The following is a 215214-nucleotide window of genomic DNA, read 5'->3' as shown; positions in this document are numbered from 1 at the left end:
ATGTGGCTGCTTGTTTGGATGTTGGCATTGTGGAGCCTGCAAAGGCAAGGATAGATGCGTATTGACTCACTCGGGGCCGTGGATCGATTGTGTCGACGGCAAGTAAGATGTGTGGTGACATTGAATGTGCTTATCTTCGGCGCCGACATGTCTGCATTGTGTCAGATTCAGATTAAGTAGGGTTTTATTGGTGGGGAGGATGTCGGTCATGATATCGTGTTTTGTTATGTCAAATGTAATCCTGTTTTGTCTTCCTTGGTGTTTTGTTTTCGTGCTTTACTTCCTGTGACTCCTCGTGTTCTCCACCCTCATTAGTTCCACCTGTATCTTGTCAACTCCTCTGCGTGTGTGTGTGTGTGTGTGTCTGTGTGTATACAGCCCTGTCTTTCCTTTTGTCTATGGTCAGGTCGTCTGTGGTGTTACATTGATGATTCCTTGCGTTTCCGAGTGTGTTAACTCCTTGTGCTGCCCCGTGTTCCTGAGTATTGTGTATTTTTTTTCTTAATTACCCTGAATGAAGTACTTCAGGACGTTGTGACACAAGCTCTGTCATTTTTGACAAAAACGTTTCAATGCGAGGTCCAGTTTGCCTTTTCGTAGTCCACAGTACGGTGGCCCTGAAGGTCAAAACACAGCGACATTACAGAAAACACAACACTTACATTACTTGTTACTGAAAAAAGTGGTCAGATTAGAGTAACGTTACTGAAGAGGACACACATATAAAGTCATTCTTGACGTGCTTTGAACCCATCATGATATTGTTTGACAGCACAGACTGAGGAGACACGGCAATTACTCCTTAAAAAATGAAGGGCCATAATATCAGAGCTGCCTGGACGTGGACAAATGTTTGGCTACAGAACTACGACATGACAACAACTTCTTTCCTCAATGTGTATTTCTTGACTGGCAGTGAAACAACCAATCACATAAGCTTATATTTTCGCACAGGTTCTGTCCAATCAGAGACAAGAAGTGTTGTCCCTACTCTGTCCGTAATCTGAAATGTTGTGTTTTGTGAAATATTGTTGTGTTTTGACCTTCAGGGCCACCGTACAACACTTTGTTGTGCTGCTCAACATGTCACTTTCAAACGATAAGTGGTCTGAAGTTGGACTTTTATTTTAAATCTTGGTTATTTGTCCCTTCAGGTTCGTTAGATAACATTCTGTGTTTGAATGTTCCTCCAACTTAAGCCCATTTATTTAACACTCAACATGTTTTTCGGTTTCTTTTTGATTCCAAAACAGAGGAATTTTATTGCCAATATTGCTTTTCAAACTGTAGTTAAAGTGAGAAACTAGTTGTGTGGATGCACATTTGCTGTGCTGTTAAAAAACAAAAACTAAAACATTGCTCATGTAGGGAAAGCTGTTAAGCATTTTGGGAAACGTGGGAAACAGGGGAACTCGATAGAAAAGTGGGTTTTTGGACAGGGGGTGGAGCAGTTCCCGGGAGAAGAGAAACGATTCACCACAGCAGAGTTTGTACCGAGAGAAAATGTGATGGAGTAAATCAGGTTAGCTCTATAAAATGGCTTTTCTAACATATCATTGAGCTGCACGGGAACAGGAGTTGAGAGAATTAATCTGGTGTGTACAATTGAGAGAGCGAAGAAAAGGAAATTCTTGACAGAATAAAGCAGGTCTGGCAGAAGTTAGAGATCTCGCATGGAACTGGAAACTGAGGCAGAGACGACTGCAGCTTCTGGAGAACCTACGGCGGACATTTAATGAGGACACCATTCCACAGCCATCAAACGGCATAAATGCCAGCGGTTGTCATGGTACGTCTGAGTAATACAACTCCTGAGATACCAGCTGGCAGCGGTTTCCCGAGTTTGGTGCAGGATCGAATGATTCATTGAGCACAACCAATGTTTAATTCAGCTGCAAATTTAAATCCTAGTGCTTTTAATGTCTGTGATGGAGAAGAGAGACTTCTTGATTTACTGAATCGGGAGTTGTCTGTGTTAAACCAGACATGTTGTGAGAATTCAGGTGAAGAGCCCACAGTCCCTAACCAGCCCCTGATACGTACCAGCACCGACCATCCTCCAACCACAACACAGGGAACTGGTGCACGTTTGTTCCTTAACAGACCTTCCTCAGTTATCTAACAGGTTAGATCAGTTTGTGGAAGGTACAAGACTTGCAGACGCTGTAAACAGGTGTTTCACCCGTGATGTAATATCAGGTTAGCGCAGTTTACTCTGTTAACTACAAACCGAGGTACATTTGAGTTCCTTTGCAAGGAAGTTGCTTGAAAAATGAAACGTCTCTGATTTAAAAACCATCCCAAATAAAACTCCTAGATATAGTGACGGTTCTGATGATCAGAAGTTGCCTTTCATGCAGTCGGTTATAGACCTGGATGACAGACTTGATGAACTAAACTATCTGACTATTTGAGGGTCTTAGACAGGCCTGATGATGCTGTATCTCAGCTTTTGGGATGACAAGGAAACGATGGATAAAAATTTAGATCCAGTAAAATTTAAGTTCTGGTCTGAAGGCCTGGACAAACGATTTGATGGCACAAACAACCGTTCAGGGCCTTGGACGAGGCTGATTCTGGTCCTGATATTACACCTCCCTACGGTTCACACTGTGGGGGCTTCAGAGTGTCCAGACTCGGTATAAAGTTTTCATTTTTCATAATTACATTAACAAGTTTTCATTGTAAAATTCATAATTTTAATATACACAAGTAGATGTCTAAAAGTATGGATGTTGATATCAGGGTATTAAGCTCCCAAATCTCTTGATTAGGTTTCAGTCTGAGCCTCCTATTTTATCCTGAATTAGCGATTATGAACAGTTAGTGCGTTAAGCAATTTCTCATTTTCTGTTTTCATAAAAGCTTTATTTTTATGCTTTACATTACAAAAAGGGGTTACTACTGTTTAACATTTTAATCAACACTTTTTAGCTTTAGATTTTAATTTAGTTTTCAGCTGTGAGTGGTTTAGTTTTATGAAATTCACACAATGAAAACTTTGAACTTTGAAAACTCAAATTAGAGTTTCTGAGACTTTTGTCCCTTTTTTAAAATCACACAACTGCAGAAGCTAAATACCCAGGAAGCAAAAACATGAAAACAATGTTGAAAGTTTTCATTATGATCAACACTGAAACAATGTGGAACAAAAAAAGACATTATTCATGTAGTTATTTATTAATAAAACTTAACAGTTATTATACAAATATTATACAAAGATGAATCTCTAGTGCCACTGGTCCCAATGTTCACCTTTATCAAGTGACCGAAGCAGTAAAATGAGACAGTGTCAGTAGTTTGAGCTCGGGGTGGATGGATGAATTTTTATAATAATTAAAACAATGAAGGTCCTTTCATCTTAACTGAGAGGTTTTGCTGAACATGGCCAGGTACCAATTCCACCCAAACATAATGAAGTATTTATGTTTATTTGTCACAAGCTTCTGTGCATGATAAGCTATAGATGTCTAGTTAATTATTTTGTTAACTCATAAATAAAACTATTGTTTGAGTTGAAAGTCTCGTTGTTAGAGATGCATTCACTGTCAAGACTTGTGGGAAAAATAGTTTTTCATCCAATGTGGAGCAAATTTATGTATTTTTATCCCATAAAAGCTAAAAGTAAACAAGTGTTTTGCATATAAAATGTCTTTGTGGGCTTTTTTACATACAGTTAATCAACATCTGATTAACTGTATGTAGAAATAAAAACACCAGTAGCCTGTCAGAGACCTGTGGAAAACCCCAAAAAAGGAGAACAGCGTCCCTTCCTAATTTATGAGCCCCCCCTCCCTCTCATCCCCCTCATCCCCTCGCTTTCAACATCCAATCCACAATGTACTCACCTTGAAATAGCAAAGAGGGCCAGTTACATCATATACTGCATATATTCACTGGAGCATGTAATCAGACAGTCGGGCTCGCACCCCCATGGTCAATTAGCTTAACAGAAAAAAACAAGCTGCCATCTTCTAATGAGATGTCTGCACTTCTAAATCTAGAAGGGGCTACTCGGTAATTTTCCATTAATCAGCTCTCCTGAAAGCAACATGCTACGCTCTTCAAAGCCTCCCACTGTGACCTCATCATCTCGTCTTGTGCGAAAGAAAGGAGCCGCATTTTGAAATACTGTAATTTCGGCAAACAAAGACACAAAGGTCTCTGAGGGTGAGACAAAAGAAAAGGAGGGCGCCCGTAGACGCGGCAAATGAAACGGGGAAACGGCGCACGAGGGAAATGTTAACATTTGGAGTGAGATTAAAGGTGGTGGATGGGGGTGTTTGAGCTGAAGAATACGCTAAAGAAGCGCAGAGTGCCGCGGAAAACACAGGTTGAATCCAAAATAGGCTCGTCGCGGATTGGTCCCGAGGTAATGGACAGTGAGTGTCTCTGTATCAGTTCTCCCTTGGCCTTGTTGCCCACTGATAATGACAAATAGATGCTATTCTCAGCTATGTATCTGTGTGTATGTGTGTGTGTGCAGATCCACTCAATTTTGCAGCTGATCAGGCAGAAATTGAATTTTTTTCACCCCCTCTGGACTGAAGGAAAAAAGCAGCGGGAGAAAATGGGGAGTGGGTCGGAAATGGAGATGGACGAAAAATGGGAGTCGGATGAAGAGGAGAGAGCGAAAGGACCGTGGAGAAAATCTAGTTATTTAGTCAATTTCCACTCTCCTGTCTTTGGCTGATCTATAACAGGACGTCGAGCGATAACGGCGACAGTGGCTCGGAGCATGTGTTTGTTTGTGCGTGTGGCGTGACAGCTAATTATCCAAAGAGGAGAAATCCTGTTTAGTTTCCATTTCATTGTGCAGAGGAAAGCATCTGAGAAATGGTGAAACCGTCCTGCAATACAATATAAAAAAAGATATTTTCCTCATTTTTTTTTTTTTGTTGTTTTGGTGTTTTTTTTTTCTTTTTCCTGTCCTTTTCCGTTCCTTATTACATCTGCTGTCCAGACTGAGGTCACAGTGCTTCAAGCAAAGCCTCTCCGAAAGAATCTTTAACAATTTATGAAAATAAATAAATAAATAAAGCGTTTGTAAATGGTACAGTGCCCCTTTTAAAAGTATTTGTACTCCTCGGAATTTTCCACATATCTGCTTAACCTTTTAAGACCTAAACATCCGTCCACCGATTAAAAAAGAAAAAAGCTTACAGTATTTGAATTACCGTAACTTCAAAATGTGGCTGAACACTGGGAAGTTGCACTTTCTCGAAAAAAAAAGATGGTAATGATGGCGCACTAGTGCTGCTGTTGGCTACAGGTTGGGGAGCGACCATTGACCATTTATACTATGAACAAACCCATCATGACATCACCCATTGGATTCTGAACCTCGAAAATGAAGCCCAAAGTGGGCGGAGCCCGCGGTCGCCATGTTGGATGAGCTTTACTTTTTACTGCCCACACTCAGATACTCAACTCTCTGCTACCTGTTAGCTCAGGCTAACGACCTGTCACTGTTGTACAGTTGTCATGAATAGTGAAATCAGCTATTGAGACCAGGCTGTAAACATGTTCAACAATGTCTCTTCAGCCTCAAGTGGCCACTCGATGAACTGCAGTTTTTTGAACTTCCACATGGGCTTCATCGCTCAGACCTGGAGGTTGCCACCTGTGAGTCACGCAAGACCGGGGAGACCCAGGAAGAGAGAGCTGTTGGGAGGAATTAGGTAAAAAAAAAAAAAGTTAGTTGTCCCCTTGAGATGTCATGAAGGTCTTCCAGACAAAAGCACAACTTCCCAGTGTTCAGACACACTTTGAATTTTCGCACAAACCGTCGTGAGTGAGAAAGCTGGCGATCCGTTCAGTTTTAAAGGGTTAAAAATGACTTAAAACACAAGATTTCCTGACCGTAAACAAAGAGAACCCAGTCAAACAAATAGAACAGAGATAGTTCACTTTTGTGTTTCTTTCTTGAAGAAAATGAATCATTTGCACATATATAAGCAAACCCATATTTCCAGTATCTGCTGTGAGCTCTGTAACTAAATGTTTCTGGTGACTGCTGATCAGTTTGGAGGAATTTTAGTCCCTTTCTTCAGTTCTGAGATGTTCGTCAGTTTCCACTCATGAACTGATGCTTCAGGTCTTTCCACAACATTTCTGTTGGATTGAGGTCAGGACTTTGACTTGGCCGTTCATAAACATTAAGTTTGTGTGTCGATGGACCACTCAATCGTCTTAAATCTCTCGTATTTTGCTCATAATCTTTCTGACTTTTTGTGGAACTCCTTAGAGACGGTTTTCTAACCTTTTCCAGCCTGATGAGCAACAGCAACTCTAATTTGGCCCTGGAATTAAATTGGATATGTAATATTAGGTCGTCTTCCTGAATAAACAAACACAGAAGCATAATATTTCAGTTTCTTTGTCAAGGAAAGACATGTAAGCTATTAAATATGTCATCCTGGATAAAAACGTATAGTCGTAGCAGAGCAGCCGCAGACTCTTCTTCCAGTAAATTGACTCGAATGAGCCCAATTTCAAAGAACCGAGTAATAGAATGAAATGTGGCTCAGACTGTGCATCAGTTGCTTATTGTTTCACCGGTAGAAACTTTTCAAGTTAGTCAAATGCATCAAAAGATCTTTGGCAAATAAATTCATTTGGGAGACGGTACACCTCTCCAATGCAAATACAGATTCATGAACAAGTTATTATTAAACTCGTGATCGTAGCTTGTGTTTTGTGCTATGAACGCGGAGTTTACCGGCACCCGCCTCACAAATTGAATTAATATGTATGAGGCAATAACTGCACAGTAGAGTGCGGCACATTTTGTCTGAACCTTTAACCGCAAGTGATTTAGATCTCTTTAAATATGTTGAAACATTTCCAGGCCTTGTAAGAGATTTGAGTAAATGCTTTCCAGATTGACTCCGGTTACAGAGCAGAGCGCCGTGTGAACGTCCTGCGAACGTCTGCCTCCGTCTCCTTTCCGCTACGTTCGCAGTTCTCTCTGATTAGGACGTGATGAGCCTTTCTGAGTGCGACAAATGAGACACTTCACGGATGCGGCGATCACGTCTACGCTCAGACACGCACAAGTGCATCGTAATTAAGGCGAGGCGCGATGGGCGCCCCGCGTGAACGAGCCGAGGAGGTGCTGCAGGTAGCTGTGTGTAAAAAGCCACAACATTATGACCACGACTGACAGGAGAAGTAAAAAAACATCTTGTGAAATGTTTGTGGCTGCGCCCTCATAGCAGGATGCAGCCACAAAAGCGCTTTAGGAACAACTCGCACAAAGTGTCGACCTGGCCTCCAAATTCACTCGATCCCAAACTGGTCAAGTGTCTGTGAGATAATCCTCCCTCAAAGGCCCCCCCCCCACTAACAGCATCCTGTTTCCAGACTCCACGGGACCCCCTCAGAAGGCCCATGTCCTTTCTCTGTTGAGCTGGCACAAGGGAGACGACGCAACATTAGGAAGCCGGTCATAATGTTACGCCTGATCGGTGTGAGTGCATATGCAGGGGCTGTGACAGTCACGGGCGATCCGGCGAATCCCGCTTCGGCTGCTTGATCCCGCGCGCATCCAGCCCCTCACAATGGAACCACTTTCAATTTCCAGCTCAAATCACAGCTTGGGGCGGCTTTGATGATGTGACAGCATACTCGATTCACAAAGTTGTGCGCTGGAAACCACTGCCAACACGCAGCCTGTGATCATCCTGTGACCAGTCTGGTGCTGAGGAGACAACTGGAACAACGGCTCTCCACACTGGATGTTTTAATAATCTGGAATGAGATGAATAATGAAAAAAAAAAAAATAAAAACCAGGGCAGGAGAGCGGGCGGGGTGGGCGGCATATCTGCAGCCGGTTCTTAGTTACCGTTTGGGTGTCAAGGGTCGGGGGTGTGATGTGAATCTGGATGATCTCTGCACACGTTCAGGTGCACGTGTCCCCGTTCTTCGCTGAGAACAGGAAGCGGGACTCGGAAAACACCCACACATGGTGGAGCGTCTTTCAGGCTCGCTGGAGAATCAGACTCTCAAGGTTTTTAACTTCACTGACGGTGACACAAAGACACGAAGCCTCTGCAGCAGCAGCAGCAGCAGCAGCAAAGCGCTTATACCTGCACAAAGTCTTTTGAAGACGGACGAGCGCTGCACCTTCACGGTACCAGAGTTTGAGGAAATGCTCCCATCTAGTGTTCAGCGTGTGGCTCTGTGTCTTGTACCGTGACAGGATAACATGCAGTTATAAAGACTAATAAAGGAACAGTTTCATTGTTTATTGACATCCAACAGATGCACGCTTTTATTTCCACACTGCTTGTCACTTCATTTCCCATGCAGCATCCTTTTTTATCTCGTTATTTATAAACCGTTTGCTGTTTTCGGTGCAGGCTTCTGTAGCTTGCGGTTGATGTGCACACGAAGCCTTAGAAATCTCCGGGGATGCCTTTTTTCCTTGTGCCAGAAATAGACCGGCAGCTTCAGGGCTTCAGGCACAAGTACAGTGACATCTGGTGGCTCGTGACGACTGACAGCCACCCGTTGGAGAATGGCGTCTTCAGCACCTCTCATGCTTTAGTTCATAAGTGTGGGATTTAAATAAGATCACATGAGCTTATTGAACTGGTGCATTAAATATAGACCGAAGCTTTTGGGAAAAAACAAAAAACAGAGACAACATAAATTTACATCTTTTCAACAAATTAAAATATATGTTAAAGATAAAATGCATGACAGGAAATTAGCATCAATTAATAGTATCCAAGAAATAAAGAGCAGCTTGTGCAAACGTGTACAACTTGAAAAAACCCAAAAGCTGCACACTGAAAAAAAAACACAATAAAAAAGAAAACTGAACAAGGTGAATGGAGTCAGAACTAGAAGGTCTTTATTGTCACCCAGTATAATGTTAACGAGTTGTTATGTAGTTTATCCACATGTTCTGTAAACCCTCAAATGTTTCCTTTTCCAGCCTAAGAATGAACGTTAGTTTCTCCATTTCCAAAATATCTTCACTTTGATCCAGTCTGTGAAACCATCTGATCGCTTTCTTACTAGTGAGAAGGAGAATGTTGGACATAGATTTATTCACAAACCCTTTCACAGTGTCACAGTGTCTGGTCTTAACACCAGATATAAGGCCTCAATCACCGTCCCCATGATTTTTTCCACTCACCGTAGTTTCTTCACAATAGTTGAAATGACTGTGTCCCAGAACACATGGAAATAAGATGTGCATCCTCTTTGAGACGCCTTTTGGGCTGTGGCTGTAAAAAACAAAACAAAAAAATTATATTTTTCCACCCAAATTCTGCAAGAAGGAGATGATGCTTTTTTCAATTGTTGTGAAATTATTTTCTCCCGTATTTAATAAGAAACGGGGGCGGTGTTTTGCAGGTGTGGTGTAGATGCAGATTGTTTCTTTTTAATTCTGTGAAGGATAAAACTGCTTCATAAAACTAATGTTTTCAGGGTTGTATCTAAATGTGTCACATTTTGCTGTAGTTAGAGGAACGGACATTAATATTTCCATAAGAAAATAATACTTTTCATATGTGAATAGATTTTTAAACATGACGCTGAATGAGGAAAGCATAACTTCAGTTTACAGCCAGAGGCATAAATACATTTCCTGGACTCCTGCTCACTTATTTGAGACGTAATTGTGCGACATGATCGCGGCCGGATCGATCTTCTGTGAAACACTAAATATCTGGCCCCATTCATTGTACATGGCAGCTTAATTAACTACCAGGTTAATTGAGTGACTGTGCGTCGGCTGCATTCATCGATAAATAATTTAAGGCAGTCCGTTGGTATCTGCTCGTTTTCTTAATTTGTACTCGACGTCTTCAGGTTCTTGACGGACTCTTTGAGTTTCTGTTTTCAGTGAATAATAATAATCACTGAAAAATGAATAAATAAATCAGTGGCGGCCTCAGGCAGACGTCCAAACCTTTTTCTACTGAGGTGCCACATGCAGGTTATTAAAAGAGGTAGCTGGACTTATTTACACCTGAATACTGTGGAATAGATTTTAACTCATTACTTGTAACAATACTTGGCAATTGTGGTATTTTTTCGTGAGTGATTGTAAAGCTTTAAGACATTCAGTTAGTCGTCGTACATTCTGCTCAATCATCGCAGCCACAGATTCATTTCATGTCAAACAGAAACTTTCTTTTCTAAGAAGAAAGATGCATTTTTTCCACTGTGTCTGAGGTTTCTTTCCAACTGTGGCAAAAGCCCTGTTTTGAGGAGAAGCTGCAGCGTTCAACTCGTTAGTACCATCTACTGTTAGAGCTAAATAGTGCAACGGAGTTACGTTCCATGTGAGAACCATATTCCATCAGATGTTAGAGGGCACAGCCACTCTACTGTAGCACAGGTTTGATGAATATTTGAACCTGTGTATTATTTGAATTGCTTAATGTTGAATGCAATGCATGTGATTGGAGAGATTCTCCTTTTCAGTATGTACAAAATAGTGTAAAGACGTTATTCTTTACAAAGATTACAAGCTAAAATTTAAATACTAATACAAAAAAATATTGAAAACATGCAACAATTTTAAAATATATATTGTTTTTTATAGCAGCAGTAAAAGTGTAAACAGAGTATTGCACAAGCTATTTTTGTAAAAAAAAAAAAAAAATAGAAAGAAAAAAAGAATTTTATGAATATGAAATGTGCAAAAACTACATAGAAGATTTATCAGTGAAAGTAACTGCTAGACCTAATTTCTCCACTGTTTTAGTACAAGAAGTGGACAGAACACAACACTGAGACCAGGACTAAACAGCAATGAGCCCAAATTACACTCATTTTCTTAAGAAATTTCATTTTTTTTTTTTTTTTTTAAAGGAGAGTTTATTAAATACCAACATTCTCCTAATTCACTTGTTCTTCTTTGCACTAAAGTGAATGAAAAAAGTCTTTGTGTTGTTCATTACAGTTTATTATTATTACAGACCACGTCAGATTAAATTTGGATGAATGAATGTGGCCCCCAAACTAAAATGAGTTTGTCACCTCTGGGTTATGGCTTCATTTTGATTTGCTTGTAGATAAATATTGTCCCACCACTGGAAATATTCACTACTCTACTTTAAATCAGAGCAAAACGACATCTCAGGCAGTTACTGAGCAGATAGCCCATAATGTCGAATGCTTTTCGTTGTGTGTGTTTTTTTGTTTGTTTTTTTTGCTCAATAATTATCTCTTCACAGCCGAGTCCGTTCCTCCCATTGCACCATTTCGTTCTGTTTGAGCAACATTTGTTCAACACTGCAGCTCCCAGCTGTTACAGTCTGAACCACAATCCCATTTTATTATAAAGGTAAAACAGAAAGATAATCTATTTTCATTCTCAGCCTTTAGCAGACATATGGTAGAGGTGCCTTGGCATTTGAGTTTTATAATAATAGTCATATTTATTTGTTTAGCGCTTTTAGACTTAGAGAGACTTTATTTGTCATTTAGATTTCAATCAAAATGAAATTTCGATGCAGTGGCTCAGACCAAGAACAGTATGTGCAGGCATATGGATAGAAATTTAAAGGCTTTGTATAAAAGGTAAATAAAACTAAAAACCACAGAAAAATGCAATTTTAAAAAAATCGCAATTAAAACCAGGAAAGTCTTAAAACAAGTTTTATGATGGGTTCTACCCACAGAGTTAATCATTTAAACCTTTGGATACACTGTGACCTCGGTGACTGAGAAACTTCACATGAAACTTAAAAACCAGGAAAGGCGATACTGGGAATTTTGGTATCAAGCAGATACAGGGTCAGTATCCGATATATCTCGTTTGGTACTTGAAATGTCATAATTATAATAATTATAATAATAATTTCATAATTTTGCCTTTAGTTAGTTGATTATGGTTCTGATAAAACACAGGAGAAATATTTTAGGCAAATAAACCTGTTTTTTATTAACTAATAACTACTAATAAAACAACTAATAACAGTATAAAACTTAAATAATTCACATTTTACCTTTCTACTTAATCTGGATCAGAGACTGAGAATAGTTCATTCATTTCCCACCAAAGAAGTGGGTCTGCATCCTGTGGAATTATCTTCTCTTCCGAGTTCAGCATCCGTTCAGTTCCAGCTATGTGATGCTGCTGTGATACTAGGATCTGAGTATCAAACTCTGTCCATGTCCCACCTTTTCACTCCAGGTGAAGATGGAGAAGTTCCTGACGAGCACAGACTTGGAGAGAAGCTGCATAAACTCTGTGACGAGTAAATTACTGGACGTGTAGAAGAGAAATGTAACAAAAGTATCAGTCTCACCACACTAGTATCGATCCGATACAGATCCTAGCCGTGTATTTGGATCGATATACAAACTGCTACCGTATTTAAAATGTAGTCATGTTTGACACCACTGATTTTCCTTCCGATCCGATACTGAGTAAAATTCAGGCTGGTATCGTCGATATCAATCTGATACCGATACTTTGTGTGTGTCTGGTAAAACCTAAAAAAGAGTATTTCACATCATAGCTTCATAAAGAATACAAGACATCAGAGTAATTTATTTATTTATTATAAACTCTGAAGTATATTGAGGTAGTGGCCTAATTTACTATGTAGCCAAGCTAATACAACAACAGTACAACACAACATTAAAAAAAGAAATAAGTACAATAGTAAGACCATTAATTAAAATAAACTATTGTTTAACTATTAAGAACTACTATAAAATGAAACCTTTCATCTTAATTCTGACCCTGTCCTCTCCTCTTCTGTCCTCCTCATCATAAATGCCTTGTATTCTGTGTTGTGGTTTAACCTGAGTTTGTGTTTCTCAAGGTTTGTTGTGTTGCCACAACTCAGGAGTTTACTCACTTTCCACTGTGTTTCCTACGTTACCTAGAATGACTGAAACCTAGACAGTAGGACTCTGACTGATTGTTGTTCAACCTTTACACCAGCAGCGTTCGATAGATTCACACTCCATTACCCTGACTCACAATAGCAGCTCTGCACAGATTTATTGCACATCTTGGTCCGACTTCTCTGCTGAGGTGCTGCAGCTGTTCAGAGGAGAGGATGGTAGGGGGGCGGTGGGGGTGGTGAGGGGGTCTCCTCATCCGGTGCAAATGCCCCCGCACTCCCTTTTTTGCAGGGTAGAGTTCGTTCTTTTGTGAGTTTAATGTGGGAAAATGTTGCTACACACCTGCAGTTCTCTCTTATGGTGCCAGGTGGCGACCTAACACAAGGCAACAGGAACGAGCGTTGGCTTTCTGTGCCAAGACACAGAGACGCGGTCGTGGGCTAAGAAACCGTTGACGGCGCGGTGGACGACCGCCCCTGCTTTCAACTCATCTTTAATCCGATCAGCTGCCACCTTCTGACTCAAACTAGCATGACACATGGACAAAGCCGTGCACGCTGAGGCTTCACGAAGCCTCCGCTCCGACCTCTGTGAAAACACGCCTCGATCCCCAAGACGCCCCCCCCCCCCCCCACACACACACACACACACACAAACACACTCACACACACACACCTCCTCCGAGCTGTGTGTCTATTTTCTCCACGGACGTGTCCTCACTTCAGCGGCTCCACTGCACCTTTTGCTCTCACTCTGCCAATTTTAGCGCACAGATAAACAAACAAACAAACCAACCAACACACACACACACCGCGTACTACTAGCACATGAAATACACACAGGCATAAACACACACAGCTTGTCTACTCCCCTGCCGCTGCTAACAGATGACAGGAGGCCTCGGGATGAGGAAGGATATAGCCAGAGTGCCGTGGAAGTGGAGGGCAAATGTGCGTGTTTGTTTAGGCAGCATCCAGATGTGCTGTGCAACAGAAAGAATGAGTCCTGTGCATTATTAACCGGAGCGTAACAAGGAAACACGCGAAAAACATCGAGGGAAGTTTATTTAACGTTTTACCTCAAATGCAGCATCCTCGAAGACCACATTTGCGTCGTGTAGTGGTCATTATGTGCAACAGTCTTTTGTTCCCGTGTCTACAAAAACACACAGTCGCTGACAGGCCGCTGTCTTGGCCTAGTTTCCCATGAATACGCTAACTGGAGGGCGAATGCGTTTCTCCCCAGAGTGAGTAACAGAGCTTTTAATGGACAGAGGAGGACGGCTTCAGTAGTAAAAAAAGGCAACATCTGGCCCTGAAGAAAACAGCGCACAGGAAGTCTGAACGCTCTAACGCACTAATGTTCATGATGGAGGGATATTCTGTAGGTCTAGTGCGCGGGCGGAATGATGCATTCACGTTTCACCACCAAGAAGAGAAAGAAATTTATACGTTTGGCTTCATTTTTTGACAGAAATGTGAATAAATGTCTGGTCCAGACTGGTTCAAAACTGGTCACTTGACTTTTCCTCTCGCTCCTCCTGGAGGTCTGTCTTGGCTTCCAATTATGGCATTAATCCAAATTCAAGAAGGCATATAATTACCAAGTTTCAGTTTCCCTAGAGGATATTGAGTATATCACCACCTGATCGCATAGACAGTTTGATCCTAGAAATGGGACTATGGTTGAGGTGTCCCTTGTGCCTCAACAGATGTTGTATCAGAGGAAGGGCATGGGCTTCTGAGGGGGTCCTGTGGCTGGCACGTGTGGGGGGGGGGGGGGCTTTGAGGGGAGGGGCCTCTGTGGATCATCCCACAGATACTTGATCAGTTTGGGATCTAGTGAATTAGGAGTCCAGGCCAACACCTTGTGATGTTCTTCGTATGTTTTTCAGTTGTTCCTAAGGTGTTTTTTCATGTCATTGCTATGGGGTGGGGGGGCCTGGTCTGGTCTAGGTGGGTGCTACATGTCTTAGTAACATCCACATGAATGAATGAATGCCAGGAACAAAAGTTTCCCAGCAGAACAATGAACTGTCACAAGATGTTATTTACTTCTCCTGTGGTTCGGTGGTTTTAATGTTGTGGCTGATTGGTGTACACCCCCTTTTTGACGTAGGCATGCCTTCAAAACTAGATACCGATAAAGTGTCCCTCAACAAGACAAGGCCACAGGACAGAAGATGAGGGACCTGTCATGGAGAATTCTACCAATGTGGTAAGAATTTTGGACAAACAGTTAATGAAGTTACGTAGAGGATTAACCAGGAACTCCTGTTTCCAGAAGTTCCTGGTTCTACATAATCTTGTTCTGTACTTAAAGGTCTGGTGGTGGTTTTTACTTTTGTAAATGTGTAAACAAAGTAAATCATTACAAATAATCATTTGTTTGAGAAGCCTACGCCGTCTTATTTATTTGACACTGATTCCGAGATTTTCAGCTGTAGAAAAAAAAAAGAATAATGACGAACAAATGGATAAAAATCCAACAGTTTCGGGGCTGAAGATGTGGTTTAAAATGTAGAGTCTGCACCCAGATCCAGACATCAGGCACTTGACATCTCGCTTTTGTTACGTGACTTAAAGGATTAGTTGGGTTTAAGCTGCAGCCACTAAAGGCTAATGTAAATTAGCAGGACTGGAAGAGGATCGGAGTATTTCTGATTTCACGTCTGACTCCTTCCGCTCACAAACACCTCCTCGCTGGCTTCCTGCGGGCAACACGTTGCTCAACCTGAGGTCTCCGGTCCTCGGACGCAGGGAAACGTTTCGTTTTCTTACGCACGACGATATTGTGTCGCTTTTATTTCTGATTCAAGGTGAACAGAGACGGAGACGCGCTCCGATGCAAATTTCCGCCGCTGCTCCCGCGCACGCGAACGCGCTCCATCGCTGTCATCAGTACAACATCAGCATCTTCCGGGGGGCGCGCAGAGGAACGGGAGGAGGAGGACGGAGAAAGAGAGAGAGGGAGAGAGAGGGAGAGGAGACGTTCTGGATAAAGGCTACGACAAAAACCATGATGATAATGGAGTCGAGTCGGTGGAGGATGTCGGATTTACGAGAAAGGACTGTTGAAATTTGACAGAGGGCTCGCGTCGAAAAGTGGTCTCCATTTTTATTTTTTTATTATTTATTTTTTTATTTATTATTTTTTTTTTAGGGGGGAAGGGGGTTTCATTTCGTTGCGTTTGATTTCCACATGCTGCGTGGACGTTAAAGGCAAGCGGAGGAAGGGGAGCACCCCACGGATGCCTCGGAAGGTAAAAAGCGGGGTCCACCTCTGGCGCTACGGGCAACAAGACGCATCTCATCTCACGGATGGTGAGAAAGGACATCCCGGAGAGAGCTCTGGGCTGATGGATGAGGATGAAAAAACAGCTTTAACCCCCTCCACCCGACGACTGTGAAATAAAGAAGAAGAAGGAAAAAAAAAATCCTATTTGGATGGATTTTTGTTAAACATTTACGGTGTAGCCCTAAGGAAACGAGCCTCAGACAGCAATGTTGAATCACTGGTGTTGGTAAATTATTCATCAGAGGTATATGTAGGCTATGATTTTCTATTGCTTCAATGTAGCATTTCCCCCCCCCCCTGTTCATTTTGACCATGTTTAGTCCTGTGATCTCTTCTACATATTTGCAGGTTTGATTTTTGTCGTGTGGTTATGTAGGCCCGTTTATTAGCCTTTAACAGCCACATGAGACACAGGAAAGCTTTTATATAGCGAACAAAAAAAGAAGAAAGAAAGAAAGAGATCTGGGTAGTGAGGTGTGTCGAGCTGTGTGGGTATTTTTCTTTTTTTTTTTAAACATTTTCTTTCCTTGCGAGATTCTAAAGAATATCAGGTATATACATATATACATATATACAAGGGGAGAAAAAAATAATAATTAAAAAAAAAAAAAAAATCAAAAGACCAAACATGTTGCCTTCCCAAGAAGCCTCCAAGATCTACCATGACAATTATATGCGCAACTCCCGGGCCATCGGGGTGCTGTGGGCCATCTTCACCATCTGCTTCGCCATCGTCAACGTGGTGGTGTTCATCCAGCCCTACTGGATCGGCGACAGCGTCACCACGCCGCAGGCCGGCTACTTCGGCCTCTTCCACTACTGCGTGGGCACCGGGCCGTCGCCCAACCGGGAGCTCACCTGCGTGGGCAGCTTCTCCGACTTCAGCTCCATCCCGTCCGGAGCCTTCAAGGCGGCCTCGGTGTTCGTGCTGCTGTCCATGGTGCTGATCCTCAGCTGCATCGCCTGCATGGCGCTCTTCTTCTTCTGCAACACCTCCACCGTTTACAAGACCTGCGCCTGGATGCAGCTGCTGTGCGGTAGGACATTTCTCCATTTACGCGTAGCTGAAAATGTCCCGGAGAGCCGCGATAAGGAAACCAAACAATCACAATTCAATTGACGGGTTTAGCTTTATTGGCGCTAATTGGGCGCAGTTAGTCGGGATGTTGGTGTAGCCCGCTTTAATGTGACATTTTTTTTATTTTTTTATTTTTTATTGAGTTGTTCCAACCAATTAGTAAAGCATTTCCACCTAAAACTGCTGTATTAAATAGAGAACAGGTGGTATTTTGAGGTGATGCAAACAAACGAGCAACACGAGGGATGTAAAGGCGGTAAATGGATGCAAGCAGCTGCAGAAATAAGAGGTTTCTGAGGTCGGTATCACTGGTTCATGCTTCAGAAGAATCATGTGACTTCAAGTCTGCACGGGCAGAAATAGGTGAAAGGTGTGTGTGTGAGTGTGTGTGTGTGTGTGCAGCATCCGTTGCATTATCTTTCCGTGCATAGAAATCGATACGCTGTAGTCTTTGGGGAGGGGGGGTATATAGGGCCTGTCTTGTTACAGATAATTAGCAGGGTTGTACAGATTTTTCCGTCCCTGCAAACCGGGGTTGAGACAGTAGAATACATTCTAGAGCTCTGAGCCCCCCCCCTCCCACCCCCTCACTTCCACTCCGTGACCATTGATATTCTGAGGATACGCCGCTGCATCTCTAAAGGCGACAGCTTCATGCAATGCAAATGCCATCCATTCACCCATTCACTGGTACAGGACGCGGTGCGTAAACGGCGGACGCCTGCCGCCCAGGGAGCTTCCATCGGGCCCCCACCGCTATTTCGAGGTCGATTGGATTACTGTTTTCAGGAAGGTGATGTGTTTCGTCTTCCGCTCTCGTGGGCAGATTACTGTTCACTGAAATGACTGGGGACACATTGTAGCCTGCTGAACACACGCAGGACACGGACTGCTAAGTCGTGCTGCCTTTATGGGATGTGTTGCTTTCTTCTTTTTTCTTTTTCGAGGGTGCGTGGGGGGGAGGAAAGGGGGTTTGTGGCATTAGATTTGGGCAGAGGCAGGATCCTTGGAGTTGAGGCTGCACTGGGAATGTGGGATTTTATGATCACTGGTGTGTCATTACAGGGGATGTGGGGGAGGGTTTATGACCACTTCATGTATAGATCAATTTTTAGAATTAATTACTTGGGTTGAGAACAAAATATGTGCAAGATTATATATAACACCATTTGTCCAACCACCAGTGCTGAACGATTTGAAAATGTGAACACATACAGATCACGAATCAATTCAAATCAAACCACTGCAGATTATGACCTTTGCTGCCGTGTGCGGCTGGTGCCTCCCTCAGCTCCCTGCTCATTTTCAGAGCTGGCTCTGTGTCCAAATTGCCGCGTAGGTAAAAGGCCGAGCGCCAGGAAGAGTGATTGTGTCGAGAGCGTGTTAGGAGGTGCGGAAAAATCACGACCCCTTGCACATCTCCGGGCGAGCCTCCCGCGTGCATCCGACTCCTTCCTGAGCTGATCAATGTGATAAATAGGCCAAGCAGGATAGCGTGGGAGTCGGTTCTCTGTGCAGAAGAAACAGTCAGCATGCTGAATGAGAGAGTGGAAGGGAGGGGAGGGAAGGGAAGGAAGGAGGAAGGCAGGGAGAAGGAGATCAGCATTTTTCACCCCCCTGCTCCTCCTCCTCCTCCTCCTCCTCCTCCTGTATTGTTCTTTTCCTCATCAGCCCACTCTGGCCTCTGTTCTGCCGAGTGCGTTGAAAGGGTTTGCTGCTCTGCAATCAGCATGAATCCGACAGAACAGCAGAGGTACGGAGTTTGCACTTCATCAAAATCTTCATGACTTAACAGGAACTGAACCCAGGTCTTCCCACACGCCATTAATCAAGCGAGAACAACGTTCTGATGAACAAAGTATCCCCGTCCTCACCTGAAGCCTAAAGCACACGATGCTGTGTAAAAGGGAAAAGCCCTGCGTTTAACTCCTTAAGCCCCGTTTCCACCTGAGAAACAACCTCCCTCCCGATTCAGCCACTACTGTAAGGTTCAGTTAAAAACCACAGAAACAAAGAAAATGTGTTTCGCTATTAGACCCAAATGGGATGTCACAGATTTTGAGGGGTAGAAGGTGAAGCCGTGCTTAGTAGTGGGAACCCCCCTTTTAACCCTTTGCAAAATTTGTGCTAGATTTGACATTTTTATATATTTTTTATAAATTTTCCCCCACAAATTTAAATTTCTTTAAACACACATTATCATGAACCCAACATATTTCAGTAAAGGGATAAATGGAGGCAGAAGACGTTATCTTTCAGTCATCACTGATACAGGACGTGGCTCTACAGTGCACTGTTTCACACAGAGCACCACACTACACCTGTCAATCTAAGCCTCCTGTACACGGTAGGCCCCGCCCCTATCGCTGCTGAGCCAATCAGAAGATATTAGGAATATTATCAGAAGAAAAGTTATATATATGTGTAAGAATTTTTGAACCTTTGTATTATTTTGATAGCTTAATATTGAATGCAAAATGATGATAATAATGTATATTCATAAATAATACGAGACACATTAGACAACATTAGGACACTTCTTCATGCTACTTAATAACGCTCAGTGTTCACACAGAGGTGGACCTTGTAGACCACATTTGACTCTGATTTGACCTGAGAATGTTTCCTGATGAATGAAAACCCACATGCTTCTAACCCTCACCAAGGGACGCAATTTAAAATGTGTGTGGAAGTTACCAAAAACGGTTCCTCGCCCCATAAGGGGTTAAATCTTGTTCTTGATCACAGCAGCAGGAAGACGGAGACAGAGAGCAAGAAAGAGTTGTAAATGAGGGAGGATAAAGATAGTCTTACTAACTGAAGTTATGCTGAGCTTCATGTGGCCACACAAAACCTCTCTGTGGGCCCATCACCAGGTCAGACAGAGATTTGAAAGACAGAAAATTACATTTTTACTTCTAATCTGATGTTATTGAGTCCGTTCCAGGAATATCTTGACTTTCGATCAGTACCACACATGTGTCATGCACTATCCTGGAAGCAGCTCCATTGGGAACCGATTATGGGCCATTGAAATCATTCGGGAGGGGCTTTAGAGTGACGTCATCATCTGAGGAGTTGAATCCAACTAAGTGGCTCTGAGCCTCCTTCTCCTGCAAGAACATGTTTCAGTTTCCATTACTGGCTTTTGATGACATAAATACAAATGTGCCAATAAATAAATGTCTATGTGTTTCTCTAGAAATGTCTAGATAATCAGTGTATCAGTATCTAAACCAGGGATGGGCAACTTAAATGACAGAGGGGGCGGCAAACTTTCTAACCAGATATATAACCAAAAAGTTATTTTAAATAAGATGTATGTCTTTTTTTATTGAACCAACATACATCACATTATCTCAATATATTTCATGCTCAAATGCACGTATAAAGATGCCAATCTTCCACAACAAAGGTGCAGAGGGCTTCATAAATAAAAATTACCATCCAAGCTGCACAGCAAACCAAACCAAAAAGCATAAATAAAAGAGTAAATAAAGAGAAATTTATAGATAAAATAAAGTGCAAAGAACGCATTTTGTTAATTTTTACAATTCAAATATCAATATTTTTTCCTGCAGAGCTGTTCTACCTCCTCACCCCTAGAAAGTTCGTCAGTGCGTTTACATGCACAGCTTAATGCTCAAAATTCAACTTTCTAAATGTGATCCTTGTCCCAGTTCACATGCAACAGAGAAAATCGAATACCTGACAGGAACATGTCCTCCTCCTCCACACTAGGTGACGATAGTGGGCTTGTCAGCAGGTTAATACGGCCCCCTTTAAGGTTGACCTATTACATCATATAATAAACAAGAGTTGTTCATGTAGCAGACCGGCATTTCAAACGACATCAGGTTGGATAATAGTTCAGCTTTTTTAATCTCATACACAGTGTGCGCTACTTCTGGTGTAGATAAGATGGCGCTATCCCTCAGGTGGTTCTTCTATCAACTCTGGCCACCTTCTTCTTCTGCAGCCAGCTTTCTCGGATGTTTTTTTTCTGGGGTCATACGACAGCACAACAGTTGTGGCATATGCGTGCATGCATCGTCCAGTTAAAGTCGGATTATGCGTATACATCCTGGAGAAACGTGTTTACGTGCAATTAAGTTGTCCAGTTAAAGTCGGATTAAGGCAATAATTTGTTTTTTTTCATGTAAACGTACTGAGTAGGACTGTTTCTCTTTTAATGAGGCAATTGTGACTTTTATTGATTTTTTGGCCACCAGCATTATGGGCAGTTATTACCATGCTATGCTCTATCGCCACCTACTGGCCCGGGGTTCTTTCCCACTGATGAAAAAGAGCTGGTGGATGTGCTATGAAGCTGCGCCTGTCATTTACCAGTGAACTGCGTTGTTACAACTTAAAAATGTTTTTAGAATTTTCAAAAGTCAAATCAGGGGCCATTCCGGGTGCGGGCGGCCAGTCCCTGCTCTAAATAACTTGACGTCCCCTGTGTTGCCTGTAATTTGCGAGAGAACGCGTCAGAGTTTGTGAAACTTCAGAAGGTGTTACTGTCCTTCCCGTGGACGTGTATGATGTGTGGCAGAGGTAAGTTGGCTAATAGGCTTGGCAGAGAGCCTAATGCTGTTCAGCACCTCGGAGATGATCGTTTAATCATCCACTCTGCCCTGCTGGGTGCAGCAGCAGGCCTCCTGGCACAGGACAGCGACAGAGCGCACCACCGCAAACACAGCAAAGGGGCCGATTTGAACCGTCAGCGGCCTCCGTTTAGGCCAAATGCACCAAAAGTGTCAATTAGGGAGACGTTTGGGCCCCTCGTGGATAAAAGCAACAATACGTTAAAAGAGAAATGTTCACCCAGTTTAAATTTAGTCTCACCTCTTACTCATGTCGACTGAAACTGTAGAAAAGTTGCAGTGTCCAACTCAGGGCAGCGGCGTCTGTGGTGTTGAGTTAAACTAATGGGACTGATTGGTTTGGTTAAGGTTAAATAAAAGATGAGAGGAAAAATGGGAACGTAGGCCAAAACACTGGGATGCAGAAGACTTGGCGGCGCAGACACACACACTGTGTGTTGGCACCTAAACTCTAAAAATAGGCCAAAGTGTGCGTCTGTACATACTGACCTGACCAAATGTGAATAAGGTTAATGCACTGGAAAAAAAGGACTTCAAGATGGCACACATAACTCTTGGCAATATGAGGACATGTACTGACAAGCCAAAAGAAAAGAAGGTCAGTATTGACCTGGAAAAAAGGAAAATGTTAACCACTGATTGTACAAGAAGGAAATAAAACCTGCCAACAAAAAGAGTTCCTGGTTTCTCCAGAGTTATCACGATCAGAGACCTTCTATTGGTGCGGCATAAAACACATTAAAACAATCTTTAACTTCAACGTGACTCGTTTGTTTACAATTCCAATATGTAAAACCATCTTCAAAATCTGTAGAAGCACAATTTGGAAATGTCTTTTTGTAGAATAACAGTAAAAACGTGAAAATGAACTACATTAATTTAACTTTTAAATGTCTGTCGTAGATGAAACTCACTGACTAGTGTAACTGATATTATAAATCACACCACCTACCCCAACAGTTTACTGTATGAGTAAACTAAAGTTGTATTCCTTTCCAGTAGATTTAAGACCATAATGAGGCCAGCAGGTGGAGTGCAAACCGAAAACGTCTGAAAGTAGGTTAAAGCCATTAACGAATCAACAGCTGCCTGATAATTGGTGGCTTTCTTCCCGTCTTCCCCTGGTTACAACACGCCCCGATGGGTAAATGAATAATGGGGTCATTTTACTCATCTAGACTAAGCGGCGTCTAAGAGGAGGGCGAGATTTCCCAAAAGTACCTCAGGTCTGCTTGCACCTTTGCTGGGATTCAGCAGTGGGAAAATGCTCCGGGGAAACTTTAGCTTTAATTCACCAGCCTTGAACAAAGAGGAATTTAGTGCTAAAAGGAAAGGTGAGGTTTCTCTACCTCCTGGAAGAAAACCATTAAAAAAAATGTCCGTCCCTCCAGCTGAAAAGCGGCACCGAGAAAAACTAGTTCAGCAGCTCGATGACTCGTCTTCTCCTCTACTCGCTCGTCTCCTCCATCAGCTCATACGCCTCCAGCCTCCTGCACGTCTGACCCTGTCTGCTGCAATATTAAACAGAACTAAGCAGGACATGGGCCGTGGCGCAGGGGAAGAGCTGTCCTGGGACGGACGACCTGTCAGCGACTGCCCGGCCTAAGAGTGTGTGGAGAAAAGCAAGACAGAAAGCAGATGGAAGAACGATGGGAGTTGGAGGACAGTCAGAAAGACGGGACGTGTCTCTGTGTGAATTATGGAGGACTTTAGTTTGTTAACACCTCGTCATGGTGATACTGGTTTGCTTCTGGAAGAGAGGAGTAAAACCCCACTCTGCATCTATGTGAGAGTCACTGGCTGTATATACGCCAAGCGGCAACGTACAGGCCTGAGTGTTGAAGCCCATACCAAGATGCAAAAAGCTGCAGTTCATTGAGTGGCCACTTGAGGCTCCAAAAGGGAGCAAATCCCCATAGACCCCCATGTTAAAAAGCCCAACTTTACAGCATTATTAAACCTGTTTACTGTCTGGTACAAAAAACTGTTTTAGTCTCAATAGTTTATTTTATTATTCATGACAACTCTACGCGGGTGAATTAATTTCTAACTTATTCGTTAATTTTTTATTAAGGTGTAAAATTCCGCAATTAGGGGCGTTCCCAGGGGCATTTCTAGATGACTTTAGCTCCGCCCCAACACGACCCTCTGTCTCCATATTTGGAGCATCCAAGTGTGGGCGGAGTAAAACTCATCCGACATGGCGACTGCAGGCTCCGCCCACTCCAGGCTTCCTTTTCAAGGTTCAGAGTCCAGTGGGTGACGTCACTTCTTCCCTAAAGCTTTTTCCCTAAAAACTATTCCACAACTCTATAATACCATCCAGTATGCTTCGATGGTGAAAGACTTGTCGCCACATTTGATGTGCACAAAGTCTGCACAGTCAGCTGTTGTTGGCCTGTGCTGGGGGTCAACTGCAAAGTATGTGAGGACGCGTGCATAATGAAATTCACATTTTAGGGGCCATCACAAAGGCAGAAACCATGAATTTGTACCCAGCAGGGGTTGCACGACTTCAGATTTTTCAGATGTGATGAAAGTCAAGTCAGCATTGACTATTCTCTGATGATGTCACTAATAAAAACCCAGTAGAAAGTAATGAAATCTATATTCTTGACCTGAATACATATGCTGAGAATGGACAGCTCATGTGCTACAAGCAGATGTGTATAGTCTGTATAAAAACAGGCGGCAACTCAGCACCATCAGTAGCATTTAATAGTCCACAGAGTGTTGGTAAATGGGATAGTGCAGCAGGTATTTGTGTCTCTATGTCCTGCAGCTAAAGGTCTAATAACTTTATCAAATAGCTGATGTTCAGCCTTCTTCTCCGTCTGGACGGGTTTGGACGTTAGCATTTTTAGATGTATTGCAGTAGCACTTTTGTTGTATTCCAGGACTGACATGTCACAGTAGTATGGGCTCCATCTTTAGCGAAGTAATTCCATCTCTGTTCTAGGAGGCATCCATGTTGTTGTGAAGTCGACTAGTCTGTATAACCCCTGGTGCCTAGTAGTCTGTAGCTGTACCTACATGCAGAAAACACTTTCTGCAGCACATTAGCGGCGGACGTGAATCGTGAAGTGTTGTATGTATCCACTGTGAACTGAATCCTGGAGGATGCTGTAGGGGTTGAGGTGTTAACACTGCCAACTCGTACATGTGTGATTGCTCCTGACAGACAATGATTTGCACGGATCTTTTAAAGGAAAGTGTTTTTTTATTCTTGTATGTAGGACCAGCTTGTGCGCGCTGATGATATGCGTATTTGTGTGCGTGTGCGAGGCTGTGCACACGTGAGACAGCGGGGAAAACTGTGTACATGATGCCGCGAGAGCTGAATTATTAAAGAGAACGTTTTCTCCCTCTCTATCTGCTCGCTGGAGCCAGCGTGGCTTGTGCTGTTCGCGTAAACGCGTAAATGCCTCACGCATGTGTTTGTCTAAGTGCGTGTGCGAGCTTTCCACCGTGGCTTTGTATGTATGGGGGATAAACGCGCCCACATGGATCGGTTCCAGCAGGAGTTAAATAGATGCTGCAGTGGTGGAGTTATATATAGAAATACAGAAGGAGAGAGGGAGAGAAGAGTTTCCCTGGGGGATATCCCTGCCTCTTGCTTGCTCTCTATCTCTTTCATTCTCTTCCTCGCCCTCTCTGAGATTTGCGGGCGGCTTTTCCCAACCAAACGTACATGTTTTAATTATCAGGCGCTTAATAAATAATCTCAAAGTCACCAGGGTGTTTCTAAAAATAGCCTGGCAGCTGAATAATGGATTCATTTGACCCTTCTCAGCGTTGTCACTCAGTTTGTGTGTGTGAGAAAGCTGCTAATGTTTGTTAATAGGATGTATATGTATGAGGGGAAAATGGAAATGTCTCATTATTCATCCTCCATGCTTCTCAATGAAGCATCACATATTTAATGGATAACATCTACAGTAGACCTTCTTCTTCGCCATGTTAGACTTTTTTTTAATTATTATTTCCTTTGTTTCAAAAAGACTGAGCACGCACGATTTCCCAAAAGCACATTAGATCTTTGTTTTGTTACTTTATTTATTCTGTTACTTTATTGTTTATTTATTTATTTTCATCATCTACAGTTATTTTTGTTGTTCTGTTTAGTTTTTTTTTATGTTCGAAATAAAGAAATAACTAACTAACTAGGATTTAGAATAAAGGAAATTGTACATGATCTTCAATGAAAGGACAGGTGGAGGTTGAAAGGCAGATTGCTAGTTTGGGTATCAAACCTTTCGGTGTGTTCTCTGACATGCTAAAGTGTTGGTTTAAGACTGTATAAAAAATGCACAGCATGACAGCTCCTCAAAAGTGAAGCCAAACCATTTAGAGTAGGTCATAAGTTTCACCCACTCCGTGCTAGTGGATGGGGCTTGGGCCAAACTAAGACGTTCAAATGTTTTTTTCAAGGATGGTATATGTCATTTTACGTAGTTGATATAATGCTGGTCCAAGTGTCCATTTTCCTGAGAAATGCTGCTCTTTCCTCCACATCCTAACTAACAGCTCCACCTTGAACAGTACTGCTGCCGCATCATTGCAACAAGACCCTAGGCAGCAATGTCAGGTGGGAAATCAAAGTGAAGCACGTTGCTAAGCATAACAAGGCTAACAACATTTTGTTCTTTGTTTGTCATTAGTCTCTCAGCCATTAGTCTGTAGTCTGTAATAACCTTTAACTTTCAGGTTGCTTACATAGCCGTTAGTTCAGTTCACAATAACCGAGGCCTTGCACAACACACAACTCATCTAATGAACAGAACTCTGCACAAGTCTCATACATGACCATTCAGGAAATAACTGTAGGTATCTTTATGTGCACTCTGTTTCTCTTTAGTGCTTTTCTCATTTAGTATGTGTAGATGTCCAGTCATTGCACAGGAGGTAATCTTGACAGATCATTCAGCTGTTTTGTTGTTTCATCTTTGGAGGCAGAGGCTGATCTCATCTATTGATGACCCACCCACATTTCCTCCAGACTCACTCACGTTTATGTTATTTTTATGTTGCTCTACCTCCAACCGTTATGTCATTATGTCAGATTCTGTTTCTATAGTGTCTAATAATGAACAAGAACAAAACTTATCCAAAAAATTGACATTTGAACATGCATCAAAACAAACTATTGAGACATATATTTTAGTTTGCTCCATATCCCGCCCACTAACATGGAGGAGGTGGAGCCTATGACCTGTACTGCAGCCAGCCACCAGGGGGAGCTCTACTAGCTTTAGCTTCACTTTCCAGGAGCAGTTCTGCCACCCATCTTTATCCTCTCTGTGTTGCACATGGGTCGGCCAATCTGGTCCCGTTGAGGAATGTAAACTTTGTCAAGTAACACTTTCAGCTCTGGACGGAAAAGGAGTTTAGAAATTTAGCATTTAATTCTGCCCATATATGGAAAGTTTCCAAATCTGAGCATTGTCAGACCACAAAGATCAGAAGCTCAACAGTGAAATCCACCGTGGTAAAATTTAATAAACTGTACATTGTCGTGTTAGGTACAATAGTCTTTTTCTAATTATCAGGTAGTGTTGTTAGAGACCAATCATTGAGCCCCAAATATAAAAGAAAAAAAAAAAACATTATGTGGTTATGTGCAAGCTTTTTTACGTAAAATATGAGAGGAAATAAAAATCAAAAATATGCACATTTTTAACTTAAATGCCAAATGCAAGAAACAGAAGCCAGACGTATGAAAATAATATATACGTGACAAATAATAATAATAATAAAAAAAAATGAATAAAAAAGCACAGAGAGAACTTGAAAAGCCAGGATGAAGAGGGGAAAAATCATTGTTAAGAGGGCCAGTGAACCCTGGCAGCAGCAGCAGCATCTTGAAAAGTGCCCCCTCAGCACACACACAGCAAGCTTGATCTCAACCCCAATAAAAACTCTGTATATCAACGAGGAGGCCGTCATTAGATAGATGGAGGACAGCGGGCCAAGGTCTAGACACAGTGGCAGAGGGAAGGGCAGATCTCAGACAGCTTTATTACATTATGGACAGGACATGGTGATCTCTTAAAGCAGTCACGTTCACACCTTTCCACTTGGCTGCTCTGCCCTGGATTTTGGTCTGCAAGAGCTCCACTTCCAGAAGGATGCCAAGTTTCACTCCTGAAAGCTCACTTACAGTAATGTTCATTTGAAGAATATAAGCACTGCGAGCATTTTATTCTGACACCGATATCAATGTGGCCTCCACAACCGTTACAAACCATTCATGTATTAATTATGAGACAACACTAGGGTTAAGGTCCACTTACATTTGGGTGTATAGACCCCTTTAAGGTTTGTAAACAATGTGATGTATTTTGAGGGGCGGAGCTTAGCTGGAGGCAGCAGATCTCAAACACTATAGATTGTGTACTGTATGTTGGTTAGCATATTTCAAGAGACTGCTTAGAATGAGCGAGTGAGAATGGACGAGGGAAACGTCTGGACAAAGTCTGGTCTGTCTTTATCAAGTGAAGTTATCCCAACAAAGATATAACAAGAAGTAAGTGGAACCACTGTGGAGGGTAACGTAGTAAAGGCAACTTCTGCTTGGACACCCCTGAAACATTCAGTTAAAGTTGGGTTAGCTAGTGGTTAGCATTAGCATTATCATGTAGCAAGAATCCCCCAAATAATGATTAACTTAACATTATTTTAGTCACGTTTTATTCCAACCAGGCTTAAACTAACAATCTTATCTGATATGAAGTGTGCCCGTTATTGTCTCACTCCAATCATTTCTTTTAATCGCGTTCAACCAAAGTTGTCTATGACTGGCATTCGCTGGTATGTGATAAAACTTCAAGTTTGTCACATAATCAGTGACTAGTCTCCTCTTGCTGTCAACGTTCTCTATCTGAAATGTAAACAACATCGACGATGCTCCATCTTGGTTAACTCAAAGAGCTTCCTGCCGCTGACCTCTTTTCATTCCGGCCTTTTTGCAAAATAAAACAACAACAACACAAAACTCCGCCTATTTAGGACACACCCAGAGGAAACTGAATGCTCTTCATGAACATGTTGGAACTCATTCATGGTCTTGGTCTCCTTCAAGAGCCACGACTTTGAAGTTTCTATCACAAAAGTCAGAATCACTCTAAGTGGTTTTGTTTTTGAGTAATCAGAGTTGGCGCACAGTTAAAAAATAAGTTGTTGGGTTGTTTTTAAGAAATGTGTTTAAACCTATAATGACTTTTATCAATGAATCCAGAAGAAAATAACATATTGGATGCAGCTTTTACTTAAACATATGTACAGAGGTTTGATTGGTTCAAAAAGCTACTGCTGTCACATATATGACTCAGAGGAATGTTAAAGAGTTAAACATTTTAGAAACTCACAGGTTATTGCCCATTTCATGCGTCCTTAATTTTTTTTTCTTTTAAATTAAGTCGTGTATCTGCCCACTTTCCATCGCCCAAGATATTTCTTTTCCCTTTCACCATTACAACTCGTTGAATCATTTATGCCTCCACAATCAACTAATCTGACACAGTTACCGTCCCATCAGACAAAAATACCTTGTAGGCTGCTGGATAGCGTCACCGCCATCTATAGAGCTGCCACAGTCAAGCTGCTCAGGGGGAATAGCGTGGAGCTTGGAGTTGCTCCCATCAAAAACACTTAACACATCCGCTTATATATTGTAATGATGGTATTTTTAGAGCTCTTACATAATCGTTTTTTTGTCTGTTTGTCTAGAATGAAAAGAAGAATCTGTGTAGACAAGCAGACAGTCTGTCAAAATCCTTATGTAACGAGTCTATAAACATCTCGAGGGCGCTATAAATAAACCGATTCACGGTCATTTTAACTAGTCGGATGACAAACCCGTCAAGGCCCAGCGCCGTCATCAGCTTGACCCGCTTTGATGCCTCTGACACCTGACAGGCTCTGAATGAAGAGCCGAGAAGAAACGACAGGAAGTGGTGAACTGAGACGAGGTAAAACAAAAACAAAAGAAGTGGAAATAATAGAGTGTAGGAGCTGTAACTGTCCCGCTCTCCTCCATACGACTCGTTCCCGTTCCCATCCTCCTCCACCGCTCCATCCCTCCGCCTTTGAAGTCCCCTCCTCCTCCTTCACCTTCAAGTTAAGAATGTGGTGTCTTGAGAGAGTGGAGGGGAGGAAGGAAGAGAGGAAAAACCCCAGCAACTTCAAAGGGCTTTTCTTGGGTTGTGGGAAGGTGGAGGGTTATTTTTAGCCTGTCGGTGCCCACTTAAAGGCTCGAGCTGAAGATGTAGGAGAAAGGCAGATGGAAGAGAGTGCACATATAGACATGTACAGGCCTTCTGTCATACTGACTATCGACCAACTGATACTTTCATCATTATGATCAATTTCTGAATTGCTTAAAAACAAATGCTAAGCTGCATGATTGGTGGCTTTGAATCTTTAAACTGGCCAAGATCTTCTGATGGGTCTTCAGTGAGTAGCGTTTACTTACCAACCTCCTACAACGCGTCACTAGCTTCATTTCTTTACATTTTTCAGAAAATAAAAGCCATATTTCTGAAATTTCGATAAAGTGCAATTGCTCTTTGAACATGTTTCCATTGAAAAGTGTTTTGTGAATGAGCTGTGAGTGATACAAGTCTTGTCTCGTGATATCCCACAATTCTCTTAAATTCTCGTCAAGACTTCAATTCGAGCAAGATGGACTTGAACTGGTCACATGACCATGACCAATGTTTCCATTGCACTTTCGCCATAAACTTTTATATCGTCACATCTGAAAATCACCTCATGAGATCGTAAAAGGGTTTTTAGCTTTAGATATTTAAGAGATTTTTAGAAATGTAGGCGTTTCCTTTACCAATTTTTGTTGAAATATTTAGGTTTTGCACATTTCTAGGAGGAATGGAAACAACTGACTTGTTGATCCATCATTCAGGGCATTTACATGCATGGCTTAATCAAGCTATTCTCGAAATTCGACTTTGTGGATGAGGTCCTTGTCCCAGCTTACATGCATCGGAGAAAATTGAATAACTGACGGGAACATGTCCTCCTCCTCCACACTAGGTGGCGATATGTGTCTTTTCAGTAGGTTGATACAGTCCCCTTTACAGTTGACCTATTACGTCATATATTAAACAACTACAGTTGTTTATGAGTCAGAACAGCATTTCAAACAACAACCAAATGGATAATAGTTCAGCTTTTTTAATCTCATACATAATGTGCGCGCTACTTATGGTGCAGATAAGATGGCGCTATCCCTCAGGTGGTTCTTCTATTTACCTTCTTCTTCTGCGGCCAGCTTTGTTGGATGTTTTTGTTCCAGGGTCATACACCAGCGCAGTGGTTGTGGAGCATGTGCACGTGTTGTCTAGTTAAAGTCTAATGAAGGTGTATACATGCTGGAGAAAATTGATTTCCAATTTATAAATGATTTCAATTATCTGGGTGTCAGATAAGGAGAAATGGGAGTAACATGTTTACCTTAGCCTTAACCCAAACTCCTGGTGGCACAGTTCCAGTAGAGCTGTGACTGACATGTACTGTTGATGTAGTGTTGTTTTCATGCAGACTTTGCCTTAGTGGATTTATCCCGCTTTAGGATTTTTGTCTCAGTGATAAATGAAGTTAGCAGCATTGAATGACGATCTCCTACTACCGCCTTGCCAGACACCCACATTGCGCAATTTCCAAATTTTTTTCCAGAGTAGAGTTCTTCACCAAACCAGACCAGATGTTTGGTCATGTGATTTTGGTTCTTCTAATTCTTCCTCTGGACTTTTTGGCAGCTTTGACAACCACTGGTAAAACATTTACGTTCCAGCTACAAACTTAGTTTGTATACACCTCCAAATGGGAGATGAATTGTAAACATTTTTCCGTCTCTTTACAGTATATTATAAACTGCCAACACCATCATGAAGTATTTACAGTAGGTTTTCAATGGACAAGTTGTTTGACCAGTCTATGAGTTACTTTACAGTTATTCTTAACTTTAATTCTCAGCAATGTCTTCGGTTACTTCACTTTTGTAATTAACCTTCTGAGTGGCATTGTAACCACATGGTTGTTTTGTTTTTAGTAGTACACAATAAAATCCTTAATTTCTCATTTTGTACCTTTTTCTATGCATTGCTAGTTTAATTTAATTTGTGAGATCCACAAATTTGTCCATGCGTGAACACATTATATATACAAATATCTAAGCTGTAGCTTTTATACTTTTTGAGCTACAGCGCTTTTGAACAGATGACCATAGCTCGAAAACATACATCACACAGCTTCAGTATTTATATTGTATCAATCTGTGCAATCGTGTGAACATTTTAATAATGATATATCAAAATACTCAGTTTGCCATGCACGCGATTAATATAGATTAAACATAAATGATATTTAATCGCGATTAATCGTATTTCTTAACGTGCAAGTCAGAGGGTTAACAAACAAAATGATGTCTTGAGCTGTGAAAATGAAGCTAGAGCAAAATTGATAAGCAAATAAGATTTAATAACTTTTTCACCAGAGGAAAATGGCGGGTTAATGTGTTGCCACGAGGATGAAGCACCGTGCCCATCAGGACCACTGTTCAAGTCATGTTTTCAAAAGCACACACTCAATAACTTGGCAAGAGTTTCGCGTCAGATGGGAAAACATTCATCAAAAATCCATAAAACATGTTACCTGACGCTCATTACTCAGTTAATGATTTTATCACCTCTCATCCGTGTTAATATATTGCATAGAGGTCATAAAAGAAGCTAATAACGTACTGATTTCCCATGACGGTTACATCCTTTGCTCTTCTATTCTCTCATTACTTACAGTATTATCGTCATTATATTCTTTCTCATTACATTCTCTCATTACGCCTGCAATTACTTTGTCAGAGGAGCGGCCGCATTTTGAAACAGTGCACATCTTAGATTAAAATAGGGCTCCTCGTGTTTGCATGTTAACACGGAGAGGTGGTGACTAATCTCATATCCTCCCACCCTCTGCTGCTACAAGTTCACCACCCACCATTTTCTTATGATGAATGGCCGGTATGTGAGAAACGGGGTCTTTAGAGGGACTCGCTAATGTGACAAGGTTCAACCATTTAACTAATAGGCTACGGTACCAGCACAACATTCTCTTGCACAGGGACGCAATTTAAAACGTGTGAGGAAGTTACCAAATATGGTTCCTAAAAAAAGAGATAAAAGTGTGGTGTAATCTTCTAAACGTCTGTTTGGAAAGCAAACGATGGAAAGATTAAGTAGTAACCCCCTACCTACTATATGTGTTCTATATTAAGCTCGGCCTAGTGCTATTTATAAATATACATCATTATTAGCATTTTACATTCAATATCAGGCTATTCAAGTATTCATTTTTTTTATTTCAAACATGTGCAACTGTTGGGTGGCCATGCAACGTCATAAACATACCTATGTATTTCATGTACTGTTAGCTTCTCTAGGATTTCACCCTGGGGACTGAATACACTCTCGGCCATTTGCGGGGAACATGATAAAGTCAGCGTGTAATATGCTTCATCGTGACTGGCTCAGCAGCAATAGAGGCGGGGCCTACTGCGTAGAGGAGGCTTAGATTGACAGGTCTCGGCTGGTGTGGTGCTCGATGTGAAACGGTGGCTGTATTGCTGAATTAGAGAAGTGCTGACTGAAAGATAACGTCTTCTGCCTCCATTTATCCCTTTACTAAAATATATTGGATTCATGTTAATGTGTTTTTTAAAAAATGTAAATTTGCAGGGAAAAATTGTGGGTTAAAATAAAAAAATATATAAAAAATGTCTAATCTCCCAAAGATTTTGCGACCTCCCTGCAGCACACCCTGTTGAATACCTATGATTTACAGTGATCTGCGTCTTCCTGTATTTCTCATTCCACACACCAGCCAGTGTGTTTGAATGCCGCCCAACGTCCTATAACACACACACACACACACACACAGCCCTTAAAATATTCACAATCGCACACCGATTGAGCTCCAGACGTTAAACCTCTTGAACATTTATTGGACTGAAGCGTAATAATCACAGACTCGGCCAAATCTGTCTGACTTCTCATGTGTATCACAAGCGATGTTGCCCGTGGAAAAGACGCGTCTGGGCCGCGACGAAGATCCAATGTGGCGTCTGCCATGTATGTTCCTCATCTCCCAGTGGATCCCACTGCTTTACTTACAGCCCCTCAGGCCACGGGCTGACTGCTATTTAAACAGGGCTGGTGAGTAAGGAATATGGCACAATCAGCTCCCCAGCGATGCTCACTTTGATGAATGAGCAGAGGTGTAAAGTATAGATTACCATTTCTGTTGCAGTGTCGAAAGTTGCATGTATGCATTTCCCTGGAGGGCTTCGTACTGCGTTTGTGTGCTGCACACACTCTTTCCTTGATTTTTTTTTTTTTTTTTTTTTTGTGCATGCAGGTGTGAGTGGGTGTGATACGAGTGTCTCGAGGTGAATAATGTACACAAGTCTCCATCGTTTCACTGTCTCAATCTTTACCCCCTTCACTCTCTTGTCTTTGGACTGTCCTCACATGAGCAGCGTTTCTATTGATCCACAAACCAATGTGTGGTTGTTATTACTTAATCCAAAGCGTGACAGATTGCTTTAAACGTCTAAAAGAATCCTTAAAGAAATTCTTTTAATACTGGTGAAATGTCTTCTTTGTATGACTGGATCCAGATCCACTGGCTGGATGCTAGTTAACCCGACCATAATATTTTAGTGGCAGAAAGTTGGTCTGGGATCATGCGTATCACTATCAAATTTCATGCATAAGTATTTTCGCTCTGTATCATCATAGACTGTATAAAAAGTGTCAGCTCCTTAAAGGTGAAGCCAAAGTATGTGGAGCTCCCCCTGGTGGATGCCTGCAGTATAGGTTATAAGCTCCACCCACTCCATGTTAGTGGGTGGGGCTTGGGCAGTTGGGCATTACGGGAGTCCTAAGCGGCCTTGCATTTATGCATATTATTTTTTTCCATTTTCCTGCGATAACAAGATAAATAACTTGTTATGTTCAGATCTCCGGAAACTTAATTGTTATCTAGCAAATATTAAAGCACAAAGCAAACGGCTCACCTTACAGTAGACCTATTACATTAGACTATTATTTCACTACATTATAGTGTTGAGAGCATCCATCAGTCAGCATGACGGCACGTTCTCAGATTTGTTTTCAAAGAGATAACGAGATAAATAACAGAGGAAATTAACTCGTTATCGAGGGAAAACGGAAAACAAAATAATATGTGAGCGCTTAGGGCTTCCGTAGTTTTTTAGGTAGTTATTATGACTTGATATATATGTTGAAGTGTCTGAGAAGTTTTGTGAAGTTATAGGAACAGGACGTAGCGTCATGATGATCGACAGTTGCCCCTGACAACCGCTATACTAGCTATACAAGTTTGACCAATGAGTGAAAGCGGAGATGTTCGTTTTCCTACAGTCTAGTTTAATGAAATCTAAATGGTGTGTTACCAGACTCTCATTCTGATAAGAGTTGGGTCTAAGTAAAGGAACAGAAGGTTACCTGTATTTCCTTTCCAACTGCGATCGCTCAACGTTGTTTTCTGCTGTTTCAACTCGTTTATTACCTCCACCCCGCTAACTCCATCACCTCCTCCATGTCCTCCCCCAGGAGTGTGCCTGGTGCTGGGTTGCATGATCTTCCCCGACGGGTGGGACGCCGAGGTGATCCGGGACATGTGCGGAGAGCACGCGGGGAAATACTCCCTGGGCGATTGCTCCGTGCGTTGGGCGTACATGTTGGCCATCATGGGCATCCTGGACGCCCTCATCCTCTCCTTCCTGGCCTTCGTCCTGGGAAATCGGCAGACGGACTTTTATCTCGACGATCTTCAGACAGACAACAAAGGTGAGTGGAGGAGTCCTAGTAATGGAGTAGTTGGGTTGGGTCCTGTCAGTATGTATTAATTAACTTGTAAAATTAAAGAAGAAATAGCTTAAAATGTAATTTGATGATGTGCAGAAATATTCCAGATAAATCTGTTCTTACTTACATATCATCATTTACATTTCACCCCCTCGTTTTTTTTTTTTTTTTTTTTTTTAATTTGACAAGTAGTACTAGTACATAGTAGTACTGTATTTGCTTAACTCCTTAGCATAAAGTATCTCTGTACAAAGTGAAATTCTTCACATTTTTCTTCACAGTTAAGGGCACATGATGAAAAAGTAAAATAAACGAAAAATTAAATAAATTTAAAATAAATGACCAAAAGCAAACAAATACACAATGTGTTTGTTTTTTATTTATTTTACCTTTTATTTTTTTTACTTTATATGTTTACATAGAAAAAAAGAACACAAAAACAGAAATATTTTAATGTATATTTTTGTGTTCTACTTTTACTGTTTTTTTTTTCATTTGTTATACAACCATATATATATATATATAAATAGTATAAAAATAATATAAAATAATAACAAATGTAATATAATTATTTATTTATGAATTAAAAGAAATAAAATTTAAATTACCAACAAACAAAAGAAATATTTGAATGTATATTTCTTTGTATGTTACTGTATTTTTTGTGTTTGTTATACATATATGAATAATAATAAAAACATACTAATTATTAATTTATTAATTACAAGAAATACAATTAAATAAATTACCAAAACCAAGAAATATTTTAATGTATATATTTTTTTGTGTTTTACTTTAGTTATTCATTTTTTACATTGTTACACATAAATTCTAAATATAATAATATCATTTAGTCACAAGGAAGGCAACAGATTTTTAACTCTTTTTTTTTGTTGTTGTTGTTGTTTTTTAGTACAGCTCTGTAGGCCTATGTAAAACCAGAAGGCAGAGAAAATTAGTATCTTGTAAAATAGTAACACTGAAGTTGTGTTAGCCAAGCACATAGTCCTCCACCCCTTTTTTTAGACCTTAGCTTTGGAGTTATTAACGTAAGCAGGATCTGCCCCTCTGAAAAATGAAACACGTCTCAACGTGACCTCAGCCTCTCCGCACAAATTGCTTTGAGTGCTGAATTCAGGAGTGGGAGAGCGTCCTCCAGAGTGTTTCTGACAGTTTGCATGTTGTTGCATCAGGACAGTTGAATCGCATTGTTTCAGCTGCATGAAAAGGGAGGAAGAGGAGGAAAGGGAACGGCGGGAGAAGGTGGCGTAGGGGCAAGAGCAGAAGACGTTCTAAAAAATCTCCTTATGTAAGGATCGTGCGTTTGATCCGACTCCACAAACACAACGGCAGAAGGAAAAGAGCAACGGTGAGGGAGGCAGAGAGGAAAAGATCTATCGTGTAGTAGACGGAGAGATAAACCTACAGATAGAGAAGGATAGAGTAAAGCGAGGAGGAGGAGGAGGAGGAGGAGTGAGAGGAGGAAGAGGCCGGGAGATAAAGAGGGAGAATAGTGACATAAGATGTCTCGGTTCTCCGACAGTCTATCTCCATGATGGTTTCCATGGTAACTGGAGATATTCCAGAGCGTGGGCGTGTCTTTCTGTTCTTATCTGATTAACCTCACCAACGGAGTCAGTGATTTTTTTTTACTCATTTAACGCTTCTAATGCTTCATCAGCAGTGTGGACTTTCATTTTGTGTTTTCAAGTCCTTTTCTGACCCACGGACAGAACATGGTTTTACACGTAATCAGCAAAAAAATAAAAAATAAATACAAAATAACTGAACTGAAAGGAGAGAGGCTGCATCAGAACAGATATACTTGGGTTTATTTATATCAGCATGAATGCGTTAACCTCAGTTAATCCTCTGGAGTCCACAGTATAGTTGGACATTTTTGATTACTTTCTTTTTTCTTTTTTTTTTTTGGTTTTACCTTTATATCACATGATCTTGTTCGGTTTCTTTTCAGCACAATCTCACCTGTGTCATTTCACAGTTATTTTTTCCTTTGGTCCTTTTTCAGTTTTCTATATAAGACACATCCAAGCTCATTTTCACACGGGTGCATCACAAAGCTTTAAAAAAAACACTTTACAAAAGGAAAGAGTGAAGTTGGAACGTCTTCATTTAATGAGACACATCATCCCTGTTGGTTTTTCCCCGTTGGGGTAGAAAGTGTAGTAGCTGTTCAGCAGCAGTGACGACGTAAATGCTGAACTCATACTTACATGAGCACGTTGATGTATTTCCGTACTAGTTTGCACTTTATTTCCCCGGCCTCACCGTGAATATTGCCAACACTTCTGTTCTCTTCTGTCCTTGCAGATTTTGCTGTGTCAAGGGTAAGTGAATTTTTGCTTCACGCATTGTATTTGCATTAAATTTGGAGAATGCATTAACACGTGAGTGACCTTCTGAATTAACGAGCAGAGGAAGTGGAGCGATCCCCTTGCTTATTATTATTAATATTATTAATATTATTAACAGTCTCCAGAATACTGATGTGTCAGACTTACACATATTTACCCAGTGGATTACCTCGCCGTGCACTTAGCTGCTTCAACATTAACTGGTTGTATTTTATATCTTCTTTACGCACATTTAGATGAGGTACATATTTGGTCTAGGAAGAACGTTGCAATTTCACAATTCAATCATACTCATTCAATACAAATGAGAGTGTGCAAAAAAAAAAGTATTTAGTTTTTCTCAAATACTTGAATTTCAAACCAAATCTTGACCTTAATCAAAAATACTCCATCGTTACAGTTTTATATTCTCATAATTTGATCCATTTTAGGACAAACTCTTCAGTAAAATCTCCTCCATTATTCAGCAAACTTCAAAAACCACCAAACTGAGTGTGAAACGTCATGATCTGCTCACAACGCACAGACCTCCTCAAAGAGTCTGGATTCATAACAGAAAGTTTGAGATAAAAAATATATATATATTTTTTTTACTTCGTAACATTTAAAGCTACTATAGGGGTCACAGAATAAAGATAACCATCCTCCTCTTCTTAAGTAAAGAAATTTAAAGTCGCGCGGGAAAATTAAAAATGTATACAAATATATATAAAAAATGTTTAATCAACCAATGATTTTGTGGCCCCACTCTGCAGACCCCCTGCTGAGGACCAATGATTTACATGATAAAAAACTATTTACTCTAATGCCATAAATTAGATTTTTTAATTTTTTTTATTTTATCTTATTTTTTACGTAGAAGTTTGGAAATTCGAGTCTGGAAAAAGTACAGAATTTTGACATTTCAAATGAGTAGGAACTCTGGTAGCAGCTCTTCATTGGACCTTATTAGTCTGTTAATCTATGTTCTATGTAATTTTATGGCTGTTTTAAATGTGGGTTTATTCTACTTATTTATTTATTTATTTATTTATGTCTTAACTGCATTAAATCTACTTGCTTTTATTATTTTTGGCAACATTCTGTCTTTTTATCATTTTATTGTGAAACACTGTGGTTTATTACCTGTGAAAGGTGCTATAAAAATATAGTTTACTTTTTTAAAACACCACGGCCCAAATTTGCAAAAAGATCTAAAATCTAAAACTCATGGTGTTTTACTCTTTCTTTATTGTTGGTTCCTGAGGCTGTTAATCTGTGGTCGGTGCAGTGAAGGAATTCTTCTTGTTCCCTTTAGATTGAGGTGCGGGACAGAAGAGAGCCGCGGTACGGAGTGCAGCGTCTTCACTGAGGGCAGCACTGGACAACACCTTTTCTTCTCTTTCTTTATCCCCCCTCTTCTTCTTCTTCTTCTTCTTCTTCTTCTTCTTCTTCTCTCCAATGATCAGGATATCGCCCAATCTCAATGCAGACACCAAGTGTACAGGATACTGTAAGATTACAAAAAAATACAACAAAACACACTGGGATAAACTATATTTTGAAAAAAAAAAAAATTATACAAGGTTGTACAGTGCATTTAACACTCGACTTTCTCAATGAATACCTTTATGATGAACAAAAAAAAAACAGAATTACTGTATTTAAAGTCTCGATTTGTGTGAGAAATTCAGTCCTTGAGATGAAGAACCATAATGTCCATGTTCATGATTTCACGGTGGTTCCTTTCCAACTTTGCTATTTACCGACTTTTTAAGTTTGTGTGTGTGTGTGTGTGTGTGTGTGTGTGTGTGTGTGTGTGTGTGTGTGTGTGTGTGTGTGTGCATCCACGGCTTCAGAGAAAAGATCACATAAGAGTCGAGACCCGCAATACAGGCAGCAAGTCCATCCTTAAACATTTAAAAAAAACAACAAAAAAACAACTGGGACTCGTATGGCTCTTCATCTAAGGAATTTCAAAAGGAGTACCCCCCCCCCCCTTGCCCCTGCACCCCCCACCCCTCCCCATTGCAGCTTTACAGAACCTAACATCTCTGGGAGATTCTCTACTGTACATACGGAACAATGTAAATAACATTACTGCTGACGAAAACAGCCGACGACAAAACCTCATCTGACTCTTTAATGCATTCGAGTGTAGTATTTCTACCCTTTGGTATCAGTGTTTTCCCCGCGCTGGAAGAGCATCGGAATCCGTGTGTAAACTCATCATCGCGTTTCTACGACTCCTCGCCATCGCCACCGGTTTGTGGTGGGATCACGCAGGCGACAAGTGAAAAAGGTGGATACATCTCCCCCTCCACCCTCCCCCACGGAGCAGCATGAATCAAATTATTTGACACTTCCCATGCGTCACCATGGCCTCAGAAGAAGTCATTTTTCAGCCTTCAGTCTACTGTAAAGTTTGAATTGCTGAGCTTAATTGCAGTTCCTTTATTATTTTTATTTATTTTTTATTATTATTTTGGTCCAAATTCCCCTCCCTTCGTGCTATCTTGCAACCCCCTCCTCCAGTGTGCAGTTTACTCCAGTTTATGGTTCCAGCATACAGTGATCAGTTTACTCTACAGATGTCTTAAGACTGTGTGAATACGGCTGTCGGCCCCCAAGTGCTGCATCGTCTTAAGGTGATGTCACTCATATGCCTCTACGAAGGAGTGGAGCTGCGTGCAGAAGTGGGCACCCAAACGTTAAAAAAAAAAAATACATATATATATACAGTATATAACTAAATTGCTTCAATATGTCTCTGTTACGAGGGTATTAGTCGGCAGCAGAATATGTTCACGTTTGGTGTCCTGACGTTTCAAACTTTTCAGCCAATTTTGTCATTTTAGGCAGGATTTTATACTGAGATACTGAGCTCCAGATTACAGTCCCCTCCAAGGCAGCCCCTATAAAAAAAAATAGCCTACAAGTAGCCGTTTTAAACATATTTCACATATTATATGAAAGCATGTTGTATTCATAAAAATTAAAAAAATGGCAACCATTTTTTTTTAAGTCTATAACTTTGAGGAAAGTAATGCAGTCCATATAAAACTGTTAATTTGGCATACGAATAACAGCTATATTAACATAATGCCTATTTTTAGCACATTAGTTTTAAAAGTGTAGATTTTCAATGTGGCATTTTCTAAAATAACGACATTCGAGCTCATATGTATCATGTGGCCGCTGTTCTTTCCAGTGCACAGTGAGGACTGATAACTCAGATGGTAAATCCTGATTATGAGTCATTTGCTTTTCTTTTGTGCTCCTGCAAAATTGGGCCTCATGCAAGAACATTGTTCAACCCTTTAAGACCTAAACATCCGCCTGCGTATAAAAAAAAACAAAAAAAAAAAATTTGTGGTATTTGAATTACTGTAACTCACCGATAGACAAAACTCAGAGTGTGGCTGAACACTGGGAAGTTACACTTTCTGGAAAAAAAAAAAAAAGCTGTCATTATGGTAATGATGACGCACCACTGCTGTGGAATTTGTTGGTAAAACGTTAGTTATACCCTTGAAATGTCACGAAGGTCTTCCAGACAACATCAGAACTCTGCAGTGTTCAGCCACACTTTGAATTTTGTCAATAGCGCAAACTTTAAAGGGGTAAGATGTTTAATTTTTGTGAAAATTCCACATCGTTTCAACAGGTTGTTAGCATTTAAGCTAGCTGCTCAGCTGTTTTTCACAAAACAGTGACAGGAAATTCACACATCAGCATTTTTGCTGCTGAAAGATCAGAACAAGAAACACAAAAAATAAACGTGACCAGTGTTGCCAGATGGGAAGTGACAGATTATTATACCAGAAGCCTAAAATGATCGTATTTTGAGGAAAATTATCGTACATACCCGATTTGAAGTTGCTCAGGACCATTTACTGCTACAGTAAAACATCACCACAGACCGTATAGTGGAGCTTATAATGCAGTTTTACCTTTAAATAAACTAACAGCGTGTTTGCTATTAGCCTTGTATTGGAGAGGTCAAATTGTCGTACATTAAAGGATTTTTGGAATTATTGATCGTACAGAGGGAGATATTATCGTAAAAATACGATACTTATCGTACAAATACGATACTTATCGTACGTCTGGCAACGCTTAACGTGACAAGAGACTCAAGTGTAACATTTAATATCATTTCCACTGAATATGAATTGTAGCTTGTTGCTCCATTGATGGTGATGTGAACATTCACAAGGGACATTAGCTGCAGAAGAAACAAAGGAGGAGTAGTTTGTAATGAAACATGCTAGCAAACATCTTAGTGACGGCAGATTGATGCGATTGGTTGGTGATGCTACACAAGATGCTCCCTTAGACGTAGATTTGAACTCAAAGCTTGTAGACACACTAAAACCAGTGCATGTGGAGTTCTTCCACACATTCACTGGAGAACATGATGGCGAGCTCCAGACAGCACAAAGAAGAGCTGCTTTGTTTGTTGAGTTTAGCCAGACATCATGAAAAGGTTGAAGGAAAAACAGTGTGTGCACACTCTAGCACGAAGCATGGGTGCAGTTTTCTGGATCATCCATACTACAGCATCTCATCATGTGCTGTGTGTCATTAGGGATGTGCCGACCAGTATCTAGAGATCGGTCCATCCCGGTATCTGGCTTCAACCAAGCCTGATCTTTTGTAGTTATTTATTCTAGATCTGCCATAAACCAAAACCATGTCCCTGTTTTCTGGAGCCAAGGTATGAGCTTCCCTCTCCTTGCTACAGTAACTTCAGCTTATTGGACTTAATACAGTTACACAATGCACACATGGAGAATACACTAAAGATAAAAAAGAAAAAAGAAAAAGAAAAGTGGTTTTCAATCTCCAGGGAAGGAAATTTCATTTCTTTGGGATCAGATCGTTACTACGTTGAGCTTGTCTCAAAAATACCTCGATCATGACGTCCCTACTCTGTCACTGATTGTAAGAAATATTCTTGCATGAGATCATTTGAGCCCAATTACACTGAGCCCAGCGCTTCACCTGGAAACCACAGAAGAAAAGCAGAAGGCACAACCTTCCTGTCCTCAGACGTAGCGCTCGACACCCATTCTGACACATTTCTAAAGCGCTACAACCTGGAGGTGACTGGCTCGCCAACTCATAGTGTCCCGGTACTGATCGCACAGATGTGCGGTTCCATAAATATAAAATCATCTGTAAGGGTGTTCTTTCGTCTGGCTGTCTTGAGTTGCGTTATTCGCTATGGTACCGGTGAGCTAGCTTGTGGCTTCGCTAAGCTGTAGCTACTTGATCTGCATGTTTTTGTCACGACATCGGTGACAGGTCGGGTTCTAGTGTGACGCGGTGTTGTGCTCCAGCCCACCACGGGGACTCTGAGCAGCACTTCAAGCTGACACACTGTAAGTGAACCTCCTGAAGTCTGAGTCAAGTCACGGAGGGAATGAAATTAGCTGTGCGGCAAAGTTAATTGTCTTTTGTTATGTGAGAGATTGGCCTGCTTCGAATTGTTTAATGGAAAGGTACCGGCATACTGTAAATCCTGTGAAGTAGTTCAACCCCTTTCACTCAGCAACTCACCCACAAGGAGGTGATCAACATTTTCAGCTACAAACGGGGATGTCCCGATTGGGATCAGGGCAGATCTGGGCATTTTTTTAAATGATCGGATCGATGACGAGCTTCAGCAGAGACTGATTTTTAAAGTTTTCTTTTTTGTAGTTCTTTATTTGAGGTCTGCTGTGTGGAAAATGCCGTATAAAATAAACTCAATTTGTGACTTATGCAATGTGGATATTTTGCAAGGTGGTAGTAGGAGATGGTCATTCAATACTACCACCCAAAAAGAGAAGAATTAAATATGCAGAGTCCACTCAAAGGCAAAGGCTGCAGTGAAACAACAAACACTGAACATTTAAAAGAAACATTTTCCTGGAGACAGCATCAAGGAAATGAAGGATATTCCACAGATAGCTAGGGAGTTTAGGACCAGGTACCAGCTCCCCTCTCCTCACCATGTTAACTCTGACAGAAATACGTACTGGACTGAATCCAGTCGACTCTAAGAGAAGACAAGTAAAGACTAGAAAAGGCTTTGAGAATCTACAGGGGAGGAACTGTTGTTTATTTACGATCGGATTCGATATTAAATTTCGGATCTGAGCCACAAAAATCTCGATCGGGACATCCCTAGTGGACAAGTCGAAATCTTAAATGGTCAGAAAACGCCATTACACCTGCATTACGTTTTTCAGTTAGTGTGAGTAATGGGTTGATCTAAGACAGTGATTCTCACCCGGGGGTCCGTCGACCCCTAGTGGTCCATGGTGGGATAGCAAGGGGTCTGTGAAAATAAAAAAAAACTTATAGAAATAGGATTATTTTACTCATATGTGGCTGACACGTTTATCTACCTTAACTGCAGAAGGTAACAGGATTTTTTCTCTAATTACATCTGGGAGATCTGGCTCTTAGGTTGCATCATTCGAAGTAACTGCATGACACAGTTAATACAAACTTAACACGATCTGCATCTGTTTCTAATTACGAGGCCCCTACTGTTTCACGTCTTTCTTAATAATGCTCTTATTGTGAAATATCTGCAGGGAGATTTTCTGGGAAACTCGTTGACTTGCATGTTCAAGTTGAAATTAAGCTAAGCTAATTGTTGATCTACCCTGAGGATGGGTGGTCAGGGGATAACATGCAGGAGGTCCAGGACCCCAAAAAAAGGTTGAGAACCACTGATCTAAGAGACCTGACGTCTGTTTGAGGAGGTCGGCTCAGTCGGTTGCATCCCTACGCTATAACACATAGAATGAGCAGATAGCTAGATGTGCAGTGTGACTTTAGAACGGTCGCTAGCTAACTCTCAGGAAGCTGTGTACCCAGTACTGTATTAAAGGCTCGCTGTGGAACTGGTCGACAAGCAAAGTGGAAACACGCGAGCGGCGCTTTTAGCCGATGCTCTGCAGCTTACAGTAGAATAGCACTACTCTGGTTTTTCCAAGCTGGGCCTTTAAGACAATATATATATTAAAAAAAAAACAGCCCTTATGCTGAATCTCATGATGCTGTCCCTGCAGGCTCTGCACCGTCCCTCAGCCTAAACTCTGCTGGGCCCTCGTTCAAGAAGAGTTTCCTTTTACATGAATCTTGACTTGTGCAAGCATTTGAAAAAACAAAACAAAACAAAAAAAAACAGACCTCATCCATTTAGTATGGCAAGGCTTTTGTTTTTGCATTTGATATGTACAGTCCATGAACATTTAAAAAGATCCGTCCCCTTTTTCTTTTTCTTTTTTTTTTGTATCTAAAGTCTCTCTCACACACAATATATTGGGATTTACGTATCTCCTATAGCGTGCATCTCTCTCTCTCAATACTTTCACAGGCCCAGGATGTATTTTATAACAAATTTACATAAAGAAAATTGAGAAGAAAAAAAAAAAAAAAAAAAAAAAAAAACAAGCCCTGAGGCCTAAATGTCGCGTCAGCCTTCCAAGCATCATTACCTGTGTGATCATTGGTCCGGTCTCCTCTGCGGGTACTCTGTTCCTGAGGACTTGACAATGAACTGAAAAAAAAACAAAAACAGAAAAAAAAAACACCTTAACAAGGAACTGACAATACCTTAACCCTGATGAGCACATCTTTGTACCACTCCAGGTGCCTCTAAGAACTCTTGATTTAATTCAGATGTGGTGCAGAACCAGCAAAACAAGTAGTGACACTGTAGTTTTTTTTCTACTAAAGACTACAAACTGGGACTGAGCTCCTGAAGCTGGGTGGGTCTCACTGCAGATTTGAGGTCAATTCAGTTTCAAAGCCGAAGGACTGGAAGTACTAACAATTACGGCTCGATTTTTTTCCCATTTATTTAAACTTGCTTCGAGGAAAACTTTTGATATTTACAGTTGAACGAGTGAAAAAAAAAATAATAATAATATTTAAAAAAAAAAGCTGAATTCACCTCAGTCTTGAATTGCGGGATGAAAAAAAAAGAAATTTAAAAGCTAATAAAAGAGTCAATGAAAAGTCATTTTCTGGTCGCAAACGAGACGTTTGTGGACTTTGTAAATGTCAATGATTTCATCATCTTTTTATCATGCAATATCATGTATAAAGGCATCATTAAGGTGGGGGTGGGACGGGTTGGGGGCCAATGATGATGATGAATAATGTCCAGTGACTTATGTTTATTATAATAGTTGACTTTCTGTTAACTCCTGAAATGCAGATGTTGCCAAATTACCATCACCTATCATGTGTTGTCATGGAAAAAAGAAAAAAAAAGAAAAACAATCAGTTTTGGTTTTGTATAACAAAAGAATGATATACTGATATTTGTCAAGTATTTCTGATGAGATCTTTGTTTTACGTGTTAACTACAGACTCTTTACCTTTCCGTTCCGCTTTTCTTTCTGTGTATTTTTTGGTATGATCTTATGACGATTGTTGTTTCGGTCACGTCAGACTCGACATCTCCCGATTCAGTTGTGACTCTCGCCGGAGGACGACCACGCTCGTTGAAAAATCTCAACACCCGACCCGACATGTACAAAGAGTCTGACGTCGCGTTTCTTGATCTCGGACACGTGAACAGACTCTTGACGGAGGCTCGTTGCTTTTCATTGGATTACGATGACATGCTGATTTTGATTTTGAAAAATTATAACGTCTAATTAATTCCTATTTGTGAATAGTATTTCAAACTCACCATGATGACAATTTCTGTTATTGAAACACATTTTGAGAAGGTCGAATAAAGATATTTTACATTCAAACGCACCGACTGAATCAATGAAGTGAAGAAATTGTTGTGGGTCCGCGTGTCATTCGTCCATTTGAAGTTCAGTTCAAACCCGAAAAATCAATAAAATGAAAACGCAGTTCGTTATTCCATTATTTGCTGAAATATAAAAGATTCAATATTGATATTTTGTTTATGGTCATTCCGTGACCCGGAAGTACATTGGCTGACTGAAGAAACATGGCGGCCATATCATTTGCGATGCGTGCGGAAGTGACCATATATGGTAACTTGCCCGGTAAAGGGTAACTGGACTGAAATAGAGTCTTATAACTACTTTTATCGACAAGACATACTTACTGACATACATCCATGTGAACTGACAGCTAAAATCTAGACAGAAACTTAAAAGTACACGTTTGGCAACATAACATCCAAGACACAGAAAACAGATTAAATATAAATATCAAAATAGAATAAGAAAGATGTAGAATCTAAATCTTTTCTAATTTTTAAATTGATATTATTATTTTTTATTATTAATATTATTTTAAATTTCACATAGTCCCTGGAGTGCCTTCAAGTACCCCCAGGGGTATGCGAACCCCCATCTGAGAACCACTGGTATATTTCACCAAAACATTAAATTGAATATTAGAAACAGAGATCAAACTGTTTTTCCATTTTATTGATTATCTGGTCCGAATTGAAATTCCAATGAACGAATGGTTCACGGACCGGGTCGTGTGGCTGAAAACCGACTATTTATGTAATTAACAGCCGAGGCAGAGCGCTGCTGTAGCGCTGAGGGTGAGTCACGCATCTAAAAATATCACACGGGGGCCACTGCACACAGATGAGCACTAAGAGGGTGGCATAGCCTGAGACGGCCTGAGACCGGAGAATCCACTAAGTACCTGTAATTCATCAGTGGGTTCCTCGTCTGTGTGGTCCGCTTCTAGCTGCAACCACACCGGTCAACCAGCAGTATTATTTATTGAATTCTGTGTTTTATCCATTTTGTGAAACCACACCGCTGGCTCTGCTACAGCACAAAGTTCTACTTTTAGAAACCTCAAATGTTTCTTTGCCATTTAGGAGCGGAACCAGCATTTTCAGGAAGGTGATTCTTAACCCTGGGACCCGAACCAAACCACTAAACTGCAGCCGGCTCTGAAAGGCAATGTGCACATTCATGGAGGATGTGAACAGAAACAATTGCTGGACCCATCGCGGTACATTACATGAACCCAACGACACTGGAGACCCCCAACTCCAGTCATGTTTAGCCTGCCTACCAGAAAAATCCACATGCATGACCCCCTCTTGTGGTAATCTGTGGACATGTTCAGGCTGTATTAGGTCCACTTTATTAGGTACGCCTTGCTAGTAAAAGGTTGGACCCCCTTCAGAACTGTCTTAAAACAAGGTGTTGAAAACATTCCTCAGAGATTTTGGTCCATGTTGTCATGATAGCATCAGTTGCTGCAGATTTGTCGGCTGCACATCTATAATGAGAATCTCTTGTTCCACCACATCCCAAAGGTTCCTCTATGGATTGAGATCTGGTGACTGTGGAGGCCGTTGGAGTACAGTGAACTCATCGTCATGTTCCAGAAACCAGTTTGAGATGATATGAGCTTTGTGACATGGTGCATTATCCTGCTGGAAGTAGCCGTCAGAAGATGGTCCACTGTGGTCATGAAGGGATGGACATGGTCAGCAACAATACTCAGGTAGACTGTGGCATTTAAACCATGACTCTGACACCATAACACCATTACACCACCACCACCAGCCTGAGCCATTGATACAAGGCAGGATGAATCCATGCTTTCATGTTGTTTACTCCAGATTCTGACCCTGACATCTGAATGTAGCAGCTGAAATCGAGACTCGTCAGACCAGGCAATGTTTTTCCTTCTTCTATTGTCCAGTGTTGGTGAGCCTGTGTGAACTGTAGTCTCAGTTTCCTGTTCTTAGTTGACAGGAGTGGCCCCCGGTGTGGTCTTCTGCTGCTGTAGTCCATCTTCTTCAAGTTTGGACGTGTTGTGTGTTCAGAGATGGTATTCTACATTCCTTGGTTGGAACCAGTGGTTATTTGAGTCACTGTTGCCTTTCTATCATCTCCAACCAGTCTGCCCATTCTCCTCTGACCTCACATCAACAACTGCCGCTCACTGGATATTTTATCTAGAGATGGTTGTGCGTGAAAATCCCAGTAGATCAGCAGGTTCTGAATTACTCAGCAACAACCAACAACCACACCACATTCAGAGTCTCTTAAATCCCCTTTCTTACTGATTCTGATGCTCGGTTTATACTCCAGCAAGTTATCTTGATCACCTCTACATGACTAAATACACTGAACTGCAGTCATATGATTGGCTATTGAACAGGTGTACCTAATAAAGTGGCAAGTAAGTGTATATTGATAAGGAACATCACCTCCCACTGTTCAAAACTAAGGCAGCAGAAATTGCCATTGAGTTGGTGATATCTGTGAGTGGAATCTTGTCGTAGTGACATAGATGCTCACTGTGGGTATACCCATGTTTAGCTAAAAAATTATGATCAACAATCTTGTTACAGTTCCCCTTCAAAGAGTGGCACAAAAGTTTGCACATTAATTAAATTGCTCCTGTGGGAGTCAGGAAATATGTAACACAGTTTCAATCTGACAGGGGAGTTGTTGAGATATTGTTGTGATGGACCAGTGAACCGACTGATCAAATGTTTCAAACAAACTGGATAAGAAAGTCTGTATGAAACATTTCTTTAAACTGTGCATCTATTTAAATGTTTGGAACAGTAACCTATTAGAAACCAAAGTGCTCCAGTGTCTTGAATATTAAATGATTCGAGTCCTGTTGTTTCCGAAAATGAATCATCCAAAGCGTTAACATAAGCAAAATAATCACGGGCCAGTTTTTTCCCTAGGAAGCAGTTTCACATTTACATTTAAATTGCAATTAAGCGTAAGTTAAGTTAGATTGATGACTTAGCTTTAAATAAAAATCCCATCGAGATTCAACCAGGACATTAAACAACTGTTCAATATCAGATTACCCACTGAATGATTCATTAAAATAACGGCATGAGGCCACAGAGAAACTTAATCAGCCTTTTTTTTTCTTTACTTTATCTCAAAGGAGCTTCAAATGCAGATCTCCAGTAGCAGGTTTACTGTACATACTGTCGGCTGCAGAAGGGGAAATGACGCTAATAGCGCTGTGATCAGCGGTTTCTGGTGTCTGTGTGGTCCTTTTCTGCAGAAATTCCTGCTGCTGAGAGTCGCCTGTGGACCTACCGCACAGGCGAGGCAAAACCTCTTCACTCGCTAACATCCAACCTACCACAGTCAGTCTAACTCATGCAGACTGTTGACCCCGATCTACCTCGGTGTGTGACAGCAGTGCTCGAGCCATTTATTTAGAAGTCTCTCTTCTAAAATCAGCAAACAAAATTAAGAGGTTTTGAAACCAGTGTGCAAATTACTTCATGGTGATCGGGGAATCTGAGGAGCAATAACTTCTCTTGAATGTATAAAATACTGCTTCACCTTCAAAGATCATTGAGAGATCACTGGAATGAGGAATATAAGTCCATATGTGGCTGCAGCTTAAGAGAAAGGAGATTTTTCAACAGACGTGTGCTCAAGCCAAAAACAAGACTCCAAGTTCAGTTCAGTGAGGTATGTACAGACTGATTTTGATGAGGGAACTAAACCATCTGGCTTTTCAGGCCAGGATTCAGCTGTTCATCTCTACCTGAAGAACAATGGATATTAGACACAGCAGCTGGTATAATATTCTCCCGCGCCTTAATGACGTTGGTGTTTATTTTCATTCATGGCACAAGATTGGCTTGGGACACATATGGAGAGGCATTTTATTACCAGGCATGACCACAGGTACTTAGCCACTCGTGATCAAAATTGGATGCTAACGGGATTCCCCAGAGTCGGATAAGTGAGGAAAAAAGTGTTAATTTTGGTTCAGGCATTGTCCTAATCCGGCAGCGTAGCTTTTAGCTTTAGCTTAGCATAGGTGCCGTAATGTAGTGTTGACAATTAGCCAATCGTTCGCAAAAGTGATAAATAAACTCAAAAACCTTCCTAATTGCTTCTTGTAACCTGTACGTTGAGTACAAATGTCAGTGCAATTAATGTGTCAGTGACGTGGAGATGATCAGGAGATCTGGGGTCTACTACAGAAGTGGAAGTGGGAATTAACAGTCTGAGATCGGCAGGACAGAGGCAGAAAAAAAAACACACAAAACACACACACTGATATTTAGCAGGTGTTATGATTAATGCATGGTGTTGTTGTCATGGTAAACATCTTAGTTTAACATATTTAAAACTGAAGCAGCTGAGAATGTCTTTAATTTTAGTCTGGGCTACAGATCAAACGTTATTCCTTCCTCATGGTAAACCACGTTTCTAGGGGGGAAATGCAAATGTGATGCACTTCCAAACTGAAGTATCCTGAGAAAGGTCTGCAGGAATCCAAATCAAGCTCCGGTCAAGGCTGCAGATTATTATCTAGTATTAGAAAAAGATTTTCTAGCACGTCCAAAATCTATAAAGAGATCTGTGTATTTTTTTAAAATAAAATATCCTCTGCACGGCCGGTGAAACGGATCCCAGCACCCTGTCGCCAGGCAAGAACTCTGGTATAGGATGACCTGCAAAGCCACAAATTAAACTGGATACCAGAATGGTCCTGGTTAAAAAACATTTGTGGCAAATAACCTTCAATTAAGGTTTAGAAAAGGTGTAATTTAACTGCGTGTCTGTGCAAAGAGGGAAACTTTGGTGTTCTGCCCGAAAGCCAAACTGAAAACCTTCCAGCCGTGACAACCTGCACCACACTGGACACAACCCACAAGATCTTCAAATTTTGCACCCAATTCCTAGAATCTCCCTTTCACTGAATATGAAGTGAAGACAAGGGTGCAGAAGTCCACACGCCGAGCCACTGTGCAAATCTCGGAGCGTTCCCGTGTGACTAAAGGGTCGTCACGGAGGCTGCTGGTGGTTTGCATCGGCGCTGCCCCTCGGCCACCTCAACTTCCTTCCAGCGCCTTGATGTCCGGTTTGTTTTCTCTTTTTGTCAGAGCCCAGTGTCGACTGGTTACCGGCCCGAGGCGGTCAGGAAGGAAGGAACTGACCGCACACTGTCCTGTGGTAGGTCACGTATCCAGTAAAATCCATCTGTGTGTGAAAAACAGCAGCATAATTTACAACATTTTCTCTCCACATCAACCTCCGTGTATCTGTATCTGCATTTCTGACACAGTCTTCAACAGCTGGAAGTTTCTTGGCCTTGTCCTCACACATTTGAGGCATTTATCCAAACCATGTGCTAGATTTACAAACTATATGCAGCTTGAAAAATGTGTGAGATACTTTCTTGGCAATGTTGCGGTCTTTACTTCATGCTATATGAACGGCAGCGTAGGTGTACGGTTAAAAGCACAAAATGTCCTGTGCAGACCATGACAGCTGCGTCATTTCCTCACCAGACACACTTGGCCGTCTTACTTGGGAAGCTACGCTACAAATAATAAAATTGATTTCGACAATGCAGTTTTGTGATCATCGTGCCTTTTTTCCTAAAAAGAGCGCCGTCATCAGCACAAAAAAAAAAGGTTCTTTTCCTACTGTGTCAGCAGTCGTAAAAATAGGTTTAGCTTCAGTAGTCAGCATCTGTGTGTGTGTGTGTGTGTGTGTACTGGGAGGAAGAGAATAAGTGATAAAAACGGGGCTAGATGGTAAACAGGAGGACAAAAGGCTCCAGCTGTTTAGAGGCAATCGAGCGTCACGTCAGAGCGCCGGCCCGTCCTTTCACCCACACAGCCTTAACCCAGAGATGGCCAAGGGTAACATTTAGGGACGCATGGGTACACAGCCAAACTCCAAACACGACTCGCTCCGAAACAAAAGTTGGACGATGGCAACTAAACATGTGGAGGTGCCCGGTGGTACATGTGAGACTATAAATATTAGCCAGCGTCTACTGGGGCCATCACAAGCACCTTACTGGATTCTACTGGGCAGTCACATACGATTTAAACTGGTGAATCAAAGCGTCTGAACTAGGGATACTTAGAGTTGTAAAAGTTTGTTTTTTTCATAATGTCACTTTCCTCAAATAACCTTCAGGGATGCTTTCTATGCATCGTTTTCTGCTTGTCCCTCGTTCTTCTGTTGAGCGCGGGACGCTCAGAAGCCTCAATATACCACAAGAAAGGTAAGAACTGCTTCTGTTCTGCAGAATAATTGTCCAAAAATGATGCATTTGTATTTCCAGGGATGCAACTTTCCACACTGATCATCACTTTTGCATTGTGACGAATGATACTTAGACCAACCCTAACCTAACTGGCTGACGGTGGACCTTCTGTCCTCTACACCCTGACCTTGCATTGAGCCTCGAGAGGCTCCTCTCAGCAGATCAGTGCGTTCCTATTGATCTCCTTGTCAAGGTGACAGAGAAATCCCATGAGGATGGCAACCTCCAGCCTGCACAAGTCGAGGGAGGGCTAGATTGTGGACGCTAGATTTAGCCTGACCCCTTGCAGCAGTGCTTTAGGTGTCCTAGCAAGAGGAAAGACATTTATAGCCTTTGCAAAAAGTTTCCTGTGTGGTACTTTTTCACCTGCCGAGGTCACGCCAGAAGGTTCGACCGGAGATTCGGACAGATGTGTCACCAAGCTGCTCGTTTCTTCCGCAGGCATCTGTTCATACAAAGACAGGTTCTACAAACCGGGAGACTCGTTCCGAAGAGGCTGCGACAAATGCTTCTGTCACGAGTTTGGGTTTTACTGCTTCGCGTGAGTAGCTCACACGTTCTGCATGTCAGTGTGGCCGTCTTTGATTTCATCTAATGAAACCTCTCCCCCTCCCCCACTACAGTCCAATGAAGCCCACCTTGTGGCCTAAGAAGTGTCGCCGGGTCAGATCCGAGTGCGGTTACAGAGTCGTTTATAAAGAAAACCCGCTGGTGGAGTGCCGAGCCTACAGCTGGATAGGATGATGTTATCAGCATAATGTATGATATAAATGCTGTGTATAATTTTACCTGGACGACATAATCCTATGATATTACTGTAATAGATTATGCTAAGGACAATTCAAATTATGTTTTTGATGCATGTGAATGAAAGCAAGGCATCATTTTTAGCTAAAGGTCAAGATGCACTTGTTTGAGACGCTTTACGATCAGTATGAATGTATTCAGAGAGAGATTAAAGAGAGATATGCCACAGTTAGTTCAGTGATGTTTGAGAACGTGCACACACATGTTTCATGTAAAGAAACAATTGTTGCATGATATAAGAATGTTAATGAATAGTGTTTGTATTAAAGGAGCTATAGACATCCACAGTGTGACCTCTGATTGATTACATCACCAGGACATCTGATATAACAAAGTAAATATAAATACAATAAAGGAAGCTGAGCCATGATAAAAGTATCATCTAATAAACAAATGTGGTCATGACATGGAATACAGTAGGAATTTAATAAATTTGATTTGGCATTCTTTCTTTTCATTCATTCATTCAAAAATAAAGTTTCTTTTTTTATATATATAAAAATAGTAAGCAGCAATGGGGTATTTTAAGTTTGCTCAAAGTCTGAAACAAAAGAGTTAATTTTCTTTCTACTAAAGTGAGAACAAGTACCATTTTTTTTTTTTTTTTTTTAAAAAAAAGCAGATGTATCCTCTTTCAATGAAACAGAAAGTAGTGGACATCTGGAATTTACAGAGCTCTCACAGATATGGATCATTACGATCCTGGGGCATGTTCAGGGTTCAGCACAACATCTTTGGTGAATAAACCTGGTGATTCTCCAGATTCAGAAGACAAACGCTCAGAGATAAATTCGGATGACATACTTAAATAATCAAATAACATCTGTGTTAAAGGCCAAACCTGAAATACCAAAAAGAACACGAACTGATCAGGCTGATCATAGTGGTGGGTCCCTGCTGGTGTCTCCAGGCGTGTCCTTCTCTGTTGTGGCGGACATTTGGGACAATCAAGCCCAAAGACACTTTAATTGAAATGGCGGTGGGGTACCAGGCCTCCGAAGAACATACTTAGACAAATGAAACACCTCCACTCTTTATCGTTAGCTCTGTTAATTGTGTTCAGCGGAAAGTTGCTCAGTTGAGATTAGTAATGTTTGATGCCAGCTGGTATAAGCGATAACGATCTGATACTAATACCGATACATTGTGTAAAAGTAGTGTATTAAGCCGAGCTAATGGAACAACAGAAAAACCAAACAGAGACACAATCATACAAAATATGTGAAAATGCTGTTTCAAACACTAATAAAAAAGTAAAATAATAAGTTCTTTAACTATTAAGAACTACTACTATAAAATGAAAACTTGGATCTTTATTCTGACACTGGATACAAAACACTGGATTAACATTGAAATTAAACTTTATTTTTCATCTTTATTCTTCAAAGCTGTTCATCACTGTACAAAAAGTTGGAAGAAAAGTGTCTTTAATGTACATTCGCTATATGAGATTAACAAATGAATACATTCTGTTTTGTTACTAGTAACACTCAGTTTGACAAAACAATAGCTGCACTTCAAGTGTTGCATCAAATGGACAATTCCACGCTGAGCCGCTCCTTATAGGACTAGGAAGTTTGGCGATCAAACTTATAAAAACTGCTTAAAGTGCTTCAAAGGGCAAACCTGGAGATCATCATGAGGAAAATAACACATTTCACAAGACAGAAATTTACAGAAATTCTATGAGGTCTGGCTGCTAAACGGACTACAGGTGGCAGTGAAGCCTGCAGAGCTAGCAAGAGGTCAACCAAGGATGGCAAAGGCTCTGTGCAGCAGTGTCCCTCCTCTCTGGGTGATAATCCAACATGCGAAGCAGGAAGTCTGAGAATGCAGACGCCTCCTCCAACAGGAAGTGATATTTCTCTACAAGAACATCATAGAGGCTCCAGAGCTTCAGTCGACCAACGCGATGCAGGTCACCTGGATGGGAAACACAGTTCTTCAGTGCACACGTATGCACAAGTAAAATTATTAAGTCAAATAACGCCTAAACAGACTCACCTCTGCGGTCGAAGTACTCTGCAGAGTATTTACCTGACAAGGCTACAGCTGGCGGGATTTTACCGAGCAGCTCCATGATCTGAGCGATGTGGTCTGAGGCGGATGGAAACATGAGACGCACACGTATTCACATTAGCAGCAACAATTACCGCGCAGTCAGTGTGTAATCTCATTTAATCCCGTTCCACTGCTCGTTATGCCCCAGTAAGCGACTGCACAACACATACCTTCCTCCAGGGAAAGGGAGTCGCTGGCTTTGGGTTCGAACAGCGGGTCTCCAGTGACCAACTCAAAGGCCTGAGAGAATTCAGAGGAACATTGGAGGGTGAGATGTGAAGCCAAGTGAGAGGACCTATCGTACACCTTCCTACTATCTGTCTACAACTCATCAAATGATGGATCTCATCTAATTTGGGATTATTTTCAGCATAAATACTTGAGATTTTAATGATTCACTGACATTACATTTTACACCTAGCATCACATTTTTGACTCCATCAGTTAAAATGTCTACACATATGTTCACAACCTCCAAATGCTGGGTTCTAATTAACACGCTAACTCTTACAAGAATATAGTCTTAAGATTATTTATCTATGGAGTTCCCCAAGGTTCAGTGTTGGGTCCCTTAATGTTCATAACTCTGAACTCAACTTCAACCTAAATTCTACTGGAAATTTGAAAATTCAAAAGTTAAATTTTGGTTTTAAATATTTCTTTTCAGTCTTTTTCTCACCATACATGCGACGCTCCACATATCAGCTGGCGGGCCATACTCAGATCCCAGCAGGACCTCTAGTGAGCGGTACTGACGGGTCTGGATTTCCTCAGAGAAATGTTTGTACTGGTCCAACACACAGAGACAGACATACATTTTCAATTTTGTCTTTGTCTTTTTTTTTGTTGCCAGGCTGCAATAAGAAACAAATACATATTCCTACATACAGTTCAACATGGAGTTTATCATGAAATGGCTAAATATTTTAGAGACGCAGTAACACCTGTGTTTTTCTCTAATAGTTTAGTAATAATTGACCATTAGTTGTCTAATTGATCTCTTAATCCATTTAGTGGCCACTTGGGGGCAGCAGGAACCAGTTTGGATGATGTCGTTAACATACTCATTATCATTGACTTGTAAAGGTGGATCCTTTTTGTCCGACATGGCTAACGTGATACATCAGGCTTAAGGTTTATCTTAACAGCTTGTAAAATATTGAGAAAGTACTAACCACCCAACAGGAGCTGCCCAAGTCACCGATCTTCACTGCAATTTCCTTTAAACTGTGCGGATTTAGCTGCTCCCTCTCTGAAAGAAACAGCAATTAATAATCATTATTTTAAAAATATGATTTATTCATTGTGTTTCATAAAATATTCATTTTTGAGTTTTGCTCATTTCACCAGTTTGGACTGGATATACTTCCTTGATTGTGTGTACAAATATATATGTAGCTTTCTTGTTTAAATCTTTCTTTTTGTTAGCTTAGCTGTGAGTACAACAAACATACTGACCTCTAACCAAACGTTTCTGAAAGTATTTGTTGTGGCCATTTGCTGTATTTGTTGTAGCAATTGTTAAAAAAACGAACAAACAAACAAAAAACCTGCCTGTGGACTTGGCTTCCTTCCCAATCAGTACAGAGGAGGAAGTGCTGCCCCCCGCTGGTGCTTTGTGGGACTGCTCCTTCAGACACAGCAGGATGTTCTCTGGCTTGACGTCTGTGTGAATGATTTTACACTGAGTGTGAAGGTAGTCCAGACCCTGCAGAACCTGCACAACAACGAGTAGCTGTCAGCGAAGTTTCCTGATTTTATTTGATCTACAAATCAAACGGATAAGACTCAAAATTAGATGTAACCACATATGCATCATCAAGCATCTTTGGCTCCAAAACGCTGTTTTTACAAGTCAAGACAAACTTCCACCACAGCAGTTTATTAAATAATAGTCGACTTGTGCAAGTACTTGCATGATTGCACATAATGATAAATAAAAAGACGTTCTTCTCTTATCTATACGCCAACTACAAACAAAGACCCAGAAGCTGTTCAGCTAGCTTAGCTAAGCAAAAAAAGATCTTCCCACCTAAAACTATAAAGCACTCTAGCATTTTATATAGTTGTCTGTTCACTGTAGCTGTATATTATGGTATAGTTGACTGGATCACATTTCTATCTTTGATGAGATGACATGATAAGCTGTTTCCTCCTGATCCCAATCTTTATGCTAATCTAAACTAAGCTAACTGTGGGTTCACCCCAGCTGCATGTCATGGTATAATTGACACCTTTCCAGATACCATGCCTTAGGCCTACAACGAAAATGTTATTTTAAAAAAAGTAATGGGCCACTTTTTTGGAAAATTTGGCTAAACTGGAAACACGATGTCTCTCCTATGCATTAGCAACATGACATGTGTGCAGCGCTCATCACATTTCCATGATCTTAAGCTCCTGCATTGTGAATGTGCTGTCCACTGATCCTGTGGTTTACCTGAGTAAGTATTTGCTTGACCTGAGGCTTCAGGAGTCCTGGATTCCCAAAACACAGCTGCCAGCTTCTCAGGTCAGGACCCAGCAGCTCCAGCACCAGACACATGTCTAAACACCCGGCATCAAGTCCGACTCCACAAACCAGACCACTTCAGTGTGTTTCAACAAGCACATTCACACTTACTTACTTTTAAATGTGATATTAAATGTTAACTTATGTAACTTTTTCTATACACACCCACATGCACATGATAACTCCTCAGCCCTGGGTGTCAAGTTTTCAATGCATGTCCAAGAAGGATACGGATCCCGTTGACCCCGGCCAGTTTGAACTCATCCAGCAGCTTAACGATCCTTTGACTGGAGCTGTGACGGGCCAGAGGACCCCCGGCCTGAGGAAAGGGAGGAGAGAAGGGGAAGAAGTGCATAAAAAAATCAAAAGAACTGACACTCTACAACAAGTGAGAGTGGATAAACTGAAGCAGAGGCTCACTAACACATCTCAGGATGGCCAGCTCATCCTGTCCAGCCTGGGCGAAGCCAGCTCCGCTCTTCAGAACCTTCACAGCGACCTGCCGACCCAACCTGCAACACAGAGCCGAGATCAGATCTGCTGGGATACTGCAGACACAGAATACTGCAGCTTCTATTTAATACGCAAAATCTGTTTAAAAACAGAGAAAGGCTGAATATCAATTTATTTATGTCTGCAAAAACTTTTTTTATATTTATTTATTTATACATTGTGCAAATGAGTATACACATTTTAATATGAAGAACATTATTTCAGTATTTTTATAGTTTTTTCTTTATAGTGAAAATTCAAATAATGGTATTTGTTTGAATTGTTTTCACGACCTTCTAGCACGGAGGCGGCAAAGAAAAAATATAAATACTAAAAAAATAAATAAATAAAATTTTTTGGTCATTGAATATTCCGTCAGAAAAGGATATTAAAAAATAAAAAGTGGTTATTTGATTTTCATTTTAACATTCAAAAATTTGAAATTCAAGGCATTTTTTTTCTTTTTCTTTATCTTTAAAAACCGCTCGCTTTAAATTTTCTGTCTCTAAAAACAAAAAATAAAATCGTCAGAAGGTAGAAAACAAAAAAGCGCCCGTTTTTTCATATTATGCTACCGGAAGTTGTCGATTGCAAAGTAAGAGTACATATGGGGACGGTGCTGTGTAACATGGACCAGTAAGTTGTTTTTCGAAACAATAAAAGAGTCTCAGGGAAGACGACATGGCTGCAGACAAACTAAGCCACATATATCAGGTAAAAACTAAAAATAACTACATATAATCAGGGAATAGTTAGCTACTAGCTAACATTACTGTGACATGCGTGCAGAGATTTCTGCAGATGACAAACCTTGTTTTGCCGTCACGTCAAAACAAATCACGTCAGAGTAAGGTTTTAAAGACATTTTAGTCTGGGCTAGCTGGGGAATACAAGATACAAGTCATATATTTGTGCGCTCTGGCCAGACACACAGTACTGTCCTCGTATGTGCTCTTACTTTGAAAAGGGCAACGTCCGGTTGCAAAATATGAAAAAAAAAAAAAAGCGGGCGCTTTTTTTTGTTTCTATCTTCTAACGATTTTTTTGTGTTGTTTTTTTGTTTTTAGATGCAGAGAGTGAAAATTGACCAGTTTTAGAAGTTTTATTTATCCATTCTCGACCCTGATAAAGAAAAAATTGCTCGAATTTCAATTTCAATTTTAGAATTTTGAAATTATAATCAAAAAAACGCTCCTTTTTTTGTTTTTAAAATCCTTTTCTAAACAGAAAATCCAATGACGCCCCCACAGACTTCATTATGGTACAGTTCCTTAAACGGACCCACCTGAGGTCCACGCAGAGCCACACAGTGGAGAAATAGCCCCAGCCGAGCTTAGAGATGACCTGGTATCGTCTGTTGAAGGTGTCTCCTATCTGGACCGGGTGGTACCCACCTGAGGAGACGAAGCAAAAAAGAATATTTGTATCAGCAGTTAAATCTACTTTTTATTTAATACTCTTTTAATTGAATTTAAGCTTCAGGTACCAGGTGTCTCTTTACGTTACCTGGGAAACTAAACCTTTACATCATACACTCTACAGTTTTTTCCTGACTGAAATGTGACAATGAAGCTGTTTCTGGCGTTACATCATCTTCTAAGCTCGTAACTGAAAAATGACAAAGCCTGACAGTGTCATCGGTTCAGCCAGCGTGACGCACAGATCCTGGACATTGTCAGAGGTCTTCAAATTGAATCTGTTTCCAGTGAAGCTGAATATGATCGGAGCCGCTCTAAGAGCAGAGTTATGAGTTATATCTCAGTGTCAGACGTCCGTGGTTCCACAGTTGGACCAGAGGATACAAGAGGAGCACAACTAGGAACATATACATATGAATCTGCTTTAGTTTGCTGCTTAAGAACTTTAAATGAATGAAATCAAGAATGGGAATTAAACAAATGTTACAACTCACTATATTCACATTAATTCTCAAACATTTGTTTTTATCTCCAGAAAAGAAAAAGACAAAAAGCAGTTTTATATATTTGAGGACATCTAAGAATTATCTTGATTATCTCTTTGGTTACTGATTCAGTTTTGAGCTAAAGAAACATTCTTTTCATTTTTAATTGAAGTATTTTGGGTTCACAGTGCAAATTCAAATCACAACTTAAAGTTTTTAGTCATCTTTATTATTAGGGATTTCATTTCTCAGTACAGAATTTATTAACTTCAAGCTGTACTAATACTATACAACTGAAAACTGAATGTGAATTTAAATGATAAAACAGGTTGACACAGACAATCTGAAGGAAGTTCGTCCTTTCGTGCTATAAATTAAAACCAGAACAAAGCTTTTCACAAACTTTTCTCCATGTAAAACATCTGACACAATATGGCCGACTCGTCCTCAGGCTCGATGAAGAAGAAGCGGGTGGAGTGGGCGGGGCCACGTGGCCCCACGTTCCTTGTTACTATAAAAGTATATAGTGTTTAAATAGGACACTGAGCAGAATGTATTGAAGTAGACGTGTGCTCTCATCTTAAAATGGAAAGTGTGTTCAGACGACACAAACAATTAGAGGTTGAATAACTTTATCGAGCTATTACTGTTTGTTTGCTCCGTGCATGGGACAGATTCTGCAAACAGGAGCTGTTCTAGCTGGAGCCCACTGATGGTGAAAGAATCGTTTAATACGTCCTCTGCAGGCCGGTCTGAAGGGGGACGAGGCGGAGGGATGCTGCCAGATGTGCTCATGTGTGCATCTGCAGAGGATGGCGTGAGCTCAGAGACTCTGTCCTACCGTAACAGTATTCTCTGGGGTCTTCAGAGTCCTGGCCGTCCTTGGGACCCAGCCGCTCGTGGCATCCGAGGGCTTCAAAACCATTGGACGTGCCGCCATCACTCCCCCTACAAACACACAGAAAAAAAAAGATGGATTGTGCGGCCTCCTGCATCCCTCAGCTCAGCCTCTTCATCTAGTTATTGCATGTGTGTGTGTGTGTGTGTGTGTGTTGCTGAGAGGAGAGTTTAGAGCTGAGCTACTTTTAGAGTTTCCCATCGCCTCAGCCTGCCATGGAAACTTGTCCCGCTGCCTGGCTAAGAGTGGACGGGGCAGCATCGGAAGTTGCACTATTTCTGACTCCGGCTGTAAATCATTTCGCTCGCACGTCCGTGCAACCTGAGACCTCCGCTGCATCCCAGCTGCTTTGGGTATCTACTGTAGAGGCGGCCGCAAGAGATTGGGTCACGTCATGTCTGAGAGCGACGACCAGCACAGGTCCGTCTGTTTTTGTTGGAGTTTGATGCAGCGCAGGGCCAGATATAGATTATATACTTAAAAATTTATTTAAAACATGGTTAAAACCACTGATATTTGAAGCGTTAAGTTGCGCCTGTGATGACTAAAATGCTTCATTTGCATTAAAATGATCGTGTTCAAGCATTTTCCTGAACTCATGCAACAATGCCAGGGTCTGTGTGTTTATACATATGTCTTTCTTAAAAACCAACATGAGTTCTATGTATTTTTACTCCATGATCAGACTCTGCTTTGATATGAACCATTTTTCTCAGTTTAACTTTAGGTGAATATTGATGTTACCAGAACATTGATGAATAAATGTCAGCAAAAGAAAAGAAGAAGCGTTTAGTTTTAGGGTCGAGAAGATTTAAAGAGTCACAACTTCAGTGAAAAAGTAAAAAACAAAAAACATATTTGACCTTGCTTCCAAACTGTACTATGTGCACATATATTTAACATAATGCAAAACACAATGCATCAGTGGAAAACTCTGCAAACTCAGCTAGAAAGGATATTTTTTGGTGCACCTTGCAAATCATTTTTTGCTTTTAAGTTAAATTACCCATTTGTTTTAGGCGTAAACGAATAAATGTTGTGTACTCACGAGTGACGCTGCGGAGCTGCTGTATGAGCGGAGCAGGGACTCTTCTGCATAGCTCGGGTCAGCGGATGCAGCCACCACCTTGAACTACCTGCAGCCGGCGGAGATCAAATCTTCCACAGCAGCAGACGTGAAGTGCAATTGCAGCACATTTAATGTTGCAGTGAAGCCGAGCAGCGAGGAGGTGGAGGTGGCGGCTGGGAGGAGGGGAGGGAAGGGTGAGGGGGGGCTGGACAATCTCTCAGGAGGCTTGGAGGCGAGTCAGCAGAGTCTAAAGATGGAAATCACCAGCAGCCTCCTAACTCAGAGCCTGCCAGGTCTCTACTTCTTCTTCTTCTTCTTCTTTTCCTTGTGTGATTTCAACCTTCTGCTCACATTAAACTCTTTCTGTTCTGTCTCCGTTCATCAGTTTCTTTTCCGCTGTGGGAAAGCCCCATCAGAGCAGGGTGGTGGTGGGAGAGGGGGGCACGTAAAAGATGAGATGAGAGTGTCGTTTGAAGCTGCACAGATCCAGGGAGGAGAGGGCGCGACAGCTGGCAATTTATTTTTTTCTCCCGAGCCTCGGGCGGAGTTTGACCTTTGGGCCGCGGGGATCACAGATTACTAAAACCGGCCCGAGAATGGGATCCCCGTCCTCCGCCGCGATATTCAGTATCACAATAAAGTCACGAGAACAAAGGTCAGATGAAAATCAGATCGGATGTGGGCCGTTACACGCCGTTAAACTTTAACCGCTCCGGCCTCCATCACTTCTCTCTGCGGCTGCTCCTCAGATCAGACACCGCGCAGGGCTTCATGAGAAAAGACAGAGCGGGAGTGTCGAGGGCCGAGGAATGAGAAGTGAGTGATACGAGATAACAAACAGCGAGGGCGCTCTTGACCTCACGTGAATAACTGTTTACGGTCACATGACGTGTTACAGTATCACACCTCTGGAAATACTCCTTCACTGGCCTGTGTTGTTGCGTGGCCACGGTTAGTGTGTTCATTTAAAGGTGATTGAACCCTGAACTTAATTTGGAGGTGTGCCTAAAAGTGTTTTAAAGTTTATTCGGTTCCTGGAGTTGCAGACTCATCCCATACTCCGGGGTACTGTACTAATTTTGACATCCAATTAAATGCTTTCTTGATGTAACCCCCTTAAATTGACCTGTAGCTACGGCGACAGTGCAGACTATAACGGAAATGGAAGATGAGAGCAGACCACAAGAGGCCAAAGCAAGCACAGCTCCCCCTGGGGGCTGGCTAAAGTATAGGTCTATACCAGGACAGGATGTGACGTAACGGCAACCTCCAGTTGCCACGCCAACCACTTTGTAGAGTTTGTGAGAGCTGTAAAAACTATTTTTAAACATTCAGTTCAGTGGATAATCCAACATTTCCGTGTATCTGGTGGAGGTAGAGCAGAGTGTAGTGTTAATTGAACAAAAACGCAGGTGAGTCTGGAGGAAGTGGGGGCGGGGCATCAATATTCTGGCTCCACGTGGCTCCACACAAGGTGGCAACCTCCAGGTCTGAGCGATGAAGCCCATGTGGAAGGGCAAAAACTTGCAGTTCATGGAGTGGCAACTTGAGGCACCAAAAAGGAGCAAATCCCCATAGACCCCCATGTTAAAAAGCCCAACTTTACAGCATCATTAAACGTGTTTACAGCCTGGTATTTCACTATTCATGACAACTGTACAGGAGTGAATTTTTTTCTAACTCATTCGTTTATTTTTTTTATTAAGGTTTAAATTTCTGCATAATTAAGGGCAATCCCACTTTGAGTGACAGGTATTAGCCTGAGCTAACAGGTGGGCAGGTCCCAACGTCCAGGCTGCTTTAGTGTCACCTCAACACAATCCCCACGCCCATATTTGGAGTATCCATGTGTGGGCGGAGTAAAGCTCACCCAACATGGTGACTACAGGCTCCGCCCACTTCAGGCTTCATTTTTGAGGCTCAGAATCCAATGGGTGACATCACGATGGGTTTATCCATAGTATAAACGGCCAATGCTCCACTCTTGGACCGTGCCAGGAAGTGGAGACACGCCATCCATATTTATATACAGTCTATGGCCCAGACCAACGCCTGAGAAAATCTCTCTCTTATATAACAAATATTCATTTATTTTTTACATGTAAAGTGTGTTCCAAGCCTTATTGGGCCACATTAAAGCCCCGTTTATATTTTTTAGCTTTGTGACATTTGTGATAAAGTGTTTTTGCTTTGTGTTTTTCACAAAATGACATGACCGGCTGACATGTGAAGCAATCAGAGCAAGACGCCGCCGTGAGTGTGCAGGTGTCCGTTGTGTGTGTCTCTCAGTCCGTCCTCCCATGTCCTGCTATTTCCGTCTAATGTTGCTCCAATTTTAAGCTGAAAAGCCCGTGCTGGCGGTTTCTATTTTCCATTTTCACAGAGCTGAAAGGAGACACTTCCCACAGGAGCATGAGGCATGTGAGTGTGTGCGAGTGGAGAGACATCAAAACAGCACCTGCATGGATCTGGATCACTGGGTTAGTAGGGGATAAAGGAGGTTATGTGTTTCTACACCAATTTCCTGTAACGTTGGCGGGTGTCCTCTCACTGACCCGGTGAAGATGACTCCAGATGCATGCGTACACCGTTCCTTTTCATTAAACACAACTAACCAGGCCTTTCTGATCCTCACCAAACACTGAAACGTGACCTGCATTCATCTGGTGTGACGCCAAGGCTAATTTAAGACCCCCACACTGATCCTGCTCCTCTTTATATGGGGCCAGAACACTGACTTTAATCTTTGGCACTCAAAGAATTATTTTTTTTCAATTTCTCTTTTTTTTTTTCAAAAATAAATAATTATTGTTATGTAACCAAACTACACAATTATGTATATTATTTATGAACAATTATAGAGGGTATGCACATGATGTCACAGCAAGTCTCCATGGTTACGGCCACTGAGTAGCAAAAAGTGACGGATGAACATGGAGATTAGCAGCATTAGTTTGAATCACAGGCTTTAATAGCATCTAAATTACTTCTCGTTACTTCTCAGTGAAGCTCTTAGTGTTAACATCTTTTTTTAGCTACATTTATCATATACTGTTGATTCTATTTGTCCTTAATTTGATCTGATAATTCACATTTTTCCCAGTCTCTCTGTATTTACTGATACATTTCACCATGTTTTGCCACTCAGGGGGCGTGGCCCCAGGCAGCAGTGACGCTAGCAGCAGCAGCAGTGACATTAGCTAGCTTAGCTTAGCTAATGTTTGTGCTTCTTCCAGCAGACCGTGTCGGTCCTTATAAAGCATACGATGAAATTCATATATTTATAACCTGGAGACGCGTTCACGTGCCACTCCCCCTCCACGTCTGCCAGTAAGTTGAAACTGAAAAACAAATATCGAAAGTGAAAAAGACAAAAAGACATTGTAAAAAGACAGACAACTTTCATTATATTGCCAAATATTCTTTTCATTTCTTTTTTCAATGCCAAACATTAAAGTCAGTGTTCTGGCCCCATACCTTCGGGCTTCAGCGCAAACTCACAAAAGTCACCTGATAAAGATTTAACGACAGAATGTTTGACTAATCCCTGGTTTCACTGGGCTCATGCTGATGATGCAGGCGTTCATACCCCGGCATTATCAGCTGTGTATGCGTGCGACAGGTGATCATGCTGCCAGATTTACAGGCCACTGTAAAGAGAGAGGATGTCTAAATGTGGAGCCTCCAGCCTGGCTCACTGATAAGAGAATGCACAGGCCGACTCTAAGCCAGCGCAGGGATGGGTTTCAACATTTTAAAACAACAAGGATGATTATATTAATAGGCCCTCTTTACGTTGATTAATATCAACGTGGAGGGGGGGGGCTGGTCTGGTCTGGTCTGGTCTAGGTGGGGGCTACATGTCTAAGTAACATCCACATGAATGAATGCCAGGTCCAAAAGTTTCCAGGTAGAACATTAAATTGTCAGAAGTTGGTTTAAGTTATTCTTATTAATTAAGTAATTATTAACAGATCATCAATTCCCATGTAAAGATGAGCTGCTCCCTGAGCCCCGCATCCTTTTAAATACATCAAAATGAGCTCATTTCCAACAAAAGTATTAACTCTGGACTTTAATAATAAATAAAGCAAAATGCCTGGAGTCACGTGTCAACATCTGGACCACTTTATTGCATCACATTAAGCTGTTGTTAGGTTCCTCCTATCAGTTAGTTAGAAAACACTAAAGTCAGGATTACGTAGGAACAGCATGTATCTACAGTACAAACATGAGAACCGTGCGCCAGTAAAGCCACACGCAGCGCTAGTGCACGTGGCAGTCAACGACGACAATGTTACTTTTGTGATAATGTACACGGTATTCGGTTGCAACGTTTCAACCTTGTCCCTGTTTCTTCTTAAAATGGATGAGATTTGTAAAGGACATTTAAAAAAAAAAAAAAAGAGAGAAGAAGAAGAATGCATAATTTTCAAGACAGCTGAATTTGATTTTGAATCAAGTGAGTTCTGGGGCATTTTATCAGTCTGAAAGGGAATAACCAACAACAAGTGCAATAAAATAAATAATGAACAATAAATTAAATTGGAACACAACTAATAAAAAAAAAAAAAGACTTTCACATGTGGCATCGAAACGGAGAAACAGGCAGAGCTGTTTAACAATCACACGGTCTGATTTAAGCCTTGAAAGACGAGGGACAGCTTGTAAAAGATAAAGGGCTTCGCTCTGCCACAAAAAAAACTAAAAAACACTACAAAAAAATGAAAGAAAAATGAAAATTATCTGCTCCAACAAGCGTCCAGTGGAGGCAGCGGCTCATCCAGGTTTAGTAAATTATGGAGCAAGATTTATTTAATTCACTTAGAAAAACTGGAAACCAAATGCAGATGTATAGGAGTGTAGACGAGGGCCCACATCGAGCCTGACTTATAAAAAAAATATATATAAAAATAAATCTAACAAAAAACAGGAAGCGCCAAGCAACTGAAATAAATTTATAAAATGAACACACATGAGAATCCTTGTGTAATTATGTCGCGTTTTGTTTGCCGCCTGCGAAGCTCGAGAAAAAAGAATCACATAAAAAAAAAAGGTGGAAGTTAATGGACAAGTGGCCTTTTTTCACTCATGAAGATTTTTTTAAATTCTTTTGTGCGTTATTTTCATATTTACACATTTGTCTAAAGAGGTCAGGCTCGGTCTTAACGCGGCTTCTTCTGTCTACATCTTATTAAACTTTTTTCTTTTCATTCTCTCGATGAGGACGGATCAGTAACTACACGGGAAATACGTCTAAAGAAAAGCTTAAAAAGTCTTTAAAAAAATCGTGACATTCACAACAGCAGTAAGCGATCACCATTGAAAGAAAAGCAGACGGAAGCTTCTACAAAGCACTTGTCTTCAGTTCCGATGACGAGAAATCAGCAGCTATGAGTTACAGTAAAAGGGCAACGGCTGATAAAGCAAAAAAAAAAGTAAAAAAATCACGTCTGTTAACATCCAGTACCGGCTAATTAAACTCAAATACAGAGTAAGACTTGAACGAAGGATTTAAGGAAGCTAAGAGCAGAGTGGAAACATCCTTCAAGATATAATAAGCGGCGTCAGAATGAGTTTATCCTCGTAACTAAGACTCAACATGTCAGCGTTAAAGGATCGAGTCTCCATCGTTTCGTCCTCCAGCATTCTAAGATTTGTCGTTCTTCTGCATAAGCCTTGTCCCTTCAGACTCGAGGCGGGGAATGCTCCACGAGAAAACAAACAAAAAAAATAAACACAATGATCTCCGTTCGTATCCCTTTATGAGAATCAAACAACACGGGGAATCCTCGAAAGATATGTCAATCTTCAGGAGGCATCAACCAGTGGTACCGTGTCCTTTTTCTCCCACTGCGATGCCGTCTGGGAATCACTGGAGCTCCTCGATACAGCACAGGAAAACGTAGCAAGAGTCAGCGACGATCTCCTTGAGACGATCACTAAAATTCACTGAGGATGCGCCGCGATATTCCTCCGTCGTGTTTTATCTTTTCGTGATGAGACGTCAAGAAAAAAGTTTTTCTTTTCCCGACAACGTCCTCTCGTCAGAGGTAAAGGAGTGAAAATCATCCGTCCCGGCGTTGTGGTCATAGGTCCGTCACCTTGTTTTCTACGGCGGCAGCGATCTGCTGCAGCCTGTAGCCCAGCTGCATCTTCTGAGCCGTGGCGTCTTCTTCCAGGGCTGTGATGATCTGACAGAAGATGGAAAACAAAGTTAAATATATACAGAATCACTGGCTCATCCTCGCTGTATGTGTCATGTCACCAAATCTCACTTAATCTGGAGGTTGTGTGGCTAGCAACAATGACATGTCAGTGGTAAACACTGTAAAAATGTGTGCGGTAAATATCTCTGTCAAAGTTCTTAGAGTATTAAAAAAAAAAAAAAAAAAATGGACAAAACTTCTCCACTTCCTTCCATTTGGTCAAACTGATGCAAGTATCCCCAGGGTATGGGCAGCAGTGATGTTTGATGTTCCACCGATTTCCTTTCCAATCCGATACAGAGTAAAATGCAGGCTGGTATCAACGATACCGATCTGATACCGATACTTTGTGTAAATACTAAAGCAGAGGTCTTCAACTTCCATCCAGATCCTGTCAACTTTTGGCCTGATGCTCGCTGCTCTCAGGGTTGAGTGATCATTTTTTTTTTGGTTGACGATGCAGAAAATGGTGTATTTCTAAAATAAATTGAGCCGAGGATTTTATTGATTGATATTTGATCCTTCAAATCAAGATCGATTTGAATCAAATAAATCATTTTTTATTTTTTAACCCACTGCTTAACTTCCTGAGATCCAAGCATTAAAATTAAGATCTTTAGGTATTTGGGATTAATTGTGCCTGAGAAGTACAAAAGAACGAGTCACCAGTGTGAACCAAAGCCTAAAACTATTTACTTTAAAGCAAAAGCACTAATGCTACATTTTGGCTTCGCTTTTGTTCGGTGGGAGGAAGTGGTGATGCAACATTTGTTCTTTCAACTATATAAAAAAAAAAAAAAAAAAAGCTTTTTTCTGTCAATTAATGGAAAAATCACAAGAATCGACATTAACCTGTCGCTGTACTTCACTATTTAGTCCTGAAACAAACCTCAACACATTCTTAACTCCACAGACAGGTAGTGGGTACTTACTTGATCGTAGTATTTGTTGATGTACTTGTAGAGTTCGTGTAAAGCCACAAGACAGTTGACCTCAGCCGAGTAGTTCTGCGATGAGATGAGACGAGAGAGTAAAAATAGAAACGTCAGCGGGTGGAAGCTGTTAAAAACTGCATCAGTTGCCGTTAATATTTCATTTCACACTCCACATCCAGCTTGTTATGCACACGCCCAGATGGAGGCCCTGAAATGATTTATGTGTTCTAACTTTGCCTTCAAAAATATATAAAATAAATATATATATATGTATGTTGCAAAACGGTGAAGACGAGAGCGGGAAACCTACACGAGAGAGTTCAGCCAGAGACGAGTTCATCTCCTGGTCACTGGCTGAGATGGTCTGCCGGATGTCAGCGTAGTACCTGGAGAACGAGGGAAGAGAGGAGAACAATGCTGAGTTAGAAAAGGAGGAATTACTTTCTATTCTTCTCTCCAAGGTTATGGTTTTTATAACGAATGCAGAACATTTTTGAAGCTGAACACTTCACCTGAGTCCCTCGACTAACTGAGTTTGGAGGCCGGGTCAACACCGTGTGCTGTTCTTCAAGTTTTGTTGTTTTTATGGCAAAAACACCAAACAACTTAACCCACCCCATGCATGCATCCATCCATCAAGCCATGCATCCATCCATCCATCCATCCATTCATGCATCCATGCATCCATCAAATATTCCAGATGCCTGTTGCCCTAGCAACACATTCTAGTTCCTTAAGAGGAATCTCCAGGTATTTCCATGCCAGTTAAGAAATCTAATCTAATTCTGGACCTATCCAGGGGTCTGGTCTGGTCTGGTCTAGGTGGGTGCCAGCTATGGGGGTCCAGGTTCACATGTCATTAATTTCAATACAACACAATGAACCCACGGAGGTTTGCATTTATCTCGCTGGCCTGATTTCGAAGGCTTATTAGTTGTTGCTACTTGTTGCTTATATGTTAATGGCACATCTCTAGTGCCTGATGGAGCTTTACTGTATCACCAGTGTAACGTGCAGGGTTTAATGTGCAGCAGACAGTAGTAAGTGTAGCAGTCTGCTCCCGGACCGTCCATGCGTGGAAGCCTCGCGGGCTTCGTCTACCCTCTGTCTGCCGCTGACAGATTGTCCGAGGCCCCGCTCTCTCTCCCTCTCTCCCTCCCTCCCCACCGAGTGTTTTTCATGCCTGGGGTCAGCGGGCCGATCGGCTGCCACATTCTTACCTCTCCACCATCTGTTTGTAGCGTGGGATGTCTCTGGCGTACAGCAACTTGTTGATGGGAGAGTCCTGTGCAGAGACGGCAGACGGAGAAACGTGTTAAAAGGTGGTTTTACTGAGCAGCGGGTCTGTGATATAGTTACAGACACCTGGTTAGTATGAGGTTTATGAGATTAAGCAGGTACCCCCCTACCTACTATATGTGTTCTATATTAAGCTCAGACTATTTATTAATATACATTATTATCACCATTTTGCATTTAATATTAAGCTGTTTGAATAACGCAGGTTCAAATTTCAAACATGCGCAACAGCGATAAAAATACATACCTTTACCTTTAAACCATAGGTCTTCAACAGGGGGTTCGCGACCCCTAGAGGGTCTGCGGGGGTACTGCAGGAGGGTCGCAAAATCTTTGGGTGATTAGACATTTTTCATATTTTTATTTAATTAATTTATTTAAATACACATTAACATGAATCCAACCTATGTTAGTGAAGGGATAAACTGAGGTTATCTTAGCTACATTTAAAGTGCTATATGTTATGTATATTTATAAATATATTCATAATATAGCACTCATATAGTAGGTAGGGGGTCCCTACTTAATCTTTAAAGTCCCCTGCTTTAAACATAGCTAAATGTAGCAGGGACCAGGAGTCACCAAAACATTCTGGCCCCAGTAGTTGGCTGATGGGAGCGAGCTACACTGTTAGCTTCTCTTCTGCTAATATTGCAGCATGCGTCTTGAATTTCTCCCAGGGAGAGTTAGCATGTAGTATGCGGCCTTGTGATTGGCTCAGCAGAGTTAGGGGCGTGGCCTACTGTGTACAGGAGGCTTTGATTGACAGGTCTAGTGTGACTGGCTGGAAAATATGTTTGATTCATGTTAATGTGCATTCAAACAAATTTATATATATATAAAAAATTATGAAAAATATTTAATCACCCAAAGATTTTGCGACCCCCCCTTGCAGGACCCTGCGGACCCCCTGATGAAGACCTATGTAATAATGTTCATCCTGGGGTATTTCATGAATTTGTTTAAGTGGTGTAGAATAATAATCTGAGCGTAGGCTTGGTGTGACCGGCTCACCCGTCCCAGTTTGTGGTCAGCGATGGTGCAGGAATCCATGAACGTCTGGGCGATGACGGACAGCACGGCGTCCACGTGGTCCGAGGTCTGCACGTCGAAGATGAACTGCGGGTTCTTCAGGATGTTGATCCAGAACCTCAGCGGTAAGCTGTTTTTTGGGGGGGCAAGACGAGAAAAAATTGCGGTCATCTGTACTAATGATGCTTTTTATCGAGAATAACAAACACTTTCACGCTTCCAACTGACTCTGGTGCGTGTGGTTGCTGTTGCTCTGTGGAGTTTGGAGGAGCCGGTTACCGTGGTTACATACTGCATGCATGGTAGTAAAAGAGTAACTTCCTCCGATCAGTGGGAAAATGTGTCATTGGTGGAAGTCTGGGATGTTGCATGCATATTTACTACTCCTGCCAGCGGTTTTAATGTTATGGCTGATCGGTGTATATATAACTGCTGTCCATGTGTTCTGTGTGGGTAGGCTTTGCTGACGTTCTTAAACCTCTGGATGAAGCATGTTTATAACTCTTCTCACATGGCGGCCCACCAGGATTTGGCCCGTGACCCATCTCTGGCCTCCAGCCCCGTGTACTAACGTCTTCCGTAAGCTGCTGCCAGGTTACCTGTTGGTTTTCCAGATGTGGATGGTCTCCGGGTCCGAGATGTTGTGCAGCAGAGCCTGCTCATCCAACAGGTCGAAAAAGTACTTGACGGCCAGAGGGACGGGACGACTGGTGCTGAGGATCGCCGTGAATAAATCGTCCACGAACTTCTGCAGCGTGCCCTGGGACAGAGCGGAGGCAGGAGGAGCAAACTTTAGGTGTTTACATGCCCAACAAAATAAGTTCTGCAACAGCCCTGGTGTCGTCTTGGCGATGTCACAAAAGAGGAAACAATAAGTTGTACAAAACGGTGTCTGTCGAGATCACCTTAAGTTTTAAAAATAAAGTTTGTTTTTTATAAACACCATCTTTAACCACTTTGAATCAAAGGTTGTATTAAAAATGAGAGAGCTTCCCCTGGTGGCTTAGCTGCAGTGTAGGTCATAAGCTCCACCCCCTCCATGTTAGTTAACCTCCTGAGACCCTGCTTCCTCATATGTGGACGTAAAGTTTTAGGTTTTATTGCAGCATATTCTGCTTCATTTAAACCCATTGTCCTCATTAGTGGACACTTTAGTCTGCCACCTAGTGGTAGCAAAGGTTAAAACGTATTCATGTTTATTAGCATTTCTAGTTTGATATGACGAGCAAATTAAACAAATTAGCAAGTTTTGCTGATTAGCAAGTACTCGTTTGAGGACGTTGGGACTTTATTGTTTGCAATTCTGTCTTTGCTCAGTCATGTTCAGATATTAAAATAAACAGTTTGATATTTTGTTACACATTGGTGACTTCTTTATAATATAAATAATGAAATAATCTCAGTGTCCACATATGGGGACATTGGTTTTTTTTTTTTTTTTTTTTTTTTTTAAAACTACTACTTCCTGTTTAAAGATGATGCTTGGTTTTATACTTCTTAGGTCCTACTGATCCCAAATACCTTGGAGGAATTAAAAATGCATATCAAATAAAAGCTCAGGTCTCAGGAGTTTAATGGGACATTAAAACGCTAAAATACACATCAACAAAGTACCAAAGTAATAAACCATCCTGTGTAATTATCTTCTCTTCCAAGTACCAACTCATTTCAATAACAACATCAGTACCAGCTCTGCGATGCTGCTGTGATTCTAGGCTTTGAGTGTCAAACTCAATATCGATCCGATGCCGATACTAGCCTTGATGTCGATACTATTGATATTTAGATTGATACGCCCAGCCCTAGTGTATTCATCTCATCTAGTGTATTCCTGAATCTACCTCCTTGTTGTTGGTTTATCTACTGTGGAGAATCTCAGTTTGCATTTACATTTACAGTAAGTACACAAAATCTTTTCAAATATTAGTGGGTAGCCCCTCGATCATAGTCATCCAGGTGTTACCTTCATGGAGAGCAGGCGTGTGAGGTAGATCTCGGGGATGGCCTTGGCTCGCTCCCCTCCTCTCTCCCTCATGCTGCCTCTCCTGTGTTTGGGGAGCTCGGACTCCTCGCTGGCTTTCACCAGATGCCAAAGCCTCACGCCCCCTTCCTCCCCGTCGTCCAGCATAGGGGTCTCTGAGGACGGCAACGAAAGGTGAGAAAGACGTTTGGCTACAGTATGTTCAAGTTAAAAAACTACTGAGGTTTTTGTTCTTTGACATAAAAATCTCTTCATTAATTGTTATATTAACCTCATCCGTAAATTATCTTAAGGATGCACTAATATTTAAAAGCAGTGCTTGTTTTACAGCTGCTTCACTTTACACTTCATCAGATCTAGTGCACAACAGCACAGTAAATGTATGAATGCATAGAACAACAGTGACCTCTGCTGGTTATTTACTGTCTATGCACCCAGCTACAAAACACATGCCTGTAGGAAAGGCTGCACGACTAGCTTTATACAGATATGATCCCTATTTTACATGCATCGTACAGAATCATAATGGAAAATGAAGAACAGAAACATTCTTTTATGTCTCTGCCTGGTTTCAGTTTGATTATTGAAGAATAAATAGCCTTATGAACATTCTGCATGCACCTTGAAGGCAGTCGCTACCTTTGGCTCTTCATATTCACGTCTCTTTGGAAAATGTTGCAAAGTTCAGACTTCAATATCAGGACAGACAACAACTAATGAAGTGATAAAACGGTAACTGGGTGTCTAAATGCCCTTGTCTCAGCTTTGTCTTTTGGATGCACCATGACCCTGATGAGTGAGATCCTTCACAGACATCCACAGTGAAATTCAAATCCACAGTAAGAGACTTCATGAACCTGAGGAGGATATGATGTGTCTTAAATGCAATAAAAAAAAAAAAAACCAGACTCACTCTCTCCGGGCATGTAATCGTGGCTGTCGTGCAGGTGGTGTTTGCCGTTTCTGGGGACGAGTGCCACCGTAGCTCCGTCTGGGACCTGCATCACACGGACGATTAAACGGTTTATTCTGCACAAAGCTCGGAGCATTTCAGTGTTTGCATCTCAGTGATTTCGACCTTGTAGTGTTGCAGCGTGTTGAGCCGCTTCCACGAGCCTTGAACGACCGACGTCAGGTCCTCGTCTGACAGGATCAGGTGACCCCCGACTCCGGCACGCCACTCTGGAGGGAGACGCGCTCACGTGTTCAACCTGCGCTTCTTCACACTCTGTCCATAATCACCTGACTCGATTTGACCCGACTTACCAAGATGCACCGAGTCGATGTGCGGCCTCTGGGAGAAGGACGTTCCTTTCCAGGTTTGTTCCAGAAGCTTCTCCTTCACTTGGGTGATGGTGTCGCAGTCGAGCACCTTGGCAGGAACCGTCTGAGTGATGGAGCCTCCGCCGGCGGCTGCAGCCGGCATCACAACGTTCAGAGTCTGCACAGATGTGACAGGACGGCGGGTCAGTGACAAGATAGATGTTCACATGAGCATCAGGACAGCTCTAATGAGCACGTGTGAACGAGAAGCACTGTAAAGCTAACCGCTAAGGAAGAAAAGTGACATGTAAGTGTGTGTGTCCTCTAACCAGTGTGCGGTACTCCACGTCCTCGCGCAGAAGCCGGTTGTCATTCAGCGTGTACTTGGCTTTTCCCGTCACAGCGTCCACGGGTCCCTTGTCCACCTGGTGCTTTATAGCTCTGAACAGCATGTAGAAGGACTCACCCGCCGACTCCTGCACAGGCAGAAAAGGGTGATTTTAACTACATTTCTGCATAAAAAGGAAGGAAAGAAGGAACAAGACAACAAACCCACAAACACAAGTGGTTCTCCAAAAGAACGGTTAAACTGACTGATTTAGGAGTCAAAGTTCTGACCTTAGTCCAACAGGAAGCAGATACACATATATAATATTTCAACATACCCTCAGAAAGGTGAAGAGACAAATGGACATCCAGTTGGTCAAGAGCTTCTCAACAACCGATTCAGTTCTGTGGGGAAAAAGTAAAAAAAAAAGTACACACATGAGTAACCTGAGACAAACGACGACAAACATCTGTGACCCACGGCTGAGATGACCTGGACGAGCTCCCTCACCTCCTCAGCATCAGTTTGGGGTTCTTGGCCACGTATTGCTCCACCAGATCGTTGAGCAGCGTCTTCAGGATGTCGGTGAAGTACTCCAGTTTACCATGCAGGGCTACGGTCAGCAGAGAGGCCACGTAGGCCCGGTCCCGGGGGGAGAACGTCCGCTGCACCTCCAGAGTGTGAATGAACTGACAAAAAATGATTTGATTTGTATGAACATATTGAGTTTATTGCTTTTCATATACCATGTAAATATAAATATATGGCATTATAGGCTTTATATTTATCATAATGAAGTTACTGATGATGTATATTGTGTCATTATATACTCTACACTGGTGCAGCTGATTGATTATATATCAATGCATTTTGCATATTAAATACATTTATTATATGGGTCAATATATAACTGTGGGACTTTTTATACATACTTGACATTTTGGCTGTTTTCAGGCCTAAAATCAACATGGCCGCCTACAACCAATCACCACATGGCATTTATACGGAAAGATTCTTCTAAATATTATAATACAGTGTGTGTGTGTATGTGTATGTGTATATATATATATATATATATATATATATATAACTGATTGACTTGAAATTAAAAGTTATTTCTAAAGAATAAAGAGGAGGAAGAACATAGATGAGAACAGGTCACGTGATTTGGATTTAAAACAATGTGTTTGTCATGAGTAACTTAGCTGAACACACATACAATTTGTTATTTTCCATTTAGAATTTGATATATTGCCAAAAAAAAAAGAAATGTCTGTCATGATTATCTCAACAAAAAGACAAAACTAATTTTGAATAAGCTCATTTTATAATGTTCAGATAATTAGAAGCTGGTTGTTATTTGGCTGGACGGTTATTTAGTTACATTTTAGTCTTTTTTTATTAATAAGTGATTGTTTCCAAAATACATAATAATGGATTTTGTAAAGATGTGATCATTATGAACATAAAAAACATTTTTAATTTTAATAAAAATGTATGCAGGATAAATCCCATGGAATTCAAAAGTCCCTCTATTATATATTGAATATATGAGTTAATAAGTTTATACTGCTCCTTTTTGATCTGATCTTACACCGTATATTCTTTCCTTTTTTACTTTTTATTTTTGTTTGAAATAAATAAACATTCATTCAGATCCTGATAGAGAACGGTTCGAGGGGAGGGATATAGCTCCCAGGGAGTAAGATGGTGTTTAATGAAAGACTTGAAACACCTCAAATAAAACACATACGAGCCTCTGACTGACCTTGGTGAGAAACAGTTTGCTGTTGAGCAGATTGGACAGCTGGACCAGGCCTTGCTCCACCGTCTGCCTGCGGCTCTCTGGGACGTCCAGGTCTCGTCTCAGTGGCGACTCCTGGTGGCCCGGGAAGAAAATGCGCTCGGCGTACGCCCGGTAATCGTGGAAGGGAATCCCCGAGCCCACCAAGTCACTGGACATGTCCATCATCTCGGTCATCAGGTCTGAAGGGAGAACAGACGTCTCAGTTTTATCTCGTTCTGAGACAAAGCGTCGTCTCAGAGCAGCAGAGAGGCTCGTACCTGTGAACTCCTTCTTGCACCGGTCCCTCACGCTGGTCTCCAGGTTCTCAAGCTGGATCTGCACCTTCTTATAGTCCCTCATTGCTTGTTTGCTCTTTCTCCTGATAAATAGCGGTGATGAAACATTTAGATTTAAAGGAAAATAATTATGCAGTGCATTTTATTAGGGAAAGTAAGTGTTGCGTACCTGTATATGAACACTATGATGAGCACGATGAGAGCCACTATGGAGGCTCCCACCCCGACTCCCACCTGAGCCTCCAGAGGGAAGGTGGACTGTGCCTGGCTGTCGTACTGAACTCTGCCCAGGGAGAAGTTCAGGTTCCCCATCCTCACCTGGAGAGAGAAACGTTTTCAGACCATAAAGAACTAATCTGGCCTAAACAGCAGGGCCGCGCTGAATTCCAGGTTCTCCGTGTCGTTTACTCACAATGAACTCGGGCAGGCTGTCCATGCCGTCCTGCTTCTTCCCGGCGGCGGCTGAGGGCTGCTGGGCCGGAGGTTCACAGTACAGGTGGTTGTGTGTCAGGGTCTTCACCACACACAAGCCGTCCCCTATCCGAGCCTCCACCTCGTCTTTGAAGATGGCCAGATCCAGGTTCTCCCCCTGAATGTTTAGTGGACAGATGACACCACGGGACAATAGTTTGGTTTAAATGATTTTCAGCAGCGTCATATTCTACATTCCAGCATCAGAACCTCATCTCCCCAGGACACATGGGGGCGCTAACGTCCTGGTTTGTTCTTGTTCTGCTGCAACTGCTCATCACTGATGAACCAATGAACTGTGGATTCCACCAGTAAAAGAAAATGTCAGGACAAGGAAGGAAGGAAGGAAGGAAGGAAAAAGGAAGGAAAGAGAAAAGATCTAAGAAAGGATGGAAAGAAGGAAGGGAGGGAGGAGCAAGAAGGAAGGAAGGAGAAAGAATGTAGGAAGGAAGGAAGGGAGGAAGGAAAGAAGGAAGGAAGGAAAGGAAGAGAAATGCAGGAAGGAAAGAAGGAAGGAAGGAAGGGGAAACAATGAAGGAAGGAAGAAAGGTACAGAAAATATCTAAGAAAGGAAGGATGGAGCAGGAAGAAAGGAAGGAAGGAAGGGAGGAACGAAGGAAGGAAGGAGCAAGAAGGAAGGAAGGAAGGACAAAGAATGTAGGAAGGTAGGAAGGAAGGTAAAGAAAAGATCTAAGAAAGGAAGGAAGGAAAGATGGAGCAGGAAGGAAGGAAGGAAGGGAGGAACGAAGGAAGGAAGGAGCAAGAAGGAAGGAAAGAAGGACAAAGAAGGTAGGAAGGAAGGAAGGAAGGAAGGAAGGAAGGTAAAGAAAAGATCTAAGAAAGGAAGGAAGGAAGGATGGAGCAGGAAGGAAGGAAGGAAGGGAGGAACGAAGGAAGGAAGGAGCAAGAAGGAAGGAAGGAAGGAAAGAAGGACAAAGAATGTAGGAAGGAAGGAAGGAAGGTAAAGAAAAGATCTAAGAAAGGAAGGAAGGAAGGATGGAGCAGGAAGGAAGGAAGGAAAGAGAAAACACCTAAGGAAGGAAAGAAGGAAGGAAGGGAAGGAGAAAGAATGTAGGAAGGAAGGAAAGGAGAAAGAATGTAGGAGGGAAGGAAGGAAGGAAGGAAGGAGTAAGAATGAAAGAAGGTATGAAGGAGAATGAGACACCCACAGTGACAGTGACACCCACAGTGACACCCACAGTGACAGTGACACCCACAGTGACAGTGACACCCACAGCGACACCCACCTCCACAGAGATGATGCTCCCAGGTTTGTGGTGGTAGGGTTTGCTGCGGTCGTTGTGGTTCAGAGGTGGGATGTACGGGTCCAGCTGGTAGCTGAAGGCTTCTTTACCCACGGCGCTGAAGTCAAAGTGGAGGCTGTCCAACAGGAAGTGAACCTTGACCCTGGCCCCCTTCGCCTCTGGACCCACGGCGGGGCTCGGACACTGGATGAGAGAGGAGCTGTTGACCGTGCAGCGAGACTCGAACTGAGGGAGGAAACGTGATGATGATGAAAACATCTTTAAACGTTAAAGTTTTAAAAACGTGTCGCTGTCTTGAACTCACCTGTTTGACCCGACACAGCGTCCCCTCGGGACAGTCGGCCTCGGGAACGATCCGCCTCCATCTCTTCATCTGACCCCGCTGGTCCTGTACTCCGCCCAGTCTGCCTTCACTCTTCCTGCTGCTGGGGCTCCTCCTCCTCCTCCTCCTCCTGGGGGGGAGGGTATCAGGGGGGCTGAGGGTGACTCTCATTTTCGGCTCTTGAACAACATCCAAGTTGTGACCAGACACTTTGATGATTCTGCCTCCGCTGCAGGAGAAAAGAGAGGACGAGGTTGGTATTAATCAGCCGATGGATGTGTTGTTGACATCGGAGAAAAAGTTAGAAAAAGTTATAAGAGAATGGACCGGGGCCCTCTGAGGTCTAAAAGTTTCTAACTATGAATTGATACAAGATGTTTTAATGTTATTCAGTATTTTAATGTTGTGGGTGATCAGTTTATTAGAGACATTTTTTAATTATTTAAATGAAATACTTTCTTTCTCCTTCCTTCCTTTGTTCTTTTTCCCTTCCTTCCTTCCTTCTTTAGTTCTTTTGTCCTTCTTTCTCCTTCCTTCCTTTCTTTCTTCTTTTATTTCTTTATTCCTTCTTTCTCATTCCTTCTTTCCTTAGTTATTTTCTCCTTCCTTTCCTTCCTACCCTCTTCCTTCCCTCCTTCCTTCCTTCATTTCTTAGTTATTTCTCTTTCCTCACTTCCTTCATTCCTTCCTTCTTTTATTTTTCTTCCTTCTTTCTCCTTCCTTCCTTCCTTCCTTCCTTCCTACCCTCTTTCTCCTTCCTTCCTTTCTTAGTTATTTCTCTTTCCTCACTTCATTTATTCCTTCCTTCTTTTATTTCTTTCTTCCTTCTTTCTCCTTCCTTCCTTCCTTCCTTTCTTAGTTATTTCTCTTTCCTCACTTCCTTCATTCCTTCCTTCTTTTATTTCTTTCTTCCTTCTTTCTCCTTCCTTTCATCTTTCCTTTCCTTCTTAGTTATTTTGTGAAATACAAACGACCAGTTGCACCTGAAAAAGCTTTTGGACGGAGCAGCCTTTGTGATGTTGGGGTTGGGGGTGTAATGATACACCAAACCCTGCAGGTGTCGCTCTGTCCCACCGAACCGCACCACGATGCCGTGCTCTCCCGTCCGGTTGCTGCCTCTGGTCAGACAGCTGATCTGATCGTCCTGGATGTTCGACCTGAGCAGAGGAAGCGAACTCATTTTAGTTCAGGGGCCAACATTCAGCACGATTTGATCTCAAGTGACATGACAGCGCAACAACCTAAGAATAAAGACGTTTCCACATGTTTGTCTTTGTTTTAGTGCAAAGAAGAATAAGTAGATTATGAGAAATTTAATGAATTATCCTTTGACAAAACATTTAAGCTGAAATTTCTTGAGAATAATAAGTGAAATTTCTGCACACTGCTGCCACCTGCTGGTTAGTTCTGGGGTCTTCAACATTTTTCAGGCCATGGACCCAAACTGATGGAGAGATTAAGTCCATAGTGAATATAGTTCATTTTCTCAAAGTTATCTGAGGATCTGAGGACTGTATAATCTTCCTCAGCCACTGAGTCCAGCTTGGTGTTGAGGATTCTATAAAATGAGATTTGAATAAAATAAAATAAAAACAAACCAGTGTAGCTAAAAAACAGAATCAGCATTAAACTAACTGGCTAAATGTCTTAATTGTTTTTGAAAACACCAATTAATAAATTGCAGTTCTAAATTCATCCTGCGGTCCAGACTGTGTCCGATTTTCGCCCCCTGGACCATACGTTTGACACCCGAGGTGTAGAGATTCAGCCCACAGAACAAAGACTCACACCACACAAGGCACTCCTCCGATCAGGACGCTGACTTCGCTCAGGTGTCCGGTCTTCAGCCGCCGGCCCCTGATGGTCAGGGACGAGCCCCCCGCCTTGGGCCCTCTCTGGGGGAAGATGCTGCTGAGCGCAGGGTCCTGGAGACGGGGAGTCAGGAGAAGACAGATAAAGCACGACACGTGAAGATGCACGAGACAAAAGAAAAGTCTAATCAATAACCCGATAGTGAGGGAGGGGAGGGGAGGGGAGAGGAGAGGAGGGGGGGGGGGTGATTTATTGGGAAGATAAAAAGGGAACACCAGGGAATTCTGGGAAACGCTAAAAGGCCGCCTCACAGCCAGCGAGTATAACAATTAATCTGCATGTCACTGGGGCCAATTAATTAAGGCGTCCGTCGGAGCTCCAGCCCTTTCACTGCTGCTGTAAAACAAGCACACGACTTGTTATGTTATTGTGCTGCAGAGCTTCACTTGCATCTCACTTTCAAGTGAAGCCCAATTAGCAAAAAGCCACGGGGGAGATGTCGTTTCCTTAACGGGCTACGAGTCTAATATGAGAGAGCGCTTCTCTTCTTTCTCCTGGGTGATGTTTTAGGGTGATTCTTCTTCTTGTTCTTGTTCTTCTTGCTGCTGACAGATCAAAGTTGCGTTGCGTTTCGGAATGGAAACATACCGCGGGACTCTCCCGCTCAGCGAGCTCCTGGTCCGACTGTTTTTTTGGTCCACACCCAGGAGCGATTACTGCGCTCTCATTTGTGCAACCGAACTAGACTCAGGGGGAAAACACGGCGGGATTCAAAGTAAGTACACTGCAAAAAATTCAAATAAAATCTAACTCAGATGAAATATCTTAAAACCAAGGCTAAATGTACTTTCTGTTTTTCTTCCGAGATTGTTCTAGGCGGACTTTGTGTTAGAATATTCAACTTTTTTGAAGTGTTTTGTGATTTTTCTTTCTGGTTCTTGGCTCTAATGAGCAAACTAACGAACTAGTAAAACTCTGAAGCAGAGCCACTCAAATACAAATGTCAAAGGGCCCCACAAAGAAACTTTTCAATGAGTCAACTTATTGGATTTTCCATCCACGGCAACAGCCATTTCTTGCCTGTAATTATACCGGTCATTGCATCCCTGTATATTTACATTTTTTTTTATTTTTCTAAACAGTGTATTTACTGCTTTCTTGCCACGTTTACTTTTATTTAATGTTATGTGCCATCAATACACCAAATAAGATTCATGTGGCCAATAAACAGATTCTGATTCTTTGAGGTTATATAGATTTATTTGATTTTATTTATTTATTTTTTATTTATTTTATTTCATTTTCAGTCCAATAGATGATTTTTCATACTGGTATTTTAAGAAATGTACCCTCATTTAAAAACGAACAAGCTGAGTTTTTTTTTTTTTTTTTTTTTTTTTGCAGTGTGCTGCCCTGTGAGCTGGGTGTGAGAATACCCCAGAGATTAGTCTTTGTTTTCAGATCTGCTTGTTTAGTTTCTGCATAGTTGCACAGTGTTGCAGGAGATTGTGCAGATAATAAAAGTGTTTCTGGGCACTTAAAGAGAGCGGGGCTACATTTGATTCAACGTCATGCATGCGAGGAACCAAGCGTTCCAGGTTCTACAGGAGATTCGTTAATTGATGTTACGTGTACATACAGGAACTGTCGAAGGTTTGAAGACACATTTTCACTCGACGGTTTCTCTTAATTTGTATTATTTTTGTGGTTTCTAGCTGTTAACACACCTGGAAGCTGAAGATCTGAGTGGACAGCCCGATTCCTCCTCCCCGCACTTTGACCGAAGCTTGGCCGCTCTTCTCCTCTCCGCTGTCTTTGGTCTCGCACACGATCCTACAACACACACACACACACAAAACAAAATGTTAGGAAAGAGATGGACAAAATAAAATTTGTTTTGTACATTTCATTGAAGACTTGCCTTGAGGAGACTTCATATCTGCTTCGGATGACGCTGCAGGAGACGCCCGCTACAGAGACGGAGCTCTCGATGTCTTCGACCCTCTGGCCGAGGTTAGAGCCTGAAATAGTCACGACTGTCCCCCCCTCTTTGGGGCCGGACACCGGGTCCAACTGAAACACAAGGACTCGACGTTAGTGGTGGTCGATACCACCGATTTCCTTCCTGATCCGATACCGAGTAAAATTCAGGCTGGTATCGGCGATACTGAGTCGATAACGATACTTTGTGTTAATGTGTCTTGTAAACCTAAAATAGAAATAGTGTATTTCAACAAATCATGGTCATAACTCAACTAGCTGACCCCCAGATGAGGCAAAAAGGGGAACATATAGATATAGTGACCGGTCCAGCCCACAGCAAACACAAGGGGGAAACAGAGATGTCACGGTTTATGCTCTGGTCCATTTCCTGGGCCTCTCTATTTAATTGAGCTCCACCATTTAACGCATCCTTCGGCCACACCAGGAAGGAAGTGGGAACTCCAGAAAAGGAATTTGATTTCGAAGGTGAGGCTGTTGGCTCATGTAAGGCTGTTTGCACTGCACAGGAAATCATTCCTTCCTGTTGCCATAAAACTGTGCAACTCCTCACTCTGATTGTCACTCAGCCCATATTAATGCTTTAACACTGAGCAATAACTCATGTTCACTTGATAGACTTGGACAGATTTCCTGACATATTTATTAGACTCTGAACTCACCATTTTCAATATTTTTCCCACTGTGCAATGGACCCCCTTCACCGTTTGTAAACAATGTGATGTTTTTTATTTTTTTGAGGGGCGGAGCTTAACTGGAGGCAAGCTAAACTGGATTATAGCCTGTAAATGGCAGTTAGCATATTTCAATGGGAAGAATGGATGAGGAAAACACATATTTTAGAGAATATACTAAAACACTGACTAAAAAGTTGACTGATGGGACTATATTCACCGACCCCTACACTCTCACGCACTGGATGGATGATGTGACCAAAGGAGGACACAGGGGGGACGAAGTCTGGTCTGTCTATATTAAGTAAAGCCTCTCCAACAAAGATATTACAATAAATAAGTGGAACCACTGTGGAGGGTAACGTAGTAAATGCAACTTCTGCTTGGACACCCCTGAAACATACAACTAATGTTGCGTTAGCTAGCGGTTAGCATTAGCAAGAATCCTCCAAATAATGATTAACTTAACATAATTTTTCATGTTTTTTTCATGGTTGAAAGTGACAGTGTTCGCCTCCAGCTTCCCTCTGTTTTGCCTCCAGCTAAGTTATAGTAATAGCTCAGTAATTCTGATTCTGGTCCTGAGATACGGCCACAACATCGAAACGCAATAATAGTTGTTATTGGATGCGTGTTCCAGAGAAGCCCTTACCTTGTGGATGACCGGTGCAGGACAGGTGTGTTGGACCTCGCCGGCGCAGGAGTCCCTGTAAAGGCAGCGAGAGCCGGCGGCCCCCCCACACCACACACAGCCGTACTTGTGGTCGGCCGTGCGACACCGGCTGCAGTCGGACCTCCCCACCGAGCAGTTGAACAGCATGACTGAGGCGAGGAAGAGGAATAAGAAAGAAAAAAAGGGTTTTAAGATAAATAAATGAACACATTAACTGTATGTAACGCTGTAACTATTCCCCACTTCCCGCCACACACACCGTGCAGATCCTCAGCGCTGTCGATGAGGAAGTTGTTCTTTCTCCTGACGTTGATCGTGGCCGGGTATTCCTCCATCGCCAGAGAATACACGTACTGAAAGACACGAGGAAGGCGGTCAGCAGTCAAATATGAGCCGATGTTATGCAAAACTACGCGCAGAGCAGCCGGAGTGTGTATCCAATTACCTGCTTTACCAGAGCTAATAACACACATCCAGTGCAAACGCAAATGCAGACAATCAGAGACACGGCTCTTAATTGATTTCTGTTCATGTTGTAATCTGCTGGTTTATTGGTGTGACGTGGGGTTAGCCGTGGTCTACTCTTTTTGGTGATTTGCAGATATTAGAAAAAGACATATTAGGTTTACTTTAGGGAGTGGTGGTATAACGGTTCATACCGAATACCGGTATTTATTTGCCGTTATGATATGAATTTTTAATCTAACAGTGAATTTGATTACACAGTGTTCACAACAGATCGGACCACTTTGAATGTAGCGCTTTTAAACACACATGGTGCGACTGTGTCACTGTGAGGTGAAGATGGAAAGGTCTGAAAAATGAAGCAGCAAAACGAGAGACTTACAAAGAAAAGTGTTGTGTTGGTTGTTTGTTTGTATGTTTTTTTTTAGGGTGAACAGACGTCCCCAGATTTCTGGGGACAGTCCCTGTTTTGGATGCCCTGTCCTCCAGATTAAGCTGTCCCCAAAAATGTTCCCAATTTTAGCTTTTTATGAATGAGAAAAAAAATTGGCGCGCAGACTATAGTCATTACGGTAAACATTTACGCTGCTATTGACGTTACAGACATAGCAGTTTAAATATGAATAAATATGTCAAAATAAATGTCCCCAATTGTCCCAGTTTCTTCATTTCATCTCAATAACATTTTATTTTTTATTTTTATATCTCCGAGCTTTAAATGTCCCCAGATTTCCACATCAGCAGTCAGTGCTTACACAGGTGTGGGATTATTCTTCATTTACTCATCATTACAGTAAAATAGTCCATCCTTAGTCAGTCTACTGCATTAATTCCTCAGTCAACCAGTAGTTGTGAAAGCATGATCATGCACGAAAAAAATAAATACTGTGATACACATTCCTGGTCATAGCGCCCAGCCCTGATCTACTCTGTTACGCTGACATCCCTTCGGATAGATTTCTGACCTGGTGCGGGTGGCAGGTGATAAAGAAGACCGATGACCGCGTGGGATCCTGCTCCACGGAGGCTTCCACCACCACCGACCGATTCTCGATGTCCAGCACGCACTCGTAGTCCAACTCCTCATCCTGTTTAACAAAAATAACCACATTCAGATCTACTGTGTTCCATCTTTATTTCGCTTTAGGACCTTGAAAACGCAGCTAAGCCGTCATCCTTCTGCTACATCACCTGAAACAGGTCCAGGTGCTGCCCCACCAGAGTGATCTTCCGCTCCACGTTGACAGGGAGGAGGGAGGAATTCTGAACTTTCTCCACACACGGGCACTCCTGACGACGACACGTCATAAAACAGGATGAGAAATACCTCTTCACGGCACGTTGCAACCATAATTTATACATCTGGATTCTTTTCTAAATCTCCAACTTATTACTGCGCCCACTCTGTGCACGCCTGATTCATAAATCACAGGGGATTTACATGGGGTTGCTCCCTGCTGCTGCTGCTGAGACAAGTGGAATTAAGGTGAGGTGCTGCTGTTTCGTAACAAGAGTCTGGCTTATGTTTCCTTGACAAAGACTGTGCAGACAACAGGCCTCATATGAACTTTGCTCTAAAGTAAAACTTTAAGTTAGCGACATGCAGTAGGGAGGACAGCATTCTCGCATCCTTTATTATAACTTAAATGTGCAAAAAGAAGCAAAAGGAGACACAAAACCGCACCCCAGCAATGAAACGTAAGACGTACAAGTAAAAGAAAAGAACCCATGACTTAAATTAAGCATGAATGGAGATGGCATGTAGGTTGGAAAATGCACTTTTTTTGTTCTTTTGAAAGTTAAATCATCACATTTCTCACATCACCTGTTAAAAAATAGTTTGTATAGGAGTCACTTAGCCTAGAATAAAGATAGCATAGCTTATTAAATCCTGGTAAGTAAATTTACATATTAACAAAAAATATAGTTTTATGACGCTATAAAATAGTTTTCATCTGAACTGTTATTTCCACTGATGTTGCTGTTAAAAACCTGAGTCTGATGTATTTGATTTATAAATGTCCTCAGATTCCCACATCATTAGTCAGTGCTAACACGAGGCCATGCAAACCTGTTTTACTACTAGTGTGGGATTATTCTACAATATTTACTCATCATCACAGTAAAATCCATCCATCCTTATTCAATCTACTGCATTAATTCTTCTCTCAACCAGCAGAAAATGTTTTGAACACGCGATTATGCATGAAAAAATAATACCCCCCATCCTAGCATGTAGCTATCCCTTAACTTGCAGGACGTCCAAAGTTGAATAATGTGGTTTTTCTCTTCTCTTTTTTTATTTTTTAAGAGTTAAATGAGGGAATCAGTACATATGATTGTTTAGTTTGTACTGGAGGCAGTTAGCTTAGCTTAGCCATAGCTTAGCTTGGGCTGGCTAAACATAGGAGTGTGTTGAACATTGTTGAAATGTTTCTCCAGAAGTTACAGCAACTAGAGCTGGTTATTTTAATATAGAAATGTCACTTCATGTACCATTAAGGGACCTTGTGAGGCGCTTGGAATGTGGATTTTGTTATGTTTAGACAGAGCTATGCTAGCTAACCTACGATACCTGGTGATGAAGTGTAACTTCACGTCAAAGAGGTTTATAAGAGAGCAGTATCATTCTTCTTCGCTTATTCTCTACAAGGCCTCGAATAAGACGTATAATTTAAGCTCAGCCTCCTGTGGTGACCGGAGAAACAACTCGGCTCCACGCTCGGCTTCTGCACTCACCCGGAAATACGAACCAGTCGGAGAATCAGACTGGAAATTTTCTGAGGGTTCAAGGTTGAGGTCGATAACTGTTTCGGGTGACTGTGTGGTGATGATGAACGGATGATGAATCACAGGTGTACCCGTGGCGGAGTCCACCTCGGCCTTCTCCCACTCATTCAGCTGCCACGGAGATGAATCATTCTCTCCAGAGGTGGCCAGAGGAAACGCTTCCTTGTCCTCGCTGAGGTCTACCTCGCTGGAAGAGGTCGAGCTTATGCCAGAGGTCGAGCCCACTGTGTCGCCAGATGGCTCTGAATATCTCAGACCAGAATCTACCTGGCCGCTAGCGCTTGTGCTGGGTAATGTAGGGTGGGGGGTTCCATCTGAGAAATTAAGGGCGTCAGTGTCTTCATCCTTTGAAAAACCTCTCGTGGTTCCTTCAGCTGCCTCTTCGTCATAGAGGGCCCCGCCCAGGGTAGTGGCATCAGTGTGTATGGTTGTGGCCTGGGTGGAGATCCTGACAAAGGGAGAAGTTGTGGCCGGGGCAATTGGTGTGGTGGACTCAGCATTAGGGGAGGTGTTAGGTGGTGTCACTGTGGTGGTGGTGGTGGTGGGAGTGGTAGTTGAAGGGACAGCTGCTGTGGTGGGGGCAGATGTCTCTGTGGGTGGTGGATGTGTTGTTGTTGTTGTTGTTGTTGTTGTTGTTGTTGTTGTAGGGGCTGTTGTTGTTGTTGTAGGAGTCAGGACAGGAGGAAGTGAAGGGGTCGGTTTTCTGGTGGGAGGTGGGATGGTGGGTGGGGGCGGTTTGAACTTGACGATGGAGAAGCAAACACCAAAAAAAAAAAAAAAAAAAAACAGCAGGGGGAGACAAAATTAGGATACAAAGGAAGGGCAGAAACATTCAAAATTAACTTAAATGACATAAAACGGATGGTAAATTATAATAAACAAATGGGCATTATATCATGAAGGCAAGCAGAACACAAAAATGCAGCACAAAGCAGCAGGACAAACGCCGAAAACAACAACCCGTCCTCCTTTCCCACTTAAAGCATTTGCATTTCTCAACTCTCAGTGTAGACGCTGACTCACGTGTTGGTTGTGGATGGTGACTCCCTGGCTGCAGGTGTGTTTATGCGTGCAGACATGTTGGTGGATGCACCAGTTACACCCCCAGCGACTGCTAACACACCCTTGGCATCTAGCAGGTCATAGAGCAGAACAACAGAACAAATGGTGTTAAAATGAACGCTAGGAAAGACGATGTGACAGCCACCACGCATTCTCTGCTCACCCCAGCGCTGTGTTATCTAGGTGGTGCAAGATGAGGAGGAAGAGGAAAGTAGTTTCTATTTGTGCAAAATGAATAAAATACAGTATATCTGTTAATCGAATATACGAAACACACAATGGTGGAAAAAAGCTTTCAGACATCCCATGCATTTGTGAAATATTGCATTACGAATCACTCTTACGTCTTCAAGTGCAATTTCTTTTAGTTCAGTCACAGACAAAATACTAAACAAATCCTAAAACAGCCATTAAAAACTTAAAATTGATTGGGTCCATTAAAACACATAAGAAATTCTGACTTCTGGTTAATTTTAGTACCAGTGATCCACTAATGAAGGCCGTGCTTTTTATTAAAAGATGTTTTTCTGTTGCCGTGCTTCTTAAGAGACAAAAATGTGCAGGAAACACGTCTGAAAACACAGATTCAGGAAGGATACAGCTGCCTCCAGATCACCAGGAAGTACAGATGCAGTCCTTCTTCAGTTGGATCCACTCTGCAGAAATACAGACGAACCAACAGCTTGGAAGACAAACCAAGATCTGGGCGTCCAAGTGTTTCTTCAGCAAGAAATGACCTCATCCTGATCCACACGCGCAGGGAATACCACAGAATGACATCACAGGAGCTCCAACAGCAGTGGTCAAACCAAACTGGTGTCCAGTGTTTGACTTTTAGATCATGGCTTAAGGTCCTACAAGGCTGTCAAGAAGCTCCTGAACACAAGAACTGGACAGTCAGGAACTGGAAGAAGAACTGAACTCTGTGGTCAGATGAGTCCAGTTTCCAGCTTTATCTTCCTCCTGATGATGTGAGGGTACGTAGAAGGCCAAGAATTGTGTCCAGCATGAACAGTACCCACTGTCAAACATGGTGGAGGCAGGATCATGGTTTGAGGATGCATGAGTGCTGCTGGTGTTGGTCATCTCACTGTTGAACTCTGACAAATATTGAGCCATTCTCCAAACCCATATGTTCCCTTCTACACATGCTCTGTTCCACTGAGGTCCAAACTGGATGGTTCAGGAGCAGTAGTACTTGGCAGCAGGAGCACAGTATCCAGGTCTTAGAGTGGCCAGATCAATCCTCAGATATGAGCCCCACTGAAAATCTTAAGAGTGTCCAAAAACCTTTTTCCACCACTGAATGTTAAAGGCAACTAAAACGTTTTAAAACCATTATTACACAGTCTTTTTTCAGATGTAACACCTTTGTAGACCTGCTAGCATAAAATGAGTTTACAGGTGAAGTTAGTTAATGATATTGATTGATAACATATGTGTGTGTGTGTGTTTGTGTGTGTGCATATACTCACGGCCTGAGTCCAGACAGCTGCTGGACCAAGCTGCAGTTGTAGAAGGTGAATTCTGTCTCTGCCACGGTCACGTTTACGAAACGCAACGACAGGGTCACCATCACAAACTCTGTGCCAGAGAAAGACGGTTGTCACAAATATATATATACACGTTAGCTGCAAATGATGAGCAGAAGAGTGTTGCTTCAAGTTCAGTACAGCTTCTTCTGACTCACCGTCTCCATGGCCAATGGGGGGCAGGTTGCTGGCGTCAGGGGTGGAGCATATCACACCAGAGGTAGTGAGCAAGGCAGGAGTTTCTGTGTCCTGGAAGAAGCAGGAGTAGGCCTCTCCTGGCTTTAGACTGGGGAGACCTTCTACTGACACAGTGATCTGAGTGGAAACACATTAGCAAGAAGAGTGAGGAACAGAAGAGTGAACTTTACCCACTATCCAAGATTTGTATATGACTGACTAATGTGTGAGATGAACTAAATCCACACAATATTCTGGTGCATTGTTTTCACTTGTCCGAATAACTAAGAAAAGGCTTCTTCATGGTCGAACAGTCTCCTCCAACAACAGGCAAGTTTCTAGTCATTAAAGGTCCCATATTATTCATTTTTTCACCAATTTCATACAGGCGTCAGAGGTCCAATATTAATGTTTTCAAAGTATTTTACTCCAAATTCAGCCTTGTCTTAAATTTCAGCCAGTCAAAAAGTGTCTCTAGTGATCTCTACTGAAAACAGGCTGCTTCAGTGTCTATACCTTTAAATGTGAATGTCCACGCTTAATCCACGCCCCTCTAGGGGAGAGGGTGCGGCCTTCGCTGGCGTCACCATGCGCTAATGTTTATGGTGGATTTATGACTATGGCTGCTAGAGACGCTGTCGTTCAACCAGTTTGAGCCAGAATCTGACCCAGAAGAAGTTCAGATTCTCCGGCTGCAGCAGGACGTTTCTGAATAGTTAGTTAAAAATATTGTGTGTCTTAGTTTGCTCGTATGTGTTGTTACAGTTACTAGCATGTAGCTAACCCTAGCTTCCGCTATGGTTAGAACAAACTCTTTCTTAGTTTTTAAATTCACACGTGAAAAACTTTGGGAAGTTTTGTAGGTACATTTCCAGCAAAAATAAAATCAATCCACTGGGTCTTCAGACGCTCAGACGAAGGGAGTAAAAATGATGCAGCCAACAGCAGAACAATGTCGTACTTTGCTCATACTTTTGTCATGTGTGCAAGGAGAAAAAATAGCACTCGCCTGTCAAGACGAGTATGAGGATACATCTGCTAAAAAGTGGAGCAAGCAAGTGAGAGAATTTTTACACTTCTGGGGCCTCATACACAGACTATGGGGACATGTTCCTGGTAGAAAACCTTTATAAAGTGAGTTTTGCATAATATGGAACCTTTAATGAACTGAAGACCTGGATGAAACGTCTTCAAGAAACTCCACAAGTCCAGATGCCTTTCTTTCGGATGACTGAGAACCTGCACAGGCACATTGCTTTCACTTTTTCCAGCCAGCCCCTCCCTCCACTCTCCCCCTCTGCATTACATCAGTTTCCTCCCCGCGGCTGATGTTGTAGAGGCTGAGGTGCTGGATGCCGAGGCACTGCTGCGTTTGGTTGAAGCTCCACAGCCACTGGCCCTGCACAGAGCCTCGCTGGCACTCCCACTGCTGCCCACAGCTAAAATGCCACAAAAAAAAAAAAAAAGTTAGGTAAGAGGGCCGACAAAAAAAAAAAAAAAGAAAAAGTGAAGCAACACAGATGGTTAGCGACTCACCGTCCCTCCAGGACACACCAACCACAGTAGGGGTCCTTGGCGGCCAGACAGGACTGACAGTCCGAATGATCTCCGCATTCTGCCACCGGACGCTTCTCCAACTGAAAATGAGAGGGGAGGGTTAGTTAGGGAGGTGAATCCGGTCACTGCTGACTAACAGAATGTTGCATCCATTGATGTGAACCAAGGAAGAGTTGCTGCACTGCTGTATTTCATTTTCTCCAGGTTGAATGTTGCATCGCTCAGATCATTCCGTCTCAGTCGATAACCTTGTGGTTGGCAGTTCAAAGAAACGTGACTCCATCATAAAGCGATGAGGATTTATAAAGCTCCTTTAACTCACGTCAGAGTGCCTTGGATTTCATTTGACTGCTGGCCACAATGGTGAACTTACACACAAGGAGAGTATACTGAATGACCACTGCTTTTTATTTTATTTTTTTTCATTTACCAAGTCGCATTCTGACGACTGTGTCCTTATTTCAAGTCTAGTTTCTATGCAACACTCTCTAGTCTTGTTTGTTTTTTGGTGTTTTTAAGATCATCGTCAATGGCCCAAGTAGCTACAGGTTAATTACTTTATTACTTATTTGATAACCGTATGTGAGTCTTATATGACTGGGTGACTAATACGTTGGTTGTGACTGAACGTTAGCACACACCTAGATAATTCTAGTGTGCTACTTGGAGTCACAAGTGTAACTTGCTTGCTTTTGTATGACACTAATGACAATTTTAAATTAAATAACTTAACTTTACCTATTGTTATATATACACACACACACACACATATCTATATATACACATATATATATATATATATTTGTGAGATTAAGTGCAGCTAATTGTTCTTGCGGGTAGTATTATTCTGTAATCATCTGGTAGATTAGCATGTTTTGTAGCACCAAATTCCTGTCTCAGGTTAGCCACAGTGCTACTCGTGGATCGCAGTCTCTTAGCTAGGTAGATGTGTTGCATCTGGAAAATTAAAAATTATAAATATAAAACTTTATCAAAGTATATCTTCCATACATAACATCTACAAGCGGTGGATACTCCCCGAGCAGATCTGGTACCTACACCGTCCTCCATTAGGTAGATTATTTTAATTTAGTAGTGCCAACTTCCTGTTTCAGATTAGCCACAGTGTTACTCATTAGCTCACTTTCACCTAGCTAGCTACATGTGTTAGCACATGTTGAGTCTAATGACCTAAAAGGTTAGCTTGACAACTAGCTGGGACAAACAAACTACTTCAATTTGGTTTCAAAGCACTACACTACCAGGAACTTTACTGTTTGTAATATTACTTAAATAGTTTTAGACATGTATGCTAAATGCTATCAGCATTTAAGCGACGTGTTCAGTGGTCCAGGCTTGGCTCAGGATGTTCAGTGTATAGACTTCCACCATTCATCAGCATCTACAGCTTCCCACACAAACACTCTGTAGGGAGTGTGCCAACACAATGGGGTCCGCCTTCACTGATCAATACCATTGTTACCTTCAATCCTACACCTCATGCAAACTGTTGTACCGGTCACAGCGGGGTTAGTGACCTCTGACCTCGACAGCCAGCTGGCCTCTGTTGTTTTCTTTTATTGCCTTTGCTTCCCATTCTTTTATCCTCTTTTTTACGTGAGGGAGACACAGCTTGAGGAAGTGTCAAAGCCTGAAAAACTCGTGACAAACGATAAATTCTCTGACAGTGAACGACGAGCCGTGCTCCGACTCGTGTATGGAGACATCTGGGTTAGAAAGGCGCGTCTGTTTCATACATCTGTTGAGCGTTTTGAACAGAAAAAAAATACACCTGCGACCGCTCCCAAACTGCATTTGTTGTAGACTCACGGTAGTTTTGGTCATGACGTAGATGTGTCCTCCATTTTGATCCAGTAAAAGGTCACTGTTGATCGGGGAGTTGGGATGGATTGTTGTGTTCGCATATACTTCCACCACACCATCTTGGCCGAGATACACCTGGGAAAAAAAACAAAAAAAAAACACACGTTACTTCAGAAACTGTGGAAAATATGATAAGTAACAAATATCACGACCTTTGGATTCATATCTCCGAGATAGGATGGGCAGACGAATGGCAGAAAAAGGACAACAGCACATAAGGAATACCTTCTTCAGCTTACAACTCAAACGCAAATCAAATCACACTTGCACAGGATCGCAGTGGAAGTGGCCATGAATGTGATTACCACACCGTTAAATCTAATATGAAGCACAGGAAGACACCTCCGGCTTAAGTGATTCCCCGGCCTCTGTACTCTCATGTTACCTCATGTTAATGGGATCACTGTGGACAGAATGGAGAATCGGTTGTCCCATTAAGAGGAGGCACTCAGCACGTAATGGCACAGAAAGCAGCTCTGCAATGCAATGCGCATTGACTTCGACACATTAATCCGACGCGTTGTTTTGCATGTCAGACTTTGTGTTTTTTCACATTTGTCCTAACAATCACGTGCCCTCGTGAACACTGAATGTGCCTGCAACCAGTTACTCCTGGTTCATACCAGCGCTGCACGGATCTTCAGTTATTTCTGTATGAAATGTATGTGAGAAATCGAACACAATCAAGAAATTTAAAAAAAAAAAAAAGCCGAAAAGGCACATTGCTCCTTCCTTCTACAAAGCATCTACTCAGATTCCAACTCCAACATGAGCTCAGTTTAAATCGCAAAAAAATTGAAGCGCAAACACAGCAGATAAGTCACAGGCTAGCTTTAGCACTGCGATTACAAAAGTAATCCCAGCTCATATGGGACACTCGCATACGCTGTAGGATCTTGGATCTTGGATCAAGCTTTATGCATCCTTGCTTCATGCTCACCACCTTAAAGAACTGAACACTCTGGTCCATGTTCTCATCAAACATTCAAAAAATGTTTCATAACTCCCAAAATAACAGCACTGCAGAGAAACACACACAACCGGGGCTTCTGTTGGAGGCAATGTGGAACCTCTGTATCTAACCACTTTCATGTTTTTTAGGCTTGTCCAAAAATTCCAGCTATATCCGAGAGTGGTGGCATCTAAGATTAACGACATGTTGTGGGTGGAGCTAGATTTCTCTTTTGTCACTTTATATCTTGGTAAAATATGTGAAACAGTCCTACACGAGGATAAAAACTTGCTGCAGACACTTCTGATAAGTAGTAGAAAAGCTATGGCCTGGGATTGTGAAAGAAATCTATAGCATGGAGAGTTGAATTGGAGAAATGTACTGAACGCTGGGAAAAATGGATTGTGTGTGCACATTGTACTGAATAGTATGACGAAATACCATGATGCAAGTATGAAACGCACTTCACTGTTTTTCTTTCCTTCCTCCTGTTGTGACATGTTGTGTTCGGACTTCCAAAAACTTAAATTGCTCCCTCCACTCCAGCAAAGCTCCACATATACAACCTGCAGATTACAACTGCCAAAGTTGCGTTGCGGCCATCTGTTGCAAACACACCACCGAAGTATTTAAAATGGTTCGTCAATTGTCACCTTTTGCCCGTGACTGGAAGGAACACACATACAGTATGCGCTGATATGTGGTCCAGTATCTGGATGCTGTGGAATTTGTCCCGCTGTGATACGGTAATCCTGTTACAATAGCTTCCTTCACATGGCTACGTTGAGTACCGCTTTGATCTGCTACCTAAAAGTACTAAGTCTGGCTCTACACACAGAGGGGGAAAAAAAACCCTCTACTCACTACGCAAATACCTCACAGCAAAGTTATGTCGACAATCCTCTTATCTCGATCCTTTCATGTAACTATCGCATCAATGCAGATGTTGTTCAAACGGTGGCGACACGCTTCGATTTATTACCAGTGATTGGAGCTCACCAACGCAGGTGAGACCCAGATTAAAAATGTATCGTAGCCAATGCTTTCCACTAGTTTCCTTTTCTTTTTTTTCTTTTTTTTTTTAAATCACCCTCAAAAATGCACAAAGTCTCCAACAATCACACACTGCGGTGCAAGGAACAAAAAGCAAATGCATTAAGCATGGGATCATGGCGGTATGCTGTTCTGTGTGTGTTGGAACGCTGTGAATGTTGGAATGATGAGAATCTTGCAAGCAGTCACACAGTGATGCAAAAATATATGGGAACTAGCATGGACTTGGATAAAAAACAAAGAAAACATCCCTGGAGCTGTATTCAAGCGTGTTATGTGGTGTCAGGTGTGTTTTGCCTTGTTGCCCTAATGCTTGTGTGATTGCAGTGGAGGAAAATTAGAGCCTAGTCTTAATATGGAATTGCTTAATAGTCTAAATATTTTCCTGGCAGTGGTGGCGGTGGCAGTGAGTCAGGGGTTTCTCGTTGCCTCTCGAAGGCCCTACACAAACTACAAATGAGGGCATGTAAAAGTTTGAGCTACCTTGTGAAGAGTTCCTCTGTCATCTCCCAGGAAGGCGATGCTGTGTCCCTGTCTCACGCTGACGGCCACAGCGGTGAGATGGGACGCCGACGTCTCCCACACGGCTTTAGCTTCCAGCGGTTTCCGGCTCGCCATCGGACTCGGGGTGTGGTCAGAGCCACAGGGATACGCTTTCGAGGTATTCTACAACATTTGATGAAAATAGAAAATTCTGGTTAGCAGGTTTTTAATAACAAAAAAAAAAAACAAAAAGTCAGGTTGTTAGAGAATGTAGGGTTGGGCAGTTTATTGGTTCATACCGAACGCCCCGTTTCCGTTATATGATTTTATAATATACTCGCATTCTGGTTTATTTGATTACACAGCGTGCGGAGTGATGCACTGCTAGACACTGTTTCCAACAGGACCATTTTCAGTGTAGCACTTCTAAACACGCATGGTGCAACTGTGTCACTGCGAGATGTGGTGAAGATGGAAAGCTCCAAAAAATGAAGCTGAAAGCTGTCACCGAAAAATTTTAGCTTTTTATGAATGGGAAATGCTGTAACTGACCCCAGATTTCCACATCAGCAGTCAGTGCTAACACTGGGCCATATAAACCTGTTTTATTACTAGTGTGGTATTATTCTACAATATTTACTCATCAACACAGTAAAAATAGTCCATCCTTAGTCAATCTATTGCATTAATTCCTCTCTCAATCAGTTGAAAATGTTGTCAACATGTGATTAAGCATGAAAAAAAAAAGAAAAAAAAAAGAACTGTGATATCAATTTTTGGACATACCGCTTGGCCCTAACAGACTGTCCTCTTTATCTAACATTACATTCACCCAATTGCATTTGCAAAAAAACAAAAGCTTTAGGCTAACAACTTCATATTCCTTATTGCACAAGAGCCTCTGAATCCTCTTAATTCGTCGTAAGAGGATTTCACCATAGATTAAAGGAGACTCGTGCGGAGACAACCAACTTGCTCTTTTGGTTTGGGAAAAAAAAAAAAAACGTAATCGATCCAAATCCTGCATTCCCATAAGTCTCCAAAGCTCTGGATCCAGATAATTGGCTGGGAATGAGGAAGTAGAATAGAGCAGACGTGTTATTTTAGTCTGCTGAGTTTTGTTTATCAAGAAAATACAGTAGCTTGCCGTTGTTGGCAAGAGGATATGTGAACACATATCTAAATATCTAAAAAAAAAAAATTCTCCAGTTGTTTGCGCATTTTATCCCACTAGATTTTTACCTCTACGTTGTCCCTGTTGCTTTGTGCTACAACCTTTCTATCCCCAAGCCTCTATTTCCTCCCTTTTTCTCTGTCACTCCTGTTCTTTTATGCCAGTGGGTTTCAAAAGAACTCCTATCATTCCTTGTCAGAGCTCATTAAGCAGCTGCTCAGATGATTCTGGGTTAGTTTGGTTTATAGATCCCTAACTATCCCATTAAACGGTCCTGAGGGCTGGCATGACCAGAGCAGCAGAGGAGGAGGGGGGGTTCCTGGACGGCTGCTGCAGGGCAAAGCTACTCCTACGGCATTTGGAAGCTCAGGGCTTTTTTTTCAAGGAGGACATCATTACCAGGCTTCCATCCATCCATCCATCCATTATCTGAGGCTGTATTTCTTCCCATCAATTTAATGTGTGTGTTCCAGTCTTTCCTTGTTACTTTGCTGAACATCCGACATGTTTTGCCTTGCTCGGAAGTCTTAAGACAATTGAGTCGATATACTTGAGGTACAGGTAGACATTAGGGAATAACTCCTAATGATGTGTAGCTTTAATGTATCTACTATAAGGCCTGTATACATGCAATGACGAGCATAGAACAGCACGAAGCTCCTCCTTCCTTCATTTCTTATATCTTTACCCGCCGCAGGTTGGCACAGCTGGACTTGACATCGTACTCTATGTAGGCCACCTCTCTTCCCTCCTCCTTCCCGTCCTTGGTGTAGCAGAGGTCACGGGTGTAGTTGATGTGTCTGTCGAGCTCATCCAGAGGGTAAACGCACAGGGCCGAGGCGTCCGCGGGGTTGCTGCTCGTGGAGCTGCTTCGGATGGAGAAAACTCCCAGCAGGTCCTCGCCTTGCAGGCCTGCACCTTGTCCCACCTGTTGCAACAAACGCATGGAGAAATCTCAGGAAAGTCAGCCAGCATCAGTGTAAGCAAGGTCTGAAATTCAGTGAAAATGATCAGAGAAACACTTTGAACTGTTGCTAAGCTAAGACCTTCATATATACATGCAAAAGGAACAAATCTTCACGGCCAGATATGTTGGTCGGAGTGTGTCTGAGAGGCTTGAAGGGTTCACCTTTAGGTATTGGTGAGTATTTACTGAGTGGTATTGATAGAGACAAACCACAGACTCTGATAGGATGTTGGGGTTGTGCTGAAGAACCCATGGTGGTTGAACTCAGAGTTCACAAGACTTAAAGGATCAGCAAAGGAATTATGGAAGGTCTTGGTAGGTACCTTATCAGCCAGTTTTAGGCAGAGGTGGTCATTATGTTTTTAATTAACACATTTAAGTACCTGGGCCGCCTGGAGAAGGTTATAATTCCTGGAAGAAGAAGATGCCGACTGGCACAACAGAGGAACCTCCACATATGAATAGTAGGAGGTGTCTTCCAGGCACACTCGGGCGGCGTATGTCCGGTACTCCCTCGATGCTGACTTGATGTCACGGCGGTAAAACAAGAAGTAGACGTAGGAGCGGCGAGTAAACGCTGTCACAAAGTGGTGGTCGTATTCTGACAGTCGCCCGGCCACAGCTAGCTTGGCTGTCTCCTCGTAAGAAAACACAGGCTTTGATGAGAGGTGGCGGGTGGATATGGGCGGGTGGCCGGCAGTAAAGCCCCGACCTACGTACATCACTGTCCGTTCCCCTCCGTGAAGCTCCACCACCAGGCCCACGGTCGACACCGACTGCTCATTGGCCGCAACGTACTGTGTCTCCACAGGGCTCTCGGTGAAGAAGAGAACCTTCTTGATTGACGTAAGGCTACGTTTCTGGCAGGTACCCTGGTGAACACTGCCGCACATGATCAGCTCTAAAGACTTTGGATCCACCAGCAGTAGTTTGTTGTGATTGCTGGTTTTACTGGCGTGGGGACAGTTGGATTCGGTGACTGGAGGAAGGCAGTCTTTGCTGTCAGTCACGGGGCCGGTCGTCTCCTCTTGCTCCAGCCGGAGTCCATCGGAACCATCCAGCTGGAAGAGGTGGTCCCTGGCCCCCACGTACACCGTCCCCACGGAGGGGTCCGGGTGGAGCACCAAGTGCTGGAATTCAGTGTCATTGCGGGAAAACCGGGGGTAGGAGCGTCCACGGGCAGTGGCCAAGACGACGAGGATGAAGAGCCAGACGAGGGTTGAGTTTAAAGCCTTCCCATGTAGCATGGCAAATACTCTGAGGAGAATAAAAAAGGCAGCGTTAAAGGCGTATGCAAGCAGATGTCTGAGGTTAAAATCAACGTTTATTTAGAGTAAAAGCTGCTTTCATATAGTTCTGTACCGTGCAAGTTTAAGAGTTTTAGAGGGCTTAGAGGTTTAAGCTGAGAATATTGATGTGCAGAGAACCTCTTAGGAACTTAAGCTAGAGGCTATAAACGGTTCTTTTCTTAATAGCTCTTATTATTCAAAGCGTTCACTTAACTATGAAAGATTATTTTACTCATCTGTTTGTTAAAGGATCCTTCAGAAATTTTCCACATCATTCTTACGTCAGGAAATGTGATTAAAAGATAAAAAGACTACGAATGACTAGACTACAAGTCTCTTTGAGTTAAAAATATTAAGAAGTAAAGTGCTCTGTACTTATAATATAAATCATTTTTAAAAGATTTGTGTTTTTCAATAATAAGTATAAGCAATAAAATACAGAACATTGTCAGCCGTATCCTTGGTGACTGATATTAATCCACTTTATTGACGATTGTTAATGAGCTGGGAACATCATCTCACCATTTATGTTCTTTGTCACGCAGAAGACTTCATTCGCCTCATCACCAGGAATCATATCCCAGTCCTTCCCTCTCGGCCTGTCAATGGTAGAAACACAAAGGATTACCCACCCGTTCCTAGACAAATGTATGATTCATCACAGGGATTTAAAATGACTCAACGTTTCACAACGTTTAGTACGATTACACACGCAGGGCGTTCATTGTTTCGCCTCTACTGTTTCACTTCTTTTTCCAGTGATTTCTCTGGTATCGAGAACCCAACCACCCGTGGTGCCCCCACCACGCAGGAAGATGCAAAACAACAACTTCCCATTTCCACAGCCATCACTCAACACCTCTGAGAAAAGTGGTTTGTGGACACTGAGAGCCTTCGCATTAGAGATGAAACCCCTTTAATTATTGAACAGGTTCCTCGGACCTTTCGTTGACCTCGCCGACAATGGTCACATAGAAATAAATAAGTAACTCTGATTCACCAAAGCCTGTGTGCCGAGCCTTAGACTGAACGATCCTATTACCGTATTATTTCTGCTCCAACGCTCAAAACGACAGCAAATGCAAATCTCTGTTAGGGTGAGGTATAAAGGAAAAAAATGCAATATTGTGCAACATTGCCTTATATGGTGAGACATTAGACATGCAGTGACATCTCACCTAACTGTCTAACCGCCCCTCCAGGGGCTGCAATCATGCAGAGATGATGGGAGGGAGGGAAAGAAGGGGGTGGGTTGAAAGGGAGGAGACTGTCAGTGGGTGTGGATGTGTGGTGCCTCGGTACATAACCGTCCAGGAGCAGGTGCATGTGTCTGGTAAGTGGCTGAGTGTGTCTCAGGACTCCTCTTTATTTATTCATGAGCAGAATAAGAAGTATAATAAGAAGTAACCTCCACGCCCACTGTCAGAGGATTTGAGTCTGGTGTGAATCAGACAAGGTGGGGCCAGTGCAGTCAGATAAACATGGATTTGCACAGTCCTCTGAGACGAGGGGGGGAATCGTTTGTTTTTATGAAATCTATACACCGATCAGCCATAAGATTAAAACTACACAGAGCAGAAGTTGACCATCTTCTGACAATTCAATGTTCTGCTGGGAAACTTTTGGACCTGGCATTCATTCATGTGGATGTTAATTAGACATGAAGCCCCCACCTAGACCAGACCAGACACCCCCACCCCTGACGTTCGGCAGCCAACCCCCAGCAGGATACAGCCTGACATATGAAAACGGCTTAAGAAAAACAACATGAAGAACAGCACAAGATGTTGACCTGGCCTTTAAATTCTCTAGATCCCAAACTGATCAAGTATCTGTGGGATGAACCACGGAGGCCTCTCCACTCAACCCACAGGACCCAAAGGCCCCCCCACTAACAACATCCTGTTTTCAGACACCACAGTTCACCCTCAGAAGACCCATGTATTCTCTGATGAGTCACAACTGTTTTGGAAGCACGAGGGAGACCGACACAATATTAGGAACGTGGTCGTATTCTTATGCCTGATCTGAGTCAGACTGAATCAGATTCTTTTTTACCCACTTCTGCAGCGTAAGCTAGAAGGAACGGCCATGTGGGCAGTGAGCAATGCCAGCAGATCAGATGTTTAGTAGATGAGGTAAATGTTGACATTTTTGGATTTTGGAGCCGACATTTAACCTCGACAGAAACCATCCAAATTGACCAAAACCCTTCTTAACCAACTGCATTCCCGAGAGCCACGGCCGCACAGCTATTAGGCAAATGTAGCAGGGGAACCCACTCAGCTAAGGTGGTTAACGTACCTCGTAAATGTTTGCATTTAGCTCAAAGCACAGCAGCGCAGGTTCAGAGCAGCTAGCTAAAAGGTTTCAGTCTTGGGAATCAGCAAGATCGTTGTGTGTAATGTGAGTTTTTTTTTTGCTGACCTGCCACTGTGGCCACAACCTGCATATTATGAGTAAATCCTTAAAGGTAGACAAGTTGGCACATGTGGAGGAGACTCATGACGACAGCAGACTGGATGAGTTTCATAATAGCAGATAAACGGTTTTCAGCATTACTCATCTCAAACTAGAAAACCAGGACTACAACCAGGATAAAAATAAAAATGCTTATTGCTAGTGAATGATTTTATCTGTGAGAGGACAGTTGCGTTACTTCCCCTTTGAAAGTCAACAAGAGGGCAGTGTGTTTGCTTTACAGTCATATAGAATGAGATAGATTTTTACACCCAAGCAAATCTGCTTTCATCCAGTAAGATTTAATTCAGTTACAGCTAACTAACAACAATTACAGTGTCAACCCAGGGCTAATAACTTGTTAAGGCTTGACATTTTCGGCCTCATGCAGCCTCTGCAACAGGAGCCTGGGAACGATTCCGGACAAATTCTCACTGCTCCTCCAAGCCGGCGTCCTAACCTGCTCTTTGACCGCAGAACATGACGTATTTATAGCTTGCGACGACCCCATCGCCATGGGAACTTCCTCTTGCCAGGCAGCAATGACGGCTTCCTACAAACTACCACGAGATCAGACTGGATGACTGTGGATTGGGACAGAGTGGAAGTGGACGGGGACGAACATAACCATGAGAAAGTCAACTGGAGAAGAAAAAGAAAGGAAAAATCAGGAGGGGATGTCCAGTCTGGGGTAATTTCTCTTGACATGCAAGACCTTTTAAGGAATCGCAATATTCCCACTTCACTCATTTTTTCCAACTATAATCTTCCATTTAGCTGTGAATGTCATGCTTTCTTTTAAACCCAATGACAAGTGAGCACAAAACCCACCATTCATGGAAGGGTTTGCTTTCCTATAGCTTCATTTTTAGACGTTTGCTGCAGAACTTTTACTGCTACTATTGAAGTGTTTGGTAGAAACACATATATCAGCACCACCCTTCAGAGCAGCAGAGGGGCGGCCTCTCTCATGCTGCTCACCAACAATCTCCAGAATTCATCAGTAGTTTCTGGTATGCAGCATGTTCGGCCACGGGGGCACAGTCCAACAACCTATAAATAACCTCTGGTAGGCCGTTAGGCTGTCAACTAAATTGGGGAGGGGAAAGGGTGGCCGTGTAGAAACTAGAGAGTTAACGCTCACAGGGAAGCAAAAATAAAAATGAAGAAATGATCGGTCTGTCTTGTAGATATCTCAGTCCACCTCCCCTGTTCAGAGAAAGATTAGACATAAATGGCATCCTTTACTCCCTTTTCCAACCATCTGTCTTCTCTATCAAAACATCTGGACAGCGCTGTCCTCAAAGGAGTGTCCTTTGTCCTTCAGGTGAAGATGAGTGCTTGTTGACTCTCTTTTGTCGAGCCATGAATTTATGAATGGGTAGTTTAGTTTCTCCAAATGCACAAGTCTGTACATTCCTCAGTGATGCTTCTTGAAAAATTCCCCCAAGTTTCCCCAACATCCCAACCTTTTGAGGCCCACTTGGAGTATCCACATGATTTGATATGTTGATGTCGAATTGGAAATTCCTTCTCTGAGCAGTGGATCAATCAACAATATAGTCTGAATATTTCTGGAGTTCCAGCCTCGAAACTGGAGCCTCTGACTGACCATGAGTTGATAGAGAACCATTCATTGGAGATAGGGGTCGAATAGTCGCCTCCAACGACAGCCAAGTATCTGGTCCTTAAGTCATTCAAGTTTCTTATGGGTCACAAACACAGATGTTCTTATTTAAAAATGGAAAATCAACTCCCCACCAGTTCCTAGGAACTAAAAAAAAAAGTCTTCAAGAACCTGATAAGCCCAGCTTCGTTTTTCTCAGTATTTTTGGATGTAATGATTTCCTCAGAATTTTAGCCCTGCTGCAGCATTTGTCAACTGGATCAAGGGTGATCAGCTCAACAGTAGAAGACATGTCAATATATTGTATTGTGTTACACCCAAATATATAAAGCCACAACATTATGACCACTGACAAGGGAAGTAAATAACATTAGCTTTCTTGTGAAGATTCAGTGTTATGCTGAGAAACTTTTGGACCTGGCATTCCTTCGTATATGCCACCACCTAGACCAGACCAGTCACCCCCACCCCAGAACAATGACACTGTGACACTCCTTGATGGCAGCAGCCATCTCCAGCAGGATGCAGCCTGACACTCAAAAAAAAACAAAAAACAAAAAAAAACATGAAGAACATCACAAAGTGTGGACCTGGCCTTCAAATTCTCTAGATCCCAAACGGATCAAATTTCTGTGGGATGATCCACAGAGGCCCCTCCCCTAAAAGGCCCCCCACTAACGACATTGTGTTTCCAGACACCACAGGACACCCTCCAAAGGCCCATGTCCATTCTCTTATGAGTCACAACTATTTAGGAGGCACAAGGGAGACCTACACAGTGTCTGGCAGGTGGTTTTAATGTTATGCCTGATCGATGTATATATGTGTGTGTGAGCCAACAAGTGAACTGTATTTATAGGCCTCTATAAACCTCCCAGAATGTGGTCTCTTCTGTGAACTTTTGCCCTGCCCTGCTCCTATCTGTCTCGCTTTCTCTCTCTGTCCATGTTTATTAATCACACAGAGTCTGCTGTGCAAGTTCATTTCTAAAGCTCCTAATGAGCCGTGACAGCCCACTGAACGGCTAAGACCCCATAAAACAAGTGAGGTCAACAGCGCAGGGACAGTGGGGGGACTTTGGGCCCGGAGCCACAGAGCACTGCTCTGGATTGTTATGTTGTGTCGGTCGGGCTGGCGTCGCGCCCCCGGGGCCCCCTGTCCGGCAACAGTAGCATCTGTGGATCTCATCCAGAGAGTACAGTAGTGGAGAGCATGGGAGGGTCTGTTTGAGATCAGCAAGTCCCCCTTGGTGACCACACTCAACTGGACTGTCAGTGAGAATATACAGAACAGACGCAGGCATTTGCCACTAAATACTGGGAATTGATTTACAAGAAGGAAGAGGAAAGGGCTGGTGTATGGAGTCAACGATCATGAGGCCGATTAGGGATGAGTTTGGAACAGAGTTACCGAAAATCACATCGACTGCAACTGCTGCAGTGGTTGCAGTGGAGACTGCTGACCGGCAACGAAAAGCAATCTGTGAAAACGTTCTCTCTTAGAGCGAATTAAAGGCTGCAGCATCCTTTTCAAAAACAGAAATTAGGGATGACTATTGAAGATATGTCTTATTTCTTTTCGTGAAGAGATGATATGACACCCCCTGCACCAAGTCAAATGTTTGTGTTTATGTATATATAAAGACTTAATAAAGATACTGTTCAGAAGTCACCTGAATGTAACCCTAGTTCTCCGGGCAGAAGCCGAGGAGGTTTGCTATTAAAGGTGCAGGGAAAAACTGAGGCACTCTGTCTTCAGGTAAAAATATATGAAGGGAATTTATTTAAGCAGAGGCAACAAAACAGACCAACGTGTATCGACTGAAGTCTTCTTCAGGGTCTGACAAACAACTCTCCGTTAGTTAGTTCTATTAGTTTATGTGCAGCAGTGCACAAATAAAATAAATAAATAAAAAATTTAAAGGCAGTGGGTATGACGTATTGTCTAGAGTCACAGTGGTGGCACAAACAGGTGAAAGTTGAAGCTCAACTATAAATCAACATCTGCAGGTTCCTTCTGTTGAGCCATTGTGTTGAGTTTGAATCAAGCTTGAGATTCAGGCTCTGGTTACAGTGGATTCTGCTGTTGCTCAAATGTTAATGTGTGTCCACGAAATAATTTACGTTGATGAACTTTTGCAAAAGCCAGGGCAGTATTTACAAGTTTTACAGGGATACACCACCCGGAAATGAGCGAGAAAAAGCGCTTTTAAATCGGTCCAGGCATTCTCCTAATCCGGCAGTGCAGCTCAAGAATCAAGAATTTTCCTAACTACTTATTGTGAGTTGTACATTCACATCGAGTTCAAATGTGAATGCAGTTAACACGAAGGCAAAAATAGACTTGGGACTATATTCCAGCAAAGCACCGTTGCTCGATGCACAGACACTAAGCAGCACCTGAAAACCTCCAAATTCCATCAACACCCCGGTGTGACTGGTTTTCAGGTGCTGCATGGTCACAAAACGTAATGAGGACAAAGTTTATTTATCACTTTTACGGACAACTGGCTAATTAGCAACACTACATTACAGCGCCTATGCTAAACTAAAGCTAACAACTGTGATGCCGGATTAGGACAATGCTGCACTGATTTAAAAACACTTTTTCTCACTTAACCAACTTTGGGGAATACGGTGAGCGACTACACCCACATGGGGGGCGTATCCCTTTAACACGGTGTTTTTCCATTAAAATAAACGGATCACAGTCACAGTTTGCTGCAGGCTGCATCGGTTTGTCGGAGTAAGAAACGTACAAAATGGTTTCAGATCCAATGCTCACATTCATTCAATTCAATTTCATTTGTACAGCGTCTGTAACAACATAAAACGCTATAGAAAACTCGTCCTGAACATCAAGAGCAAACACAAAGGTGACAGAGGCAAGAAAACAAAAATTTTTAAATTTTAACAGGAAGAAATGAGCAGAAACCAGCTCATGTGGAGGAACCGTCTGCAGAAGAAGAGTCTAAAGCATTCATGTGGAATCTGACTGTGATATCAGGACAAGAACAAAAAAATGTCTAAACCGCCTATAAGCGATGGTTCAGTGTCATCCGAGCCAGGCCTAACTATAAGCTTGAAAATAGAGAGAGCGTCTGCCTCCACAACCCAAACACACTCATTCTGAACCTGAACGCACACACACACACACACACACACACACACGTATAAACAACACGCTTCTGCAAACAACAACAGCGTGGACGTGTGATCGCACCCTTCACGTCTCTTCCACTCCACATTCACGTCCAGGCGGTGCGCCTACAGTACGCGCTGTGTTGTCGCGGGGTTGCGTGCCTCTACTCAGATGGCTGGATCAGTATGTTTAGATGACTAATATTATGAGAGGCAGATGTACACATATCTGGCCCTTCTCCATTTCCGTCTACTTCTTTAGGGTCAATGGACGTCTCTCTGCCCTCCATTTCTCATGCAGACACAGAGGGTCTCTCTCTCTCCGTCCCTCCGGTGTGCTGAAGGGACCCTCTGTCTGCTGCTGGAGGAGGGGGGAATAGTGTCCCTTTCACAGCTCTGGACTGAACGGACACAGGATAAAAGCCGCTTCCCTTGAAAAGAGAGTCCACACACACACACACACGCATCTATCACGCGCACACACACCCACGCACGTCCTGACTTTGGCCTTCGCTTTATGACAGGATCCTTTCACCCCGGAGACAGTAGCGCTCTCCCCCCGGGAAAAGCAGGTGTTAAGCCGAGCTGCTTGGTACAGCGTGTCACGCACGACCTGAGATCAACTGTAAGAGCCAGCGGCTTTCATCTGCTGGGATCTGATACCGATGAGCTGCCGCCGTCTCTGGTGCACACATGACCGCCACTCGTGGTCATGTCAGCATAAAGCATGATGACTCTTCTTTTTAAAGATTCATTTGGGAGGTTGTTGTGCTTTTATTTGATAGAACTAGTGGGGAAGTAGAAGAAATATGGATATAAAACACAGGAGAGACGTACAGGTCCAGCTATAGCTGCTGTTCAGGACCTATGCAACTGTCAAACTTAGTGATTTGTTTTAATATAGTTTCATGTTAAACAGCCTAGCAGAAAAAAAACAAATCAAAATGTGCATCAACTTATTTATAATTAGCTAAACATATTTTACATGTTTTTATTCTGCATTTGTTGAATTCACATTTTTTGCCAAGTGCTTGCAACTCAACAGCGCCCACGTACAGAAGATCACTTCTGGATGAAGTTAGGGCTGAGCGGTTTGTATTGAATACCGGTATTTTTTTGTCGTTCCGCTTGTTAGGGTGACCAGACGCCCGGATTTCTGGGGACAGTCCCTGCTTTGGATGACCTGTCCCCCGGATAGAACTGTCCCTGGAAATGTCCCCAAGTTTTGCTTTTTTATGAATGAGTAAAAAATGTTGCGCGTGTACTACAATTACTACGGTAGCTGGTCGCACTGCACAGACATAGTTTAAATATGTTAAAATATGAATAAATACGTCAAAATAATTGAAACCTTAATTGTCCCTGTTTCCTCATTTCATCCTTATAACATTTAATTCTCACCATCACAGTAAAATAGTCCATCCTTAAGCAGTCTACTGCATTAATTCCACTCGCAACCAGTAGAAAATGTTGTGAACAGGTGATTATACATGAAAAAAAAAAATGTGATGTACATTTCATCGCCCAGGTCTACGATGAGGCTGCAGGTATTTAATGAACTCAGAGACAGGACTTGGACAAAGGAAACATCGGACGTGACCAGTCTGTCACCGTCCCCAGTAACGTCAACAAACTGAAAACTGGGTTTATATACTCAGCTAGCTGTAAAGAAGCTGAAGCTTTGCTGGGATTTTATTTGCGAAATAAGTCTTGCTTTAATTGGAGGGTGAAACAAACTGTGGGAGATGACCTTTCTTCAGATTATTGATTACGTGATGTGTTATATATAAATGTCTCCACATGCTGGATAATGTGTCTCATGGCTCTAACTCATCAATGTGTCTTACATACCAAAGTAAATTAGCCGCCTTTACACATCTTATCCCATCTTATTTATCATCTCCCTTAATAATGAACAACAGGACCTACAGACTCCGTTTCAGCACAGAAATGAAGAAGAAAGCTTTTAGGTTTTCTGCTCCAACTACATGAAACATTTTACAGTCAGATTCCACAAACCTCTGAATGTATTTAAGTCCATGATAAATCTCCTCATATAAATGTTTCATTTATGACTGATTTTGCAAATTCAGTTGTTATTTGTATCTTTTATGTCTGTGTTTATTGTAACCATGAGTTGAAACTGTTCAAATCATAACGATATGAGCTGACATTCTTGTAAAAGAGATCTCAACAGGACACACCTGATTAGATAAAGGTTATAATAATTAGAATAATAATGAGAAGAAGCACCTTTTAACATTTGTTAGAATTACATTAATTACTGCTGAGTCCTTATTAATATTCATCAATAGGCCATTCGTTCATTTGTTATCCATTACCCATCATGTCCTGGAGGGGGGCTGGAGCCCGTCCCAGCTGTCCTTGAGGCAGGCAGGCGAGAGGTGGGGTATGCACCCCGGACAGGTCGCTAATCTGTCACAGGACCGACACACAAACACAAACAACCATTCACACTCTCATCCACACCTACAGCCAACGTGGAATCACCAACTATCCTAACAAGCATGTCTTAGGACGTCGGAGCATTCACAGAGTTTGCACAATTTTAATAAAAATTCTGTAACACACGTGGAACGATGGAGCCACGTGGGTAACGCACAAGAGAAACATCTCAGACACCGTACGGAGCTGTGACCCACTGCAGAGTCTGTAGTCCGTCCCTGACTTCTGACCATGAACCAATGTTTGAGGAGATTCACACCCTCGTCTAACTAACCTTTACTGTTCCATGAAGAACACGCTTTGCTTATTTGCTGTGAGATTTGTCGGGGCAGGGTGAGACCGAAAAGTGTGTGACTCAGCGCAATAAGAGCTGGCAACTCCGATTTTATCGTCAGGACAAGTCGAAATGTGTGCTCTGTGAAGAGTATTTACCAGAAAGTCGAGGGAGTGGAGACTGGTAAAATATCTGTAAAACCATCAGTGATGGTCTAATCTGAACACTTTTCTCCAGTAAAGACTAATCCAACGCGTTACTGTTTCCAAACAGTAACGCCAAAGTAATCAGGTTAAAGTTACTGAACCAGGTCACCGTGCGTTACTATTTCTCACATTTTCCTGAGCAAAACAGATATATTTTTGCTTTCTTCTCGTCTATCCACTCTGTGTTGGTGACACAGTCCTATCTAACTACAAAAACACAACATTGAAGTTAAAGAAACAAAGCAAGTCCCACGAGGTGGTGTGAAGCAGGGAGCTGCACCTAATGCAGGAGGTCCCCCACCACCCAGACAATGAAAACTAACCACTGGTTATTATGCATCAGTGCCATAAAATACTAAATAAAAGTTAACTTAGCAAGAAAGAGGGGGAAAAAAACAATATATGCAATTTAGAAAGATAAAAAACTGGAAATATACATGTGATGCAATGACTGGAATAGTTACAGACAGGACATGGCTGCTGCTGTGGATTCATGCAGAAATGTGGGTGTGTGCTTCTCTTTTAAGTGTCTTAGGGAACGGTGGGTGGGTGGAGGTTTGAGTGGGTTCATTCAGAAAGTTAAAACTGTTAAAAATGCACTTCCAAAGAAGTGAGTAGTGGTAAAACCAGTTATTTTTAAGTTGAGGCGGCCAGTTTGCCGTCTACTTCACTCAGTTTATTGTTCCTTCACTTTATGCTAGTCTGGGAATCCATGTTATACGGGTTAATAATGCATCAACATCTCTGAGAAGAGCAGGCTGAGATTTTGACTGAAAGGTGCAATGGCTCCTTTGAGCATATGACAACAAAGCCTTTTGACCTCCTGGCCTGGACTAGGTGGGACAGAGGGGACACCAGCGCTGTCACTGAAATATGACAGACTGGAACTGATGGTGCCGCAGTAACTCGGTTCAACGTTCAACAGGCAGAGGGTTCAAAGAGCAGACGGGAGGAAGCGAGGGGCTGGTGGTGGTGGTGGTGGGGGGGTCCGACGGACTTAATGAGACGAGGGAGAGGGAATGATTGACGTTTGCAGCTGAGGCTCAGTTTTAGTCTTGAGCTGCTGGGACCCAACAGGCCCCCGGAGAGCTGAGAAAATATGGCCACTTAATAAGTACGTCTGCCATGAATCCAAAAAGTGCATGTTTGAATATAGTTTGATGGGAATACACGGTCGCCCCGGAGGGCCGGCTCCACCTCAAATGGCACACTGCGAACCGAAAAGAAGTGGAACGGAAAAAAAAGAAGTGCTCGGGCTTTTTCGTGCGGCGCTGCAGGTTGCTGTGCGCTCTCGTCATCTTGTGTGCGAGAGAAGGGCGAGCTAAATGGCCGGTGGTGAGGTCCTTAGAAAGAGCTACAGCTGACGGGGCTGGACCACAACAGCGCGGACAGCAGCCAACAAAGCCGGCCACAATTATAGAGCTCAACTCTCTGGCCTCCCGTAAGAGAAAGAGCCAGTCGACCACATGGAGAATGACAGCGTGAGGAAAAGGGAGTGAAGGCCGACAGAGAAAAAAAAACTTACCGGACGTTAAGGTTAAAACAGGTAAAGCTTTCAAATAAAACACATATGTAAGAAGGATGTAAGCAGTTTGAACGGTCACGTCTTCTTATTGTCCTCAAGTCAACAGGACTTGACTAAATGATTTATAAGACGGAGAAAGCCAGAGGTTGTTTTGATGTTAAACGCGTGGCTGAGTTATGTCATAAAATATTAACGCGCTGACATTCTGTTTAATACGGCTACAGTTTGGCTGAGAGACTTTATGGCTCCTCACAACTTGACTGGGAACCTTAGCTATTTTAAATATTCATAAACAACAGTCAAAGTAAAAATAGAGAAAGCAGGAAGAGTTTAATGGTCAGAAACTGAGTTCATATTCTGGACCCAACGTCTTCCTCTGTTTTAAAGGTGGTCGGTGAAGCATCGAAGCTGTCAAAAACCAAAGCGGAACAAAAATAACTAAATAACTTCTGCTGCGTGGAAGAACTTAACTCTGGACAGAAGTGTATAAATTGTACAACGTGCATGTTTCGGAGGTGGTAGTATGAGATCATCATAGTTTCCGGGAGAGAGCGCCAAGCAGAAAAATCTTCCAGAGAGGTTTCATGGCAGTGTTGGATGAGTAGAACATTTCTGGAGTAGAGAACACAAAGTACAAGCTACACTCTCCACGCTTCATTAACTCACAGAAATAATTACTGGACTGAATCCAGTTGTATGGTGCACACGTGATCTAGTAGAAGACAAGTCTTTATGAATGTAATTTTTATCATGGACAATCGGATCATGACACCAATAGACCCCTTCACAGTCTGTAAACAGTGTGATGTATTTTGAGAGGCAAAACATCTCAAACACTGTAGCCTGTAGACGCTAGTTAGCATATTTCAATGGACTGTTTTGGCAAGAATGGACGAGAAAATGGCCAGATATTTACACGTACTTAACTGAGAAACCCTACAGAAAATTGTTAGCATTAACATGTAACAAGAATCCCATTTCAATCCCGATTTAATCTGACCCATGATGTTTTCCAAGCTGAAACTGTTGATGCATTACATATTAATCTGACCTGATAAGAAGTGTGGAGGTTGTTGTTGATTGTCTCACTCATTAGTTCTTTCTTTTAATCACCAAAGCCAAACAAGCGTCAGTGGCTGGTATGTGATAAAACTTCAAGTTACTGTTTCCTTGGTTTTTCGGTTTTGGCACAAAAAAAATGCAGCAAGACGACATTTTCACGGTTGACAGTGACAATATTAGCCTCAAGCTTCCCTCTGCTTTGCCTAAAGCTAACATCGTGACGTCACAGTGACGGAGGCCATGAAGGCGGCTACACTTCATGTGTGAAAGTTGGAACTTCTCTGTTGAAAACTGACATGTTGTCAATTTTTTCTACAGTCTACTGCGCTGCGCGGTTAATACTTCTGCGTCACTCAGACACCATAGTTAGGACGGATAAAACACATTGTGGGAAGGTTAACTGAGGAGGTTCGGAGACACAAACGTTTGTGTGACTCGTCTTTGGCAAAATTTCAACAGAAGTTTCAGCCATGTTGAAATTGAAACAGGAAGTAGAAACAAAAAAGAACCAAACTGTCAAAAAAGACATGTTGGGTGTTTGGGTGGCGTTTTCACAGAGGGAGTCAGACTTCTGATAAGAACTGAGGCTAGCACTTAGCCATGAATTTCTTCCAGTGCTGTATAGGTAAATATTGATTCCATTCATCTCCTCTCATCTCATCTTCTACTACCACTTATCCTCACTAGGGTGTTGGGGGGTTGCTGGAGCCTATCCCAGCTGTTATTGGGCAGGAGACAGGGTACACCCGGGACAGGTCGCCAGTCTATCGCTGAGCTAACACATACACACAAACAACCATTTGCACTCACACCAACACCAATTTAGAATCACCAATTAACCTAACGAGCAAAGCTTTGGAGGTGAGAAAAAACTGGAGCACCCGTAGAAAACCCACACAGACACAAAAACTCTATTCTAGTTAGAATAAAAATAATAATGTAATACTATCCCTATTTTATATCTAATACTACTGGATCTATTTCCCTAGCCATCGCTCATTAAAAGGACACACTATGGTAAAAATGGGCAAAAACAAAAACAAAAAAAAAGAAGAAGCAATTTGCATTCTGTCTACAAAAAGACAAAGCAAGGCCTAAATAGCATCTCTGTGCCAGCTCGGGGTCTGAATTCAGAAGCGGCCATATGCTGGGACTGAAGCATCACGTCATCGAGGACGCATTGGTATGGTCATTGTGCGGCAGAATGCTAAGGAGGCGGCGGTGGGACGTGCATGCGTATTCATTTGTTTGCGGATGGCCCGCATACATTACCACCTACGGGCTCGTACAGCCACAGCTCCGCTGACACACAAACACATGCACACATGGCTGCCCCGCTTTCACCGCACTCAATAGCCTGAGAAAGTCCTTTGTCGTCCTTCGTTGTCGTGACGACGTGCCTCTGCCCGGTGAATAGAGAGCGGAGGTCTAGCTCTCCCGAGTCTGTGGGCATTTTTAATCAGCTCGTCACACTGTCTGTGGACTAACAACGTTTCAGCTCTGCTCTGTCCTCCCCCCCTCCCCTCTCCCTCCCTCCCCCTCTGAGGCCCGGGATGCTTCTTAGTTTTATTTTATTCTTTTTTATTCTTTTGATGGAAAATCACGTCAGTATCTTTTTATGATTCAGAGACCTCTGGGTCACATCAAAGCTGATTTTCTGCTGAACTATTAAATTACACAGTTGACAATGAAAAAAAAAAGAGCCACACACAGACACAGTGACAGTGAACCAGAGTATGATTGTTAATAAGCCTGAACCGAGGATAGAAAATCCGCTCTGCTTTCTACTCAGCCTCCAGTTTAATAAGTTTCCTGGTTATGAAACGTGCAGCAGCAGCAGCAGCGCCTGAAGAAAAACCTCGTCCGCTCCCAGAGGAACTCACCGCTGGATGTTTGAAACCAGAATATGATTTGATTTTATTCATGCAGCCCGTGACCCCTGGCGAACCCTTGACTCAGAACATGCTAAGTGGAGCCAGCCTTGCCTCCCCTCCTCCCCTCCTCCCCTCCTGCCTCGCCCGTCTCTCCCTCTCCGTCCCCCATGCTTCGTATCTCCGGCGCCTATCTGGATGCCACGCATTTTCTAAATGTTTAGTCAGGGATACATTGCTGCTGTTGTCCGTGAGCATTATATCGTTACATCATTCTTCACTACGCTAGGAAAACACATCGCAGGAGGTTTATGTGTATTTAAAGTCAAACTAAAATATATATTCTTCTTATTTTATTCAACTAATAATCACCTGGTGCCTTGCTGCTTTGAGACGAGCAGTTTTAAAGTGCAGCATTATTTCTGTATTAACTTTTAATTCAGGGGTCGTCAAGGTTTTTCAGACCAAGGACCCCAAACTGATGGAGACCTACTGTATGTGTTCTACATTAAACTCAGCCCAGTGCTATTAATAAATATTAGATAAATACATATATGATTGAAAATAAAGAAAATAAAACAGACTCTGCGTTGTTAGCTTCTCTCTCGCTAATATACTTAATATTTTTAGTAGCCGAGTCCGAAGCACTGCTTACCATCAGTGACCTGAACCTGCAGCCCTGCTGTCGAGTCACATCTAACTTTAACATCTCTGCATGTCTAGCACATAAGATGATAAGATAAGATGATCTCTTATTTATCCCGCAGTGGAGGAAATGTGCAGTTTTGCAGCAGCATGTAGTTTAAAGGTCTGTGCACACAGGAAATATAAAAGTAAACACTGAAGAAGTACAGAAAAAGAGAACTACTATGTCTACTGGACATGAGAGAGTAAAGATGTGTCAACAGAAGTCAGCTAAAAATAAATAGAGGCATATGAGTCAGAAACTTTGCTGATGGTTCTTATGCTAAAAATAAAAAGTGCTTTGGGTGAAAACCGCAAACTCTCAATCTAAAGCTGCCGTTCACATTCATAAATGCAGCCACAACAAACCAGAGAGGAACACGTCTGCATTATCTACGGTGGTATAACATAAGATAAAGAAATTCTTCGGAAGAGTCATAAACAACATCGACAGCGTCATCCTGTGAACTTTCCACGAGGCCACAAGATGATACGGCTGCGTCTGTATCCGACACGTCTCAATACGAAACCCGGAGAACAACAAGTACGAGTCTTTACTGGAAGAACACGACGCGGTGTTTGTCAGTGTAGAGAATAATATATAAAAATAAAAAATAAAAAACGATGGGAAAACAGGTGAGTCTGAAAATCATCTTATTCATTTGTTAAAAATGCAAAAAGATAAGAGTTACAACAAAAACTAAAACAATCAACTGGGAAAAGGGGGCATATGCATTATGTTTTACTACTTTATTTGGGTATTGAATCCAGTCGGGACGTCTCAGCTTAGTTTCAGCCAATCAGAGTCTGGAGCCTTTATCTTAAATAAATTAAAAATCCTCCCCCGTGTTGATTCATAAAGTATTTTATTGTCTCATCTATTCTCCTAGATGACATGTGCACCATGCCACTCCACTAACTCCAATAAATAGGACGGAGGCATCCTTAACACACCTCCCGTCTGTGCTTTGTTTCTGCTTCCTGGTTGCCATCGGCTACCTGTCTGTTAAACCACAGGAAAAACATCACCACAAAGTTTTGACTGAGGCATGTTACGCATGCAACGACTGCAGCTCCTCTGGCAGCAGACACGGGCGTTTCATGTGCAGCCAGGGCGCCCATGCCGACATAATCCCCCCGAAGCCCTAAAAAGGAACCAGTGACAAGCGTTCCTAATGCACATTTCATTCCCGATGGCGCGCTACGCTCCCACGGGCTCACAGCTCATTGGGTGGCTGCTGGCGGGTACTTCCTGGTCGCGGTGTGGTCCCGCTGTAAAAGCAGAAACGGCTGGTTGAGCAGCTTTAAAAATCACAACGGCCTCCTGAACACCGACAAAGGGCGTCGAGAAAAAAAAAAAAAAAAAAAAAACAGAGGTGGAAGCAGAAGGAAATCCATATCATTGATTGAGCTGTGTTGACTCATAACGTGCCAAGTGTCGCCGGGTAAATACTGTACGCTTACAAGTGGAGTGAGCACCTCATTTAGAGAGACTTCATTGATTCACCGACATGATTTAGAAGAACGCAACTCAGTCACATCTATTACTGTTAGCAAATAGGCCGTCACGTTTTTAGAGTTTTCTCAGAAACCATAAAAATAGACGACAAAGGCTGCAATCAGACGCATTGTTAAAGGTGTTTGTCGGAATTTTAAAAAGCAGCAGAAACCTCATTCATGTAAACATTGGATGTTTAAGGCTCGGTTTAAACTTCTCTGTTAAGTAAGTATGTCCTCATCTTTTTTTTTTGCCTCTTGATACCTTGATACGGCTCTTTCAACTTTCAATATCGGAAGATCAGAGTCCCGGGCAGATCTTAATTAAATAAACTAAATGTCCTCCACTGGAGACACATGAGGGCATTTCTTATCTTAGTTATTCTCCTGGATCACATGTGCAGGGCGCTCTGTGTATCTGATGATCTCCTGCTACCACGTCGCACAGTTTACAAATTTCTTCTCGACTGACTTTGTTTTCCATAGTTAAACTCCTTCAACACAGCAACACAAGTTCAGTCACATGATTCTTCTTCTTCTTCTCATATTTCCGGCGGCTTTAACGTTAGCAGAAGAAGATGCTTTGAAGCTACAGGGGCAAAGTTAAAATAAATAAGTGACCAGGGCCGTTATTTACTCAGTCACCCAGAATACCTGTGGCATTATTAGAGGCTTCTAATTGCCTTCGTTTCATACCGATATGTACTGATATACTTGCTCAAAGTTTTCCTGCCATTTATTCTGCCTATTAGCAGGTACACCTTACACGCAACAGCAGCCGGGCAGCATTAATAAACAAATAAACAAATAAATTACACCGTGGTATCAGTTTGAACTCTGAACTGAAAAATAAACAGACTTCATTTATTGGGCAAATTGACAAGGTTTTAAAATGAAACTATGCACACATGAAAAATTTATGGCAACTTAAATGGGTGTAGCGTACCAGAGGGTAACCGCCCCGGTGTCACAACAACTTATTCTTGGCAGGTCAATATTTCGCAGCTTCCTCTCGTCTATTTTACTCTGCACGTTTCAAAACTTTCAAACGTAGCTACTGCCACCTGTGGTACCTGTGCATTACTGCATCTGTAACAGGCCGACTAATAGCGCACCTGGCCTGTATTTGTTCATATAAAACAAGCCTCCGGCCATTATAAGAGACCTGGCTCCTGAGACCCGGCGTCCTCATACGGGGACATTACATTTTAGGTTTGTTGCAGCTTATTCTGCTTCATTTAGACCCGTTGTCCTCATACGGAGACACTTTCGTCTGCCATGTACTGGTAGCGAAGGGTTAATACAGTTGTTTATTTATTCTTATTAACTTTTCTAGTTTGATATGACATGAAAATTTAACAAAATCACTAAGGACTTGTTTGAGGACGTTGGGATTTCATCATTTTGGTTCACATTGGTGACTTAAATTGTAATATGCACTGAAATAATCCCTGTGTCCACCTATTTTTTTTTTTCCAAAATCTACTTCCTGTTCAAAGATGAAGTTAATTTTTTAATTGAATATCGACCACTATTAGAGGAAATACGGTAACTCTTCGTTATCTAGAGCTTTTCTTTTTCCACCTTTGGGCAGACTTGCTGTCACATTTGAGTGAGGCCATTCACACGACTATGAACACTGCTGACATCCACCTCAGACGGCAAAAACATTTTTTTCTTTTAATCTGGATTTAGCCACTTTAAGCTAAATCCGATGCTAGTAGTCGAAAAAGACAACAGGTATCATGCGGAGACGAGGAACAAATTTCCAATTTTCAGACCTTCTGATAAAACTCTATAGAATATCGTAAATAATACGTAATTTAACGACCAAAAATCGGACACTAACGATAAGAAGTATACAATAATAAAAACTATCTAGGGTTCATTGGTTATTCAGTAGAAAATATCCGACTCGTGGACGTATGAAATGATCAAATCATAATATTTCAATCGCTTCCTACTGTCTGACTCCAGCTCAGTGTGTTTCCACACGCGGTGGATTTAGATTGTGGGCAGGTGGGAGTGACATCGCAGCCTTCTGTCAACAAGCCGTGTGACGGACAGCTTCATTAGAAAGAAAATGGACGCCCCCCCCCCTCCGCCTCCTGCCTCCTGCCTCCCTCCTCCTCCGCTGACACGCCTTTGTCCCTCCTCAGCTTCCTGGGACGGGGACTGAGGACAATCTGAGCAGGTCTTTTAGAGTGGGAGGTCTTCAATTGTCAAATGCTTAATAGACTGTGCTCTCTCTCCATCGTCCTCAGAAACACACACACACATGGGAAGAGTCGGACCTACAAACACACACACACACACACATAGACGTAGAATCGCCATCTGAATCGGAGGCAGAAAATCAAAGATGATTGATGAGAGGAGTCTGGTTGTTGAGGATCTGAGGTGTGCGATTGTAATCCGGGAACAAAGGAATCATTGGCAAAGGTTAAGCAGACGATAAAACCCTCAGGAAGCGGTGGAGAGGATTCCAGATGCCATTAATCACACAGGCCGCGCTCTTTTCATTCGGTTGTCATCTTTTTCAATCGATGGCCGACAATGTCACCGGCCTGTTGTGGGAATCAGCTGTGGCAGCGTCCAGACCTGGGGACCGGCCTCAAGTTAAAGTCTAATCTAATATGACGGCGTAAACAGAGGACAATGTGCTTCCTTATGAGACCTGCTACGCTGCCGCTTCAGTGTGTGTGGCCATAAATCAGCAGATCTGGACAAAACGTCAACCAAACTGCTCCAGGAGGCGTTCAAGGCTCTTTGTTTGACAGCAAGAACAACGCAACTAAACACAAAACTGTCAGAAGCTCAGCCTGACGGCCGACATGTTCAGGTTTATCGTCTTATTTGATGTGTTTAGACACTGAAATACTGAAGGTTGTTAGGAACTAGCACAAAACCTAGCGGCGCTAAAGCTAACGCCATAACATATAGCAAAATGTAGCATTGAACCTAGTGACGACTGTCTCTTTGTGGTTGTGTTATGTCTCTTTGTAGTTGTTTGTCTTTTTGCAGTCATTTAGTGTGTCTTTGTGATTGTCTTATTCTCTTCTGTGGCTGTGTTGTGTCTTTTTATGGTTGTTTATTTTATCTTTGTGGTTGTTTAGCATTTCTTTGTGGTTGTCTTGTGTCTTTCGTGTCTCTTTGCAATTGTCTTGTGTCTCTTTGCAGTCATTTAGTGTGTCTTTGTGGTTGTCTTGTTCTTTTCTGTGGTTGTGTTGTGTCTTTTTGTGGTTGTTTATCATCTCTTTGTAATTGTCTTGTGTCCCTCCAGTTGTGTGTGTCTTTGTGGTTGTCTTGTTGCTCTTTTTGGTTGTGTTATGTCTCTTTGCAGTTGTTTGTCTTTTTGTAGACTCTCTGTGGTTGTTACGTGTCTTTGTGGTTGTCTTGTGTCTTTTTATGATGGTTTATTTTGTCTTTGTGGTTGTTTTGTGTCTTTTCATGGTTGTTTATTGTGTCTTTGTGGTTGTTTTGTGTCTTTTCATGGTTGTTTATTGTGTCTTTGTGGTTGTGTTGTGTCTCTGCGGTTGTCCTGTGTGGTCGTCCTGTGTCCCTCTCAAGTTAAAGTCTAATCTGGTGCGACACATTGTGGACAGCGTGCTTCCTTATTAGACCTGCTACGCTGCTACCGCCGCCGACCACGTCTGCACGGGGGGAGTGTGTGCGGCTACGAATCAGCCGATCGAGACAAGCGCCAACCGAACTGCTCCAGGAAGCGTTCAGGGGTCTTTGTTGGAGAAGGGGCACGGGCACGGACCCAACACTAATATGGCTAATGGCTTAGGGAACCCCACGGCTTCTTTAATTGAAGCTGGCTCTGCCGACGTCCAGTGGGGGAAGACGGAGGAGAGAGCGAGATAAGAAGAAGAAGAAGGTTTAACTCTGATCTTGAGGAGTGGAGCGAGGAGGGAGGAGGGAGGAGGAAGGAGGGAGGAGGGAAGTGGGTGTTATGTGTGTGTGTGTGTGTTGGGGTGGGGTGTCTAAATAAGGACTGCGTGGCCAATCAGGATTTCCCCTGAGGTCTCAGGACACCTGGGATCATCAATGATTGATCAAACTTGAGGGTTTAACCGAGCGAGAGGTGGGTAAAAAAAAAAAAAAAAAAAAAAAAGGACTGGGGCAGGAGATACAAAGGAGGGTGTGCATGTGTGTGTCCGTGCATGTGTGTGTGTGTGTGTGTGTGTGTTGAGGGTTAGATGTTAATTGGAGTTTTGGGTTCGGTTTCGGCTCTTTGCAACAGATGAAACTCTGAGTCCTAACGAGCAAAGCTGCACAAACGTGTGTGTGTGTGTGTGTGTGTGTGTGTGTGATAATGAAACAGAAAGAAACAAAAAACACCCAGAACAAAAGAGTGGATATAAAAAACAAAGAAAAGAAAAAAAAGAAAGCCAGATTCCCTCCGCTCTATGTGAATCTGAGAGAGGCCGCTGTGGAAGAAAACAGCCCCATCAAAGCCAAACCGCTGCAGCTCTGCACAGACCCACGCTGCCTCGACCACACGGTTTTGGCTGCGCTCAGACCAGCGAAAAACAAACAGAATCTCAAACTGATCCGCGCGGACTGGAACATAATGCTTATGTACACACAGACACGCACACACACACACACACACACACACAGCAGTGCCCTCGCAATGACACGCTGTATATGGTACGAGGGGAAATTTGCCGTCGAGCATGTCCGATACGGCTTCTTTGTAGACACAGCTTTGTTCGGTGTTTCGCTGTGGCCGTGAAACTGCAGGTTGTGACAGGCTAAAATAATATTTAAAAGTCAAATTTCTTCTTCTTCTTCTTTTTCTCCCAGCGCTGCATTAAAAGGCTCCAGTAGGATAGAAACAGATGTTTATTCTATATTTGAATTTTAAAGCGCGTTGTGCAAAATTCAAATTGAAAAAGCTAATTCATTAAACCATGGGGCTGCTCGGTTGGACGGTGTAGGGCATTATGGGTATTGTAGTCACCAAGAGAGTCTAATTGGACAGTGAGTGGTTTGCAATTTATTTCTAGCTTGGTGGAACAAGTGGGCTTCACTTGTAACCTGTTGTCAACAAGCTCTCTGACAGTAATGTAGGCTAATGTTTCACAGTAACACAACTGAAACGTCCTCTTACTGAAAAGATTGTTGCCGGAGAAACATTCTCTACAAGATGTGATACGAGTCTTAGCTACTCCACTAAATCCAAGAAGAGGGCTCACAAATCTTCTAAAAAATATCACTTATCAGTGTCTTTATATCACGTGTTTTTATATAAATGTGATGTACTGCCCATGAATTCTGCATAGAAGACGAACATATAGCAGTTAGTTGAAAGGAGTCGGTTGTGTTACACAGAATAAGGTGATACGTGTTATTTTAGGCTTTAGGCAAATAGTCAAACACACCAAGACAAATGTTGCACGGTCAACGGAGAGACAATGTGAGGATTAAGATCCAAGTAAAACAGAAACAACAATAAAACAGTCGTATAAACTGAACTTTTACTCGGCTCTGCAGCGAATTAGGCAACACCAACGTAAGCAGAAGGAAGGGACTTAACAAGGCCTAAACTTTAGTGTCCACTAGGGCTGAGCCGTACCACCGAAAATGTTTTGGTATTTAAATTAAAATTCTGACGGTATCACAGTATTTTACTGAGATGATGACTAAATATTGTACAATAATCCCACACTAGAAGTAAAACAGGTTAGCATGGCCCTGTGTTAGCGCAGTAAACTGATGTGGAAATCTGGGGACATTTAAAAAATAAAATATTATCAAGATGAAATGAAGAAGCAGCGACAATTACGGTTTAATTTATTCTGACATATTTATATATACTTATTCATATTTAAACTGCTATGAATGTAACGTCAAAAGCATTGTGACCGGCTACCGTAATACCTGTAGTATTCGCGCAGCATTATTTTTTCCTTTAGCTCTAAATGTATGTTAATTGTTTGGAAACGTAGAGAATATCTGAGCAGTGGAACCCATCTTCACCCTGGCGGCCGTCTTTTAAAGGAAGCAGATTGGCTCAGAGGGTTGCCTGGCATTGTTGCTGAATTTCTGAATAAAGGCTCGAGTCCGGCTGCTGCTGCTGCTGCTGCTGCTGCTGCTGCTAAGAAATGCATTATTAATGAGAATAGTCTGACTGATGCTTGGGATTAATTACAGTATCTTTGTAAGCAGTCCCCCCCCACACCCCCCCCACACACACACACACCCCCGCCCCTCCCCTGTTTTACTCAGGACAATCCGAAGCCAGCCGTATATTTTCTTTTCAGAATTAAACCGTGGAAGTGGTCTGCAGGAGACTCGATTCTGGTTAAATAATTTATACTCCGCGCTCTGCAAAGCGTGCCCTGTGAAATGTCTGTTTTTATCCCACGTCGGCGATAGAGCAACAGTTGCCCGGTGCTGTTGTCACCTGCTCGGCCGCACAGAGAAAAGCTGAAAGGCTGAGAGCGTGTTCTTTGTAGCCCACTTGTAACCTCTTTTGTCAAAAGCCTCTCTGACAATGCAGCTGGCTGATGCATCACGGTAACACAAGCGGGACAGGCTGAAGTCCCTCCACTCCACGAAAAAAAAAAAAAAAAAAGGGACTTCTCTCCTATGACTAATAAACCTGTTTCATGAGTAATAAATATTGAGAGTGAACTGGTTCCAACCAACTGCAATAACATCAGACGAAAACGTAGATTTCAGTTCCTCTTGTGCTGCCTTTTTTACTAGTGCTTCCGTCTGATGAATCCTTTTTTTATTGTTTGTGTTTCCATATTAAATCACATGCGAAGTGTTGACAGCAACAGAGAACACGACGCGGCAAAATTAAACAGAAGAGAATAATCAATAAAAGGTTCCATCCCGTAGCCGCTCCCCTGTATTCGGTTACACAGATCGTCTACACAAACCATCTCACCTCATTTACACCTGTCACATTTCATTGTCATTAAAATAAACGCACTAAATACCTTTTTGTCTGCTGCTGACACTAAACGGTGAAACATCCTTTACCGTAGCTTATAAGGAAGAGCTGTTGTTAGCACTTTGCTGACTCTTTCAAAGCACTTTACAAATAAAGTTAGATTGGATTGGATCATTAGTGAGATTCATTTCACAAAAGATCGGCTCGTGTCCGGCTTCAGCCAAGTCCCGTCTCTCGCAGTTATTCATCCCAGGTCTGCCATAAACCTAAACCACATCCTAGTAAAAACCAAAACACCTTCCTCCTCTTCGTGCCTCCTCCTCCTCTCTGCCCAAAAAAAATAAGAAGAAGAAGAAAAAGAAGAAGAAGACGACGACGACTTCCATGTTAGTGGTTGTTGGCTAACGTCAACACGCTCAAATATCAAAGAATAAGATCACGTAGCTAAACGTGTCTCCTGTTAGGAAGCACTTCTTTTGTTCATTATGTAAATTATGTTATGTGGGTTTTTTGCTACCGACTCCTTTCAAACTTTAGAATACGCCAAGTTCACTTAGCAAAGTCTGCACGAAAACACAAACCTAAAAAGTTTAGGGAGTTAAGCTCGTCCACGTCTGCAGCAGAGAACACAGGTTTTCTGGAGCTAAGGTACGAGCTAGCTATCCTCTCCACGCTACATTAGCTTTGACAGCGCTATTCATTGAACTTAATCCAGTTGCACAATGCGCCCATGAGAATACGAGGACGATAATAAAAGCTTTTACGAGTCTCCAGGGGAGGACGGCTTGTTGGTTTAAGATCTTTTCTTCTTGCATTTTTCACTGCACACAACAACAACAACACAAGAGAAGTCTGTAAAGATGTTGACAGGACAAACCCAACCACTGTTTGTATATAAAAAAAGGACGAACATGACGCTAAAGCTAACCAGGAGTCAGAATGAAGGACACCATCTTGGTGTGTGTTTTTAAAAGCAGAAGGTTTTGAGGAGTCTTAGATTGGACAAATATCTGGATTCTTAAATATCGTATAATAATCCCACAGTAGCAGTTAAACAGGTTTGCATGGCCCCTATTAGCACTGACTGCTGACGTGGAAACAGTTACAGCTCGGAGACAAAAATAAATAAAAAATATTATCAAGATGAAATGAATTACAGTTTCATTTACTTTGACGTGTTTATTCATCTTTAAACTGCTCTGTCTGTAATGTTAATAGCAGCACAGCCAGCTACCGTAATGACTGTAGTCTGTGTGCAGCATTTTTTTTCTCATTCCTAAAAAGCTAAAATTGGGGACACTTTGTGGAACAGCTATAGATGGGTAAAAGGTCATCGAAAACGGGTACCCCAGAGAAACTGGGGACATCTGGTCACCCTAAAAAAAAACCCGACACAGCACCTTTTTTTGTGGCACAAGTCTTCTCATTCTGGTGCTTCACTTTCTGGAGCTTTCCATGTTCCACCTCCCTTTCTGACTATTACCCAGTTGCGTGCAGAGGTATTTTCTTTCCTTATCGGTTTAAAAAAAGCTCCATTAAAATGGTTTGTTACTGCGTGAGTGGACTCAGTGGACGTCAGGCTGGAGAGGTGGGGTAATATATGCGTCTTTGAGAATAAGAAAAAACCAAACAATGCCTTCACTTAGCCTTCAAAATGAGATGCACTTACTAGTACGTGACTCCATAATTCTCCGCCCGCATTCATTAGGCTGTCATAGTCCTGACAAGACTGGGGTGTAATTTTTCTCGCCAATCTCTCAAAAAGACGAAAGTCGGGGACAATAGCTGAGGACGCAGCGATCACCATGTGAATGTCCTCCATCCTCCTCATTCATCATCACACACACACACACTCAAGAAAGTCCTCGTTCTCACTCCCCGCGGGTTGTTGTTGGTTTCAATTAGCGGAGACAACATGTGACACCGGGACGCAGGAGCCGCTATTGATTGGCTGGAGCTATAGAAATGAATGTGTCAAGGGCAACTGGGGTCAAACTGCGGAGCCCCGGAATAAGAAAGGGACGCAAAGAATGACAGGAGGGAGGGACGGAGGGAGGACAGAGAGGCCGGCGGACATGGCCTGTGTCGACACGGTGGGGTGAGACGAGGGGGAGAGGGGGAGAGGGCGATCCGTTTAGATGGAGACACAATACCAGAGGGCCAGAGTGTGTGTGTGTGTGTGTGTGTGTGTGTGTGGAGAGGCCATGGGATAACCTGCTTTAGGACAAGCAGTTTAAGGATGTTTGTGTAAAAGAAAAGTAATTTCGTTAGGGTAGCGAAGGGTTAAAGCTTACTTAGGATTGGGAATGACTCCAGCCAACGCAACAGTGTGTGTGGGTGTGTTGTCTGTGAGCCTGGTAGGGGGCGACTGAGCAGCTGGACAAACAGACTTGATCCGACTACTGTTCGTCTAATGGACCAGGACACACACACACACACACACACACACACACACGCTCAACAACAACAACAACAGCAGCAGCAGCAGCTTCGGGCCTGTTTCTCATATTGCCGGCACCCACTTTCACGTGAAAGCTTGATCTTCGAATAACAAACAGCAGCAGCTCGTGGGCCGAGCCCCCGGTGGGAGGTACGAGACCCAGTGCAAACCCAGAAAAACAAAAAGGGAAGGAGGACGACCCCACCTGGAGACGGACGCACCTACCATCTGTCTGCGCGTGCACCGCGTTAGTCAAGTTCACCCCGTTAAACGTCTCCATGACGATGAACTTGAGAGGAGCAGCGAGCCCCGGCCTACACCACAGCTTCTGCATTTATCTTCCACACTGTCTTCTATTCTAGTCCGGCTCCTGGACTCTGACCCCTCAATAGATAGTTTTAGGCTCTGAAACTCGATAGCACGTAGCACTTTGCTAGTCAGGAACAGCCACGGGGGACAATACCTCCCGTGACGTTTGCATTTTGCACATGTTGTGTGGGATAAATAAAGTGTTTAGATTTAAACTGGGGATGATTCTGTGCAAAACTAAGGAAACTAGTTGATACCTGTGGTTGAATCCAGGGTTCGCAGCATCCACCTGTTTCCTGGTTTGATGCTACGCTAAGCTAACTTGCTGCTGGATGACATTTGCATAAGGGGTGAAATCTCTTCATCCAACTCTCAGGATAGTTTTTTCTAAAATGCAAAGTCATTTCATCCTCTAAGGGAACCTGAAAATGGATCATTTTAGAATTTTCCATGAATTCATGACGCGTACAGGGGCCGGGTCAACACTTTGCCCGAATGTCGTACAGCGTAAAAAGCAACAAGTGCCATAAAAGGTCCTGAGTAGTTTTTCATTATGATTTGAATTTTTAGACCGGACTATGTTCAATGTAGCGCATCTAAACACACAGGGTGCGACTGTCTCACTGTGGTGAAGATGGAAATGTCCGAATAATGAAGCAGCAGAACAAGAAGGTGGTGCCGAGTCGGTTGTTTTTCAGTTTTTTTTTTAGGGTGACCAGACGTCTCTGATTTCTAGGGACAGTCCCCGCTTTGGATGACCTGACCCCGGCTAAAGCTGTCCCTGAAAATGTCCCCGATATTAGCTATTTATGAATGAGAAAAAACTGTTGCTCTCAGACTACAGTTATTACGGTCGTGCTGCTCTTAATGCTGCAGACACAGACATTTAAATACGTTTGAATTGTTTAATTGGTCCCGTTTCTTCATAACATTTCATTTTTTATTTTTCCATCTCCACTCAGACCTGTTTTACTACTAGTGTGGGCTTATTCTAGAACATTTACTCATCATCACAGTAAAATATTCCATCCTTAGTCAATCTACTGCATTAATTCCTCTCTCAACCAATAGAAAATGTTGTGAACATGTGATTATGCATGAAAACAAATACCATGATGTACATTTTTGGTCATATGACCCAGTGCTACTTAGTATTTATAATTGTGTGGTATAAATCTGTGATACTGACGAGCAAAATCAATTCGTCCTTCTATAAAATCGCTATTTTCGTCTTCTTTTCAATCTGAAATTCATTTTTCTCAAAGTGAAAGTTGAAATAATCTGATCAACAGACTTCGTATTTAATGTCACTTTCATTTCCTGATGTGGTCTATATGGGTTTGCTCTTCTGTTGAAATAGACAACCTCAATGCGGAAGTGTGCGACGGAATCGCTCAGATCTTCTTCTTCTCTTTCTACATGTCGGTGCTCAGCCAGTCGACACATTAAAGGGCTCATCAAGATCTGGTTTCAGTGTTTGGATCCTTTCCTCTGTTTGCTCGCTGAGTGGTCAGCTCTTCTCTGACCACTGTGAAAACCTAACCCCCCCCCCCCATCCCATCCCATCTCATCCCATCCCATCGCCAGACGCTGCACTCAGCCTCCAGACTATACACCGCTCCTTCTGTCCCATCCAGAGAATCTAAACAAAGCCCCGAGCACTGACTTCTTGATCTCCTCAAACAGGAAATAAGACGAGTCCAGTGACAAAGAATGAAGCTCATGCATATTTCATTAAATGGGGGGGGGGGTCGTTGAAGGAGTTGTTACTGATCAGGACCAATTAATTAACCATTACTCAACCTCCCGCTGAGGCTTCAGGGGTGATTAATGAAAGCCTGTCGTTACTGCAGTGATACCACTCAGACAATAAACACCACACAACGAAAGCAACACACAAACACACACACACACAGATTCCTCATATAATCAGCCACAACATTATGACCACTGACGTGGAGGAGAAGTGAGTAATGTCGACCATCTTGTGACAAATCATTGTTCTGCTGGGAAACTTTTGGACCTGACATTCACTGGGGAGGACTTAGACGTATAACACCCACCTACACCAGACCTGGCACCCCCACCCAGACCAGACCTGGCACCCCTAGCCCCACAGAGATCATACATTCAGGCAAAACCAGAAGATATTTGAAAATAAAGGCTCTAATGGCAATGTGAAAGCATCTATGACAGTGTGTTGAACCACACAGGGATTATTCTAACTCCTCAGCTCTCAGCTTCATGGAGCATTTGTTTGTCTTTCAGCTAAGTGTTTTGGTTTCTTGTCCAGTGCTAAAGAGGAAACGAACTAAAAGAGAGCGAAAGTCTGACACTGAAGTGGTGAGAAACATGACTCCAGCTCTGGTTAAATCTATAAATAACAAGCTGTTTACAAGATAATAAATAAAACACTGTGACGCAGTTCATGCACGATATAAGGATGCTGTCCCATAGCTGTGGGATACAGATGGATCTCCACGTAGATGACGATAACACAAACATTTTCCCAACCAACTTCTCTTAAACGTGATGAGTCACCGCCTGTTTCTGTTTTGAAATCAATGTCCAATGAAAGTATTTGAGCTTAGGACTCAGAGAAGCAAGTAAAGTTGTGGCAGTTCTTCTTCACTGTATTGTGACATTTCAGTATTAAATGCAGATTCTTTAGTGTGAGTAGTTTAAAAAGCTTAATAATTTAAGACTAAACTGGTGAAGAACAGTCTGTGGTGTACGATCCGTGCAGCGTAACATGACTGCAGGACTGACCTAGACATGAACGTACACAAATCCAGCATAAAAAACAATTTCCACAGGGGTTCTGGGTTCCCTGTGTCAACAACTCGGGCTTCATGTTAATAAGCCGCCGTGTTTTCACTGTGGCCAACTGCCAAATGGATCAGAGAAACGAGGCAGACTTCTGGGGCGGCGTGATCAAACCGGTCAAACGAGCCAATCCAAATGATTTCCTCCTCTTTTTCTGCTGCAGCTGCTGCATTTGGAGCAAACACACTCAAAAACTGTGGTTTTCCGCGATACGATCTGCCCACGGGCCAAGGTCCTTTACTAAATTATACCGTTCTGCTGGTCTCCTCATCTAATAAAACACTGAGCGAGCAGCCACTCAAAGGCTCGGGATAGTCTGGCAGAGAAGCGTCTATCTGTCAGTTCCCACGAGCCAGAAAACGGGATAATTTAAAGACACTTTTCACGTTCGGCACCAAACCTTGCAGAGGTTAGTGAGAGATAAGCAATTTCTGTTGAGATAATGTTCAATTTTAAGCAATATTTGCAATATCTGCAGCAAAAAGAAACCGATTCTGTCAAACTTTAAGACCAAATCTTATTACTAGAATACTGAAAGAGTATGTAAATATATGGATTTTTTTCTGCATTGGTCTGTAGTTGTTTTAATGCATCTAAAAATGAATCTTATTGATCTCAATATTCAAGATCTATTCTAGCGCAACAAACTATTTTCTGTATAAAAAACAATGGTAGTTTTATGCATATTACTCCACTGAGAGGAGGAGGTGGTAACAGGATGCAATTCATCATGGTTCAAGTCCTCCACTGCAGAGTTTGAGTAGCAACCATGAAAAACTGACCAAGAATCAGATGTAATGTGTTGGGTTAGGTTTGAGGAGAAGTCAATAATCCCTGTGGCCGACCAGTCAAGTAAAGATGAACTGTGGGTCGCAGACTTTTCTGGAATTATGGGAAATATCTGTTCACACAAAGACATAAATCTACTAGTTTTAAGCATGATTAGCAGATTTTCTTGCCATTGCAGAGTAAATCAAGCAGATTTTTTTCCATCAAGCTCAACTCTGGAAAACCTCCCCCACAGACCAGCGTCTTCACAGTCAGCGCGTTTACATGCACAACTTAGTGCTCAAACTTTGACTTTCTGAATGAGGTCCTTGTCCCAGTTTACATGCAACAGAGAAAATGGAATAACTGACGGGAACATGTCCTCCTCCTCCACACTAGGTGGCGATATGTGTCTTTTCAGTGGGTTAATAGAGCCCCCTTCACGGTTGACCTATTAGGTCATATAATAAAAAGCTGCACTGCTCATGCAGCAGCAGACCGGCATTTCCAACAACAACAAGATGGATAATAGTTCAGCTTTTTTAATCTTGTACGTAATGTGATCTCGACTTATGCTGCAGGTAAAATGGCGCTATCCCTCAGGTGGTTCTTCTACTGGCTCTGTTTACCTTCTTCTTCTGGTATAGCGTAGGTACCAGATCTGCTCGGATGAATATCCGGCGATTCCAGTTGACGTCACATAGTCATTTGGGATGTTGACGTTGCGTTTTGTAATTGGTTGGACAACAGGAAGAAGTGGAAGGGAGGTTAGCAGTTTTAGCGGTTAGCGGTTGTTTTCGAAGCGACTTAGCAGTTTTGTTTTTTCCTTTTATTTAGCAGATCTGGTACCTACACCAGCTTTCTTGGATGTTTTTGCTCCGGGGTCATAGGCCAGCACAGCGGTTGTGGTGCATGCACATGCACCTTGTCCAGTTAAAGTCCGATTAAGGGACATACATGCTGGTGAAAAATTGTCCAGTTTAAGTCGGATTAAGGCAATAATTCATTTTATCGAATGCATGTTAACGAGTGTTTGAGGTAATGAGGAAAGCGACTGTCTTATACATGCTACATGTCTTATAAAATGCTACATGGAAAGAATTTCATGGAAAAAGTCAAGGGTTCATAAGGAAGTCCTTTACGTTTATGGACCATTAAGTGCAGGACTCCCAAGCACTAACTGACAGTTAGCAAGCTTATTGACTCTAAGAGCTTTTTACTCCTCGTCGATATGATTTGACTGCATAAACTGACAATGAAGACAAAATGCCAGAGGAAAGTAAACCTAGTCTAAGTCAGCATGGACACTGACAAGTGCTGGCCTGGCTACGAAACAATCACAGGTCACCAAGCTTTTAGAGCACTTACTAGCACGACCAGGCCTTAAAAGGTTGCTTAAAGTGATTGACTAGCCATTCAACACTTGAGCCAAGCACTTTAAACGAATTCGCTGGGACATTCGGTCGCTCTTCTCCAGATCGGCAGGGGCCAAATCCAGCTAACGGTATCCCAATGTGGGCTGTGACGCGATTAAATGAATCTTAAAATTAAATTAACCAGCGGCCGGCTTTATCAGCCTATGCAGAAGTGAGCGGACTCCACACTCGGCGGCCGGCAGACTCTCCCTGGAGGTATTACGCTTTAATCTTCAACCTTATTACTTTCCCTCAGCTTTTCATTCATCAGTGGGGGACTTTAAGAGGATTTCACTTTCACCAACAACATCACAACGTGAAGATCTAAAGTGCCAAATGAGGAGATTTTGTAGAGTGTAAACAACGCAAGTATCCGCTTAAAATACAACCACATTACGGGAGAAATTTCAGAAGAGGGCGAGATGTGGAATAATTAAAGGTTGAGGGTAAAAGTAGCATCTTGTGTGCAACAGTAATGTAGTTATTGTTCAAACTAGGCCTTAAACCTAAATGTAATAATGCTGTAACTTAAATTGTTACATTGCTACCATTAAGTGACAAAAACGTCCTAAAAGTAGCGTATGTTAATATTTTATTCTGCTTTTCTACTAAATATTAACGAATGCTATTTTTAGGGCATTTTTGTCCCTTAATGTTAACAACGTAACATTTTCTGTAAATCGGGCACTAAAAAAAAAAAAATAAATAATCTATCAAAATCAATGCAGCTACTGAGCACTGACCAAGAAAAATCCACTTCCAATTTAAAATTATTGAAAATATTTCAATTTTTGTGTTTTTTTGTTTTGTTTTTTGAGATTTTTTTGATGTCATGATAAAACACTGGCATATAAAGGGTTAAAAGTCAGAAAATAATCAAACTTTTGGTATTTATGTTTAGTACTGAGGTGGATTTAAGGATTTATGTAAAAAGAAAAGTAGAAAAAATATCAACACATGCTTTATTTAGGGTGTTCTTGAAGAGGACACTTTTGTCCCATAATGGTAACAACGTAACAATTTTAAAATCAGGTATGATAAATAACTTCATTAGTATCAGCAACTGTTTAAGACCAGCCAGCAACATGGTTTTGAGATAATCAACGAGCTAATCAAGAGTCCTGGACACATGTGGCCCCGCAGGAAAAGGATTCTTCCCATTTCATCCTCTTCTCTTGACTGGCCTAAAGGGATTTAACCCATCCCCTATCTATTGAGATCTAAACTGACACTCTGAAAATCCCCTTCACTGCTGATAAACCTGAGGATCAGATGAGAAGACCCGTATAAAAGAGAGCCCCCGCAGACAATGAGGAAGGCAAAGCTGACTTAGCAATAGCCTCTGGACCTAACCTCCGTATGTACAAACAAGTAATCCCAAATCCATTAGCTGGACTGACAGCGGGGTAAGTTGGTTTTGTTTAATCAATCAATTCCCAGAATGTTATCTTGACAATTGTGCAAATGATATTGATCATTCATTGACCGCTGCTGATTTTCAGTCTTTATTAGGTGAAGGGATTAATTCAAGCCTGATCTTGAGAACTAACAACGAAGCAAATCAAAGGTGCAGAGAGGAGGAGGAGGAGGAGGAGGTCTTTCAGGTCATGCCATGATTACATTTCAGGCCATTAATGACAGTTGCCAGTGCAACCAAATACATATCTCACATCCGAAACCCCTCAGACAAACACAGAGGCGTTTCTTTGAGACGGGGAATGCTCCACCTGTGAGTCAGTGGGATAGCTGGCATAGCTCAACGGGTCCAGAGGCAACTGTCCCAGGGTCTGGGGCTGGGTATCGGTGGGGAGGGGGGAGGCAAAAGCTTAGGAGGAAGACGGGTTATGTTTCTGGTTTACCAGCAACTGGACCAACATATGTAACATATGCAGTGTAGACAGCTATGGTATAGACAGAAGTGAAAACAACAGAACGGCAACTCCAGTACAGTCCGTACAGTAGCTCTACGTTTTCAGCAATCAGTCAAACTCCGGATCAGTGGTTTGCTCAACAAAGGTTATCAGAACTCCACCGACAGATTTAAGATCAGAGCTCAGCAAAATACTGCCTGTGTTTTGACAAACCTTCTCAAAAAGCTGAGGTTGAAGTTAAGGTTTTATTTTAGAAGCAGGAGTTCCTTTGAGGCCTACAACCTTTTCACCTCGTTCCGATTATGGGGATATTTTATATATGAACGCTCCAGCCCATTGTTGGAGGATGATGGACACTGCGTATCACAGTGCTCCGACATTTTCCTCTGTATTCCAGGATTGGCTGGTCCTCACTGACTATGCAAAGGCTCAGTCAATGGTATCTACAAAACCTAAATTTGCTCTTCGGTTGCTCAGAAAGCTGGTGGTAGCTGCAGTTTGAGATCACCAGATGCTGTCCTATTGTCTGTACCAAGTGTAAGGACTGAACTGGGTGAAAAGGCCTTGGAATGCTCAGCTTCTCTTACCTGGAACAGCCTTCAAAAAGACCTGAATCTCAGGAGCCCATTGTCTAATTTTAAAGTTATTTTGCTATTTTGGCCAGGTCTCCCATGAAAATGAGATCTTGATGTCAATGAGATTTACCTGCTAAAACAAAGCTTAAATATAACATATATATATATAAAAATTCTTCAAGAAATTCAACAAGTCCAGTTTCTGTTGTTTCACAGACGAGGGAGAAGGACAACATGGAGTCTGCACAGAGCTCAAACTTGTCAGCCATTATGAAAAATCACAAATTAAATACTATTAAATAAAATCGGCCTTTTAATCTATGAACCTAATCTTTTTACCTTTCAACGTTGCAATGAATTACACTGATTACACAAAGGGGGGGGGGACATCTATGCATCCTAATTCTATAGTGAAGAGGTGCCTGAGGCAGCTGGGCCGGGGCTCTCCCGGGAACTGGTTTAAGGGGGCTGCGGCTGAGGCCAAGGGCTGGTGGCTTGGCACATGCACAACTGTCCCGAGGCTGCTTCAGAACAATGAAAACCACACCCTCTGGCTTCACTAAGGCATGCCTTCTTCCTGGTGTAAGAAGATTACATTTCGGAAAAAAAAAAAGGATTACATCGTCGAGGATTAATGTTAAGCTTATTGCTGCATTAGTTGGCATCCACGCACGGTGACGAAACTCGTTCATGAAATTAAAGTGATGCTTAAATTGAATTTGCTGATATTTTGGCCTAAACGCTCTCAAGTGAAGACGGCTACAACGGAAAGCAATCTATGTTGTTTCCAGTCGTTCCGGCTTTTTAGAGGCTAATGTGAGGTCAATGAAATGTGGGAGGAAAAATATTTCAACGTCTTAATTAAACTAAGGACCAGACTGAGAACACAACAGAGACAAGACTGTCTGCGGTAATATTTTCCTCTCCATGTACATGAAGCAATCTACATGGGCTTAGTGTCAATAACAGATCTCAACTAAGGACACATTAGCTTAAGGATGATTGGAGGACACATTCACTCTACCAGCTACTATTTTAGACAGGATCTTGTAGATGAAGCAAAACAAAACACCAATTATTCCTTTGAAGCTTCCCTGTGAAGCTAAAACAAATACACCTTCCAGTTGGTCGGAAAAAATAAAAAAAAAAATCCCTCTAGAACTTGCACCTTGAAAAAAATCCCATTCAGCACCGACTCCCTTCACGGTTTGTAAACAATGTGACGTTTTTTGAGGGGCGGGGCTTAACTGGAGGCAAAGCATCTCAAACAGAATAGCTTGTAAACACCTGTTAGCACATTTCAATTGACTGTTTTGGCAAGAATGGATGAGGAAAACACATATTTTAGAGAATATACGTATACACTCACTCCCTGAGACCGTGAGTGTTATTTTAAAAAGTTGACTGTGACTGATGGGACTAGATTCACCGACCCCTAAACACTCACACTCACTGGATGGACGATTTGACCAAAGGAGGACACAGTCTGGTCTGTCTTTATCAAGTGAAGTCTCTCCAACAAAGATATTACGAATAGAATCACGGAGAGTAATGTAGCAAATTCAACTTCTCCTTGGGTAAACACAACTAATGCTGCATTAGCTCGCCCATTAGTATTAGCATTATGATTAACTTAACGTAATTTGTCAAATCGTCCATCACTCACTGGAAGGACAATTTGACAGGACTGCCTTATACATACCTGACTGGGAAACCCAGCGTCTACACAAAACAAAATTTGATGGCAATGTTAGAAGCCTATAACAATGTCTTGAATGGACATGTGCAAGACTTGCAATAGAAGAATTTTAATGATGATTTGAGTCCATACGAACACTGAGAGGCTGTCTTTATCCAGTGAAGTCTCTCCTACAAATATATTACAATTGGAACCACTATGGAGGGTAAAGTAACAAATGCAGCTTCTGCTTGTACACCCCTGAGACACGCAACTAACGTTGTGTTACCTAGCAGTTAGCATTAGCATTAACGTGTAACAAGTTCATCCACATAATGATAAACTTAACCTAATTTCAGTCACAGTTTAGTCTGACCTATAATGTTATCAAGGCTGAAACTGATGATGCATGACATATTGATCTTATCTGATAAGAAGTGTGCACGTTGTTGTTGATTGTCTCACTCCAATCCTTTCTTTTAATCGCCAAAGTTGTCTATGACTGTCAGTGGCTGGTATGTGGTAAAACTTCAAGTTAGTGTTTATGATTTTTTTTGGTTTTGGCCCCAAAAAAATACAACAAAACGACATTTTCCTGGTTGACAGTGACAGTGTTCGCCTCAAGCTTCCCTCTGTTTTGCCTCCAGCTAACGCAGTGATATCACAGTGACGTAGGCCATTAAAGGGTTTATTGCTGCCTTAGCAGTAAAAACAGTTTTTAGATTATCGTCCCCAAGCCACAGTCGTTGCTGCTGGTACAAGTAGCACAAGGTGTTGAGGACAAAAAGAGACAACACAGACGGACCCGTGAAACACACTTGATAAAACCTGTCCGGAAGCTAATATTGCTAAGGAATGAACTCTTATCTGTGCAGCGGCAGCTATGCAGGTGCCTCCATCCATTCATCCAACTCTGTTGAGTAAACTGATAATACTCTCAGGAATTACTTGGTGCTCATGGCGGGCGTATACATCAGGGCTCATTGTGAGATCCTGTACGTCCATTGTAATCTATGCACAATAGGATGACAGGGGGATTTCTATTTAAAGTACAGTGAATAGATGCTTGCCGCAAATGAAAAGGAGTATTTAAGAGGCTGCCAATCCGACTGTCAGCCAACTCCCCAGAGGCCGTGCTGGGGCCTGGGATCCAATCTAGCCACCAGATAGCAAGCATATCCGAGGCAGGGTCACTCAGAAGTGACGTGTGTTAACTGCACTTTAAAAAACATAAAACATAAAAGAAGAGGCTTGAAATGACAGAGGAGAGTAACGTTTGAGTTTAGGGTTTGCACAATGCCTTTCACTTTCCATTATCGTCCCAGGAAAAGCCTGTGACCACAGCGGTGCCCCAGCAAGTGAGTGTTTCTCCACAGACTCTCCACTCCAACACCCCATTACCACACAAACACACACACACACACACACAGAAGAAGAATGTACCATCAGGGACCACCAGCTGTTGTAGGGACTGATATGGGAAACGCCCGAAATACTTCATCGAAATCTGGTCGTGTGCATTCTATCTCGTACACTTCCACACCTACATGGCCGTGGCCTGTTTGTGCGCTGATTTCTTTCCAGTGGATTTATTCCTACTGAGGGTTAAGCAAACAACACGCAGTTACTCATTAACAAGACAAGAGCTCATCAAGACACAGCAAGTGATCCCATTCCATCCCGGTCATCCCCCGTCCTGTATTCGTGATTACACATCAACTCCCTGATGTCTGCAGGGCTGAAAAAGCAACTAAAAATACCTCTCACGTCTCCCTACAGTATGTGACACCCGGCGAGCGCGGATGAGAAAGGTGTCTGATTTCAAACCTTCGCCCACCGGTCTGTTTTTTATTGTTCCCACTCATTTCCAGCTCTCACCCTGCTGAAATACAAACTACTTAACCTACAGCGTGGCTGACACTTGACACCTACAAATCATAAAAAAACCCCGGTCCTTGCTGCAAGCATGCCCCAGTGGGCCGAGATTCACAGAAGAAAAGGGGCTGGAAAAGTGGCCGTTTCAGCTGCGGAGCATCGCTTTTCAATGACCAGCTGCAGCTGAAGTGGCCTTCGACCCATTCCTCCGCGTGTGTTTGAGAGGTCTGAGGTGCGGATGGCAACCTCGCCACTTCCTGCACGCCACCTATAGTGTGAATAATCACAGCTTTTTCATTTCAAAAGCTCAGCATGCAGACATGGCAACGGTCCTGCGACACTGCTTTGGACTTTTGAGGGGGAAAATCTCATCTTTGTGTTTGTAATGCGAGTCTGAATCTCTTGGTTAAATGTTAACTTTTTAATTTACTCACTGGCCTTAACTGTACTAAACCAGCTCTGGCAATAAATTATTTATTTCTCATTCAGTTTTCCAAATGCCATGCGAATGTAAATGTTGTGCTAATCATCCACACACCATAATTCCTGATGGTACAGCATCACAAACTCTTATAATGTACACCTCATTCTTTTATAGCTTTTCTTTTTAAGATAAATAACAAAAAAACACACTCTCTACTTCTCATTAGTGCAGAATTGCAAAGCTAACGTTGATATTAGCTAATGTCGCTTCAAAGTTTTACAGTTTTTCATGAGAAATGACACAAAATTAGACCCATTATTTCTGTAAAATATTTCTGGTGGTGCTCTATAAATATAAGAGGAAGAAGAAACCACACTGTGTGGAAGATGACGACAAAAGTACGAATCCAGAAACTGTGCAAACGTCCAACTTCTTGTGCTAGCTAGCTAGCTAGCTAGCTAACTTCTTTAGCATCACTGCTGAATATGCTCTAGCTACAAGATGAGTTTATAAAATTAAACTACAAAAAACATGCTATTAAGTGACTGGTAAAAACATAAAAACTGACTTGCCAGTTCATTAGGTACGCTAGTGAACACAGACATCCTAGCTTCGTGAAGGCTATGGTATTTAGCATTTGTTCAGTTTTCATTTATTGCACTATTGAACTGCATTTTCCTCGGTGGAGTAGGCAAAATAACAGAAACGCTTTAGTGCAGGACTGTTATATTAAATGCATTCATGTCCACTAGTGTACCTAATGAACTGGCAAGAGTGAAGTTCATACAACCTGTTTGGTAAATTTAGAAAAGATGTTTTGAACTCCTGTTTTAAGTAGCTGCCTCGTTAGCAGACATGGCAAAGGTAAGTGGATGAGTGAACAACGTATGTTTTCTCAATGCTGTTGTTTCTGAAAATGCCCTAACAAGCTCACTTTCTGTCATCCCCCACAGTCCGGGCTGGGTAATGCGATATTGCGCTTTGGAACAGGCCCTCAACAAGCAGATGGCCCGCTATTCAAAAAAAACTGCCTGGATGCTGGGACCCACAGGACAGAGGTTCAAGGCTGGGCTACGCACAACCAGAAGGCAACCTCACGGAGGACGCGCCGAAAACGCGCGCCATCAATCATCCCATCTGAAAATCCACCCGAGAAACAAACTCCAGAGAGCTGGAAAACAGTTCGCCTCTGATTTCCGATTCCATTTGCCCCGAGCTGTTTCTCATGCTGCTAGATTAAATCTGAGAGACGTTATCGAATAAGGGAACCGGCTGCTAAGCGCTCAAACCACCACCTTCCTTTTTTAGTCATTTCAACAAAACCACATGTGCGCACACACACACACACCTTAAAGTGAAGAGCATTCCTGTACTACAGAAACACTGCGGCTGTTCTATGCAACTTTAAGGGGGAATATTTAACCAAACACAAATTGTCCACCCATCACTGTGAGACAGTCTAGAAAATGACCCCACGTCTAGGACCTAGTGAACTCCTGCCAAGTTCAATGAGCACAAAGTGGATCAGTTCAGTTCAGGTTTTTCTTTTTTCTTTTTTTTTTTTTCCCCAGCTTGAATAATAAAATGGGAGCGTCTGAATGAGGCAATAAAGCAGACAGCTGTGTATATCCTGCAGAAACGCTAGCAGGTGAACAAGGCATTTGACATTTGGCTCACACTGCTCACACACATTCTTGTATCAGCTGACAAAAGTGTGTGTGTGTGTGTGTGTGTGTGTGTGTGTGTGTGTGTGTGTGTGTGTGTTCACGGTGGTCCCGGCCGGACTGGATCCGAGGCAGGGAGCAGTCCAAGCCTGCGAGTGCGTGGAAATGCTGCGTCCGTGTTAACTGAGGTGGAACTACCGAGGCAGAACTCACCCTCCAATTCAAACTCTGAGCTCTGCGCTCATGAATGGGAGGGAGGGCAGGGCTAACCTGGACACTTTCACAGGAGACATGTCTTCAAGAAAGTAGCAAAAAATATAACCACAAACTTCTTATTTATTCACTCATTTGTTTTTTTTTCTTTCTTTTTTTCTGTCAGTATAAATGGAGACCATCATACCTGTGAGGTGCAAAGCGGTTGAATCAGCCGCGACGTCCATGTCACTGAGTTAAAGACTTCCACATCCACGCTGCTCTGCAAAGAGTGGGAGCAGGAATGCTGCTGCTGCTGCTGGTGGTGGAGGTGGTGGTGTATGCAGGGATGATGTCCGGCTCCACTTCACAAAGCCGGGGAAAGAAAAAGAAAGAAAGAAAACCTGGCGCAGCTTGTGAAAGAAACTTAAAAAGTGGAAAAGGAACTCCCGTGTGCGTGAAGTCTGCGTGTGCGTGAGTGGGCGGCTGTTCTCGGGTCTGATCCGGCGGCTTCGAGGTGTTCACAGACTGGAGGGTCTCTCCGCATCTGAGAGGCTCCAACAACGGCGAGTTATTGCGGCGGAGAGGACAGCTGGGGACGGAGCCGGGCTCAGCGCCGGAAGCGTGAGGGCGACAGGGACGCCTTCACAATAAAAGAAAAAAAAAGTTTCTAAAACATCGGATCCCAAAAGCAAACAAAGAAAAAATGTAAATATATTCCAATAAAAACAATAGAAACTACAGTACTTGATCAGTGTATGTTTTAGTACATTGATATTGATAAACAAAGGGTCTATCTATCTATCTATCTATCTATCTATCTATCTATCTATCTATCTATCTATCTATCTATCTATCTATCTATCTATCTGATAAAGAGTTGTTGTTCCTTATAAGGCTAGAAACGATTACAAAACTGCCTCTAAAGAGTTTGGCATTCACAAATCCACAGTCAGACAAAGAGAACCCAATAGAATAAATGAGACAGAAATATTATACTTATTTCCTTATGATTTGTTTATTCAGGAAATTGGGCCAATATTGCATATCTGTGATGTGCAAACGTCACTGCAAATCTAGGATTTCAGTGTAAATTCAAGGTCGAAGCAGAGGCCATCAGATCAGTGGTGTTTCTGTTGATGCTACTGCTGCAGAGGGAGGTAAAAAAAAATAAGGACTAACATGCTTTTGCGGACATGTTCAAAGGTTTTTTGTTTGTTTGTTTTTTTAATAAATAAATGCTCAATTATAATAATCTGTTTGTTTAATTGGTTTATCTTCGTCTGTTTTCAATCTGCAGAAATGTAAAGTTGTGAAGAGCGCAACAACTTTTAAGCAACACTGTAACATAAAGTAAAATTATTATAATTATCACTATTAAACCTACAGCTTCAGAGACATAATGAAAGAGCGTTGTAGACATAGTACTGAGTAATGTAATTAGTTGGATCTAAACAATAGAAGGCATTTATTTTGAAAGTACTCCTCAGACATGTTCCTGTGTCTCTGCAGACTTGACTCTGAGCTGCAGCTTTGTTCAGTCTTTCACTGTGTCGCTCAGATTCAATGTAGAATCATGAATCTATTTATAATATGAGACTTCTGATCAGTACACCCAATTAATCCAAACAATTTTTTTTTTTCTAATAACACCTAAATTTAATTTAATTTAATTTAAGGATCAGGACCGAGCTCCTTGTCCCTACCTACCAAAATGACGTGACTGCCCCCTGCTGGCCTGAGGGACATCCGTCCTCAACGTGTCACTGAACGAGCTTCTCTGTCTGATTGGGATGTTGTGTAGAGGGTGGTGGACATTGTTCATGATGGACCAGAGTTTGTTCAAGACTCCAGGTCCTTCCCCACCACAGAGTCCTCCTTTTGACCTTTTTTTGTAAACTGAGTCTGTGTTAGCCGACCAGTCTGGTTTCTGACCCAGATGTAGATCACAAACAGCTGAGGCCTGGAGCTCCGGAAATCCACTACCATCTGCTTGGTTTGAGCTGTACTGAGCCGAAGGTGGTTCACACATGACATGACATGACTCATATCATGTCATAGAATATTGTACAGTTTTAATCACTCTTACTGTATCAGCTGACATTTCTGTCAAAACACACACTGGCTTTCCCTAGTCATTTAATCCATAAAATATATTAATCTATATTTCAGAGTCACACAACAAGTCAGCAAAGTTCTTCTACATTTTTACTTCTCTACTCTTACTCTTATGTCCGTTGTTGTCATCAAACAAATCAGCCTACAGCTCCTTTGTAGATTCACCCGAGGTTAGTCCCTTCGTCCTTTATGTTGGTAACCTGGATCTATGGGAACTGTATGCAAATAAAACTACAAGATGACCTGTCACATTGGCTAGAGAGACGTCCCCTTTAACAGGATGAAACCCAAAGCTGGACACACCTCGTGTGGAAAAAACTGGATAGAGCTGGCGTTCAAAATAGTCATAGCAGAAACATTTAGTTCATATGTTTTTACTTGTCAAAGATGATTTACTTCTACATGGCAGCAGGGGCGTCACCAGGATTTAAGGACAGGGGAGGCTTGGCCCACAGAGGGTGCACAGGATGTAAGCAAACGTAGCATGTGAGCACAAAAATTCACAAACAGCTAACAAAGACTGAGAATTTATTTATTTATTATTATTATTATTATTTCAATTGTTTCAGTGTCACAACGTTCACTGACAGCGCAGTAATTGTTTGCTACCACCTCTACAGAAAACCAGTGGGGAGACCAGGTGTGTGTTCAGTGATGTGGGTGAGCGCTCTATGAATAAGTGGGATGGATTGGATAAGGATGCACTGACACTATGGAGCGAAGGGAAACAGACAGATTTAAGATCATATTTAAGGCATCATATATAGTTATGTATTAACTCATATTCTGGTCACTTTACATTGAATGTTTCCACACTTTCTTTGTAAAAAAAAAAACTAAATAAAATGAAAACAAATGATTTATGGAGGCTTCAGATAGATAGATATTCCATAATTTCTAGTGAAATGATGTGACAAATGTAATATGATAGCTAGCGGTGAATTATATTAACTTAGAAACTATTTAAAATGTAAGTAAATGTAAGCAAAGTATTCAATTCAACCGACCAGAAAGATCTTGTGTCTGAAGTCTTCACTCTCCTTCTGTCACTCACATCCAGACAAAACCGTAGTTAAACAATGAATGAGCGAGAAAATGAATCAGGTCAAATTTACCCAACTAGCAAAAGTGTGTTAATAGGACGTCAAATAACCCAGAAAAATGACCCAGCATGAACAATGAGTGTAGAAAAATATATATGAAAATGTACAAAATATACATATATTTACAAAAGTGTTCATTATAGAAACATTTAGTTTATAGGCCATAGTTTGGTCATGAAGCATCATTTACAGGAATAAATAAGAAACATGGGAACTAAGCTGTCATTGGCAGAAGTCTTCTGTTACAGGTGAGTTTGTTCCTATAATATTTGAATGTATATGAATATAAGAGGTATCACAGGTTGTGTGTTCAAGCAGGAGTGGTGGTTAATACTGGGCAGAGTCTCAGATGAGTAGTTGTCCCTCCAGCAGCCTGGGCCTATCTACGCAACATAAATTAAAAAATACATTTAAAAAAAAAGCGTTGTCTTTCTAGGAAATGCTATCTATAAATCTGGAGGGATAGCAGGTTATGCAACTTCATGTCAGCTGATAACTGTCAAGGGGGCGTTACATACCTGGCTCCGCTCTCCTACCTCCACCTCCTCAGCCGCCTCACCTGTCAGGCTGAATCACCGAGGCTGCAGAACTTCTCTGCATGGCAAACACCAAAAACCAAAACAACAGCTACACACTGAACACAGCAGCGACATGGACTCTCCAGTGAAGGATTGCCCAGTCAGACCGGGCTTTCACAGAATCGAGATCCAAAAGACGACGTGGGACGTGCCGGACAGATACACGACGCTGAGGTCGATCGGCTCCGGAGCTTACGGGACAGTGTGGTGAGTTTACGCCGGGGAGGGGGCGCAGGACCTCGGGTACACTGACGAAAGCAGCGCTGCGAGGTTGTTGATCACAGCATTTCTATAATTAACTTCATATTTTCGTTAGTTTTCTTGGGGCACTCTTTAATTCTGCTATTAAACCTGCAGTTAACCTCACAACTACCATAAAAAAAACATAGATACACTAAACTACTGTTGTCATATACTGTCAGTTAATACTATATCTTATAAGAAATGTCTTATTTAGTAGTTATATACCACACATCTCAGACAACATAATGGATTATTGTTGCAAAAGACTAATTTGTGGCAATAAAGTGATTATCCGTGTTGTTAAAGGGCTGAATTGTCCTTTTTTTTTTATTTGGTATTTTGGTGTTTTGCATCACAAGTGATTGTCTATAGGCTGCTTAGATGCAGGCCTCAAGTCTGCATTCCACTCCGAGAATACGTTGCACTTTAGCCCAAGAGGCTGGGATCACTCTCACGTCTGCTAACAGAAGCACCATTGTCCGCCCCGGGGGTAACTCAGCAAGTCAATGCAGGTCCTCGGTTATGACAAGAATCTCCACCACCACCAACACAAAGAACTCGGCCTCCAGGAACCCAGGGCTCATCTCAGACGCAGCTCCCCCTCCGGCTAATGATAAGATACTGACGGACGAGATTTTACTGCTGATATCAGCCTCAAATCTTTTGATCACTGTTTCACTTCAGATCTCACAGATCAATAGGGCGGTGGCTGTAGGTAAAGAAAAGTTGTTTTTCCCCACATCCCTCTAAACTCCAACATTAATTTACTGCACTGTGGGTTTACTGTGAAATATTAATGGGATGGGCACGGAAAGGAACCAGTTTATGTTATTAATTAGTAGACAAATCATTGATTCACACATCAGGAAAATATATGCCTAAAATAAATGAAAGTAAATTAAAAGTGAATATGTTAAGGTTCTGGTCATGAAACTAGGGGTGGATATTTGCAAGGACTAAACGATACGATACGTATCACGATACTTGAGTTACGATACGATACATTATTGCGATATTATATATTACATAGTTGACTGAAATTTTAAATGCAGCTTAAAATGCAAGTTGTATATATGTACATCAGATGGCAGTGATAATTCATTGGATGAATTGAGTCATAAATCAATACTAATCCAAATGAATAATTTCCAATTTATTGCATTTGTACAGAAAAAGTGGTGGTGGAGGTGTGGAAGTTGTTCACGATCGGCCCAAAACATGACTTTTTTCTTTTTCTTTTAAAATCGATATGAAGACATTTGAAATCGATATTGTATCAAAAGAAAAAATATCACGATATATCTCAAAATCTATGTTTTCTTTCCATCACTTGTCCAAACCATGCAACTAATTTCAAGTTAATTCTCAAACTCAACACTGAATGGCTGTATTTTAATGTTTCGGTTCATCAATATCGAGACTTGTTGTAGATTAGAGCGACACCATCATATCACGTGAGCCACCTGTGTTCGTCTGATCCCATTTAGCTCGGCCATTGACCAGAAGACCAAGGAGAAGGTGGCCATCAAGAAGCTGTATCGGCCTTTCCAGTCCCTGATACACGCCAAGCGAGCCTACAGGGAGCTCCGGCTGCTCCGCCACATACAGCATGAAAACGTGAGAACTATTTCATCACTAAACCGTCATACACGTCTCCATGGAGTTACGTCTGTTTCCAACTAAACGTTTTGTAGCTTATTTGAACTATTTAAAAAAAAAAATTCAGAAAATTACCCGGTCCCGAAATATCTGGACCTTTCAGTATGTGGCAATTATTTATAAATTCCTGCATGTTGTAAGTGAGATCAGCAAAATAAAATAAAGGACTATATCACAGCTTTGCCGGTGGAATTTTACTGACATCGTGAACTGTGGCGTGATTACAATAATCCAAAATCGTGCCGGCCGGCAGTACATTCAGTTCTAAAATTGTTGATCTTCAGGCATTTAAACGGGCAGGGCAGTCTCAGGCATGACACAAATCCTGAAATCCTAATTAGAACTGAGTGGCAATTAGTTTGTAGACTATTTACTGGAAGGTTTAAATATTAGTCACAATCCAGGTTCTATTTTTCCTCCCCCCCGTCTCTCTATCTGTGTTTCTACTCAATTTTGAGGATAAGCAGACCATTGTTGACCATTCAACAGAAGCCGATAATCTCCACAGTGAGCCCTGAGAAGCTGGGAGCATTGTGTATTGTTGTAGCCCTCATTCCTCTGTGTTTACCCTGAACATGTTTGAAACAGGTTTCAGACGTTCGTATTTCATCATCTGATATCTGAATATTAAAATCTTTGCCACATTATGTTAGTTTTAGCTTGGATAGTTCATTTTGTTGAGCTGTTACCTTGGTCTTAATGCAGACTTAGTGGAGACACTTTAGAACTCTTCTCCATAGAAGCACAAATACTGGCTTAAAAAGCATGCGGCGCTCTAGGATTTGTGTGTGTTATCATCAACATGTTCTTACTTTAATGTCTTTGTAATGTATGTTTTCCTTAAAGGTGATCTGCCTCCTTGATGTCTTCACGCCAGACTCAACTCTGGAGAAATTCCAAACCTTGTAAGTTGCGAGTAAGAAACAACATTCTCCTGCTAGTTGTCGCGACTTGTTGAGACCTTGTGTTTGTGTCCGTGTGTGTGTGTGTGTGTGTGTGTGTGTGTGTGTGTGCATAGTTGGAGCAAGAAAAAGTGTGAAAGCAAGCTTCTTCATGTTTGTTTCGCTTGGCTTGTGCAGTTGTGCTTCCTCGCCATACCGTTGAGTTCAGTATTTAACGTTTTTTTGGTATCTAGAATATCTGGGCTCACACTGTGTGTCATTAATTCACTTCTGCCATTCAGTACGTTCCTCTTTTACCCAACAACTCTTCTTCTTCCTCCTCTCTCTTCCTAGTTATTTGGTGATGCCCTTTGTAGCCCAGGATCTGGGCCACATTTTGAAAAAGAAGAGACTAACAAATCGCATCATCGTTTATCTGTTCTACCAACTTCTAAGGGGCCTGAAGGTGAGCGCTTACTCCTTGATTTTTAATCTTAGAGCATTGGTACTGGCATTATAAACACAAAGACGCAAGACCATGGAGAACGGCTAACCCTAACACTAACCCTAACACTAACACTAACCCTAACCACCTTTGTGGGACCGTAGGGTGGGAGGACACCAGGGGATAGACAGCACCTCCTGCCTTCGGAGGGAGGCAGGGTCGGTACCCTCCCCCTAACCTCAACCCCTAACCTTAACCCTAACCCTAAGTTGAACAAAGTTGAAATGGCATTTGAAACATAACAAGTAAAAGACAGTGTTGTTAGTTTGAGCCTCTTGGTTGCATTTGTTTTGCCTTCTGGTGGGTTTTCTGTCCACCAACCAGAGAGTTCCTTCTCTATATGACTTCCTCTGTTACAGCTGCTAAGTTAAACCAGCCGGCTCTGAGCCGAATGAAGCCCATGCGGAAGTGCAAAAAACTGTAGTTCATTGAGTGGCCACTTGAGGCTCCCAAAAGGGAGCAAATCCCCATAGACCACCATGTTAAAAAAGACCAACTTTACAGCATTATTAAACATGTTTACAGCCTGGTAGAAAAAAAAAGTTTGTTCTCAGTAGTTTTATTTTTTTCCAACTCATTCATTTATTTTTTATTAAGGTTTAAAATTCTTCTCAATTAAGGGCGTTCCCACTTTGAGTGACAGGCGGTAGCCCAAACTAACAGGTAGCGTCCACATTTGGAGTATGAACAGAGTAAATCTCATCCAACATGGCGACCGTGGGTTCCGTCCACTTTGGACTTCATTTTCGAGGTTCACAATCCAATGGGTGACGTCACGATGGATTTGTCTATAGTATAAACAGTTAGTGTGTAAGACCGTAGACTGTATAAAAAGTGGACGCCATGACAGCTCCTCAAAAGTGAAGCAAAAGCATGTGGAGCTTCTCCTTGGTGGCTGGCTGCAGTATAGGTCAAAAGCTCCGCCTCATGCATGAAAGTGAATGGGACTCCGGCCAAACACCAAAATACACACAGACATATAATTTGTGTATTTGTAAAGGGTTCACTGTGTGCAATTCTGTCATTAAACAACGTATCAGCATGATGCATTGTTTAGGAGGAGCAGGGTAGAGTATTTCCAGGGTACAGTATTTCCAGGGTAGAGTATTTCCAGGGTAGAGTATTTCCTCAATAATCAATAGTATCTTTATTTCCCTTTGTTATCAGAGATTATGGTGCCTACAGAACCTTCCAGGGTTGAGGTTCGAATCTGAGTTTTGTGCAGGTCTTGAAAAATAGTTAACATCAGGACAGAGGTCCATTAACAACAACTAACTAACAACCCCTGTTAAAATATTCCACTGCACCCCAGATGATGTCAGGGTTCTCAGTTTTGTAACTGAGATCAGAGCCGGAGATGCATCTGGAGGTATGTTAATGCCAGGTCTGAACACAGGTACCGTAAGCTGGTCACTTGTGATCAGATAGCCCAGATAGGATCTTAAGTCAAAGTCTGAACAGGGCCTTAGGGTCCTGATGCACCATATGTTATTTCCCGATTTCATGAAATCCAATTTTTTTCTGCAAAATTACAATCAGTTTGCCACAGTTTTCAAGTGTGTACAGTGGTGAGGTCATGTCAGAGCTTTGTCTTGATGTTCATTTGTCATTTATTCATTAACCAAGCGAGGCACAAAGATTTGAACGATTGTGTAATGGATGTCAGCTTTACCCTCGTTAATGCCTTCCACTATTCTATAGTTAATGTTTAACCGCGTGAGTTCAATGGAAACGAAACAGAAAGCACGTTTTATATTGGAAAACAAGACCAAGTCCATGTGAATGGCCCCTGAAAGCCTCTTGAGTTTAGCTGCAGGTGTCTTTCATTAGCTCTACTTCTTATCAGTGGCTGTGTCCTGTTAGAGATGAGTGTACACAGCAACCACAGCCACGCCTCTCACCTGTGAGTGGAGACTCTGTGAAGTGTAAACCTGTGCAACATTTAGGGAAAACATTTAGATAGCTGTAAGGATGTGGCTCTGCATGCTCTGCTGAACAAACACTGTGCATGAACACGTATACTGTTTTCCTCTGTCTGTCTAAATCTGTGTTCTCCTCCTTTACAGTACATACATTCTGCAGGGATCATTCATCGGGTTTGTATTTGAATTTTTCTTTTTCTTAAAAAAAATACCTTTTGTGGATAATCAATACTAAATATATCTTTACTTCTCAAGTGGAGTTAAAGGAATAGTTCAATATTTTGGGAAATGTGCTGTGAAATACGAAAGTTGGAGCCAGTGGTTGGTTCGTTAATCTGAGCATAAAGATTGGAAATACAGGGATTCCAACCACATCATCTACATTACAACAGATCACTGTCCCAAACTTGAGCTTCAACTGGTAAAAAACTTTAGTTTCATGTCTGAAGCAGCAAAGCACACCTGCAACATTATGCTGCCACCTCTGTGCTTCACTGTAGGTTCAAAGTCTGTCAATCTTGTTTCATGGGATGTTCTTCTTCCAAACCGTTCGGTTTAACTCATTAGTTCAAAACCCAGGAGGGTCAGGTAGCTGTGTTGTAGCCAATATTAGACCAGTCTTAATTATTTTCTGCATCAACAGTGGTCTTTGTGGATGCTGTTTTTTGTTTTTGTTTTTGTTTTTTCGTCTTTCTTTTTTATGTAGAGAGTCTTGAGTCACGAGCACTGACCATAACTGAATGCATCATGTTGAAGACAATTCAACGAATCTGAAAAGGACCCAAGTGCATGACTCAGGTGTTTAGTCACAAAACAGCAGTTTAATGAAACACGGTAAACAGAACTTGAGCGGAGTTCCAAAAGTCACAAGGAGACAAGCTTTAAAGGACTAGACGATTTTACCAACGTTTCCCAGTTGGTATAAGTCCAATAACTGAAAGGTTGGCGGTTCGAGTCCGCCCCATCTTTAGTCTGTCCGTGGTGTCCTTGGGCGAGACACTTAGCCCACCTTGACCCCAGGTGTGTGCTCCCTGGTGTATGATTGCAAGTGATGTGGTGGCCGGAGAGGCTGTAGGTGTGGATTGGCATTAGTCAGCCCCAGGGCAGCTGTGACTACTGAGGTAGTTTACCACCACCAGGGTGTGAGCGTGTGAGGGAATGAATAATACATCCAATTGTAAGCACTTTGAGCTTCAAAAATGGAAAAGCGCAATATAAAACCAATGCATTATAAGTCTGTACCAGTCAGCACTAGTTGAGGGACAGTCAGCATAGGTAGCTGGCACAAATACCGACTTTATATCAGTCACAGTCACTTAAACATGTGTTAGCTGAATCTGAATGCAATCAGTTATAGTGTGAACTGATTACCAACCCAACTGCAAGCACGTGTTGCCAACACCCAATGTAAAATAGAGTGTAGTAGTGGGAATATCAAAACAATGATAGCGAACGGCGAGAGTGGTGGAGTTGTGGCAGGAGCAGGATGAGCTGATGAAATTTTGGTTGCAGCGCAGACCAAACTCGCTTTAGTTGGTTTGACACATCATGTAGTCTGTGGTCGCTCAGGAGCAGGTGTTAACTCTTCCATTAAAGCTTGCGGTATTTGAATTACCGAAACTCAATGGTTTGCGCTATTGACAAAATGTGGCTGAACACTGGGAAGTTGTGCTTTTGTCTGGAAGACCTTTGTGACATCTAAAGGGTGGAACTAACTTTGTTTTTACCAACAAAATCCTCCAAACAACTCTCTCTTCCTGGTTCTCCCCGGTCTTGCATCGCTCCCCAACTTGCAGTCGACAGCAGCAGTGCGTCATCATTACTGTAATTGCAGCTTATTTTTTTGGTGCAGTAAGCGCAAATGTCCAGTGTTCAGCCACACTTTAGTTTTTTTCCATTGGTGAGTTACAGCAATTCTTTTTTTATCCATGAGAAGGATGTGCACCACAGTGCAGACCCACAGAGTCAAGTCAAGTCACCTCTTGACTGAATAAGCTCATTGCAGTTCCCTTGGATATTTTATCTCTTCTTACAGTGTAGTTGTTGATCTTGGAACGTCTTTTACTGTGGATGTGTGTCTGAGAGCCTCAGAGACAGCTTTCTATCCCAGATTAATCTATTTTGATCAGCTACTTCCTCTTCATACATCATTTTTATGATATTTGAACACGTCTGGTATCTTCCAGGTACTGGGTGTGTCTAGTCCACTTCCAACAAAATGTTATTGGTACGGTTTGGTAGGTTTTAAACTTTAACTTCTAGTTGATCGTCCCCCTGAAGGGAAACTTTTCCTGGAAGTACTGTTCAGATGAATTCCTCCTGATATAATAAATGGCTTAATCACAACTGTGATACATTCACTCCCCGAGGCCACGTGTTAAATAATACACATAAAAGATTTCACACACACACTAAAATAAAAACTAATGCATGGTCCCAGCAGCCTCAGGCAGAATTATTTAAACTAGTTATGGAGGTTTGGAATTTGTATTTCAAACTTAATTCAGGTTGCCTTTATTTTATATTTATACACTAAAATTTAAGTAAATTAGAAGGAAATAATCAAATGATAGTATTTCCCCAAAATGTTAAACTATTGCTTTAAGTATTTCAAATGGCTTATATTCTCTACAGGTGAAGATATGCCTCACGCTAATAATAAACTTCATATCTTTTAGGATCTAAAACCTGGTAATCTTGCTGTGAGTGAGAATTGCGAATTAAAGGTAAGTCAAATAAACTCACATATGAAAACATGTCGGAATTTAAATAAATTTGTATCCATGGCTTTGACAAATGTGTTGCTGCTCAGATCCTGGACTTTGGGCTGGCGAGGCAAACGGAGAGCGAAATGACCGGCTACGTAGTGACACGCTGGTACAGAGCTCCGGAGGTCATATTTAACTGGATGCACTACAGTCAGACAGGTGAGAAACAATACGAGGCAGCTGTTTACTGTTTGCTTAATATAATAACATTGATTTTTTTATTATTAAGATTCTGTCTCTGTGTCCACCTTTCCTCACAGTGGATGTGTGGTCAGCTGCCTGCATCCTGGCTGAGATGCTCACTGGCCAGGTGCTTTTCCCGGGACACGACAGTATCCACGCACATGCTCTAATAAAACTGTTTTAATAATGTAAGAATCATGAGGTGAAGCAGTGTGAGTGTTAAAATGAATCTGTGAAGGTTCTCCAGATTCATCCAGGTCACAGTATAAAATGATACACAATGAACACACAATTTTTCATACATTTATCTCCAAAATACTAAAAAAATTAGGTGAGAATTTGTCAAAGTCACTTTTGTTTAATCACATTTACTGAATGTTAAATGTAAATGTTAAATCTTAATGTAAATGTTAAATCTAAATGTTAAATGTTAAATCTAAATGTTAAATGTAGCAGTACCAAAGTACCAAAATACCAAAGTAGCAAAATAAAAGCTTCGCCAAGCACTACATTTAACATTTAGATTTAACATTTAACATTTAGATTTAAATTTAGTAAATGTGATTAAAAAAAAGTGACACACCTCATTTTTTTAGTATTTTGGAGCTAAATATAGGAAAAAATTGGGTGTTCTACAAACGGCGTCACATATATAGAACCTCCTACGATGATAACAAATGACCAAAAGTGGCCCACAAGATGTTATTGGGGGACACATTTACCAAAACAACAAATAACATGACTAAATTTCACTCTGAGATTTCATTCTGTTTTTCTTACAGCTGCACAACAGAAGTTATTTTAGTTCTTCTGTCTTTTACGACTTCCAGACTTTAAAGAAAGATTTTGCATGAAAATGATTTTGAAAGAGATAGAACAGAAACTCAAGACTGGCAGAAATACAAGTAAGTCAAATCAGTGAACGTGACGACCTCTCATAACAGCTGTTGTGTGCACAGAGTCTTTCCTAACCAAGGTGTTCAGGTATCGATCAGCTAAAGAAGATCCTGCGTCTGACGGGAACACCAGACCCCTCCCTGGTGCAGAAGATGCAAAGTAAAGACGTACGTTTGGTCTAATCTGCATGAATTTTAAGCACATTAACACCTGACAGTGTGTCAAGTTCCTGTATTATTGTATTAAAGGAGTAACGTGACAATCGTTATTTATTTTCCAGGCGCAGTCGTACGTTCAAGGTCTTCCTCCGCAAAAGAAGAAAAACTTCAAGGAAGTGTTTTCATCCCTGGAAAAGAATGGTGCGTCTTGACTTCCCTAAATATCTTTGAAGCATTTCAAACATGTCCTCTGTGAAGTGCACACATGGTAGTTTTAAAATAAATATGAATTCAAGGCAAGACACAGCAGGTCAATTTGGATCAATTTTGAGAGATGTCTTGTATCAAACTTGTTTAAAAAAGCGGTGTTAATTTCACTACACTAATTAACTCCTAAATTAGCTAAAAGTCAGCTTTATAAACCGGCTCCTTGAGTGAAATCTTTACGTAAAGTTTGGAGTTAAGTCTCAGGCGTGTTCTGTCCTGACGCTTCCAGCGGTGGACCTGCTGGAGGGGATGCTGCTGCTGGACCCGGAGATGAGGCTGACAGCCAAGCAGGGGCTATCTCACCCCTTCCTGGACGAATACCACGACCCAGAGAGCGAACCAGACTCCAAGCTCTACGACGACTCCTTCGAGAGTTTGGAGCTCGCGGTCGGCGAGTGGAAGAGTAAGTACGGCAACGTAGAAGGATGAGATGTTGACAGGTGGGAGGAATCTACACTTAATTTTACCTTCGTTTTAATGCTTCTCGCTGTCCAATCAGGTCTCATCCACATGGAGATCATGACCTTCGACCCTGACGACCCCAGTAAGACAGCCGTGTAGGACGCTGCACTCGCTGGCGCCTCCCGGTGTTTGGTTGTATTACATGCACATACAAGAAAAGGTCAAAACAGAGTCGTCCTCTGATTTCACTAAGAAGCAAATATTTGGATAAGAATAGACCCTCGTGCTGTTTTTCAACCACTTCTCAAGGTATTCATCCCACCATCCTGTCTGGGAATGTTCAATCTTGAAGGCTGTAAGAAAAAAAAATAATAATAACACTACAAACTGGCCGCGAGTCAAAATGATTTCATTTCCTGCCTCAGGGAGAAACTCTTACGCTCTGCAAGAGGTTTGTTTTATTTCAGTGGATCACGTTCATTCATTCACGGACTGACCCTGGTTGATAATATGAAATATATTCACTAGTTACATTTGCTCCACGTGGACTTATACTGTATTCATTATTGAGGATGTTTTTTGTGTAACGTGTTCTGGATATATTTATATATATACACAGGGTGAACAGAGCATTTTTACATTTAAAATTTACATGTTATTACAGCCTGTTTTTGTTCGTGGTTATTTGTCTGTTCAGCCTCGGGTCATGTGTTTTAAAATGAAACATTTCAATAAAAAAACAACAATAATCAAGAAGGTTTGTGTCTGTTATCACGATGTTGCTTTAATCTGACTCCTTGTTTCACTTCAGTAAAGATACAGACGCAGAAGTTGACAGATGAGATAAGATACAATAAATGTATTTGAGTAGGGACAGAGCACATTGATGAATGACAATGTGGAAGAATACTCTTGTAAATTTGCTGGATTATAGCAGAGATACTAGTTTGCGTCTGCAGTCTCTAATCAATGAGTAAAATATAGATGACACTACACAGTCAGGATAAAACCATTTTTTACATTTATACAGCATCTATAGTGGATTCCTTTGTCACTATCTGTGCATCCTGGTATAAAGGGCTTGTATGAGTCCTTTCCTTATTTTTTTTGTGCTGATTTATTTGAGGCACTATAACTTATTTGCATAAAGTTATCAGCTCAACAGGCTACTTATCTTCAGATTACATTCCTTCAAAAAACCGTGTGGCTTCTCCTGTGTGCACACCTGCACTGATGAACTCCTCTGAATATATAGACAGGAAACCATAGGTCTGAACATACTGTTAGCGCTGATGCCTCCCAGCGAGAAGGTCCAGGGTCGAGTCCAGCTCGGGTCTTTCTGGGTGGAGTTTGCATGTTCTCCCTGTGTCTGCGTGGGTTTTGTCCAGGTACTCCAGGTTCATCCCACCTCCAAAGACTTGCTCGTTAGGCTCTAAACTGAATGTGAGTCTGAATTTTGTTTGTCTCTGTGTTAGCTCTGCGACGGACCTGAGACCTGTCACCTCTCACCCGATGCCAGCTGGGATAGGCTCCAGCAACCCCCCGCCACCCTAGTGAGGATTAAGCGATAGTAGAAGATGAGATGAGATAAACATACTGTCACCTACTGGCTCAAACGTGCACAACACCCACAAGAAACAAAACAAACAAACAAAATAACAATACAAACTGTCTCAAAACGCTTTACAAAACCCGGCCTGAAACCCCCAGAGGCAAGAAAAAACTCAGGAAGAAACATTGAGCAGATTATTGACTATTTTAGAGGCACAAGGGAGACATAGACAATACTAGGACGGTGGTCATAATGTTATGCCTGATCGGTGTAACACAGGAATGACGGACAAAGTATTTCTTGTTTCCAGTCAGCAGAGGGCAGCACTTGACCACATTAAAGGTTCATACAGGTGGAGTTGCGTGAACTGCAAACAAATTGCTACAAACTCTTATTTATCACTTGTTTTATTTTATTTTATCTATATTATTTTTATTTATTCATATTCTATATTTAACTGTGGGAAATTATCCAGGACATTTCGTAGCATCTCATGCTTCTGTGTGGTTGTGAATGACAAAAAAAACCTTAAAAAAATCCTTGAACCCTACAGTAGGAGGTGGTGGTGGATTTAGCAACATTGCTTTTAGCGTTTTATTTTCTCCTGCTGGCTTCTGCTGCAACTAAAATATTAGTGCACACATACACAGTGCACCGTAGTGACCAGTTAGATCATCTCCAGTGTAGTAGTTCTGGTAAATTCTTTTTCTGCTTTTGTGTTTGTTTTGCTGCTCTAGTTACGAACAAGTTTTGTCTTGTTGGCGTCATGAACATATGTTGGTTTGTATGAGTCACCGGTTTGGTGCAGGTTGAATAGAAGACTGGATTTCTCCCACATCCATGGCCTCCTCTGTTTTCTCCTTTCAAACCGGATGGATTTGAAGTACCTTTCTGCTTGTTTTCCAAACAATACCACTTCATTGGCATCTGGTGATAATCACACGTTTGTAAGCTTTAAATGAAAGGGTTTTCCCGCATGTGGAAAATCATCAAAATAAGACCTCGCTGTCTGATGTGAGTAGTAGTGTAAATGGTTTCTTTGGGCGTTAACACAGTAGCTGGTCCCGTATGAAGGCGGCTCTTTTCTCACTTTCTGATGTTACAAGTCAAAGCCGTGCATGGAAAATCACCAAAAAAAATATCATTATTATCTGTGGCATGAAAAGATTCTGACGTCTGGGTCAACGGCGTTAGTTACTGGAGGTGGAGCCAGCATGAACTACTTTATACGACACATATACGGACATCTGACGCAACTCAGAGGCACCGAGATGATTCACAGGAGAGGAAAGAAGAATTAAAACATCTGTTTTCATTTTTATTTTATTTTATTTTTTTATTTTTTGAGCGCAATCTTTTATTTTTGGTGAGATATGTTGTCAGCTCAGCATTTATTGAAGTGAAAGCATGTGAGAAATTGAGAAAATCTCTATTTGGTGGAGCTGCTAATAACACACAGATGTCTGAAATGTGGCTCTGACTCCAGGCTCTTTTGTCATATCTCAGAAATAGAAAAACATTTTTCATTGTGGAAAAACTAAAAGCAAAATAAAGTAAAACACTGTGTAGTGAACATGGGAAACTTTTCACTTTCCACTAGTGCGTCTCACGACTTCAGGGATTTAACGAGAGGGACTTCATTGTAGTGTTTCTTTTCTTTTGTGCCGGTCTGAAAGCCTCTGAGTAGTCACTCATGTCACACCCCATCACCTCCACCATGTACGCCCTGTTCCCCCGTCCCTGTATGGGCTTGTTGCATTCAGTTCTACTTACCTAAGCTCCTGGAAGACCTTGCTTCCATTTACCCGTCAGGGCGTGGTCAGGATACTCTGCGCTTGCCAGAATCTCCACCAAACCAGGTGGAATCTGCGTCTGTGGTATGAGCCCGTCTGTCGTGCACATCTGTCTAGTGCCACGCCTAAATGTACCTTGTCTGTTGATGCCACGCGGGGCTCGCAGGATTTATAGTTTTGTTTGCGCTACATGGTGTAGTAAATAAGAGCTACATAACTAAGAGGAAGTTAAATGCTGCATGTACGTGTATGTACAACGCTGCTTATAAGATGTTTGCCTTCAAAACGTACATTACTGCATAAAAACAACTCAAAACATCAGCAGATTCCTGAAGCCCAAAAAGGACTTTGACTTCCTAAACATTCATCCCGTTCTTCTTTGACCGTTCTTTTCTAGAAACACTTTCCTCCATGACCCACTTTCTCTTCACATTCAGCTCATGGACTCATTGTCCTGACATTTTCTTTCAGAGTTCCAAAGTATGATTCAGAATCCATTCAGAGACATGTCAATGGTGGCAAGTCATTCATGCTAAGAGGCAGAAAAAAACAGGCCCAAACTGGAACATTTACTACTCACCGAGCAGAAGCCTCCTCTGTCCGCGGACCCTCACACACTTGTGCAAACATGTGCTGATACGACCCCAGTAAGACGGCCGTGTAGATAGATAAGATAGATAAGATAAAACAAATACCCGATTTCTTTATTTAAACAAAAGGAGACACTGAACGACATCTGAAAAAATCTGGAAAATTAGAAAGAAATTGCAGCTTTATGTGTGGTCTGGATGAGTCTGTTCTTGTTGGGGGAGCAGTAAAGGAGGACGGGCTGGACAATCCTTTTATAGAGTAGTAGTAGCAGGAGCATGGAGCAACCAAAAGTGCTCTGAGTGTACGGATGAGTAGACGTTTATGAATGTCAGTTTATTGTCCGGGGTGAGTCCAAGGTATTCGTGACTCTCGATTGATGAAAGCACATCTGAAAAGATGGAGGGCTCTAATTTGGATTTGAAATGAACCTGTAAACCTAGAGGTGCTCGTACTGTACCTTTGCACTTTGCAGATATGTAAGCTGGTAAATGTATTGGTTCACTTTCATGACTGAACAAACACACGGTGTTTAATATTTCTGTTCCAGTCATGTGATTGCGTTCTCTTTGTGTTCCGCCATTACTTCCTTGAAAATAAGCTCATGTTTTTGGGTTTTTTTTTGTCATTTTTATGCAGAATTAGAAATAGTAGAAAATCCAGGGGAGTGTAGAATACTTTTAAGTGACCCTGAGCAGAAAGTTGAGCGAGATCAGTTCCTGAAATTTTATTAAGGGATTTTGTTTTTGAGGTCCTAGTAGACTAAAATCCCAGATCATTTTTCATTTTTGGGGGTTTGAAGGTCTCAAAAAGAAGACATGCAAAAACTACAATAGCCAAATTAACTTTTTGGGTGGTGACCATATGTCCAGGTTCTGTGTCTTCTATTTGTGAACATGTTTTGAGTTTCCTGTTCTATTTTGTTAAGTTCCTTGCTTTCCTGGCTGTCGTGCCTCCTTGTATTTGCTCTTTGGTTTGTCCCTGTTTGATTGCCCTGATTTGTTTCACCTGTGCTTTTGTCATTTGGCCTGATCCCTTGTGATTCTGGGGATTTTCCTGCCACTGCTGCAGTTTCCTGTTGATTTTTTTTTAGAACCTTGGCCTTATCTCTTTTTGTCCTGCACCCCCTGACACCATAACCCAGAACTAAAACCGCAGCTGAAACGACGAGGCTAGTGAGAGTTGCTATTTTGCAAAGACTCTAATACTACAAATGCAGTCAGTTCTAAGCATCTACAGAGGTAAGAAAAAGGTAAAGTGAAGTGCCTCCTCTAATGTTAGCTTCAGTCATTAGCATGTGCGGCTAACTAGCCAGTGTTACCTCTTAAATCTCATGTTTATAACTTTCTCTGCATATTTACTACATTATTGAATAGGATGTTATTTTGTACAGTAGCTATTGTCATGCACAGTTTTATAGAGTTATACTTAGCATTAGCTTATGCTTACAAGCTAGCTTTAGTTGATTATTGTTTCATGTGCTGAAGAGACAGTGAAGTAGGGCTAAATGATTAGTCGTCTCAATTGTTGAATTACACCAGAATCAATAAGAACAGACACAACTGCCAAAATGGATATGAACACAGATTTATTCCAGATGTTATCGGTCGTACAGTGTTACAATAAATCTGGTAGTCCTAGTCAGCCTTAACTCTTACTTGTTTTTTTATTCAGAGCAGAAGTGGAAGTGAAGTATGCTCAAAACCCCAACCACGCATTAACTGCAGTGGAGAGCTTGTTTTCCCTCAAAAAACAAAACAGGAGAAGTAAAAGAGGATACCAAAGATCACATATGAATGTGTTACATGGCTGCTTTTGTTAAACAACAAAATGACAGATGTGAGGCAGCAGGTGAGTTTGCACGAAGGAGGAGTTACATGTGTGGCGCTGCATGTTTGTTTCGTGAATTTAAGTGTTTTAAGTGCAACATCTTCTCCTCATTCGGTGCAAAACTACAACCCGTTGTTGTCAACTGGTGTGCAGCATTCGATGTTTCGTAAGTATCCTCTTTTCTACACAACAGCACATCCAGCAACCAAAAGACAGCCAGGCTGACTGCTCAGAGGAGGAAAGGACTGACTCACATCTCTGCTGCTCACAACAAGCTCTCTGCCTTTACTTGTATTTGGATGTAATCTCTGACTCTCAGTGGGTATGTGGGTATGTGGAGAATAAAATCAGGGAAGGGGGGGGTGGTGGAGGAAAAGATGGCTGCCGCTCTAAAAACGGCGCGTGGATGAGACCATGGTAGAGGTTTTTGAAGAGACGCTGCCACCACCACCGATGCTCATGCCGCTGCCGCCGTAGCTGCCGCCGCCCATGCTCATGCCGCTGCCGTAGCCGCCGCCGCCGCCCACGGACATGCCACCGCCGTAACCACCGCCATATCCACTGCCGTAGCCGCCGCCGCCTCCTGAGCTACCACCTGATGGTGAGGAGAAAAAAAAGAAAATGCATTTGCAGAAATCATCAACTCATCTCAGGTCCTACTTAAATTCTGAAATAGAAGTCATTACATACCGAAGCTGCTGCTTGAAGACTGCACGTGGATGGTTGCAGATCCACCGCCGGAGGCAATTCTACACAAAGGCACATGAAAGAGCAAGTTTAGTTGCTGAGTATTTTACCTAAATGGAAATCCTCTTTTTCAGAAGAGTGAATTAGCTAATTCCTCACCTGGACTCCTCTCCTTCCAGGAGCTTCCTGTAGGTGGCGATCTCAATGTCCAGAGCAAGCTTGACGTTCATGAGCTCCTGGTACTCGCGGACCTGGCGGGCCATGTCCTGCTTGGCTCTCTGCAGGGCGTCTTCAAGGTCCTTGATGCGGGCCTTGGCGTCCTTCACGGCCAGCTCACCGCGCTCCTCGGCCTCAGCGATCTGAGCCTCAAGGTTGGCACGCTGGGAGGTTGGAAAGTTAGTTTTAGGTGATGTTCTGTCACTGAAATCTCATGGCACCATTTATGCTAAAGCACATACTAGGGAAGGTGATATAACAGCTTTTTACCTGTCCCTTGACTGCCTCAATCTCATTCTGGATGCGGCTGATCATGCGGTTGAGCTCAGCGATTTCGCTCTTGGTGCTGCGGAGGTCATCTCCAGCCTGGTTTGCAGATGTCTGCATTTCCTGGTACTGAAGGGATGAGATTAAAACATAGTTACTAAAGGTTCCACAAATCTCTCTGCTAGCATTTGACTTTGCAGACTCTTCACCTACCTTCTGCTGATACCATTTCTCAGCCTCGGCTCTGCTGTTGTTGGCGATTTCCTCATACTGTGCCCTGACTTCGGCGACAATGGCGTCCATGTCCAGGCCACGGCTGTTGTCCATCTCCACAATGACTGAAGTGTCCTTGATCTGGCCCTGGAGCTCACGCAGTTCCTGCACAAAAGATGTAGCTTGTCTTAAAACGTAGATTTAAAAGGTTTAAGGAAAGACAAATGTTTTCTATTTCTGCTGTTTATCTGTGCTCAGGATTTCCTTACAGCTTCATAGATAGCTCTGAGGAAGTTGATCTCATCCTGAAGAGCGTCAACCTTGGCCTCCAGCTCAATTTTGTTCATGTATGCACCATCGACATCCTGTAGGAAGAGAAGGACATTGCCTGCATTGGTGATGGGCCTCACTGACAGTACATATTCACCCAAGAACTGTTGGTTAGTGACATTGGAATGAGAAGTATAATCATTCTCACCTTCTTGAGGAGCACAAACTCATTCTCCACAGAGGCACGCTTGTTGATTTCATCTTCATATCTGAAAGAAATCATGGGAAAGTGAGCTGGCAGAAGAAACCACTGGAGGTCTTTTTTTTTTCAACGTTGTGGGATGCTTGGGCTTACTTGTTCTTGAAGTCCTCCACCAGACCCTGCATGTTCTTCAGCTCTGACTCCAGCTTCATCTTCTCGTTGCCGAGCCCATCGAGCTGTCTGCGCAGGTTGGCGATGTAGGCCTCGAACATGCCGTCGATGTTGGAGCGGGTGGTGGTCTGCTCCTGCAGGAGGCTCCACTTGGTCTCCAGCATTTTGTTTTGCTGCTCCAGGAAGCGCACCTATGCAACACAATCAATTGCCCATGTTAGATAGGTGTCACTGAGAGAGGAGGTATTACTGACAATATTTAAAATACATATATACTGTATATACTTGTGTGCATGGCCGTGCCTGTTTCCTTTTACTGACTTTTGTAAAGTCACAAAATAAAAAAAAATGTGTGGATGATAATCCTTTGATCCCAGATTAGACATGCTTGCTCCAAGGTGCAGTAAGATGTTTGTCCTCTTTGTTTTACTTTCCTCAGGTGATCCATCGGGCCACACCTGTGTGTAATTTTCCCACACAGAAAAAACTCTTGCATGCAAAATATCGCCCATTGCTGTATGAGCTGCACCCCAGGGTGGGGGTGTTCCAGACACAGTCCACTGCAGAGGCTCTCTGCAAAGTATAGCTAAATTGTTCTTGCTCTTTTGAGATAATTGTGAGAAAATGAATGACATAATCATGGTAGATAGAAAACGGGAATGCCCTGTCATCAGGGTTTGAGGCCTAGAGAAGCCGAACCACCCCTAGGCTTTTTTCTTTTTTTTTTCTTCTAAAGTTGAGGTGAGGTGTGCAGTGCCACACCCCAGCCAAGCCCTTCTCCCTAACAGATGAGTGCTCCCTCCCATCCAGGACACATACTTTCACTGAGTGAACTTGTCTGCATGTACTCTTTGTAATTGATGCATTCCCCCAAGGTATTTCCTTGACATTTCAAATGAGCACTGACGCTTTAAATATTCACCGTCTTGTTCCATAGCTATTTAAACAGTTGAACTGATCATGTCATGAAACATGCGTAGGTGATGCCCAACTGCAACACATTTTTTAACTCGTCTGAACCGAACGGGATCGAGTCACATGAGTGAACACAAATTATGTGTGTTATGTACACACTGCAGAAAAAGCTAACTGAGCATTTTCTCACGAAGGGTGGGGCTTACATTTCTCCCTCGGAGAAACGCTCCAACTTTACAAGTTCTTTAATTGTGTGTGTCTGCTCAAGCACAAAGCTGTGTTGCAAGTGTGGGTGAACCTGCTGATATTAAACTGAGCATGGCAAAAGTTAATGCACAGCCTTTGCACACTTCCTAAACAGTGACTTCAAGGTGTAATCACTATGCAACGAGTCGCACAAAATACATACGGAGTCCCCTTTTTGCAGCATGCATGCTGCCATGGGAACAGGTGATAACCTGATCCCTTCTTCCCTTCACAATGAAAGGCTACCAGCCATTGGATATGACCACTCTAGAGTTTCCTGCTTCTTGCTCTACGCTGACCGACAGCTGGCAAAGGGCCAGTGATGGTCAAATTAAAGTTAAAACACCAGTGGTCTGCTTTCATTTTCTTTGTGGCGGATGCACGGTACTTCATTCTTTAGACATGAGATTGCTGACCCTGCAGTTTTTGCACACCAGACCTAATTATTGGTAATGTTACGGTGGAGTAAGTTGTAGCTGCTGGAAGAATTGAGTGTCCATGATATTCAGATGTGGATCAGTTTCTGTGTAATATTTAATGAGCTCAGGAGGTCCTGCAGAGAAAGTCTGTTGCAGCATCTCCTTCTGTTATCTATTGTTCTTTAGTTGCATTATTATAAAATTTCTCCAAGTCAATTCAGCACAATATATTAGATTTTTAGACCATTTAAAACCGTGCTGGACATAAACATTGGTTACTGACAGAAAAGGGCAACTTACCTTGTCAATGAAGCTGGCGAAGCGGTTGTTCAGAGTTTTGATCTGTTCCTTCTCTTGGGTGCGGACAGTCTGGATGTTGGGGTCGATCTCGAGGTTCAGGGGGGCCAGCAGGCTCTGGTTGACTTGGACATTCGTGATGGGGGCCACTGCAATGCCTCCGGCACCGCCACCGAAGCCACCGCCGAAACCACCTCCGAAACCACCTCCGAAACCACCACCATAAGCGGAGCTGCTGCTGAAACTGCCACCGGATCCAAAACCGCCACCACCACCAGCACCGAAGCCAGATCCGTAGCCGCCGCCGCCACCACCACCCATGCTTGACCGCAGCATTGAGCCGCCTGCCATGCTGGATGTTGACATTGCGTATGATGGCCTCATCTGAACAGCAGATCTTGAGGAAAATCCTCCACCTCCTACAGACACACGGCTGCCACCGCCGAAGCCACCACTGCTGCTGCCGGAGCCATAGCTGGTCCTGACGGTTTTCACGCTTGTAGTTCTGGTGGACATGACTGGTTTCTTCTAGAGAGGAAGGATTCACAGAGGGGGGAGCAGAGACAAAGAGGCAGAGTAGAGGAGCCCACTAAGAGGAGAGTCAAGTCCCTCTAAGTATCCTCTTCTGGTCCGAGATGGATATTTATCTGCTTCCAACACTGGGGGAGGTCCCAGTAAGCTCAGCCTCCTCTGCACTGCCCCCCCTCCACCTCTCAACCCTCCTCCAATTACTTGCATCCTGGAGGGTGCAGGCGAGTAGATCTGCTTAGAGCAGCTCAGCCTGTCAGACAGGTAATATTGCCACCCTTGTAAAGTGATCCAGGGTCGACACACCCAGATGCTCACAGAGGAATGGCATCAGAGGCAGCTTAGGGGGGAAGGAAAGGCATTTTGGCAAAGACAATATTACTTGATTAGCTGGGGGCTTTTTGAGAAGTGGATGAGGGTGTGTGTGTGTGTGGAGTTGCCCCTTCAACAATTTAATCCTTTAGCTGACCTTTACTACGTTGGTTGTGCACATGGTGTGCGTTGGCATGCGTTGATAGATGTTGTTTACTCCGCAGTGAAATCCGAGGATTTTCTTTTATTTAACTTATATTTTGCATCGTCTTTTGGGACTGTTGTGACCACAGATTCAAATATTCATAGAATAATGACAAGCAAACACCCGTTGTGACTGCAGACCTTAATAATCCTGATGTTTTGCATATTTGGGAGTTAATCCAAAGCATGAATGCTATACGGGGATGCAGACGTTAACATTCTTTTTTTTATGAGCACAAGTTCTGTGTATTAAAACCTGGGAAAATCAAATTCAGACAATCTGCATAACTAAATACGCCTAGAGAAGAATGAAAAATCACGAGACTGTAACGTGACTGAACCAGCGGCAGCGTAAAGGTATTCAGTCATAAAAACTTGTGGCAACTTTTGATGCAGAAATGCATGAAGTCTAGTGACATTTTCCCAGAAATAAGACAAGACAAGTGTGCAGATGAGTAGCAAACCATAGGATGTAATTGTACACAGGCTACGGATTTAAGAAGACAGAATTAAGAAGCAGAGGATTAGATTAAAAGAATAAGAAAGGGAGACAAATTAAAACCCATTTAAGATGAATAGTTGATTTGGATTTAGCCGGAGATTCCATTTTAAATAGATCGGTAACGTAAAGTGAACACATGAGCAGAGGAAACTGGTCTCACCGGCTGCAATGGGTTTACCCTCTCCAGAAAATTAGATAAGCACAAAGGAAAGCTTATACAGAGATTATGGTTATACAATATTGGTCATTTAAAGGTAAACACAAATTGGAACTTATGCTTGAAACGTTGAAGGAAGACTGAGTCATCTAATAAATCTTAGACAAAGTAAATATTGAATTCCACTGTTAATTTTTAAAATTCGCCACCCTGTTATTTATGTGTTCAGGCCTGCAGCTTACAGGTGCTTGAGGGCACCGTACATACTACTCATACTGTCCCATGTGTTTTAATGGCGAATGGTGATAATCTACTGCGCGTTCAGGTAGTGTCACAAACAGACAGATATCTGTTACAAACATTTACATTTCTAAATGTACAGGTTGAGTCTTTTTGATTGTGCTCTGGTTGCGGCCGGTAGAACATCAAGGCTTAGCGTAAACCAGATTGCTTGTTCTGACAGGACGAGATCGGTCGGTGCCAGCTGGAAGTCATCTTAGGATCTCTAGCGTAGGTGTTGGCTCCCTAATCTCTATAGTAGCATCTCATTGTGCCCAAGGGAACAAGTGAGTCACGCCCCGAATGAAAATACCTGCGATTCACTCTCACTTCCAACATTCTCCTGTCTAATAACTATGTCCATATTCAACACACTGCACCTTCATGGATCCTTTTACACGTGTGTTCGGGTGAAACATGTTGTGCAACATTGTATAAACAACAGTTTATGAATGATTAAGGTTAAGTGACTGAATCCAGTTGACTATCACAGCGCCTTTAATGAGCAGTGCACTCACAGGCTACTTTAGGAGAATGTGTAGTGCCTTTCTCTTGCTGGTCATGCTAAATCATGACTTGCCATCATCACAGCGTTGAGCAAAGCAACCACTGCAGGATGCGTTATGCAAGGGTGTTTTCAGACCTGGCACACATAATTTACTCAAGTAGTTTGGTGGGTGAGGCTATCACTGTGATATTCTTGTATATACGTCACATGCATTATTTTTGTAACTATGGAGAACTTGGCTGGAAACCACGCTCTGTCCTTTGGGTCCACTGCCATGCTGAGAGCGCTGCAATCCAGTCATGCATGGGTGTGCCACCGGCTGTAACGAGGCAACACCTTTGTACGGCACATTAGTCCAAACTGCAGACAAAATACACGGTTAACACACGGCTAAGCTGACGTGAGTACAACCAGGTTGAGACAGTCATTTTATCTTTTAAGGTATGGTTAAATTTAGGTATGAAGGTTTGTCATGGTTATTGTAGTGGTTATGCATTAAAAAATAAAAATAAAAAAAAATCTGCACAACTGTGGTTTTTAAAACAAAAGCCAGCCAGTATATTCCAGGTCTGTTCTGTCATCCCATTCATCCGCCCCCATCTCCTCACACCTAATCACTCATTGAGTCACTCCATAGTGACGCCACCTGTAAGCAGATGCTGTTTTGCCGAAAACAGAATTTGACTTAAGTTTGGGAAATGGTTGGCGCAGACTCTAGGGAATGATTACTATAAACCATACAAATATGTTATCCTTCCGTCTACATATTTTGTGACGCTCATGCATAGTGTGGTTGTTGTGCCAGTGCCAGTCAGGCCAAGCCTCAAAGTCTCAGTTTGAAGTCTCAGTTTGAAGGACCTAATGTGTGACTCCGTGAATACACCTGCAGTTCGTGTACCAAGCTGACATCAGTGCTTTCAACACTGTCTGGCCACTCCCACTGTCTAAGAAGCTCTCTGCAGTGCAGTGGGACCAGGACCTTGTGTGGTCTGGATTTCAAACCATACCAACCGGACACAGCGTGGAGCTGGACTCTCTGAACACAGTGTCAGTGAGGAGAATGTTATTGGCAAAAGTATCTCGGTCAACTCCTCCCACCCTACTCCTACAACACACTGGCCAGTCTGAGGAATGCTTTCAGTAACTAACAGTTATCATTCGACCCGAATGCACCACAGAACGCCACAACTTTAAAACTTAACTTATTTATTGTAACCGTTCATCTTTGTTCTACTGTGATCACTTTAGTTAATTATGAGAAAACATAGGTCAAATATTTCAGGCAAATAAACCTTTTATATAATTACTAATATAAGTATAATTACAGTATAAATATTAAATAACTCCCCTTTTATTAATCATTTTGGGGAAAAAGTGATTAGTGTAAAATACGAAAACAGCATTCCGTGTAATTGTCTTCTCTTACGAGTACTGATGCATTTCAACAGCTGCATCAGTTCCAGCTGTGCGATGCTGCTGTGATGACAGGATCTGAGGGTCAAACTCTGTTCATATCCACCACTTTTTCTTTCAGGTGAAGATGGAGAATCTCCTGCAGACTTGGAGAGAAGCTGCATGAACTCTGAGGAGTAATTTGCTGGACGTATAGAAAAGAAACCGTAACAAAAGTATCGGCCTAGTATCGATTTGATGGTCCTAGCTTTGGTATCATTACTATCGATATTTAGATCGATACGCCCGGCCCTAAAACATAGTCCTGCCGAGATGTGGGGGTGATATAAAGGAGACGCTTCTTAGATGAGAAGCCTTCTAGATCACAGAACTCCAGACTTTTGGGACTAACTTTGGTTTTACTGATAAATTATATCTCAGTGTGTGTATGTAGAGAAAGTGCCTATAAATGTAATCTATTGAGTTGTTGCTCAGTGTGTGTTACTTGATTGAGATGTGAAATATTGTTGGCTTTATTAATGACATGCACAGTCATTTATTTCCTATTATTTTCAGAGATGATGATGAATTTGCTGGTGAGGGGAATACTTAAATTTGTTAATTTTCTCTCTTTCTTCTAGATGCCACAAGTTTTTTTAAGCACCTCTAATGACGTAATTGCATAGTTGCACTCAAGTGTTAAAAGGAAGTCGCACAACAATTGTAAAATGTTGGTCCTGATGAAGATCGATAGACCGAAACGTTGACCCAGAACCCAATAAATGGAGCTTAAATGTGCTTAAATGAGCAACTTGTGATTTTTTACTGTGAACGTTGCTGGAGATCTGCTCCCAGCACCACCCATCTCAAGGAGAATGTGCTTGCTGATTGAGCGTTGAGAGCAACAGCAATGAAACAATTTCCCATACGGATTAATTCTGATTCTGATTCAGGCTGCTAACCAGGTGTGTCACTGAGAAAGTCACCACAAGAAACTGGACTGACCTTTTTGTCATCTTCTACACGCCTGCCTTGTGAGTCAACACGCCAGACCTTGATGCTTACAGACGTTTTTGGATGACTCCTCCATTGTTGATTGAATCGCAGACTAGGTCAATGATAACGGGGTTCTAGTAAAGAGAGTCACTGGGTGGGGCAACAGCAAGTGCTCTCAGCAGAACGTTGGCAAGGCCAAGGAGATGGAGGTGGTCTTTTAGCACCACAAGATAACCCCCATCCCTGTCAACAACCAAGTGGAGAGCCTCAGCAGTGTGGTAGACTGCTCAGACAAGGCTGAGGCCCTCTACAGAAAAGGACACAACAGTTTCTTTCTAAAGATCCTTGCATGTTGTTTTCTTACTTGCTGCTTGGCTGCCGCCCACGTTCAGCCACTCGTCCAGTCATGTGAATAAAAGTGTTCAGGGGTTCTTTCTTGCCCAAGATTTACCAGAATTTGCCAGGCTAAATAACCAAGGACCTCCACACCCCACTGACTATGACTCACAAATAAACAGATGCTTTTGTTTTACTGCAGGTATTGCACATATACTTGGCTCTTCTTCAAGGAGCCTGTAAAAGCTGCAGCCAAAGGCACAAGAAGAATTAGGATGCTACCAAGTTACTCTCACTAGATGCATGAACCACTTCAACCTCCGTTGACCCACCGTGGTGGGTCAGGTTATCAAAAACAGACCCAACCACGTCCTCAGCACTCAGGACTTTGTGTTCTCATTTTGACATTTGTGAAGAAGACCTCCTCCTATCGCTAATTATTTTAACATACAGAAACACTCGCAGTCATCATACCGTTGTGCAGCCACATCAATCAAAATACATTGGATTATTAAACGATAAGGTTCTTCCTTTCCTTAAAGACAGCGGCACTCGCACACAAATCAGCAAGACTGCATTTGATCTCACACGATATGATGGGCGGCGTTTCAGTCTTTCCAGTCGGCACATGTAGAGGAATGTTCACAAGCTAATTTTCTCTGTGAGAACCAACCCTGACACAAGGGTTTGCTCTAGTGAAACTTGGCAGGAGGAACTGAGAAGAATAAAAAGAGGCTAAAACAAAGGACAAATCGATTGTGGCGCACTATGTTTGTAATTTGCAATTAATGCCGGTTGGGTGTTAAGAATATCAAAGCAGTATTGTGCCGTGCAGGGTCGGGGCAGGACAAAGATATGAAACTGCCTAGAGAAGCATTATGGCTCAGAGAAATCCTAAATGCTGAAAACAGTTATAGCCGGTTTGCTAAGAGGAGTCCGACTAGTTCCCTTGGTGCAGAACTCAATGCCCAAACCCAAGTCACAGATTCTCAGCGACTGTCCGACGCCGGTGAGTGACGTGCACCACAGCCCTTACACCTAAACGACTGTATGTGTTTCCACTGTGACATGCCATAACCTGGTAAGACTGAGTCACTTACAAGTCTGCGCTTTGATTGATTTATGGGATCTGTCAAACAAACAATGTAAGGGCTTATCAGAGCTGAAAAGAATGCACAAACTGAACAGATAAAAAACAATATGGGAAGAAAATCATTTTTGGAACAATGATGAAGCGATTAAGCGCTGATGTGGGTAGAATCAGAGAGTTGGAATACGAGGGTGTGGTCCACTTTCTCAGATCGCATCAACGCTTTACTACTTTGATTTTGGTTTCATGTGTCAACTGGTAAAACGCACACACACATGCTTCTGTACTTTTATATTTTAACATGCATGATAATCTTCACTTACATATATATTGCACTCTCCAACCACACAACCTAACCTTCAAAATTAAATGTCTGCTTCACTCTTACCCTGTCATAAGCCTGACCCTAACCTGAATTCCTGAAACAAGTCTTAATCATCCGACAGCCCTTTGAAGCTCTACCCCAGCAGGCAAATTATCTCACGTATTTTTCTGGAGACAGTAAAGTAATGTGTAAGGCACTTGTTGGCCGCTGCCACAGTCAAGTTCAGCTTTGCCTCCACTGTGCCAGTTTGCCCCTTGGCTATTGTAGTATTAGGTGTGGCTGCAAAAAAAAAAAAAAAAAAAAAGAAGGAACTGGAGAAAGGTGTAGCCCGACGAATGGCATGTGCTCAGTAGAGTAACAGATGCTGTTTGGGCGACATTTGTGGCTTGCACAAGAAAGGTGTGCAGTAAATTACATGTTTTTATTGGCTCTGAAATGTGAAGCCTTTTTTGCAGAAACATACCAACTGTTAAGAGTCTGTTTGTTGATTATAAGGTTTGATTTTGTAGTTGAGACCATGTGGGATGTTTTCCACTCAGCGTCCATTTCCAACGGAAATATGTGAAACTAATTTAAATAAGTTTTAAGTTGCAGCCATGTACGCTTCCTGCTTGCTTTGATCAACTCAGCGAGTGAAAAGCACGTTGAGGTTTGGTTGACATCAGGTAACAGATGCAACTAATGTCTTTCTTTTCAAGTTCTTTTTATTGTTTTTTTATGCAAATGTTTGCAGATATGTGGAATGGCCTTTAAGGGTGGTCACAGTATTGAATAGTCAATACTTCCCACCCCCCATCCCCACCCACCCCCACCCCAGACCTAAAGGTGCACATCGAAAATAGAGGATTGACGTGGGGTTTTCAGATCTGGGTCGACCTGCCTTTGGTGTGCTTTCACACTGCCAGCAGTCCCGGTGTTGGACCTCCCATTGTTAGAGCTGTGTGCCTGTTTTTTTCCTCTCTCTCATCCATCATCACATTGACAGCGTCACATTCCGGTCACATTCCGGTGCGCTGCTATGATCGATAAAAATGTGTGTCATGTTGCTATACAAGCTGTGTATAAACACAGCCGTGCATGCACAGTTCACATCAATACTCCCCGATTGGTGTGATTTCCCAAAGTGTTGGCCTCTTTTGGGAGTAGACCAAAAATTTGCTCGGTTTGTGAGCTGCTCGCAGCCCTGGAGCTTCTACAGTGGCAGAGTCTGACAGGCCGTCCAGTGACAAAATCAGAATGTGACAGGGAGCTATGTCAACGTCATCGTGTAAATTAGTGGACACGGCATTCCTGTTCACATCTAAGCCGAGCCGAACCGGGTCGACCCTTTTCACATCGCATGGAAACGCTGGGTTGATGAGTTTTTCATGCGATGTCAAATGGGCTAAATGTTTGAACGCCACGGGCAGCACTGACATTTTCAAGGATCAGTTCTTTGAAAATAGACGCCATATCCTATAGAACTTTTGTTCTGACCAAGAATGGATTAACATATTTTCTGTAGCCTTAGGGGAGACACGAGGACCTGCAACCATTGAGATTGTGTGGAAGGGGAGCTCCTTTCCACCTGAGCAGAATTAATGTACCTAAAAAGAAAAAAGTCTAGAAAGCGGTCACCACTTAATGTTTGTTCATCAGTCTGAATTAAAAATGTTCCTCCCATGTTCTGTTAATTCAAACCACATCTCCCTAATTCATCCCAGGGTGTGGCAGCTCTCCTAATCTTCCATTCTGTACGATCTCACAGAATTCCCCTCCGGCGGGATGGACTCAGTCCACTAACACTCCCTTGCAGTGACTTTTACAGAACAAGGTAAGCTTGTACATGTGAAAAAAACAGACTCAGGGAGCAGGGAGCAGTAAATGTGTGTGCAGATAGTTGGAGCCACACCTTAATCACGCTGTAGCTCTCACTGCACTGCCTATTAAGGGCTTAGTGGGACGCAACACCTTGTAAATGTGAGAGAACGCAGTTCTGTCTGCACAAGAAAAGACAGAAGATGAGAATGACTCTTTCCAAAGTCAGAATGTACAGTATGTTACCAACATATGTGTCATTAAACAGTTTGACTAGATCAATACAAGCATTAAAAAGAAACATAGACGTTAAAATGTGTTATCATCTCTCATATTCTTTGTCTACTGTCAAAAATTATTGCTACATGTAGGAACAATGTGCACATGAGCAGTAGGGGCAGTGTAGAGCTAGTATAGGATGTGAATATCGGTATAGTTTGCCCATACGCATATGTACTACTTGTAAAGACCGGTCGACTTGTCACTGATCACGTGACCTGGTGGTACGTTGGAGCAAACTTATAGCGGATCTTCAAGTGTGTGGAAATACTTCACAGTCAGAATCAGAAAAAAAAAAGTATTTATCCCCGCGGAACAATTAGGGTATAGCTGAAGACCATACTACCGCACTACTGTGGCATGTCAGTCCTGAAATACAACTAAAGCACTTCTGCAATGCATCCGAAAAGGCATCCGCTAACAGTCCTAATCCACTCTACAGCTGTCAATTAACCACTTCACAAAATACCCTGTGGTAACAGAAAGAAGGAGGCTGCACATCAGCTATTTGTCAAAGTTGTTAAACCTTTAGCTGTAATACCTGGAGAAGAATTCAAAGAAGCACCAGCTACACTATCCCATCTAACAACATGCTGTGGAGTGCTATTGATGGTGCTGAGCTGCTGCCTGTTTTTATGCCGAATGCATTCTCTCACCCGTCCAAATAACTGAATTCAGGCAAAAATGTTATAAAATCAAGCGCCTAGGCATGCAGACTGCTTCTAGATACATTTATGAAAGAGTGGGTCGCTCTCAGGAGCTCAGTGAATTCCAGCGTGGTACTGTAATAGGATGCCACCTGTGCAACAAGTCCTGTTGTGAAATTTCCTCACTAGTAAACGTGGTTTTATAACAAAGTGGAAGCGATTCAGCAACTCAAGCAACAAAGTGTCAGGCCAGAGCGGGTCAGTAGATGCTGAGGCACAGTGTACATAGGTCAACAGCTTTCAGAGTCAATGGCCACAGACTTCCAAACTTGAGGTGGTCTTCAGATTAGATCAAGGACAGTGCATAGAAAGCTTCATGGAATAGGTTTTCATGAAGCTGCGTCCAAGCCGTACATCACCAAGTGCAATCTAAAGCATGGGATGCAGTGGTCTAAAGTAAGGGTGGACTGTAGAGCAGAGGAGACGTTGTCTTGTCATCTGGCAATCTGATGATCCATAAAGACATGGATGGGCAAGTTTGGCATGGGAGAACTTGATTGGCCTGCACACATAGATTCTGCACATCTGCAAGAACACCCTCCTGCGATAACAGCTTCAACTCTTCTGGGAAGTTTCTCAGAAGAGTTGAAGCTGTTGCCAGCAAAGACGTCCTATTAAGCCCTATGGATTATGAATGGGATGCTACTTAGTTTCGTTTGGGTGTAAAGGCAGGTGAGGTAATACCTCACCTGCAATATGGTATGGTATAAGTATCTGCAGCTCACATTATGAGGCATTATGAGCTGTCTGTTAGAACACAGATTTCTTTACTTTCATCACATAACAGTCTGAAGTCATGCAGCCCTGAATGCTCACCATGTTGATACATCTGGGAGATGAGCTTTTTGTTTGTCTGATTCATCCTCGGTGAGCTGACTGCAGCCTAATAGCGAAATGTAGAAATGCATTTTTGTGTAAAAGCAATTAAAAATGAGCCAATTTTTAATGCTAGCAGATTTCTGTTGTTCTGTGAAATTTGTCCTAAAAATTGTAAAAGCAATAAAGCAAAATTGCAATTGCAAAAGTAGAGTGTAGAGTTGCTGAGGTAGGGACAGTTGTGCAAACCAGCGTTGATAGGTTATACCCCCTGGGGCTCTTTTATAGGTATGTTCTGTACCGTAAATCATACAAGATGTGCTCTGGAACTGCCTGTGGACACTGCAGATGGAGGTTATTTAATAAATTATCCACACTGACGGTGCTTTGCAGGTAAGAGTGACATATGCCCGAGCAAAGCAGCTAGAGGGGGGCCTCATCTTCTATGTTCACTGTCAGAGCAAGAGTCTACTTGCAGCAGTTAAGCTGTTATATAATGTCTTTCTTATTGGCGGTTAGATAACTAAACTGCTCTCTAAAAGTGCACGCCGCCCTCAGGCCATGCTTGACTTTTTTTCTGTGAAAGTGCAAAGCACCACCACCGCCCGGCTCCTACCTTTTTACAGTTTTTCGATACGTTTCGGTATTGTTTGAAAGGAGTTTCTGTGTTTTCTGAAACGCTTGCTGAGGTATAATCAGTGCATTGACCTGGTTTATTGATTTCATTCCTCACTGTCACCGTAGCATGCCCTGAAAGCTCAACAACAATTGATGTGACATCCTGAAAAGTACAGAATGTACACAGCAGGTGTTTGAGGAAGAAGCTTTGAGCCGGCAAGGTTCCACAGAAATCCTAACGCTTAAATCGTTTTATACTCCCGGTCAAAAACAAACGGGGCTGTGTGTGAAATGCCTCAAGATCACACTGACTTTCATGTGACATTTTCACTGCTTGTCACTCACAAACAGAGAGAGTGACGTGTCGCCTGGAGGCATGTCTGTCACTACAGAGACAATAAACATGATGAAATAGCTTGAAAGTCGTGTTGTAGAGTATGAGCTGCAATGAAAAACAATACTTGATTTGCAACTTATAGTAACAGATTGGTCAGTATATAATTGCAAGAGTTTTTGAGTTTATCATAGCTGATCAAATTTTGTCTGTTTTCAGGCCTAAAATCAGGCATTTTTACGGAAAGATTCTTCAAAATATACATGCAACTGAGTTAATTGAAAATTATTTATAAATATATTGTAGTAACACTGTTGTCATGTGTTAAATCCACACTTGACTCACACACTACTTTATATTAACTAAGAAAGAGGGGGAATCCTTTGCAGGTTAAAGGAACCCACTGACATCCTTTCCTCCTTGCATCGCTGAGCCTTTACCTCTCGCTTTCCAGTCTCCTTCCCCCCGTCCGTCTTCAGTCACATCATCAACAAGCACCAGAGTCATGCATCGATAAGCTGCCTACACTGTTTAACAGATGATGTTGTATTATTTTTATCATGAACCATTCCGAGCCTTCTCTATGTACTTTTATTTTCTTATAACTCTGGTACACGTGAGTTGGAGTTGCATCCTTCCCAAGAAAGCTGTTCCAACACTTACAGATGCTTTTAATCCAAATGCAAGGAAGCTGGGGTACCTGGAGAGAACCCCCACAGACACAGGGAAGACATGCAAACCTCCAGTGGGGGGCAAATCCAGAACCTTCCTGCTGTGAGGCATCAGTGCTATTTAATTAATAAATATTAAACTGATCCTTAATAAAATACGGAAATGCAGTATGTTAACACATCACAGAGAAGCTTATTAGCTAAGATTAAAGTATTTATAACCACATTTATAAACTGCTTTTTAATATTGAAGTTACAAATGATGAAGTATTTATTATGCAAATTTTTATGCAGGTATGAAAAATGCTCAGGGCTCTGGCGGGGGGGGGGCATGCCATCACTTCCAGGGCTTCTTGTTCTTCTTTACTCTGAAAATAGTTCTTCATGACCTTGACTGGATGTTTGGGCTCTTTTTCCTGCTGCAGAATAAATTTGGGGCCAATTGCCCTCCTCCCTGATGGTACTGATGAAGGATAAGTATCTGCATGTATTTCTCAGCATTGAGGACCATTAATCCTGACTAAATCCCCAATTCCACTTGCAGAAATGGAGCCTCATACTTCCAAGGAGCCTCCACCGTGCTTCACTGTTGTAGCTGTTATTGTAGCTCATCAGTCCAGAAGCACCTGCTGCCTTTTTTCTGAGCCCAGTTCCTATGTTTTTGTGCATAGCTGAGTTTCTTGGCCTTGTTTCCATGTCAGAGGGATGGATTTTCAGCTGCAACTCTTCCATGAAGACCACTTCTGGCCAGACTTCTCCAGATAGTAGATAGGTGAACCTGGCCTCACTGGTTTCTGACCGTTCTGAGCTGATGACTCTGCTGGACATCTTCAGATGTCGAAGGGAAATAAGCTTGATATGTTTTTCATGTGCTGCATTAAGTTTCCTTGGTCGACCACTGCTTCTAGGATCCTACTAAATTCCCTGACTTTGTGCAAGTGAACCCATGAGGAATGATGCTGGTTTGAAGGCAAAGGGTAGTAACACCAGGTATTGATGAGACTTTGTTCGCTCACTTTGCATTTTGTAAACTGATGAAAATGAACAATCATTATTTGTATTTTTGAAAGCATTCGTTGTTTACAGCACCTGCTTTTTGCACAGAACTGTATACATGTCACCAGTGATTAATGGAGCTGACTCTGTTTGCGCGTCTGTGGATTTTTCTGTTTGTTGAACTTGGCAAATGATTCAACTCGCTTCAGGACCATAAACTCATATAGACGCTTCTTCCCACCTGTTTGAGACCTGTTTGCAGTAAACAGGTCTCAAATTATTTTCACATAAATAGACACCTAAGTGTGAATTATCCTGTACAGTGAACTGCACTCTGAATGGAGGACGTGTTCAGGTGTTCAGCTGATGTAGTAACTGCCCTCTGTTTAAAAGTGGTTTAAACTTGAAAAGGACACGTGAAAGCAAAAGGGATTTATTTTCTTAACATGCGTTTGTTTGCTCTCTACCACAAATTGTGAAAATACCACCTGTAGGTATGAAGAGTTATTTCTTCATGTTTAGAGCATACGTCTTTACGAGACGGAGGCACGGACACCATTGATTGGTTGGTTGATTGTATTTTGTGTGCCTGGTTCTGTCTGGGTCTTTGCAGAGTTTTGATTTAGGAATGTATCACAGATAGGTAACCCCAGATTAATGCATTGGAACAGTCTGAGGCGATGACAGTCGGACTCGCCACTAGACGTCCAGTTGCCTTTCTTCAACGTTTTTGGATATAATATGAGCTGGATGTCTGCGATCCTTCCCAGACATGCAACCAAACCAAACTAGATCCTTCCCACCACCGACTCCATAACTTTCTTCTATGCGTTGGCCTCATTAAATGCCTTTAAAGGCTGGAGGCTGGAGGATTTATGGTCAGTTCAGCTTTTTTTTTTTTTTTTTTCCCACTGTTTTTCCGCCCCAACCCCCAGGGGAAGGCTTGGTGTCCTCGGGCACCAAAAAGATCAGCTCTGTCAGAAAAATTAACATCGAGGGAGACACACACCTCCGAGCACATGTTAAACATGCTGGATTTTTTTTCTCCTGCAGACGTCCTATCCCACTCCCTCCGCCTCTATTTTGAAAAGGTCTGCAGGACTTAACTACAGGTAATGAGCTATTTAAAGTGTTCCAGCGGAGTCACATGCACTCACTTTCACTGACTCAACTGCCCATTACTTTTGGGCTCATCTATCATGCTGACCTTTACGTCTAAAATCACAGATTATACAGAACTCTATCAACCCAAGATTTCCTAATCCTTTCGTAATCCTTATAAAAGGATCACACCCTGTTTATTGTATGATTTGTAGCTACACGCTACAGACATAATATTAACATTAATGCCTCCAAAACACTTGTGTCTCATCAGAGAACGGACGTGGGTCTTCTGAGGGTGTCCTGTGGCGTCTGGTGACAGGATGTTGTTAGTTGGAGGGGCCTCTGTTTGGGATCTAGTGAATTTGGACGCCAGGTGATGTTCTTCTTATTTTATTTTTTGAGTTGCTCCTGAAACGTTTTTGTCTGCATCCTGCTGTACATCAGGGAGTGTCATTGCTATGGGGTGGGTAGGGGTGTGGTCTGGTCTAGGTGGGTGCTACATGTCTGAGTAACTTCCACACGCATGAATGCCAGGTCCAAAAGTTTCCCAGCAGAACAATGAATGGTCTCAAGACGGTCACTTGATCGGTGTAAAATTATGTCAGTATTGTAAAACAATACTGACAATAATACATTTTAGTTGTGATTTTCTTTCAACAACTCCAGATCTTTTCCATTTGTTTCGGTGCAAAGAACAAGTAAATTAGGGGAATGTTGACATTTAATAAACTGTCAAAAATCAAAAAAAAAAAAAATCTAAGTGTAATTCTGATGCATTCCTGTCTGCTGATTAGTCCCGGGTCTTACTGTTGTGTTCTGTCCACTTCTCCTATTAAAACGCTGGACAAATTAGGACTAGCAGTCATTTTAATCGAAAAGTTGGAGTTTTCTATGTAATTTTCACACTTCTGCAAATTCGTCAGATTATGTTTGACACCTGTGAAATAGATGAAGGGACTTGAGGTGCTGTCAGTGGATGTGGAGAGGGGGAGTGTCCCAAAGGCGTGGAGGCAGATAGCAACAGATACATTTGGTCTTGGCCAGGAGGCTGAGAAGTGAGGTGTGCAGACAAGACAGGGAGGTAAAAAAAAACATAACGTTATAACGTCATAATGTTTAATAAATAATATGTGAATAGAGGGTTTGCATTGACGTCTCTTCCTGCCGGGGCCACGCCCCCTGAGTGGCAAAAACACAGTGAAATAAATAAATACAGAGAGACTGGGAAAAATGTGGATTATCAGATCAAATTAAGGACAAATGGACACAACAATGATCCATATGAACTAGTATGGGTTTGGAAAAGTGGATTAGCTTTTAATTTAAGTTCATTTCAGTTCTGATAAATGTAGCTAAATAAAAGATGCTAACGCTAAGAGCTTCACTGAGAAGTAACGTTAGCCAGGAGCGAGGAGTGATCACAAATATTCAGTTTATTGTTTTATTGTTATTTATTGTTGGAGCTGACAGTTACTGTCGGCCGTAACTACGGCAACACAACAACATCCACAAACTGATCTGACAGCCCTCCAGAGCGTAACGTAAGAGGTGACTTAAGGTTTGACTTCATCAGTAAACACCAGGTTTCTGTTTCTTCTGATGCAGTGATACATTAACTTCTCCTTTCTGCCCTATAGTTTATAATTAATTTCACAATTTAGACGCTATTAAAGCCTATGATTCAACCTAATGCTGCTAATCTCCATGTTCAGCCGTCACTTTTTGCCACTCAGTGGCCGTTACCATGACGACTTCACTTGCTATGACGTCACATTCATACCCTGTATGTGTAAAATGGTAAGAAATGATGAAACCAACAGTTGCGCTAACGTTCTGTCAGTGCCGACTTCAGCTTTGAAGTCAACCGTTGCTGATGTTACAGATATATAACGACTCGTCATACGCCCACCTACAAACCTGCTCACGTTATTTTGTCTTTTCCAATATTGATTAGAAAAGGAAAGTGAAATACTATTAGTGTTTACGACAAAGACAGTTGTGCAGTGTTGCTGTTTGCATGAAGCCCAAAAGGTCTCTGCCCAAGAAAAGACAGGCTGTAACAAGAACTAAAGTCACTGGTTAGGAGGCTTTTTTTTTTTTTTTTTTAATAGGGAGTCAAATATGATTTGTTCAATACTTGGTGAGTTATGCTGCTGTCTTGCCCAAACCTGCTCCTTCCTCCTGGCAGAGGTAGGAACAAGCAGCGCCTACAGGCTCCAGTCAGAGCTTAGAGCCCAGGGAGCAGACTGTAATAACAGAGCTGGGTGAGTCAGGTTAAAAAAAAAAAAAAAAAAAAAAAAAAAAAGAGAGTGAGCTCTCTGGCCTTTTAGATAATAGATTAACCCGTCAATGTAGTTTTTAATGCTGAATGTCACTGTGGGGGTTGGAGCTGAGCAAGTCTGAACGTACCTGTGAGGAGGAGGAAACACCCCGGAGAGATTAGTAAAGAGTAAAAAAAAAAAAAACAGCTGCTGATAAGGATTACACGAAGTATGACATTCAGACCTGGTTGATCTCTATTTATTATTATTCCAAATATGCAGCAAGTACAAGTCTTCACTATTGCTACCGAACAAATTCCCCAAACAACACAACACAAGAGTGAAAACCTGAGGAGGCAAAGAAACAACAAAAAAGAGAAAGCGTGAAATGGATGACACATTCGAAAAGGAGTGAGATGAAGTGTAGCTTCTGAGTTCTCACCTCTGTGTGACAATACAAACATACACATTCTCTCACGCACATATACATATATACACACACACACACACATATGCATATACAAATATACACACCTACATACATACACATTATCTCTCACACACACATGCACACACACGCACATGCACATATATACACATGCTAATTCTGACACACACACACATATGCATATACAAATATACACACCTACATACGTACACATTGTCTCTTAAACAAACAGATTTTTAAGAAAAAAGAGATTCAGGACTAAACTTATGTAACATTGTGTTTCTGTGAACGGAATCAGTTTATGGATCAATCTGAACAAAGAAACCAAAGAATCCAAATCAAAATTTACCTTTAAAAGAACAATTAAATCCAGTATGTCAAGGAAATATAACGAAATATGAGTTCACAAGAAAATAGTAACTGTTTCAAAATATGGCAATAATGATGGAACTTTGTTACAGCTGCTACTAAATCTGTAACCACAATCTGTGGACCATGTTAACAAGTTAACAAGTTTCCAGATCAGTCATTCATCATCAGAATCAGAATGACTTTATTGACCCCAGGGGGAAATTACTATTCGTTACAGCAGCTCCTACTCAAAGTGAACCAGTTTTAAGAACAAAGAGCGACGTAGGCAATAAGAACAAGTAAGAGAATGTAAACAATATAAGAAACACATATATATAACCACAACATCATGTGGGAAATTAGGTAAAAGTTGATCTAAGTTGATATTTAAGTTGATATCTATCTGATCTGACAAAATTAAATCCTAATTTTTCATTTGGTTTGGAAGCAAAAACAGCTGCTCAGGGCAGACGTTCCCAAGTTTGGTGTAACAAAACAGGCTGTGGCCCATGTTAACATAACTAAGTCTCAGCTAAGGATAAAAAGGTCTTTCTCTCGTTGTGCATGATCACAAAGAAAATAATTATGCACAACTGGATCTGTTCAAAAGCTCCATCAGAGAAGGAGGAATGGAGACAATGGGCTTAATAAAGTCAGAAAAAGTGGCCTTTAGGTTGGAAAAGAATGAGGTTGAAGTTTGGTTCCATTAGGAAATGATTTGGCCTGTGGTCGGCAGCTCTTCACCTAACAGATCAATGCGGTTGCTCCATCTTGCTCCACTGTTGCCGTCAATATTTCAGACTGATCAGCCGTCAACATGTTTAGACACAGTATTTGTTCATGTATGTATTTATATTTATGAGTTCATTGGTTGTATGTTTTTTTAATAAGCACAGGGCGACATAAACCTGCAGGGGCAGGGGGGTTAACGAGACGCTGGTGAAACTAACAAGGGCAGAGCACACGAGGAGAAACCAACCCACCAATCAACGAGGGGGGAAACATGGGAAATAAAACAAGACAAGAAACACCAAGGAAGAACGTTCTGACCCAAAAGACAAAACCAAGCTTTCTGCAATTCATACAACGGCATATTCATTGAGTTTGCTCAGAAAATGAACACAGATTTCTGTCTCCACAGACAGATGGGGGAAGGGGGTTATTATGAGGGCTACATCTTAATCCTAACTGAGGTTCATAAAGATCTTAGATGTTACCTGCTGTTCTTAGACCCTGCGGAGCTGGAATTTGGCTCCAGATCTTTCAAAAGTGAAAGATAAGCATGCGTGTCTGTAAAGACTCAAATATTATATAACAATATAAATTAACCGTATGTTCTCACGACTGAAATCAGTTAAAACAATCAACTTATGTTGAGTTTCCAGAGAAGCATCCTACCGCACCTCCTCCAGGGAGAAGATAATGGTTATTTTTCATTTACATGCATGCAATTTATCTTGATGTTTGTGGGATTTAAGTCGTGAATCGAAAACAATGTTGGTGCCAAACTTAAAGAAATTCCCTCTGGACATTACTGAGAATTTCACATTCACGAGAACAGGGCTGCAAAAAACCACCTGCAAAGCAGCGTGACCGGCCCCGGCCGCATGTGTGCGCGCAAAAACGCAGCATCCATCCATGGCCGGAGGCCAACTTACAGTAATTACAGTTTTGTGGTTTTTTGAAAAAGAGATTGTACAACGGTTTTAATTAATAATACATAACAGCAACACTTCAGGTAAATTTCTTCTGAAGAAGCAATAAATCAAATAATAAAGAAGCGGTTACACGTGTACAGTTCTAAGGGACATTTACTCGAGCTCAGTATTGGAGGACAGTTGCATTTAGAAGTGACTTCACTTAGTTTCAAAGGGAAATATTACACTTAATGCTTCATATATGTAGCTTTAAAAACCATCATTACATGATAAAAATGTCTAAACGCTGCTTGTTGTTAATGCATCTGTATAATAATGAAATCTATAACAACTGGTCTTTGCTGCTAATAAACTTTAGAATGCAGTGATTTTACTTGTGTATGTAAATTCAAATTGTGATATCGCTATTTTTACTTCAGTAAAATTATCACCCAGTTCGTCTCCCCGTGCATCAAACCCGTCCTCTGTGGGTGGGAAAGAACACGTATTTTCTGAGATGGGATATTTGTCAAAACAGTAGGCAAAGCACTTAATTGAGTTAGACAAAAGTAAAAGGGCCAACACGCTGTATCCTCCCTTTTCTGACCTCACCCACCGTGCATGCCTGTAAATGACTATGAATCAGAGATTTATTACACCAAACGATGACACCTCGGGCGGGGCGCTGCGTCGGTCCTAGTTTCGTGGGGTGTAGCACGCACACAAAGTGAGTGGAAGCATAATTCATACCTTTAATTTATCAATTTATCATGATTACCTGGCTAATGAATGAAAACTGTGAAAACTGTGAGAGCATTGTTAGTGCAAGAGGGACGTCGTGTTTCCAGGGAGCCGCTGAACAACGCAGCAGCGCCTCCTTGTGGGGGCGCGGACGGTCTCGTGTCCCGGTGCCAGACGTTGCAGCTCCACCCTCCTGAGAATTCTCCATCAAAGTGCAATAATTTAAACGGTGTTGTGCAATTAAATCTTCAGGACTGCCGATGTGCGCTGGGGTACTTTCTTATATACTGTTAACCAGTTTCACCTGTGGATGAGGACTGCAGAGGGTCACTGAGAGACTGTGTCAAGTAAGCAAACGCACGCATGCACACGGTAGACGCGCACTTTTTTTCCCGAACTTCTGTCTCCCTGCAGTGGCATGCGCTGAGTGATATATGTATAGACAGAGACAAACCTTCTAAAAGCTGCATCAGCATCAACGTGCGAGGTTTGGACTCTCTGTTGCAGGCCCCTGTGGTGTATTTACTTCATGCATGAACTTTGAAACCGTCATTTTCTAATGTGAGTCTGCATGTTTGCAAAAAAAACATGATCAGATCCAGCAGGGCGATTATTCAGCTGCTTTAAAACGCGAATAAGAACGTTGCAGTGCTGTAGTGGTAATAGTCCCAACCAGTAGAGGTCTAACATCTCAGTTTGAGTTGAGGTTGTTCTGTGGAGGAGTGGAGCGCACAGACACGTTAACTGTTTAAATGATGCGATATCGCCCCCTGGTGGAATATTTTGTCCAGCTCGTTTATCTCTCCAGATAGATTTATTCTATTTATCAAGGGGGAAATTGGGTAGAAGTTGACTCTAAATTGAGGACTTGAGATGAAATTAACTCTTGTAGTGTATTTCAGTGGCAGAGCAGCTGAACTTATGATGTACCAACCAGTGCCCGTACAAAAACAAGTCTGCAGGTACCGTCCCTGGGTGGGCTCGAACCACCATCCTTTCGGTTAACAGCCGAACGCGCTGACCGATTGCGCCACAGAGACATACCTCTGTATGGAAACGCCGGCAAAATCAAAGACACGTAGAGACAGGGACGCAAATACAGCAACTGTCAGATGTGGGGAGTCTCCTAAGGGGTCTATCTATCTATCTATCTATCTATCTATCTATCTATCTATCTATCTATCTATCTATCTATCTATCAGACGGTCCAATGGTCGAACAGTTTAAGTTGCAGGACATTTTCAGGGAAGACATGCACTGGCTTGTGCAGCAGGGAATATAATATAATCTTTAAATGTCAATCTACCTGTTCAAACATTGGTGAAACAATTCTGACATAAGAAGACTTTAGGCAGGAACCTTTAGACGTACATGCGTCTCTCCCCCGTACGACTGAAGCCTGGAGCAGTGGTTCCCAACCTTTTCCAACTCAGGGCCCATTTTTAAGTCTCAAAGATTTTTCTGTGAACTGAAGTGAATACAGGAGGAACATGTTGGAAGTTAAACAGCCGCTGACACAGCATCTGTAACATGTTGCAACACCTTTGAAGGAGCTGTTCATCAGCACCACACAGACATCAGACGTGAGAAGGTAGGGGCGGTCTGTAATAGGCCAATTAACAAATGATTCATGAATAACGGTATCGTTCTGCAGTGGAGAAATGCAGTCTGATATATAACAATCTGACATCTAATATCAGATCCAAACTAAATCCAAATATCAAAACAAGCCATTAAACTGATACAAATAGACACAAACCTGATACAAAGAGCCAGATGAACCTGCAGTTTGATCAAAAGCAATATCAAAGAAACTAAATTAAAACATTGCACTCTTACTTATGGCTTTTTCCTTTTAAAATAAAAGCTGCCGTGGATCATATTAAATGTCACGGTGTTGGTGTCTGACATACAACGTGTGAACACAACCAAAACCCAAATATCATATGAAATGATTTGGCGAGCCCACTTGCAATACATTCGCGGTCCACCGGGGGGCGCGGTCCACAGGTTGAGAATCACTGATCTAGAGAATGAGCATCAATGTGTCACACACTGAAAAAAAAGAAAAACACTGCTCAGTGTAAATGTTTTTTTCCTGTGACTTTATGAAGTGTGTCCAGTCTAGACTGCTGGAATTAAAAGTTAATAGGCAAAGAATGATTCCACAGAGGCTGGCAGGCTTTGTAAAATATAAATAAAAACAGAATACAATGATTTGCAAATATTTTTCAACCTTTATTCAATTGAATAGACGAGAAAGACTAAATATTTATCTTCAACAATAAGTGTCCCCAGCCTTAAGGAAAGGTGACGTAAGTCTGTGTTTTTTGAGCATTTCTCAGCTTTCCCAGCCTGTTGTTGCCCCAGTCACAACGTCTCAGGAACATGTTGCAAGAAACTAATTCAAAAAGAGTGAATATTTGCAAAAAAAATAGTGTGAATATAGGTTGAAATATTTTCATTCCAACTTTATTGGAGCTCCCACGACTCTCATTTTTCTTTCGGTCAAAACAGAAACGAGAATGGACACATGGATTCTGGGATGTGGGCAGGAATCCGTGTAGGACGGTGTATGTTTTGGTCATTTGATTTTCATTTTAACATTTTAATATAAAAATTGCAATTTGCAGCATTTTTATTTGCGGATTCGAGAAGGGAGACACACAACTATCTATTTTCATCTTCTGTTTCTAAAAATAAAATCGTTAGAAGACAGCAACAAGAGTGCCATTTTTTTGTTTGTTTTGTTTTTTTTTTTTATAGTTTTGCCGCTTTCAAAGTAAGAGCACGTATGAGAATGATACTATTTTTCTGGTAAGAGCAGCTAAATATATGACTTCTATCTCTGTTTCCTTAGCTAACCCAGACTTACTCTGATGTGATGTTTGACGTGATGGAATCCATCACAAGGTTTGATCTGTAGAAATCTCTGCACACATGTCAAAGTCATGTTAGCTTGTATCTAACTATTCCCTGATTATATATAGTTTTTTTAGCTTTTAACTGAAATATGCAGCTTAGTTCTTCCGCAGTCATGTCCTCTTCAGTGACGCTCTTTTATTGCTTCGAAAAACAACGTCCATCAACTTCTGTCACACAGCACCGTCCTCGTACGTGCTCTTACTTTGAAAACAATAACTTCCAGTCGCACAATATGAAAAAACTGGCGCTTTTTGATTAACTTTTTTATTTAGAAAACAGTAAAAGTTTTGTTCATCCCTTCTCGACCCTGATAAAGAAAAATGCTTTAAATTTCAGTTTTAATTTTTGAATTTTAAAATGAAAATCAAATAACTTGTTTTTTTTGTTGTTGTTTTCTTTAATGTCCTTTCCTGAAGGAAAAATCCAAAGACCAAAACACACACAGACCGGGCTGCCTCCCAGGGTCGAATAGTACGAGTTGGAGGACATGAACTTGGAAGACTTGTTTTACTTCCTGCAGCACAATAAAAATACCATCATCATTATTATTATTGTTATTAGTTTGTTGAATTGGGACAATGCATTCTAAACAACACTGATGCGTTTGTCATCAATGTAAATGCACCAGACTTGCTAAACACATGCTAAATTTAGTCCGTAGACCGAAGGCAGGTTCACAACACAGACTCAAACACAAGACACAAGACTTAAAGACAACAGTCAAACAATAGACAACTGCAGAACCAGACACAGACAAACAATATCGAAACAGACAACGTTATGACAAAACATTTGACCCACAATTACAAAAAGAAAAGAAAGAAAAAACACAAAGAGTATGCATCAGATTAAGAAAACTATTCAGGCTGTGTGAGTACATGTCTGGTTTATTTTTAGCCACCGTTTAGAGATTTTTTATTTTTTTAAGTAAGTAGTTGTCCCAGTTTCTGATGTGTGGTGGTAACTTGTTCCAGGAATGTGTTCCTCTTACAGATAAGACTTTTTGGGAGGATTTAGTTCTTCTTTAGGCCTCGGTACATTACACTCACCTATAGTTAGAGGCTTAAATGTTTTTTCATTCAGTGGTGGCGGCATTTAAAGCAGAGCATTTAAAACTTTGTAAATAAGACAGACATCTATAAAGATTTGGTAGCTGTCTAGATCAAAAATATTATACTTATTAGGACATTATAATAATGAAAATGAAGAGGTTTCCTGTCTAAATTTGTAACAGTATATATGAAGTAATTTTTTGAAGTATTTTCTTTTGTGAAAAAAGGAACAGGAACATTTTATGAGGTTATTTATAAATGTATCCCATCAGTTTGACCATGTTGTTGTAGCCTTCATTTTCCCATTCGCTCCAAATGAAAACAAAAATACGTCTTTTTCGTTCAGTAAACACATTTTTTTGTCTTTATTCAGGTTGGTAGCAAAAACAGCACCTCAGGACAGACGGTCGGATGTGGGCAGCCTCCTGAGGGGTCGAACAGTTTCAGTTACAGGACACGCACAGGGAAGACATGCACTACCTACTGTAGCAGGCAATTTTAAGGCATTAGTTGACCAACAACACTGAAGCACTGTTTCACGACATTCACATTCCTTTGACGACACCGCTTAACGTCCGTTTGATGCGACACAACAGCCCTTTCGTGTGTGAGTAGCATTTGCATAGATTCCAAGGGATTTATGTTTCTTTCTTTTTTTCCTTCTTGCAATTTTCTCTCATTTTCTGAGATAAAACTACATATTTTGAGTACAAACAGTGAGACATGAGACATATAAAATAAATTCTTTGGTCCCTTTCAGATCTTTGGTAGTGTTAGGATTTATTGCTTCATGGAAAAACATGTTCAGGCTCTATTGGACAGACTCTTTATTGCAATAGTTGTGAGGGGGAGGGTGAACTGTGAGTATAAAACTACCGGAGAGGCAAAGAAGATCATAGCAGACGGGTAGCTACGCCTCTAAACTAGACAGCTCAATCCTCAATGACCTCGGAGGACTCGGACACCACCCTGCCGTCCTTGGTCTCGATCATCTTGATGACGACGTTCTTTTTGGTCTGCGTGGTGGTGCTGTAGCCGCTGCCGCCGCCGTAGCCGCCGGCGCTGCCGCTGCTGAATCCGCTGCTGTAGCCGCCGCCGTATCCGCCGCTGAAGCCGCTGGAGTAGTTGCTGGAGTAGTTGCTCTTCAAGGAGTCGGTGGGGTAGCCGCCGTAGCTCGCTGGGGAGGGAAAAAACGGTCAAGACTTTAGAAACTGGAAAAAATTTAAATGGCTTTAAGCGACAAAAAGCTGTCGGCAAAGGTGACTTACTGCTCTGTTGGGAGATGTTGATGGCCTTGATGCCGCTTGCCAGTCTGTCTTCCTCTCCCTCCAGCAGTTTTCTGTAGGTGGCGATCTCGATGTCCAGAGCCAGCTTGACGTTCATCAGGTCCTGGTATTCTCTGATCTGGCGGGCCATGTCCTGCTTGGCTCTCTGCAGGGCGTCTTCCAGGTCCCTGATGCGGGCCTTGGCGTCCTTCACGGCCAGCTCGCCGCGCTCCTCGGCCTCGGCGATCTGGGCCTCGAGGTTGGCACGCTAAAAAATGAAAGATAAGCCTGTGAGATCGTAAAAACAAACCCCTGACGATCCACCGACGGCCTTTTTTTTTTTTTTTTTTGTCCGTACCTGTCCCTTAACGGCATCGATCTCTGATGTGAGTCTCTGGATCATGCGGTTGAGGTCTGCGATCTCTGTCTTGGTGGCCCTCAGGTCGTCTCCGTATCTGGTAGCAGACGTCTGCATCTCTTCATACTAAATGAACATCAGCAAAACAAGACGTTAGGAACGTGGGAAAACTTCTCCATGTCATATGTAGCGACCAAAAAAGAGTTCTCCTTCACCTTAGTCTTGTACCACGACTCTGCCTCGGCGCGGGTGCGGTTAGCGATGTCCTCATACTGAGCCCTGACCTCAGCCACGATGGCGTCCATGTCCAGGCCGCGGCTGTTGTCCATCTCCACAATGACTGAAGTGTCCTTGATCTGGCTCTGGAGCTCACGCAGTTCCTGAAGAAGTAGGGAAAAAAAAAGAAGAGTTTTGTCAACACCAGTGTTTGAGGGAACCCGTCCAGCTAATGCAGTTCCAGGAAGCTCGACAGATCTCGGCAGAAACCTATGCCAGGTTTACACCACAAACATTACAAGCCTGCTGTGACTGCGTAGCTGAATCACAAAATAAAAACAAAAACAAAAATGCTGCGAGTGGTTTGAGGGTTTGAAAGTGACGAGGGCGGAAGCGCTGTCGCTCTGCGGCCTACCTCCTCGTAGATCGACCTCAGGAAGTTGATCTCGTCTGTCAGACTCTCGAGCTTGGCCTCCAACTCGACCTTATTCATGTAGGCCTCATCGACGTCCTGGAAGAAAACGCTTTGCTTAGAACTGATTTATATTTATTTACATATTTACAACGAAGGAAAAGTCCCAACGTTCCGGAAGATGTTACAGTTCTTTCTAACTCAAAACACTGACCTTCTTGATGAGGACAAAGTCGTTCTCACACTCTGTGCGCTTGTTGATCTCGTCTTCATACCTGAGAAGAGTAAAACAAAAGTTCAGGGTTTGCGCACTAAAGAGGCACTAGGTGGCGCCAGTAGCCCATCCCTGACTCTTTAACTCCTCCAGGATATGAGTCTGTTGACTCCGGGCCAAGGGTGAGAGCTGTTACTGATATTTCTCCCTTAGGAAGGCCTCCGAGCTGATATGCTCCGAACATAAAATGTGGCAGCGCCATTTCGCCGCCTTCTGTCGGAGGTGTGCATGTGTGCAGGAATGTGTTCCCGTGTGACAAGCTACGCCGCGTTGCTGACGGCGGCGTCTGTGAAATGAGTTTTACATCGAATCATATGTAACGTAATGGGTGTTGGGGAGCGTGCTTTCACGGTGCTGTAATTCCCTGGAGTGTGTATGACGCAACACGACGGACAGATGTTGGGAGGAGTCCACGCAGAGATGAACTCATTCTGAAGCTTGATACTTTTTTGAAATCAGTGAGTGAAACAGGCGAAGCCAGACACTCACTTGTTCTTGAAGTCCTCCACCAGGCCCTGCATGTTGTGCAGGTCGGCCTCCAGCTTCATCTTGTCGTTGCCCAGGCTGTCGAGCTGCCTGCGCAGGTTGGCGATGTAGGCCTCGAACATGCTGTCGATGTTGGAGCGGGTGGTGGTCTGTCCCTGCAGCAGGTTCCACTTGGTCTCCAGCATTTTGTTCTGCTGCTCCAGGAAGCGCACCTGAGGTTTGGAGAAAGATGCAACAACAAGAAAGAAAAATAAATGGTTATATGATAGTGATCGAATGCAAGAAAACTTCATTTCAAAAGTGTGACGTAAGAGCAGCCCCAGTCCAGCTTTGACATCCTGATGATGAGTCACCAGGACCAACTTCGTCATCTACAATGTTTGTCGCCCTTATCGCTATACACTGCCGTGTTTCCAGTCATCTTTTTTCCAAAGGAAGGCCTGCATCACATGTGTGCATCCTGACAGGAGGTAGAGCGCTGGAAAAAGGGCAGTGATGGAGCTAGTTAACCCTTTCCCCTACACGCCTTCCTGTTTTTGTATTGAGAGAAGGGAGAGTGTGTTTTTTTTTTTTTTTTTTTGGTCCGTGGGTGGATGAAGAAAGGTAAATATTTAACATTGCAATATGACTGCGATGACGGAAGAGAGCAGAGAGCGAAGGGTGAGGTGGAGGGCAGTTTACGCGCAGGGGAGAGGGGGGCAGGGGGGGAGAAGGAAAGGGGAGTGCATGGGGGGGAAAAGATGAGGAGGCGAGGAAGGCTGCATACTTGTGAACAGTAAAGCGGAGATAGCGTAAGGAGATACCGGTTCGGTGGACCTTGCACCTTGACGCACTCTGACCCAACACAGTTAACGCAGATATCGCAGTGGCTCCAAACGCCGCCACCGCGAGATAAGTGACGGCGCAGCGGAGGTTTATCTGCTCGGCGTCGCAGGGTAGCATGCAAAAACTATATCTCGATTCGATCATTGCGGCAGGAGAAGGAGAAGCCAGTGAACATGAAACCGACCGGCCCTTTTTAAATATTAACCCACGGCCTCGGGCAGGCGTCAGGACGACGGGGGTATTACATAAACGCCTGACTTTAATCTGAATGAATTAAAAGTGCATCTATACACACGCCCTCATATAGAATGTCACTGTGAAAGAAGTTATTGTCATTAAGGTAACAATAGCACTCGGTATTGACTGTATATGTGTGTCTTTGGGAGGGGTGGGGGCCACCAGGGCAGCAGAGAGAGCCACACCCCAGCTGAGGGAGGGACCATTCCCAAGGTAACTCATATCACAAGCCTTGAGCTCTGCCCTGACACACCCTTAGCTTTCTGTCTTTGTCTGTCACCCATCTACACGTCTGTTTTTCATCACTATAAAAGGGCAGAAGATACACGGCCTGACCCGTAGCTGCCTTGGCTGCATACTTGGGACGAATAAATCAAACTTGTACATGCAGCAAAAGTGAAGAAATCAGCATAACAGGACGTGTTGCAAACATATGGCCCTCTATCGCACTGTCACACCAGTGAAAGGAGTCTTTGACCACACAGACACGTATCTCCCAACACAGAAAATGTGCAAACGCCGCGCCTCTTACCTTGTCGATGAAGGAGGCGAAGCGGTTGTTGAGGGTCTTGATCTGCTCCTTCTCCTGGTTGCGGACCACTTGGATGTTGGGGTCGATCTCGAGGTTCAGAGGGGCCAGGAGGCTCTTGTTCACAGTGACGGCGGTGATGGGGGCCTGGGAGACCATGCCGCCGCCGTAGCCCATACCCATGCCCATGCCCATGCCTCCTGCGCCGCCCATGCTGGAGCTCAAGCTGTAGGCAGAGGAGCTGGTGATGCCGCCTCCTCCATAGCCCCTGTTGCCACCTCCATAGGAGCTCCTCACGCTGTAGCTCTGACGGGAGGTGACACCACCTGGTCCCGCGTAGGAGCTGCTGCTGAAGTTCCTCGGTGCAGAGGAGCTCTTGTACGTTTTGGTGGTCGTGGTCCTGAAAGACATCTTGGAGTAGTTTTTTTTTTCTTCTTCTTGAATTAAAGGAGTCTGGGAAGGTCAGACCGAGCGGCTCGGTTTGGTGAGGCAGGCAGACAGGCAGGCCAGCGGAGGGGAGAGACCAGAGTGGATAGGAAGAGGAGAAACTACTCAGGAGTTTTAAAGCCTGCCTCTGCTGTGGGAGGGGACTCTGGTGACCTGCCATTGGCTGCAGATCTGGGTGAGAGGCTGGGCCGGGCTGTAACTTTACACTTCTATGACACATTGTCCACTCACTGAAAACTATTACCTGCTCTTTCTACCAGACTTTTCTGTGTTTTTAGAGAAGGCCGTGTCTGTCCGAGGAATGTCGAGTGGTCTCTTTTATGCTTCAATCTGCCCTCTCTGTGTGGCTCCTCCAGGCCGAAGTGTTCAAACACAGCACAGCTCTGACTCAACGTGTCAGAACTAGAGCTCTGGTCAAATACTTAAAAATAATGATTTGTTTCTGCAGTAGATTTTGCGGGGGCGGATTAGCAGGGGGGGAGGTTGATAAAGGATTTCCCTGTTCCTTACTCATTTATGCTGGTTTGCAGAGATGTGTTAATAAGTCAGTGGTGAGGTATGTGTGCATGTGTGAGTAAAGAGGGAGGGGCTGCAGATTTCTTTCTGGTGCATAGAACAGAGGCTGCAATGCATGATACAGTTAAGTTGTGCAAGACACCCCATGTGCCATTTTCTTTCCTTCATCAGCACTTCGACAACGCTGCTTGTTATTTTTGAAGCGCGTTATGGGGCGTGAACATCTTTTCATTCATGCTGTTCACCAGTACACCCTCTTTCAGGTATTTTGCATATTGCAATAAACACAGAGGACAGGTTTGACGACCTGGATGCGGATCAAAGTCATTCCTGAGGAATCTAATCAAGCCTAGTGAGCAAGTCGGAGACATAAACAGACTCTGAGTCTGTCTGAGTTATCGAGGTAACAACAAGGTTATTGTTGTGACTCGCTGAAAATGTTCGCCGGCGGTACATTCGCAGGGTGAAGTGTCCAATTCTGCAGCAGGTGACACGTCGCACAAGTGTCACAGAAGTAAACCCTTTCACATTTTTAATAGTGAGCATTTCATTTCTTGTTTTTAAAGTTCATGCAAGTAAAAGCAGCAACATGTTTGGTTACACAGCTGCAGAGGGGCTGGTGTGTGTGTGTGTGTGTGTGTGTGTGTCACCTCTAGGAGCTAGGCTAACTGTGTCCCTCTGTTTCTGGGCTTCACTGTAAGCTAAGCTAACCCTGCTGTTTTTGGCACAATCAGATCATTCAGTGTGCATCATTTTATGATTTTATTTTTTATTGCTATATATTGGCTGCACTGCATAATTCAATTCCAATTTGACCAATTTCTTTCAATCTTTGTGTTGTTGTAAGAAAAATGACATGAGGGTCGAGAGGTTTATCAGGCAGATTCAATCACAAAGAAGCTGAACGTTATATAATATATAGGCGTGTGTGTGCTTGTTAGTGAACCCAATGAAACTCAGTCAGCGCTTCCAGACGTAGCAGTTTTTATTGGTAAAGGAAGCTACCGTTACTCAGGCGGTTTCCTTTTTGATGCTTCAGGGCTGAAAATTCCTCAGTGGTTGCAGGGATCTCGATCCTGCACCTGGACACGGCTCCTGTGCTTCAGCTGAAAGAACCAGGTGAACAGCACCAACCAGGTCGCTTGAACACCAGGAATGTTAGGTTTACAGGCCTGGGGGCTTTTGAAAACAAAGAGGACAAATGTCAAAGTTTATTCATGCTTTCACTGTTCCTACATGTGTAGGTCTGTCTACGGGACGAGATGTACCTTTCTCAGGATGTGATGTTATATAAACTCTCTATCTAAAGATAGAATTAAAGAATCTCCATAAAAGTCTTTTCATTATTTCTGAGAGCCGCTCTCTGTCTGTACAGATCCCAGGGCCTGCACTGCTCCTTCCAGTCCTGCCTTTACTGTAACTTCATCGTCATCACCATGAAGATGGCCGTCCTTCCTCCAATGCCTGCCCCGCGTTCCTCTCCTCCCTCCTTTTCATTTCCTCCTCCAGTCCCTCACCACGATGAGTCATGAGTCCTGGCATTACCCATCCAGCCCCTTTCCACCATACCCCACTTCTGTCTTTCTCTTTTTTTTTTTTTTTTTTTCCCGCCGCTGCCTCTTAGCCTCATTGTCGTCATGGAAACGCACAGATTTCAAACACACTTCCCCATCCTCTCGTGAAATGGGTGCCAGCTCGAGACCGCGGAGCTCAAAGGGGACCAGAAGTGTGGCAACGCTGGCGAAAATAACAACAACCAAAAAAAACTAAACTAAACAGCGCCCGAGGGGGAAGTCTTGTTTTTCGCCGTGTGAATTTCACATGACTGCGCTGAAACCGGAGCGATCTTATATGATCAGCAGGTTCTGACTCATGCGAGGGCTGTTGATCCGAACCCACGTGAGCGGTTTCCTTTGCAGAGCGCTTGGGAGATATAATTGAATTTCAGCAAATCCACCGTGAGTTATGGAATTCTGAAATGTCTCGGACGCCCGTGTGACTCTCATTACTCCGCCTGAGACGCTTAGTTGAGTTCTGTTGGCGCGTCGAGCGGTGCGACGCTTTAAATCTGCCTTTAAATTGGTTTGATTTTAATATGATTTTGCATGTTTCAGAGTTGAAAATAAAGCTCCAAGTCACTGATGTTGCTATGTTTATATGTCATACACGTTTGGTGTGATGTTTTGGAAGTTTTTAAGTCTAATTGAATCTTGTGTCTCGTCGGCAGCGCTCATGTGATCACCTGAGACACTTCACAGCAGGCAGGAGTGATAATTAGATTTATCCTATTCTTCACACTTCTGAGAACAGAACGTCTTTATAAACGAGTAAATAAAGTCTAATACGGTTTCAGACAATCACATGACGCTGGCAGTGAATTAAGAGGCTTCTTTTTGTTGTTTCCGTTGACTTCATCGACGCCTCTGTTCCTGGGCCGTTTGCTCAGGAGATAAATGACAACAGGAGGCTCTCAGCGTTTCTGGAGACAAGTCCTGCCGTCAATCAATATCACGCAAACAGTTTTAAAGCGAAGCACAAAGGGCGCTTCATTCTCACGTTAGAAGGAAAACAGGTCTGTTTCCTGTCATGTAGGGACGCATGATCAGAACCAACATAACGACATCTAGATATCTGTGATCTGTTGTGTTTCAGGTACATCACGTTTGATTAGTGTGTGAACAGCACTAATTTAATCTATAGAATTCTGATTCTGACCTCCACCACATGAGGTCCTACAAATATCTATATATATATATATATATGTATAAACCCGTCAGCCATAACATTATGACCACCTTCCTAATATTGTGTAGGTCTCCCTTGTGCAAACAGTTGTGACTCATCAGAGAATGGACATGGGCCTCTTATTATTTCTTTCTTTTTTCAGTGTTTGAAACAGCATTTTCTCATATTTTGTATGATTGTGTCTCTGTTTGGTTTTTCTATATAGTAAATGAGGCCACTACCTCAGTATACTTCAGAGTTTATAACAAATAAATAAATTACTCGGATGTTTTGTATTCTTTATGCCGCTATGATCTGAAATACTCTACTTTTTCTTTTTTTTGTTTTACCACACACATTAGGGTGTATTTACACAAAGCATCGGTATCGCCAATACCAGCCTGAGTTTTACTCAGTGGGGGGGTGGGGGCTTTGATGGGAGGGGCTTCTGTGAATCATCCCACAGATCTGTGCAACTCAGTACCTTTTGTATATATGCGGATACTTGTATATTGTTTATTCTGTTTTTCTGTAATTGCAGTTTCCCCATTGTGGGACAAATACAGGTTTTCTAAATTCTAATTCTACTTGATCAGTTTGGGATCTGGTGAATTTGGAGGCCAGGTCAACACCTTGTGTTGTTCTTCAGGTTGTTGTTGTTCCTAAAGTGCTTGTGTCTGTGTGTCTGTGTCAGGCTGCTGTGCCATTGGTCTGGTTTAGGTGGGTGCTGCATGTCTTGATGGCCAGTGTTGTTCACTTCTGCTGTCCGTGGTCATAATGTTGTGGCTGATCGGCGTGAGAGACGGGCCTTTTTTAGCAGCTGACTGGTGACTTTTGACTTGTTTGTGAAATAGCGTGAGTCAGACGTTTCTGAAATCTGCTCCAGTGCAGTCGTCCACGTCCACCCGGCCCCGCCTCCGCTCACACCTCCATTCAGAGGCAGCGCACCGTAAACGCTCTTTACTTCTACGCTTCCACACATGCCAGTCAGTTCACGGCTGTGGCTGGTTCATTCTGTAATCTGACATTGCAAGAATGACCAAACAGAGAAATCAGATAAGAGCAATAAATTCAAATGTAAGCGTGAACCCGGCTGAGGGCTGGTATCAACCCTACGCCTGTCATTCATAGCGCTAACTTAAGTCTATTGTAACAGCGCCTGTATGTGTATGCGCTGTCTAATCACGAGCTGAGGGGGAGGCTGATATTTCTGGTTTGACAGGAGTCCTGAGCAGGATTTCACAGCAGGATAAATGAGTGTGTACACAGAGATGGACCTTTAAACCACGTGTGTGTGCTGTGAGTGTAACACTCTATAAACATCTCAGAGGACCTGTCACAAGGTGTGTGTGTGTGTGAGTGTGATACAGGTATTGTGTGTGTGTGTGTGTGTGAATGCGACACAGGTATTGTGTGTGTCTGTGGAGGGAGTGTGTTGATGGGTGTAACTCTTTCACCAGTATGCTACTCTCGCCCACGAATGGACAGGCAGGGCGGACGAACATTTGCAGCATTAATCATCCAGCCAAATTCACTGAATTTCGCAGGTATTTCAGGGTGAACTTGATTCGACCCTTCGGTCAAACACTCGGCCGGCAGGACAAGAGCCAGAGGGTCTAATCTGAAAAATTACACAGAAGACTGCAATTTGCCAATGAAAATAACAGCTAGTCCCAATGTGTCCAATGTTTTAGAAAGAGGAGTGGACACTGAGACTAATCACAAGACAGCAATGTGCCCAATTTGAACATTAAATTTAATGCAAATTTCATGTTTTTAAGGAAATTTACATAATATGTACTCCTTCTCCTAATTTCTTGTTATTCTTTGTACGGAAGAGGATCCGCATTACTGAAAAAAAAAATAGAAGTTAAGGCAAATTATTTTGTTTGTGCGTGTGTGTTCAGACTTTAATCTCAGAATTTTGAGACTGACATCAGAATTTGGACTTTTTTCTCGAAAAAAAGGGTTCTGAGCGGAAAAAAAGTGAAAAAATTCTGAGAAAAAAAGTCACAATTCTGAAAAAAAGTCAGACTTCTTACTTTTTTTGTCAGAATTCCTCACTTTAATTCCAGAATTCTGAGCAAAAAAGTCAGAATTCTGACGACAATCTCAAAATTCCGAGAAAAAAAATCTCAATTCTGAGAAAAAAAGTCACAATTCTGAGAAAAAAAGTCAGACTTCTCACTTTTTTCTCTGAATTCTTACTTTATTCCAGAGTTATGAGAAAAAAAAGTCAGAATTCTGATGACAACAATCTCAAAATTCTGAGAAAAAAGTCACAATTCTGAGAAAAAAGTCACAATTTTGAGGAAAAAGTCACAATTCTTACCTTTTTCTCAGAATTCTCACTTCCAGAATTTTGAGGAAAAAAAGTCAGAACTAAAAAAAAAAAACAAATCATTGGCTCTAACTACAATTTTTGTTTTTTTGTTTCATTGGGCCTAGTCCTCTTCCGTATATTTTCACTGAAACAAATGGAAAAAAGTCTGGAGTTGTCTTTACTTATAGGCTATTGTTCTGTTGTATTACTGGTCTGGCACACTCTAACACTTCCCCGTTGAGCTTTCTCCCAATAAAACTCTGTCATCATTAGACTTTTTCTTTTGTTTTCTTAAGAGGGTGATTTGACCGTACCTTTAACTCATGCTGTGCCTTCAGGATGTCTAGCAGCCTTTCCTGACAGGATACCTCCACAATGAGCTTTGAACCACCCTTTGTGCTTTAAGGCAGCCCCTTTGCAACAAACAGAACCTACGATTCCATTAAGCATTGAAAGACAAACCTCCCTGTTGTACCTCGTGTTCCTCTGGAGCCGCAGCTTCGGGGGGATTTTCTGGATATGAACATACGAGTTTGAAAGTAGTGGCTTGTGGTCAGGGAGTTTATATGACGTTACATCCTGAGGCTGGTAAATCAAATTAAATCAAACTGCTATTTATAAAGCACTTCATTCAATAAGAATGCAACACAAAATTAAAACAGAAAAACTAAACAGGATTAAAGCAAATAATGAAAACCGCCCCTCCCATGTATAGATGCAGGTAACTGGTCTAGTAACATGACACCTTCTAGAGACACCTGGAGTAATTACAGCATCTTTCACACTGAGCAGGGGAAACAGGCTGGAAAAGTTTTTTAAAGACGTTTTGCCACTTGTCCAGGCAGCTTCTTCAGGAGTCTATGGTATTTTTATATAGTTTTAGATCCAAAAACCTAAATAAATATGAGATTTTCAATTTAAAAAGCAAAAACTAAAACTGCTAAACAAGTAAATTTACCTTTAATCCGTGAAAACAGAAAGAGAGACGAACAATGAGAAACCAGTCGTTAACTGAAACACGATACCAGCCTGAGTTTTACTCAGTATCGGATCAGAAAGGAAGTCGTGGTTTCAAACATACAACTAACAGCGTCTGACTGATGAAGCCCATGCAGAAGCTCAAAAAAATGCATTTCAGTGGGTGACGTCACAATGTGTTTGTCCACAGTATAAACAGTCAGCACTCCTCACCTGTCTTCCAGGAGGCGGCCATGTTGTTTTGGTCATGTGATCAGTGAGCAGACTGCCCGCTGAGATGATCCTCTCACGCGACTCACTTTCCATTTTCACTTTTCATGGAGAAGGTGACGAAGCTGGTATTTCTGTCCGTCGTGTTCATCTTCAGGGAGAGTGAAGCCGGTCAGTGTAGAGGTTTAAACGCTAACCTGCTATTGAGGTTTTGGCGAAAGACCCGGAACGAGAAGCGTTTTACAGAAAACTATGAAAAAAAAAAGAGGTGGTTTGAAGGATGTGTGGTGAGGATTTCAAGAATTAGACAACACAACAAGGTTCAGGACAGCACACACTACTACTACTACTACTTCTACCACATTATTCAGTGGAATAAATGACATGACACAGCTTGCTCTGATATCTTCAACTGAAGTTGAATTCTAAGTAGAAGTTGTCCCAATCTGATTGAAACATCCTGTGCATATCAGATTTTCTTTCTTTCTTTCTTTCTTTTTTTTTCATGGAGGAGTCGCTGAGCATCAACTGTGATGTCTCCAGGTTTGGGAGAGAGTGTGAGGCCGTGCACAGTTTAGGAAATCACCCAGTGAGATGTGAATGACTAAATGCACAGAGAGTGATAAAGTGATAAAGATAGCTCCTGTGTGATTTACGATGAAGCGACTCAACGTGATACGTTGTAATTTGCCATTCGAGTCAACAGACGCGGCTCAAGCTCGTTGCTTTGTTCTCCAAACACAAACATTGAGTGGAAACCGCGCCTGGAGCTGACCCAAGATGAATGGGAATGATGATCTAACAGGTGACTGCAGGCACCCGGGCTCATCCTCTGCACCTTTTATTTTTCCAAAGACATGCCTGTCATTCCTGCCGAAGCACCGGAGCAGAGGGCGCTGGGGCAGGTAATCATTACCGCCTGTGGAGAACCGAAAACAAGTGTTCACGCAGCAAAAATGCAAACAGAATTCAGACCTTACCTTAGAATAAGCCCCTCCCCCTCCCCAGACCTGGGTCCAGTCCGACCCCCCTTCAGCCCTAACGAGGAGCAGCTGCTCTGACAAACTTTCCTCTTTTTTCCTGCTTGGAAGCTTGGAAGTGGTGCTTAGTTTAAGAAATGGATTAAATGGTGCATTCGTTTGAATCAACACACTCTGACTAGTTTGCACAGTAGCACACATTGTGTCTTTCAGTTGCTCCTTTTGCATCATTTTGTCAATATTTGATATTTTGTGGGATTTTTTTCATCTCTTTTCGATACTTTGTGCTTTATTTTATTTGTTGCAGATGTTTTGTGTCTCACTGTTGTTGTGTTTTGCCTCTTTGCAGTTGTTTTGTGTATTTTTACATTCGTTTTTTGGCTCTTCGCTGATGTCGTGTGTCTCTGTAGTTGTCTTTTGTCTCTTTGCTGTGTCTGTGAAAAAGTCTTGTGCCTTTTTGCAGATGTCATGAGTCTCTATGAAGGTGTCTTTTGCGTCTTTGCAGTGGTTTTGTCTCTTTTTGCAGATTATTTGTGTCTCTTTGCAGATGTCGCATGTCTTTGTGTAGTTGTTTTGTGTCTTTTTTCAGTCGTCTTGTGTCTCTTTGCCTTCACGTCCTTCATTTTATGTCTCAGGTGTTTTAAATTCACCGTGTTGTGTGTCTTTGTACTTGTTGTCTGTGTAGTAGCCTCTTGTAGGAACCTTTTTGCAGTTGTCTTCCATCTCTTTGTGGTCACACACACTTTGACCACGAGGCTTTTTGCCACACGGGGCCTGTTTGTCAACCCGCTGGTGCGCGGTGGTGCTAATGTTAGCTAGCTAGGTAGCCACGGCTCACAAAGTCGTGCAAAATCGAGTTTATTTTCACATGGTATTAATTTCTGTCTGTGCTCAGAGACTCAGTGTTTCACTGAAGCGCAATAAAAGAGGGAAATCTTTTTTTTTTTTTTTTTTTTTAATCAATTTTGCACAGTTGACCTTTTTTTCATTTTTCAGACCTCCATACCCACCGACCTCTCCCCCTACACCACCCCTGATATTTATAACTCTCTCCCAGGAGTTTGAACGAAGGCGGGAGCAAAGCAACATGTTCCATGGAAAAATCTGGTCCCACTCAGCTCGGTGGCCTTGAGCCCAGTTCACCAATACCCACAAAACGTTGGCTTCCCTATTTGATTTTCTGTCTTCTCTTATGGAACAAAGACTTCATTTGTAGCGTGTGTGTGCGTGTGTGTGTGCAGGAGCTCTTTCCTCTTATTCAGATCAGTCGCATACGACGTTGCATTTGTTTCTACCATCGCTCCACATGTTCGCGTTCCTCTCCGGTTTCAGCGCGGCCATGTCCTCTGGTGATCTCTCCCTGCAAACGCTTTGCCTCCGCCCACCGCCCCCTGTCACTCCTTTTCACTACACCCTCCGTCGCCACGGCAACGGGGTTTACCACAGGCTGCTGCTGACGACTCTGCCAGATGCATATGTGTGCGGCCGCCGTGGAAATAGCGCGCGGTTGCCATGGATACGGGGATACACGGGAGCCACACAATGCGTAATTACACATTGTAACGGAGCTCTGTCCGTGTGGAAACTCTGCACGCAGCGCGCTCGCGGGCTGATGGATATTTGCAGCCGGCCCTCCTCTCTCTCTTCCTGGCAGATGGGCCTCGCTCACAGACCTGGTCCTCATGTAAAACAGATTCACCGTTGGTGAAGGTGCTCATATTTTACTCCCTTGGCACGTTTCTGGGATCCTAAAAGCGTCATAACCCAAACAAGTCCCCTCAGGCTGCAGAACAATGCAAAGACAAACGGGAAAAGGAAGTCCATGAATTTGTGTGGGTTTGTTTTTTCAGCCACCCAATTTAGAGTTTCTTTGTACTTAGCCAGTGCAGAAGTACAGAAAAATTGCTGGCGTCGAATCTGTTTCCAATCAATGCGCTGCCTACAATAGTCCCCCTTGTTTTCAGCTCGGATTCATTTCATGCGATTATTTGTAATTTGCAGGTCAAACATTTTCAAGACGGTTGACGGGTTTATATTTATTTCCTGAAACCATTTCCTGATGCGGGAAGGATGGTTTGTGTATATGAGGGAGGAAAGGCACATGCAGAGAGTCTGTGATATAAAGGAGGAGGAATGGTGGGGAGTTATGCAACTGGGGCGAAGATGCTGACTAATACTTTCTACATCATGAAACCATTTGGTACGAGGGCTCATTGCGAAGCAGCTTTAGTCCGTAAATTCCCTGTCTCATCAGTAAATGTTACACTGATCAGCCACAACATTAAGACCACTGACAGGAGAAGTGACTGACATTTAAACCGCCTTTAGGAACAGAAAACACGAAGCCTCCGTGTCCGTCCTCTGATGAGTCACAGCTGCTGTGGAGACCTACAAAATATTAGAAAGGTGGTCATAATGTTATGTCTGATCGCTGCATGCGCTAACAAGAGGAACTTCAGTAATTAGTTTCCCAGTACACGTTCAATTGTTTTTCAAGTCCAGCTGAGTGGCAACAAAGTTTTCTTCTTCAACTTTAGAAGACCAAATAAAAACCTGACTCTGGTGCTCAGAGGTCTCTGTCTCTTCTTGCCTCCACTGTTTATGGTCTCAGGCAGGAGAAAGAATTCATCACACAAATGTCTCAACATGAAAAATGATGAAGTGAGGACAGGGTCTGCTTCGGTGTCACGTCCTGTATCGTGTTCTGCAATTTTTTATTTTTTTTTTTTGTCAGTTTATTCACTTCCTTTTAAGTTTTCACTACATATATGAGTCTGGAAGGATGAGAGAGGAGGGTTCACAGTAATACTGTGTAGAGAGGTTTGCACAAAAAAGCTGCAAATGATGATGAAAAGACACCACATATTAGATAACTTATAGATTTACTGGATACTATTTAAAGCTCTTCGTGGCTCCAGGTTATATCACTGACCTTCTTAGCACAGCACAGGTCGGCACGTACCTTAAAGTCCAGATAAGATGGCGCTGTCCGTCCCATGGGCCCCCTCCCCCCCCCGGCTGAAAACAAAAGCTGGACGTTTGCAGTGAGGGGCCCCACGGCTGTGGAATGATCCGTCTGAGGAAATCAGGGCAGCTGCAACCTCTTTCAACCTGAAAGATACATTTCTCTTAGATCCTAGAGTTCATTTCTCTGTGTTTTAGTGTTTTTCTTTATATTGTTCAGTCATTATTTGTTTTACATGCCTGTTTGGTGAGAGTCTCTCTGTTGGGGACTGATTCTGCTCCTGTGAAGATCTGTTAGACCAGGGGTGTCAAACATCTTGTTAGTTCAGGGGCCACGTACAGAACAATATGATCTCAAGGGGGCCAGACCTTCAAATAATGACAACTTCAAATGTTTCCCTTTGTTTTAGCACAAAGAAGTACATTATGGTGTTTACATTTAATGCAATTTCTGTATGTCTCAATGTTGTTTTATGTCCCGAGCTCTTACTAAAATTGTGTGAAACGTAGGAAAAGTAGTTACTTTTATTGGAAAATTTACAGTTAATGCCTTCACTGTAATATTTGCACTTTGCAAATTCATCCCGCGGGCCAGATTGGACCCTCTGTGGGGCCGCTTTTGGCCCGCGGGCCACATGTTTGTCACCTGTGTGTTAGACCAATCGAATCGTGTGGGCGGGGCTTGATTGTGGCGAGGACTAGCCAATCGCCTGCGCTGGTATTTATTGGTTGAAACGCTCCATAATTAAACGCAGAAGGTTAGAAAACTAGATATACACATAGATAAATAAAACTTTTATGTCGCACACTGTAAATCCTTCGTGTACATTATGTCGTAAATAGGTCATAAAAGTGCATCATTAACCAAAATGCAAATACCCCCATGGGTCCCCAGAACAATGCCGCCTGTGTTGTTTTAGTGCTTTACATCCAAAACGCTCGCTGGTGCTGAGGAGGAGGCGCATGGAAAAGTGGAGTAACAGGAAAAACACTGGAGTCATGCCTGGAAAAGCTGCAGCGGGAACTCTGAGGAGAGGATATTTAGGACTCGGGAGGCGTAAGTGACACTTACCCCCAACAAGTGGTATTTATCGCAGTGATAAAAACTCCACCTTTAGCTCGTTCTCACGTCGCAGTCGAAAGACAAAATGTCTCAGAGGTTTGGTGAAACCTATAGATGGAGCTATATGGGGGCGTCTGGCCTACGCACGGATTTTATGAGTGTGTTTATGGGGAGTGTGTCTACCTCGCCTTCACCTAGTGTCTGTGTTTTTTATTGTCCGCGTAATAAATACGTGTTTCGCTATCTCTAATTATACGCGGCAGGTTGAATCTCTAACAAACGTAACTTCTCGTAACTTGTGCAGGCTTCAACCTGGCTGAGGTGTGTGACAGATCCATTCATAAAAAAATATAATACACCCTATGGCAGAAGTCACATCTGAAATTAAACGTGAGGAGACCAGATGTAGCGAGCTACAGAGTTCAGAGTTGGAATAAGGTGGGCGGAGGAGTGGCTTTGTGGAGGAGGTAAAACTGTCCCACATTCCTGAAGCCACAACCAGCAGTGTTATGTGTAACATCGAGACTTAACTGATTAGATACATTTTATGCAGATGACTCATCACTGTATTCTGCCAGCTCTCCCACAAACCAGGCATTCTGCTTTAAAAGACCTCCTGATATCTGTTAGTAATTCAGAGCACCCAGCTCAGATGGTTCTCTCCCAATCCAATGATTAAACTCACAGGAAATCTAATCCTTGCAGCAAATAACTGCAAATAACATCTTGTGACAATACAAGTTGGGAAACTTTTGGACCTGGCATTCATTCATTCATTCATGTGGATGTTACTTAGACATGTAGAACCCACCTAGACCAGGCCAGACACCCACACCCCATAGCAGTGACACTCCTTGATGTTTAGCAGCCATAACACACAAACAGTGCGTTTACATGCACAGCTTAATGCAGATTTCAATTTTCTGAATGTGGTCCTTGTCCCAGTTTACATGCAACGGTTAGCATAGCCTGCTTTCTGGTGGACCTAATACGTCATATAATAATCAACTGGAGTCTAATGCAGCAGACCAGGATTTCAAACAACAACAACATAGATAATAGTTCAGCTTTTTTAATCTTGTATGTAATGTAATGTGTGCGCTACTTATGGTGCATATAAGATGGCGCTATCCCTCAGGTGGTTCTTCTACCGGCTCTGTTTACCTTCTTCTTCTGCGACTGGCTTTCATGGATGTTTTTTTCCCAGGGTTAATACACCAGCACAGCGGTTGTGGAGCATGTGCACACGCATTGTCCAGTTAAAGTCTGATTAAGGGGTATACATGCTGGAAATAATCAATTGAAACTTAAACGGATAAGGATAAAACTCTGATTTTAGTCGGAGTAACGTGTTTGCATGCGCTTACATTGTCCAGTTAAAGTTGGATTAAGGCAATAATTAGTCTTTTTCACGTGCATGTAAATGTACTGACAAACACACACAAAAAACGCTTGAGGAACAACTCAAAAAAACATGAAGAACAGCACAAGGTGTTGACCTGGCCTCCAAATTCACTAGATCCCAAACTGATCAAGTATCTGTGGGGTGATGGTCATAATGTTATGCCGGATCTGTAGCTTCGAGCTATATGTTAATGTTCAGCGTCATTTAGTTTTGCAGATTAATCATAAACCAGTCTGACTTTAAAACTTACAACTTAATTAATGGTCTATAGTTGTATTTGCACAGGGCCAGTTTTACCTGGGGGGCTCTAATAAAGGGGAATAATGTGAATTCCATTCACATAAAAAAATAAATCATGAAAGATGATGAGATGGATGACGTGCGTAGAGATGGAGTTGATGGTTTAAATACTGATACTTAGTAAATCTCCCCTATGATCAATACAGTCTCATTATATCATGATTTACTTTTAAAAAACAAAAAAAGTTTCTTATCAAAAACACAACTGTAGCTATTGAAAGAGTATGTATGAAAGGCACGATTAAATAATATTAAGTCCCCAGTTAAGGGCCTGTGATGAGGTATTTGTTTTCTTCATACGCTCACTGCTACTAGATGTTGTAATCATTCATAATTAGATTTCCAGTAATAGTTTTCATCCGTTTCTATCTTACGTCTACAGATTTCACCCTGGAAACATATGTTTTGGTCACCAGTCCAAACACAGATAAAGAAAAGAAAAAAAAAAAAGGAAAAGAAAGGGGTAGGAGGTACAGTGGGTTGCCATGGAGACCAGACCTCAAACACTAGGAGCGCTACACCGCCACCACCAGCCTCCTCTGGCTCCACCCCCCATGTGTAACTTCTGCTTCTCGCTGCTGCACATGAATGAACATCTGCACGGTCTCTTTTTAAACTCGCAGAAGCATGTGGATACCACCACGCACCACGTATAACAATGGCGTTGATATTTATGTCATAGATGCACATTTATACTGCATCTAATCACTTTTTTGTATGTTCTTTAAATCACTTTTAGCCTGTTTAAGAGATTTTACTGCAACGTGACAATGAGTCACTGCAGGCAGCCCATGTGATCAACCTCCTCCCTGAATCATCCTCCAAAATTACAGAGTGGATCTAAACAAACAATCTCATAATGCAGCTGTGCATGAATTAAATCCACCCTCTGGATTCGCTTAAATGCTCCTCTGTGTTACAGTAAGTGAGCAAGAATGTCGTTCGGTAACGCACAGCCTGCAAGGGACAAAGACGGTGCGGATTAGTGTCAGGAAAAACGTAAACAGTTGTTTGAGTCGAGGACCTGCCACAAGCGTTTTCGTGTAAAGTCAACCTGCAGATTTATCCTCCAGTCTGGAAGCGGCAGATTACTATCGCTGCTGTCGTCTTAGATTAACTCAAACTCGGCTCAGGTGAAAAGTTAGAAATCACATCTTCGTCTCCTCTTTTCAGACAAAACCTTTTTACTCTGCTGTTGACAGACGGCATGTACTCAGTCGTGTCCCGGCCTGAGTCCTGAGGCCTTCGTCGAGAGCTTCTGGGCGTGTCTGTGTTTAAACTGACACCAAAGCATGTCATATACAAAGACCGATGGCTGCGTTCACGTCGGGGCCGATGTGAGGCCCCGCTACGTGTCGGGGTTGTTAGCCTCTCGAGATGAAACGAAGGCGAGTGGGTGAGGATGCAGTTACACAACAAGATATGTCCATATCTTATCTGTCGTACTTTGAATTACGGCAATAAGTGAGCTGGCTATTGGACGACAGACTGAGACTAAGACAGACTCACATAAAAGATTAATGGTTTACTTTGCATCAAAATAAACAAGATTATCATATAAAGAGACGACATTTTCACTATAATTATCAGGTATTTGAGTTGTTCTTGCTTTAATAACATCGTGACACACACAGGACATTCGTTCCATAGAGGATATTTGTTCGCAGACTCTCAAAAGACAAAGAGTTAAAGTGAATGAATGAGTGACTGAAGTTGTGTCATGTCACGTGAAACCTGTTAATTCTGTTGAGCACTTTTATGTCAAGTTAAATCACTCATGTCTAGTCTCATCGTTCGCTTCCTGTTTTATTTTGTACTCACCTTTTCTCTCTCGTTTCAGGCGCTTCCTTCCTGTGGGCGATTTTCCCTCCACTGTGATTATCTCGATGGTCCCTGATTCTCTACACCTGTGTCCCCGTCCTCATGTATCAATAGTCCTTGTCTCCCTTTGTTTTAGGAAAAAACAGGTTTTTTGTTTTGATGCATTTAGTTTTCCTTCTTCAGCCTCCTTTTGTTATATTTTTGTATCCTCCATGAGAGCGTCTTTTGTTTGGTCTTTTCCCAAGTAAAACATTTTGTTTAACTCTACTGCCAGCTTTGAGTTTTGCTTTTGAGTCCCTGTCCCGGTGCCAAGTTCCCGACAAGTTGTGACTCTTGCAAACCTCCTCAACCCTAAAACTAAGCTCTTCTTCTTTTCTTTTGATGGTCTGGTAACATTAATACATACACATAAAGGTAAACTGAGGGAAATGGTTCATATCAATAAAGGCAAAGTCTGATCATGGAGTAAATACATCCCAGAATACATAGAACTCATGCTGGTTTTTAAGAAAGGCTTTGAAGATGCTTCCTAACTTTAGGCCTGTAATGCACCCAACCGTCCAGTATTTCTTTCTTTTTCTTTGGCTGATTTACACTTGTGTCATTCTTTCTTTCTAAAATGGAAATGAAATATTTTTCTTCCTAATTTTGTTGCAGAAGTTCCCAGAAATGTGTGTCACTTGTTTGTAGGGAGCTTTGCTTTCACTCTTCTGTCCAGTTCATCTCAAACCACCTCTATGGGGTTAAAGTCTAGAGACTGGGCCATGGTCCACTCCATGTTTATCCATCTAGTTTTTATCCTGAGGTAGTTCTGGTTTAGCTTGGACTAAAGTTTTGGGTCATTTTCTTGCTGTAGGATGAAGCTCTGACCAACTATACCAGAGGAAACTGATGCTGGTTTACAGCTTTAGACCATTAATTAATGTAGTTTATCATGAAAATATCAACTTCAATAAGAAAGTTAATATTTATAAACTGCTTTAAATTATTAGAAGACTAGAAATTTGCACTGATAAACTGTTTCACTGTTTCAAACTAAGTTATGTGAATGAATTTCTGCTCTTTAACCCCAACAGTCATGACAAGTTTGAACTTGATGTTGAACTCAATTTAATGAGTTTTCTAAACTTCCTGTGAGTTTTATCTGTGAGGTCAATGTCCATTTAACTCATGCTTTTAAGTTGTGAGTTGAAAAACAAAACGAAGGGCGAACGGAAGAGGAGGAAGGGTGATGTGATTTCAACACAGTAACATCACATTCTTTAATTAGATCAACTCTAAAATGGAGACACCTTTGAAACAAGGCTCTAAAAGGAACTGTGAGTTTATTCGACAAGATAAAATGAGTGGATAATGTGACCTTATACAGGGATCTATATTCATTATATTTATTTCTATATTAAAATCAGCTTAGTGCCATTTATAAATATACATATTATAATAATTTTTCATTCAACATTAAGCTACTCAGACATTGTACAGGTTCAAATTTTCTTATTTCAAACGTGCAACAGTAGGTTGCCCATGCAACTGACTTACACATAAACACACATACATACATGGGATTTCACCTGAGGACTGAACAGGCTCTTTTTAAATCTGTGGAGGAAAATTAAAATATCTATATATATATAAAAAATGTCTAATCAACCAAAGACTTGCAACCCTGCAGTAGGGCTGCCCCTTTGATGAAGACCTATGACCTAATAAGCTGTTTTAACTCATAAAATCAAGTTGAAACAATGAATGATCGTTGAACTTTTTTGAGATGAAACTAAAAGGCAGCAGGTGAACTTTAGTTTCCAAGTCTTCCTGACTTGCACCGTTTTACAGTGTAGCCTTCATCCGTCGCACAAATCTGCAAAACCAGAAAATGTGTCGTGACCTCGGGAGTAAACGCACGACTGACTGAAAAAACCCTTGTGTACATAACGCACAAATAACGCCGTCCTCGCTCTTCTTATTAGTTGCTTGTGTTTTCTCAATTTTGTTGTTTCGTCAGCAGGTATCACAGACTGTCGCCGCGGAAACGAGGCCCTCAGCTTTTTGAATCGGTCTGACTCGCAGTAATTTAATCAGTTCCTGTTAACTTCCTGGAAACGTTTCCCCGTAGCCAGCATTGTAGGGACGCGTATCGAAAACTCATCACTCCAAAGAAGAAGAAATAATTATTTGATTAAGATGTCATCACTTTTTTTTTTCTCCTGAAAAAACGTGAATCCTCATTATTTGACACAGATAGCTGTGTGGGCGTTTTTCTGTTTTCCCAATCACTTCATGAAAGAATAAGGTCCAAGTTCACAAATTCCAACGCTAACCCTTGTAAAACACATCTGTTTTGCATTGCTGCTGATAGTCTTGGTTTGTAATGATTTGTGAACACGATTGCTGGGATGTTTTTTCTCGGAAGACGTTCTCGACTGGATGGTAAAAAACCAAGACTTGACAAAGGCCTTTCTTGTCCGTATTGTCTCAGTGGAACGTCTTCCTGAGTACTTCCTCTGAGAAATGTTACAGTAAAGATGGATTAGAAAATTTATTTGTGAACTCTTCTAAAACTGTAAAGGAGTGCCGGGCTGCAGAGGCAGACCTTCCGACAAATCCTCCTCACCGAGACTGATGTTAACAGCTAAAAGAGAAAAATGCCCGAAAAGGTCAAGTAGGGCTCTGAGTCTGTTCGCCATAAAAGCACAAAGCTTCACTTTAGAAATGCAGGGAGAGGAAGAAGAAGGGAGGGAGGCTTCATTTTGGACGTGTGCTTAAAGTCTCAAAGTCGGTAGCATTATTACTTTGAAATCTGTTATATAACCAGGAGGATGATGCTGAAGTCAGTTTTTATCAGAACACGTAGAGAGAAAATACTAAATAAATAACTCTTGATAGTCAGATTCACCTGCCTGTTACATACTCAGCAAGAAATTTGTTCTCGCTCCTAAGGCTGCAAGAACAAGAACAAGAACAAAGTTCTCTCTGGTGGTGATCGATACTGAAATACCGACACTTACGATACCATGTTTGACATGACAAACATTGTGAACATTCTTCTTTTTATTTTAGGTTTACCAGACACATTTACACAAAGTATCAGTATTAAACTGAGCCTGAATTGTTCTCAGCGTCAGATTGGAAATGAAATCTGTGGTATCGAACATCACTACTCTCTAGTCACTCAGTGTTGATCTCTACCCAGGAGAGATTAGCGGATATTAGCAACTGATAGCTCACAGAGTGATCACTAGCATTTCCACTTTAACAGCTACATATATCCTTAGGCCCATAGCTCCATATCCGCCTCAGTGTCTCGTCTCCAGCTGTTTTTGGGCCTTTCTGTCTCTTGGGGGTTCCAGGTCAGGGCCTGGCGTGTGACAGTAGCTGCCTGTTTATGGAAGGTGTGTCCAGTTTAGCCACGCCCACTTCCCATTTCTGACCAATCAGAGAGTATTTGCTGGACGCCACAGGAGAAATAAAGTTCTGTCCGGTTCACGTGTCGAAAACAAGCTGCGAGAGCTCCCACGCTCCCTGCATAAATCCCTGTCAGATCTACCAAAGTAATTAGTTACCATCAATTATAATATTACTGTCTTTGAATTGTAGGGCGTTACATTACTTTTGCATTACTTTTAAGTTACTTTCACTAAAATAACTATAATATGGATTGTGCGTTCTCAGTAGATCTTATTGCATTCAGTGTAGCTTATTTTCACATCCAGTAGAAGGTGATGTGACATAATGACTAAGCTAGGCTAACGCTAACAACAGTACAATATAATGGAGCAGTTGTGATGCAGCTGTTTTCCGCTGCATTAGGAGAAACAACTGGAGTCCAGACACAGAAACCTGGTGTTGTGGTTCATTTAGTGTCAGATAATATTAATTTATGCTGTATTTGTTGATGAAGTCAAACCTTAACTTACTTCTTCAGTTAAGTTCTGGAGGGCTGTCAGATAAGTTTGTGGATGTTGTTGTTTTGTCGTAGTTACGGCCGAAAGTAACTATTTCAGTTAAATAAATAACAATAAAACAATAAACTGAATATCTGTGATCACTCCTCGTCATCCTTTTAACGCTACAGTATTATATGGCTAATGTTACATTTCAGTAAAGCTCTTAGCGTTAGCATCTTTTATTTAGCTACATTTATCAGAACTGAAATGACCTAAAACTAACTGAAACTGAGGCTAATCCATTTTTCCAAACCCATACTAGTTCATATGGATCACTGTCGAGTCCATTTGTCCTTAATTTGATCTGATAATCCACATTTTTCCTGGTCTCTCTGTATTTACTGATACATTTCACTGTGTTTTTGCCCCTCAGGGGGCGTGGCTTATATGCATACCCTCTACAGGACATTAACATTTGCTCACATATTTTTTCTCCTCTGCTAATCTCGAATTAATAAAAACACGCGATTTAATTAATTTAATGAATTTAAGGTTTAAAATCCACTCGTTACCCACATTTCTACCAAGTAAAATACTACAATTATTTTTTTGTAATGCCTTACATTAGTGCATTACAACAATTACTTTTTTAACTCCCAACACTGTTCCTGGCCCACATAAAAAAGTTGTGGGCGTGGAAGTTTGTCTGTTTGGCTTCCAGACTTGGACTGGTTGTGTTTGTTTGCTGCAATATGAGGAATTTACCAGTGGAGCTGTGGAGCCAACTAATAGACTATGGTGAGAAGCTGGGGAATGGTGAGGCTCTGACGTCCCTGCGCTTCCTTTGCAGCAGGTGATTGAGTTTCACCCCGTGATACATAATATATGCCATCTGGAGTAACAAAGGAGATCAGAGACTTTACATAAACAGACGGGGGGAAAGGGTAATCTGACGGCTATTGTGCTCGCAGAGGTGTGTCACTCTGGCACAGCTACACTGAGATAATCATCACTGATAACATGTGTTTTTTGTTTTGTCTTTTTTGTAGATGGTGAGGTTTATCGAAAAGGCAATATTTGAGTCAATTTTTCTCACCATTTAGTGTTTTAGGCGCTTCTGTTTCCCGTTTGGTGCCGAGCTTGGCCGGTCAAACGTCACAGTCCAGGTTTGTGTTTGCTAAACATCACCGCTTCCACAGGCAGTAAGAGGAGGAAAGAAAGAAAACCTGGATGCTGGCATCTCCAAAACAGCATTCATTCCCAACAAACATAACTTGAAATGTGGTTAGACAATTAAGCTTTTAACACCTTCCAACGTAAGCAGAATTGTGCGCTGGCACGACGAGAGGGGAACAATAAAAGAGAAACACAATGGTGCAGTCAAACAGCAGCCACTCACGAAAGGGAAATACAGCCGGCGTGAGTCACTCCCTCATGGCTACTCTTTGGTGAGGAAGAGAAAGAAAGAAGTGGAAAAAAGAATCAAACCAAACATCTCCAAATCTAAGCCTCAAATCAGGCTGTGTGCTTCCCGTCCTGACCGCCGATGACTCATAAAGGCCTCATAATATGTGGTGTGGATAAGATTCTGTGCGTCTGCTCTTTGCACCAGAATCTATTTGCACATGAGCCGAGGGATTTTTGAGCAAGCACGAAATCCCTTAAATGCACAAATAAAACCAAAGTTTACTGGAAAACTGCACCCGCTTTTTATGCTCTTTTGTCTGTGTGCAGTGGCAGGGAGCAGGGAGCAGGAGTCCAAGGGAGCACTGAAGGGTCTTTGTCCAAAACTTGGTTTACTGCTGAGGGGAAAGTTGGTCCGTGTGAAACAGCAGGTATGATGGCAGGGGATTGGAATGTGCCAAAATGGGCAAACGGAGCAAAGGAACACGAGGAACGGGAGCGAAGCGTCATTAGGGATGGAAGGGAGTGACCGTAGGAGGAGGAGGAGGGGTGGAGGGGGAGCGGACTGGGAAAGAAAGACGGTTTAAGGGATGACAGGAGAGAAATGGCAGCTGGACGGGAGGTGAAAACAGCTGTGAGGGAGCTGGTCTCCGGGCTTAATCAGAGCACATTTAAAGCTTTGACTTTGGAGAAGTTTGACGTGTTGTTGAGTTTGTTGAGTCTGGGAATGTTGTTAGTGGGGGAGGGGCTTTGAGGGGAAGGATCAGCTCACTGATATTTCATCAGTTTGGGATTGAGTGCATAGGTCTTCAACAGGGGGTTCGTGACCCCGATGGGGTCCGCGAAGGCAAAGTCTTTGGTTGATTTGACGTTTATTTTTTATTTTTTTATTTTCCCCCACAAATTTAAAACTCTTTAAATGCATATTAATCCGACATACTTCAGTAAAGGGATAAATGGAGGCAGAGGACGTTATCTATCAGTCAGAACTTTACTCATTCACTGATACAGGAGCCGTCCCAACAGCCACCGTTTCACACGGAGCGCCACACCAAGCTTCCTGTGCACGCTAGGCCCCGCCCCTATCGCTGCCGAGCCAATCACGAGGCTGCATATTACACGCCGACTCTGGCAGGTTCACCTCAATTGGCCAAGAGCCTATTCAGTCAACAGGTGAAATCCTAAAAGGCATGATGCAATATCAGCATGAGAGAAGCTGACGGTGCAGCTTGCTCCCGTCAGTCATGTGTATACACATATATTTGTATGTTTATGTCAGGTATGATTATGTTTGCATGGCCCCTCTACTGTTGCACATTTGCAATTTAAAATAAATGAATATTTGCACCTGTGTATTATCTAAATAGCTTTTGAATTTGGAGGCCAGGTCAGCACCTTGTGCTTTTCTTCTATTATTCAAAAGTTTCCCAACAGAACATTCGATTTCCACAAGATGCTTTTAATGTTATTTACTTCTCCCGTGGGTGGTTTTAATGTTGTGGCTGATCGGTGTATGTGTCAGAAAATGTCAGCAGAAGGCATTAACTTCATGTAGTGCTTAGATAAGAGTTATTTATGATGGAGGCTGCATAAATCAGGCCAATGCTCCTTCAGAAGACGCCGTCTTCTTCCAGCTAATTCGTGGTCACAGGGCTTGTAGAGGCGAGTTTTGGTAATTGCTGTTAACTTAGATCAGATAAGCACAGGTGTCTTATGCAATCCAGTGACAGGGACTCGCATTCTGAAAGACAGCCAACCAGGAAATAGTTAGCTTTTTATTTTTTTATTTTTATCCACACTGTGTGACTATTCACGTCCAGACATCGAATGTGTAATAGCATAAACCACTGGCGATAGGGGGCGCTGCAGAAAGCCAGAGAAAGAGGATAAAGAGAGGCCCCTGAAAACCTCTCAAACTATCTCTCCTGCAATCACTGAGGTGAGGAATACAAGCATGGGATTATGGGATAAACTGTGGGAGTGGAATGAAGTAAAAGTGCAATAAAAAAAAAAGGAAAAAAAAAGAGCCTGAGCCAAACAAGAGGTTCAGTGTGGAGGGGGAGCCAGATTTATGGGTTCCGGGGTGGAAGAATGCGAGGCGTCCAATTCCTCACTCGTCTTCTGTCCACACAACCCGTAATCCGTCCTCTCAGAAGCTGCTGGCTGAAAAGGAGGCGCTCTGACCTGCGCAGACTCGCCTGTGTGAAGTTTTTTTCTTTTACGTTCAGGGTCAGAGCGCTGGACGTGAAACCCTCAGTGCACTTTAAACGAAGGAGAAGGGAAAAAGTGAAGGTGAAGGAATGGAGCTGGGTGGCCACCGCTCGCTGGGTAAACGCACTTAAGTCATGAGCAAACACTTTCCCCGCAATGAAAAGTACTTTATGTTGTGGAGCAAACAAAAGCAATACCGCTCGATTACCTCCATAAAACTCTGCTCTAATCTGCTGTCGCGGATTCTTTTGTATTCTATCTTATCATTTATCACATGAACATTGTCTGCCACACCTGGCTTGATTACTCAGTCGATCAGACATTTGGA

At 42.3% G+C, this 215214-nt stretch overlaps 6 protein-coding genes and 1 non-coding gene across 9 annotated transcripts; 2 read left to right on the top strand and 5 right to left on the bottom strand.

Moving 5' to 3' along the window:
• Nucleotides 1-15676: 15676 nt before the first annotated feature.
• LOC125017068 (LHFPL tetraspan subfamily member 4 protein-like) lies at nucleotides 15677-41491 on the top strand. The gene is made up of 4 exons (XM_047599922.1): nucleotides 15677-17160; nucleotides 35455-35691; nucleotides 38041-38057; nucleotides 39382-41491. Exons 1-4 carry the CDS (start codon nucleotides 16752-16754, stop codon nucleotides 39433-39435), a joined length of 717 nt encoding a protein of 238 aa, XP_047455878.1. The 5' UTR covers nucleotides 15677-16751; the 3' UTR covers nucleotides 39436-41491.
• Nucleotides 41492-55249: 13758 nt separating this feature from the next.
• On the bottom strand, nucleotides 55250-63180 carry si:ch211-220i18.4 (SRSF protein kinase 3). The gene is made up of 12 exons (XM_047603651.1): nucleotides 62821-63180; nucleotides 61716-61822; nucleotides 60257-60365; nucleotides 58904-58991; nucleotides 58711-58798; nucleotides 58408-58514; nucleotides 57522-57684; nucleotides 57143-57219; nucleotides 56647-56754; nucleotides 56138-56207; nucleotides 55911-56003; nucleotides 55250-55829 (listed from the first exon to the last, which is right to left on the bottom strand). Exons 1-12 carry the CDS (start codon nucleotides 62868-62870, stop codon nucleotides 55642-55644), a joined length of 1248 nt encoding a protein of 415 aa, XP_047459607.1. The 5' UTR covers nucleotides 62871-63180; the 3' UTR covers nucleotides 55250-55641.
• A 3773-nt stretch (nucleotides 63181-66953) lies between these two features.
• plxnb1a (plexin b1a) lies at nucleotides 66954-141003 on the bottom strand. Of its 2 annotated transcripts, XM_047589827.1 has the most exons (39): nucleotides 140547-141003; nucleotides 101096-101172; nucleotides 99668-100541; nucleotides 99006-99245; nucleotides 97144-97326; nucleotides 94602-94730; nucleotides 92751-92851; nucleotides 92521-92653; nucleotides 91196-91352; nucleotides 90981-91089; nucleotides 89467-89575; nucleotides 88393-89184; nucleotides 86845-86943; nucleotides 86619-86741; nucleotides 85448-85541; nucleotides 85168-85337; nucleotides 83762-83913; nucleotides 83568-83673; nucleotides 81817-81953; nucleotides 81012-81185; nucleotides 80011-80257; nucleotides 79689-79931; nucleotides 78383-78559; nucleotides 78140-78288; nucleotides 77953-78053; nucleotides 77657-77874; nucleotides 76399-76577; nucleotides 76226-76292; nucleotides 75890-76036; nucleotides 75564-75738; nucleotides 75376-75479; nucleotides 75211-75295; nucleotides 74280-74452; nucleotides 72916-73076; nucleotides 72299-72446; nucleotides 71206-71270; nucleotides 70296-70371; nucleotides 69983-70057; nucleotides 66954-69035 (listed from the first exon to the last, which is right to left on the bottom strand). In XM_047589827.1, exons 3-39 carry the CDS (start codon nucleotides 100529-100531, stop codon nucleotides 68931-68933), a joined length of 6567 nt encoding a protein of 2188 aa, XP_047445783.1. In that variant the 5' UTR covers nucleotides 100532-100541; nucleotides 101096-101172; nucleotides 140547-141003; the 3' UTR covers nucleotides 66954-68930. The 2 variants fall into 2 exon arrangements, with proteins under 2 accessions (XP_047445783.1, XP_047445791.1); XM_047589835.1 differs by lacking the exon at nucleotides 88393-89184 and having other exon boundaries at nucleotides 140547-141002.
• Nucleotides 141004-144102: 3099 nt separating this feature from the next.
• zgc:171775 (STKc_p38 domain-containing protein) lies at nucleotides 144103-154778 on the top strand. Its single transcript, XM_047589849.1, has 12 exons — nucleotides 144103-144344; nucleotides 145868-145997; nucleotides 146886-146944; nucleotides 147275-147386; nucleotides 149492-149521; nucleotides 152026-152073; nucleotides 152160-152274; nucleotides 152376-152447; nucleotides 153283-153362; nucleotides 153476-153554; nucleotides 153850-154023; nucleotides 154120-154778. The coding sequence occupies exons 1-12, from the start codon at nucleotides 144211-144213 to the stop codon at nucleotides 154179-154181; spliced, it is 1095 nt and encodes a 364-aa protein (XP_047445805.1). The 5' UTR covers nucleotides 144103-144210; the 3' UTR covers nucleotides 154182-154778.
• Nucleotides 154779-159526: 4748 nt separating this feature from the next.
• krt5 (keratin 5) lies at nucleotides 159527-164316 on the bottom strand. 2 transcript variants are annotated; one of them, XM_047595310.1, is made up of 9 exons: nucleotides 163692-164313; nucleotides 161794-162002; nucleotides 161647-161707; nucleotides 161438-161533; nucleotides 161169-161333; nucleotides 160959-161084; nucleotides 160632-160852; nucleotides 160476-160534; nucleotides 159527-160380 (listed from the first exon to the last, which is right to left on the bottom strand). In XM_047595310.1, exons 1-9 carry the CDS (start codon nucleotides 164202-164204, stop codon nucleotides 160175-160177), a joined length of 1656 nt encoding a protein of 551 aa, XP_047451266.1. In that variant the 5' UTR covers nucleotides 164205-164313; the 3' UTR covers nucleotides 159527-160174. The 2 variants fall into 2 exon arrangements, with proteins under 2 accessions (XP_047451266.1, XP_047451257.1); XM_047595301.1 differs by having other exon boundaries at nucleotides 160959-161333; nucleotides 163692-164316.
• A 19727-nt stretch (nucleotides 164317-184043) lies between these two features.
• On the bottom strand, nucleotides 184044-184117 carry trnan-guu. Its single transcript has one exon. It is a non-coding gene; the product is annotated as a tRNA-Asn (tRNA).
• Nucleotides 184118-187388: 3271 nt separating this feature from the next.
• krt8 (keratin 8) lies at nucleotides 187389-192202 on the bottom strand. Its single transcript, XM_047583207.1, has 8 exons — nucleotides 191660-192202; nucleotides 190069-190277; nucleotides 189520-189580; nucleotides 189309-189404; nucleotides 188893-189057; nucleotides 188678-188803; nucleotides 188323-188587; nucleotides 187389-188231 (listed from the first exon to the last, which is right to left on the bottom strand). The coding sequence occupies exons 1-8, from the start codon at nucleotides 192065-192067 to the stop codon at nucleotides 187987-187989; spliced, it is 1575 nt and encodes a 524-aa protein (XP_047439163.1). The 5' UTR covers nucleotides 192068-192202; the 3' UTR covers nucleotides 187389-187986.
• Nucleotides 192203-215214: the final 23012 nt, after the last annotated feature.

This window comes from Mugil cephalus, chromosome 1, assembly GCF_022458985.1.
Source record: "Mugil cephalus isolate CIBA_MC_2020 chromosome 1, CIBA_Mcephalus_1.1, whole genome shotgun sequence".
Lineage (NCBI taxonomy): Eukaryota > Metazoa > Chordata > Actinopteri > Mugiliformes > Mugilidae > Mugil > Mugil cephalus.
Note: the sequence above shows the minus strand (reverse complement) of the source record. Positions and strands in the feature narration are given on the sequence as shown.

What these genes read in the sequence shown, in the direction of transcription:
- LOC125017068 (XM_047599922.1), top strand. Translation starts at nt 16,752, where the DNA reads ATGTTGCCTTCCCAAGAAGCCTCCAAGATCTACCATGACAATTATATG. An exon ending in CTGGATGCAGCTGCTGTGCG is followed by an intron (nt 17,161 to 35,454) that starts GTAGGACATTTC and finishes GTCCTCCCCCAG; the next exon opens with GAGTGTGCCTGGTGCTGGGT.
- si:ch211-220i18.4 (XM_047603651.1), bottom strand. Translation starts at nt 62,870, where the DNA reads ATGCAGAAGAGTCCCTGCTCCGCTCATACAGCAGCTCCGCAGCGTCAC. An exon ending in CTCCCTTTCCCTGGAGGAAG is followed by an intron (nt 56,004 to 56,137) that starts GTATGTGTTGTG and finishes CATCCGCCTCAG; the next exon opens with ACCACATCGCTCAGATCATG. An exon ending in AGAGTACTTCGACCGCAGAG is followed by an intron (nt 55,830 to 55,910) that starts GTGAGTCTGTTT and finishes TTTCCCATCCAG; the next exon opens with GTGACCTGCATCGCGTTGGT.
- krt8 (XM_047583207.1), bottom strand. Translation starts at nt 192,067, where the DNA reads ATGTCTTTCAGGACCACGACCACCAAAACGTACAAGAGCTCCTCTGCA. An exon ending in GTGGAGGACTTCAAGAACAA is followed by an intron (nt 189,581 to 190,068) that starts GTGAGTGTCTGG and finishes TACTCTTCTCAG; the next exon opens with GTATGAAGACGAGATCAACA. An exon ending in ACTTTGTCCTCATCAAGAAG is followed by an intron (nt 189,405 to 189,519) that starts GTCAGTGTTTTG and finishes GTTTTCTTCCAG; the next exon opens with GACGTCGATGAGGCCTACAT.
- krt5 (XM_047595301.1), bottom strand. Translation starts at nt 164,204, where the DNA reads ATGTCCACCAGAACTACAAGCGTGAAAACCGTCAGGACCAGCTATGGC. An exon ending in TCGCCAGCTTCATTGACAAG is followed by an intron (nt 162,003 to 163,691) that starts GTAAGTTGCCCT and finishes TGTGTTGCATAG; the next exon opens with GTGCGCTTCCTGGAGCAGCA. An exon ending in TCAGAGCTATCTATGAAGCT is followed by an intron (nt 161,334 to 161,437) that starts GTAAGGAAATCC and finishes TCTTTTGTGCAG; the next exon opens with GAACTGCGTGAGCTCCAGGG.
- plxnb1a (XM_047589827.1), bottom strand. Translation starts at nt 100,531, where the DNA reads ATGCTACATGGGAAGGCTTTAAACTCAACCCTCGTCTGGCTCTTCATC. An exon ending in GCCGCGGGGAGGAAACTGAT is followed by an intron (nt 91,353 to 92,520) that starts GTAATGCAGAGG and finishes GTTTCCACTCAG; the next exon opens with ATCACTGTGTCAGTAGAAGG. An exon ending in AGCACCTGGACCTGTTTCAG is followed by an intron (nt 86,742 to 86,844) that starts GTGATGTAGCAG and finishes TTTGTTAAACAG; the next exon opens with GATGAGGAGTTGGACTACGA.
- zgc:171775 (XM_047589849.1), top strand. Translation starts at nt 144,211, where the DNA reads ATGGACTCTCCAGTGAAGGATTGCCCAGTCAGACCGGGCTTTCACAGA. An exon ending in CTGGAGAAATTCCAAACCTT is followed by an intron (nt 146,945 to 147,274) that starts GTAAGTTGCGAG and finishes CTCTCTTCCTAG; the next exon opens with TTATTTGGTGATGCCCTTTG. An exon ending in GCTTTTCCCGGGACACGACA is followed by an intron (nt 152,448 to 153,282) that starts GTATCCACGCAC and finishes CAAGGTGTTCAG; the next exon opens with GTATCGATCAGCTAAAGAAG.